Here is a 288,358-nt window from a genome sequence, read left to right as displayed (position 1 = left end):
CCGAGTCAAGCAGGGCTACAGCTACACTACAAAGCAATAGGGCTTGGACTCTGGGTCCTGGCTTGACTCTGGCTCGGACGCTCCAGAGTTCTGGGACCCTGGGTTTGAGCCCTGGGTTAGCGCAATTGCAGCGTAGATGCAAGGAGGGTTAGGCTCAAACATGGGCTTACATTGCAGTGTAGATACCCTACAGGTCTTCCAAGAACAAACAGTAGACAGAGCTGAATGTGTAGTGCAAGAGTCAAGCTGAACTGCGCCACCCAAAACTTTAAAAAAAAAAATTATATATTCAGGCCTTCTTTACATACACATCATGACGTTTAATACGGAACAAACGGTTGCGCAGGCTACCTTAAGATAAACAGTGGTTCCTACTCTTAAGCTCTTGTGTGCTGTACAGAAAGAGGAGGAAGCCAATAAAATACTGCTGGTAAGATATAAAGTGTCAAGGGTCAAAGTTTCCAAACACATCTATTTTCAAAAGCAACTTAGGCACTTGGGGGCTCAAGTCTCCTTGAAAGTCAATGGGAGTTAGGAGCCTAAGTCACTTAGGTATTTTTGAAAATTCTACCCCAATCTACCCCGACTAGGGAAAAAACATGGAAACTATCAGCACCTTTCTATAAAGGCAGATGTATACGGGTCCGACTCACACATGTTCCTTGCAGCATTGACAGTGCCTTGGAACTTCTAGAACCTCTATTTTTGCAATCAGACGCAATTAGAAACTTAATTTTGAAACTAAGTCTTAAATTCTAGGCTTTTTGGGGGCAACGACTGGGTCTACTTCTGCGTTTGTAGAGCATTCAGCACAAGGAGGCTCAGCTCTGGCTGGGACCTCTCAGTATGATCATAAAAATACATTTTGGAAATTACAAGAAAATCCATGGGGAAGAATGTAAATCCTCAGAATACATGGATCTTCCATTGTGACTATTCCAACCAGGACACAGAGCTCTGAAGGAACTAGCTTTGAGGTGGAAGAGAAGTCACATCACTGTAACTTTAATAAGATGATTAAGTTACGCTATTCTGTATTCAGTCTAGTAAGAAAGAACTATTTGGAAAATTCAGGAGGAAGAAGGGTTTATAACTGATTTCTTAATTTGTGCAAATGATTGAGAGACTCTTTGAATATCTGCATTTTGGGGGTGAAAGTCACCCTGGGGCAGAGGACCAGCACAAAGAGCTACACCGTACTTAAGTCCAAGCCCTCAAGTGGTGAACAGGCCATTTGCTGGCCATCTGCAGAGGGGTGACTTTCATCACCCTTTGAATTCTTGAAGGCATCAAATGAAAGAATAACTTCAAGAGTCTGATTCTGTGAGGTGCTCAAGGCTCTCTGCTCTCATTGACAAACAGGAGTTTAAGATGCTCAGCCCGTACAGACAGGCCCCAACTATACGTTGTATTAAATATAATTTACTATATCTCCTCAATATATGTTCCATTCTATATGCATCCGAAGAAGTGGGCTGTAGTCCACGAAAGCTTATGCTCTAATAAATTTGTTAGTCTCTAAGGTGCCACAAGTACTCCTGTTCTTTTTATAATTTACTAGTACACTAAATTTATATAAATTTTTATTTAAATAAAAAACACCTTGCAGCACAAGAGCTTACTACAGCAATCTCCGCTATTAAATCTTTGCCAAGAAGTGGAGATTTTTTTGGTCTAAGTTATTGTGTGTGTGGGTTAGCAAGGCTATTGTACCGCCAAAGAAAAAAGTGTAAAAACTTGGGAGATTCTGGGTGAGGTTCTCAAACTGGCCCACGTTGGTAAAGTACCATTGACTTCCATAAAAAGAAGAAGAACAGGAGTACTTGTGGCACCTTAGAGACTAACAAATTTATTAGAGCATAAGCTTTCGTGGACTACAGCCCACTTTGACTTCCATGGTGTTACACCAATTTGCACCAGCTGAGGATCTGCCTCGGTTTTACTACATTTATACTTGGACATTGAAACAACCCATCTATCCACAGTTGCCTGCTGAAGTGAATCCGTATTAACTAAGTTTTACAAATTTATGATAACAGGGAGTAAAAAGGAATCACCACTTGACGATGGCAACCAAAAAGAAAGTGTGACACAAAACCTATACCTGGTTTTGTATAGGTTGCAGGGACCTGGTGCAGGGGACCGTGTGTGAGGTTCTTAGTGTAGGCGATGTGCATTTGTGGTTAAAGACACAGTTAAACAGAGCAGGACTGAATGTGCTATTCAAACAACATGTATTCGTTTAAAACAATATTAATACATTTGCTCAGAATTCTTTCCAGACCTTTTGAGAATATAGCTCAAGATTTTCAAAATGTACATAACTTTCAAAAAACAATACTGATTAAAAAAAAGATGATTGATGGTACCTTAAAAATACCCAAAATTTCAAACTGTCTCCCGTCCAGCATTACAATTAGTGAAAAGAATAATTTTCAGGAGGAATTCTTACACTAAACATGGGTACTGAAATTGAAGTAATTAGAAACACTATGAATGTGAAAATACCACCAATTTTCTGCAGTTTAAAAAAAGAAATCAGAACGTTCTTTGGAATCATTGAGTTATCAAAAATTTGGATTTTTCTACAGTCTCTGCACTTTCTTTTCAAACCAGTCTGTCTGTGTACAGATTTCAAGTCTTTGAGCAGTTTAATATCCATTGTCGGAAAACAGTCTCTGACCAGCAAGAGGCTACATTAAAGACATATTGGCTTACTTTATTCATGACTTCTGCCAAAAATAAGGACTTTAGAGCATGAGACAGAATGTCCCTGTTTTAGAAGATTTTATGTACTTTGTGTATATTTCCAGTGCAAATTCTTTTTCAGCACTTGTGATAGGTGAGAGAGAAAGAAAAAAAGAAAGAAAGAAAGAAAAAGAAAGACACTCTCCTGTGGTCTTGCTTGGAGATAACCAACAGCCATAAAATGTTGAACTATTATCTATTGTTGAAGCCAGTTCCCCAGCACTGGCAAGTTGGGTTAGTTTATTAAAGATTTCATTTCTAAGATAAACTATGGCGTAGCATGAAATCTGGTCACGGCTATGGTTTTGATGTGCGTATAGATTGGTTAGAGATGCTTGTCCCTTGCAGCATTGGCTGGAATTGATTAGAAATAAGTCCATGATATTTCTCCACGTGTCATGAAATGTGAGAGATCTGTCTGACTCTAGTCTGTATTTCCTGTCGACACAACGGGCAGGTCTCCAGTTGCAAGGCACACTCCATGCACAGGTCACTAAAGAAGAGAAGATCAGTTACAAATCTGAATTTATGCTGATTTTTTTAAAAAGAAGAGTAGAATCAACACCATCCAGATGCTAATAAATTCACTCAATACAAAAATTTCTTCAACCACTGTGGGAAAAGGGTCAGCAAGATGGGATTTTCCTCAATGTGAAGGTTAGGTACTGTGTCCTCAGCTCCCACTAGAGTCAATGGAAGCCCATGAGTCTCAACCCCCTTCCTTGCAGGAGGCAATCAGGGATTTAGGTCCTTAATGCTGCTGAGCAATTTTTAGTGCAGTCACCCTTTAATTAATCCACAGACCAGGTATGGTTTGGACAATGGCAGTGTCAATAACTAGAGGCGATAGGAAGGTATATTCTGCACACCCACTCAATCCTTTGTCTTTCTGCTAACTGCCAACAAGAATGACAATTCCAACAGTCCTATTATAGTGGTGCCCACAGGTCACTAAGAGCTGGACACGTAGCTGCAAACTCATTTCATACAGGCAATTAAAAAACCATCATGGCAATGACATTGTCAGTATTTAACTGTATTTGAACTGGGGACTTGGTAAAAGGATCCAGATTGCATTAAAAATCCAGTCCCATTCTTGATTTTTCTCTAAACAAGACTATTTTATTTGGAGCTTTTATACTATACTTATCTCAAGACACTTTCCAGACCAAGGAGTTAAATTTGGTAGTGCAGGAACTGTGAAGACACACAAAAGCAGGTCTATACTTAGCAACAGCATACACCCACCCCCTTGGATATTACATCTGTTTTGTTGAGGGAGATGTTGGTCAAATGACTAGTGTTTATTTATCCTGTACTCTTTTTCAAATCTTTAAAGGGACAGATCTTTTCGTGCAGGTTGGGTAGTCACCAGAGATGAGCAGAAATCGGACTTTGACTGGATTTTCACACAATGTGGTGCAAACGGACAAGATCTTTGTGTTTAAATTTACCTGTGTCCACACGGTCTGAGTTCTGTGTCTGCTACCTCATCACAGCACAGCGTGCAGCAGTTCTCTCGGATACTCACTTGCTTCAACAAAGCCAGACGTCTATGTCTGAAATAGATGTACAAGAAAAACATTTATCACTAAACTACACTCCTGAGTAATGGATCCAGGCCAATACCACATCTGCAGGTATTTTTCTCCTACACAAATTCTTTACTGTTGTTCTTAATTGACAATTAAAAACAAATCAGTAAAAACATTCCTAAACGAACAAAAAATTATTTGGGACAGTCTAACAACCCTATTCTGGCTACGCTGTGGGGAGGGTTGGAAGAGATGGCTAGACTAGATGACTCAATACATCTTTTTTCCATCTCCAATTCCTATGGCTTCAAAGTGGAACACTTCTAAATTAAAAAAAAAAAAAACCACCTCTTATGATTTAGTTTGATTATATACACTGGTATAATAGGAATGTTTTAAAAAAACTCTCAATATGCACAAAGTCTCAGAAACCATACAATACTGTAAAACTGTTTACAAGAATATAGATACAAGAGAGGGATGACAATCCAACACATCAACCAACACAAGAAGAGGAAAAAAAGGCCAGGATGGAGAGGAGAATGTATGATGTGTTAGTATAAAGGAAATGTCGAAGGAACTGAGTTAATAAAAACTTTACTCCATATGTTTGGATTCTAACAATGGAATTAGAGCTGTATTCTCAAGTGACACCAATACCAAGGAATTTCAGGTGAGAAAAATCGATGAAAGAAGTGATAGCATTAGCTACTGTCCAGAAAAACTGCACTAAGTAGTTGGAGGGACCTTCTACATTAGATTAAAAATGAGGAGATTTAGTATGTCATTTTCTTGGTAAGTTTTGAATGAACACAGGGAGGAGGCTGAAATAAGGAAACAGTCAAAGAGTGTAGGGTAAACAGTGCAGCCACATCTCTAAACACTAAGAGTCACCAGTGTTAATATAGAAAGGTGCCAGAGAAAAAGCATCAGAACTTTCATGGATGAAAGAAAATAATTCCTTCCAATACCCAAGAAATGATAAAACGTCAGCCCTGCTCCTTCAGTGGGGCTACTAGAACTCTGCACTCTTGTGAATTCAGTGGAACTCGGTGTGGATAGACGGCACCAATGGAGGTTCAGTCCCTTGATTTTTTTTGCCCACTCTCAGCATTTGTGGGACTTTGGATACCCCCCAGAAGGAGCGTGAACTGAACTGAGAGCGCAGCTCAGCTGGAGAGCGGGGTCAGTTGGGGCTCGCCAGGAGGTGAAGGGTCTTCAGGGCACTGTGATAGGCCCTACTGAATTGTGTACTCCCGGAAGGGGGTTGGTTGTACACATGCAAACTGCGTGATTCAGCTGGAGGGCGGAGTCACCAAAGAGCCACCTGACGAGGGCGGTAGCCGGTGGGAGGCACTGCGAGCAGTGCAAAGCTGAAAGAAGTGCAAGCACAGGCATACCAGATAGGAAGTGCTTGTGAGAGGCGAGTGGCCCAGTCACAACAACTATCTTTAGGCATCAAAGTTTAAAAATTTGGGTTTTACCCCAGGTTACATGGTGAGTTAGTGGCAAAGCAGGGCCACTGGTTCCCAGCACTGTGCTCTCCTGCACTGGATCACACTTTGACTGATTGCCTAAAGCTGGAATTGAAAAATTTTCCTTTTTGCAGAAATGCAAATTTTATGCTGATTTTATCTGAGTAGAAGTTCTGAGCATAAATTAAACCAAAAGGCCTTAAACTGTTCATAAATCAGGGAATTGCCAGTCCACTCCAACATCTCTCCTTGGCAGCATCTTTCATAGTAAGGAAGTATTTTTATTGAGATTAGGAGAAGAAAACCATCACTTCAGGCTTTACAATTGCTTGCAAAGTGCTTCTCCACGGCCAATGTCACAAATGAGGTCACTTTTAAACAAGACACCAATTTTAATTAAGATCATTTTTCTTCAATTAACTTCACAGTTTATACATAGCAGGAAGTGCTTTTTACTATGTGTATTTTAAACACTGTGCTAGGTAAAATCAGTTTAATTTTAAAACTGCACCAGCAGTGTAGTTTAATGAGTACAGAATGAAGATGGACAAAATTTAGCATGTGCTGAAGTGCTTTGTTGAAGTGGAGCCTGAAGTCTAGTCCTTACGTGAAAGGGACATGCTAATCACGTGCTGAACTGATCACAAAGTTATTTATGTTCTAGGAGACTACAATGTTAGACCATTTACACCAGAAATTTGACATATCCTGTTCAAACCTACACATTTGTATATTGTATGAATGTGGCATAACCAGGCAGAAAGAGATTACCTTGGTAAAATTATTTTCTCCTCTGCTGTCAGGAAGGCGTAATCATTAAAGGTGCTAAATTTGATTGAAGGTGAATACTTGAAAGGTTTTGCTCCAAAATTGAACTCACATTGTTGATAGGACATGAAACTAGCTGCAGCAAAAAAGCCAGATCTGCAATTTGAAGGACAGCATGAACATCAGACAGCAATAGTACAGACAGAGCATGCTGGACATACTCATTGGACCAGAATCTATCCCATCCTGGAACAAGACTCCCAATACTATAATTCAGCCACTGTTACTTGGGAGAGAAACGCCAGGGCACCTGATTTTAGTAGCACATATTTTCCTTGATTCTTCATTTCCAAATTTAATTAAGATATGTGAACCAAGCCCATTGTCACTGTCTGCCAGAGCCTCTACTGGCTACAAACAGGAGAAGTTGCATCTATGTGGAAGGCAAACACATGCACCTGAGTGGGTGACAACACTATTCTCCATCCAACTCAGTAGGAATAACTGTTTTGTCCAAAATGGGGCTGTCTGTTGCTGTTTGGGGAACAGGTTCAAGTGCAAAGGATTCAACATCACCACCCGGCTTCCCCCATCTTTCCCTTATTTGCGTAGGCACAAAACTTGGGGAGCCCTGAGTAAATTATGAGCATGCAAAAAGTTCACACATTTGAAGCAACAAGAACAAGGTTTTGTTATTTTATCTCCCAGAGAACCCAAATCCTCAATATTATATAGCAAGTGTTCCGTAAGTTGCTAAAATTGCACTACAGAAAGCTGTATTAAACTTCGGCTAAAGAATGCGTTTCCTCTGGCCCTTAAATCCATTTGTAAATTCACACTAATGTAATTGATTTTTAACTGTTATCAGTACTTTCAATAGGGAGGTCTGCTTAAAAGCAATAGCATCTATGACTGGTAAATATTGGTTTACTGTCAAACTAAACCCAGAATTTTAATTTTTTTTTTCTTTTAACTAATGAGAACCATTATACATATCGCACTTTAATTCTGGTCTCTGGCAACATGAAAATATACTTACACAGCAGATGAAAACACTTGCTTCTCAGCGGGAAGCTGGTTCCCATTTAAATAGAAGATCATTTGCTTTTCTTGCAAATCAAGTAAAAATCCTATTGTGTCTCCTTATGTGCAAAAACAAAAATATTTTAAGATTAAGTTTCAGATATTTATGGCATTCAACGACCAAAACAAATATGATTGGGAGTTGGAGGTGCTGATTGTTGAGGAAAGGTTAAGACGCTGACTGTGAATAGCTTGGCTAAGGAGTGACTAATAGGGAACAACCTACCTCTATTTGAATAAGCACTGAGGGAGGAGAAGTGTTATTTACCACAATAAAAAGTGTATAATTAGGAGGAAATTAAGGAAGGGAAGATTTTAGGTTGATTTGCACACAGAAAGCTACATTTAAGGAATATTAACACTGCTAAGTTAAATATTCAAAAGTTAGCAAATGCCGGCTTTAGGGTTGCCTCTTTCCGTTCCCTCCCCAGGATGGAACATGCCCAATGCAGTCAGTCAATCTTCAGGAAATTAAGCTGCTAAAAATCTAAAGAAGTCTCTACAGAGCATGTGTAAACTGAGGTATTTTAAAGATTTTACAAGTTGGGCAAATTTGGGTTGATTTTCGTGTGGATTACAGGCACATCCCTAAAAAAAGAAAAGAAAAGAAAAGAAAAGAAAAAAGGCCGCCCTCCTCCCAAATTTCAAGTTCCTACGCCAAAGAAAGGGTGCACTATAGCTTCTCAAAGCAAAGATTGCCAGAATTTCCTCTCTTTTTTATACAGGGGCCAAACAATGTATTTCCCAAATCCTGTTCTCAGAAACAGCCAAACCATTTTTGCTGAAGACAGACATCAGCCTGACGTAAACATCTTGCATGGAAAATTTCCGCCCCAATGACTTAAGTTTGGCCAAGTTATAAGCAACTAAAACAGGATCTTATAAAAGGAAGTATCAGGCAACATTAAGCTAAGGTGGTGCTATGAGCACCGCCTCTAATAACCGATGGTGGTTGGGATTCCCCAAAGTGAGATCTGTTAAGCTGTGGAATGTCTCCATGAGAAGTGGTGGACAGTTTCACATGACATTTAAGAAACCAGACAGAACACCAGTAAGCGTACAGTAATTAACAATCCTGTAATGGCAAGAAGTTGGCTAGATGACCTAGTCTTCAGAGTCTCTGACACTGTTAATAAACTCCAAATACAGGCTATTCCTCCTGCGAGTATTCTAAAAAAGCTCTCTGGAGAAAGCAGGCTAGGATAACTGCCACAAGATGAAGAAAATACCTTCTTTCCAACAGGGATGGGAATGTGGTTTACTTCTGGCATTATACCAAATCAGCTGCCGGCAGCCATCATATGCACAGGAGTACTCGTCGTCCCCAATACCGTAACCTTCCTTTAGGGAAACAAAGCACAGCAATTTAATCTGCAGTCACTCCTGTTCTGTGGGAAAGGGCTGGAGGTCTATTTTTACATAACCAAACCATTCATTCTAAGAAGTTCAATTTTCTTATATTCTATTTTCTCTCTCTCACTTACACCCACACCCCCCTCATTCAGTATCACTTCCTTACTCTTCTTTCCACCTAAAAATGCGTCAGAACTACACAGCACTTCTTATGAAGGCATATTTACTTTTTTCTCCTCCAAAATCCTTTGGAAGAGATACTTTCAAGGTCAAATGGATTTTACTCCTTTAAATAAAAAAAATTAGGAGTGAATTTAATGCTCATGAAAGATGAAGGTCTAATAGCATTAACTGAACCAGGCTTAGAAAGAGCAGAGGTACCAGGTGAGCTTCCTCTCAGGCAGCTCTGACCATGCACCTCATTTCTGATCTTTGTTCACCAGACAGAATGATTCAATATTAAGAATCAGGGCATTTACTGGGTAACATAGCATGACCGAGGTGTTTGCAATGTTCCACACAAATTTTTGTATTATTGTTTACCCAGGTGTTACAATGTTTTCCATGTGTCAGAGGGAGTATGGTCTGGTGGATAGTGCCCAAGACGGCAAATCAGGAGTTATGGGGTTTATTTGTGACTCTGCCAGCAACTTGTTGGGAGACACTGGGCAAGTCACTGAACCTCTGTGCCTCTGGTCCTCCACACTTGTAAAATAGGGATAAAGCTTGCCTACCTCCCAGGGGTGTTGTAAGGATTAGTGTCTGCGAAGTGCTTTGAGCTCCTTGAATGAAAGGGACTATACATTTTATATGTTAATTAATATCCGATGTATTATCTTTACAACCAACCTAGGTATCTAAACAGCAACATTTTACTTGTTTTCTCCACAATGCCACCGCTCATCTAACCGAAGCTACTCTCAAACTCAAGAGCTGACAAAACTTGAGACAATGACAAGTTATATTAGTTATTTTCAAATAAAAGGAAGTGGCTGCCAGCACCAAGACTGTGGGAAAAACAACGCCCTCTGTTCCCCCTCTGCCCCACTAACCAATCCAAAGACTGTACTATAAAAAGCTTCCCACAGACTCCTCACTAAACCCATTTGGGGGCAAGCAGTAACTGAACTCCATATCCCTCAATGTACTAGAAAGCCACCTCTCCTTGTTGACAAGGAGGAACCAATTAGCAGTATGGAAGAGTTTCTGCTTGCTCTGTGGGATTTGATAATGGCAGAGATGCCCGTACTCCTCCAACAATGCAAGTCTCACAGCTCCCAAATTATAGCTAAATTCAGTCAATTTTCAAGTGTTAACGAGATAAATGGCCCCGAATACATTACAAATGAACTTGCTCAACTTGACAAACATTAGTCCAGTTGAGATGTCGGAAGTACAGGCTTCGATCAAAAATCTGAAAAATAACAAAGCAGCGAGAGATGATCAGATTACAGCAGAAATGCTTAAAATACTTGATACCAGCATCCTAACAAAACAGAGAGAGCGGCTAAATGAAGTTTCGGAAAAAGAGAACCCCCCCTCACCAAGAGAAACATGGAATTATTGTCAGAATATTCCAAAAGGATTAATGTTACTGACTGTAACAACTGGAGAGGAGTTACACTACTCTCTGTTGTAGGGAAAGCCTTGTGCAGTGGGATACTAAATTGGATGAAAGCAGCAATGGATGCAGAGCTTAGAGAAGAACAGGCTGGATTCAAGCCCAAGAGATCCTGTGTAGGTCAGATATTCACACCAAGGACCACAGAAGAATATCTAAAAGGGGAAGCTCCCTTCTTCATCGATTTAATTGATTTTCAAGAAGCATTTGATAGCCTGCACTAACATACATTGTGGAACATTGTTCAGTCCTATAGAATCCCAGCTAAAGTCATCAAGACCATGTAGAGATGTGAAGTGCTCTATAAAGGTGAACAATCAGACAGAGTAGTTCACTGTTGGCATGAGTGAAACAAGGCTGCATTGTATCTCCACTGTTTGCCATAGACTGGATAACAAAGAAGTGTATTAACAAAACACAAACACGAGTACAGCATGGCTAGATGGCTAATGCCTAGACGACCTTGACGATATTGTGGTACTGAGCAACACCCCCAAAAGGTTACAAATAAAGAGAGACAACTTGGCAAAAACAGCAAGCCAAGCATGGCTCAAAATTAGTTATGCTAAAACAAATATCCTTGAAAGCCAGATATCAAATGGTAACATCACAACAGAAGTCAAAAAACAGGGTGGATAAAAATCAATGATTAAAAAAAAAAAAGGATTTAAATAGGATTTTTTTTGATAAAATTCTTTGAGAAAAAACCTATCTAGAGAGAGTTTTAATTAAGATACATGATAGCTCAAAGATCGGGATTATAAATTCTAATTCTATAGTATGAGACAATATATTCATGTAACGTTTAAGAAAAGTTTTGTAAATTAGTTCCAATAGTTCATGGATTAGTGACCCAATTTTATGCAGTTCCAGGGGGTTCTGTTTAGATTTACGGTAATCTTTCTATCTACCCAATCAGTGCTCAGTCTAGAAGATACCATCAGAGAGGATTAGTTTTGCAATTCTCAGACTGTGGATTTGTGTCTCCAGAGATAACAGGCTTGTTAACGGCAAAAATGTTTTTAAATACACCTCTACCCCGATATAACGCGACCCGATATAACACAAATTCGAATATAAACGCAGTAAAGCAGTGCTCCGGGGAGGGGGGATGGGGGGGGCTGCACACTCCAGCAGATCAAAGCAAGTTCGATATAACGCATTTTCACCTATAACGCAGTAAGATTTTTTGGCTCCCAAGGACAGCATTATATCGGGGTAGAGGTGTACATACATACATACTATATAGAGGTGAGAAATAACCCTATTGTCCCTCTGCAAATTTGTGTACACACAGTCAATCCCTTACCTCTCTTTGAAAGTGCAAAGTTTCAAAAAGTTCAATGAATAGAAGATTGTTGGGCGTGGAATAGATCTGGACAAGGAGAAGTCTGGAGATAAATGCGAGAAGGGAAGGACATGAAGTAGAAACTATTTGAGCAGCATATTCCAGAAGTCTTGAGGTCTTTCTGAGTGTAGCCTTCATTGATTTGAGAGCTACCATACCATTCTCTCACTAGAAGGAAAAACCTATAATGGCAGCAGGCTGTCAAAGAGTCCCAGTTTGGGAATAAGAACCATTCAAGAAAGATATGTTTGTTGATGATATTTTAAAGAAAGTCACACCAATGAACTGGTGGGTCACTTAAGCACTTGGATTCAGAGACTCTTGAAGTGATCATCTCACTTTTAACAGCAGTAGCTTCTTCTGCCGGTGTAGAAAGAATATTTTCTTCCTTTGGACTAATTCATTCCAAATTGAGAAATCGTTTGGGACCTGAAAAAGTAGGAAAGCTTGTTTTTCTTTTCCAGATTATGAACAAACAGGAAAATGAAGGTGAAGACGACTGAGTTAGCTGCAGAAGCCAATATTTTAAGTTTCTCATGTTGACCTGGCTGACAGTCTAATTTTTTTTTTTTTTTTTTTTTTTTTTTAAATATTTCATTTATATGGGGGAAGGGATAGCTCAGTGGTTTGAGCACTGGCCTGCTAAACCCAGGGTTGTGAGTTCAATCCTTGAGGGGGCCACTTAGGGATCTGGGGCAAAAATCAGTACTTGGTCCTAGTAGTGAAGGCAGGGGGCTGGACTCGATCACCTTTCGGGGTCCCTTCCAGTTCTATGAGATAATAACATATGGAGATGAAATTGTTTAACTAAAAATAGTTTTAAGAAAAACAATCCTGATTTTAAAAATCTTGAATATTTAACTAAATTCAAAAATGCATATGCTTGTTTTGTTAAAATAATATATGTTTGCTGTTGAAGAAAAAAATCCAGAATACATAACGTTGTTGTTTTAGTTAAATAAAACAATTTAAAATATCTGTCTGGTGATGTTCTCCTCCTAATACAGCATGGCAAGAAAATCATCCAAATATTAATGATTAACCTGTTGAATTGGAGATAGTTCACCTCCCAGTGACTTCATAAATATCTGCTTCAATTACCTTTGATGAAATAACCAATCATTCATTTTCTGATATAGCTCTAAAAACTAATCTGAAAAGTTTTCAAAATAAATCACTTTAAAAATGTATAGTGTGTACCTTCTAAAAATGAAACCTACATCTATCTCTGGAAGTTGTGAAGTATATGTATTAAGGTTATAACAACCAACAAAAATGCACTTTTATGTAGAAATCCATGATTCAATTGAGTCTTCCTGACTAGTGATTTAAATCATGATTTAAATCAAATCCACCCTGGTCAAAAATATCAAGAAGAGCAACTCATCTACTGGGTAGTACCATATTAGTTAACGGATACCTCAAGAAGGAAGTGACATCAAGGATAGGAAAGACATCCACAGTATTTAGTGAACTTAACAACGTATGGCAATCAAAGATATTCAGCACCAGAACAAAACTGACAATTTTCAATTCAAACGTAATCTTGGTGCTAACATAGGGCTGCAAGAACTGGAGATCTGCTAAAAGGTTAGAAAACTAGATTCATTCAAAAGTAAGTGCCTACAAAAGATTCTGGACATTGGTTGGAAAGACTTCATCACCAGCGAAGAAAAGTCACCAACCAGGAGCAAATTGCTCCGGAATCAGAAGGCACTGCTGGACATATCTGGGTCATGTACTTTGGATGCCAATGCACAGACTCCAACATGAAACTGTCAAATGGAGACCAAATGGTGTGAGGACGTGAGGGCACCTATGAGACTTCTTAAGAACGCACCCCTTAGCAGGGAGGGTAAACTAGTCCATCTCAACAATACAGAGCCAACAGAAGCAGCAGCAAATGACAGACAGCAATAGAAGAGACTGGTTTCCGCCCGGTGCGCCAACATTGGTGCAGGAAGGATGTAAAAAGCACGTTCCACATACACAAAGAGCATGTGTCTACCTGATAAGCCTGGCTGGCATAATTTGAGGTGAAGATGGTGGGGAGGTTTTTTTTATTATTATTATTAATATAAATAAACACACAGCCCTAACCCCCATTTCTAAGATAAATTAAAATCTGCTAAACAGAAAATACCAGAAATATCCAATCAAGGGAAAAATAAAGTGTAGTAAAGCAAACTTCTAACCCTTAAATAGAGACATTATCTCAATTCTCCCTACTTAGAGATTCCTCACAGGACGCACATCAGACAGAAAAAAAAACAAAAAAAAAAACTAACCCCCAAACTGTCAAGCTACTTATGGTGAGTGGGAAAAATCTTTTAAGCCTCTTATAGTTTAAGGGCTGGTGGGTTGCTGTTCCATTTCACAAACGGTTTCCATTACAGTCAGTGTTGACAACTTCTGGTATTCAAGACAGGCTTGCAATTTTTTACATTTCTTTTGCAATACTGTGCAGTAGGCAAGGGGCCATATTTAGAGAGGATGTAATCGGATGTGTAAATTATATGCCAACAAGGGGAAGTAACTTACATGAATGAATGTAAGGGAGAGGATAGCAGGAAGAGTAACTAATGGGGGCAGGGAATCTACTTTATCTTATTCTTTCTTACACCGTCCTGTTAGCTGCTTTTCTCGCTATATCCTTCTCTTCCGTTCCCTTGGCACTTACCAACCTACATTCATCAACACTGACATCTACATCACATCACAGGATTTGGTCTATGACGTACATCAGGTTTTGGAATAATTTTTTTTCTACAAAAGCTGGAACTGAGCAGTTTTAACTCTGGTCATTCTTGTATCAGAACATAAAAAAAACAAAAACAGAACTCCACACAAGCTGCCCCCTTATCTTAAAGTATTAAGACGACCAGAGAAATGACTATGGTAATATGAAAAATTTTCACAAATTTCAGGATTCTGACTGGATAGCAAGCAGATCTGTTGCCTGCTGACTTTACCAAGGAATCGGCTTCTACTACGTGATACGCCTGTTAGCTCTGCAGAGCCAACGCAATAGAGGAGACCTGGATTATTTTTCTGGCTCGTGCACAAACAGAATGGTCAACTAAGGACCTTACCCTGTGCCCACCCAAGTCAATGGTAAAATGCTAACTGGCCTCAGAGGCAACAGGATAGGCCTATACATTTCCATTGCAGAACTATTAATAGTGATATGGGCGAGCCAGAAAGTTGGATTTTCAGATGCCGGGTGAGGTTGCAAAGGTAACAATTATAAAAGCCATCCTTATTTGTAAGCAGAACACACTTGCTATGAAAAGCGTTGTGACAGATTCCATTAAAAAAGAAAAAAGCAGAATAGAAGGAACTTTAACAGTAGTGTTCAGGTGGAGAATACAAATCAGGCAACTCTGAAAACAAGGCTTCCATGGCAACCTTTACACTACCTCCTTCTTGCCTGAGTACACCTGAGTTTACAACAGCCTGAAAATTTACAAACCAAGATACACACACAAAACCAACCAAAAACAAAAAAGCCACATCACAAAGGCATTTGCCTTTACTGTGAAGACACAATGGCCTTTGCTGTGATGATCATAAAAAAACCCCCCAAAACCTTTTATTCCCCCATAAAACTTGTCACAGGTAAATAGAATTTTGCAAGGCAGATTGAGTAACTAGATGTGACTGGCAAGGCACCTGCTTGAAATGAAGAATGAAACCACCAGTATTAATGCTAATGAGGTCACCAAGTGACATTTATGCTGTTCTGTGCTACTCTCGATCTGTGCCTCAGGTAGTTTTCGTGTCTGTATGAATTTATTTTTGGAGAGCAGGGAAAGAACATTTGGCATGCTATTTCCACATATGTACTCTTTCCATCAGAACTTAGTCTTTCCTGCCATAAACAGGGAGAACTTCCAATTCCTTGCCAGACTGAAAAATGAAGTGTTAGCATTTCAGAACAGGCCAGGTGCGATTTGCTCCTCTCTAGTAAAAGAACAGGCAAACTCTTTATATTGGCATTGTTCACTAGGATTCATCCAGGTAGGGAAATGGAAAAAAAATCCTACTCACGTTTCTGTTATTATTTGAACTAGCCCACGATCACAGACTTTGACCAGTTAATGCATGCAACTGCAGAGTATTTTTTAAAAAGCGACATACATACAAGCACTAGGAATTTGTTGTGTCAAATACTAACTGAACAGAGCAGGTGTGAGCAAACAGAACACACCAGAGGGAGCTTATGGAAGGGGTCTTGAGAAAGACAAAGTTAGATTGGCAAAATAGTTTAATATGCAACCCAGTTTAATCCTTGCTTTCTTGACTAAAAATACAACAGTATGATTACCATCCCCACATTCAAAGATATTAAACTATCCCGAGCGGACGGTTTCATGTAGATTAGAGGCCATTTAATTTCTAGTCACCAAGTTCGTGAAATAGGAGAAAAAAAAAGTAAGAAAAAACCACCTGACGGCCTAAGTCAAATGAGTGACTAGCATATCAGCTCTTAGTAAGCAGGCGATCACTTCACAAAAACACAGTTGGCAGTAACCGACACCCTTATTTGCAGTTGGAGCAGAGGCCAAGAGTGGAATGGGTCATAAAAATTGAACTACCTTCCTACTGCTCCAGATCAGGGTTGAGGCATGCAACTGTGGGTGAGAAAAGTTCTCACTACTGATGACCGTGCTGTACTTTTGGAGATAAATGTCACTCCAGCACCTTTCAGGAGTTCTAAATTCACTAACTGTAACAGCACAAATGTATGGAAAAAAAATAAGAGGAAGAGGCAATGCATATAAAATATGGACAATTATTTCAATAGGCTATAAAATGCCATTTGTATAGGCACTGTAAGTAAAAAAACCCCTAATATTTAGAGTATCAGCTGTGTGACCTCACATGTACTCACATGATTGAGAAACTTGCTGTCTTTGGTGGCCCATCCTATCTGCATCACGCCTGAAGTAATTACTGTGACTTCATAGTACCAAACCCCAGAATCAACGCAGAACGTACATCGAACACTTTCAAAAGAGGAGGCATCGCATCGAGCCTGAAAAATCAAAGTGGAAAATATATTAGTTGTAATTAGCTGGCAGTCACAAATAATTCTGTCTGGTAGATTTGATAAGTGCCTTACAAGTAAAATTGTAAAAGCACTTAAATTTCCAAACACAATGCAACCCCCTTCACAACAGCAAAGGCTGTATACCTGATAGAAGCTCAGTAAAACTGAACCAAGTTGAATGTAGGTCAGAGAAGAGCAACAGAAGTGATCAGAGGGCTAGTGGAATGGATTCAAAGATTAAAAAAAAAAAAAAATGACCAAGTGGGGAATGATCTAGAACTATCTGATAGGTATAAACATCAAGGAGGGACAGGAATTTAGTGCTCTAGGAATATCTCACTAGCAGTCATGGAACAAAATTAAGAAAAAGAACATTTTGGCTGAATTTCCTGATGGTGAGAGGTACTTTCTCTAAGGAAATGGAATCCCTGTTGCTTTGGGCTTTTAAGATTAGACAGGACAATAGAAAAAACAATAATAGAACAAACAAACAAACACAAACAAAAAATCTACTGTAGGGAACAGTTCTGCACTACATGGGCGAAGGACCAGATGGATCTAAAGAGGGAGTGAAGTTTTACAGTGGTCATTTCTGGTACTAAAAGCAGGTTAGAGACATTACAGTCCACTACCAAAACAGAATTCCTTCACTAGTTTTGTAGAGAGCTCAGAAATACAGACCTGTTGATTCTTTGAAGGGTGAAAAAATGGGAACAAAAAGTGAACGAAATGGTGATCTCTTGTAGCTTTCTTCAAAACAGAATTCTACATTGAAATAATCAAATGACACCCTACCTCCAGTCCACGTGGTGAGATCTTAAGGTATTCGCTGACATCGTTACTATTCAGCATGGCCTTAATATTGGTCAAGTCAACTTTCTCATATGTAAACTGTCTGCCTTCTTTCAAAACTGCAGAAAAAAATTAAATAAAGTGCTATTGCAGGAACAAGTCCAACGAGATTATTTCAATAAATACAAATACACACACACACAGGATCCAATTCAGACTTGGCATACTTTAAAGCAACACAGGCATTATGCAAACTTGAATGCAATATTATTTCTTTACAGTGGCACCCAATGTTTGTTAGAACTATATCCAGAAGCAGGGCATGTCCTGCTTTGAGTACACCTCTACCTCGATAGAACGCTGTCCTCGGGAGCCAAAAAATCTTACCGCGTTATAGGTGAAACCGTGTTATATTGAACTTGCTTTGACCCCGCTGAAGTGTGCAACCCCCCCCCCCCACCCCCCCGAAGCACTGCTTTACCGCGTTATATCCAAATTCTGTGTTATATCGGGTCGCGTTATATTGAGGTAGCGGTGTATTTGAAAAGCACCGAAGGGCTAATTGTGCCTCTCAAGGAACTATGGGTAAGCATTAAGGGCATCAGAATACATACCAAGCTGTGATTCCTTCAGGACACACAAGACACCACCCTGACGGTTAACATGGGTGGAATTTTACTGTGGGAGGAATGGTGCCAGAGCAATAGTGAAAACTCTAAACTTGCTGCTGTCAGCTATTAGGCTAGGTTTTTATGCAGCTGACCTGAGCCAATTAAGGCTGTCTTCCCCCTCCACTTTCAGGCCTTTCCCCACCACTTCCGTGACTGCTAGACCCTCACACAGTGCTCCCACACTGGCTGATCAAATGCTTGAGTTTCATGGCAAGCACAATATTTCAAGTAAAAGCAAGCAGCCCCTGGTGGCATCTTTGTAAAAGCTCATGATCAGTGGAGAGAAGAGAAGCCCAGCTGTGGGATTCCCTAGCATGCTGTTCAACATGGTCTCCTCATATTTGCTTTAACTCAGGGTGGCATTTGCTCCAGCCCTAAGCTATTAGAAGTTATACCGTACACTGGGTTTTGTTAGAAATTCCACCCTGGAAAGCACCCACAATCAGGGCAGGGAAGACACAGGATGCTGGGACTCCACAGAACCAGGAGGCAAGTTGCAGGATAACTGTTGTGCTATGCCATGGAAACTGCTCTGTACCTTTCCCTCCAAATCATTCTCTTTCACACTGGGGAGGAATGGAGAAGCATTTAGCTCAGGGGTTCTCAAACTGGGGGTCAGGACCCCTCAGGGGGTCACAAGGTTATTACATGGGGGGTTGTGAGCTCTCAGCCTCCAAACCCCACTTTTCCGCCAGCATTTATAATGGTGTGAAATATCTAAAAAAAAGTGTTCTTAATTTATAAGGAGGTGCGGTCGCTCTCAGGGGCTTGCTATGTGAAAGGGGTCACCAGTACAAAAGTTTGAGAACGACTGATTTAGCTCGACAGTCTGTAGTCCACGAAAGCTTATGCTCAAATAAATTTGTTAGTCTCTAAGGTGCCACAAGTACTCCTGTTCTTTTTGCGGATCCAGACTAACAGGGCTGTTACTCTGAAACCAACAACCCTGTAATTCATCAGACAGAAGTCTTTTTCAGGGAGTGAAATGTACATCACAGACTCATTACTATATATTTATTGCCATTTGTAACAAAGCACAAGTAGATGCTCGGTTTCAGCATAAGCAAGACAAGCTGCTGCCTGGGGCCAACCAAGTAATTTCATTGTCTCTTCTCCCAGTGGTAGTGAACAAGAGGGGTATGCCTTAAACAAGGCTGGCAGCAGTGTGGGGTCCTTCAGCGAGTCAAAGCTTTGGGCCCACTAGTTATGCCTAGATTAGAATCTAGTCTGTTTAATAAATCACAGGTCATAATCCGGCCTTGTGCAGATGTGGTATTGGTATATCCAAGAATATCACAATGGTTTTCTTTGGGACAAAGTCAGAATACAAGTGCCATCTAGCTATTTTGAGCTTCTTTGCTGAAGCGTCACAGCAGTTACAGAGCAAATAAAGTTGAAGAACTTGAATTTTTAATAATTACATAAGGTTTGCTTTTCAAAAATTCAGGCATGCAAATGCACATGGATTTATGCACCTTATTTCTGTGTGGACACTGGATATCTGCACATACAAATATGACCAGACATACAAAACTATCAGTAAATACTTACACAAAACATGGTATCTGTGCACCATACACACACACACTCTCTCTCTCTCTCTCTCTCTCTCTCAAAAGAGAGCCATCCTGCAAAGAAGCCATAGTGTGAGAATCCTGCTCACACTATACTTACATAGATTGTCTAAACTCCACTGGGCACAGAATCCCACTTGGCGTTTTAAATAGTCTGGATTATCTGTCCATTTCTCTAACAAAACAAGCTGGTCACTAATACAGGATTCAGAAATTGTCATTTTATTTTCACCTGTAATTTAAAAGTGAAAAAAGTAATAGATGTAAACAAGAAACAGTGATTTAAAAGACAAAGGGTAAATATTTTACAAGTACAATATAGAAATATTCTAAATCTCAATATTAAACAAAAAATATAAGAGTTCATGTCCCTTCTCCTGACAGATTAACAGGAAGAAATGCATTATTAAATATTCAGCATTTTACTGTACTAAATCATCTGAGAGCAGGGCTACTAGCTAGGAAAATAATAATTATAGTCTATTAACAAGACATTTTTTTCCAGCCATGGAGAGGCCTTCAAAGGGCTCCTATGCCTCTTCCCATCCCCAAAGCTACATTTGATGGATAGCAGACCCTACGTGGCAATAATCGGAATTATATCTGAGGACAGCACACAGTATAGTGATGGAATTGTGTTCCGCCCATTCTCTTTCCAAGGAGGGTGGGGTCACTAGAGCAACAGGAGTCTCCTCCTGCTAGCACACTTTTCCCTACAGCGATCCCATTCCCTGTCAGCTCAGGTATCACTGATCCTTACGGTGCACTAGGCTTAAGCTACAAGCTGGGAACATCAACATGCTTATTTCCAGTGCATGCACCTGGGACGGCAGATGTGATCAGATGAAGGAAATAACCATTCTGGGGCAACATTAGCTCTGTTGTTTTTACCGTAAGAAGTACTAGGCTAATACTTACTTGTTTGTGCAAACTTTTCCAGTGCTATTAGTGCAAAAAGCATTACCGTCGGATGGGACTGGAAATTCTAAAGACAACGAGAGTATTAAACACGTGCCATAGCTGTGCAAGATCTTTTTGTAGATTTATCTAATATAATGAAAACATTTTCTTAAAACTAGCAGTCAGATTACATTTTCAAGACTCTTCACAAGAGAAAGGCAGAGATGTTATGAGTAAGGCTACGTTTCAGTCATGCCTGGGGCTGCCAGAGCAGCGGCTGGCCCTGGGGCTTTCCCAGCTGCTGGGGTGGTCCTGGGGGCAGCCACACCAGTGCTGTAAAATTCATGGAAGCTGTGACTTTCATGACCTTGGTGAATGATCTGCAGCCTTAATCATGAGCAACAGGCACAGTAGTAGGGGGGAAGTGGGCCATACTAGAAGTACTCACCGGACCTATTTTTCCATGTCACAACAGTTTTAAACCAGTGTAGTCTATCTACAGTAGAACCTCAGAGTTACTAACACCAGAGTTTCAAACTGATCAGTCAATCACATACCTCATTTGGAACCAGAAGTACACAACAGGCAGCAGAAGGGGGAAAAAAGCAAATACAGTACACTACTGTGTTAAACAAACTACTAAAAAAATAAATAAAGACAAAGCAACATATTTCTTCAGCATAATAAAGTTTCAAAGCTGTATTAAGTCACTGTTCAGTTGTAAATTTTTGAAAGAACCACCATAATGTTTTGTTCAGAGTTAGGAACAACCTCCATTCCCAAGGTGTTTGTAACTTTGAGGTTCCACTGTACTTCAGTGGAGTTGCTCCTGATTTACCCTGATGTGTCACTAGCTCTCATTGAGGGCCACTGAATTAAAAAATAATAAAGTTTCTAGCCTCAAATGCTAAGAGTATTTTTGTCAGAAAAACTCATTTTTCTGAATTAAACCTTCAAGATGCCTCATTTTAGTAACCTCAAATTTTGCGAGTTTTTTCCCTTTTAATAGAATTCATGCAAAAGAAATTTCAGATGGAAAGTAGCTATTTGAAATAATTGAAGTGTAGGCTTAACAAAAAGGAAGGCTAGCCTTCAATATGCTCCATAATATAAACAGAAAGTTTTGATCCATACATTATATTATATATTTGACATATAATTTTAAATGTCCTTATCAGGTGTTATGTAGAGTTCTCAGTTTGCCCTTATAGTAATTAACACAAACAAAGGAGATGCTAATAATGATTAACAAGCAGTTTGGCACTATCCCAAGAGAAAGTCTGGTAGACAAAGTAGTTTATTTCTTAATCAAACAAGCACTTTGCTAGCAAGTGAAAGTTTCTTCTAGGTTAGCCATGTGATTTCTTTAGAATTTGGTAAACCGTAGTAATAAGTAATACTTGGCACTTATATAGGTGCTTTTCATTCGTAAAGCTCAAGTGCTTTAAAAAAAGGGTATCATTACCCTCATTCACAGATGTGGAAACTGAGGTACAGAAGTTGAGTGATTTGCTCCAGGTCACGCAGCACATCAATTTAAGAGCTGAGAAGGTCTCCTGAATCTCTGCATGTGGCCAACTGCAGGCCATTCTGCCATGCGGAAAGAGGTGACCCTTCCCACAGGTGAGAGTCAGGAAGCTGAAAATTTGTTAGAACCCTTTGTGGGACGGTCTTAGTAGAACAGTCTGATTTTTTTTTAAAAAAGTAAATTTAGTGTTTGTGAAAGATTAAACAGTATCCTCTGTTCATCCAGAAAACAGACACAGCATGGGCAAGATCCCCCAGATTAATGGGGCAATTTATCTGAACCGTGGGGGAAAGAAGGGAACACCCCTCAAGGATGTCTACCCTGCAGCTAGAAGGGAGCCTCCCAGAGTGGGCAGACAGACTCGCTGGTGGGGCTCGAGCTAGTGCTCAAAAAACAGCAGTGTGGATGCTGTGGTGTGGGCTCTCCAGCCCACCCAACCTCCGAGGTGTGAGAATCTGAGCCACAACGTCCAGACTGCTATTTTTAGCATGCTAGCTTGAGACCACATACACCTGCCTACACCAGTTTCAGAATAAAAGACGAAAACAAAATTTACACGTAAAGTCAAAACAAATAAAACCTATGACAATTCTGCTCTACCCTTCCACTATATCTAATCTGCACAAGTTCCTCATACTCAGTGGTGACATCTGCAAGTAACATGTGTCGAACCAGAGACTTAGGTTGTGAGTCTCCCTTTGAAATGGCAGCTAACACAAGAGATGCTTCATCCAACCTGTAACTGCCTGCTAAATGGCAGGTGTTATTACAGAAAAAAAATAAAACGTGACCCACTGCAATGCTTGGATAAAAAGTTATGTTCAGTTAAAAAGAAGCTATGGTTATATTGTGCCTTTGCTTAAAAACAACCCTCCTCCCCCACGTCTTTGGCTCCATGATAACTAGAAAGGATTCAATGAACTAGCAAGTTCTACAGTTTCCAAAGACATTTGACAAGAAACAGCCACCAAACAGCGATAGACTTGACTAAACTGGCTCCCTTAATATTATGCCAATTACTTGTAATCTTGGTAAGTTATAAGTGCAGAAAACCTTTTGAAATCTTTTATACCTATTATAGTCAGCATTTCCTACAACAGAATCAAATAACTACTGCAAAGTTTCCTACTGTAGTTTGTGCATGTCTAATAATGCTTTCGCTCTTGGGGAAAAAATGGCTATTGAGTTTATTAACTTTCGTGAAGTTTTTCACTATATATAATCTATGGCCCTGATTCTGTCCAATGCACCATTCCTTTTCCACCAGGGGTTCTCAAACTTCATTGCACTGTGACTCCCTTCTGACAACGAAGTTACTACATGACCCCGGGGGAAGGGAGCCCAAGCCCTGCTGCCTCGAGTAGGGGATAGAGGGGGGCTGGAGCCCAAGCCCCGACGTGCCGGGTGGGGGGTGAAGCTCAGGCTTCAACTTCAGTCCCGAGTCCCAGCAAATCTAATGATGGCCCTGACGTCCCCATTAAAATGGAGTCACGACCCACTTTGGGATCCCAACCTACAGTTTGAGAACCGCTGCTTGACACTGTTCAGTGCTTTAGCCCTCTTGTGTCAGGAGTTCTCTCTGTGGAAGGCTTGCATAAGATCCTAAGTTAATCATGTGCTGGAAGCCTCTCCTATATTGGCCATTCACAACAATTCTAAAGCTCTGTTCTTCTAAACTATTTGAAGGTTAGTTTTGCTTTAAGGGGCTTAAACTACCCAACGCCAGTAAATTCAAAGGTCAGGATTAAAATGCTTTTCTTTTAACCCACTGCACTGGTAATGCAATCCGGTGGTATGTCAGATTGCTTTCTGTACCTTCATCTGATGGAATGGTGAGGGACAGACTTTCAATCTTAAACTCACATTTTCTGGAGTTGTTTGGCCAGGCCCTTGATGTTATGTTAATGTTGCTTTTGGATTTAATATAAACGTGATCTGTTCAGTTCTGGGTACCAAGTCCAAAATCCCTAGTATTGCTCCTAGCACGCAATATTCCTCCTCTACTCCAGAGACACCCATCCTTAGTGTTCTGCAACCATGATCACCAGTTACCGATCTGAACTGGCAGGAAGGTACATAAACCAGACTATAAGCCTTCTATCTGAACCGAGGGTTCTTTAGCTTGATTATGGGTTATTGTGCATGTGTCTAGCTGAAACGCAGATAATTTTAGCAGTACAGTACTTTTTGGTGAACAGTTTGCAGAAGTAAGAGCACAACAGAAATTTTAGAAGGAATAAGGGTCACTGCAAGATATCACAGGGCATTAAAGTACAAACTAATGTTCAACTACATCCCTGACCTTTGAATTCACAAGACAGCGACTTTAGTTCAAATCCGTTCTTCACTTTGACCAAAGTGAACGGATTATCTTGTTGTCTAGGAATACAATTGTGTACACCGCAACTTCCATAGCACATTAGTATCGATGTCAGGCTCTGAACGGCACTAAGAATTTTGGAGCAGGGATTCATTTTCTCTAGGTTCTGTGTAGTGCCAGGCACACACTCTGTGCTTCACAATTTAAACAAAACAAAATACTCGCAGTCTTTATTTTCATAGATAGTCCTTCCTTTCTTTTTCATTCTCTCATAGGGCTTGTCTATACTTACCGCGCTGGTTCGGCGGCAGGCAATCGAACTTCTGGGTTCGATTTATCGCGTCTAGTCTGGACGCGATAAATCGAACTCAGAAGTGCTCCCCGTCGACTCCGGTAATCCTGCTCGCCGCGAGGAGTACGCGGAGTCGACGGGGGAGCCTGCCTGCCGCGTCTGGACGGCGGTAAGTTCGAACTAAGGTATGTCGACTTCAGCTACGTTATTCACGTAGCTGAAGTTGCGTACCTTAGTTCGATTTGGGGGTTTAGTGTAGACCAAGCCTAAGTCTTTCACCCCTTCCTTATGAAATGGAATCTTTCTATAGTCTGATGTTAGACTTTCCAACATCAGCCTAAAGTGTTCCAAGTTAGTAAGTCTGTCCTTTATTTTGATTATTTTTAATTTGTATGACTTGGTTTTGTATGGTGAGCTCATGATTGATTTCAGTGAAAAATGCTGTATGTAGAGACAAAGATAGATAAGATCCCACAATTACAAAAACTGATCTTACTGCGCTCTGCTACAAGCCGTTTCATACAAAAAAGAAAAAAAAATTAACAGCAACATTTGCTGAAAAACAAGAACATTTCCCACTTATGCATACAGAAGCAATTAAGACGCGAGAGCAGCCGAGAATGCTACTGTGCTTGGATACTTACCAAGCTCTGCAGTAAATATTCCAGTATTCCTGGGCTGAGTAAGCCTATACTTGCAGGACCTGCAAGAACACTAAAAATGAAATGCATGTATGGGAACTGCCGCATTATCTTTCTACATCAATTAAAGTTTACCAAGAGAGGCATTTTGACCCTGAAAAGGACCTTGCATTTACAAAAAGAAATTAAAGTAGTACCCAGGGCTATGTTTTTGCACATAAGCAAAAAATGTACACTCTACTGTATGCTTAATTTATGCATGCAGTTACTATGAATGTGCTCAGAAATGCAGTGTCCTGGATCTACCTTCCCTTTCTAGGCACAAATACTCATGTGCATGTGCCACAGCTGTACCTGTAAAAAGAAGAACAGGAGTACTTGTGGCACCTTAGAGACTAACAAATTTATTAGAGCATAAGCTTTCGTGGACTACAGCCCACTTCTTCGGATGCATCCGAAGTACTCCTGTTCTTCTTTTTGCGGATACAGACTAACACGGCTGTTACTCTGAAAGCTGTACCTGTGTAGTTCTAATTATCTTCAGTATTACTATAAAGACACCTGTCACCTTGATATCTGATAACACTTGTGCCTACATATTTTTGAAAACAGTCCCCAATGTATATTTATGTAAAGCAGGTAGTTTCTCGGACATTTTGTATTAATAAATCAAGGTTAAAAAGATCAGCTCCCTCAATCACTGGCACAAAATGAGTAATGCCCACAGGATCAAGTACTGCCAGCTTGATGCCTAGTCACCCAATCTGCGATTGGCATTGTGGCAACCGACCAATTAAAAATGCCCAGGAACGCTATCTGCTTAAGGTAGTGTAGTAGAAGGAAGGGCATTCTGCTTCATAAAATCCATGAACTGTGACAAATTGGTACACACACAAAAGCACTATTATAAAACAGCATTGACCCCATCACTGCCTGGATTTCTAGAGAAGCATCTGCTCTCACCTAACCAAATGGAAATGGTCAACTAACATAGGGTCTTATTTTGACTTATGGTATCGAGAGGGTGGCAAGGAGGAGGAATTGTCGTTATTTCAAATATCTACATCAAAAGTCACTATTCGCGTAGGACCTACACAAAAATGTTTTATGCTCTTTAGTGCGGTCTCTGAAGCAATAATTAAATGCTATTTTTAAAACTGTGCTCATATCAACAGTGGGGCACAAACTAGGAATTTTAAAAGGACATGTTAATTTCAAGCACCCCTAGAAAGAAAAAATTATAGTTGCCAAATGGGGCAACAATCAGAAGGGAATGGAAATGTCACTTTCAGCTTCAGGCAGGGCATTATAAATAAGTGGAGAATAAAGAGACCCATAAAAACAAAAGTCACTTTTAAAAAAGTAAATTCTCAGTGTCCTTTTAAATAAATAATGTAGCTGAAGAGCATTTGCTTAAGGTAACTACAACAGAACAACCTTTGTCTGTGGAATGACAGCGGAAAGAACATCCATCATCCTTCCATTCATTCTCTTTAATAAGAATAATTGATCCTTTATCATCTTGCCTACTGGCTAATGTGTTCCCAGAAATTCTCTCATCCACCCAGGTTAGGCCTGTAAAAACGTTAGCATTGGTAATTGCATCATCAAGGCTGTGTGTCAGGAAATCTTACTTTGCAAATACTTGAAATATATACATGTGTGGATTGAGGTTTTATTTGATAAATCAAATATTTAGGGAGTTCAGTGTAGTAAAATCCAAGTTCAGAGCCAAGCTGTTTGCTGGTTACTGAAATTAAGCCTTATCAATATGGAGATTTGGTCTGAGCTGGGAGACAAGATCTCTCCTTGTTCCAAAACGCGACATCAGTTCTACAAAGTCAGCTCTGAACGTTGCTATGCTGTGACACTACAGAAAACCCAAAGTTAAGCTTTCAGACTGTTCCTTCTGCTTACCTGCTAGTTTCTCAGCCAAACAGCCCAGTACTGCAGTTGTGTTACGATGTTTGGCAGGGTGACAGGAATCCTGGCAGGCAACCGCTCCATTTAAATTTAATATTTCAGTTAATTTCTGCAATGCATCCTAAAATAAAGACAGAATGCTATTTAACATTATAGGAATTACGGAACACATTGTTTTCCACTCAGTCATTCAATACAACTCAATGACTCTGCTTCAATATCAACGCTGACAGGATAATATTATAGATGCCAAGTGATAGTTTCTGTTTTAAAGCAGACCAGAAGTTAAATTTATCTTAAAGAGTTACATTAATTCATTGGTTACTGCCAAATGAGCCACAGTATGTCCGAATGCTCAAAAGTGATGTGCTGCCAACTGTATGAGAAATATTAACGTTTCCTTAACTTCAATGGATCAGTAAGATAGATGGCAGAAAACAGGGAGGACTGCCACCAAAGTGGTTTAATCTGTTCCAAATATCCTGATGCTATTCAAAAAAAGTTGATTGTGTTATACAATTGAAAATACAGTAAAAAAATGATTTGAGCAGAACAAAAATGGAGATAGCATAGTTTTGTAAAGTGGACTCAGGGGCTGTTTCTGACTCTAAAACCACACCATCTCTCTCTCTCATGGCATATCCTGCTTATACTCACTGTGCTAGTCTTTTAAACAAGAATGAAAGACTAGCAGAAACCTATGTTGAGCCTTCGTTTCCTCTGGCTATTAATATAGGATTAAATTCGGAGTAAATCTAGAGTAACCCCCACCAATTTCAATGGAGTTACACCAGTGTAATTCCAAATTCAGTACAAAAATTGTTCCACAAATGGTTCCAAACTGCAACTCCAGATTCATCTCAATCCCTCTATCCTCGTGCCTTTAGGAAAGTTTCAGTTGAGCCAATTCAGACCCCAGCTTCACAACTAAGCCCAACATTTAATTAAAACAAAAACAACTCTCCACACTGAAGTTATCAGCAGGGCATTTGGACAAGATTAGTGTAACAGTTTATAAAGTTTGATGTTTATATGCTTTTTGGGTCAGATTCTGATCCAGATTTAAACCAGTTCAACATGCAAAAAATCTGATCTTTGATGGAAGTTACAGGGAAATGTAATTGTGTTCCCAAAAGAACAGCTGCAAACAGAACTAATACATAGGGCTGACAACGCGCAAAGAGCATAGAAAAGAAAGAAAGAATAACCAGCAATGATTGAGGAAGGGACTTGAGGTGAAAAAGTACAACTAAACTTAGAATAAGGATGACATTCTCAGACATGGCCTTTAGTCAATCTTAGTGAAACTACAGTAGAACCTCAAAGTTACAAACTGACCGGTCAACCACAGAACTCATTTGGGACCAGAAGTGCGCAATCAGGCCGCAGCAGAGACAAAAAAAAGTGCAAATACAGTAAAGTACTGTGTTAAATGTAAACTACTAAAAAAAATAAAGAGAAAGTTTAAAAAAAAAGATTTGACAAGGTAAGGAAACAGATTGTTTCATTTAAATTAAGATGGTTAAAGCAGCATTTTTCTTCTGCATAGTAAAGTTTCAAAGCTGTATTAAGTCAATGTTCAGTTGTAAACTTTTGAAAGAACAACCTGAGATGGTGCCCCCCACAAGGCTTTATGGAATATGCTTATGAATGTATATGTGACATAACTGGAATATGTTTTAGGCTACATACGCCATGGAACATATCTATGTAAAGGTTATGATCTACTGAATATATTCATCCTATTTGTATCCATGTGTCATTTTTGTATTCGAAGTTATGACTATTGGCTGTGTACAGGCTTGATTTTAACTAGCCTAGCGGAGCATTTGGTCAGCTTCTTGAGAAAAGTGCAAATTAAGTGCCCAGTCAAAAACCACTTAAGGCAACAATGAACTTGAAGATGCCAATCCACATCTGAGCCTTCCCAGGAATGTGGCTTGGCTGGTAAAAACTGAGCCATGCATGGACATGTGGCTTGCCCATATGACTCCAAAACTCCATCTTGGAGCTGGACTTTGCATAGGAGAGAGGAGGGGGTCTCCACCCACAAGAGAAAGTCTACTTAAACCCCTGGGAGACCCCTCCATTTGGTCTTCAGCTGGCTAAAGAGATAGCCTCTCCACCCCCAAGGATACCTGAAAGAAACTGGAACAAAGGACAGTAATTACAGGGGGTGTGAGTGATTGCTGGACCCAGACTAGCAGGAGACTAGTCTGTAAAAGGAAGCTTACTGGAACTGGTGAGGTTATATCTGTATTCAGTTTTCTTAGACATAGACTTGCGCGTTCTATTTTATTTTACTTGGTAATTCGCTTTGTTCTGTCTGTTACTACTTGGAACCACTTAAATCCTACTTTCTGTATTTAATAAATCACTTTTTACTTATTAATTAACTCAGAGTATGTATTAATACCTGGGGGCGGGGAAGGCAAACAGCTGTGCCTCTCTCTGCTATAGAGGGCGAACAATTTGAGTTTACCCTGTATGCGCTTTATATAGAGTAAAACAGATTTATTTCTGTTTAGACTCCATTGGGAGTTGGGCATCTGAGTATTAAAGACAGGAACACTTCTGTGAGCTGCTTTCAGTTACGTCTGCAACTTTGGGGCACGTGGTTCAGACCCTGGGTCTGTGTTGGAGCAGACTGGCGTGTCTGGCTCAACAAGACAGGGTGCTGGAGTCCCAGGCTGGCAGGGAAAGCAGGGGCAGAAATAGTCTTGGCACATCAGTTGGCAGCCCCAAGGGGGTTTCTGTGATCCAAGCCGTCACACAACCATAACTTTTTTTCTGAGTTACAAACACCTCGGGAATAGAGGTTGCTTGCAACTGTACTAACATTAACTGTTTTGACTTTTTTCTTCTTTTTTTAGACTCTATTCCACAGAATTGCCAATGCAAGCATAAACAAATAAAGAAAGATTGAAGTTAAACATCAAAAAGCTAACGTGGCTTTAGGTTGACTCTCTATGGAAAACTGTAGCTTTCCAAAAGTTGGGAATACTGACTTGATAATCCTGCAAAAGTCTTCAATTTATCCAGAACAGGTAAAGGTTGGATAACAGCACTGCAAGCTTCCCCCCGTGCACACGAACCTGAACGTAGGAGACTGAGGGGTTTCTCAAGGGTGAGAAGATAGAGAATAAGCTATGTCCCACTTAGGTCAGCCTTTTCAAAATTGGATGCCTAAAAACTAATGCCCTTGAAAACCAGACCATTTAGAAGTACTGAGCAAGTCATTGGAAACTGGGGCATTTTATACCTCTGAAAAACCAAGCCACTAATTTGCTTAACATCAAGCACCCACATTTGAAAGATTTGGTGTTAATACTTGGCCTCTCCTTTGAGAGCAACAACAAAAGGGCTGTTTAGTGCCAACTGTAACGGCAGGTTTGTTTTTAAATCTGGAACTGGCTGAGATCATGTCTTATTTCAGTCTACCTGGCAGACTCATGGTATTGACTTTCTCACTACTAACTGAGGCAGACTGGAACCACTAACCACAGAAGAAAGAGGCTCCTTATCCAGTTACAGTATGTGATCAACTCTTGAGCCATCAGCTACTCAGTTTATAATTTTATTTAAGAGCCAATGAATTAGAAACTTCCCAATCTCTCACCCTGTAGCAATGTACAGTAAAAATTAAAGTTGGCACAGTAACAAGTGTAATACTAATGGAAGTTGCAGCAATGCCAGTGTCAGAAAGAGTTCATACCAAAACAGAGATTTAAAAGGCCTTTAAAATAACATACTGCCCAATCACGTGAGGTGCTGTACTCCCACTACATTCGATGGGATCTGCGGATGCTGAGTACCTCACGGGATTGGGACCCAATAACATCATTTCATTTCAGTTTTTAAAATGCAAAAAGCTAAATGACTGACTTCTATTTGTAGTAAAATACAATGTATCCAGTTGTGAACACACACCTGGCCATTCATTTTAATCTTACTTTAAGTAAAGAGATCCAAAAGTCAGTATGCAGCAAACAAAAGCTTTTTTTAACAGTTACAATACTGATCCATTTATGGCTAAAATGTGTAAGCTAAAGAGAAAAAAAAGCGTTCTGTCTTATACATAGATAAGTTAGGAGGAATTCAACACTGACACAAAGAAGTGCTGGTTTAAAACATGAAGAGTAGGTGGTAAAGCAGCTGAATTTGCACTGATTTGGCCTTCACTGGGCATGTCCAAGGAGTAATACACCAAGAGGGCAGAAGGAGAGCATAGTGGCAAAAGCAACTAACAAAAGAAACCTCCCTACTCTCCCTCCAAGCACAAACTATTTTTCACTCTCTTCTCACCATTTTTTCCTGAAACACTTCTACCATCAAATAGCCCATTGAATGCCAGATCCTTGAAAGTGACCCTATTTTATAAATAACATCTGTTTTTAGCCAACTGACACTCAGGACACAGTTTACATCACTGGTGAAAGCAGCCCAGAGACTTCCATGGGAGTGGCAACCACACCAGACTGAAGTTTGGCCACAGAACGCATGCATTATTTAACTTACTTTTGTTGGCAGTGGACACTCATCCAGTAGTAATGTTATAACAGCTGGCCCCAATGGATCTTCTAATGGAATAACTCTAATTAAAGATTGGACAACTTCCAGCCAGCCTTCATCTGTCAACCACAAAACAGAAGCAACTCTCAGAAAATGGTACTGCTATTTAAAATTGAAATAGAAGTGTTCAAAACATGCTGGTCTATATCTATCTATCTATATAAAAATATATAAAATAAAATAAAAAAAAAAATCACACTTCAGTAGCATTTTAAAAAAAAAGTGACCCTACTGAACTCATCCGAATGTCAGATTTTAATGGGTATTATTAAAGGTGCAGTTAACCATACACATTGTAGATCTATGGAATTTTAATTTGTAATATGCTGAAGGCTTTTATTTTGGAGAGAACATAAATTTCTATAATTGCCAGGGTAATGCTAGACAGAACATTTTAAAATGTTCAGGGAAACAATTCTGCCAATTGCAAGCACCTGGATCTTGATTTGTTACATACGAATTGGTTCTGGGAGTTAAGTGAGCAATGCCCACTCCTGCTGTTAAACAAGCATTTACACTTACTGCCCTGCTTCAGACCAGATTCAGCACGGCTTACTCCCTGTGAAATCCCATTGACCTCAATGGGACTGCCGGGAGCATAAGTCAATTCTGATGTTGACTTTCCATTGGTGCTTATGAAAAGCATTTTCAGAAATTCTCACCAATTCATATATACGAACCAGGATTTCCATTTACAAGTAAGCAAAGGTAAATATTACATAAATTTAAAGAATTATTTACAAAAAATGCATCAATCTAGATGTTCAAGACAAAGTAACAAGAATATGGTCATTGGAAGATTTGGGTATGCAAGAAATAAGGGATGGGCCTATAATTTTTCCCAGAAGCAAAGAAAATACAGAAGATGATGGGTTTTATCTGAAAATGACCAAATGACTAAAAGGAGATAAGAGAGGCTTAGTTTTTTCAAAGGGCAAGAGTGTATGGACCATGCAGGAGTTCCAGTCAGTGCCTTGGTAAAGTTTTAGTGGTATTTGCATGTTGCCTTGAGGACATATTTTGCTCACCAATCAAAGTTTCATGACCACTGTCTGAACAGGTTCAGTATTTTCTTCAAGACTTGTCTACAAACTAAAGCCATGCTCACACATACACTTACTGCACCGCATGCTAGGGTGTGAACCAATGTGCCACATAGTGACTGTCCATGCGGATCCTGCTGATGCACACAAAAAGCTCCCTAGTGTGCTTTGAGATACGCAGATTTATACACAAGCTTACCATGCAGCAAGCGTATGTGTCGACATGCCCTCAGGCACGCTGGGCCCAATCCTCAGCTCTTTGTGCAAACTAGCCTCCATCCAAGTTGATGGGTGTTTTGGATCCACAAGGAATGTAGTACCAGGTCTAATATGGTGCAATCTTGCAGGGGACGTTGCATACTAAGCGACAGGAACAGACTCTGTGCCAGCACAGCTCAGCATCTAGAGTGTGTTTAGGGACAGGGTGAGGACACGGCCACTAGATCTGGGATTGCTGCTACTAGACCTGCACTAACCCCTACGTGAGGAGAAGGGTTGCAGTCACTATCCAAGCACAGGGGCTGGAAGTGTGGCAACCCACTTCCTGTATGTGGATAAATTCCATCCCTTCACAAAAGTCCTGCGTACCTCATTGTAGAAAGCCTGTTAATTGAGTTTATAGCTGTCAGCTGGCTGATTTTGCACAGTTCATTTAGTAAATTTAACACAATTAGAAAGTGCATCTTACACTAATACGATGAGCTCAGTGAAATTATGAAGTACAGTCACTATTTCAATAATGAACACAAATTGCTAGAATTACTGGATATAACATGTAATGCAGCCATATGTTTCTCTTTAGAAGGAAGATATTTCTCTGCCTCTGGCAATTGCAACTAAAATACTGAACAAAATGCGTTAATACCTGTTTCTGCCATTTCATGTAATGTTATCATTGAATAAGGAGGTTCCTGGTCACTGAAAGACAAATATTACATTGGTCAAAGTTGCTGTACCACCATCACCACCATATACTTAGAATAAAGATCTGTGAACAGATGTGTACTGGAGTCATCTCTATGAAAAAAGTTACACAGACTGTAAACCTCTAATGCTCTATTTGGATCTGAAATAGAAATGTGTATTGACTTGTACTCTGGCTCAAAGTTAACTTTTGCATTTCCTGAATAGCTGATGAACAAAATATACAGTGATCTACATCTGCATGTTTAAGATCTAGAGCCCCTAAAGTTTAATACTATACATTGTAAAGTGTTCCTGAAAACATGTAGTAAGAGATACTGTACTTCAGAGTGCATAAACACAATGAAGAATAGACCGAGAGAAAGAGACATTGAAGAAGATTAAATGGATGTCCTCCTCCTCCCCCCCCCCCGAAAATCTCTACAAAACAAAACAAAAACAGGTAGGTGTAGGCGTAGGTGTGTGTGTCAAACAATCCACAAAAAGAACAGGAGTACTTGTGGCACCTTAGAGACTAACAAATTTATTAGAGCATAAGCTTTCGTGGACGCATCCGAAGAAGTGGGCTGTAGTCCATGAAAGCTTATGCTCTAATAAATTTGTTAGTCTCTAAGGTGCCACAAGTACTCCTGTTCTTTTTGCGGATACAGACTAACACGGCTGCTACTCTGAAAACAATCCACAGTGTCTCTACAAACTTCAGTGTATTATCAAGAGCAGCAGAAAATAGGCCTGTCAGAGGGATCTTGTGAGAACAAACTGAAAATATTTAACCCCACCTTCCCTTCTCCTTCCTCCCCCAAAATCTAGCAAGTGTTCAGCTAGTGAAATCTTAAGAAATACAAAACAACTTAGAAGTAGAAATAGAAAAGAGATGGAAAGTCTAACAATACAAGATATTGGAATATTGTAAACAAATGGTAAAAGAAAACTTAGGACTCATGGGAAAGAAAGGCAATGAAAACAGGGAAAGCTCAAAGGATGTCATAGATGCCTCTGATTCATCTGTTCCAGGGAAGCAGCACAGGATTTATCAGAGATTTAGAACCAGCAGGTGAAGAATGAGGAGTTGTTCATGCAATAGTGGAAAGAGTTATGAAAGGGTGAAAGGGCACTTCAAAAGATAAGAAGGAAGTTAGATAAGCTGGAAGGAAACGATCAACAGCCTGAGATACAGAAAAGATAGCAAAAGGCAGTATGGTATTAAGTGAGAATTGTTTTTCCACCGAGAAGTTAAGAATTTTTAGACAAGTCACTATCACATCAGGATTCCGTGATCTCAGGCAACATTAAACAAAGTTTCACATTAGAAGTTAATTCCATCCTTAAGTGTCCTACAAGGGAGTTTTGCTCAAGAAAATAAAGTAACAAGATGCATTTTCAATGCCCTAAAACAAAGATTAGATAAAAATGAGGACTCAAGGACAAAATGTTATTAACGAGGCATCAGAGGGATTGATGTTGAGATCCCAACTTTATTCTACCCCCAACAGCTATGTCCCATGGCAAATTTTACTCATCTGTACTCCTCACACAATGGGGGCTGTACCCATGTAACAGAGTAAAACTGCAGCTCAACAACAATACCTAGTACTTCTATAGCAATTCTCATCGCCTGAGTGCTTCACAGACATTACTTGTTCAAGGCTAAAGAGGGAATCTGTGGCAATGCCAGTTTTAGACTAAGGAATTCCTCGCTGCGAGTCCTGGGCGTCAGCAATCTCTATAATTTAATGTAGTCTCATCTACCATGTCTGTGTGAACTGACATTAAATACAGTTGGATTAAAAATAAAAATATAAAAAGACTGATTAAAAAGGGTGCAGCTAGCATACCTTAAAAATCACAGAAGGCGGTTTAAATTACCTATGAAGAATTGCAGCATAAAATTTAACAGCATTAGGTTTCCAAATCAAAACGAACGGTGAAATTGGTCTTTTTCTTACAAGAAAAGGCTGTATTTCCTGTTGAACGTTTTTAAGTTTAAAATCTAGGTTACCACAAAAAATTAACATGATATTAAAGTATTTTGAAGCAAATCTGAACAAGCTGCTACACATAAAACCTTAAAACCAGATTGAAAAGAAAGATAATCATCACTAACGGAAAAGGTGGAACTACGTTGAAATCTGAATTAACCTCAAGAGAAAAGATATAAAGATAGACGGCTCAGAGAAATAAAATGCAGAAGTAAATGATGGGGAAAAAAAAAAAAAAGGTTATTTGGCTCTGCAGGTGTTCGGATTCAGTTTTCTGGGCTAGTTTACAAGGCACAAGAGACAATGTATAAACTTCAGAAAATATATAAATCAAGTCATTTTAGTGCCATTAGTTCTCTCACTATGTGCAACTGCTTGCCCATTATCTTTTTATTCCATTCCTTTATACTTAGTTCTTCATACGAGGGCCCCATGGACACTTTTCCATTTCTGTCCTCCCTGCAGCACAATGCTTTTTTATGAGCATGTACCGTATATATTCTCTGGAAGTCTGTTACTGTGTTGTTTTCACACAGTGGAGATGCTCAGAGCAACCGGCAGAGGAAGTGGGACTTTCCTTCCATGATGTTCTTTCAATTTACATTAACAGTAAAAACACATTTCTAGCATTTTCATTTTACTCTTCCTTGTCTGTAGTAGACATTTTAATTTTCCAAACATTGTTCCCTCCACCATACATCCTTCCCCGTGTTTGGGATGAAAAGGAAAATCAACATATTTTTGTTTACTACTTCATTTGCGCAACACCACCTTCCACCACTGCGCTTTTTAATTCTTCATTCTTGTATAGACTGGAGGTACCCCGAAAAAAAAAAAAACTAAAACAAAAAACACAGTTTCTTACAGTGTTTTTTGGAGAGAATGTTGGATTTTATTTCAAAAGCTAATGTTAAAAATCTGCAAAAGAATGTCCATTGTGGATCATGATATAAAGGATAAATCATATGTGGAATAATTAAATAGTCCATTTAAATGGACTTAAATTACTTTTCAGGACAGTGGATTTTGAAAAGAATGCCGTGAAGCTAATTTTTTAGAAAACAAATATCCTGAAATATGTTACTAAAACCACATAATTAAAAACTAAAACAATTTTTTTTTTTAAATCTACATTAACTCAGAGAGCATCTGACTATTTCTGAACAAAGAAAGCTTGCTTGCATCTGGTTCCAAAGGTGGGCATGGTTCAGATCCACCTCTATTGTTTATGCTGTTTAGCTTACACTTGTTCCTCTTTTCTCAACTTGGACAGAGATTGGCCAACTTCACTGTTTCCTCTAAGTTTCATTTTTAGCTTCTCAAATAAAACTAAAGTTCTGAGTTGGAGACATCACAGGGGAAAGTTTCTGTTTCTGCAGTCTCGTGTTCTATAAAACCTTCCATTCCACTGTCTTTTTTTTGTTTGTTTGTTTGTTTTTTTAAGTCCAGTGGAAATGTTTCTTTTGGTCTTAAAGGCACACTATCAGCCTGAAGTCTGGTCTGAGGTTCTCCAACATTTCCACAGATATGGTACCTAAATGATTTTCTTATGGACAGTTCCCCATCATTCATGATTACATGACATCTTTGAGGCAACTACAGCAATTAATTATATGGAAAACAACATTAAGAAAGGGGGAAGGGATAGCTCAGTGGTTTGAGCACTGGCCTGCTAAACCCAGGGTTGTGAGTTCAATCCCTGAGGGGGCCACTTAGGGATCTGGGGCAAAATCAGTACTTGGGCCTGCTAGTGAAGGCAGGGGGCTGGACTCGATGACCTTTCAAGGTCCATTCCAGGAGATGGGATATCTCCATTTATAAATAAATATAAATGTATTTTTTAGCTATTAACACAATTTAGCAACAGAAAACAAGGGAGTCAGCACTCCAACAAAACACCCCCCCCCCCAATATTTACTACACCTACCCCAGAGTCCTTCTGTAAACCACAGTTTATAATCATATTTTTCTGTTTTTGTACGTGTTCTTCTTTCCCATGCTGCTGAGGGAAAGACCCACACGGAGTTAAGTAACCATAAGGTGGTGTCAAATTCATAAAGTAAATAAACGGGGGGGGGGGGGGGAAGAGAGAGAGAGATGAGAAAAATATACATTTCAACAGCTTTCATTTATAACACATCAGAGGTGTTGCTTGTAACACTAGTAGGGAAAATTCCAGCTGAAGGTGTCCTTTTCATGTTTTTAGAAAAAAAATATATAAATGTCAAGGCAAATCGGACCTCCCATGCCCATTTACAGCACCCTTCAGCAGAAAGGCAGACTGACTCCTCCAGCAGGCGCATTCCAGAGTGCCCATGCAGACGCATGAATCAAAGCTCATTATCTTGAGATTTATCCAGTTTAAGCTCAGACCGAAGCTATTTAGTATAAAGTGCAATTGACATCGGTAATAGTTTCCTCCTGTTTTGGTCTCTCCAATCCATGCTTTTATCCAATCCAAATAATGATAAACAAACACTTTAGAGGCCCTTTTAAATATTTATGGAAAGCAACAGCATAACCATCAAAAACAAGGACAGATCCTGTGATCCTTGTGTATCCAAAACCACCACAATGGGTGCTCTGAGCATGCAATAAGCGCAGCACTTGGCTCACCATATGAGCAATTATAGTGTGCTGGCTTTAAGAATAAGAAATTAGATTTGCAACCTGGAAGAGTACACATATCTAATGAAGATGAAAGCCGTCTCTCTATAGTTTTGTTTAGCCATTTCCAGAATGAAGTATATACAAGCAAGTAAACAAAATTCTTCCAATGCAATTGATCTTTGGAGACAAACAAACAACCTTCCCTCTTATTTTAAAAATATTAATTTCATGCATGCTCTTGGTGGTTTCTGAGTAAGAGATCTCTTTAATCTTTAGCACCAATGTTTTCAATGGAACAGTTTTCATTAATATTGAGTGATCCTTTCGGAGGTACTTACTTATCTACCAGTGTCCGTATTACTGCCAGCGTGTCAAGCACTAGTCCATCCACATTCTGTTTTTTCCTTCTTGGTTCATGTGGCCCTCGCCCCCTCCTGGGTGGCCTTACAGGGTCCCTTGGATGGCTTCTTGCTTCAGGTACTGGTACTCTACTATTCTGTGTTTGCGGATTCTGGGATTCTACGTTGTCTTCCACACCACTATCATCTCGACAAACACAGGAGTTGCCCATGTTGCTAGCACCCAAAGTTCCCAGTATGCAGGGGATGTGCTGCTCTAGAGTCAGCAGTAAACCTTGGAGAAGGCTTCTGCTAGCATAGAACACAATCAGAGCAACTACAATCATCTAGAAAGATGTAAGAGCAATGTTTTTGTGATCCTGAATTGTGGTCTTTGCATTTTATGTGTTGCTAACAAGCTGGAATGAATGGGGAATTGTAGATTTAGCTTCCGACATCATCAATTAAAATATGCATCATCATCCGGAAGCACATCTGGGGGGAAAAAAAGAAAGAAAAATGGAAGTCAATCATGTTTCAATAAATTTGTTGAGTAATAAGCAAGTCTTGAAGTTCCTCCTTCAATAGCGAAGTAAACAATTAAGTTGAAGATACAAACTAACGCCATCCAGGCATTAGGTATCTGTGGCACATCCGGACGTTTTTGTGTACTCAGAACTCCCACTGAAATGCCTGGGAATTTGGTGTGCAAGTAGTGCTGGTGTGCAAACTGGGCAAGTTTGAAACAACTCAACATGTGGAAGCACATGTTGAAATTCTGGTAGAAACAGCCCATAACCTTTTAGGCTAGAGAAGGGATCAGCAACCTTTGGCACGCGGTCCCCCAAGGTAAGCATCCTGGTGGGCCGGTTTGTTTATCTGCCAGGTCCACAGGTTCGGCCGATAGCAGCTCCCACTGGCCGCGGTTTCCCGCTCCAGCACATCCCTCGGCCCGCGCCGCCGCTTCCCGCAGCCACCATTGGCCTGGAGCGGCGAACCGCGGCCAGTGGGAGCCGCTATTGGCCGAACCTGCAGACGCGGCAGATAAACAAACTGGCCTGGCCCGCCAGGGTACTTACCCTGGGGGGCCACGTGCCAAAGGTTGCCGATCCCTGGGCTAGAGTGTCACACAATGTGTTGCTTCTGGAGGTCAAACACATTGCACCCCCCAGGGACTCCCTGCATCCCTCCACCTCCCCCTACAAGCTCCGTGTATGCCCACCCTCCTATCCCTCTCTATTTCAGGGATTCCCTGCCCCCGGACACCTCCTCCCTGATGTCAGGGAAGCACGCACACACCATGGTGTCAGAGGTTCAGTGTGCCCCCCTTCACCCCAAGGCAAGAGCTCCATGTCATTCTCCCCCACACTATTATTACCGATTCTCCCCCCTCCGCCAACCCCCATATGCCTGGAGTTGTGTGCCAGCCCCTTATTTCTGGTCTTTCGGTCTGGGAGATAGGCCACACAGAGAGTCAACCATCTGAACTGTACTGGGAGAATAGACAGAACTGAGATAGCGGTATTTTATGCTGCAAGGTGTTAACGGCTGTTATCAACTGGTTCTTTGCTCCAGAGACCATTATGGAGGTGACACCGTTGGGACTACTAACAAATGCAAGGGGCTGTGTGTGTCCTCCATTTCCCCATCCTCCGCCCAGGGATCTGCCCATTGAGGTCTAGAACATTCCTTAAACATTTGAAATTGGATGTGGCATTCAAAATGCCCTGTGTTACGGACACAGAAATGCCATCGAGCTGAGAGTAAGATCTCACTTTGCTCAGCCGACATTGAGCACCAAGTGGTTTGATGTAGTGGGTCTTCCAGAGGAAACCTTAAAAACCCACGGTCCTGTCTATTTTTGAGAAACTTTCCCTGCAGTCTTTAGAGGAGCCACATGAAAGTGGATATAAAAAGTGGCCTAAATCAGTCACAGCATCACACTCCCTCCCCACCCTCCCTCTGCATACACTGTGTGATGCACACTACATGCCCAGCTTCACGCCAACCCAGAGTGCGTTTCTGCTAGGAAAATATTAACACAGCAGTGAGAAACATTAAGTCTTATTGCATTGTGCCTGCTTCCCTTGGGAAAGGGCAGCCAATGACAATCATGTTAAAAGACTACGGTCGCAAAGTCAAGCACTCAGAAGTTAGTAATATAATTAAAGACTGGTTTCAGAGTAGCAGCCGTGTTAGTCTGTATCCGCAAAAAGAACAGGAGTACTTGTGGCACCTTAGAGACTAACAAATTTATTAAGCATAAGCTTTCGTGGACTGCATCCGAAGAAGTGGGCTGTAGTCCACGAAAGCTTATGCTCTAATAAATGTGTTAGTCTCTAAGGTGCCACAAGTACTCCTGTTCTTTTTATAATTAAAGACTGTATCATAATGCACAGGCACCAGGGGGCCGAATTACAGATCTTCAGGATTGGAGGTAGGAGATGCGAGGAAAACAGACACTGCGATTTGGGGGGTGAGCCACACAAACCCTCTCCTATAAGCACCTATAAGCGGTGGCAACTATGAGATAAACCTCATGGAGTTCTCCCTACATTCACTCCAAATGTTCTTTCCTCTTCTTGCAGGCTTTAGGATGAAAAGGGTGCAATGTTTATATATAAGGCCCAGGTTGCTTTATTTATTTATTTAAATATACATCCATCCCATCCCACTGTTTTTAAATAAAAAGGTGTTGACAAAAAGCATCTCCTCCCTCATAGAGAGACTGTTTAGGACAATCAATAAAAACAAGAGCAGGTGCACTTCTAGTGCTGGAGTGATGCTAACCAATGAATTAAGACCAATAATCTATGTGCTGGGGAGCTAATGAATGGGGAGAGTGAGAGAAGGATATTTAAACCCCACCTCACCACAGACCTGTCAAATATAGCATATGTATTAGTGCAGAGTCATTATTTATGCACAACCTGGCAAACAGTTGTGTGGGACAGAGAAGCTGCAAGGACATTACTTCACTGTTTTGGATACAGTTCCAGCAAACTGTTTCCAGAACAGTTGGGCTCCCTAATGGAACAGGGTAACAGAAATGGACTGTACCGCCTTAGGGCACTGAAGCAGTTATACACTAAAAGTAGCACCATATGGGCTTTTATCATACTCAGTGAATTATGCTGCTCCACTGTTTTCAATAGCTGCACCTTCAGCAGTGACCCCAGGTTTGGGTCGAGCCACAGCGCACATGTGAGATTTGGAAAGAATGATTCACTTGGAAGATACGTTTCCAAGAAAGGAGGTGGTTTTCCTGATGGCTGAGGAAATACAGAATTCCCAGCTCCGGGCAAGAGATTGTGCTGTGCTTATCTGAAAAAAAAAAAAAAAAAAAAAAAAAAAAGACATGCCACTCAGGGCTCCAAAAGTGAACCACCACCTAGTAGCCTTAGGACTAACCCTATCAGCAAAAGCTGATCCCCTTAGGGGCCCCTAAGGAGTCTAAGCATACCCAACAGGGAACTCTGCTTTCACAACCTTGGGAATCTGAAACAGAACATGGGGTGGGGAACTTTCCCCTCTCCCAAATTACTGGTTGCTGAGAGGGAAGGGAAGCACCAATCTCTGCGTGAAATAGCTAAACATGACACAAAAGAGTACCATTGACAAAAAGGCCTCACTCTGCCCAATATAAGTTGGTCAGCCAGAATGAAGCTTCTGCAAATGTTGTTCTACTTCCTGTCACCGTGTTGCTGGGTAGGGCTGCGCTCCTCTGTGTATCAAGATCATTTGCAATTAGGAAGTGCAATTTCAAGCCATGAGCAGAATCAAACCAAAATGACAAACAGTTATATATGGAATTGTAAACTGAGCAGTCTGTAAACCAGTCTTGTAAAATTCCACTTTCCCAAGGAAAGTAAATTGACAAGTAAATGAAGTATTTGTTTTAAAGGGCATGAAAGACTGTTTGTTTGTTTTTTAACCTCTGTCATAGTAATGGGTAATGGAGTAGACTTTGTGCCTGGTCTAGTAGATTTTCATTACAAGTTTTGCAAGGCTACTATGAACAACGACTTCAGTATCAAACTGAGGGTGGCCATTCCGACTAAGTCAATTTTGCTGCTGAAAATAAAAGGAGGACTGAACATAGAAGAGACAAAAGAACAATTAAAACTACTTTGAAACATCTCAGAGCGGTAGAGACAAAAAAGGGGAACAAATAGAAGGCACAAGCAGTTTTATTACATAAATACAACTGACTTGTTTGGCAATGGAGACGTGGATTCAAATGACTGGAATGGCATACAAGAGTGATCTATCCTGGAGACATAATGCAACACTGTCTCCCCTGCATACAAGGAAGTACACACATTCTGAAGTGCACATGGCCGTGAAAGATAAAAGTGTCAAAAAGTCTAACATAAAGGAAGTAAAGTACAGACAGGAATTCATGCTATAAGTATGCTGTACAGATCATCAAGTCAGAAAGGGAAGGTGGACAAGGGCTTCCAAGAGCAGATACCAAACTACAGCACTGTAGTAAAGAGGACTTCACTGGTTTTCCCAAACCCAGTCGAGTGCAGTTCTGCCATAGAAAATAGAAAAAAAAAAAAAGTTTGCAATTAGAAAAAACTATTGGTTTTGTTCTTGTCCAAATTTGGACAACTCACCAATTGAGAGTTTGTATGAAAATAAAACAAATCCCCTTAGAACTGAAAACTCATTTAAGCAACAGTTGAATTATTACCCTAAAAAGGAAAAAACCCTGATATAAGGCTAAAGAAAGTGAGAGAAATAAAACTAAAGGATCATGGTCAAATTTGGACCAAAATGTAAGCTTTGTTTAACAAACAATAAATAAATAAACAAATTCTTTATAAGACAGGAAGCCAACAGAAATGTTTCCACAATTAAAACAAAAACAAATAAAAATACTTAAAGACCCCTACCTAAACTGTTTACAACCCAAACTTTGCAGCACTAAGAACCTGAAAGTAAAATTGACTTCACTGATTTTTCATTGCATATGTCAAGAAAAAATAAAAAACTAAAACAAAAATGGATTTTAAAAATTCTCTTTAGTTTAAAATATTTGTAAGAACATAAAGAAATTTCTTTACGACATATTTTCAGATGAATTATGTCCCATTAATTAAAATACCTTGACTAAAATTATCAACATCCCAATATGTCTGAGAAAGTAATTTCTACAGACATGAAAAGTAAATGTGACATTCATGCTAAATGTCTCATAATAGCATAATGTTTAAAATCAGAGTATAAATTTAATACTGCTTCATGTAATATATAAAAAAAGCATATAATCATTAGACACATTTTTTAAAAACCTACTTGAGTTCAAACCCTTGCAAATAACTATTACATTTTGGCCTATTCCTCCAATCTCAAAACTGTCTTCCCTGTTGGAAATTAGTATAATGTGCTATTCATCACTGCCCTGCTATCAGCTGTACAGGGTGACTTGTACAGTAGAACCCCAGAGTTATGAACTGTCCAGTCAACCCCACACCTCATTTGGAACCAGAACTATGCAATCAGGAAGCAGCAGAGACAAAAAAGGCAAATACAGTACAGCACAATACTGTGTAAAACAAACTACTAAAAAATAAAGGGAAAGTTTTAAAAAGATTTGATACAGTAAGAAAACTGTCTCTGTCCTGGTTTCATTTCAATTAAGATGGTTAAAAGCAGCATTTTTCTTCTGCATAGTAAAGTTTCAAAGCTGTATTGTCAACGTTCAGTTGGAAGCTGAAAGAACAACCACCGCCTTTTGTTCAGTGTTATGAACAACCTCTATTCCCAAGGTGTTCGTAACTCTGAGGTTCTACTGTAATCACTTTACAATACAAAAACTGAAATTCAACCATTACCAACGGATACTAGAAAGGTCAATATGCTCAGAACTAAGCACAGATCTGTTTTTATGGTCATTAACATGCCAACTTCACTTCTCAACCCCCTCTCTCTTCCCCAAACTGGACTAATAGTTTTAAGTAGCAGTTGCTCATCAGTTTCAAAAAGGATTGTGTCACCTTAATCCTAACAGAACAGGAATGTCAATTATACATGATGTATGTAGCGTAGCGGTACCCATGTTGGTCCCAGGATATCAGGAAGCTTTCAAGCTTCTCTCACCAATAAAATATATTACCTCACCCACCTTGTCTCGTTAAACTGTATATGTTGAAAGTTTTTAAAGACCATTTAAATTAAATCTTAAACTCAATGAAGTCAGTGGAGTTACTTAATGGATTATAGTCAACTCCGGTATATTTAATTAAGGATTGAGAAGGGAAAGAAAATCCCTAAATCCATTATCTTTAGGTTCCTTAAAGCGATATCCAAATTTGTGCAATTAGGGCTTTGATCCTGCAAGATGCTGAGCACAGGTGCTTAAATACTTTGTTGGATCAGGCTATAGTGCTCAGAATGCTGCTGCAAAAGGTCAATTTCATAACCTGTTGCTTCAGCTATGTCATTGGGGAGGGGAATAGCTCAGTGGTTTGAGCATTGGCCTGCTAAACCCAGGGTTGTGAGTTCCATCCTTGAAGGGACCACTTAGTGATCTGGGGCAGAATCAGTACTTGGTCCTGCTAGTGAAGGCAGGGGGCTGGACTCAATGACCTCTTGGGGTCCCTTCCAGTTCCATGAGATAGGTATATCTCCATATATTCACCCCTTTCTTTAAATCTCACCACTGGCTCCCGCTTCTCTATTGCATCAAACTGCTTGTACTCACTTTCAAGGCTCCACACAGCCAATTCCCCTACCCTATCATCTCTCATTCGTTATCAGGCTTTCAATGCTTGCTTGCAATCAGCCAATGATGCCAGTCTACTGCCCACTTGTTAAATTTTCAAATACCTTTGTACTTTCTCCCATGCTGCCCTACATGCTTGGGAGGCACTCCCCATAAACATCTGCAAAGTTCTCTCATTTCACCCTCAAATCCCTCCTCAGAATTCTCATTTCCCATGATGCTTACAAAAACACACACACACACACACTTAACAGGTAGGCTGCTGGTGTGCAGAGACCACTGCCTACCACGCTGACCAATACTGTCTGTCTGCACCTGTTGTCTCTCGTCATATACTTGGACTGTAAGTTCATTGTGAAAGGGACAATCTTGCTGTTTGTGTTGGTATAGTACCTAGCACAACGGGTCCTGATCCTAGGAACTACCACAATACAATAAATGTTAATAAGAAGTGTAGATGCAGTTTTGTTTTATATAAGGGAATATATCAGAATTGCTCATGCTAGTCAGAGAACCAGCATAAGGTATACCAGTACAGTATACGCATTTTTTATAAACTAGGAAGGCTTGCCAGTTTAATTATACTGGCATAGTTAAACCAGTAAAGCTTTCTGGGGAGGACTTAAGTAAAATGTAGTGAGCCTTGCAATGTTGCTCAATTTCACTGAAAAACAAAAAAAGAGAGAAGGGGTACACTTTCCAAGTGCCACAGATAAACGTTAGACTGCAATAATTAAACACTTAACAACAACAACTATTATACTTAAACTGCAGTGCTTGAAAATCATGCCAAAACCCACTAGCCTGCATTCAAGGCAACCCCAAGATTGTAGACCAAATTCCCCTCTGAGGTCATTTTTTTTTTTTTTTTTTTTTTTTTTTTGCAGAGTGGGGGAATCCCACCAGTGCACAGTGGGGTTGCACCGGTATCAAAAAGAATATGGGTTAATGAAACAGAAGGTGTACAAATCAGAACAAAACTGAAGCCTTTAAAAGGCCAAGAGAGACTTTTCTTATGTTTGGAAATACCAGAGTTAATTAGGCTATATTATGAAGAGGAAGTTGCCTATGGATAGTTAAAGTTGTAAGCAGTTTCCCTTTCACTCACACGCTCTGAAATGAAAGAGAAATGGTCTCTCTGGTTCAAATTTCAAATGTGACCTGAGAACAAAAGAGAATTTTTAAGGCCAAATTTGGGAAAGGTTCAAGAAATTTTGGAGGGGGAGGGAGGAGAATCAGAAGCAGTTAGAGAAGCAATAATTTGAAAGTTAAGAAGGAGTCACGTTTGGAAAATTCTTTTAATGCTTTTGTCATCACTTTGATACTTTCCATTTTACGACAGAAAGAAATAAGAGAGCACCTGTTGCATGCCTACATGATGAACTGTGGTCACGCACATACAGGAACTGCAGACAGCAGAAGGAATCAAACCTCCTGGGACCTCGATCACTAAACAAACGACTATCCTAAAATACCATTTGAGCTAAAGAATAATTCATTTAGCTGAGAGAGAAGCAGCTTTTAGCCACAGCTGTGGCATCTTGTTGGCAGAGGCCATTCAAGGGATGGATTGAGAAAGCACATCCACCTGCCATCATAGAAATGTAGGACCTCAACAGGTCATCTAGTCCAGTCCCCTGCAGCAAGGAAGGACTGATTATTATCCAGACTATCCCTGATAGGTGTTTGCCTAGCACGTTCTTAAAAACCTCCAATGCTGGAGATTCCATGACTATTTCTATCTATTCCTATCTTGGCCTGCTCAGTGCAGCTTCCAAGTTGTGCTGGTCTCCTGATGGACAGGAGTTTATTGGCCCCTTTATGCTGTCAACAAGCTTCCCCAGCTGGGGGCCTAAAATAAGCAACTATTACGGTAGCGATCCCATACAGGTGTATATATACTTCATGTCTGACACTATTGAGAATATCAAACCTACCAAGAGGCCAGGTCACAAAAGATCTTGGAGAGAATGTTAGTGAAGGTCTTGGCTGGAAATGGCATCAATCTAGTTTTCTCTAATATACAGCCCAGGGATCAATGATTTACCTCCTCAGACATTTGGTTACAGCCAACCACAATATTGCCTCATGGTGGAAAGAAAGCCTCCCCTTTTTATGAAGCGGAGACTACTCCAAGCTAATGAGAAATTGATACATAAAGACGTAAGAAAAAGCAGTTTCAGACACTAAACCACTTTTTGTTTCAGTTCCCACTCATCACTCAGAAATGGTGTTAAGTATTACCAATATTTTCCCCTCCCAAACTGTTGAGTAAAACAATAGCTTTCATGTCATGGCTGTCTGAGCTGCCATAAGGATGTTGAATGAATACAAGAAGTTAATGGATTTGCATTAACCTGGTGTTCTATTGAGAAGGTAAAATATTTTAAATCCTTGCTAGAGAACTTAGTTTTCTAAGAGGGCACTGGAACATTGGGGAATCCCAAGCAAAAATGAAGGCCAAGCTAACGGTGGGAGATCGACCAGACTAAACTGCAAGTCTCCACAGACAGTCATTAGTTTGCTTATGTTTAAGACCTTGCAGCAGGGACAGAGAACTAGGTCTCATTAAAAATGAACATTCTTTTTATATAAAAATAAGAATACAAGAAAAATTGATTGAAGTTCACATTTCTTCTCTGAAGACTATTGAAATTGGAGGAAAAACAGGGCAGAGAAACATCTTGGCTGATACGAACAAAGCTGTTTAACTTCCATTATAGATGCTGAGCTGTGTTCAGAGTGTAGATTGCAAGAAGAGTGATTACCAAATTTTATGCCAAACCATGTGCATGTTCTATCTAACTGAGCGACGTGTTTCAGAGATTCCATGACAATTGGCTAATCAATTTCTTATATTTAATTTCTTAAAAAAATTCCTAGCCCCTGATTCTACAAGGACATGGACTCAACATTCATAAAACCCAACACTGCAGATCAGGGTTTAGTTTCCATATCACAATTGGATTCACCATCACAACTGGATCCCCTGTTAGCAGTATCATTAGTGTTAACAGAAAGAGAAGAGACTTAGACCCTGCTCAGAGCACTTACAATTCTGGACCTCGATCCCATCAGTGGAGCTCCACATGGACTCAGGCATCTGGTTATGCAGAGTTCACTGCAGTATTGGGGTTTAAAATCCTTCAAACCTTTCTCATGAGTAATCCCCTTGAAGTCAGGAGTGAGTAGGAGCTGAGGGAACTGGCCTCATGTTAGACATGATAGGGAGAGAAGACAGCATTCAAGAGAGAAGTAAAGGAGGATGATGAGGGTATGAGACTAATGTTTTGTGCATATGGTGGTCATTCCTATTTCTTGTTTTAAGTTGGTTTTACTGATATTATGCCAGGTCAGGGTTGACACTAATTGGTGGGGCAGTGTGGGGAAATCTTGTCCTATCACCACTGACTGTGTATATCGTGTGTGGATAAATCATTAACATGTAGGGCTGGAAGGGACCTTAAGAGGTCATCTACGTCACCCTCCTGCGCTGAGGTAGCACCTACTATACCTAGACCATCCCTGACAGGTGTTTTTAAAAACATCCAACTATGGGGACACCACAATGTCCCTTGGAAGCCTGTTCCAGTGCTTACCTATCCTTATAGTTAGAACACTTTCTAACATCTAACCTAAATTTCCCTTGCTATAGATTAATCTGATTACTTCTTGTGCTACCTTCAGTGGACATGGAGAACAACTGCATCCTCTTTATAACAACCCTTAATATATTTGAAGACTTAACAGGTACCCCTGCAGTCTTATTTTCTCAAGACTACACATGCCTAGTTTTTTCAACCTTTCCTCATAGATCAGGTTTTGCAATATAACTTTAAAAAGTGTGAGACTGTTCTGTCACTGTTCTCTCCCAAAGGTTTTACCAAATATTTAGGCCTCACGGCTCTCATCATCTTGGGAGGAAGGGATTGCTTTTCTTCTTGTGCTAGTGTTACTTAATATTTGGATGGTATTGTCCTCTCTGTGTGACAGAATGTTTAAAAAGCTAACCTAGTTCTCCTGTTGACACACTCCAGCATTACCAGGCTATTCAACATGAATCCTGATAAAACAGGACACTGCTTCCAAAAAACTAACTTTCAGATACAGCAAAGGGGTAAAAGCTGGCTTCTCTTTTGAGTAAATATTTTTGAGTTAGGCTGAAATGACAGAAACACATTTTTAGAATCAGGTTCCTTTAACAAGTGGGAAGGATTATGGGAACATGAAGGTTTCATGGCAGCTGCAAGGATGAATCACATCCAGCACAATGGGGCAGTGGGAAAGTGTTTTGGCTCAGCCCTTGCCTGAAGAGATGCAGAGAGAAGGACACAGCTATGTTTCAGAAATGCACAACAGTGACGGGAAATACAGCAAACCCCTGTCCTATGAGCAAGAGAGATGCAGACACACTAAGAAACAAATGTGAAAGTTTCAGAGTTGGCCAGCAATAGAGGAACTTACTCCTGTGAGTGAGAAAAAAGTTCATAGAAAGATTGTGATAAGTTGCAGCTGACATTCAACTGAAGAAGGAAAAACAATTGGGGGTTTGGGATAATCTTTCCCTTGGGTACCAAATATTAGAGGTTGGAAATTTGAGCAAGAGGGTGGATTAAATATTTATTCTTTTTAAATGGACTATTTTAAAAACTTGTCTAGCTGAAAAAAACTACAATGCTTCACTCAACATTCTGTCCATGTATTAAAACCCAGAGGAGAGGTTTTTCTACTAGTACTGTAGTAACATTTTTAAATAATAAAACAGTATCTTATTGATGTAGCTTTTACTTTTATTACAAGGAAATCTACTTAAAATGAGAGTTGAAAGGATTTGTACCAACAAAAATACATGCCATACCCCTGTGAATCACGCTATGACCTATAGTAGAACAATGGTAATTCCCCAGTTAGGTAGTATGACTAATGTATTATGGATGCATAAAATATGCTGAAACAGTTTTGGATGTGTGAAACATTTTGATAACACTGTTGAAAGAAATTCAGTGCTGGCTCAGTTAGAAGTTTGCACTGTACCTCGTCAGACAGCTGCCTAAATACAGAATGTAGGTAATGTCTAGAACCTCCAGTCTTAGTCCTGCAAAACAAACACTGAAGTGACAAAATGGGGGGATGGGGTAGAGCATAATTACCAACTACATTCTTAAACAATAGGAAAACTGACTACTGGCTCAGAAGAAGGACATCAGAAGAATTTCGATCTCCTGTTAATTCAAGGGGAATATCTTAAAATCTCTTGAGAGGAAGGATGGTCTTGTTGTTAAGGAGTGGGCTCTGCCACAGACTACCTGTATGGCCTTGGGCAAGTCACTTGAACTCTCTCTGCCTCAGTTGCCGATCTGTAAAATGGCAATAACGACTTCTTTTCTCCCATCCTTTGTGTTTGTCTATGTAAACTCTTCAGGCCAGGGACCCTCTCAGACTCTCTTGCTATGGCTATATATAGAAGCTACTGCAGTGGGGAGCCCTGATCTTGGCTGGGGCCTCTACATACTATTGTAATACAAATAATAAAAACTCCTGCTGTATGAAAGGTGGCCTGCAAATGATTTATAAAAACCCCCACTAGATTTCTGCCCATTTTATTTAATATGATGTATAGAGAAGACAAGGCCTGAAAGAGTTTCTCCCCCACCTCAAGAAGTTTCAACATAAGAACTTAACAGCTGCCATACTGGGTCAGACCCTGGTCCATCTGGCCCAGTATATTGTCTCCAACAGTGGCCTGTACCAGTGCTTCAGGGTGTGTACATGCAATAGGGCGATCATGGACTGATCCACCCCGTCTTCTGGGAGTCAAATGTTTAGGGTCACCCCAATCACCTTGGCTAATAGGTCCATCATTAGCTATTTGTCATGAACTTATCCAGTGCTTTCTGAACCCAGTTATACTTCTGGCCATCACAACATCCCTTGGCAATGAGTTCCATATGTTAGTTGTACGTTGTAGATCTTATCTATATCTTTCCTAATAGCTCCTAATATGCTGTTAGCCTTTTTAACCACTGCGTGCATTGAGCAGGTTTCCAGAGAACTAGCCATGATGACTCAAAGAGCTCTTTCGTGGATGGTAACAGCTAATTTAGAACACATTATTGTACCGTATAGTTGGGATTATTTTTTCCAGTGTGCATTTCTTTGTACTTAACATTGAATTTTATCAGCCATTCTGTTACCCACTCACCCAGTTTTGTGACATCCTTCTGTAACTCCTCATTGTCTGCTTAACAACCTGTCATAATTTTGTATTGTCTGCGAACTTTGCCTTTTCACAATTCAGCCCATTTCCAGATAATGAATAAATATGGACAGCACAGGTCCCAACAGAGAACCTTGAGGGACCCTGCTGTTCACTTCCGTCTCCTTTTTTTAAATCCTGAAATGATCAGTCATAGTCTCTTCTGGTTTTTCCTGGAGGACTTCTCGGGAATCTCAGAAGATGTCCCATCTCATAAGCTCGCTCTCTTTCTACATTTAAAAGAGGCGGCGGTTGCAGCATTAAAGATCTAACAAAGATATTATTTCTCCCAAGTGTTTATTCAACACTGGAGTTAGGTATTAAAAATAAGAGTCTTGAACTGAGACTAAAAGTCCCTTCCCCTCCCTCTATTGATCACTTTTCAGTCTCCTATAAGTCACTACTTCTCCAGTGACCAGAGTCTTCCAGGGTGAACAAGACAAGAACTGAATAGCTCATGTAAAACACCAAAGATTTCAAAATAAATATTTATTTATTTATTTATTTATAGTCTTCTCCAAACATCACAAAGCAGTGGGGGAAAGGGGGAAAGTGCACACTTAATTTCTTCTTTCCAGATTACCTTTCAATGTGTCCCATTCTATTGATTACCACCTATCCACACACATACACAAAAGGCAGCATCTGGTGAAGCTGCTAAGAAAAAAAAAATCTTTAAAAGCAAAATAAAAACAATTAACCTGCCTGTGTACCAACTAATAAGGCTGTAATGGGTATAGAATATATATAAGTTGAAATATGGCTCAAGATTTAAGCTTTGTTAAAAAAAAAAAACATCTTAACAAAAAACCCAACAAAACAAAAACAAAAACTTAAAAAAAAACCTCAAGCCCAATTTGAAATGTTTTCATGATTAACAAAAGTCTTAAGAAAAGACCCTCTGTATGTTACATTTGCAATTAATGTAGAATGGTGGTAGCATATTAATAGAAAAGATTAAACTGACTAGTTCATTGTAATTTTCCAAGCTAAGAGAAATACAAAAAGTAAAATAGTAGTAAAAATAAATTTTATCTTGAATTTTTTAGTCAGTTTATGAAGATGTTCTCTGTAACACAGGCAAGAAAATTTGTTTTATATTTAGCCAGAGAGTGGGCCACACACTATTTAAAAAGCTTCTGACTTTAGAGTATATATATATATTTTTTTAAATCAATCCTTCTGGGTTTTTCTGGCTCCCAGAAGGAATTCTGGATTAAAACAATCATTTTGTCATATTATACATAACAGAGAGGTCATTGCAACCCAATGTATTAGGGCTTTTTTTGTGAACCAGGAAGTCAGTCTATGATGCTGTTAATAAGTTAACATTTATTCCTGTGCTTGACGTCACCTGCAGCTTGGTTTGTGGATTTTTTGGGCAAGTTCTATTTTCATTTTTAAGTTCACCTTTATAGGCTGCATCACTTAAAATAATAATAGCAGCCGATTCACTTTGGCATCCAATTCACCAAAGCACTACAGCACACTTTTACGTCTAAGCACTGTTAGTGTGAATAAGGTTAAATATGTTTTTGCGTGCTTGCAGAGTCAGGGCCTTGATATCATATGCTACTAAAAAACAAAAAAGCAAAGGGTCCTTTTTTCCATTTGTTTTAATAGCACATGTACACACACAACTTTAGTCGTGCAAGTTGTTCCACTGGAAGCAACAGGACTACTTGCACAAGAAAGGATTACTAATGGGAGTAAGAGTACAGCCCCAAAAATATTGTCAGTCTCACTTCTTATTTTTTTAATATAGACATTGCTCCTCTCATTTTCCTCACACAAGCAGTCTCTCTGTCTTCTACCTGTGAGAGAGCAGCAAGATCCACCCTCGATTTAGATACAATTGCATGTATAATACCGAGACCCTCTGGCCATATCTGGCACTCCATTACCTTTACCTCAGTTTACCTTCTATTCTACTTCAGAGCATTCTTTTACAAATACTGCAAAGTATGCATCTATAACAGGACCAGAAATGCAGAACACAGCAACCCTTGCACGTTAGATACGGCCATACCAACGAAACAGGAAGAGGTGTCTGCAAATAAGAGGACGTCCAACTTCTATGCAACAATCCACCTACCCTTACTTCCATTGTTAGAAATAAGATAACTGCGCTTACTAAGGCAGTGGCAGAGCCTACGCATTTACAACCGTGACTTCTTGAGAGTAAATGCAAATCAGGGTTGCACAGGACTCATCTCTGATCTCTCTCTTTCACACACCTCTTCCCTAGTCAAAACAGACACCTGCAGCCTGCCCCACTAACCAGCAGCGCTGAGCCGAGCCAGCACGAGGCGAAACGGGAACCCAGAATAACATCCAGGCATACGGACCTATTGCATCTCCCGCACCCCGTTCACCTGCGGGGAGTGGGGGGAGGGAAACCGGTCTCCAGTCCTCTCTCTGTTCTACAGCCCGGTGCCCCCCAGGTAACAGGGGCAGGCCCGTTCCTAATGAGAACCCCCCCCCCCAATTCCCGTCCCGCACACACAGATCCCAAAAACCCTCCCCAATTCCCGTCCCGCACACACAGATCCCCCAATCCCAGAGACCCTCCCCCAATTCCCGTCCCGCACACACAGATCCCCCAACCCCAGAGACCCTCCCCCAATCCCCGTCCCGCACACACAGATCCCCCAACCCCAGAGACCCTCCCCCAATTCCCGTCCCGCACACACAGATCCCCCAATCCCAAAGACCCTCCCCAATTCCCGTCCCGCACACACAGATCCCCCAACCCCGAGACCCCGCCCGTAGGACCCCTCCGACCCGGGACGAGCCTGCCCCCAGAGCCACCCGCTACCCCAGCCCCATAACTCTCGACCGCCCCATCCGGGCCAACCCCCATTCAAACCCCCTCCCCCTGCCTGGGAGACCCGATCGCCTCCCTAGACCCGGCCCCCCAGGATCCCTCTGCCCCGCCCCCGGGCCACCCAGAGGACCCCCCCAGGGTTCCCCGAGGAGCCCCCAGCTCCCGGAAAGGCCCCGCCCCAGGGGAGCGCCCAGCCCGGGGTGCCCGCCCCACGCCACGCCTGAGGGGAGCTCCCTGGGGCTCGCCCCACAGCATCTCCCCCCAGGCTGGGGTCGCCAGCCCCCGCTCGCCGCCCGGCCCTGGGGGCGCCCGCTCCGCGCCTGCGCTCGCGGGACCTACCGGGGCGGTGCCGGGCTCGTCCCCCGCTCAGGCCGGCGGCCGGGCGGCGCTGCCCCTTTGTGCCATCTGGGCGCGGGGCGGAAAGATGGAGGCGCCAGACCTACCATTCCGGGAGCCGACTCCTCCTCCTCCCCCGCCCCCCACTCCGTAGCCCCGGCGACGCGCCCCGCCCCGCCCCTTGCTTCGCCAAACCCACCAATCCGGGTGCGGGGCCCCGAGCCGGGGACACTTCGTCCAATCACACCGCCCCCTCAGGAGATCAGCCAATCGTCGCCGTGTTGTTGGGACGGCCAAGAAAAAACGAGAGCCGGGGTTGGCTAGTAGCGGCCGTGTGAGAGGAAGGAGGCAAATGATTGGCTGGTTGGGGCGGGAAGGGGGCGTGGCTCCTAGCAGACCGGGGCCCCGCGGGGTCAATGGTGGCTGCAGTGGGGTATGGTGCGCACATCGCTGTAGAGGCCCTGCGCTGTTGAGGGGCCCGGCCGAGAGGAAGGTGGGGGGGCCTGCGGCGCGGGGGGGGGGGGGGGTGAGGGGAGGGCAGCCTTGGGGCAGGGGCTGAGGGCGAACTGGCTCCTGGGGGGCGGATGCGGGGAGGGGACGAGGCCGGGCTGCTGGGAGAGGCCGCGTTGCTGGGGCTGGGGGAGGGTGGATTAGGGCGGGGGGTTAGAGCTGGGGGGGGGTAGGAGGAGGCTGGGGGATGCGTTAGGGGATGGGGGGATGGGTTAGGGCTGGGGGGGTTAGGAGGAGGCTGGGGGATGCGTTAGGGGTTGGGGGTTAGAGGGAGGCTGGGGGATGCGTTAGGGGATGGGGGGATGGGTTAGGAGGAGGCTGGGGGATGCGTTAGGGGTTGGGGGGATGGGTTAGGGCTGGGGGGTTAGAGGGAGGCTGGGGGATGCGTTAGGGGTTGGGGGGATGGGTTAGGGCTGGGGGGTTAGAGGGAGGCTGGGGGATGCGTTAGGGGATGGGGGATGGGTTAGGGCTGGGGGGTTAGAGGGAGGCTGGGGGATGCGTTAGGGGATGGGGGGATGGGTTAGGGCTGGGGGGGTTAGGAGGAGGCTGGGGGATGCGTTAGGGGTTGGGGGTTAGAGGGAGGCTGGGGGATGCGTTAGGGGATGGGGGGATGGGTTAGGGCTGGGGGGGTTAGGAGGAGGCTGGGGGATGCGTTAGGGGTTGGGGGTTAGAGGGAGGCTGGGGGATGCGTTAGGGGATGGGGGGATGGGTTAGGAGGAGGCTGGGGGATGCGTTAGGGGTTGGGGGGATGGGTTAGGGCTGGGGGAGGTTAGGAGGAGGCTGGGGGATGCGTTAGGGGTTGGGGGGATGGGTTAGGGCTGGGGGGTTAGAGGGAGGCTGGGGGATGCGTTAGGGGTTGGGGGGATGGGTTAGGGCTGGGGGGTTAGAGGGAGGCTGGGGGATGCGTTAGGGGATGGGGGGATGGGTTAGGGCTGGGGGGGTTAGGAGGAGGCTGGGGGATGCGTTAGGGGTTGGGGGTTAGAGGGAGGCTGGGGGATGCGTTAGGGGTTGGGGGGATGGGTTAGGGCTGGGGGGTTAGAGGGAGGCTGGGGGATGCGTTAGGGGATGGGGGGATGGGTTAGGGCTGGGGGGGTTAGGAGGAGGCTGGGGGATGCGTTAGGGGTTGGGGGTTAGAGGGAGGCTGAGGGATGCGTTAGGGGATGGGGGGATGGGTTAGGGCTGGGGGGGTTAGGAGGAGGCTGGGGGATGCGTTAGGGGTTGGGGGTTAGAGGGAGGCTGGGGGATGCGTTAGGGGATGGGGGGATGGGTTAGGGCTGGGGGGGTTAGGAGGAGGCTGGGGGATGCGTTAGGGGATGGGGGGATGGGTTAGGGCTGGGGGGGGTTAGGAGGAGGCTGGGGGATGCGTTAGGGGATGGGGGGATGGGTTAGGGCTGGGGGGGGTTAGGAGGAGGCTGGGGGATGGGTTAGGGTTGGGGGGAGGCTGAGGGGATGGGTTAGGGGGGGATGGGGGAGAAGCCAGGTGGCTGTAATGTGGGGATCCAGGGAGGGGGTGGTGAGAGTAAGGTTACAGATTCTTGTGTGGTGATGTGTGTTAGCTTGTGTCTCCCTAGCCGAGCCACTCTGCCTCGGAAGCCAACTCCCCTTTGGGTTAAACAGCGGGTGAGCAAGGTAAAGGTGTTGTTCCAGGGCACAGTATGGCTAGTCGAGAACAGATGTCTCTTGCCGTAGAAAGATGGTGCAGTTCTCTCTAAGATCCTCCTCTTTCCTTGGGCTCTTTGTTCTACATTGGAAAGCTGATGTTTAAACCAGCATTGCTGGGATTCAGAGTTAACACCACTTTGAGATAAGCAGGATAGTTCACAGCTTTTTCAGATAGGCCACTTCAGGCTTGGGCAGACGTCACTTTGGTACACTTGAGGATATTCTGAAGGTTTTCTGTGAGGTTGACTATTTGAGTTACATTAGCAGCTAGAGGTTGATGATTATGAATTTAGTGTGCTAAGTACCGGACACATGTGTAGTGGAAACACTGGCTCTACTCCAGAGAGCTGGATGATGAGGGCTATAGGATTACATTTTTAAAAAATGAAAGTGTTCATTCTGCAGTATCGGATGGCAGCCTCCAGGAAAAAAAGTAATAGTTCATCAAGTCATGAAGAGCTGTCACAAGTGTAGTTCTGTGTATACCATCTACCTTTCTTCTTCAAGTTTCCCCATAACAGCAGTAGCATGTTTCAGGTGTTGTTCCTAGACTGGCACCCATTAAGCTGTAACTGGCTGTGCTCTATAGAGTTTAGGACGTCTTGAAGAGCAGTGTTGCTTTTCATTTAGAAAGTTTTTCACCCTGCATGCTTTTTCTTTAGTAATCTGGATGGAAAAACCTTTAAGTTTAGTGCATGTAGTTCATAATAACTAATCGTACAGCAATGTACGATAGCCACAACTGATCGTTTCTTCACGAGATTGTTGATAAACAGAGCTAGCATGAAGACAAAATTAGTAGTACATCCCTGTACAGGTGATTCCTTCAGTAGTTCAGCCAGAGGTTATGTGTCTATTACAGGAGTGGGCGGATAGTCAAGGTTCTGTGGCCTGCAATGTGCAGGAAGTCAGACTAGATGATCAGGATGGTCCCTTATGACCTTAAAGTCTGAGTATTTGGTCTTCTGAGAAGATAGTGTTTGTGTGTAAGATTCCTGTGATCTGAGAGCTCTTTCTGCCTCCATACAAAACCAAAGCACCCTTGGAAGTATGGTGGTAGAATGCTTGTAGGTACTCAACCACTGACAGTCTGGATATCTAATAGTTGGAAGCTGATAAAGTTCTTTGGGGCGTCAGCAAAGTGCGTCCTCTGCTACTCATAGCTTTTCCTAATACCTATAGAGTGAAATGGATGCGATTCGTGTAGGTTTCAGTGCTGCACAAAGGGTTCTGAAAGGAAACAGCAATACTTATCTAAGTCTAGTCATTTTACTTGTACTGGAACTTGGGAAAAGGACTGAGAAGCTTCAGAGATCCTTAAGCTGTCTATCTGCAAACTAGGGAAGATAACACTTTTTTGGGGTTACAGTCAGTTCAAATTTGGAAGGCTTTCTTTATTCAAGGACAAGAAACTCTTAAATGAATGCCTAAATTCTGCAGAAGTTGATGCCTTAGGGCAGGCCCTATCTTGACTGTTCAATCAGTTGAAATTGAGTACCTTGGTGAAATAAGTCACATTATGAAGGAAAGATAGTCAAGGGTTTGGAGTAGTACTTCACAGTTCCGTGTCAAGCTCTGCCTTTAATTTGTTGTGCGGACTTGAGCAAGTCACTGCACCTCTGTGCCTCAGTTTCCCCATCTGTATAATGTGAACTTTACTATCCAATTCTGGTGTGGTGCTCCAAGAGACACAAGGTTTCTTTTTAAAAATCACATTTGTCTCAACACATTATCTCTTGTTTCAAATAACCCCTTTTCCCCCACCCAAAAAAACACTGTAATTGACTTTTTAAAAAAAAAATTTCATTTGGAATCTTTGCTAACACTACATGGGATACTTTCACTGCTTGACTATCAGTGAGTTTCTCCTATTTATGTGGATCCTTTACACAGAAACAGTGTGGAGAAATGGGTGTTTGGTGTTTTTGTTGGGTTTTTTTTGAGGAAAAAATAGGCAAATGTGATTCAGTCTGCACAATCTGGCAGGGGGAAGTACGTCTCACCTTTTTGTAAATTGATAAGTGTCCCTTTAATGTTTTTAAATTGCTCAGAGATCATCAGATGAAAGGGGCTGTATTAGAACAAAGTATTGGTTCTAATTGTTTTTTTGTGTGTGTGTGATTGAGATGAGTGTAAGAAAGCTAGTGATGACCAAACTTAAGTTAGAGTTTTGAACAAGCTAGCCCTGTCTGCACTATGGAATCCTTGAAAAATGTCCCATGGCTACAAACACCAGTGTGTTGTAATCTTAGGAGCTCTACTTCAAGTGTCTGACACTGTTTTTAGCACTCGCACCTATCATGTTTGGGTAGCATGATGATGAAAATGGTAGTGGGACCCTTCAGGCTGTCCCAGCATTTCCTACACCTGCTGAACCAGTATTATCAACCATGGGAGATAGTTTTAAACTTTCCCTAGGTAGGGATTCTCTTTACAAAGTTCGCATTTAACTGAGTCGCTGGAAATGAAACCGGTGTCTGCCTTGGAATCACACTATCAGTTTTAAGAACAGGAGTACTTGTGGCACCTTAGAGACTAACACATTTATTTGAGCATAAGCGTTCGTGGGCTTATGCTCAAATAAATGTGTTAGTCTCTAAGGTGCCACAAGTACTCTTGTTCTTTTTGTGGATCCAGACTAACACGGCTGCTACTCTGAAAACTATCAGTTTTGTTAATCAAAATAGTTATTAGCTAAGTAAACTGGGCTACAACTAAATGTCTTAGTAACAGCAACCAGCTTTGAAGATCTTGCCAGACCAATTTCTCTGACACATTACATGGCTCAATTTATTCATCACGAGTTAAAAATAAAAATAACTTTTTTTTGTTTATCCTCTCACGAAACAAGAACAAATGGCGTTCAGCGAAACAAAGGTTGAAAATTTAAAATGAATACAAGGAACTGTTTTCAGCCTATGAAACACCTTACCTCAGTACACCTCTACCTCGATAGAACGCAGTCCTCGGGAGCCAAAAAATCTTACTGCGTTATAGGTGAAACCGCGTTATATCGAACTTGCTTTGATCCGCCGGAGTGCGCAGCCCCGCCCCCCTGGAGCACTGCTTTACCGCGTTATATCCGAAATCGTGTTATATCGGGTAGTGTTATATCGAGGTAGAGGTGTATATCCCTGAGGCCAACAGCTTAGCAGGGTTAAAAAAAAATGGACTTTGCTATAGTTGTTACATCAGTAAGGATTTTTTAAAAAAACACCAAAGAGTTTGGAAATGAGAAACTCATGCATCAGGGCATAAGCCAATCTCTAACTAATATATCAGGAAGAAGCTTTTCCAGTGTTTTTTTGTGACTGTCTCTGAAGCATCTGGTATTAGCCACTATCTGAGATGCCATATGCCATGTCATAGGTTTCTATCAAGATGCACTGTAAATGGGAAATTTGCAGTTCATACTGCCATTGACTAATCCCTGATGCTTTTAACTTTCAATCCACCCATAAGATACCAACTAAATTATACTGGGCGAGGGAGGTGGATTTAGACTGCTGTCCTAAACAGACACATTTTGATCTGTTTTTTTCTTTTTTTGCCTCAGAATTTAACAGTATAGTATTGTGATATTTAAAACTTCATCTTCTGGAAGTTATTAAGGCTAGAAAAATCCTATAGCCAGTGGGGCGGCCTTAGCTGTCAATTCCTGCAGACCAAGTCCTGACCCTGAAGATGTTTATGCATGTGCTTAACTTTTCTATTTAATAGGAGCCTTGAGTGTGCAAGATTTAGACTCCAAGTCTTGCACGTCTTTTCTGTTCTGATGTAAGCATTGTGAATGATGTTAGATGCTTAACAATCAAGCATGCCAGTCAAACGGAGGGTATGAAATAAACCCAGCCATGGGATGGTGAGGGTCTATTAGAGACTTCTTTTCCTGGTGTATATATTTACAAGGCTTTTGAAGACCAGTTCTCTTATCTCTCCATTACTGATGGCTTTGTTTTATGCTATCAGTCGAACACTAAATGGGGAGCATGAGGTAGATCTGTTCCTTAAATATAATCCATATCAATAATCCACATCAATGGGTATGGTCCAAGAAATCCCCTTGACAATGCTCTAAATCTTGAAGAACTTGTGTGTGGGAGTGTTAAAATAAAGTTTTTAAACTAGGCATTTCTAAAAATACCTTATAGGTTTCAGATCTGTTGAAAGGTTTAGAAAAGAAAACAGTTTAGGAGTTGATCTATCATTTTTATATGTGAAAGTTGTGAGGGAGGTAATTAGAACTAAAAGAATGTTTAAATTGTTTAAAATTTGGTAGTTGGAGAGACTCTAAAATCTTCACTTATTTCTCATACCTGCCTTTCATCTCTAGTTACTTTACTGGTGAGATCGGATTTGGTACGTGCCATTTCTGGTGTGGAGAATGCCATAGAGAGTGGGTAGAACCAACTCCCCCACCCCCACTACCTCAGAAGTAGATCCCTGCTGTACACCCTGGCGGGACTTCTGAAGAGTTAAAGAGGAATGATGGCACCCAACTTGGTGCTGTCCTAGCCAGATAAGAATCCCCTCTGCTTACAGAGCAGCGGGGATGCCTTGGGCCAGAGCAAATGTTTTGACTACAGTTCCTTTTTAACCAAGTGGAGAAAATGGATTCAGCAGCGAGGATAAAATCTCTGGCAGCAGTTTGTTCTGAAGAGTTAACAGTAACAATCAGTATAAATACTGCGTAAGCGTCAACCCTGTCATAAGAATCTCCTTTACGTACTGTTCAGCAGCTCATCCAGATGACATCACTGAGTGAGCCTCTCAATATTTTACAGGGGGAAGCAGAGAATCTAGTACATGTTCAGTATCAAAGGGGTAGCCGTGTTAGTCTGGATCTGTAAAAGCAGCAAAGAGTCCTGTGGCACTTTATAGACTAACAGACGTATAGGAGCATGAACTTTCATGCATCCGAAGAAGTGGCTATTCACCCACGAAAGCTCATGCTCCTATACGTCTGTTAGTCTATAAAGTGCCACAGGACTCTTTGCTGCTAGTACATGTTCCTGATTGTTCAAAATTGCTGAGTATACACAAGCCACTAAGTAGCAATAAATAGAAGTAAAAAGCAACCTTTCATCATCAGCATTACAAATGCAGGTTAGTTGTATTTCCACTAGTTTTTGAGAGCGAGGGGAAAGAGTGAACCTCATTATAAGCTGACATCTAAATATCCGGACTTTCTGAAGGTAAAAATGCTGACTTATCTTGCTGAAAAATGGAAGTAACATTGAAAATGATCAATTTTTTCATTTTTAAATGGCATTTTGCATTTTCATCTTTGTGCTCCAGGATGTGGCTACCAGGAGCACGTTTTCATCATGCTTTCCATAATGATGCTGAAAACGCTTTTGTCCTGCATAAAGTCACAGTTAAGCTATGGCACCAGTCGAGGGGAGAACTTGTTTTTGATAACTGTTGTACATAGATCCTTTCCCTAGAGTAAAGGGATCCTCTGAGCCTACTGATTTTGTTAGGGTTGTGATGTGCTTAGGTTGGACAATTTTGCATGCAAAAGACTAGTCCTAATGAAATTGCGGTAGCATACAAAGTACACTCACAACATGTGGCAGTGAAAGGCAGTCTGCAACTAAACTCTTGTCACTGCAGTGTGTAGTACACACCTGGCCAGCGGGAGCCTTTCACTATGGTGGGGAAAGGCTCTGGCAGCGGGACTGTGCACTGCTAAAAATAGCAGTATAGGGGTGAGAGGCATTGCTTGGGCATGTAGAGAACTGTGCTGGGGGTTCAGATGTGTAGGGAACTCTGCTCTACTTCCCGAAACAGTGTCTCACCATCTGTACTGCTGTTTATACCCACGCTAGCTGGGTGTGCAGTGTCTGTACTCTATACGCTGCCGTAAATGTAGGTGTAGCCTGAGTCTCTGCCCCTTCACCCCATCTACATTCTTTTATGCCCTACCGTCACCAACATACCTGAATCCTTTATCCCTTTCCAAAAGGAGTTCATGAGATGGGACAGCTGCCATAAAAAGAACGTATCATGTATTAGGAAAGGAAAGATGTTCTTATAGTGAGACCCTGGACTCAGACCCATGGGGCATAGGTTCAACTTCCAACCCTCCTTACTGGTTTCCTGTGTGTCTTTGGGCAACTTATTTAAGCCTAAACTTTCCTAAGTGACTTGTAATTTTTGTGTGCCCATCTTGAGACAGCTTAAAAGGGCCTTATTTTCAGAAGGCATACGCTCCGCTTTTTCTGAAAATCAGGCCTATTTTAAGGTATCTCTGGATGATGATGCTTGTTGGCGGCGGCTTTTCGGCGGATGCTCGTCCGCCGGCCACGGTCCGCGGTGGCCCGTCGTCTGGCGCCCACCAGATGAAAAAGGATGGGGACCACTGATCTTAGTAATAGCAACCGATTTATTCTATGAACAGTCTTACACTTGCATCAATTTTATGTATTATTCTAGAATACAGAGCTATAAATATCTGGATTAGGGGCATAACTTTATACTGGCAGAATAAATCTTGAACTTTAAGGCTTGTAATCTATTGCATGGGTTTAAACTGGGAGTAGGACTTTAGGTGTCAAGTTAATTAATTTTCTTTGAGGGGGATCACTCTAACACTTGTAAGCATGTCACTTGCTTCACCTGCACGATGGCCAAGCATTGTGACTTTTGTGTGGGTGAAGACTGGAGGTGCGGGAGGTGGGGTGGGGTGGGTGGGAGGGAGGTGTCTCTCCCTTGTCACTGAATACTGCTGCTGGTCACTGGGGAAGCCTCTATTCAGAATGAAACCAACTAAGCCCTAATTACAGGAAATTCCTTACGGACATCAGTCTTACAGTGGCACTGATAACTATAGTAGAACCTCAATTAGTGCTAATGAGTAGGAAATCTGATTGCGAATTACTTGTTAATGTACAAGATTCAGTAAGACATGAACAAAGAGCATATATAATGCACTGTAAAATAGACTTAATTTCTTTGACAACTTTCATTAATTTGTTGTTACATTCATAATGTTCTGAACTCTATTTTTGTAGAGAAAATGATGTTTGAGTAGTAGGTAGCCTCATTTCAATGTTGTTTATTGCTTTTAAATTTTTGCTTAGAAGTCGGCAGAGACTACTTTCATGTGTCAGTTTTAGGGTCTGGGTTAGCAAGGTCATCTTTGGTCCAAAACTTTTTTTCATAAATGGATTTTAAAACCCTGAATATAAACAGAAATAGTTTGATTATATTTTAAAATGTAGTCTTTTTGTAAAATGTACTTTAAACTCCTGTCTGCAGTGTTGTTAACCCATAGGCAGTCTTAATTGTGGCATTTCCTAACTTTTGAGTGCTTGACAATAGCAACCTTAACATTCTTTTAACATAGGTTTTGGTGTGCAGTTTCCTAGATTTAGGAGGGGAAAATCAAACTGAAAAAAAAAACGTGATCAAATCACCTCATCCTTGGAAATAGATGAACCATTTTGGTTGAAATTAAAAAAAAAAAATTCACACAAGACAGACACTCGGCATGGAAAATTTCAGCCCAAATGGTTGAAGCGTGGCAAAGCTTTATAAGCAACTAACAGTAGGGTTTATAATGGGCAGAGTTGGACAGCCTTGCCTGCCTGTAATAGGCAAATGTTTCTGTATCTTGTTTAAATGTTTTTGAGGTTCTCTATAAACCGGTTTGTTTTAACAAGTTTTTTTAATCCCTCACCTTTCAATTTTGTTGCTACATGCAAAATGCACCCCTCTTCTGAGCCTTTTGACCAAGAACAAGTATAGTATCTGTTTAGTATCTATCTGCTGTTACTGAGTTGGGTTCTGTGATGGACTCTAATAGATCTCGCTCTCTTACTAAAGATGTCCTACCAGTGGCGCTTTGGAATCAAGGTGAATTGTGTTCATTTTTAGGTTGAGTTAATATTTAATTTTACGTTTTTCAACTTGTGGGGTCAGACTCTTATCTCCTATACCCTATGTATCTTGAAGGATCTGTATTGCTCATAAGTGCAACCTTCTATTTCTAGTATTCCTTATGCAACTGAAACTGGAATCTGGCCTCCAGTATCAGTATTCTCTTCCATGTATTTTTTTGGACAGGCTGTTGCACAATGGATGGAGGAGATGGCACTGCTGACCTTGTAATTAACAAAAGATTTGTGTCTGAATCGGAGCTAGATGAGCGGCGGAAGAGAAGACAGGAAGAATGGGAGAAGGTTCGAAAACCCGAGGACCCAGAAGGTACTAGGATATAGTTTGGTAATTGCAGGAAAGAGATCCAAAGAATATTTAACTGTCACTACAAAAATCAAAGGAACCAGCTGCTATGCTTGTGAGAATATTTAAAAGCTTTAAGTGGGGGAGAGGGTTGGGGGGGGGGGGGGGGGAGATTAAAAGCCATGCTTGCTTGTTAAAAAAGAAATAGTCTAAGGTCTGTTCTTGTCTCTTGCTCTCTTCCCGTCTCTCAGAATGCCCAGAGGAGGTGTATGACCCACGATCATTATATGAAAGACTCCAGGAACAGAAAGACAAGAAACAGCAGGAGTTTGAGGAGCAGTTTAAATTCAGTAAGCACCAGCAAGTTATTGTTCTGAGCTGAAGCCCAGAAAAGTGCCACATCTTTGGTAACTTTGAGTTGCGTGGCCAGGTGGATAGCTCTTTCCTGTCTGATGCTTTCTTTGTCTTTTTTTCAAAGCACTGGTTTGTTACATAACGGTCACTCTGAAATTGACTTGGAAAATAATCGAATGGGTGGATTGTACTGCTGCTGTGCATCCTAAAATATGTACAGTAATTATTTGCATTAAGAGAGCATTTGGCATGTAAGGAATTAAAAGTTACTTAATGTCCATCAAAACTCACGTTCCTGTGAAGTATGGAATTAGATTATGCAGATCAAGAAGCTGAGGCGGAAGGATGTTGGAATTAGTAGTGGAGCTGGAAATGGAACCCAGTTTTCCTGACTCCCCATCCTGTCCTTTAAACATAAGACCACTCCCCATGGTGTTTTGTTTGAACGGCGAACCGTGGCCACTGGGAGCTACGAGCGGCCGTACCTGTGGAAGCTCCAGGTAAACAAAACGTCTCGCGGCCCGCCAGGGGCTTACCCTGAACAACCCGTGAACCAAGTTTGGGAATCACTGTTCTAAGGAAAAGTGAGAAGTTGGGTAAGAGAGCTTGAAGTCAGGTGCTACAGGAAGGATCTTGGAGTCTGTTCTAGATTGTTCTTTTGAACCAGTGCTCCAGCGTGAAAGGGGACAAACAGTAGTTAGAGATTTAATCTTTCAGACATTTAAAAGAGAGGCCCTGACCGCTTGAGGTGCTTTAAAGAGCATATGGTACTCTTTGCAAGGGTCAGGCTTTGGCCAAACTTCAGTTTGGGTAATTACATTCTGCCTAAATCTCTACCCTGCTGTTGCCACATCAAATGGAATTCTTCTTTCTCCATCCTTAATAGATGCATCATGTTACAGTGCTGCATGAGAACCAATACTGCCATGAATAGTGCAATTGGTCTCTTAGTGCTTATTAGGATCCTGTCCGTAATGAAATTGCTTTGTAGGGGGAAGGATGGGAAGACTTGATTAGTTTAAAATCAGTGTTGGTGGCTCCAGAGAGTTATGACCAGTTTACCTCAGTATGGGGGACTATTGGCCTGACACAGATTGTGGGGTAGAGGGGGGAGGAAAGTGTAACATTAAGGCACACATTCTACCGTATGTGTGCCCAACATGTATTGACTTCATAGGAATTATGACAGGTTTCAGAGTAGCAGCCGTGTTAGTCTGTATCCGCAAAAAGAAGAACAGGAGTACTTGTGGCACCTTAGATGCATCCGAAGAAGTGGGCTGTAGTCCACGAAAGCTTATGCTCTAATAAATTTGTTAGTCTCTAAGTTGCCATAGGAATTATGTGTATGTACGAGGGCAGAATTTGGCCCTAAGAGTGATACAGATATGTTGACTCATTCTTAGATATAATGAGCAGGTTTGAACGTTTTTGAAATAAACAGATTTGGCCATCTTCTGAAAATAGAAAATTTTAAAAAGTGTTTTTTTAAAAACAACTTGTCAATTTGGATTGGTTGGCAGAGCCACATGGTGGGATTTTTTCTTCATATCTAGTTAATTCTGGTTTTTAAAAACATTTTAAAAATCCATGGGAAAACCTAGAAAATGAAAATTGGGCCATTGCATAACACAATGAAATGAAAACTGCTTTGGAATCTAACAAAATTCTGTAATTTAATTTAATTTGAGCAGTTCTCGTTATAATATAAACATAAACATGTGGTTTCTTAAATACACAGTGTATTTTATATGTTTGTATATATATTGTATGAAGCAGATATAAGCAGTTGGAAGAAGATAGAACAAATAAACATAGTGACAGTATCTTGCTTCTCTCAGATTGTTCAGGAAACCTCATAGTGTAATTGACAGAATATAGGCAACTTATTAGGACTGCACAGAATCAGACTTCCTTGCAGGATTTGCTGCTTTTAAAACAACCAAAAAAAGACCTCATTGCCATACTCTGGTGCTTTTAAAAGAAAGATACTTTACTACAACTCTACTGAATTGTCATTGTGCTCTGTTTCCCTTCTGAACAATGCTGAGAGCAGAGGTGTTTGTGTGCATGGAAGCAATCTCCTTTCTGGGGTCTTGAATGAATGCAGTGCTAGTAAAAGCTGTATAAGGCACAGAACAGATATAGTATGGGCAGCAGCCATGCAAGCTTCCTCATTCTGCCCCATGGACACCCCTCAAGCCCCATACCAGTGGGACGGTCCTTACATGAAGGAGAAGAATTCAGTTTCCATTCAGATTCAGCGCTGGGTACCTCTGTTGACACTGCTCTCAAGGATGCCAATCGTGACAAAAGACAGTTCTACTGGGAACTGCAACAGAGGGTCCTGTGGCACCTTTAAGACTAACAGAAGTATTGGGAGCATAAGCTTTCGTGGGTAAGAACCTCACTTCTTCAGTTTCTCCTCCCTTGGTGTTCACACCTCTACTGCTAGCAGAGCACCTCACCCTCCCTGATTGAACTAACCTCGTTATCTCCAGACTGATTTATACCTGCCTCTGGAAATTTCCATTACTTGCATCTGAAGAAGTGAGGTTCTTACCCACGAAAGCTTATGCTCCCAATACTTCTGTTAGTCTTAAAGGTGCCACAGGACCCTCTGTTGCTTTTTACAGATTCAGACTAACACGGCTACCCCTCTGCTACTGGGAACTGACAGACAACCAGATCATTTCATATTGGCCACCAAATAGCGATCAGTTTGTCAGCAGTGACCTAGGGCTGAAAGGCTCCTTGTGGCTGTCTCATATCTAAATCAGCTTGTTTCTCTTGCCCAATTATGCAGTATTTGTGGCCGCTCAATTTCATTTCAGAAAAAATTCAATATAGCTTAAATATTGGACTGAGATACATCACTGCACTGGGCAACAGGAGTAGGCTGGCTAGAAAGGAAAGTGCTGTTGACACACATACCTTGTTGATTGATAATGCTGGGGAAAGTACCCATTCTTTTCAACATGCTCATTGGTAAGCTTTACAAAAAATATTTTTTTTGGTAGACAGTTATATTGGGGCTAAATGCTGCCCTCGATTGGGGTTTAAAAAGTTTATCCAACACCTGCAAGCCAGAAGCCTCGCGTACCAGACAAACGTTGACTCCTAGGAGAGCGATACCAGTAAGATCTAGGAACAACCACTACTGCCTTGGCAGTTGCTGCTTATAGTTCTAGATACCAAGCACCTGCTGAGTAAAACTAAGGTTCTTGTCAGTTTCATGCAGTCAGTCAGAATGGGACCAGTGAACCTGACCAGTGTCTTCTCACTTGCCGTTGCTTCTGAGGAAAGCTCTGAGCAGTAGCAGACACATTGGAGGCTATTGGGCTGGAGACTTAGGGAGGAGTACTATATTCTTCACAACGGTGAGAACTGGAACTTCTCAAATTAAAGCCTTACATTCAACAAAAATTGACTTTGAGGCCCCACCCTTCCTGAAGCTTGCCACTCAGATTTTTCAGGCCCTGCCTTTTGAAGTTAGGTGGGACTTTTATCTGAGGGCAAAATAGGGCCCTTAAATATGTAAAGTCCTAAAAATCATCTTTAGGAATTAAACCTTCATGAAGCTAAAACCAGTGAAATTTGTCCAGGTTGCTATAACTGAAGAGAATTTTCGGTCTGGCCACAGACACCGCCGGCTTTGCTTTTTTTAAGCCTTTCATTAGCTCTCTGAAAATGTGTGGCTTTGATGGAGTGATTATCCTTTGCATAACAAGAGACTCAAAGAACCTTCTAATAAGCTATCTGTACCCTACTTGGAAGAGCAGAATGGAAATTTAGAGGGTAAAGACATTGATAACTAAACAGAACATGTTTAGCTAATTTAGCTTTTACTGTATTTCTAATTGTGGTTGAGTATGTGTTCAGTAAACTACCGTGCTGTGTTTGCTTTGTTCAAAAACATGTGTCTGAGGCCTGGTCTACACTAGAAAACTAGATTAGCACAACTATGTCGCTCAGGGGTGTGAAAAATTCACATCCTTGAGCCATGTCGTTAAACTGACCTAAGTTCCCCTGTATGCAGCACAGGGTTGATTGAAGAATTGGTCCAACTACCGCCTCTTGGGGAGATGGATTACCTATGGGAGAACCCCTCCCATTGGCATTGGTAGTACGCTGAAGTGCCACAGCAGTGAAGCTGCAGCATTTTGAGTGTAGACAAGCCCTTAATTTGAATATGCTTGGGAGCTCAGCTTTGCTAATCTGGAATCCCATTGATTAGAAAATCTTTAGCCTGGAGAAGTTTGTTCTCATTAATTAAAAAAACAAGCTGATCCTTGGGTGGTTTGTCTTCTTAAGGGTCTGATATATACTTACTTTTTTTTAAACTGACAGTATGATCAACTGGTTAGAAGAGAGGATTGATAGTAGCCATGGATACTACTTCCTACCCTACCAGTGATCGCTTCCCCTCTCTGCTTTAGTGGTACTATAGATGCTATTTGTAAAATACCTGTGGATGATTATCTACCTTTTGAAATCCTTGGATGAAAAGTACTGTTGCGTGGTCCTCCACTCTACCAGCTTCTTAAATGGCTTTTAATTTTTGCTTTGCTTTATTCAGAAAATATGGTAAGAGGCTTAGATGAAGATGAGACAAAGTTCCTTGATGAGGTTTCTCGGCAACAAGCGCTAATAGAAAAGCAACGAAGAGAAGATGATCTGAAAGAACTAAATGAATACAGAATATCCTTTGCATTGAAATGACTCGCCACTGGTCTGAGTAGACGGTTATAAGACAGGGAACTACAGTTGGGTTGTGCTGCAATCAGACTTTGATGTCCACACACTTGTTTTTCCTGCAATGTAGTTTTCTACACAGAAGTGTATATGATGATTATCCGCCTCTAAAGTGCTTCGTTTTGTTCTTATTTTGGATCTCTCAGAATCTCAGTTTTTTTGGTCATGTCTTCAAAACTTTTCTGTGTGTTCCTGTTTCCTTCCTATTGCTGTTATCTTCTTCTGATATTTCACACTGATACAAGGATAGGAAGGGAGGATGTATACAGGAAGGATGGGCTTTCCCTTTTTGCAAGCTCTGCTTTATCCCGCACCTAATTTAAAAAGCAGATCTGCTTTCACCAAGCTGTTTTTTTTCAGATGCACATTGACAGCTTTAAAAGCCAAACTGTTTGAAGTCGCTATTGAATTATTGTCTTTCTGTTGCTTTCGCAATAGTTAAGGCTGTTCATGGAGAAGTGCTAGAGAGCAACTTGGGATGCTCTTTTTCTCCCAGCCTGAGGGTTAAGCCTGTCAACTCCACTGTGTTTCTATCCCTTGCCAGACCAACATGCTTGGGGACAAGCTCAGGACCTCAGCCTGGGCTTGCACATATGGCAAAGCATTGAGCTAGTGATGACTGTCTTTAAGGTTGAAAGGAGAGAATTGTTTCCTCTCATCTACCAAGATGCTGATGGTTCTTCCCTTTCTGTTCGGTCATGATCAAGCCCATTATGTTTAAGTAATCGGTGGGTGATGTGCAAACTCTGACACTTCGGTGCAAGTTAGCAGGGGGAACAAGGAGGGTCAAACTCCACACATGAGGAATGAAGTAGGAAAATGAAGTGGGGAGAGAATCCGATTGATACTGATTTTATATAAAGATGTCCTAAGGTAATACGTATTGGAAATGCATCACTTATCCATGAGACAGGAACCGCCAACATCTAACTTGGTAGGAGGTGCCAGTCTGCCCCAGCTCCTCTTTTTGTAAATAATGCGAGTACAGTTAGAAATCACAAAACTTAATGTGGGACATAGCAGGCACATTTGCATATAGGAGTTTCTTTAGATGTATTTGGACTGATGATTCACGGGATATATTTAGTTTCTACTACGGCTGCTTCAGGGTGTGCTGAATATTGGGATGTGCGTGGCAGCTGCTTCCACAGCATAGATATGACTGCACTAGCCAGGTCAAACAAGTCCAATAGTGAATCATGCTAGCCTAGAAGGAGTCTTATGTGCCCTCTGTTAGCTAAGTAATTGACTCCTGACGTTACTGGGCAGTGTATCTTCCAGAGTTTTAGGTATCGGTAAGCTCAGTCTTTACAGCCTTAAAGTATCATCTGTTTTTGCATCGACAGGCCTTGCTATATATTACAAATTGTAGAACCCATGTCCTAAGTTTATTGATACTGTCAATGAGAATTTTTAGCCTTTCACCCTATATTTTGTCATTGTATCTTGTTTCAGTTTCCTGGCAGATTGAGTAACTCCAAGTGGCCCATCTTAAAGTTCAAGTTAAGCTACTTTTAGATGCTGGCATCCTTTTTTAAATGGCAGTTAGTTTCTGCAGTATGAGATGTAAATGGATTATTAGTAATTGTGTGACTGTAGAGCTCAAAATGTCATAGGATGCCATTGTCCCTGCCCTAAAGTCCTTCCAGTCTAAAAAGAAGTGGATCAGAAATGTTGCTTTTGTCATTCCATCAGACTTCCCCAGCATAACATTCAGTTTAAGCTACGCGGAGGCACCAGCCCAAAGCACAGACCGAGATCAATAGGTGGCTCAAATATTCTCCTTCCATTTATGCACTGTAATAGGTGAAAAATGTGACACCACCCTATGAAATTGTCTCAGAATGATTTAACATGCTTCGACCTTGAGAGTCATTTTAAAAGAAAAAATGTATTCCACCTGTAGTTTGTCAGATAAAATGTTGCTTGAAGTGGGAACTGAAATGGCCAACTCATAACCCCCAAAGCCCATGGTTAACACTGGGAAAGGGTTCCAGTTATCGGTGCTGCTTTAACTAATTCTGTCTCTAGGTAAGTTGTGAATGTTCTTGGTTTCTCTAAAATTAAGCTTGACTTAGACTGAGGGTTACCTGACTGTGCTAACCCAAAGTGTGTAGTTTGCAGCAAGGAAGGTATTAGGAAAACTAGGATATTGCTTATTGAAATTCTGAAATAACTAATTGCACTGTCTGATAGCTCATAACTTGATAGTCATGGATACATATTGGCTACAGACAATGGCTGAGAATTTCAAAGCATTCTAGGGGATTTAGATGCTTACGTTTAATGGAAGATGTGTCTCAATCGCCTACATTGCTTTGAAATTCTCAACCATTTCTTACAAACCTGAATTTTACTTTTTAAAAAGTATTTTAACGCTCTGTTCTGTTCAACACAAAGCAAGGGTATGTGATGTTTGTAGGGGTGTGTATATTAAAAATTGCTGCTTCTGTACTGCAGAAGTGACTGACTACTCAGTTTTTCTCTGATAAAGAACTTTTAATGGTCTGCCTGTATTATTTTTAACGCTGCTTAGAAATAGTTTTGTAAACACTAGCTTTACTAATTTACTAAACACGTTTGCTTTACTAATTTGTATTACAGTAGTCTTATAGGCCCCAACTGAGATGAAGGTCCATTGTGCTCAACGCAGTACAAACATACTGAGAGAGAGATCCTTCAAGAAGAGCTTGCAATCTATTTAGATGAGACAAATGAAAAGCATGAAAGGAAATATCCATGTAATCTTAGAGCTCTCTGAAAAGGAAGTCCTGCCAGTCATCTCTCCCATAATGCTAGCATTAAACTATATTGTAGGACAACTATTTTTATGCTTGTATCCAGGATTAACACAACGCTCTGTACATATGTTTTACATAGCTTTATGGGAGGGAAAAGTAATTTTGCTTGTAATGTCAATCCAGCAATTCCAGCAGTGGGAACTTCTGCCCATAGAGCTAATTTAGATAAAACCAGCCATGGGTGTTTCAGTCTCTGGAAATGGATGTTTAGTTAGTTGCTGAGGATTTTGGAGGTAGGGTTGCAATGTTTGCAAAATAGCCTCCTTTGCCATGGTATCTGTAGATAAAAATTACACTTCAGCTTGCTCATAATGGCTTTAGCTAGCCTCGTATTCAGGTATAATATAGCAATAGAAATATGATAATAAGAGCCTACCTCGCTAACATAAGTGAAAAGAACCACGTGTTGCAACACGAAACTGTTTTAAAGAGGTACTGCCTGTCTAGAGAGAGCATTTATTACTGCAAGTGGCCACAGGATGGCACCATTGTTCCATGTATTTAAAAAAAAAATTTTTTTAAGCCACTTAGCAGCTACAACTACTAGTGGCTGTTCAGTTGTTGAGAGGGGGAAGAAAATCACAAACATGACAGACTGGGTTCTGGATAGTAACTATGTCCCTGGAAAAATCAAATAAGGAATGATCCACATTATGAACTGGAAAGACTAAAACAAAGCTTTTAAATAGATGTTCAGAATTTCCCAAGTATGTGTGTAAATACACTTTAACACAGAGTATTTGCACATTTGCTGCCACTTTACTGACATGACCTGCCAAGTTTGAAGTTTACTGTGTCCTGTGTCTTCCCTGCAACAGCTGATGTTGTCTTTTACTTATTTGTGCAACTCAGATTTTTGTGGCGTTATATGAATTTGTGCTGTTAGCTTTTTCAGGGAATTGTAGTCAAAGAAGGGACTGATACTGGAGTTAAGGATAATTTTTTTTGATTTGTAACCTTGTAGGTTTTTGTAGGTGCAATTATAAAACTTCCCAGAAGATTTTCCAGGTCCCCATAAATACCAGAGTAATGCACTAGTAGCAGCAAGGAAATGGGTGGTGTAGGTATTTTTTTCAAGAAGTAGTCTGATGGGTCCTGTATCAGCCCAGCTGGGATCAAACTGGACTTCTCCATAGGAAGAGAACCAGTTAGTGTTTCTGCAGACTCTTGGGAGTGTCTTAATGTCAGAAAGTCGGACTTTGAGGCCTATCCAGACTTGCCTGCTTCGTTGTGGGTTGCACCTGCATCCCACCTTTCAAATGTTCTGGTATAGGCGACTCATTTCCTCTGTGGGCATTGCTGGAACTGGTAAATGATGCTACTCACTGACAGTGGGGGCAGCATAAAGAAGAGAAATTAGGCCGTTGTTCAAAGAGAATGTGGTTTTTATTTCTACGGCAGAGTTGTTCTCAACAGGGCTGTGGTGCTTATAAGCCATGGCGGGGCATTTGAAAATGTAATCTCCATTTTATGGGATGACCTGTCCTTTAAGATTATTACTTGTATATGAGGACAGACAGGTTTAAGCCACTCTTACTTGACCATTTGTATTTCACTGAGGAAGGGAACTTCTGGGCCCTCGATCTTTTGCATTAGTAGTTCGCAGAGGCCTTAATTGTGTTCAGGGCCCCCATTATCCTGGGTGCTCACCATGCACAGGTGCACACAATTCTCGCTCCAAAGAGTTTACAATCTCATTTAACAAATCATAATCTGCCTTGTCCACATGTTGAGGACAAACTGCTACAAAATTCTCTGTAAGAAAGAAGATTCCCTCACTCCAGCTTTTTGGTTCTTCAGAGGTCTGGTTGTTTCTTAGTCCAACCACATTCCAACCTGGCAGGGTTAATTTTCAGGCTGTCCGTGAAGGAAGGAGCCTGCTGTGTGACCAGTAATGAGGCCAGCGTAAAGGGAGGAGAGAATTTTTAAGAAGGCCTTGTGATATGTAAGGCTAATTTGTTCTGCTTTATGGGCGACCGAGTGGGATGAATTCTCCTCGTGCTGCATGGTTGCAAAGTGGGGAGGAGAATTTGGCCCACTAATGAATTCTCTCTCCTTCAGAAAGGTTGGGTTGGGAAACAGCTGGTCTGTAACAAAAGTGTGTGGGCCCAGGGGGTGATAGGAGGTCCCATGTCATCTTGTGCTTGCACTTTTTTCCCCTTCCTTGCACCCTCCACCTTTCCCAAAAACTTTTTAACAACGAGAGAGGACACAGGCCTATAGGGTAGCTCCTCTGGTGCCAAGAGCACTGCTTGTTGGTCCAGTACAAAGTCCTTTCCTTGCTATCCTGAAGTATCTGATGAGGAGAATTCCCACTATGCATCTGCCACTATAGCCCGCATCCCTCTCTGCCTGTGAGTCCTCCAGGAACAGGCCTGGCATCGGAACACCAGCGACAGCTCCTAAGAGTAAGGTTCTCATACTGCTGGCGTGAGGTACCTGCTCAATGCCATTCAACAGGCTTGCACAGTACTATGAGGCCCTCAAGCTGTGAATGAACCCCCATCAGTGTTAGCAGGCCAGACTGAATGTAATGCAGAAGAACTGTCATCTCTGTTGATCCTTAACTGTTAATTCACAGCACTCTCGCCAAAGTGGGCGTCAGCACGGACCCAAAGAAGGAAGCAGAGAAGAAACTCACTGTGAAATCAGTAGAAAACAAGAACAAGTTCTCTCAGGCAAAGCTGTTGGCAGGAGCTGTGAAACACAGAAGGTTAGTTTCACACCTCTATAAATTCACAAGGAGAGGAACTGAGTTAGCAGTATGGAGTGAGGCAGGCCAAAAGCTGCCTTTGGGAGATTGTCAGAGGTGTGAACCTTAGCAAAGAGACGGGGACTAGCATGTTTCTATAAGTCTCCCAGACGGTGGGGAAACTACGATGATTCAACCAGACAAGGCTTCAGTCATGTCAGTGTCATTACATCCTGTATTGGGATCTGAAAATGGCCTGTTTTCAATCTTATTCATGCCACTTGTATTGAGTCGAATGATTTGCATCACACGTCAGCTTGTTTTATTGATACCTAATTTTGACTGTTGGTGTAACTCATTGTGACCATCTGCTCCTGAGGGTAATGTGCAAGCTTCTCTTGTTCTCCACCAGTTTGGCTTGACGGCGTTGTTGCAAAACCCTCGCTTCCCAAGGGATAGGGCAGTTTTAGGTCAGTGGCCCAGTCGCTGTTTCGCCTCTTTGAGACTCCCATCTTAGCTACCCGTTACACAATATTGTGTAATAGGAACCACTATCCTGTAGGATCTGGACTGTGACCATGTGTTCAGGCTATGGAAGTGCAACCAGAAGTGTGACTTGCAGCTCATGTCGACGCACCCACTCTGGCTAGCTCGCTAAAATTAGCAGTGAGGACTCGGCACTGTGGGCTGTGCACGCCCCCTGGGTATGTATTCATGTGGCTAGCTGGCTCTACCACATCCTCAAGGCTATTTTTTAGCCAGCTATCTAGACTGAAGCTAGCACAGGTATGTTTACATGAGCTGCAAATTACACCACTAGTGGCAGCACAGACCTAGCCTCACTTCCCATAGACAATCAAACAGTCCATCTGATAACAATGACTGTTGTTAATTAGCATCTAGAAGTAAATTGGTGATTGAATCTGGTTGTAGTTGAAGGTATAGGAGATTCCTTCAGATGCTTCTCATTTGTGGTGAGTAATTTCATCCCCAGTGAAATAGTAACCCATAATCTAGGAAGCTGGCTTTGGTAAATTCAGCACAGGAATATCTCAAAACTCCTCTTCCAATCCATGAGGTACAACTTGGACCGATTTTTAAAAGGGAACAAAACTTGGATGGTAGCTAGCATCCAAAGAGCTATTTTTCTCCCTAACCGTTGGCATCTAAGCAGCAAGTTCTGGCATGTTGCTTGATGGCACATCTGATGGCTGCAGATGGCATCTATTTGAAAAGAGTGTTTCAAAATTGACATGTCAGTACCTTGGCATTAAGACGTTTCTGAAGTCAGTCACTTTTTCTTCTATTTCAGGCTAGCTGAGATTAAGTGACGCCTCAATTTAACATCTGTCTGGGCATTATAGACTTTCCTGTATTATTGCAGGTTTATTCTGTGACTAACTTTTTAATGCAGGGAGAGGCTTCACTGTCCCCTCAGATGAAGGAGAAGCATCTTCACATTTACTATTGGTGTGCTACATAATGTTGCTTAACAATTCCCATTTAGCACATGGGCAGAGGAACCGTCTATCCCCCCTCAGGGATAGCAGGCACTTCTATACAGGAGAGGATGAGCAACACCTAGTTGACTAGTGAAGGGATGACTGGATTGATTTTTCTAATCAGAAGCATTTGGAGGAATATAGAAGTGACAGATCTGAAGGAAGATCCCATTCTTTGTAAGCAGGCTTGTATTCTCTTGGTGAGATGAATGCTGTCCCTCAGTATAAAGAGATGCAAACTTATTTGGGGGTTTTCTTGGACACAAACTCTTCAATATTTCAAGAACAATAGTCCCAGGTAGGTGAGCAGCGCTAGTGCTGTGTTCCCCTACAAAAGACCTGGCTTTGATTCCTAGATCTGGATTTCTACTACCTAACTTGGCAAGGGGTGGGAATACAATGTAGGCAGTATGCTGAATGTCTGCATAATAGCGATCCTTCCCAATTAGCAGCAAAGTTATCAAGGTAGTTGGCTGGAATTCTCTTTGGCACTCAAGGCAAATCTAGTGTTATGATTTTTGCAGTTATAAAGTGACTGTTTTCTGACTAACCAGGTGACTCCACTTTCTCTTACAGTTCAGAAGGCGGTAACAGTGTGAAGAGACTGAAATTAGACACTGACAACGACAAGAATCAAGGTGTGTTCTGGCCTTGGAGTTTGATATGTAGAGTGGTTTATATCTGGGAAGTCTTAACTTATTTGCCAGTGTTATTTGTTATAAGGGCTCTTATCTTTCTCCAAGATTGAAACTAATTGGACTGTGTTGCATATTGATCTTATTTTCTTTTCATAGTACTCCCCAGTATTTCCAAATGCTTTGCAAAGCAATAGATGGTCATTGTGGCTACAGAAGCCCAAAGACTCAGAGATATTTAGGCACCTAACTCCCAGAGATAGGTACCTAAATACCTTTGTTCTGGGCAGGGCAAACTTGGCAGCCATTTAGGAACGTACAGCAGTGCAATCATGATTAAGACAAGGCTCCACCACGGAGGTTTACTATTTGACCGTAGAGGCCATTGGTCTGGGCTATGGGGTTCTCCGCAAACAGCCGAGGGATATTTTGCCTTTGTGTGGCAAATGACCATTCATGGACAGAGTCGGATCGCAGCCCCAGTTTTCAGGGGGATGAACATAGGATCCCTAGCAGTTTAGTTCCCTTTCACTTCAGATTTTTTTAAATAAAGCTTCATAAAATACCACCGCACAAGCAGATTAGCTCTACTATAATCTGTAGTGCCTATGTAAACACAACTGCCAACAAAAGGTAGCCTTGGTGCAAAATGAGGTAGCCGTGAAATTCTAACAACTCAAGGAGCTGGGCAAGCCCAGGAGTTAAGATAACTCAACCCCATGACATGGCCAAATCAATAATATCCTGACCAACTATGTGCAGCGTGGTGGGGTGAACTTCATGAATGTAGCTTAATGCTTGGGATTGCCTTCCCCGAGTGCTCAGGATTTCGATACTGCTCGGGTTTGGCTTTTGTTTTTTTAAAGGGGAATCCAAACCTGTTTGGTGTTGGGGAACTTACGAGTTTGAACAACAAGACTTAAAAGTCCCTTGATCCTGGGCCTGTGCTAAAGGCGACTTGACCTGGCAGCTCCTCCTGTGCAGGTGTTAACAGACTAGTCCTTACCCGAACTTGTGAGTGCTTTGCGTTTTGGAGCTTACAGGCTCCACTGGCCTGACCCGTAGAAAGAGATGCTCACAGCAGGAGTATATTTAATAAGGAGTTGGGGGGAAGGGCAAAAGTTCATGCCTAAAATTGTCAAATTTAAACTTTTAAACGACTGGTTTCCCTGCTTTTCAAAACTTAGTAAGATGCACCAAGGAAGCTAAGTTAGACATGTCTTCCTTCAGCTGTCCTTGAGCTCGCTGGGAACTAGTTTTGTCATCCAAACCAAGAGGGGAAAAGGGGACTCCTGTACTCAGGTCATCAGAAGGGTTGACCAAAATCAGAACTACTCCCCTTTTGGGCTTAGGAAGTTTCAGCCTGAGACAAATGTGTTTGAGAAAGTTATGGGCAGCGAGGAAAAAAAGGAAGTCGACTCAAGCTGGATTTCAGTCTTCATTGTTGTGGCTGCTATTGCCAAGAGAGAATAGCTTTTACTACCTAGACACCCCAACCAGCATGGAAGTAAGCTGTATAACTACACCCCAAGGCACATTCTGAAACTCCGGCTGTTCAGTTAACTGTGTTTCCCAGCATTGTAAAAGCTAACCAGCTGTGGAGTGCTGGAGACGTTGCTTTATTCCACTGCTCTAGTAGTCCTTCTCCCAACCCAGTTATTACAGGGCAAAATTTGTCAAATATACGAAGCAGAACCATTTAGCGTTCATGGAATGTATCAAATGGATGGTCTTCGAGGGAAATACTGCCTTCCCAGGACCGGACTGACGAGTGATGAAAAGCTCCATCGCTGGGGTCGCCAGTCTTCCTACTGGAGGAAGCTTTAGTGTAGCAAAGCTGGTTTAGCTGTATTAGGTAAGCACAGTGGTCAAGTGGCAACAGTATATGTAGAGCATCTGGTTATACTCTCGGATTAAAAGCTACATGTGTCTCACGCTCTTGCTTTTTGAAGAGTGTAACGGTTTGTTCATGTGTCTTTCAGAAAAGCCAGCGTGTGTTCCACTCGGGAGCAGCTCCATGAGTGGCTCTGCAGTCCACTGCCCCTCAGCAGCTGTGTGCATTGGTATCCTCCCAGGCCTTGGCGCCTACTCGGGAAGCAGCGATTCTGAGTCCAGTTCAGATAGCGAAGGCACTATCAACTCCACTGGAAAGATTGTCTCCTCGGTCTTTCGTAGCAGCAATTTCTTCGATGGGCCATAACATAAAATCCCTCCATGTCAATGTAGCTTGGAAAGATAGCCTATGCCCTAGAGGGTGAAAGATGCATCCTTTCTCCCCCAGGATACCCTTCCTAGCTAACCTCTCAAGATTAACCTTCTGGGTACCTTCACATAATACCAAAATAATCAACTGAAGTTATCTTGCCCCCAAAGCTTCTTCCATTTCTGAGGTGCATACGAGCCTGTTTGATAGGTTTCTACTCTAAAACACTGAGGGAAAATACTGCTATTGTAACCAAGATGCGGGGTGGGGGGAATGCAGGAGAAAGCCTTCTCTTTTAAAGTTCTTATGGAAAAAGATTTTCCTGGTGATTGAAGATGGTTTTTTTTTTTTTTTTTTTCACAACCAGAGGCTAAAGCATTCACTTGCAGCACCAAAGGCTTGTAAAAATGGCCATGTGTTCTGTTTTTAAAATGTCACTTTTTATTCTGTATTTGAGAAGTGGCGGCAGAATAAAATCAAGCAGATGGTGGAAATGTAGATTGCCATGACACTGTAAAGAAGCTTGTGTGACATGATTAAAGAAATTCTGAATGCATTTTTATCTTGGCTTTCGCCATTCATAATTCATGGTGAGTCTGTTCCATTAAGCAATTTCTACTGTGCCCAGCCCCTTACCATCAGTGACATCGAGGGTGCCAGCACCCTACAAAGTAAGAAGAGGCAGCAACACAAGACCCTCACTCTGAATGGAGCTCTTCACAGAGCGTAGATGTCTGAAAAATCAAGTCTTGCTGTTTAATGCAAACCGCTGGTCTTCTCACCTGACTCGTTTTACCAAAGCAAAATTATTCAGCCAAACTTCAATTGTTAAACACTCCCGTGGGTGATGGATCTAATATTCACCCCTTCTGCTCAAGGCTGAAAGTGTATCCTCTCTCTATGTATACACTAATCTGGGATACTGGTAAATGTGGTGACTAGCAGCTTTCCTCCAAGAGAAGGATGTCTTAAAGTAGCTACTCCACGTCCCCGAGAGGCAGTAGCTATGGCAACCGAAGCCCTCCCATTGACACAGCACTATTTGCCCTGGGAATCAGGTCAGCATCTCTGCTTGGCTCATGGGTGTAGATTTTCCACACCCCTGAGCGCTGTAGTTATACCAACATAAGGTGGGATCATATGGGAGCAAGGCTTGGTCTACACTGAGACTAACATATTTTGCCTGTAAAAGAATAAGTGATGTCTTCTGGAGAAAGCCAGAGGCCCCCACAAGGAAATAGATCTGATGAAGGCCAAAGGAAACCAGGCATTTCTTGTTAAGGCACAAACCGTAACTGTGCAATGACATCTCCCAAACATTGTATTTGTACACGAAGAGTATTCCCCGAAATGGGTAGTTCCTTTGCTGCCTCTTTACCCCCACCATCTCCTACAGCAATGCAAGCTTTTGCCTAGGAACCAAATCGGTCCCTTAACTCCATTCACATTTCACTGGTGTGGATCTTGGGTTACATGGATCCAACATCCCACGTTTTCCTCAGGCGTTGTCTCTGGCTAACGTGCTTCTATTGCATCAACTCAAGCACTTGCATGCCATGAGCTCTAAGTGGACTTCCCTGCATAGCACGGAGCTTTCGTTGACATTCCCTGCAGTTACTGGTTCCTAAGTGCACAGCTACTCAGTGACAAGCTGCAGAAGAGGCCTGACCCTCTTTGTAAAGCATAATGAATTGTGCATGCACGAGTGAGGCTGCAGGTGCAAGTGATCCATCTATTTCTGCACAGCGCTTTAAATCAGCCTTACAGGCGGCGGTATTGGGCCTAACTTCAAATATGCTGGGCTTGCTTTTTGAATGGTGACGCTTCACCCACAGCTGCAAGTTGACAGAATAGTCAGTTCCCTTCATTATGCGAAACACTTGATAGTCTCCGAGGGGGATAATCTTCAGAAGAACCGGTGTAAGTACTTTCCTAGAGGGGAAGGTTCTTTATTCCTGAGGGGAAAGCTGTGTGCTTCAAAGCAGTGTATTCTAAGTGCACTAGGGTGATCAAACAGCAAGTGTGAAAAATCAGGACGGGGGTGGGGGGTAATAGGTGCCCATATAAGACAAAATCCCAAATATTGGGACTGTCCCTATAAAATCGGGACATCTGGTCACCCTAAAGTGCACCCAGTGATTTGCTGGAGGAATGGGGGGGAGGAGGGGAGGGAAAGAAATTAGAACATGCAGAAAATCCGCTGGCTAGTCTGACACTGAGTTGGTAGCTCTTCAGGGTGGAGGCCGAAAGAACTGAAATAGACATGCATTGCCTTGGGGTCAGTGCTTCTGGAGGGGAAGTTTGACAGCATGGTATCAGTCCAGTAACTGAGTTGCTTCATTTATTTTTAAATGCCAGTTTCTCATTACAGAGCACGTGACTAATCTATCAAAAGACTCTGCAATAGTAAAATTTAAAAATAAAATGAACATGGACAAACAAGACTTGAGAGATGAAGACATCCTTCCAGAGTAGAGGCATGCAGCCAACGGGTATAGAATTTCCTTTGTAAGAACCAGCTGAGATTCTGAGCTGAAAGATTCCAATCTGGAAACTGAACACCCCAAAGTCGGGAGTGGGGGCGGGGGGCTACTCTGAGTTGTTTCAACCTATTGTAAAAAATAGCCACTTACAAGATTTAGAGCTATTTGGAAACCTCTTTCTCACTCTTGCAAAGTTTGGAGGGTAAGAGCTGAATGTTTCATTAAGATCCGGCTTTTGCAAAGACCAATGGAACATACAAGGATTATGTTGCTAGACCAAGTCCTGTGCTTCAATAGAGCTGTATTTAAAAATCAGTTCTGATTTGTACCTCAAGTGATAGCCAATAGATTGGGCTAAGTAGCCCATGATGAGCAGAGTTGAGCAGCACTTTTGCATTAAAATGGCAGCAGTCCAAAGACTCAGCTGAAATGCTGGCAACAAGGCCAGTACTCCAGGCAAGTTGAGCGCTGACCAGGCACGCTAGAAGTAATGGTCGTTCCAGCTTGTTACTGTATTTACTCCTGGGGGCAGCAAGGAGACGCGGGAAGCTTCCACTACAAACAGTTAGACTTGATTTCTTTTTTCCTTTAGCCAAACAGAGTTTGAGATGAGGATTGCTTGTCAATGGGCCTCATAATAGAATTCAGGTTTTACAATTTATCTTTAAAGGTTGTTAATCTAGTTCGTAACAGAACAAAGCCGTAATTAATGCTGAAGATATCATTTCACTCATCAACAAGCGAGAACACGGTTCTAATTCGCTAGATACCCAGTTTTTCCCAACCGGCACAGATCTTTCATCACTTCGAAGTTTCTAATAGGTAAAAACCACAAGGATAAAGAAACCCCAAACTCTCTTCCCAGCATGAGGCAGATTCAGTTTCGCCACAAGCTTCAAAGGCATGCATGCAAAGTAATTGACGAGTTAATCTGTGAAATTGATTAAATCTTGTCAAACATCACTAGAGCCCTGGATTCAGGATTTTTTGTTTTTAAAAGCAAAATCAACAGGATGATTCCTAAACCTGGCTGATGGCCGGGGGGAAGAGAAGTGGGGCCAATGCTCCAAAAAACACGTACCAAGTGAAATCCCACTACACAGTTAAACCCAATATGGGCCTGATCCTGAGGAGTTGTAACACTGCACAGAGCACAAGCTAGCTGGAGCGGGAGGATTGTGAGCACATATCACAGCTCACCTTAGCGCTGCTCAATACAGGCCAATTCCCCAGCACTGCAGGAGCTCTGAAAATAGCTCTAATTTATGTCAGGCAACACACGTATGGCCTAGAGACAGTCCAGCTAAACCCCCTTTGGCCACACCCCATTTCCATGCTATGCCAACATGGAGGGGCAGTGGGTCTGGGCTACAGACGGCTCACCCTGACACTGGGAGTGCGTTCTCATCTCTGGTCTGGTTCAGCTGGTTTTAGAGCCAGAGCCTGCTGGGTGCATGGCACACCCCTTAAGTGCTTTGCTGAATCAGGGCCTTTGCTACCCTTATTGTGATGTATAATGTGCCGTGCCTTAGCATGTACGTTCCCAGCAGACAAGGCCGGCTCTAGGATTTTTGCCGCCCAAAGCAAAAACAATTTTGGCCGCCCCCCCCACCCCCCGGCCCTGCTTCCCCAAATCCCCAGCCCTGCCTCCTCCCCCCAGGCTCTCAAGCCTAGGAGGGAGGGAGGGGGAGAAGCGGCGTGCACGCCGCGGCCACTCGGAGTCTCCCTCCCCCCCCAGGTTTGAGAGCCTGGGAGGGAGGGCGAGCAGCGGCGCGTGAATCAGCTGTTTCGCGCGCCGTGGCAGCAGCAGCGGAGGTGAGCTAGGGCGGCCGGGGCACATTTTTAGGGGCGGTATTCTGGCGCCGGCCATGCCGCCCCTAAAAATGTGCCGCCCCAAGCACCAGCTTGTTTTGCTGGTGCCTAGAGCCGGCCCTGCCTGCAGACAGGCTAAAACCATCTCATAATATGCGCTTCCTAGCTAATCAAAATGTTAAGGTTACTATGGGACAGCATTGTAACCTACTGCACCAGTCAGGGAAAAACAAACAAGAACTTAAAAGGTAGGAAATGAGTCATTTAAGGCCCCATCAATCATACCTTGCCCATGTAATAAACTCATTCTTATCAAGTATATAAGAATGTGTACATCATATCAAACACACACGCACACCCTTAACTCGGACTCATGGGTTGCTATTGCTTTAACATTTTTTCCCCTTTGTCTTGATTTTTGGTATCTAAGTATTTTCTTTGAAAGGCTGCTGCCAAATGGGAACCATTATTTGTCAATTCAGACACAGGCTAATCTGGCAAAGTACTTATTGCTGTTGCTTTAGACTAAATGTCATAGTTATTGGAGAAGTGCACAGTTATGGCTGCGGGCTTTGTTTGAGGATAATCCGTTTGTCAGACTGTATATACATGATTGGGCTTTTTTCCCAGCTCGGTTTTATATAAATCATTTTAAATAAAATGATTGCAGAACAAATAGGAAAGTCAGTCAGAGTTACGGTTATTCTAAAGTGTCTGTTACAGGCATATATTGCTATACAAAACTGTGATTTTTTAGGGGCTTGAAAACGCATGCCCATGGTCATTAGACTCTATTACAATCCCCCTTTATTATTAAGCTGTTCTATTATAGTAGCATCCCAACACACCTGTCAGGATGGGGGTTGCAGTTTAAAGACTGCCTGCACCTCTTCGTTGCTACAGGTTACAGATTACTCCTGTCTGTGTTGTACTGATGTTTGCAACCCCAAAGTCTTTGCAAGAGGAACAGGGGTGGGTGAGTGCAGTGTGGCGACACACATCTGATGGGGGGAGTGCAGAAGAGATGAGGAATCTGGCTGTGTCCTTTTGAAAGGGACTTGGGTAAACCTTGAGCTGTCAATAATGTTGTCCCACCTTCTGCTCTGAATCGGACACAGATCTAAGGCCAGAAGCGTTACACTCACACCCATTTCCTATTACTCGTCAGAGAGCAGCCCAGGCACTCCATGTCTTCGCTACCATGGCCGTGAAAGAGTGTCTGGGCATGTGTTCTAAATTAGCCTGCAGCCAGCTCCCACTTCTTTATCCAATCTGAAGTGACCAATGCGTCATTCATCTGCCATATTCAATAAGGCAGCATGGTCTGAACCGCGGGATCCTCTAGTCTCCTTATTCTCCCCCTCCAAGATGCATCATATGACACCACCACTTCAGGATCCCAGGCAGGGAGGAGGAGTGTGTCTGGGTGGGTGTCACGTGCCTTGTGGACATGCAGGAAGGAGTCATGTGCACAGACTAACTGGAGAAAGGAAATAAAGGGCATCTGTGAGGCATGGCTAGAAAGGGTTAACCAGCTTGCAGGCTGAATGACCCAAAGCCCCCCTTTGAAGTCATGTTAGAAGGTATGCGAATGATCATTAGGGCCATTCATGCTAAATAGACTAGAACTTTGAAATGCAAACCTATATTGTTAGAAGTGATACTAATGGTGTGTATCTCAGATGTTACCTGTAAACAGACAGTTCCAGTCTGTCACTATAACTATTGATTTAACATTTGGATGAATCTTGGTTTAAAATAATGTCATTGTCTATATGTCTCTTTGAAGTTTATAATAGATGGATAAATTACCCTCTCTTAATTTGTGTAACTAATTACTGGTGGTGTTTAGAAAGCAAAAGGTTACATCAAAAGCCTATTGTTTAACCAGGAGTGTGTGGTCAAGGGGATGCTAGGACACTGTATAAAAGGACCGGGTCCTGTTCCTGTATCTCAGATCCGCGTAGGCTTCATCAGGGGAAGTTTGAGTCGCATGCCTGAGGGCCCAGTTATGCTGGGACGCCCTGAATATGAGATTTGGACATTGGACTGGGACCTATGAACTGAATTCTAAAGGAACTCTTTGCAACTACATAACTCACCATCTCTGCTATGAATCTGACCCTCAATGGATTGAACTCAAGTCTGTCTGTATATTGATCTTTTAACCAGACTCTCTCTCTTTTGTCTTTTAGTTTAGTGAATAAGAATTGGCTGTAGCGTGTATTTGGGTAAGATCTGAAACATTCATTAACCTGGGAGGTGATGTGTCCGGTCCTTTGGGATTGGTAGAACCTTTTCTTTTATATGATGAAATAAGATTTTCAGAAATCATCATATTTGACGTGGGTACCTGGATGGAGGCCTGAGGCTGGATCACTTTAAGGGAACTGTGTTGTTTGCACTTCGGAGTAACCAGTGAGGTAATAAAGAAGCTGTTTGATGTTGGCTTGGTGAATCTAAGTATTGGAATATCCACCAGCTTTTGGGGGGTTGCTGCCCCCTTCTTTGCAGTTCACCCTAATTGAGTGACCACAGCTGGCTCCCCACTAGGACCCCGGTCACAGCAGCCAAAGCCAGAACACAACTAACCCCGTAGGGGCCCAGTTCAGCCCCAGAACCCCACTGGCTGCAGCTAGTGACTTTAGTCCAGTTTTCAGGGGTGCAGTAGGGGCTCCTGGAGCGGGGAGGAGTTCACTTGGGAGGAGCCTGTCTAGTCATCCTTGGAACCTAAAGGAGTTAGTGTGCAGCTCTACTAGGGACATCAGCTTGTAAGAGGCCCTGTGAGGAGTTGCCTGTGCAATCGGTTTCAATGATTTCAGCACCCAGATGCACCGTTCACAAGTTACAAAGGGTGGTTTTCCCCCAACTGGCAAACCTGAGAGCTTGACTTGGGATCCCAGAATAAAGCTGGACTCCTTCCTTCTTGTGCATTAGCAGCAGCAATCAAGTCTCTGCAGGCCAAATTAGGTCTTCAGTGACACCTGTGTGATCTCTCCCTCCTCCCCCTCCTTCAATAGGGTAGGACAGATACAACTGATGGGAACTTAAACACTTCTGCTGAGGCCCAAGAAGGCAGAGTCCAGCTCACGGCCCTGTGGCTGTGTTCTCTGCAGGGCAAAGAGGGGTAAAAAGGCAGCAAACCCCTATTTTATACACAGATCAGCTGCTACAAATGAATAGGCACAAGAAGCAGATCTCTTGAATACGACAGCAATCTTTTTACACAGTCACCTGTCAGAGTAGAGCTGAACATTGAGGACTTGTGGAAACACAAAAGAAAACTGCAGAATAACGCAGTATCTCCCTAACCAGCCAACAATGCACAATCCGCTTACTAGTTCAGGGGCCGCAGTGAGGGAGATCTAGCATCGTATTCACTGATGAAGGAAGCTCTCCAGGCCAGATCCCTCAAAGGTAGTTACAGTTCTAATTTCCATTGAAATCATTGAGGAATGGGGCCTTACTCACTATAGGAGAAGTTGCCATGGGCGTAACTGCATGCTCTGCCCTATAAGGTATTTACTGGGAAAGCAGTCAGAGTTTAGATAACGTATAAAAGAAGATAGGAATGGCAGCATTGTTCCCATGGCATGGAAAGCTTAAGATAGCGTGACCCAGCACACCAGATCGGTCTTCCAAGGCATCATCTTCAAGGAAAACATGGAGCAGAAATGGTGTTACAGAGGCTCTTTAGATTGTAAGTTCTCTAGGACAGGATATGTCAGTACAAAGCATAGCACCCTGGGACCCTGATCTCAGCTGGGGCCTCTAGGTGCATCTGGTATGAATAAATAAATACATACTACCACCTCCTAGCTCTTCTGCGGTGTTTCTATCAGTAGAGCTCAAAGCATTTTACAGAGGACGTCGGTATCATATCCCCATTTTGCAGGTCTCCTGAGTCCCGTTCCAGTGTTCTAGCCACTAGGCCCTCTGCCCTGCAAAGATCACTTTCCAAGGGAATTGCAGATCTGTGTAACCCTTCTATCTGGCCTTTTGGACCCCAGTAAAGGGTAAATTGTGGTGTCAATCAAGTGTCTTTGGTTACAGAATAAATACAAATCCAGCTCAAGCCCCCCACCTTAGAGACACTTTCTGATAAGCACAGAAGTCCAAGAAAACAAAATACAGGGAGGGAGTGCAAAATAGTGAGATAGGCATGGGTGCTTCCCCCTTCAGCCAGGGATGGGCAGAGAGATGTTAAGGTCCCAAGGTTGCACCTTGCTAAACCAATTTAACGCCAAACGGTACAGCCTGGTCATTCTCCATAGCATCAAGACATAGTACCCAGATAGGAACACAGGAAAACACACCTAATGTCCCCCATTACCGTCCCATCTGAGCACCTCTCCAGCTACAATGCATTTCTCCTCATGCCCCTGTGAGGCAGGGCAGTACTATCTTCCCCATTGTACAGATGGGAACTCAGGCACTGAGAGACGAGGTGACTTGCCCAGGGTCACACAAGACGTCTGTGGCAGAGCAAGTCTTCCAAATCCTAGTCTAGCGTCTTACCCACTGGACCATCCTTCCTCTCTACCCAATTGCATACAGCAAGTGCCTGCTCCTTAGCACAAGGAAACTCGGTAGCCACCTCACAGGTGCAGGCAATGAAAGGTTCTTGCCGAGTGACACTGGTGTTGGTATCATCAACCAGGTAACCATCTGCAATTAACTTTGAACGAGACTCACCAGAGCAGAATCCAGGGCTTGGCACCAGGAACCTGGGGACAACCAAACAAAGCGGAGCGTGAAGGGAAGGAGCCAACTAGCCCCCGGCACTCCTTTCTCCCCTGCCACTGACCGCCTTCTTCACTGCCGGGGCGTGGCACTGCACAGACCCGCTCTCCTGTCTCAGCTCTGACTGCTGCTTTGCCCAAAGGAAGTTGCCTCCGCCCCCCCAGTTCCTTTAGGTTCCTGAGGGCGGGGCGAGGCGGCTGACAATAGGGCAAAGAACCTGTCCGTCAGGGATTGCTGGCTGGCCAGCAAAGCCAGGAGAGCGCGTTTGCCACTCACTGGGCTTCCCCGGTTCAAGCTGACGCTACGCTTTGGTCTTAAGAGCACGTCGACGGTCGTTGCAGGCTGTGTGATGATTCACTCCGCTTAAAGACTAGTAAAAATAGACCCTGGCTTGCTCCGGTGCGCTGGGCAGGAAGGGCCAATCCCCCCAGCGGGACGTCGAGCAAGAGGGTAGACACCAAGAGTGCAATGAGGGGGTAGGCAGACGGTAGCTGTGTGCGCTCAGCCCACAAGCTGTGCCCTTCGGGACTGGTTTATCTGGAGGGTGGCCTGACTCATGGGCAGGGGCAGCTCTAGCTTTTTTGCCGCCCCAAGCACGGCAGGCCGGCTGCCTTCATCGGCTTGCCTGCGGGAGGTCCCTGGTCCTGCGGCTTCGGCGTACCCTCCGCCGCCGATGCCGCAGGACTGGCAGACCTCCCGCAGGCTGACTGACTGTCACCCTCGCAGGGACCAGCAGGGCGCCCCCCACGGCTTGCCGCCCCAGGCCCGGGTTGGAGAGCTGGTGCCTGGAGCCGCTGCTGCCCGTGGGTCAGTTTCTGATCAGTCTGAAAGCTTCCGAACAGACATTCACTGAGAGGCAGCAAGGTTTACTCGCTCCTCAGAAGATGTCCTCTAACGGACCCACCTGCGGCTCCACCAGCGTCACCGCGCCGGGAATGAAGAACTGCTCCTGGGGGAGACCGACACACTTTTGGCCCCAGACACGAAAAAGCTGCCAAATAAGCCAGGGCGACACTTCGTGTTGCAACATCAGTAGCGATATTGCCTCTGAGAGACCTTTCGGCCTAGCTCAACTATAGTAATTGGTTTAATATCAGATGCTTCCCCGTGGAGCGGCCTGGTTATGGCGGAAGGGCGCAGGGCCCCTCCAGTTACTCTGACGACAGACTCCGAGGTTACTGCACGGAATCAAGGTTTTACAGCACAACGAGACCCAGAGCCACATGAGACGTCCTGTAGAAATATCAGCGTGCTGCTGTGCGAGGAGACGCGCAGTGACTCACTGGTTTCCAAGGTCAGACTTCTAGCAGTTGAACTAGACGGATCTATCTGTGTCGCTGCCATACCCATGGCAGGGAGACTGGGGCATTACGCACCAGCAGGATGTGTCCATAAAGGCCACCTTGCACGGCCGTTCTGGGTTTCAGCCGCTATTACTTCCGGTGAGGAATTCTGGACAGCTCCATGAGAAACAGGGGTGGGCTGTTCTGCTGTAGTCAGTCGGGGCGACCTGCACAGCCAATGGGTTTTGCACTGCGCTCTGAAAGCGGTCGGACACATCCTCGGGCCTGGCAGGAAGGGATTCCACAGCCAGGCGGGCCCTGCTCAAAACATCCGTCCCTCAGGGACAAAAGAGATGAAGGGAAAAACAATACAAGGCCAATGGCTGCACCCTTAGAAGGCAAGAGCGGAGGTCACTTTTGTTTAGAGTACTTATACCTCTCTTTCTTACTGTATTTCAATGTCTACATGCTAGAGCAAATACGTAGAGGTAGGACGGCCATGTGGTTAAGGCACTGGACTGAGACTCAGAAGATCTAGGGGCAACTTCCTGGCTCTTCCACAGACTCCCTGGCTGACCATGGGGAAAATCACTTCACCGTGACGTGCCTCAGTTTCCCCTCTTTACAACGCTGTCTTACCTCGCAGGGGTGTTGGGAGGGTTGATACATGAAATGTGTGCACGACGCTCCGACACTATCACTATTATTATTCTAGTCAGGGACCCCGTTGTGCTTGGTGCTGTCCAAACAAAAGATGGGGCCCCCTTAAGCATCAATCTAGGTCAGACAGAAGACCCAGCCACGAAGTTAATCACGTGATTAAAATTAAGCGTCTGCTCAAGTCCACCCGTATTCAGCAAAACACCTCCACACTTGGGCTTCATTTTAATCACATGCTTCAGAGCCACTGAAGTCAAAGGGACGTAAGCGCTTGCTTTTGTGCTTTGCTGAATCAGGGCCCCAGTCAACCATTTAAGATACAGGCAAGGGTGAGACCCAACCAGGGAACGTTCTTGCCCAAGGAGCATAGACGCCGACTCTGTGGGTGCTCTGGGGTTGGAGCACGCATGGAAAAAAATTGGTGGGTGCTGCTCCCCGCTCCGCTCCCCCTGCTCCAGCTCGCCTCCACCTCCTCCGCGAGCGTGCTGCCGCATCTTGCTTCTCCCCCCTCCCTCCCAGCACTTGCGTCACGAAACAGCTGATTCACAGGGCAGGGAGGGAGCGGGGGGAATACGCGGCGAGCTGGGGGAAGAGGCGGGGCTGGGGCAGGGATTTGCGGAAGGGATCCAATAGGGGCAGGGAGGGGGAGGAGTTAGGGCGGGGACTTTGGGGATGGGGTTGGAAGGGGGCAGGGCAAGGGTGGGGTCGGGGAGGGGAAAAGGGTGGGGCCAGGGGTGGGGGCACCCACCGGCGCCGGAGAAAGTTGGCACCTATGCCAAGGAGGAGTAAGATGTTCGCACGATTACCCCAGCAGAGCAAGGAAGCCAGCATTAAATGCTGAACAGGGAGCTACGAGGCCTTTCTGCATTGGACCCAAACAACAGACCCAGGCCTGGCTTTTAAATATCTGAGTTTCTTTATTAACCTGAGTATAACAAATATAACATGTACACAGTATAAAAATGACCATAGAGCATGAGAGGGTTATGGGTACAGCACAGATACGTGATCTATACACAGGAATGGGCGGTAATATATTAAGCATTTCGTTGTTTGGAAAAAAAGCAAGTTCTGATCTGTAAAAATTTTCAACCCATTCCACTGAAATTATACAAAGTACCTTCAATACTTAAAAGTGACTGGAGGGAGGCAGGAGAGGTCTCCGTTCTGCCCAGGACTGTTACCCTGGCCCGGGAACGTACGACGCCAATGCAGCTGCTTCTCCGGGTTGGAGAGTTTTTAATAAAATAAACTAATTAAATTAAAAGAGTACAAAGGTTTAAAAGCATGTGAAACATGCACCCTCCGGAAACCGGCAACATGCAGACAACACCGAGGCTCCCAGCGCTACGCTGGCTCCGAGCTGAGGGGAGGCAGATTTTGATGCTTGAAATACTGAACGACTTGCTGGGGGAGTTCTGCCAACACCGCTTTGGCCAAAGTTTCTTTAGGTGCCTGTATAAAAAAAGAACAAACAGGCCCAATGATTTCTTGTGCCCAGCAGCTGCCCCAGCGGGTCCCTGGGCTGGTATTAAGGCCCATGTACAATTACCAGGGTGGGTGTAGGCCCACCTACGGTTACCAGGTTTTCATGCAAGCCCAGGTGCTGGTAGAGAAGGTAACTGTTGCCACGGTGGCTTTAGATCACGCCCACTCCCCACTACAATGGAGGCCAGCGGGGCTGATACGTTAGAGAATGTGCCTTGGTATCCTGCCTCTCTTTCTCCCGGCATCCCACAGCACTTAGAGAGTTGAGTCAGACGGTTACCCTGCAGTGACTGCGTGGGCAGTACACACTCGCTAATAGCTCTCACACAGCCTCGGACAGCAGCAGCTGCTCTGAAGGGAGAAGGGATGGTGGCCCAGACCCTGGGACTATCCTCACAGCGCTATTGTACGGGATTGCTCGCTGGACAGCAGGAACTTCACGTTAGCCCCTACGGAGTCTGAAAAGCCTCCATGCAGAGGAGGCAGAATTGCCTAGTGGTTATGACCCAGGTCTGGGAGTCAGGGATTCCGGGTTATAACCCCAGCGCTGCCACCAACCTGCTTTGTGAGCTTGGGCAGCGTCACTTACGCTCTCTTTGCTCCGGCCTGCAAAACAGATGCAAGTGGCAAGCCTTGCTGCCCAGACTCACGCTTATCTGCGCTTTGATTTTGCTGGCAGTCTGGAAAATGCCAGTAACGTCCCCAACGTCTCATCGGCAGCGATGCACCACGTGAGAACTGCGTAGGACTCCCAGTCTAGCAGGAGGCCTCGGACTCTGAGCTGGGCGTGCTACCAGCTGCACCACACAGCCTAAGTACCTAGAATGCTCTACAGCATTAAACGTATGAGCCTCTCCCCTCCTCTTTAACTAGGGAAATAAACAGAGCACGCCAGCTCTGGGGCAGGTTCCCCCTGGGATGGGTCTCTGTGGCTGACTTACACCCTACTGGAAACGGACTGGGTCTGGCAGGCACAGCAAAGACCTCCTGCACTTACGCTGCGGAACTCGCGGAAGGGAACAAACTGCACAATGTCCCGCATGGCTTCCTCGCCGGTGTACGACCGGAGCACGCGGTTATCCCCATCCAGGAACTCCATGGCTGCAAAGTCCGCGTTGCCCACCCCCACGATGATGATGGACATGGGCAGCTTGGAGGCCTGCACCACGGCGTGTCTCGTCTCGTCCATGTCGCTGATGACGCCGTCCGTGATGATCAGGAGGATGAAGTATTGCTGGGGAGACAGAGCCGAGAGTGAAATTAGACGCGGCGCTGTGGGTGGGTTATGGGCTCCAGGCTTCTCCCAGCCCCATGCACTCCCCGGCAAAGACTTGCTCGATGGGGAGAGGAAAGGGTGAACACGAACACAGCCCCAGCCCACATGACTGGGCGATTGCAGTGCTGAGAGATTGCAGATGCCTTTCCCATATGATACGGGCATGTCAAGAGCCTAAGTGATTTAGGAGCATAAGCGCCACTGACTCTCAATGAGATTCACTTTCAATGGGACTTGCGCTCCTATATCACTTTGAAAACCCCACCCGGAGGTGCCTGAACATAAACTTTGCAACCTAACTTTAGGCTCCTATTTCAGAAAATCTGGGCCAGTGTCTCCTCACGATCCACCATCCCATCCAGCTATACCCATCCTCCATCAACCCACTGCTCCGAAGCCCTGTAGGCCCCTTACTCACCTCCTCAGACCTCTCTCCCCCTCATTCGCCAGGAGACTCGGTCTCCTCCGAGTTGCCTTACACTCCTGCAACCACCCTTCCATGAGGAAGCACCTCAAGCCAACATCTCTCCTGGTCACTGGTCGCCCACCCAGCCACCACCCTTACGGTTTCCTCACTGACTCTCTGGACATTTGCTCCCACCCTACCCACATCTCCACTGACAATGGCTGACTCACCCGGAGGAAAGCCCTGAGACTGAAGCCACCCCTGGGTTAGCACCCTCTACCGCACCCATCTCCCGGCTTCTAAGAACTATCTAGTTCCCAGGTGTCACCCGCCTAGAAGCTGGTCTGTTTTCAAAGCGTTCCAAATGCACCTTTGCACAACTGGTCCCGAGTCTCCTATGAAACTTAGTACAATTCTCGTGATCTTTATTCACTCTCACCCTCTTCCCTTCCTCTTGTATTGCTCGTTGCCTGTGTTTGTCCCATTAAGACAAACAGGTCAGAGCTGTGGCTGTTTAATCTTTGTTAAGTGGACATTTGATAAATATTCGATACCTGTAGCAGAACCATTAGTGGAGCCACTGGGTGAAACCAATTCTTGTGAGCCCCTGGGATCTGTTCAATTGCTTTGGGGAGGCAGTGTGGCATAGTGGATACTGCACTAGACTGAGACTCTGTCACTGGCCTGCTGGGGGCCTCAGTCTCTGTGCCTCAGTTTTCCCCTCTGTAAAATGGGGACAGTGATCCTGGCCTCCCGTATAAAGCACTTTGAGCTGCACTGATGAGAAGAGCTAGAGATTGTTATTAACAAAATTTGCCCCTTTCAGTGCGAGTTTTGCCTCCATCACAGGGAGTTCAAGATTCAACTTTGCTCAAGGGGTGAGAGAAGCAACATGAGCCAAAACCCAGACAAACCCAACCTGGTAATTTACACGCTGCTCTTCTCCATAGCCCATTACCGATCCACTGTGCTAAACAGTCCACATCTCCCCAGCTTGCTATGCCATTGACTGGACTACGCAACTTCCATCCATTCTATTCACCGAGGGCAAAATCACCGTGAGCAGAAAGCCAGCAAATGACCCGAGTATCACTCCAGCTCTCAATAAAGGGTTTACAATGGCCTGAGCGGTATGTCTACACTGCAATTAAACAGCCGCGGCTGGCCCATGTCGGCCGACTCTGGCTTATGCGGCTGTAAAATTGCAATGTAGATGTGCACCAAGCTTTGGGATCCCATCAGGAGTCCACGGGCTGTGTGCCGACCCTCTGCCCGGGGGTGACTGTCATAGCCAGCTCCTGATGCTATAGCAGCGAGCAAACACCACGTGGTTCCAACTCAACTGTCTACGGTCAACCTTCCCCACTCCCACTGGGTCAGTCCATTGATTCTAAAAGGAAAAAACCCCAAACGGCACGCGAGCTGATTTTCAGTGGCACTCACACTGCTCGGGTCCTGGCCACCAGTCCAGGGGGCTCTGCCTTTTCATTTAATCTTAAATGAAGCTTCTTCAACATTTTAAAAACCTTATTTACTTTACACACAACAATAGTTTAGTTATACATTGTAGACTTATAGAAAGAGACCTTCTAAAAACGTTAAAATGTATGACTGGCACGCGAAACCTTAAATTAGAGTGAATAAATGAAGACTTGGCACACCATTTCTGAAAGGCTGCCGACCCCTGTTCTAGGCCTCTACGCCTTGGGCCAACATCATCCTCCGTGTAAACTCCAGGAAGTCAAATAACCTTAGCCCCACGTCCTTGGTGAGTACTCCCCTGGACTTACAGCCATCGCTCGCTATATTCAGCACCAGGACAATGTCATGCAGTTCTAGGGTGAGTCATATCCAGCATCAGAACTATTTCATGCAGTTCTGTGGCGAGTGAGAGTGTGTGCGTGTGTGTGTGTACATGCACACACACACACACACACCAGTGAAAATGGCTGTGCAATTGCAAAGAGGTCGGACACCCTCAAGGTGGATGTGAATTTGCTTATGACATTTCCATGACAACGTCATTCCAAGTGGTGCAAGATGACTCAGTGATGCACAAGCATTTGAGCTCTTCCCCCCTTCCTTAAGCAGGCCAGAAGAGATTACCTGACAGAGCGAGAGCCGTGATTTCTCTCCTATCAACCTCCAGCGCTGCCAGCGGAGATGTAACAGCTTGAGACAGAGGCCCTGCTCTCTGTGTCACTTCTAGTTAAGGCAAAACTTTGGTGCAGAAATGGAGAAATCCCATTCAAGTCAGTTATCATTCGGCTGCTTCTGGTACGCCCTAAATTGCCAGTAAAACACAGAGGACTGAGCCCATGTGCCAGGGTTTGACTGTATTTTAGACCAGACTCACTCTTTTCATGAGAAACAAACCCCATATAAGTAAAAAACTGTTCATTTGAGCTTAGAAAAGGCTTACTGACACAGACCTACCCAGACCAATGATTAGATCAGACCAATGGGACCCATACTGTCTAGTTTATTAGTAACACCCAAATCCATGTGTTTGATGGAAGGCACAAACTCACAGTGATATGCTTAATTTTGCAATGCTTTCCCGGGAAGGGGAAATTTCCTCCTGACCCCACCTGGTGATTGGATTATGCCCTAAAGCATGCGGGTTGGTAGCACCTGTATTTCTTAGTATAATTACTGGTGCTATCTTTGCTCATATGTATGCATCTATTCATGGACATACAGTATCTCCTCACTTAAAGTTGTCCTGGTTAACGTTGTTGTTACGTTGCTGATCAATTGGGGAACATGGTTGTTTAAAGTTGTGTAATGCTCCCTTCTAACGTTGTTTGGCAGCCGCCTGCTTTGTCCACTGCTTGCAGGAAGAGCAGCCCGTTGCAGCTAGCTGGTGGGGGCTTGGAACCAGGGTGGACCAGCAGCCCCCTATCAGCTCCCCGCTCCCCTAAGTTCCCTGTGCAGCAGCTGCCCAGCAGGCTAGCAATTGCAGCTGTCCCTCGCCCCACTGCCATGTGCTACTCCTGCCCTCTGCCTTAGAGCTGCTCCCCGAGACTCCTGCTTGCTGTGCGGGGGAGAGAGGAAAAAGGGGGCTAATGTCAGGGTGTCCCCCTCCCCCTGCTCCTGCACCCTGCTTACCCCATCTTCCATAGAGCAGGGGGGGCACATGACAGGGCTCAGGACAGAGGGAGCTTGTGGCAGCAGCTGCTGTCTCAGCAAGCTGATCTAATTAACACGACAGTGTACTTAAGAGTAGGGTCAGCGTACTTAAAGGGGAAATGTGCATCTCTCTCTCTCACACACGGTGTGTGTCTCTGTCTGCGATGCTGTTTCCCCTCCCTCCATTCCTGCTGCCTTGTAGAGTGTGAGAATTAACCCTTGAGGGCTCAGCCGAGTGCTAGTTCATCATTTAGCAGTAAGGCATTTCCTGGGAAATATCCCACCCTCTGACTCCTCCGCCTCGACCAAGCTTCACAAGCATCATCACTGTGTACCAGTATTATTTGTTTGTTTAAAACTTATACTGTGTGTGTGTGTGTGTGTGTGTGTGTGTGTGTGTGTGTGTAGAGTCTGGTGAAAAAAAAATTCCCTGGAACCTAACCCTCTCATTTACATTAATTCTTATGGGGAAATTGGATTCGCTTAACATCGTTTCGCTTAAAGTCCCATTTTTCAGGAACAGAGCTACAACGTTAAGCAAGGAGTTACTGTAACTCCTTACCGTATGCTGTTTGGTTATGAACATTAAAGAGACAAGCTTCAAACTGCTTAACTGCAAACAAGGCTGAGCCTCGCTCCAGCTACCATTCCTTGTCAACTGCAATGACACTTACTGATGTATCTTGCACAGCTTCCTAAAGGGAACCAGACTCAAGCTTTGGAGAGTTCCAAGTAAGGGTTCCCCTCTGAGAAGGCCCTGGGGCCTGCCTTCTGGGGTTCAGCTATCCGGGAAGACAGCAAGAGCAGTCTAGTAGTCTGTTACTGCCTCAGTGGGGTATAAAGGAGTCTGGCAGCTATCAGGGACCAGAGCCACTGTGTAGACAAGACCACTTGAATTGCCCCGGAAGGTCACTAGGAAGCCAGTGCAGAACACAGAGCACAGGCATTTTATGCTCGCGTTGTCCTGGCTCATTTAATAACCAGGCAGCTGCATTCTCTACCAGGGGCTTGATCCTGCAAGATGCTGAGTACCCATCACGCTCATTGAAATCGATGGGATTTTGAAGGGACTTGGCACCTTGCTGAACTGGGCCTTAGGTGAAATAGGCTTTCAAAGGTAACCCCAAGAAAGCTCATTTCAGCAGGCCAGCCTGGAAGTGGATAATTGCGGTACGGGCCACTTCAGAGAGGAAGGGCCAAGCAGCTTCCGGATCAGCTGAAGATGACAGTATTATGAGGCACCTTTGGAGACCAAGAGCACGAATGGCTCCAATAAGACCTCAGGATTGCAATCTGCTAAGACTAAGGCCTGTTATGCCCCTCTTCACAGAGAGATCACTCCCAGCCTCTCAATACCTCCAGACATTTGCCCCCTTCCTTCCAGTATCACCTCTGTTGTCTGGATCAAGCTCAGTTCACCCTATGTTCATCAAAGGGCTCTGGGTAAAGCAAGTAGAGTGTAGAATCCAGCTTCTATGACAAAGGGAGCTGAGGGTCATCAGCAAACAGATGCTGCTGCAGCCCAAATAGCTAACCATCAGTCTTCCCCAGCAGCCTGGCACCCATCACACGGGATGGGTGAGGGAACCCCACAAGAGAGCCCTCAGAGAAGATCAGTGATTCCCTCTCAGGGGTGCTGAGAGGCATGAGCAGATTCTACTCGAAAGCAATCCCATCCACTTATGTCCTCATGGTCAAGCATATCAAGAACTACTGAACTGTCTGAGCAAATGAACATAGATGGCTGATCTTTGTTGACTGACAGGGGAACCAAAAGTCCGGTGCGGTCTCCATGCTAGAGAGAGACCAGATTTACAAGGAAACTGGGAAAATTTCGAGGATGCTAGTGTAGACCTGCTACTATTGATCTTCTCAATAACCTTCCCCACAGAGGGAGGTTCAAGACATGGTGAATATTGGTTAGTGTCAAGACTAACCGCTTATGGGATAAGTGGCATCTTGCCTTAAAAAAGAGAAGCATTAAATAGCCTCACCAGTATCAGAACCAAGCTCTCCCCAGTGGCGTTTACAAAGGTCCATCAGACAGGTACATCCCAAAACTCCGTCAACGAAACCTAGTCAGACTTAGCCAAAAGATCCCCAGAGCCTCTCGGATACTGTAGCCATGGATCTGAGGAGTCCTATTCATGAAGATGGAGTGAGAGATACCCAATGCTCTCCAGGAGGAGGCAGCTTGAATTCAGTCAGACTGTCCATCGCCAAGAGGTGATCCACTAGTCAAAACTTTGCAGTTGTCACGATGGAGACGCAAAATCTCTGACGTCCCCCACAACTATAGGTAGGGTGAAAAAAACTTCTGCGTCACCTTCAGTTGGATTTGGAACATGCCTCTCCCTCCCATCACTCCCTATTTGCCTTCCCCTCCCATCACTGCCCTATCACGGGAAAGCTGAGTTGAACCAGTGAGCTTTAGCTCTTTGCTGAGAAAGCAGTGAGGTCCAGAACTCTGAGCCAATGCAACAAAGGGCCCCGAATCTGACTCTGTGTTCGGAGGGTAGCTCGTGAAGCAAAGAGATTAATGGAGTGATGTGCGCCTGATGGCCAGTGTTACTAAATCAGTTGCTGCATTCTGATATTTGTCAGAAGTGACGGCACCCTTTCATTCTGTTCCCTCCCTCGGAAGTTCTCCAATGTCAGAGTGGCTACTGGGCTGGTCAAAGGGAAGTGCCATAGTTTTTGAAGTATTTTGCAAGGGTCACAACTCCATAACACCTATCGGATGGCCTGCATGTATCTGTATGCAATGAAAGGACATGCAGGTCCTAGAGTGCAATCAGCCGTCCCTTCCACGTGGACTCACTCCAGGCCTGGACTTAGGGAGGCCCCGATGGTGACAAAAGTCAGCATTGGCCATGTTAGTCCCCTTGGAAGTATGAGAGCCAGAGAGAACCAAAAGATCTGACCGTGTCCAGCAGCCTTGATACAGCGTCCTTTTAACATTCATTACAACCAAGGACTGTCTCTTCTCCACCAACACTGCAAGATCTGGAGGAAATGTATCTGAGGGGGGAGTGAGATGTTTTGAGGGTCAACATTAAATGCTCAGAGGTCACCCTAATCACCAGAGAACCAGCTGTCCTATTCAGAGCCTGAATCACTCAAGCTGATGCATCTCGCAGCTGATATGTCTTGCGTGCTGGCTAATAGAGAACATTTAATATCAAAAGATTTAATTCCATGCAAAACCACCACCGATTATAACCGTACAGATTCAAACATGCCCATAATTATAATGAACTCCACACACTCCGCTCACAGGCTTTTTTATCTCACGCCCCTTTAAGATCCTAAGCTGGTGTGAAAAGTTAATGGTTTTGTCTGAAGTTATTTGTAAGCACCATTGAAATCCTGCTTTTGTTCTTCCATCCTCTTCTATAGAAACATCCAGTCATTAGCTGGCTGGGCACTGGTGCCCTTTCTAAGGAAGGAGGCTCCAAGGAGGGTCTGTTGTGGTAACTGGGCCTACCAATCTACCCTAATTGTGAGTTCATCTGTAAAAATTTATCACAGTAACATATAATAAAGCATATTCTAAATAGGTGCAAGAGAACCAGAGAGGGAAATTATTTTAGTCTAAACCAAAAAGGCCACGTTGATACAATCCAAGGACTGTTGAAACGATGCTTCTTAAAAACAGATGACATGGAGCTGGAAGTTAATGAACCCAAAACGGGTGGGTTGGATATTAGACCTAATTGGTGGACAAAATTATCAGGGGATGGGCTATTCCACCCACCATTCCCTTTGTGGGAAAGAGACTTTTTTGGTGGGCGGGGGGGAACTCTTGGGAAGAAAAGACAGAGACTGCTGCAGCATCACGGCTCCACCCCCACTGTTTCTTGGCACCTCAGGCCTTTTTCACCCTGATCCTGAGAGATCAGGGTCAGAGAGTGGGAGCCAGACCGGGCCAGAGAGTGGGAGCCAGATGACATTGCTTTTCCCTACTGGTTTCAGCTGAATTCCAACCACCACCTGGGATGACCGTCCTTACCATCTGGACACTGTCAAACAAGGGAGCTTTTCCTTCAAAAACTGAATTTAACAGCAGCTCCAGCCCATCTCAACCAATTTCTCTTTGCCCCCAAAGTACAGTTGTTACTATCTTTGATACCATCGAAGAGTGTGTCAAAAAGGGGAGTGGGGTTCCTTTTCAAACTCTCTCTAGCTACAGGGAAAGGGAACAAGAAATGCTGTTAAAAAGGGAAGCCTACCTCTCTACTTTACATTTCAAATGCTTTAACTGTTTCCCCTTCTTTTCTGTATCTTTAATAAAAGGCTCAAAGGATGTTTAATGGTGTTTTTGCCACGGTACTCTCTGTATACCCAACCCCAGACTTCATTTAACGCTGGCCAGCGACTGGGCTATGCTGACGCCCTTGGCGAAATTAATACAATGCATCCGTGTGTGATATTCACAGCTGACTTGCGCGATGTTGATCAGACATGGGCTTGGATCAAGCCACCCAGATCTGAGCCCCTCCCCGCCTGGGGGAACTTTGGAGGGGGGCGGAGTCTTAGGAAAAATGGGGTGGGGCCCACAGGCACTCAGAACAGCTAAGACGAAAGGAAGTACATGTATTAGGTGAATAAGTGACCCACCCTGACTTATTAAAAATGGGTCCCACGGTTCCAGGCCCAGTTTAAGAAAAACACGGATCAGCCGCAAACTCATTGCTAACAAATTATCACTGATGCTAAGGATATGTCTACACAGAGATAAAAGACCCACGGCACAGCCGCAGTTGGCCCAGGTCAGCTGACTCGGGCTCACAGGGCTCAAAATTGTGATGTAAATATTCAGGCGTGGGCAGGAGCGAGGGGGACGGGTCCCAGGGATCGGGCTCCAGCCCGAGCGTCAACACTACTATTTTGAGCCCTGCAGCCTGACCCCTGCGAGTCCCACTCAATTGACCTGAGCTCTGAGACTCGGTATTGTGGGTTTTTTATTGCAGTGTAGACATAGCCTAAGAGTTTAAGAGGATTCAAAAAAGGACACGAAGTTTATGTAAATAACAAGAAAATTCAGACTCACAATAATGCTATTTTTTTTAATAACAAGTGTTTTGAAATGGATATAAACCCTCATGCTTCAGGGCATAAATTAACCCCTACCCAATGGGGGCTAGGAAGTATATTTCATTATGAGCAGATTACCCCACTTGTGCCTACTGTGAGGTTCTTACTCCTTCCTCTGGAGCAGCTGCTGCTGGCCACCAGAGCTGAGTGAATCACTGATTTTCAGCCAAACCAGAAAAATCTGTTTTCTTGTGAACAGAAATTATATATTCATTGGGGTCGAACATCACATTTGCAATATATGTTCAAATCAACATTTTGTTCTAACACTGTCATTTCAAGCCACCATTTCGTTTTGAAAATGTCATTCGAAACAAAAGTCTAAACCAACCGTTTCAACCCTTTTTGAAATGTTTGTTTTCAGGTTTTTCTTCTTTTTTGTGTGTGGCTGAAATGATTCACCAGATTCGACCCAAATTCGTGAATAGTTTCAGTCCTCCCCAAACTGCATTTTTCATGCGTTCTGTTACAGCGAGTGTTTTCCTTAAAGCTACAGCTTCTGGAGGCAGGGAATTTTGTGAAGAATCTCACCTTTCATCTACAAAAGAATAAAGGATGTTTCTAGTCCTCCTGGCTGCTGAGAAGAGCTTGAAAAGATGACCCCTAAGGGCTCAAAAAACTGAAATAATGAAAAAGAACCTCTTTTTTCTGCAATCATATGATTATTTAAATCACTTGTGATTTCTGAATCCTTGAGGTTGGTAATGCTGTATTATCAGAGAGATTTAGGAAGCCAACCCTCAGCCTCCAAACACTTAAAATAAAGCTAATCTGGCAATAGAAAAAGCCTGGATTATTTTACACTCTACTGAAAAGATCCAGTTTGCAATGTGTATTTTGCTACGTGATTAGGGATCAGAGGGCACCAGCTAACACAAGGGAACCATGAATCTGACAGCTGTGTAGTTATAAATACACACACACCGACACATCTGCAGCTTCAGAGAACATAACAAGTTTTTAAGAGGGGTATTTGTCTGGATATCAAGCACATCCAGCGTTATCAAAATTCATGGCAACAAAAATTTTGGAAGGGATATTATCCTCGTGCTTCGGGGCTTGAGACAATTTCTAATGATGAGGTTTTTACACCTTCCTCTGCACCTGCTGACACTGGCCACTGTCAGAGACGGGACACTGGGTTTGTCAATTCCTATGAGCAAGGAGTAAATGTACAAAACACCATGGGCTGGACTTGGTGCTGATTTCCTCCCCATACAACTCTACCTGCTTCAGTCATAAAACAGGGCAGAATTTGCCTCAATGCATGTTAAAAAAAAAAAATCTGTTTCCCTTTGTTCTTTCTCTCTGTGAAATCGGCAATGGGATCAGAGATGAGCACTAAAAGGCATGCAGGAGAGGAGGAGGGAGAAAAGCTCATCAAACGTTATATCAACAGGATATTTCAAAGGCTAAGTGAAATGAGGGATATCTGATAAGATCATCCTTGGGATTACGGCAGAGCAATCCGGCAAGGACACATGATCAGAGTTGGTGGAGAGCAGCAGATCCTGGGACGTCGTAGCTATCTATCTCCTTGTTGGACCGAAATGAAATTCTCATCTCCTCACTGCCTTTCTCCCTTTAACTTTTCAGCCTGGGTCAATGGAAATTGCTTAATACTCAGATCCTCTTCTCAAGCTCTACACCTAACAGGAGACCCACCACCCATGGGTCTCCGTCTCCTTTCACAGCGGCCTAACTCTACCGACTTCAGCGTTACTTGAAGTTACTCCTGTGTATGTTATTCCTGATTTACACCATCAAGAGAGAATCAGGCCCTCAGGCTACAAAAATCCAGCTGTAAATATGCTTCTGTTATTTTGGCATTCCATTAACCAGGAACATTTCCCCAAGAGTCTACCTTTTATTGTGCCATACTACCATGACGTAGCCCAGTGCAGCAGGTCACTAGAGGAGCTGTTATTAGACAAGGATTACTTAGGCACTCAGGCTGTGGTTTTCAAAGGGGCTTTAAGGAGCAGGGCACACAATTCTCACTGAAATCCAATGGAAACGGGTGCCTAACTCCCAGAGGTGGTGTCAAAATCCCCTGGCCCCAGGCTCATCGAGGACTGCAACGCAGGCCACCTGAGTCACCATGCTGTTTCCAGATCCTGATCCGATGGCCGGCTGTGATAAACAGGAACTCGGAGATTTCAGGATGGCCGCACAAACCTTCCCCTAACGTGCAATCAAAGGAAAACTCGCAGGATTATTTTCCCGAGAATAGTCTTACAAAAGCAATCGCCCCAGATGAAAAGGCATCAGCAATTCCATCAATGTGACTGGGGGCCAAATTTCCAAAGGCGTTTAGGGGCCTACAGATGCAGATAGGTGTCTATAATACCATCTAAAGCAGGTTAGGTACCTAACTCACCTCAAAATCAATAGGAATTAAGCACCTAACCTGCTTAGATGGTTCTGTAAACCCCAATAGGTACCAATCGGCACCTGTGGGAATCTGGCCCCATGACTGGTATCCACATGAATAGACACAAAAATTCTTCCCCCTGCATTCAACCAAGGGTTGGGAGGGCATTTTTCTCCTGCCTTCAGCACTGCATATCTGGCCAGATACTTTATTCCCACCGCCTTCTGAAGCCACAGCCAATGGCTGCCTGCTGGACTAACTGGACCAATGCTGTCTGACAACCCTTACACCATACGGCAAGCTGATGAAATGTCACTTGGTGGCATTCAATGCCCATCCTGACGGCACATTTGCTTCTACTGTTTGAGGGTCCAAGTGACCCACTTTCCCCCCCATATCTGAGGCTCTGGGTTCCCTTTGCAAACTCCCAGGACTCCCTGCCTCCTTTCAGCACAAGGGCCTGGGCTCCTCTCGAATCCTGCAAAGCCCGCCGTGTCCCAAACAGACCCAACTTTGGCAGCCGACGCCACAGCAGTGGGGTGAAGCGTCTGGGGCAATGTGCCACTTGCGTGCGCACATGGGGGGCTGTCGGGGGAGAAGCACGGGGCTTCATCATGCTCCAGACACTGCACAAAGCAAGTAAGTTTTCTACAGACAATTGTAGGCTCCATTGGAACCTGGTTGCTACATCAGGTTTAGATCAACCTCTGGGGGGAGCAGCTCTCCCCACAGCCCCTCCCACTCCCAACACAGAAGGTCAGCGACCCCTCTCCTTTGCAGACTGGGACATGCCCTCTCTCTCCTCGCCCAGACATACCGTCACTGTGGTGTTTGATCGCTACCCCAAATCACACTTGGGACTCGTTTTCCTTCTGTCGCCCCACCTTGGTAACTGTCCCAGCAGCCTCAGACGCCCCTTGTCACCCTCCCACGCAGTATGTGCCAGAGAATGAGGATGGGACCAGCAGACGGGAGCTGCCGGCTCTGCAGACACAAAGCTGGAATTTGCATTTCCTATCCCTCCGTACATCACACGCAGGAGGAACAAGCTACTGCATGCATGCCAATAACTGGAGGAGCCAGTCCAGCCCAGCACCCCCCACTCTGCGCTCAGAGCTGGACGGAGATCAGAACCAGAACCCTTGGCCGAGTACACCACAAAATAGAGGGACGGCCCTTTCTCTAGTAGCGATATCCTTCAACTACCTGAAGGGGAGTTCCAAAGAGGATGGAGCTCGGCTGTTCTCAGTGGTGGCAGATGACAGAACAAGGAGCAATGGTCTCAAGTTGCAGTGGGGGAGGTCCAGGTTGGATATTAGGAAACACTATTTCACTAGGAGGGTGGTGAAGCACTGGAATGGGTTACCTAGGGAGGTGGTGGAGTCTCCTTCCTTGGAGGTTTTTAAGGCCCGGCTTGACAAAGCCCTGGCTGGGATGATTTAGTTGGGGATTGGTCCTGCTTTGAGCAGGGGGTGGGACTAGATGAACCTCCTGAGGTCCCTTCCAACCCTGATATTCTATGATTCTATGATCCCCATCTGGGGCACTTCACATCCGCCCTACATCAGATCAGGACCCCCCAGGCATACTGGACAAATCTCCTGCAGAGCTATGCTCCACAGACAGCCCTGAGGCGGCACCACTGAACTACGTCGTCTCTGCTGAGCGGGAAGAGAGCTCGTCCTGTGCCCTTTCTCCTTCCCTCATGCCACCCATGACTGATCACTCGCTACATGCAATGCGGTCACTTAGCAGAGACAAGACCTGGCCCTTAGCACATAAGCCCCAGCTGGTTTTTCCAGTGCAATGTGCGTAGTTTATAGCCTCATGTGCCCCGCCCACTAGAGATCTCACGTGGCTTTATTACACTGGGGAGTAAGCAACCCGAGGGCTTCCTTTCACCCAACAGCTCATGAGAGGGACGCCGAGCTGGCTACTCAGAACAACAGGAACCCAGTGAGGAGGCTGGGTTAGAGGCTTAGCATCGCTTGCTTCACCGAGTGGGAGAAAGACTAAACAGCCTGTTCTCCCCCACGTCAAACAGGCTGGAGCACCTGAAAACCAGCAGCCCCACCACTACCTGGCCTCACCTTCCCAGCCCAGCATGCACCTCAGCCTGGTTCTCACCCCTCTCCTCGTCATATTATTTATTTATATTACTGTAGGGCCTAGAGACAGCTGGGTGCTGTACAGACACACAGCGAGAGACAGCCACCGCCCCCCCAAAATAGTTCACAGTCTCTTCCCCCTCAGGGCTCGTCTACACTGCTGAGTTAACTTGCCTTATAACTCCAGTCTTGCCCTCAATTTGTGTCCCGTCCACACCCAAACCCCCGTCACTCAAGTGCGGTGGTGCTTTTAGCTCAAGTCGGCTGGCCCGGCCAGGGCACAGGCTACAGCTTGAATCAGCTGCTAATACGACCCCCGCATAGTAATCCAGTCACTCTGCGCAGCTCACGGGAGCTAGACTAACCCGAGAGGACTGAACTTGCGTTATCTACAAACGCAGTAACTCTGCAGTGAAGACTTCGCTTCAGTTTCCCTTTCCCCACTTCGCTCCCTCATTCCAAGCACCTCTCCCCCACTCTCTCATAAACACCGACCCGCCCCAAACTAACATTTGGGAAACAAGCCCACCATTGGCAGGCCCAAGCACTCCACAATCACGAGACTGGCTTAAAAATCACAAGTGGGTTTTCTTTTGCTTTTTAAATAATGAAACTGAGATTCTAGCTATTTGCCCTCTGATTTTCGAACCTTTAGGGGGTCATGTTTTCAGCCTTTTCTCCAGAACAATGACATCCAGAGACTTTTTTTATTCTTTAAATGAAAACTGATAGTCTCCAATAATCACCTAACTCTGGGCACTGGGGACTTAATTAAAAATATCACAAGATCCCCGATAATAATAAAGAAATCACGTGAGTTGGCAACAGTGTATATATAATGAAGACGGGGAAAGATATGGAATTAACCCATTGCGTGCTGGCCATCTTCCTGCTTACTCTACCTTTGTGTTGTATGCCCTCCCCCTGCTGCGCAAACATTGCCTGTCGCTAACGCCCAAGCACTTTGGGGCAGAGGCTGTGTCTTCCTAGGTGCTTGTACAACACCTGGAAGTGTTGCCCCATTCCCCGGGGATCGGAGATAATAAGGCCGTCACAAAACAATTCTTGACTTTCTGTGAGCACAGCTGTTCCTAACGCAATTTCCTTGTGTCTTGAAAAGAGCTCTGTGACCCAAGCTTCTCACATCTCTTCTTTTCATCTGGCCGCTTCTTAACGTTTTTTCCCTATGGGCTACCTTACTTTCAGCCTTTACCCGGCTGGCCCTGCCTCGGTATCACCATAAAGTTGCCAACAATTTTCTCCGTGGCCAGTAGCTGAACCTCAAAGGGATGAGTGGGGGGGGGGGGGAACCATATCCCCTGTTTTTAATGGTACCCCGCTCGCAGCATAACCCCTGTGGGATCAGGGATTCTCCCACTGGAATTACATAGCAGAAATTGCAGGCACCTGAATATTGGGGCAGAAATAGTGCGGGAGGTCAGGGCTGGAACTTGGAATCAGATAACTGAGGGTGGAGGGAGGAGGCGAAGAATCCAGGCATCGGAATTAGGCTCTCTAAGGAATGAACTGCAAAGACTTACAGCTAGTCCGTGCCCCACAGCGTGGCTTCTGCTGCCCTGAGCCCTAAGTTATTTACTCAGCCTTGCACTGAATGCAGGCGAGCATGGATCAGCTACAATTATGAGTGTGCTTAAAAATCCAGGGGTTAACAATACCAAGCCCTCTAATGAGGCAGCGGTGAAGTACAATGACGCAATGACATTCAGTAAGAGTGAAGTGAGGGCTGGCCAAATGTGCTGGGTTGGCAAACTACCGTCCCCTCTTCGCCCAGAGCACAGGTGCAGTACGGGGCGGTGGCAGGACATGCGTCACCGAACGGCCTTTGCAATGCACCTCAGCCTTCTGACGCGAAACCATTCTCGCCTCCAAAATAAGAGCCCCACCCCACCCTTCCATAATGCCTGGCCTCTGTCGATCTCAAAGCACTTTAAGAAGGAGCCCAGTATCATTTCCCCCATTTTATAGATAGGGAAACTGAGGCATGGAGCGGGGAGGTGACTTGCCCCAGGTCAGTGGCAGAGCCAGGAATAGGTCCCCCAGCTCTCCAGCGTCCCAGTCTAGGACTCTAGTCACTAGGCCAGTCTCCATGCCCCACTCAGCCCTCGGGCACTCTGCTGAGTCTATCCCAAACGTGAAGAAACTCACTAACAGCTACCACGGGAACTTCCTTTCCCCCCCATGATACTAGGCGACCATGTAACATAGGCCTGGCTGCCCCAGAAGGCCTTCAGCACTGAAAGTCAGCCTTCGGTTACAGGAGGAACAGCTTCCCTTCCAGTTACATTGCAGCATGAAGTAGCCTCGTGGTTCATGCCCGTGGCTAGGAGCCCTTTTCTCAGCAGGCTGCGTAACACACAGTGAGTTCACATCGGAGAGGGGAAAGCTCATGATATTGGAGACGTTCCCTGGTGTGGCTGCAGCTGGGTTGAGGCACAGGATGGCCACAAATACAGGTGACCACGAGTGGTTTCACTCTGGAGACTGTCGTACATACAAAGTGTATGCCCAGGATAAATAAGGCAGGACCATGAACCCAGCATAAACTCCTGGAGTCAGGGGTGCAAAGCGATCACATGCTGAAGGAACCACCCTGTCACAAAGCCAATAACCGAGAGACACAAAGAATTTGATAAGCACGGGCATGGAAATCTTTTCACACGGGATTTGGAGCAGGATGGAGAACCAGGGAGGCACAGAGGTACAGATTCTGGGGCCTTCGAGACCAATGAACAGGGCCAGCTTTTCAGCTTCACTTCTCTTTCCCTCCACTATCTTTGGGGATTTACAAAGGAAGCCATGGGAGGGGGGAGAGAGGGCTGAGGCAAGGGGTTCATGCTTGTAGGATAAAGAGGGGAAAACTTAAGTACAGGGAAGGAGATCCTGGGGTGCTGGGGACAGACTGGGCTTTTCCATGTGCTGAGCAGATGCGACTTCAGAACCAGGTTGTCTTTTAATAATTGGACGGCCTGTGGAGTGATAGCAGCTCCCGACTTGCTGGCTTCTGGGCAAATCTGCGGGTGAGGAAGAAAGGTCTGAGGCCTCCGTCCTAAGGTGCCTTCCAGGGGCTTATGCCTCCTTTTTTAGTATTCAGCATGGACTGTTAGCATACAATCAGGCTGCTCTTCCCATAGCATTTATTGTTTCCACCCGTTTTTTAAGATACTTGATATTAAAGTCACGTATGGGCTGTATTGCCTATAAAATGTGACCACCAATTATTTCTGCTACTTAAGTCAGCAATTAGATTCAAGCCTGCTAGGGATTATCCAACATATCCAGCATGCTAGTGAAAAAGGAGGCCATTTGGAAACTGAAGTTTCTCTTTGAAAGGTAATTTTCATTTCCCAATGCTTGTTAATCCTTTTCGTGTCAAGTCAGGTGCATAGCGTCTCTCTCTCTCTCTCTCTCTCTCTCTCACACACACACACACACACACATTGTTTTCTGCTTCCACCTCTTAAAAGCTGGTGAGCGCCATTGTTTGTGATCTGGGTTGCCATGGAAAAGGTATAAGCAGGGTGGTTTTTTTAGTGTTAGGAAATGGCACACCTCTCGGAGGGAAGCTGAACGAGAACGGGGCGGATTCAGACCCGGTGACAGTGCATACCATGGCGATGTTCACAAATCATAAATGCCTAGAATTACGACATCCAATTAGATAGCCGGGCAGATAGAAATCAATAGATCTGCATCCACCTATCCCCATGCCTAGAATATCTGCATTAACGTTTTCAACTGATACTTCCTTTGCCATTTGCCACCGCCTATTTCACACCATGACCCCTGGCTGCTTGCCAACGGCCCCATCTCTGCTCCACACTCGTATCATTTATTCCGGTTTCTACAGCACCTCAAAGGAGATGGAACTTGGACCGACAACGGCGCCAGGCGCAGGCTGCACGGCTGGAAAGTGACCAGGCAAACTCGTTTTAGCCGAAAACCTGAGATGAGAAATGGATGCTGGCTCGTGACCCACTCCCCACACCTGCATGCAGCTCATGGTTCTTGAGGCCCGCGGCCTGAGAAGCAAAGGTTTGAATCACTAAGCAAACCATGCTGATAAAACCAGAGGCAGAGCTAGCCAGCTGCTTTCTGTTCATTTGCGAATTATCCTAGAACAATCTATTCCCCATCTGCCCCCCGATATGGCAGGGAGGTTACCCACAATGGAAGTTATCTGTGTAACCCCCCAAGCCCTATCACACAAATTGATGAGAGAACTACATTCTAGATCCCCTCCTCATGTGCAAATCAATTTTCTCTAGCCATAGAGTTCCAGCCAAATAAATCACCCCACTTACTAACGTTGCCTCGTTTCTTATAACTTCTTTTCTCTGGTCAAATCCATGTGGCCATAACTACAGTTGGATATTAGCCTCAGAGACTGAACAATGACAATGGTGGGGGGAAGTGGATCAAAGACACATCAACAGCATGTTCAAAGGTGACCACGTGACTTCTCCAAATCTCCATCCTCATCAGGAGCCATTTGCAACCAGAGGGCCAAGTTCTCTGGTGCAAACTGATGCTGCCCCACTGGCTTCAACTGCACTAATTTCTACCACTCGGAGTAGGTCATAACTGCAAATTAAGGTGTGACTGCAGCGTGGGAAGGCAGACCTGGGCTAGCTTGCATCTAGTTGGTGCAGGTAATGATAGCAGTGAAGACTTGGTAGAAGTTGGCAACACAACTAGGTACCCAGTGTCCCCAGCAGGCTTTTACTGGGGCAGGCAGCCTAGGCCGAATTCTGCACCGTCATGTCTTCACTAGCTAAAGCTGGTATATCTCCCCTCACTGCAATCACACCTTCATCTGCGGTGTAGAAGTACCCTCCGCAGGTCTCTGTCGTGGGCCTAAAGCTCCCATGGAGAGCCACACATTGAGCACCAACCCCATTGCGGTGGTCAGCAGCTGCTCGTGAAGATCATAGAGATGGGACTGAGCTGCAATGTTCCGTTCCTGGTCAGGGAATTCTAGATCTGGATCCAAAATCTTCCCATGCTTGGGAACACCAAGATCTAGGGTTTGGTTTTCTCCAGCAGAAACCCTTTGAACCTCAGAGCCCGGGGTCTCCAAATAGGCCCAGCTATTCACCCCTTGTTTTTACCTGGCTCACGGGGCCCCTTGTGCTTTTACAACAAATCCACCCACCTAAGACAAAGCCCTGGCTGGGATGATTTAGTTGGGAATTGGTCCTGATTTGAGCAGGGGGTTGGACTAGATGACCTCTTGAGGTCCCTTCCAACCCTGATATTCTATGATTCTATGATTCTATGGCCGCTTTCATTCCTAAAAATAAAACGTGCCTCTCTCCCTGAAAAGAAGCTGCTGTCATCTTCTCAGCCGACGCCTCTTGTCAGGAGGCTATTATTAAAGATGACATTATTGACATTATTTGCTCTAGGTATTCAAGATGGGATGAAAGAGGGCAGGCCACGGGGGAATAAAACTCTTATCAATTATTCGTTGTGCATCTTAAAAAAAGAAAAATCCAGTTCAGACTTGCCTACGGTAGACCTATTACCTTAGTATTATTTAAAAGCTCCTTTGATTAAAATATTAGTGCCACCGAGGGGTGCAATTTACATATGATTAATGCTTCTCTATTCATTCCTGGGTCTGGAGCCTTCTCCCCACCACCTCTTGAATTCTGACATCTAAAACAAAAATTGAAAATAAAGAGTGATCGGAATTCATAGTGAATGAACCCAAATTCAGACTTGCCAACAACAAAATAAGTATATAACTACCGCCGACGCAAGAGACGTCTCCCAGAAAAGCAATTTACTGCTGATGTTTTTAAAAGGGATGGAAGACTGAAATGGAAGTGCAGAAAGATATTACTATCCGAAAGCAGATGGGGAAAGCTGTTACAGCTCCTTTGGAAAGAAAACAAGTGAAGTTGTGTATTTTAATTAAAGATCAGGAACAGGGGATGTGCTGTGATCTGTGGCATCACAGTCTTTCTCAGTAAATGCTTCCCGTTAAAAGAAATCAGCTCCAGCTACAGGTACAAACTGGCTTCCACACAGCTTGACTTTCAGCTTTGTCCCCTTTGTTTACCAGAGACCATGCAGAGTCTGGAACTCTGCTACACAGATATCTAGCAACTGAACAGTACATTGCAAATATGTATAGCATTTCTTATCATACCCTGTCTTCATCAGTGCTATACCAGCTGCCTCCCCCATGTTCCCTGGCCAACAATTTCAGATTACATGTCTGTGTGTCCTGTGACCAGCTTGGCCATAGGACATCATTTTCCTAATGTTTCAATGGGTGGTTTTATCCCAGAGGTGCCCCACTCCTCTCTAGGACCCCATTTTACAGATGGGGAACTGAGGCACAGAGGCTAAGTGCCTTGCCCAAGGTCACACAGGAAGCCAATTGCGGAGCAGCAACTTGAACCTGGGGCTCCCATGTCCCAGGCCAGAGTCCCAATAACTGGGCTGGTCCTTCCACTCCAGCTCCAGATTATACAGCGTATAAATGATGGTGAACATTTTCCAAAAGTCGCCGCTGACCTCGTGTTCCTCCATTTTTGCACGTCCAGCTCAAGGCACCTTTGTCTCAAGTGGGCACACCAGATCAGTGGCCACTTCTGAAAACTTTGGCTTACGTATCATTCTCCCAACAGGGCCTCTCTCACAGGCAGGGGACCCTGATCATGAGGGGCGGTGAACAGAGGCGTAGTCAGGTATTCTTACACAGGGATCTTTACATACAGAACACGGCTGATTGTGTGTGTCTGTGCACACATGCACCGAGGAAACACGACAGAGCATGACGCTTCCAGCCAAAACACCACCACCCAGGCACTCTCCAGGAGAGAGACAGCAGAGTGCTTGTATCTCACACTCAGACCCTCCATCTTGAGTCCCCGCATCATGGCACTGCCCAGTGTGGTGCAGCTCAACTTTACTTGGCCCAGGACGACAAAACTAGCAACCACCAATATCGTTCTTCCAAACACCGTGTCCCACAGGAAGAGTTTTTGGTCTCTCTGTGGGTTGGGGTAACCCAAAGGTGCTGGGGGTGGGCTGGGCAAAAGGGGGACTGGTGCTGTTGGAATGAAGGGGGCTTCTTCCGCCCCACTGCTTGTCCTGCCTCCCAGCTCCAGGGATAGGGAAGCTGGCTCCCCAGACCTGGAGCCCTGTATGTGGGCCCGTGGGGCGAAGAACTGCTCTGGGATGGGAGGGGGCACAGCGGAGATGGAATCAGCAATGGGATTGGAGGGCTGTGAGGAAAGCTGCTCCTCCCCACCTCTGCCCTGGGCTCCCGACGGGTCCAGGCAACCCCAGGATTTTGCAGCTCTGCGTCAGAGAGGTACGACCCTAGCCGACAGGCAAGCCAACTTCTTACATTTAAAGGGGCAGCCCACAGCAAGCCGACCCCCCCCACACACACTACAATCCACCCCCAGCTAGGAACAGGCCATCGACCGCATGCTGCCCTTGTCTCAGCTGGGGGAGGGGGTGAAGCTCCCCAGAGCCCAGCAATTCCATTCCTGGGGCCCAAAAGGTGAAGATCCCAGGACCTCAGACAAACACCCTCCCCTCTTCCGCCAGTGGCTCAGCTTCCCTCTGTCAGCTCTCTAGCCCCGTCTGAGTCTGGCAGGGGCAACTGGTCGTGCCCATTGCCCCAGCCCGTTGCTTTGTGCGGGAGGGGGCAGCGCAGCACCTATGCTTGCTGCCCGCTTCTGTTGACAGGGAACTGAAAACTCCTCCTGGTCCTGCTGCGCTGGCCCTGTAACAGTCTCTGGGGCCCAGACCCCACCCCCTAGAGGTCGCTGGGCTGAGGGCCCAGGAATTCCGCTATCTAAGCCCAGTGACCTGGAAGTATCTTCATTATCGTGAAGCAAATTAGACGCGTCTGGTTGTTGACACGCCTGCAACTGCCCCCACGGCAGCACTCAGCCACTGAAGCGCAAAAGGCCATTTCTTTTCCACGTTCCCCCCCCCCCCCACGCCCATACGCTGCCAAGAGCCCTGCCCCCAACCAGCTGCACCACATGGGGTTCAGAGGGCCCACTGCAGAGCTGTCACCGCGTCCCACTCGGAGACGCTCTCGCTCGGTTCTGCACGGGCTAACGTGCGAGTTGGTCTCTCACAAGCTTGAAACCCAGGGACCGAGTTTAAAAGGAAGAACAGCAGAGTTATCACGGCAGACAGCTTGAAAAACGGCTGGAGACAGGTAATGGGGAGGCAGGATAATTATGCAGCCAGTTGGTATTTGGGACTGGGGCACCGTGTGGATGGAACAGAGCTGTTTCCACGGGCCCAGACAGAAAGGCAGCATCACTCACGCTGGCCACTGGCTCTGACCTGGGAAATCTGTCACCACTAACGCAGTATCCTGCTCTCACTTAGGGTAGCAAACGTAATCCCTGCTGCGTAAGCAGGAAAGAACTCAGCCTGGTCTAGGATGGGAATCAGCCACTGGGGACCAGCGCACAGCACCAATGCAAACCCCTCTTGGAGGTGGGCAAAGCCACAATCTGCATTGCCTGAGCTCACCCTTCATGGAAACTGCACCAGCTGAGAGCTGCTAACTTTGTCTACACTAGGGGTTCGCTGTGGGGCTAGGCCGGTTGCTGGCCCCCGAATGCTGAAATCAGGAGTAGCCCCACTTTAGACCAGGCCTTGGAATCAGTTCTGCTCAGTCTGGGGGTGGGAACATTTGGCCAGGGATAAGAGATGCTCAGGAGGACGTTAAGTACGTGTGAAACTCTGAACACCTGCCTTTTAAGGCAGAAGTTGCCAAACACTTGTGGCTCCAGGGTGCGATGTTGTACAGCTGTCCTGGTGCCTTCAGAGCTGGCCCTAAGTACCAGCCAGGCAAACAGCTGCTTTGGACCTGGTCCTTTCAGGAGCCTCGCATTCAAGTGGGGCTTTGCCCCCCAGGACCTCGTCCTCAGCACTGGGGCGGTAAGGGGAGGGACTCTGTGGTAACCACTCCAGTCTTCCAACGCCACAACACATGGGCTGATTCACCCCCCAACTCCCTTTGGGCACCTAAGAATCTCATGCATTGTAAGAACCTTGGCGGCACAGTGGGGTTTTCCTCCCTCTAAAGTGGGGGTGTCAAATTCATTTGGAGGCAAGGGCCAGATTCCAGGTTTAATTCCAGTCTGTGGGCCAGAATACAGACTCAGGCCTTCATTCTTCCCCCTGGATGTCAGGGGGAGGATTTCACAGAGATTAAGGGGAGAATGTAGCCTTCACGTAGTGAATAAGTTGTCATTTATTATTTATCCAGGACCTCATCGTCCCATTCGGTATCACTCGGTGAAAAGATCTGCTCCCCTTTCGGTTACCGCTGCTCCTGCCTTTTGCTTCTCTCCCTGACTGTTTTCCCCTCCCTCTTTCCAAGCTGTACATTTCCTTCCCTGCCAGGAACTCCCTCCCCACCACTCGAGGGCTCCATTCCCACCCCTTTTCGGATCCACTACAGTGACCAGCCACGAAACAGTCAGCACTGACAAGAAGTTTATTGGAGACTAGAGCTGACAATCCAAGATGATTAACAGGGGAGCTCACGCCCAAGTCATTGTTTCAGGCTGTCTGCAGACTCAAGCAGACATGATGTTGGTTTACACTCACTTCACATCTTGAAAGTCACTCTGCAGTCAGGAAGGCTACAAACGATATTTGCAAACGAAAGCCGAGGCTCTGCACAGTGCAGGTCATACAGGCCACCTCCACACACCACACAGGCTGGTCCCAGCACAGCCCACAGGGCCGGTGCTTGACAGCTCTAATGCATGTTGATATGCGCAGGTGTGATGGGGTGTGCCCCCCACCCTAGCCTAGGAAGGGTTAATGAAGCTGAGAAAGGGCCAATTAAGTGGATAGGCTCCAGCTTAGGGGAATTAGGTGGGCTAAGTAACCCTGGATTGATGAGGGAGCCAATCCAAGAAAGAACAGGTGGGGCTATTAAAGATATATTGGAACTGGAAAAGATACAGAAAAGGGCAACAAAAATGATGAGGGGTATGGAACCGCTTAATAAGACTGGGACTGATCAGCTTGGAAAAGAGACAACCAAGGGGGGCATATGATAGAGGTCTATAAAATCATGACCGCTGTGGAGAAAGTAAATAAGGAAGTGTTATTTACTCCTTCTTCGAACAGGAGAACTAGGGGTCACCAAATGACATTAATAAACAGCTGGTTTAAAACAAACAAAAGGAAGTATTTCTTCACACAACGCACAGTCAACCTGTGGAACTCCTTGCCAGAGGATGTTGTGAAGGCCAAGGCTATAACAGGGTTCAAAAAAGAACTAGATAAGTTCATGGAGGATAGGTCCATCAATGGCTATTAGCCAGGCTGGGCAGGGATGGTGTCTCTAGCCTCTGTTTGCCAGAAGCTGGGAATGGGCGACAGGGGATGGATCACTTGATGATTCCCTGTTCTGTTCATTCCCTCTGGGGTACCTGGCATTGGCCACTATTGGAAGACAGTATCCGGGGCTGGATGGACCTTTGGTCTGACTACAACATGGCCGTCCTTATGCTGTAGAAAGCTAGGAAGTCAGCAGTGGAAATGGGGCTGCAGTGAAGGAGCCTGCAGCCACTCTCTGGATGCTAGACAGGGAAGGAAGGTCACCCAGGGGGAGTGTAGAAACCCCCAGGGTTCCAGGCCCTGATGGAAGGGTACATCAAGAAGAGTGGTGGAGCAAAAGCCTGAGAGCAGTGGTGTAGGAAAAGGCTCAGGGAAATGACAGCAAAGTGGGACATTGCAGACTTTGGCCACTATTAGAGGGTCCCTGAGCTGGAACCCAGAGTAGAGGATGGGCCTGGGTTCCCCTACCAAAGACTGGGGAAGTGACACAGTCAGGGCAGCGAGGGAGAAGTCAGCCATTTTGGATGGAAAGACTAACAACCCCTGGAAGGCGAAAAAGCACATTGAACTGGCTGGAGGGCCAAGCTCTGAAGACAGAGCACCCTGAGTAACAGTGAGTGAGAGAGGCGGCCGGGCGCCCGAACGGGTGGCAGAAGGAGATGTCGGACGGGGAAGAAGCTAATCCCCAGAGCAGTTAGGAGGAAGCGCACTAGCGGGGATCATACCCAGTGACAATGTGTAGCACTGTCTCCCCACTCTTATGTAAGGGGGCGGGCCCACTCACCAGCCAGCGCATCAAGGGACGCTCCCACCAGGGTCAGGTTGTTGAGTCCCTTGCCCCAGGGATGCATTTATTGCTCCAACAAAACAGTTCAAAACATTAATCGAAACAGGTGAACCAGGCCCTGCTCCCTCGCCTCTCCTAAGGCCAGGTAGCTTCTGCTGGTGCCTACACAGAAGCAGGTATCCCAGCCAGGTCTTTCGCCTAGCTGGTGGGGCGAGCTCCTTTCTGGGTCTGTTCTCCTGAAGCACCCTCCCTGCCCCATGCAGATTTCCATCTCACCTGAGCTACTAGCTGCTCTTCCAAGGACTGGGTCATCTTCAGCCCTCACCTGGTCCCTGGCCTCACAGCATCAGCTGATCAGATGGGGCTGGGCTAAACTTCCCTTGTGGGACAGGACCACTACAGGATATCAGACTAGACTGACCTGAAGCACCTAGGAGCTCCGAAGATCTTCTTGGTGCACAGGATAGTTCAGTCTGGTAACAAGTGTGGGATTCCAGTGCACTAGAAACTGGTTCACACCCATCCGCTTGCAGTCCGGTGATTCCCTCCCTTTTAGGCCAGTATTTTATTTCAGCTGCATGAGTGTCTTTAAATTACCACATTCCTCCTGGCCCTTCCTTCCTACCTGCTTAAACAGAAAGTAACCCGCAAAAGCTGGCCTCATAACTAACATCCTGGTCCAGTCTCTCCAGAACAAGACAGAAACTCACGTGACAGAGCGGATTCACGAGGGCCATCCTTAGAGATAACAAGCAGCTTTTGGCATGTGTGTGTAAACAGTCTGATGGGCTAATTAATCAGGACTTCGGGGATTACAGAGTGACTTGAAGCATCATTTTAGAACTGGGCTGCTGGCACAGAATCGGCAGTTTGCCCACATGACTTAAAATAAAGATGTCAAAGATTTTTCTGACTTTACAGGGATTTTTTTTTTTTAAATTGTCCCTCAGCTCAAGGCTCATGTTCGATCACAAACCACGTCAACATCAGCAGAGTTAGGGTTCTGAGCAGCGATCTGTACATATTGAGTGGACTGTTAAGTGGAATTTCCTTGCAAAGGAAATAAACAGGTTGTTCCCTCTTTGTGGCTTCTTTATGACATCTGAAGACCTCAACTGTGTTATAAAACTAAAGTTTTCTTTGTTGATTGCTTTTCACCTTTGGTAAATCAAGTCTTCCCTGGAAGACCCAGAGAACTGGAGTGGGAGCCTTCTCTGCCCTTAACTGGAAGGGTGAGGATGCTGAGTCTTTGGGTACATCTTCACTACCCGCCATATCGGCGGGTAGTGATTGATTTATTGGGGATCGATATATCACGTCTTGTTAAGACGCAATATATCGATCACCGAACGCGCTCCCCGTCGACTCCGGAACTCCACCAGAGCGAGCGGCGGTAGCAGAGTCAACGGGGGAGCCGCGGACGTCGATCCCGCGCCGTGTGGACCCAAGGTAAGTCGATCTAAGATACTTCGACTTCAGCTACGCTATTCACGTAGCTGAAGTTGCGTATCTTAGATCGATCCCCCCCCACAGTGTAGACCAGCCCTTTAACAAAGATTTTCCTCCTAACGGTTAGTTGTGTGTTGGAGTTAAATAAACCAAAGAGTTTAAAAACCCATCTGAATAAGAATTTCTTCTCTGTCCAATTGCTCAGGATTCAATCGTTACATCGTGATCTTACTAGTACTCCAGTCATCTACAGGACAGGATAGGTAAGACCAGTGTAAGACAGAAGCAGGAGACATTTTTGTTTTAAAAGCAACAAAAGATGCCTTTCAGGCCTTCTGTACAGTTAAAAACATATCTTTTATTCCCCATTTCACAAGTCAGCTTAAATTCTACATGGCCTGGAAAGGAAGTTTACGTCATGTCTACACTCTGGCGACTATAGGTATGGTGCTGTAGCTATGCTGATTAACCCCGTTCCGTAGATATAGCCTATAGACCCACATCCGTCCCTCGGGACCCTTCTGCCCAGCCCCCGAGCTCCTGGCCTGGGAGGCTAGCCCCTGGCCCCTCCCCTGCTGTTCCCCCTTCCCCAAAGCCTCAGCTCGCTGCGTTGCCGGCGCAATGCTTTGGGTGTCTGGGCAGCACAGCCCGGCCTGACCCGGTGCTCCGTTCTGCGTGGTGGAGTGGTTGGCTCCAGCTGGAGCACCCATGGAGAAATATTAGCGGGTGCTTAGCACCCAACATCAGCCAAGCTCCCCTCCCTCCCCCCCACTCCCGTGCGCTGGCGGTCCCTGCCGATCAACTCCTCCCCCTCCCTCCCAGCGCCTCCTGAGTGCTGCAGAACAGCTGGATTGTGGCATGCAGGAGGCATGGGGGAAGGAGTGGGGATGGGGTGTGCTCGGCGGAGGGGGCGGAAAGATGTGGGGAAGAGGTGAGACAGGGGTGGGAAAAGGCGGGGTGGAGGTGGGAGCTTGGGGGAAGGGGTGGAGCAGGACTGGTGGTGGAGTGGGGGCGGGAAGAGGCAGGATGGTGGTGGGGGCTTAGGGGAAGGGGTGGAGCGGGACTGGTGGTGGAGTGGGGGCGGGAAGAGGCAGGATGGTGGTGGGGGCTTAGAGGAAGGGGTGGAGTGGGGGCGGGACCTGGAGCTGAGCACCCCGGGGAAAATTAGAAGCTGGCGCCTGTGCCTCTTGGAGCAAGGGGAACTGGGACACAGATTGTGACTCAGGCTTTTTCTGCAGTGAAGACATCAAGATTGCTACCTCCCTGCAAAATCCCAGTGCAGATGAGGCGCTGTGGCTTTTGCCTTGATGTCATTAATGGAGGCCAGTCTCAAGTTGGGGTCCTAGGGTTGTCCTATGTGGCTGATCCCTAGGGTAAAGAACACATGTTTGCAGCCTTGATCAAATGCACAGCAATCCATTAACTCCTGGTAAGGACGTCCGGTGAAGACGAGCCCTCAGTCACAACCCATTTGCCAGTCAGCTTGCGGCAAAGCTACACGATGTGCACTAATCTCTCTCCACGGTGTGTCGCTCGACAACTCACATATTGTGTGGAATTAACTGGGGATCCTTCTAGGCCTCATGAAAAGAAACAGCTCAACTCTGTGCAAAGCCAGAGCGCTTCAAAAGGACATTGTAGGATTTGGAGCTCATGGAAAACAAACAACTGAAGACACTTGTTGGAGCCAATGCCTGAGCCAGATCAGCAGTGAGCACTGGCCCTTCCTGTTAAAGCCAATGAGAGTCGCCGGTCGTTGGCCTCTCGCAGGCCCAGGCCTGTACTCGGGTAGCTATTGTACAGGTTTCTCATAGTGCTGCCACAGCACCTCGGTCCTGTCCTCCAGCCCACTCCCTCACAGTAACACAGCCTGGTTCTGACTTACCGCAAGCCTGGCTCTGCAGTCCCGGGGCTCTCCTGAAGCACAGACTGCTACGCAGCGCCGTGGGGCAATCTGTAGTGGGGCCAACCACCCGTTAGGGAGGGGATCCAGACTACTATCACTTTGTGCCCCCACTGGGAACTGAACCCGTGGAGCTCCAAAGGCAGAAAGCTGGTGGACTTACCCCGTGCCAGGCTGCCTCACCCCCCCCTTATCATAAGAACCCAGGTGGTCCATCGCTCAACTCATTCTTCCTGGGTAAGCTCCAGTGCTGCCTGTTTGACCACAGCATACAAAGCAAAACAAAACACAGGAGCCCGAGAGCCCAGCTCCCAGACCCGAAACACTGTTCTACACCTGAACGACAAGGAGTCCGGTGGCTGTCGAGTCCGGTGGCACCTTTAAAAACTAACAGATTTATTTGGGCATAAGCTTTTGTGGGTAAAAAACCTCAAGGTGCCACCAGACTCCCCTTGTTGTTTTTGTGGATACAGACTAACATGGCTACCCCTTGATGTTCTACACCTGGAAAGACAGGCTGTGTATTAAACAGCATTAGCCCTCCCACCCTGCATTCTATTCCACGGACCAATTGTCTCCTCCTCTCCTGTCTATTATGCTCATCACAGTGCTACTGGAGCGTTTGTGTTTGAATGACACCTATTAAAATGAGGGGCACAGGGAAAAAGTAGAGTTCCTTATTTTAGATGAATCATTCTTACAGTCTATCCTATCCGTGGGCAATACATATTCATTGTCCGTAAGCTGTAGCAATTAACACATTTCCCATTGACTCCCACTAACTTTTAATGGGAGCAAAATTAACACCGACACTGAATGCTTTTCCAAACCTCGCCCACGGAGTTTAACCTAGGAAATGACTCAAACTGTATTATGTCAATAAATAAATCAGACATTTGTTTGCCAGTGTGTTATGGCAGATGCCTGGTCCAGTGGTTGCAGTGCCAGCTTGGGATTTGGGAGACTCAAGTGGAGTTCCCTGCTCTGGTACAGACCTTGGCTGAGACACTTGGCCTCTCTGTGTCTCAGTTCCCCCTCTGGCAATGGGGATAAAAGCACTGCCCTACCTCACACGGGTGTTGAGAGGTTCTCAGGCACTACGATAGTGAGATAAGTACCTAGGATAAACTGCATCTCTTCACTCGCCTGAAAACACACACGGCACAAGAGGAAGACGGATGGTCCCTGAGTTACTAAACTGGGGCTCGGGAGTTCAATTCTGCGTTCAATTCTTGGCTTTGCCACTGATTTCCTGTGTGTTTGGGTGAGTTGCTTAATGTCCTTGTGCCTCGGTTCCCCATCTGTATTATGGAGAGAACAACACTTCCTTACCACCCAGGGGCATAGAGGTTAATTCCGTGGTGCCTACAAGATGCTCAACTGTTGCAGTAACAGAGGCTACAAGTCCCTGAACAGAACCTCAAACTCCTAGTAGTCTCCGAATTCCATTGTATCTTGCCTTTGTCATTGTATCATTGTATCTGCCTTTGACATGAGCCTACAGCAGCGGGTCTTACTAAAATCAACAATGTTTAAACATACCTGAAATTACTTCTTCCCTAGATATAGCTGTTCCATGCCTTTAACGGTGAGACATCCCATCAGCTTTTAAACAGAGCTAGTTACTGGCCTGTTGGCTAAGATCAAACCCGGGATGTATCACTGACATCGATACATCCGCTACCAAGGGACCACAGCCTGTGTATGCAAGGGATGGATTAAGTTATCTAATAGGTCTTTTTTATCTTGCACTTCTAGGATCCTGTGCCCTCTAGGAGATAACAAGATGGTAAGCTTAATGAGTCTGGCTTTGAAATTCCAAGCCAAGGCAGGGATACAGATAAAAGGACAGACTTGTTAACTTACTGCTGCAAACTCCTGCTGCGTGGCCTGGGCAGCAAACCGAGCCACGTGATTGACAATGGGAGAGAAGTTGGTTGGTCCGTAGAAGCGTATGTGAGGCAGGCAGGCGGAGTATGCTTGGACAATGCCTTCCACTCCTTAAAGAGAACCAGACAAACCAGACATTAACTAGACAGCCTCCCAGCCGGCTCCTTGCAGTAACCTTCTACGTACACATCAAAATGGATTTCAGATACAATGGGCAGAAGCTTGAGATCGCCGAAGCTAAATTTCACTTTGCTACTTATCTTACAGTAACATCTTGTAGCCCCACCGGAGATCTGAGCCCACTTCTGCGAGAGACCATACAAACAGTGCTATACCCTACCATTCAAACAGACAGGTAACAAGTGGTAAGGGAAACAGACACAGAGAGGTGAAGTTATTCGAGGTTAGTGGCCGAATCAGGAGAAGACACTAGGTCTCCTGGGTTCTAGTCCAGTGCCCTAACCACTGGGCCATACAGCCACAGTCTAACACCAGAGTTTCTTGAAACCACCTGCTGACTTCCTCTGGAATTGTGGATGCTCAGAAATTCAGAAAACAAGTCTTCAAATGTCTTTGCTGGAAAAGGTTTGTTAACACCAGACACCTGAGCCTTTGTGGTTAAGAGAGAGAGCTTCTAATGCCTGAATTCAGATAGGGCTTCCTTTTGGTTTTTTGGAAATATACCAAGCCACATGAAGAATCTGCCTGAGCAGGAGCACAAATAAATGCCCTGAAAGAATCTCACCATGCCTAGGAAGGAACTGAGACAGCCGTAAAGCAGGGAAAGCGGTGGAGAGACGCCACAGTCACAGGGACAGTCTGGCTGGAAACTTGAACCAAAACGTTTCACTGAAGTTTTGAAAGTGTTGCTCTGATCTGTGAGTTATAGGAGGCTCTTTTGCTTTCATTACTGATAGCCCTGCTCAGGTGTGTACATGCTGGTCAGCACGTTAGACGAGAGCTACAGAACCGTCTTAGCTCAGGCTACACGAGGAAATAATCCATCCCTGGAGCGGACACTCCTTACTGACTGTTTGCCATGGGTGATCATATGATGAGGATTACATTGCTCTATCCCTACCATGTCCATTGTCTGAACTCTCCCCACCAGCTTGCAGGGCACTTCTACTTTTGCCAGCAGATTTACATGCTCGGGTTATGCAAGTGGCTTGGGTGTGGCTGGCTCTGAAGTTACTGTATTCTCTCTTGTTGGCTTAGTTAGCCGAGAAAAATGTTTTTTTTTTAAAAAGTTCTTCACTTCTGAAATAACGAGTCCAAATTCTGCTCTGCAACGTGGGAGCAAAGGAAGCTGGAATTTCAAAAGGGAGCCACCCACACATATCAGAGGACAAAATGTGGCTTTAAACTCAATGCTCTGCTAACGTGTGACGCCCACCTCTGTGGCCGGGCGGGAAGCAGGAATCCAAGCCGCTTGGACAAGCGACTGTTATATTGCTCAAATGGAAATATCTAGGAGTAAAGACACACAAAAAGGAAACACACAGGCTATTTCATGCCTGCAGCTTCAGACCACTAGCTGATGGCACCGCCTTCCAGCCTGACCGGAACAGCGTGACACCGATTTCCTCGAGGGTCATCTGTGCTCTGATCACCTAGGAGACCAGCCTCTGCCGAAGTCTTTGCACAGATGCAAGACGTGAATGTGGCCGCACTGAGAGGTTCAATTTCCAACTGTGTCCTGAACCCTCTGAACACACACACACACACACACACACACACATTTTGAAGACAGAATAAATAACAACTGGAACGAATCATTTTCTCTCCCCTTCTTACTGACGGGTTAAGGCTTTGGCTCCAAAGAATGGGGCGGGGCGGTGGGGGTGAGTGGGTTGGATCCCTTAGTGATTATCTGTTCTGTTCATTCCCTCTGGGGCACCTGGCCTTGGCCGCTGTTGGAAGACAGGAGACTGGGCTAGATGGACCTTTGGTCTGACCCAGTCTGGCCGTTCTTATGTTTGAATATAGCTGATTCCAAGTGGTAAATTATTGCAGGACAGTCATGGTGGGCCCAGCTGCCGTATGCATAATTTCAGGTACCAATAAGACCCCTAATCTGCAACCACCTGCGTGCATGAGGGCTGCTGGGCCTTGCCTGGAGAATTATTGGAGTCGACCGGGCTCCCCTTTAAGCACAGCAATCTGCCTGCATGCAAGAAGTTGCAGGATCTGGGTCTAAGTGTCTATTTTAGGATGGGATTTTCAACAGCGCCTAAGTGACTCGGAAGCTCAACTCTCATGAAAGTCAATGGGACTTGTGCTCCTCAGTCACTTAGACACTCTTGAAAATCCCACCTGTAATACAGTGGGGGGACACCCCCGAGCCCTCTGCAGTTTGAAGTATGTTTCGGCAAGCTTCCAATTTACCAAGTATGTTGCTATGACTGCCAAGAAAACCTTCCAAGTGTGTGCAGAGCAGAATGGATGCTGTGGTACCTGCCTGAGACTGCAATGATAACTCTGAGAGGTCTGAGCGGCCCTGTTCATTTCAGTGGGGGTGTTACCACTTAACCCTAATGGTGACACTAACCCCCTTTTTAAATATAAACCTTTGGTATTCAATTGTGCACCTAATTTAGGCACAGAATTACTGTGATTCCATTCAAAAATGACCAAACAAAGAGCAGAAATACAGCAGTGGTTCTAAGAGGCCCGGTGCTATTTTCTCTCATTTTACGAATGAAAGGTTTAGCATCATATTCTTCCCTTTGATATTTGTGAAAGCATCCCATTGTTAACTCCGCTGTGCTTCAAGGGTAGTATAACAGCATAATTTGACATAATTTGGCTCTTTCCACAGAATGAGTTTGATATCCACTTCCGAATAGAAAGAGAACTGTCTGAACTAGGGTTACCATACGTCCAGATTTTCCCGGACATGTCTGGCTTTTTGGTCCTCAAATCCCCGACCGGGAGGAAATTCCAAAAAGCCGAGCATGTCCGGGAAAATAGGGAGGGGTCAGGGGGCTTGGATCCAGGCTGGAGCCGCTGGGGCCGGAGCCGGAGCCGCTGGGGCTGGCAGTGCTCAGCCGCCGGCCGGTGCCGCTTGGCCAGGGCCGGGCGGGAGCCAGTCGGCCAGAACCGGGGCCCGAGCCGGGCCGGAGCTGCTGGTACCGGGGCTGGGGGTGCTCGGCCAGCGCCGCTCGGCCGGGGCCAGGCCAGAGCCGCTCGGCTGGAACCGGGGCCCAAACTGAGCTGGGCTGGAGCCGCTGGGACCGGGATTGGGGGTGCTCGGCCGCCGGCCGGCGCTGCTCGGTCGGGGCTGGTGCCCCAGGGCCTGAGCTGAGTTGGAGTCGCCGGGGCCCGGGCTGGGGTGGGCCGGAGCCGCTCGACCGGAACCAGGGCCCAAACCGAGCCGGGCCAGAGCTGCTGGGACTGGGGCTGGGGGTGCTCGGCCGGCGCCGCTCGGCCGGAACCGGGGCCCGAACTGAGGTGGGCCGGAGCCACTGGGACTGGGATTGGGGGTGCTCGGCCGCCGGCCGGCGCTGCTCGGTCGGGGCTGGTGCCCCAGGGCCACAGCCGAGCTGGAGTCGCCGGGGCCGGAGCCGGAGCCGGGGTGGGCCGGAGCTACTCGGATGGAACCGGGGCCAGCGCCCCAGGGCCCGAGCAGAGCCGGGCCGGAGACACCGAGGCCAGAACTGCTCGGCCGGGAGGGCTGGACTGGGCCATGCCTCCTTGCGTCCCCCCTCCCCCCCGCCCCAGCTTACCTGCTGCCTGCCTGTTTCAGGCTTCCCGCGAACATTTGATTCGTAGGAAGTGGGGGAGGGGGAGGGGGAGGAGCGGGGTGTGTGTGGAGCGTTCAGGGGAGGGGGCAGAGTTGGGGCAGGGACTTTGGGGAAAGGACGGAGTTGGGGTGGGGCCGGGGTGGGGAAGGGGCGGAGTTGGGGCGGGGCCGGGACCCCGTGGAGTGTCCTCTTTTTGTTTTTTTTAAACTATGGTAACCCTAGTCTGAACATGACCCAATGCAGTGCTGTCCGAGTCTGTACATATAGCCCGGAGTGTAGCAAGGACGTTAGATCCAGAGATTCCTCTCAAGTGGGTGTTGAATCTGAAGCCTACTGATGACAATTTAAACTATTTCATGGTTTCTGCTGAAACATTCCCAGCCAGCTTTTTCTTACAGAGAGGACTGTTCATCTGTGAATGGAACTCCAGAACAATGCAATCACCACCACCCACGCCGAATCGGATCTGTGCTCTCTTCAGATGCCCCGTTTCCAGGGAATTTCCTCCCCCCCTCTTTTGATTGAAGGCAGTTTATCATGAATAGAAGATAGGGCATGATGTGGCAACCTAAGATTTATTATGTTATTACCAAGAGGTAATAAGGACTGGTGCCACCCAAGCATGTGTGTCAAATAGTATTTCAACCATTATTTCTATGCATATGCACAGACATGCAAATAGTGCATAGTATCTTGCATTGCTTTGTTTACCAATCAGAGAAGTGTATTCCTATTTAATCTAAATGCTTAGTACTGGGTTAACAGCATGATAAAAGGCTACAGTAGCACAGGAGGTTTATGGAGGACACTAGCACTGTGGTTCTGCAGAGTTACAATTATTAATGTCACTGTCCAGCAACATCTGTTGAAGGTACTTATCTGTCCCCCATTACCAGAACATCTGAGCACTACAGTCTCATTATTTATCCCCAGGAGGTAGGGCAGTGCTGGTATCAGATGGGAAACTGAGGGAACAGAAAGTTTAAGTGACTTGCCCAGGGCAGTCTGTGGCAGAGCCGGGAATTGAACCTGGGTTTCATGAGTGCCAGACTGGTGCCCCAATCATTGGACCATCTTTCCTCTCTCCAGCCAACAGAATCAGGACTATCAGTCTTGTCAGGTCGTTATCTCCATCCTCCCACCCCTGCCAGTCTGCCCGCCTGTTGGAGAGAGAGTTCTAGTTCCAGGTGACCATGGGCCAAGTCACTTTGCCTCGGTTTCCCCCCTCTGTAACAACAGGAGTAATCCTGACCCATGATTACAAAGCTGAGCAGGTGCACTGGGGAGACACACGGGCTAACCCCATAAAGGGTTAAGTGGAACCTGGATATTAGATTACTTTAATCCAATTTAGTAGACCAGGTCTACACTGCAGATCTGTATCGGTATAACATCGCCGCGCAGGGGTGTGAAAAATCTACACCCGTGAGCGACGTAGTTACACCGACCTAACCCCCCATATATACAGCGCTACATTGATGGAAGAGCTTCTCCCGTTGACATAGGTACCACCTCTTGGGGAGGTCGATTAATTACGCTGGCGGGAGAAGCTCTCTCATCAGGGTAAGAGCATCTTCACATAAGTGCTGCAGTTGTGCTGACGCAGCGTTTTAAGTGTAGACCTGCCCTTGGTTTATATTATTTAGATGGCAAACTCCATATGTTGGTACAAGTGTCTAGGACATTGGACCCCTGGTCTGTGAATGCTACCATAAAGAATAAAGAACAGTAACATAGAAAGCTCTCTGAAAATCAGGACAATCGGATAGTGACCTAGTGAAGTAGGTACAGCACAAATACTAGAGGTGTTCTCAGCAAGAACAAGGGGCTGAGACAGCTCACCTGAGATTGTTCTATTCTTGCTAAGACCTGTGTTATGCAGGAGGTCAGACCAGATGATCATAATGGTCCCTTCTGGCTTCAAATCTATCGTGGGATCTGTGAAAGTCACTGTAACCAAATTTCAACTTCAAGAGGACTTGTAAAGGTACAGGAGGTATGCAATGCTCTTTGTCCTATGAGCCTCCAGGACACTGCACTCTTGAACACAGGTTCTTCTGAAGACTTAGTTAGGACCTGCTACACTGCTCTTTGGAAGACACGGGTCTTTGGAAGACACCACAGGGGAGGTAACAAGTCCTAGCAGTCAGCAAATACAGGTCCCCAAGCCAGAAAGGTCTGGGCCCACATATGTACTTACCAGAACAAAATGGGTTGGTGGGGTTGAAGTTAATGGCAAATTCGTGAGATACCTGGAGGGAAAAAAAACAACAACCCAAATTGACATGGGAGCTAGTCACAGAGTGGGGTTTCTGGCAATACCTTGGCAAAAGAACGTAAGGCGGTTTTTGGGTCTGATGGGCAGAACTCCCCTGCACTGCCCAAAGGGAGTCTTGCTTTGTTTTGGCAGGGCCACCAATTTATTAATTCCCCATGCTTGGTCTGCAACATTTCCTATGCCCCCAGCTATGGCAAGCATACGAAAAGTGAAAATTAACCCACTCAGACTTCAGTAGCTTTGGGGGGCTGGGATAGTTCCTTTTGCCTTAAAGCCTTTTGATTAAATCTCCACTCAGCTTCCTGTGACATTGGGATTCCCATCACTAATTCCTTAGTGAACAGTAAGAAATTGGGTTTGTCCACGTTGCTTCCCTTTGCCTACCTGGAGGAAGAGCACAGGGAGAAGGGCCCAGATCCTCAAAAGGTATTTAGGCACCTAGCTCCTATTGATCTCAGTGGGAGCTAGACACCTACATACCTTTGAGGATGTGGGCAGAGCCGCGGAGACGGGCCAATCGGCTGGCACATCTCTCACATACCCCACCAAGAATCACACTCGCTAGAAGAAGTGACATTAATTCCATGTAAGGTCACAAAAGGCTCAAACGACGTTAACCACATGACACACAGTCCCTGTTCCCCATCCCTTTGCAAGCTGGCACTGCAGAGCAGGTGACAGAGGTAACCCCCTGGAATTGCTTGGACTGGCTTTCCCAACCGTCAAGGAAAATGCCCACCTTCCTAGGCCGTAGCAAGAGACACTCAAGGTCTTCAGGCAACTGACACCATATGGGAGGAGTTATCCGCCTCTCCGGAAATGGGGAGATGCTTCCGAAAGGGGATTCCTTGGGACGCTGGCAACTGAAGAGTGCCTGGCATTTCCTATCAGTTACGTGGCAGCTCAGCCCGGCCATTTGCAAAATTAATAGCAATGCTAATTGCAAAGCTCTCCTCGGGAAGCTACTCCCAGCATCAATCACATTAAGAGGCGCTTGCTTTTATTGCTCCTAATAATTTCTGCTCAGGCCATATGAATGAATGACTCAGGAAGTGCTCTACTAGTCGGGCTCCCGGGGGAGTGCACAAGCGTAAGTGAGAGCACGAGTGATAAGAACAGTCGATGAAACACAGCCTGAGCCAGGTCTCAGTGCACATCTCTGCCATTCCAGTGTAGAAGATTTGCTCAGCAGCTCTGGACTGGTGATTGCCAGAAACCACTGCACCGTTTCTTGGAATGACTCCACTGAATGCCCTGGTGATAGGTGCAAAGGATTCTAAGGCCCAGCAGGGAAAGACCAGGGGTGAGGGACTGAGTGGGGAAAGAGGCTGGGAACCCCTTCAGTAGCAGATGCTTTGAACTAATCAGCATGTACTGTTCTCTGACGAGGCCTAAAGAAATTAGAAGAGAGGAATGACTCCTTGAGACCCACTAGCGATCTCGCTATGCAGATTGGAGACTGTGGATACTGGCACGACAGAGAATCTCAGACTAGACAGATCAGCAACAGGGAGATGCACCACTTTAATCATAGACTATCAGGGTTGGAAGGGACCTCAGGAGGTCATCTAGTCCCACCCCTTGCTCAAAGCAGGACCAATCCCCAACTAAATCATCCCAGCCAGGGCTTTGTCAAGCCTGACCTCAAAAACCTCTAAGGAAGGAGATTCCACCACCTCCCTAGGTAACCCATTCCAGTGCTTCACCACCCTCCTAGTGAAATAGTGTTTCCTAATATCCAACCTAAACCTCCCCCACTGCAACTTGAGACCATTGCTCCTTGTTCTGTCATCTGCCACCACTGAGAACAGTCTAGATCCATCTTCTCTGGAACCCCCTTTCAGGTAGTTGAAAGCAGCTATCAAATCCCCCCTCTCTCTTCTCTTCTGCGGACTAAACAATCCCAGTTCCCTCAGCCTCTCCTCATAAATCATGCTGGGAGCTGTGCCCCACCCCCGGAGCAGGGCATGCTGCTTTCTTTAGCCTAACTCTGCTACCAGAGAGTGCGATGTGTTGGTTCAAGCACAAGGGGTGGGCTACAACTCGGGTTCTCGTAACGAACTCTGCCAGTGATTTGCTGTGGGTGAGCAATTCACTTAGGGCTTAACTGTCAAACTCAGAGGAGTAAATGTAGGCACTTAAACTGATAATTTAGGCACCTAAATAACTAGTCTGACTAGCAGTAGTGCGAAGCATCCCCAACTCCCTTTTTCAACACTGCTGAATATTAGGCCGGTTATTTAGGCCACTAATCTCAGGTGCCCAAATGTGAAGATGCAGCCTCAGTTTGCCAGTGACATTGGGGATAATAAATCCCCCATCTCTTACGGGTTTTGAGGGTTAAATAATGTATGCAAAGCGCCTTGATATCCTCAGACAGAGGATGCTGCAGTCCACGAATATTAATAAAGCTAGTGAAATGAACCTTAGGTTTCAAGGGAAGTTAGCGTTAACTATCCCTGTATATGACACAAAAACCTTCCAGACTGCCAGGGAAATACAGAGCTCTCTGCTTCAGCATGTCCCCCATCTCCACTTAAAACACATGCTATCTAGAGAATTAAGATGACTTTCTTTTTTTGTAAGAGTCAGTGGAAAAAACTCCTAAAACTCTTTTCTGCGTTTAAAGCCGATTAGCCGTTGTGCAAGGTAACGTTACCATTTCCTCTCTGGGGCTCTTCATGCTGGTTTAGGGCAATCAATAATGCTGCCATTCATATGCACAAGCCCTGACCTGATGACCGAAGCATGTGCCAAATCTTCAGTGACTGGGCTCTGTAATGCAGCGTTCCCTTGGCTGGCAGCGTTCCGCAGACATTACACACCAGGCCTGTGTACCAGAGAGCAGACTGCAAGGTGACAACGTTACAATGGCAGCATTGGGCACTCAAGACCCTTTCTGCTTCTCCAGTCCCCTGATATTTCCCAGTGTAACCCCCCTCCTATCTTTAAGGCCGTCAGGCTTCCCAGCTGAGGAGAACGGATGGCACAGCCCTTTGCAGAGCCAATCAACAACAGTTCCTTGGGGCTCATTCAGTGCCGGTTGAAGTGAGTGGAAAGCATCCGATTGACCTCAATGGGCTTTGGCTCAGACACCTCAGCAGGTTAGAAACACCCCCGCCCCCCCGCCATATGCTGCAGCTCTCCCAGATGAGGAGTACGCTCAGAAATGGAACCGGTCTCTCCTAGCGAGCTGCACAGGGCATTGCTCCCAAACCACTGGGTTGGCTCAGCTGGCAGCAGGGTTGGAAGAGAAGAAGTCAAGGTGCTCCTATAACCTCCTCCCTCCCAACTCGACTAGAAACCCTCCTTCTCACAACTCATGGCTAAAGGTGAGCGCGGACATTCTAGTTAATTCAGGATCTCTCCAGCAAAAGCACTGTCTTCAGCCAGATGGTGCCTATAAGTGCTGCTTTTAGAGCAGACAGAGGAACACAGCCAGGAAAGATGGCCGGTGGATAAGGCCCAGGACTGCGACTCCGGAGACCTAGACTCGATTTCTAGCTCAACTACAGACTGGGACCTTGGGCAGGTCCCTGGTCTCAGGGTCTCAGTTTCCCTATCTGTAAAATAGGGATCATACTTCTGTCGTCTGGTCTAGGTACACTGCTTTTTAAGGCACCGTCTATTAGTACAAACTCTGATGGAGGCCCTCGGTGCTACCGTAATACAAAGAATAATAAAACAAACAACAACATTTGCTTTGGGAGCCTTCATCTACCAGCTCAGAAATTAAATCAGGTTGGATTCCAGAGTCTACCCGTGAACCCAGATCTCACGCCAGGCATTAAGCGGCATGGGGTTGGGAGATGGGATTTTGAGCAAAAATCCATCCAATGCCATATACCCTCTGTGTCTTCCCACTGAAGTCTAAACCCATCTGCTTCCTTCTCCCATCTCCGACAGCGAGACGGCTTGAGGTTCTCCTTCTGGAGACGCTAGAATTTCAAGATGTTCTTTGACATTTCCATTTGTGTGCAAAATATCGTATTCATATCGGTTCTTTGAGAGCATTTGGCAGCACCATGGCAACAAGCGCATCACGGGAACAAAGCATGATTTATATGACTCTTATCTTTAATGATCTTCCCCATTTCTATTCCGGTCCTCACACTACGAGAGCCACACGCCTCTGTGGTCAAGTTTTAACCTGCTGCATGTACATTTTATTACACATGGGAGGGGTCTTATTTACAAATTAACAGCGTGACAATTGAGGGGGTGGAACTCCTATTAAAGAACCGGTCTTAAAACAAGACCGGGGTCTCAGTGAGTAATGGCCATTTTGGTTTTGAATATCAGGAAAATCCGGGCAGTGCTGAGGACCCAGGACTAGAAGAGCAAGTTACATGTGGGAGTCCGCACCTGAACTGGCAGAGGGCTGCAGACCCAAGACTGAAATAAGCAAGGAGCACTGGAAGAGAGGAATAAGGCTTATTTGCCGGAGTGCAAAGACCCAGGAATAAAACAGCACAAAGGCTGCAGATCGGGACTGAGTGGTCTATTTTCTGGTGTCAACGGTCCAGGGTTCGCTACCCAGAGCATCATTATCAACATGGTCACAGTTTTACGTGGAGTCAGTGGGAATTAAGGGCCCTTCGTTTCCATATATTCATTAAAGGCTTGATCTTCTGGCATTCTCCTTTCTGAATGTGAACAGGACTGGAATCCGGAATGTGAAATTATTATTAAGATGGTGCCAGTGCTGGGCTGGGGGTTTTACAAGCAGCTGTGAAGACTCGGCCCCTGCCCAGACTACCTCTCAGAAGTTTGAGCAGCGTGGCAATATTCAGAGAGAAACCAGCCCATGATGCATCTGGAGCTTCCATGTTCTCTTCAGTCCCATTATGTTTGCAATTTCTGGTTTCTGTCAGTCATAACAACTGGTGGGAGAATTATTCACTGCAAGTTGTTTACAGAGATTTGTCCCATTGAAACTGGTGACATGACAGACAGTGACATGTACTGGTTAGGGGGAGATGAATCATCTCCAAGGGGTACACTGGGAGCCTGATCTGCAGGCAGTCAAATGGCAGTCTGCCTGCATGCAGACCACAGAATCAGACCCAGCATGGTTAAAACCCTCACGCAGAGAGGTGACGGAGAAAGAAGAGACAAAGAAGCCTGGAGCATATGGTCAGTCAACATCAAGTCACTCAGACACTTCCAGCGACATACCCAAACCATTCTTCGGAGAGCGTTTCGTTACCACGCCTTCCTCTCTCGGCTCCACTGGCAACAGACCAATGTCGGACAGCACACCTCCGCCCTGCCTACCCTGCCACTCCCACCATTGTCCTTCCTGGAGGAGCTGCACCAGTGAAGAACAGCAGATCCCAGTTTTGCAGCTGAAGATTATTTGGTAACTTCAGTTAGAGCAGGAGCCAGCCAGAGCATGCATGGAGCAGGGCACCCTGGCGCTCTCCATAGCACAAGTTACCCATTTGTTGTCAGATTGAACACCAGCTGTTTATGTTGATCAATAAGGTGTTCATGGTTGGGGCCCTGTGCATCTCAGCTGAGGTGCGTTAGCTGTATGGCTGGAGGGGGCAGGGAGGGAAGGGGAACGGAGTCTAGCAATGGCCTGGTCTGCACTACAGAGTTAGGTAACTCTGTAAGCGTCCACATTAAAATGTAGCTCCCACCAATGTAAGTCGCCCACTACATCGACTTAATAACTCCCCCTCATGAGAGGCACAGTGCTTAGGTCAATGGGGTTCGGGCGACGCCGTGTCTGTGTAGACACTGCGTTACTGACATCGCCTGTTCCCAGCTACAGCCCGTGCTGACTACGGGCTTCCTGCAGCAGAGCACTAGCATCAGGACAGCAGCAGGGTCCACACCACGGGAAGGAGGGTATGAACTGATTTTGGTGGGGGAGAGGGTGGCTGTAGCAACTGACTTATATGGGGCAAATGGCTCCAGGTCTCAACCCTAGGGCAGGGCAGGACGGGGGGGCTCCATCTGTCAATACCCCACCATGCCCCACACAGTTAAGTCGGCGGAAGCGTTCCTGGTGAGGACACGCACCGCCCACAGAAGTGGCCCAGAGTGGACATGAAGCATCGCTTTAATGACTTAAGTTGACTTAATTTTGTAGTGTAGACATGCCCAGTGCGGTTCCCTCCACACTGGAATTTGCTTCTCCCTTTGGCCCCCACCCAGCGCTGACTAGGGAAGACAAGGCCCTTTGGGGCAAGTTGCAAGGCCTCTCGATGATACTCAGGCTATTTTCCAGAGGAGATGATTTGAAAGGAAAGTGCCCTGAGTTTCCTGTGATGGACGTATGGTGTGGCAGTATTTTTTCGTACATGCACCTAGAGAACACGGTAGGTGTATTTTTGTAAGTAACTACAAGTCACTGATGCAACCAACGATTTTATCTCCATGGGACTTTGTGGCTGAATAATCAACAGCAGAGAAACTGCATCAAGTTCACAGAATCATAGAATATCGGGGTTGGAAGGGACCTCAGGAGGTATCTAGTCCCACCCCCTGCTCAAAGCAGGACCAACCCCCAACTAAATCATCCCAGCCAGGGCTTTGTCAAGCCAGACCTTAAAAACCTCTAAGGATGGAGATTCCACCACCTCCCTAGGTAATCCCATACTGAAAAAAGCATAAGGGAGAAAATGCTCCAAGGGCTTGGCCAATGGGCTACATAGCAGTTCACCTTTAGCCCACAGGTTCAGGCCCAGCCCACATGGGTACAGACCTTAAGGGAATGTCTACACTCTAATTAGACCCCCATGGCTGGCTGTGCCAGTGGGCCCAGGCTAAGGGGCTGTTTAATTGTGGTGTAGATCTCCAGGCTGTACATTTTTCAGGGCAGGGCTTTCTTTTTTATTCATCTGTAAAGCGCCATCAAATCAATACTGAGGCTAGAAATCCAGACGCTCCCCAGCTGGTAGTTTTCAAACAGAGAGATAAGGAAAAAATCACTCAGCGGTATCAACTCAGGTAAAGGCCTGTCTTTAAAGCTAAGGTGGGTTGCAATTAGGGGTGCCAGAATGGGGGGTTAGGGGGCCACGACCCCATCACTTTTAAAAGTGGGAGGGCTTTTTACCAGCTGTAAGGGCGAGTGATGGGGGGAGGGGTGAACAGTAGTGAGCAGGGGGGCAAGGTCTTGGGAGGAAGAGGTGGCGCAGGAGCGGGACCTTGGGGTAAGAGGCAGCATGAGGGTGAGGGCTTGGGGGCTGGGCCACGGTTCGGGCTCCCGTGGCCTCTCCATTTTTAGGGAGTTTCCTCTGCTCCTGATATTGCAATACAAGGCGAGCAGGAGAAAACAAACATCTAAAACCACCTCCCTTTATAAGCCCTGTGGGACGTAGCCCAGGGCATTTCATGCGTCAATGGAAAGGAGATGGGTAGAGCTGACTGCAATGATTTTGCCTGGATGATTTTCAGTAAATGCCTTTTCTGAAAAACCAAACTTCTCCACAGGACAATTGTGATTTTCCACACAGAGAAGCGAAATGACGGCGCCGGTCTCAGTCTCTGCCATGAATCTGACAAAAGCTCTGTGAGCTCCCAGATTCTCGGCTGCTGGAGCCGGGCAGAGAGGGAGGAGAGAGAAAGGCTGAGTTCCTGACTCAGCCTCTCTGGCCTCCGGGCTAACAACACTTTTCCCGCGGGAAGGGATGTCCGGCTAGCCCCAGAGCCTGGATGGGAGGTTAATTTATGTCCTAGATTGGTGCATTTTAAAGACTGCTTGAAAACCATAAAAACCAGGTTACATAGACCTTGCTCAACATTTAGCATCCTCGCCTTTGGTTATGAAGTGCACAGCTCAATAGGGCAGAAAATCAGCGATGGGAAAAGACCTGTTAGGCCATCTAGCCCGTGCCGACAGTGTATTCTCCAAAGATTCAGCCCACGCAGTTTGAAGTGCTCCAGTACGGAGCCGCCAGATCTTCTCTTCTACAGCTCACAAACCCCACTGTCGAGAGTTTTCCTACTACTCAGATGTTTTGCTGCCTCAATGCAGGAGTCGATCCAAGGCTCATTGAAGTCAACGGAAAGACTACGAGGCCCCAAAGCATGTACCGTGTCTGGAAGTGGGAGAGTCTCGCTTGCAGTACAAAGAGTGCCGGGGCTGGTGGAACATCCTACTCACTAGATATGCCACGACGGGCACTGCTAGGATGTTTTCGCCATTCAGAAGCAGAACATTTCAGAGCGAGGGGGGTTAGTTAGCAGGCATAGCAATCCACCCACTCCGGACACAGAGAGCACCGCTATAGGCATGAGACACAAGCTGAAGTTTGTTTGACCACTGTAACACCCCACATAAACATGCCTCTGAAGCCACGTGTGGAAACGATGCTGCCATCAGAATTCCCCATCAGAAAGCCAGCTTTGGGTCGCAGCCTGTTCATGATAATGAACTTCCAGCGTAACCACTTTTAAACAGCCTGACCTCACGTCACCTACGGACCCAATCGGTGGTGCTGAACATCCTCAACTCCTACTGATGTCACCAGAGGCACCCAGTGACTCATGGGATCGGGGCGGTAGACTACTTTCTTTATGGCAGGGTCCACATTGTCCTGTCTGAAGCACCATGCGTATTTATGGGGCTGGAGAAATAACAATTTCACCACAAAAGGGGGGAGAGATGTGTACTGAAATCTCCCGCTGTAAAGGCCTCAGAAAGGCAAACAGGTTACCAATAAATCGCTGTCCCATTGGACAAGACCAGGTCCCATGCCCTCCCTCAACCAAAAGCAGAGATGCGGTAGTCCACTTTGGTCTAGAACCCCGCCAGAACCAATCTGGATACCGGTCAGATTTTTGTCACTGTACAGAGGCCAATATTGCATGTACAAAAGAACAGGACAATGGAATGAACACAAATAACTGTGATGGGGAGACGCAGACAGGTTCAGTGTTCAGCCTGTACTGTTCAAAAACACAGAGAGATTTGCTGTGTGCTAATTTACTACAGGTCTTAACCCGACAAGATTTCACAGGCTAAATTCATTCATAGACACCGGAGGAGTTCCACCACAGATAAACATGGCCCAGTATTTAGAGCCAGAAACTCAGCAGGAGGATCACATATTCTCTAAAATGCCTTCTCCTATAGCATGGACTGGCTCTTCCGTGAGCCACGGGTGTGAATTCTTTGGGATCTTAATTCTGCCAGCTGGTCCAAAGTCTCTGCAGGACGTTACAGCAAACAAACAGAAATGCATATTTACTGTGGAAACGCTGACTGGGCTGGGTGTGTAACGATGCTCTGAGCACCGCACCATATGCTAGGGGAGATTTATTTTTTTTTGGCACGGGCATTTGTAGAACCACGTCTGCTTTAACCATTTGAGTGCCTATTCCCAACAAAGATCAACACGGCTTTCAGGAGATTCGCAGAGAGCCAGCACTGGAAGTGACCGGGCTTTCAGCACACCTGAGAACGCAGACTGTACAAGAGACAATCCTTAAGGTGTAAAGATTTTAAACCTATGACTATCTTGCTGGGTCCATTTCCACACTCTGCGTGTAAAACGTTACACAACGGACATTCCATTTCCAGCCCCTTTTATTTTCTCCTCTGTGTCTGTCTGACACACTTACCAAGTGGGCCCTGCCACTTTCCCCGAATCATTCCTGCCTCCTGCCAGGAAAGTGACTCAGTGGCTGACTATGCCAATTAGTGCCAATGCGGCTGCTTTAATGCCAGCTTGAAAGGGAGGGAGAAATTGGCTGCCAGCCTCCCTCCCCCCACTCCACAGACATATACAATCCTGTTTCCTTCTCCAAAGCCTGAAAACCAGAGCCCTTCTATCCCATCCCCCCAGCCCATCCCCTGCATAAAAAGCTCTTGCAGATGCAACAGGCAGCCGTTCTGTTCTGAACCCTCAGGAAACGACACACAGCTTTATTCCTGCGCAAGTGGATGCACACATTTTAAACATGCAGCGCATATGGCAAGCAGAATACTTTACCTTCCAGTCTGGCGGTAACTGGGCACCAAATCCCAGAGCAGGAAACATTTTGTCTCTTAAAAAAACCCAAAACAAAACAGGAAGTGTTACTGAATTTGCACCCCCTCCCCAAACACACAACAACACTTCTTTACTCATGAAAGGTCTGACGAGTCTGGAAGGTACTCAGCACCTGAAGCGGTCACTGAATACAGTGGGCACTGCAGATCTGTGGCACCTTCCCACAGTCATTCCCAAATCGCGAGATTATCTTTTTAATATCTCATGAGTCTTAGGCCAATAGATGTGGGGGCTTTATTAGCCTTTGGGTTTTTCAGCCTTCTAGGGGTCACGTTTTCAGGCTTTGCTCTGCAATCACAAGAGCCAGAAATTTCTTCTCTTTTTAAGTCGTGGCTGAGATTCTCACGTCATTGCAGGACTGCCAGAGTTTGGGGTTTAAGGAGAGCACCAGCTATTCCACTGCAAAGTTCCCAATTGTAATCAGGAGAGCTGGCAACACTGCTCCCAGGATCAGGCCCTAATAGATTATCCAGTATTAGAACGCGGACGTTCCTATGGTTGTTTGATTTATTGATTTTATGCTACACTATAGGCGCACCCAACAGGTTAGTCGAGGGACATGGGCACATGTTAGCGCAGATGTTTATGGTAAAAGATACTAGGCTGAGGGCATCTGCTTTTCATATCAACAGGCCACACACACTGTAAGAGCTTGTCTACATGGAGCAGCAGTGCATGCTACGGAAGTGTGATTTCTAAAGTGCACTAATGCATTGCCCGTTGGCTCGTGTAGACTCTCCTGGTGCTCACTCAAGGTTCCCTCGTGCACTTTAACACTGCATCAGCAGGGACCAATTAATATGCAACACATTCGTATAATTTAGAAATCATATCCCCATAGCCAGCATTACCCCATCACATAGACAAGCCCTAAGGGTATGTCTACACTGGACGCTAAGCCCAGGCTCTGCCTCAAATTTGAGCCCAAGCCCCACTTCTGTCCACACACAAATCAGTCTGACTCGGGTCAGTTAACACTCAGGAGCTGGGTGCTAGGATTCTGCTAAGGGGGTGGGTCAGAGCCTGAGTCCTGCTGAGACTCAGGTCCAAGCCCTATCATCTTGCAGTGTGGATACGGCTCAAGGGGCACACCTGAGTCAGTGCTTGCACAGTGCAGTGTGGACACATTAGCACCGTTCTGACACTCAGGTCCAGCAACGATAAGCCCAGGTTTACAATGCTCAAGCATGGGGTTGGAAACACGGAGTCCCCAAGTCCCGGTCCCACAGAGCTGGGTTAAGAGTGCAGTGCAGACCTACCCCTGAGAGAGGGAATGCTTGGTCTTTGATGGTGTGAGGGCAGATGGGATTATTTTCGACACCCCATTGATGCTTGAATTCCCCTCTCCCCAAAAGAAGAAGAAAAGAGAGATTCTCTTCTGTATTTATTAGGCAATTCATGGATGAAACAACCACCTGAATTTAGGTCAGTTTTCCTCCACAGATCTCAGAGCGTCACCTAAGAGGGTATCTAAACCCATTTTACAGATGGGGAAACCGAGGCACACAGAGGGAAAGTGACTTGCCCAAAGTCTCGGAGCAAGCAAAGTGCAGAGTCAAGTGCCCCACCCTACTAGACCATGTTGCCCATGTGCACTAGCAATGGATGGAATGTACCCTACCGAAGGAAGGGAACACTCTGGGCCAAGCAGCTACGATCCAAATGGACGAGGCAGTACTTACGAGTCATAGTCCTGAATGATCTGTCCGACTGCCCAAATAGCTGACAAGTATTCGTTTGTTCCCATGGGATTGATATAGTGCAACGAGGAGGGGTCCCGTGGATTCCCATTGGATGCTGTGAAATCAATTCCGACCTGAGTGCGAAGACAGAAGCACAGACCTGTAGAAATCTCCATTATAAATCCAGCTAACAGATCTATGGACCAGACAGAAAACTTCACTGTCTCCCCACCACCCCTTTCATGATGAATCATAGGACTGGAAGGGACCGCAAGATGTCATCTAGTCCAGTCCCCTGCACTCATGGCAGGGCTAAGTATTAGCTAGACCATCCCTGACAGGTGTTTGTCTAACCTGCTCTTAAAAATTCTCCAGTGATGGAGATTCCACAACCTCCCTAGGCAATTTATTCCAGTGCTTAACCACCCTGACAGTTAGGAAGTTTTTCCTAATGTCCAGCCTAAACCGCACGTGCTGCAATTTAAGCCCATTGCTTCTTGTCCTATTCTCAGAGGTTAAGAAAAACAATTTTTCTCCCTCTTCTTTGTAACAACCTTTTACGTGCTTGAAAACTATCATCATGTCCTCCCTCAGTTTTCTCTTTTCCAGACTAAACAAACCCACTTTTTCAATCTTCCCTCATAGTTCATGTTTTCTAGACCTTTAATTATTTTTGTTGCTCTTCTCCGGATTTGTCCACATCCTTCCTGAAATGTGGCACCCAGAACTACAGTAGTCACAATACTCCAGTTGAGGCCTAATCAGCGTGGAGTAGAACGGAAGAATTACTTCTCGTGTTTTGCTCACAACACTCCTGCTAATACATCCCAGAATGATCGCTTGTTTTGCAACAGCGTTACAACTGTTGCCTCATATTTCCTTCATTTTCACTTGGGATCAGCAAAGCAGTTTGGACAAAACGTAAACCAACCTCACCCCACGCCAACCTTTTTGAAAGTTTCTAGAAGTTCAATTCTTTTACACCAGCTTTCCTACAAAGCTTAGTTGATTAAAACCAGAGTCTAGTCGGTCTCGGTTTTACGCCTTCTGAGGATCGGGTCCACATTTTTCAAAAGCGGCCACCGTTTTGGGTGTAACAGTCATTTTTGGGTGTCTCATTAGAGGACTAATTCCCAGAGGTGCTGAGCACCGGTAGCACATGCTGACGATAATTTTCATTTCAGGTCCTCAGATGATCTGTTAAAAATCAGGCCCCAGATAAAGCAGATTAAATCAGGTGCCAAAAAATAACGCATCTCAAGTCAGTGGCCACTTTTGAAAATTTTTGGACCGAGCTTCCCCATGCGCCTCTGCGCTTCCTATTTGCAGCCTGAACCAGAAGGACTGAAATAGCAGAAGTGGTCCTCAGTGCTTCCACCTTGTCCGCTCCAAAGTGCTAAGCCCAGGAAGAAACACCCAGAGGCAAATTCAGTGGCGTTATCCCAGAGCTGAATTTTACCCTGCATGTTCGGCGAAAGAGGAGAAATCCCACTGGTTGATGAGCAAACCTCAAACGATTGGGCCAGATCCAGAAGGGACAAACGTGATGGAGCAACTGGCAAATCAGTAAGAGCCTGAGTGTCACTTACACACTAACAGCCGACTCTCCTTTGTCCTGCCCCTTGGCCCGCCCCTAGTTCTCCCTCTAGCCAGGACTGAGCAGAGCGCATCCAGCCCCATTACGAAGCAGAAGGATGCCATTTAACATGCACTCTGCATTAATAAAGAGACTACGGAGGTGAGCTGGGGCCGGTGGGGGACGGAAAGGCAGGGCATTAGCAGGAAAAGCAACCCAGGAAGGTGCAATTCCTACTAAAACCCCGCCCCCTCCCACTTCCTTGGTGACTGAACTAAAATTATGTTCACTTACCAGCATGTGCCTCATCACCTGTGACATCAGCTCTGAGTTAGGCCCAGCCAATGAGGCAAATTCACCCCTGGGTAATTCCACTGATGCCAGCTTACACCAGGGATCAGCTTGGCTCATGGAAGTTCATTTCTCCTTCTCTTTTCTTTGTAGGGGTCACTTGGCACCGGTACTTCCAGGTCCCCGATAGGACGGAAATGCTGCCCAACAAGATTTCTAGGTCATGCCCAGCAGAGGTAGCTGAGGGCCTGTGGGAACTGCCTCGTGTTACTCCAGTATTTTGGTTCGGGATGCAAACTAGGAAAGGCAGGACGCATGGATACGCACAGCAGCGTTAACCGCATCTTTCAGCTGGGGTCTGGTCAGCTCTGATTTTATCCAAAATGGTTTGCTGATCCTTAAGTCGGAAGCAAATTAACGCTCTAGACAAAGAAATGGAAATGGGAGGGGGGGCGGGGGAAGGGCTCTGTGCTTTCACTGGCTTCCCTCACATTTCCTGCAAAAGATGTTTCTTAGACACAGAAACTAGCCTATGCAGGTTTTCAATGCCGAGCCCTTCCGTGCAGTATCCCATTGCCTGTCAGGGCACTTTGTAGAATTGACGAATGAAATTGTTTTTAATTGTTTGCTTTATTAATGTAACTTCATAAGTAAAGTTTTATGAATGAAACAATATTCATTCATAAAACCGGTTACCCCAATAACTGGCTAATTAACAGTTAAGATGTTTGTTAAGAGCCATAGCTGTTCAGTCAGCTGCCTTTGTAAGTTTCACTATCAATCCAATTCCTGCTTAAATCACTGAGACTTGCACTGTTTCAGTATTGTAACTTCTGTTCACCATTTATTACACTTGCCTACAGTGTAACTTCTGTTCACTGTTTGCCATCCATTATACTTGTCTATATTATAACTTCTGTTCACTGTTTGCCATATTGTAATTCAAACCCCATTTTAAAACGTTTACTCCATTTTGTAAGGGCTTGCTGCAACCTTCATTTTTGCAAACCCTGCTGTAATCTTATTAGTTTAGTTTAGATGTGTGAATGAGGTATGTATGGATGATAGAATCAACCTCCAGCCCCAGTCTGTCCTGATTAAATAGAGTTCAAACACCAACGGCTGAAGATGCAGACAAGAGCCCTAACAAAGTAAGAAGAATCCACCCTAAAAAGAAAAGGTACAATAGAAGGAAGATCAAAGCCCGGTCCGAGGCTGAAAGTCATGTCTGCAGTTGATGGGTGATCAATCACCAAACCCAGAGGCAGCGTGACACAGCAAGACCTATAGACTCTGGATTCAAACTAAAGCCTACAAAAAGAATGGGTGAGATGGAAAACTTTGGAGGAGGGCAACATTCTGCTGCCAACATGGAAGGGCATTGGTGCCCAACACAGACCCAGCCCTTCCTTGTGCCCGGCTTTCCTGGCCAGTTACCGCCACAAGCTATGAACCCAAGCTGCAAACTCAAGCCACAGACTGAAGCAGGACTGGTAACTATGCAGCAGCTGCAGAACATCTGATGGATGTGTGTGTGTGTGTGTGTGTGTGTGTGTGTGTGTGTGTGTGTGTTTATAGGTATTAGGTATAATGTGTGTGTATTAGGATTAAAATATTAGTTATTGGTCATAAATCAAATTGTTATCATAATAAATGTGGCATCTTTATCTTGTCCCCTTTAATAAGATCTTGCTAGTTTTTATTGCTATAACAACTTGCAGACAGAACGATCCCAGTGTTAACATTAAGGGGCCACATTCACAGCTCTGTTGTTCCACCCTGAAACGTATACATGTATCTGTGGCAGCTTAGCAGGCAGAGGTCCCAGCTGCAGTCAGCCCTTGTTGCGCTAGGCACTGTATAGACACCTCGCGAGACACCCAGAAGAGCTCACAATCGAAACAAAGGGCAGGAGGGGAAACAGTCTCGGGTTGATGAAGTGATTCTCCCCTGGCCGCACACCAGGAAAAGGGAAGGAAACTTGTGTCTCCTGGCTCCCAGTCCCTGTCCTCTCTCTCCCCTTGTGTATATATAGACACTATCAATGCCTGCAGCATCACAACAGTGGGAGATGAATGGGGAACCAAGTGGGTGAAAGCTGATGAGTGTCTGTCTAAAGTTGTGAATTCCCTGAACCATAAAGCCACTGGATGGGCCTGGAAGTGCCATTTGTAGAACCCCATTTCCTGCCCTTCTCTTGCTTCCTTTCAGCATCAGCCTCTTCTTTCAGTTTTTCATGGTCTCCCGTGACACCACGTGACCTTCAGGGGGGCACCAGGCCCTTGTCGACAGGCGGCCTTTCATAATTCTGGGTGCCCTCTCTCTGTAGCGGCTCCTCAAGTCCACACCCAGCAGGTGCTGCTGATAACCCAAGTCGGTATTGTGCCGACAGGATAATAAATGAAAACTACCCTCCCTGACTGAAACGCTAATCAAAGAAACATTCCCTTTGATGAAAACCGAACAAGAAAGCTGGCCAATTATTGGTAGATGGTTAAACTATAGGGTGGATTTCAGCTTTTCATGCTGATGTACACAGGAGTTTGGTGTTACCAGCAAACTTAGTCATTTTCCCTTTTGTTCACTCTTTTGCTCTAAGACCTTAACACAACAGTTGAGCTGCGTATAAAAAGCTCTGGCATTCATTTCTGTTTCTATGGTAACTCTTCCTCTTCCCGCCCCCCCACCTCTTCCCCCTTCGCCTCCTATGTCTTTTTAGACAACAAATACAAATTGACATGCTGCATGCACACACAAATCTCTAGATACTGTACTAAAAAAAAGGGAATTTTCAGAAATTAAAGGGCTGGGGGGAAAAAACATCCATTTTATTAAGCAGTTAAACTCGAGGGCTGTCATTTCCTCTCGAGTTGCTCCCGACAAATCACATGCACTCTGTATCAAACAAGAGGGGCTAGAAATGCAAATGGAAACACCGAAATTCTCCCATTACGTGAAAAGCGCATGTCAGCAACATGCCAAACAAGTGAATTCCACTCAATAATCAGATCAGCTCAAGGCAAAATGACTATAGACCCAACTAGTGACTGCGAGCCTCAGAAGACCATCTGGAGATTCAGCTGGGTTAGAATAAAGCCCCAAAGAACTTGGAGCCATCTTTGAACTTCTCAGGTCTGCAGGAGTTGTCTCTCCCATGGCTTCCTGGCTCATCTTCAGGAACACAAGACTCCAAGAACAGGGTCATTTGTATAGAATCATAGAATATCAGGGTTGGAAGGGACCTCAGGAGGTCATCTACTCCAACCCCCTACTCAAAAGGGGACCAACCCCAGACAGATTTTTGCCCCAGATCCCGAAATGGCCCCCTCAAGGATTGAACTCACAACCCTGGGTTTAGCAGGCCAAACCACTGAGCTATCCACACTTTCGCTTCAAGCTGGAACCAGGAAGAGCAGAGGCAGCGGCCAAAGTGAAAAATAATGGGGAGAAGTTAATGGATCTTTTTCAAACCTCAAAAAAGGTTTGGTAGTTTTGAGTGAAGGATCTGGGGGAAGTTTGATCTCGTTCATCTTGAAAACTGCTCCGTGGTTCTGGTAAAAAAAAAAAAAGTCCGTCCCCATCCCCCCCCCCAGCACACTCCATGAAGTATCATAGCGGAGAATTCCAGGAAACGGACACATAAGAAAGATCATATGTATTTTAATTTCTTACTGGGTTCCAAGCTGTTCAACCCTGAACTACAGTACATTTGCCTGGGGCATCGATGAAGGATTGTCACGTGCTGGAGAGTTAACAGCCTACCAAGAAACTGTGCCAAACAAAACATAGCTCAGCTCATCCAAACATGCAGGCCCCAAACGAGATGGAGAGAGGAGGTGCGGCAGTTCTTGAAGAGGAAGCAGAAAAAAGGCTACTCCATACTGGCTGTGCTGGGAAGGGGCTGGGTTCTTGGACCATGGACAATACCTGTGAGACATTCTGACCGATAGATACACTCCTGAGAGTATCAGAGAGACACCTGAAAATGAACAGGACTCAGAGTTGTAGAAATTCCAGCCGTCAGGGAGACTTTCTGAGAGGATTCCTTGGTCGCATACCCAGAAAAATGTGAACGTGGATACAGCAACAGAAATGCTTGGGTAACTATTGACCTAAGAAGCATGTATAGTCACTATGATTGGGTGTGTGCATTTGTGATAATTATGTACAATTTGAGCCAACTGCGGTCAACAAAAACGATTTAGCTAATCCTGCCATTCTTCATGCCATAGGTGGCACCTGAGTGAGCCTGGAGGAAGCTCTGAAAGGCTGAGAGTCCAAAATCAGCATCTGATGTGGTCTCACTGGGGCAAACCAGTCACTATTTATGCTGCTGCAACTCACCCTTGTTAGAAATGGGAAGAAGTTGCATTGGCAAAAAAAAAAAAAAAAAAAAAAAAATCACAATGCACTAGGGTAAGTTGTGTTTCCACTAGGGGGTTTCCATCAGTGCAGATACATCCATGTAGCTCTGCTGGTGGCTAAAATCCGAATACAGACAAAGCTTAGGGTGAAGACAAGGCTTCTGAGCTATTATAAAGGACAAGGTATCTAGGCTGCTGTAGGGAAGCAGGCCAGGCCAATGTCCATGGCTAAGCCAGTGAGCGTCCATTGACCTTTAAAAACATTTGCCCAATGCTTAAGTTAATGCACAGACCCCAGCCCAGAGCTCCCAACCAATTACATTTTTCATTCATTACAGTTGATGGACAAAGAGCAGCAAAAAATACTTACAGTAAACATTAACTGGCAGCCCCCAAGGATGTAGTCCAGGAAGGAGTAATCCCTGGTTATCTGAAAGAAAGAGGAAAGAGAGACTTTCAGAGCCGCATTTCAGCACCCTTCATCATCATTAAAGTCTTGGAAGGCTTAAAAAAAAAGTTGTGTAACTGTTGAACAGCTGACATTTTGCCCCCTATTCTCTCAAACTCGACTCGCGGGATGAAGCAAACATGGAGAAACGTCTGGATTTCCTGAGGCAGCCTTTCATTTCTACATCAAAAGCAAACGTAGTGCTGCTGAGAGGTGCCCCCGTGTCAGCGTGATGACCGCCATCTTGAACTGGGCACCTCCCGAGCTCAAAATGTGGCGTGAAATCATGGCTTTATCCCCCTCAACCCTTAAGAATTATCGGGGGAGGATTACGTTTCATTTATGGCCACTCGGGATACTGCACACGTCCTTGCATCCTAAAACAAGTCACGGCCAAGCCAGTATTTGCACAACTCCCAATTCCACATCCCCCTTCTTACCAGCTTGTTACTCATCCGCATCTGTGCGAATTCCAACAATTAAACAGACCAGAGACCTCTGCTCCGTCTCAGGTAGGTTATTACCATAGAGCAGGGGGTGGCTTGCCACCAGAAGTGAAAGCGACGGGCAGAGCCAGAACAGGAAGCACAAACATGTCCATTCACGCTGTCCTGCTCCACAGAAACCTTTGATAATCCACGTCTGCCTAATTCTACATAATCCTTCTTACTGCGCTGCTTCAGCATCACGACTGCGTACCAGACCCAACGTGGCGGTGCCATGATTTTTTACTTCTTGCTGGGAGAGCAGAGGAGCGTCGCTTTACTAGTGATTTGCATCGGTAGGTCCATCCCAGTTTTTCCAGGGGATTTTGCTCCTGAACTCACCTACGATATGTACATCTCCTCCCCCACCCGCCCCCCGAGAGACAGGGTTTTTAAAAAGCTTCGCACTTACTTTGCAGGATTTCACAAGGATGACGCCGGAGTTCTTGTAATTCTTTTTCTTCTTTTGTTTTTTGGGGTTAATGCATTCTAATTCTAGCTGTAACAAACAAGACACACAGCACACCGTGTGAAAGCCAAGTTCCGACAAGGGCTGGCCATCCCATTCAGTGTGGGATAGCTACCTGGCAGTCTGCAGCTCATGGACATGCCATGCTGCTGCAACAACCAAAAACATCTCACAATAATTAATGGTTAATATTAAATTAGTCTTCATTTTTAATCATTTTCATCTTTAAAACAATAACTAACATTTTACCCCACTGCAGCACCTTCTGCCCAGGGATTTCAGAGCACTTAAGAGACACGAATGAACCTTATGAGTTATCTCTGTTTGACAGTGGGGGGATAATGGGGTATCTACTTTTTGAATACCTACCTGGAGAACCCTTGGGAGTGATTGATAGAGGTGCTCACACCCACTAATTTCTGTCCCCAGTATAGCGCTCACCTTGGGTTATCTAAAGGGGATGGGAGGGTGAGAGAAAGCCATTGCTAGAGGGTAGCCATGTTAGTCTGTATCTACAAAAACAACAAGAAGTCTGGTGGCACCTTAAAGACTAACAGATTTATTTGGGCATAAGCTTTCGTGAGTAAAAACCTCACTTCTTCGGATGCCCTTAAAGACTAACAGATTTATTTGGGCATAAGCTTTCGTGAGTAAAAACCTCACTTCTTCGGATGCTAGTGGGGCATCCTTCCTTGGGACTTCAACAATCCAGCAGCAATTTTCAGCAGTAACTGGATAGGGAGAGCCTCCTTCAGAAGCAGAGATGCCACCCCAGTTTTCCCTTCAGTAGTTCTAATGATTGGTCACCCTCACTTAAAAACGTATGCCTTCTTTCTTGTGTGAATTTGCGTTGCTTCAGCCTCCAACCCCTGAATCTCAGGATGGTTTTTTTTCCCTTGCTAAATAGCTGCCTACAAACAGAAATTTCTTCCCCGTGCAGGTATTTGTAGACCACGGTCAAACCACCCGTGAACCTTTTCTTGGATAGATTGAGCTTTGTAAATCTCACATTGTGAGGTGTTTCCCAGACCATGAAACGTTCTTGTAGGTCTTCCCTGAGCACTTTCCCCCAATTGCCGCAGCTTTTTGGGGAAGCGTGCACACCAGACATGGACATGGCATTCCAGAAGTGGGCTCCCAGATGCCATATATAGAGGTAATACCACCTCCCTACTCCTATGTGAGGTTCCCTTGCTATATATCCAAGTATTGTGTGCTAGGCTGAGCGGGCTGCGCTAACATCAGTGCTGCAGGAGTTATCTCTGTTTGACAGTGGAAATAAAGGACAAGCCAGGAGAATAAAACTCCACCCCAGGCAGAATCATAGAATATCAGTGTTGGAAGGGACCTCAGGAGGTCATCTAGTCCAACCCCCTGCTCAAAGCAGGACCAACCCCAACTAAATCATCCCAGCCAGGGCTTTGTCAAGCCTGACCTTAAAAACCTCTAAGGAAGGAAATTCCACCACCTCCCTAGATAACCCATTCCAGTGCTTCACCACCCTCCTAGTGAAATAGTGTTTCCTAATATCCAACCTAAACCTCCCCCACTGCAACTTGAGACCATTGCTCCTTGTTCTGTCATTGGACACCACTGAGAACAGTCGAGATCCATCCTCTTTGGAACCCTCTTCACGTAGTTGAAAGTAGCTATCAAATCCCCTCTCGTTCTTCTCTTCTGCAGACTAAATAATCCCAGTTCCCTCAGCCTCTCCTCATAAGTCATGTGCTCCAGACCCCTAATCATTTTTGTTGCCCTCCGCTGGACTCTCTACAATTTTTCCACATCCTTCTTGTAGTGTGGGGCCCAAAACTGGACACAGTACTCCAGATGAGGCCTCACCAATGTCGAATAGAGGGGAATGATCACGTCCCTCGATCTGCTGGTAATGCTCCTACTTATACAGCTCAAAATGCCATTAGCCTTCTTGGCAACAAGGGCACACTGTCAACTCATATCCAGCTTCTCATCCACTGTAACCCCGAGGTCCTTTTCTGCAGAACTGCTGCCTAGCCATTCGGTCCCTAGTCCGTTGCAGTGAATGGGATTTTTCTGTCCTAAGTGCAGGACTCTGCACTTGTCCTTGTTGAACCTCATCAGGTTTCTTTTTGCCCAATCCTCTAATTTGTCTAGGTCCCTCTGTATCCTATCCCTACCCTCCAGCATATCTACCACTCCTCCCAGTTTAATGTCATCTGCAAACTTGCTGAGGGTGCAGTCCACGCCATCCTCCAGATCATTAATAGAGATATTGAACAAAACTGGCCCCAGGACCGACCCTAGGACCGACCCTTGGGGCACTTCACTTGATACCGGTTGCCAACTAGACATGGAACCATTGATCACTACCCGTTGAGCCCGACGATCTAGCCAGCTTTCTATCCACCTTATAGTCCATTCATCCAGCCCATACTTCTTTAACTTGCTGGCAAGAATACTGTGGGAGACCGTATCAAAAGCTTTGCTAAAGTCAAGGAATAACACATCCACTGCTTTCCCCTCATCCACAGAGCCAGTTATCTCGTCATAGAAGGCAATCAGGTTGGTCAGGCATGACTTGCCCTTGGTGAATCCATGCTGACTGTTCCTGATCACCTTCCTCTCCTCTAAGTGCTTCAGAATTGATTCCTTGAGGACCTGCTCCATGGTTTTTCCAGGGACTAAGGTGAGGTTGACTGGCCTGTAGTTCCCCGGATCCTCCTTCTTCCCTTTTTTTAAAGATGGGCACTACATTAGCCTTTTGCCAGTCATCCGGGACCTCCCCCGATCGCCATGAGTTTTCAAAGATAATGGCCAATGGCTCTGCAATCACATTGGCCAACTCCTTTAGCACCCTCGGATGCAGTGCATCCGGCCCCATGGACTTGTCCTTGTCCAGCTTTTCTAAACAGTCCTGAACCACTTCTTTCTCCACAGGGGGCTGGTCACCTCAGAGTCAGAGTCCTTCCCCCAGGTAGGGCTGTACAGGCCCACCATGAGAATTTTTAGTGGCCGGGGTCATGTCCAGTCTGAATATCAGCACGTAGCAGGCTCAGTGGCATCACCAACAGTTCACATGCGATGGCAGAGCCAAGGAGGGCCATAATGCCACCCACCCAGGGATTCCCAGAATGGCTTCCCATCCTCCAGACAGGCACATGGGGCGATGGTTCAGTGGGTCCTGCAGCTCCTGGGTGCCGTGCAGCACGCTATCTCAGTTAACCACCATTGCTCATTTGCAGCTCCCTTCCTCCAGCGGCCCAGGCGACCCAGCTCACAAACCAACCCATAGCTAGAGTGAGCACAGAACCTGGTCACAGAATCAGACCCAGGGTCGGCCACGGCCACTTGGCTCGAACCGAGATGGCCTGCGTTCGGGAATGGAGTGGGGGGAATCCTCCCGCCAAGCCTAACCCAAGCCTCAGTCCCAGCAGAGATGGTGCCTCAATCCCCTTCCCAGAGATCCCGTTAAAGTGCCCAGTGGGTCTAACAGGTAAGAACTTAGCTCTAATAACCGACACGCGTTTCCTTCCTCAGCGTTGGGTCGCTGGCTCCTCATCGCTGCTCTCTTTGGAGACGGGATAATTCCCTTTCAGTGAGAGCTTGTTACTTGGTAGGGCCAATCATGTCCTTCTCTTCCCCAGATTACATCAATTTAGCTCCCTCAGCTTCAAGGCCTTGTCCTCCGGCCTTGCCTCATTTTTAATGTCCTTTAGTTTCTCCTACTTCCTTCCCCGGACACTGGGACCAGAACTGCAGGCAGCGTTATACTGAAGAGCAGCAGGTTTATGTTTAGCAACACTGCCGGCCAGTTTTTATTAGTGCTTTTTGTTTCCTGTCCCTAGCTGCAGGGTTCTGTATGTAAACAGCATACCGATGTGCTTTATATGTCAGGCTGCAGGCAACCAGCTTCCCGGTGCTTGCCTGGGGGTCCATTGTCAGGTTGGAATTTGCCTCTTCCCCTGAACAGTGACATACCCCTGAAATATACCTGGTGCTTTACTGCAGGTAAAGCAGGCGACATGGAATGCAGATAACGGAGCCCAGGCCTGAGGGGCTACACCCAATCAGGTGGGATGTCAGCGCATCCGTGTCACGTACAAGTAACTATGGATCTCAGCACTGATTTCTGTGCTAGGCCATTGTGCCTTTATTTGAAGTCTCAACCCAGTCCTTTGTCTGTCCCCTGCCATTGCTGTGATGGCCTTTGCAGTAGTATCCAACCTGCATCGTTTGTCCATTTCAAAATAGAACGAGCATATGCATGGATCATCCCCATTTTACCGATGGGGAACTGGGAGCCCAGAGCAGGTAAGTGGCTTACCACTGGCAGGGGAACCAAAATCTCCTAAAACCCCCAGTCCCCCGTCTCTATCCACTATGTGACACACCCAAGGACCCATTAGGGGGTCTATCTTACCTCTGACTGAAATCTAGTTATACCAGATCCATTGTAGTCACTGAATCACCGAAATCACTAACTCATTATCTGCTGAGCAAGGCCATTCTTTATTTGACACGGTAATATTTGTGTGTGTGTGGGGGGGGTAGATACCTCTCCCCTTAATGGTCTCCCCGGCACCAGATTTTCAGAGAAGGCTCAGCTCCCCTTTGGACACCTAAATTGGTAGCCAGATTTTGAAAAAAAGCTCAGAAACGTTTGGTTCTGAGAAGGTGGCTCTGACCACAACACTGAGATCTTTTGAAAGAGACGTTGACCCGCTGTGGGTACTGAGCCCTTGAAAATCTAGCCCATAGCGACTCCCTTGTATGCTTAAAATCTTAGCTCTAGAAACAGATTTCCAACACAGGGCAAAGCTGAACGGAGAAAGTATAAACCCAACCCCTTGGCTCAGCTGTAGCAAACACAGGCATGTTAAGGGGAGTCAAGATCTAGTGGGAAACTGAGTCTGGATAATGTTGCCAAATAGGTGCCATTGGAGTGCTGTTGTATATTCACCCGAAAGGAGCAAAGAGACACTGCTGACAGCTTCAGCTCCTGGGATCTGCAATAAAGAGGCTGCCTGGGTTATTCCCAGCAAGTAATTGTATTAGGAGCGCTGGGTACTAGACAGAGCAGAAAGCGGAAAACAGCCGAGAGTCCAAGCTGTGGGAAGGCAGAGGTTGATTAGTCACTGGGTAAACCAATGTGTGCACTTGTTCTATTTATAGGCTGTTACAGAGACATGCCCCAGCCACCCCCTGTCTCCATAAACCTCCCCTCTTCCCAGGCATATGTACAATAAAGGTGTGACAAACGCAGGAGATCTGGGAATGTCAGTATCTACCTGTTACACCGTCTTCTTGAGCAGTTATTGTGTAGCGCCTAGAGGCTCTCGCCAAGATCAGGGTGTTATTCTCCGAGGCGGTGTACATGCATGTAAGTAAAAGACAGTCCCTAACTTATTGCCTAGCAATCTACGGGATAGGAGTGTTATTATTCCCATTGTACAGATGGGATTTGGAGGCACAGAGAAATTAAATGACTTGCCCAAGCTCACGCAGGGAATCTGTAGCAGAGCCAGGAAGGCCCAACTTTAACCACAAGAACATCCTTCTTCTCTGCTGTATCGTGTCATCTCCACAAGGGGCACCACAGAGCCAACTAACAGGAGCACGTCAAACTGCGTAGGGTACAGGGGCTATCTGTAGATATAGGCATGGGCAGGAGTGAGAGGCCAACCTTCAGGGAGAAGGACTAAGCAAAGGGAGAGAGACAGAGGAAAGGAGGAGTGTGACTAGGTCAGAGAGAAGCCACATTATCGACAGGCACCATTCCAGACAGCCAGTAAATCAGACCTCGACTCATCTGCAAGTGGGACCAAAATTCAGCTGCCCGAAGCACTGTGGCTCTCACAGCTTTTATAAATAAGAGAATATTTGGCCAAGTATGTCAGGAATCTTGTGTTGTCATGTAGGTCAAGTTCCAGCACATTCCCTGGGAAGAAATCCCAGGGCAGGAAATGAGTAACTCAATAGTTTCCAGTTATTTTAATGAGAAAGAACCTTAAAAGCTGCCTTGGTTTGGAGAGAGAATGTGGCCGGAGGATAGGGTAGAGGCTTGGACATGTAGCTGCAGGAGACATCTTAGCATCGGGGAGGTGGTTAGAACACGCCGATCCCGTATGCACTGCAGTGAGCAGACCTCGGGTGCGTCTACACAGTAGCGGGGAGCTGTAATTCCCAGCTTAGGTAGACGTACACAGACTAGCTCTGCTCGAGGTAGTGCCTAAAAATAGCAGTGTGACCACAGCGGCAAAGGTGGCCGGCTTGGGCTAGCTGCCCGAATATGCACTCCGGGGGAGCGGCTGGAGTTGCAAGCAGGAGGTTAGCCTGTGCCTCGCTGCTGATTTTAGTGCAATTGCTCGAGCAGCGCTAGGATGTGTGTGTGTCTGCCCAAGCCGGGGCACTTTAACACCACCCCTCCATTCCAGCCACAGGGGCAGTCTGCCGGGGGGCTTTGTGTGGAGCTAGGAGAGTGCCCTCCTGTAATGGCTGCCTCTAAAATTGTACTTAGAGGCCAGATCCCAGACAAAGGACAGTAGGGGTGCCTGTCTGAGAGAAGCTTTTAAGCACCAGGTGGAAATACCCTTCTCATTATCCTGGAGCACTGCAGTGATGGAATGGGGCGTCTTCACTAAAACACGCAATTATATAGCAGCAAAGCGCCTTCTGGGATTCGATGCAGATGCAAGTGAATGGTCCAAGCATCGATTCTTTCCAGCCCTCTCAGAATATTCCCCACTGCTGTGAAGAGGGACAAAAATATGACATTTATGGGCATAGGCCCAATGAGAACTCGACAGCAGCAGCAGGCAGGTCAATGGGAGGTCTGGGCTCGCGCTATTCTGTATGTTCAGGCCTAGCTGTCAAAGGAGATGGACACTCGCTGGGTGTTGGCATGTACATGAATTACAGTCTCCACTCTGATTCAATCTCCCAGGGGCAGTGCAAGTGGCATTTTAAGTTATATTAAAGCAAGGACAGAAAAAAAAAGCCCCAAGAGAATCAAAACGAGGAAACGCCGGCAGAGCAATCCAACTGGAACGCGCAGGACGCGCAGGAATCTCACCGCACCAACACCCGCCCTATTCATGTGAGATCACGGCCCGAGAGCTGCGCTTCTCTGTTGGGCAGCCAACTCTGAAGCCTTCACTGGGTCTGTACAAGTCAACACACCTCTGTGCCTCAGTTTCCCCATCTGTAAGACAGGGATCGTGACGCTCACCCACATCACAGAGGAGTTTGTAGGGGAGCTAATTAAGGCCTGCACAGCACTCGGAAGGTGGATGGCACTCAAGGAGGTGTTTAGTAGTAGGGTTACTGAAGGGAAAGTGGGTTTTGTAGCTAATGCAGTGGGTTGGGAATCAGGGGAAATCGGTTTGATTCCAAGCTCTGACAGACTTCCTGGGTGGGGTCACTGTCCTTCTCCGTTCCTCATATGGGATCATTCTTATCTTCTCCCACCCTGTCTGGCTGGTCTGTTTAGACGGTGAGTTCTTTGGGGCAGGCAGTGCCTCTCACTGTGTGTATATCGACACTGGTGCCCGAGGTGCAATTGCCAGCTCAGGTAGATATACCCCCGCTAGCTCTGAACAATAGCAGCGTCGCCGCGGTGGTGTGAGCGGCTAGCCGGCTGACTACACACCTAGGATCTTGATTAGGGTCACACTCGAGGTGGCTCCCACTGCCACGGCTACCCTGCTATTTTTAGTGCATTAGCTGAATCAGAGCTAGCGCGGGTATGTCTCCTGGAGCTGGAAGTGTAGACGTACCCAATGTGCATGGACATAGCCCAGCACAATGAGGCCTAATCTTGGTGTGATTACAATACAAATAAATAACAACAACCCAGAACCTGCTGAAGGAAATGGGGGTCTATTATATGCCTTTATTACCTTGAATCTACTGGATTTTATGCAGCCCAATTTTTTCCCCAGGACAGTTCCATATCTAAAACAAGACCCCCAAATCTCAGTTGGGCTGGAGAAACATTGCAGTGTCATGCTGTGACACGGCTGCTGTGTGACATGGAGTAGCATCATCACGTCACCAGGGCTGTCCAGGTGGACACAAAGCTCAACCCCATGTGGCAGCAACCCCAGTTAGCCAAATCATAGAATATCAGGGTTGGAAGGGACCTCTGGAGGTCATCTAGTCCAGTCCCCTGCTCAAAGCAGGGCCAATCCCCAGACAGATTTTTGCCCCAGATCCTGAAATGGCCCCCCCTCAAGGACTGAACTCACAACCCTGGGTTTAGCAGGCCAATGCTCAAACCACTGAGCTATCCCTCCCCCCCAAAGAGCACTTCCACCAGCAACAGGTTCAGAAATGAGGACAGGAGAATGTTAGAAAAAGAGGAGCCAACAGTGGCCAAGCTATTCAGAAATGACTAGTGATTTTGGGTGCCCAGACACCTTAAAAGGGCCTGATTTTCAGAGTAGGGGGGTGCTTCAACATTGTTTTAAAGCATGAAGTCACTCATGGTAAGAGCCACTTTTGAAACTCTTAGCCAAGGGGACCCTGGGTTCCTCCTCCCCAAACCATTGTTCTAAAACCCGACGGTGTTTCCGCACTTACCGGCAAGGTATCTTGGGCTTCACACATCTTGGCTACAGTAGTCTCGAACTCCCCAATGAAGTCATGTCCCCCGTCACTGTCGTAATCGTAACACATGACCTGGGGAAGAGGAGGGGAAGCGGTCGTTCTCATGCACAGAAGAGGTGCAGGTCTTGCTTGTGGTTAGATGAATCACATTTAGAGGTTGCTCATCCCTTCAGATTTATCCTTTCTCCTGCTTTCCCCACTGCCCCAACACTACCTCCCGAAGGCCCTGGCTCATAACAGCCTTTTTGCCAGCCAATGAGGGCAGAGCATGACTCTTTGGATCCTGTCAGCAACAACTCTGCCTTGACCATGAAGGCAGGGATCTCCAGAGAATGACTTTAGATGTTCCCTCCTCTGGGGCCGGGATCAGTACTTAATTTGTACTTAAATCTAGACTTGGCAGTTGGTAGCCCCTCTGGACTCGCTGGGTCAGCTATGAAAGTAAAAAAATTGCTTGAGCCCTGGCACATCTGCCATTACAAATTAACCACCGGTCTGGGCCTATTACTAGAAATTTCCTACCAGCAGTAGGAACAGAATGAGCGCTAGTGTAGGCCAGCCTACAGCGCTTTAACCATCAGCATGTGGTCTAACCTACTCCGAGCAGATTTCGATGACATGATGATGAAACCACCACCAGCAACCAGTCCACTAGCACTGCTCCAGACTTGAAATTTCCAAAAATTCCATTTCAGAAATGTTGTAAAAGCTTTTTATTTTCATTTGTATTGATTTTACATTATTTCATGACATGTCGAATTGTAGTAGGGCATTATAATCGCTGCCACCACTGACATCTCATTATATGATGTCATAGTTAAAATATTCTATTTTTTAAAACCATGACAGGCAGTTGCTACTTAGTACTGATTGAAACATCTCATCGTCTTTTCTAGACCTAAGTGTCTCCTGAGTGTGTGGTAATGAAACAGTCTGACGCGGTCGCTCGCCCCTTGTGCTGATTGTAAAGGCTCTTTATTACAGCAGGATTGGTAGCGTCACCTGTTATTAAGGTCACCCAACACTTCCCATTATAAAGCCCTATATCCAGTTGCTGACAACTTTGCCAAACTTTAACCACTGGGACTGAAACTTTTAAGTCTAGGTGTCTGTCTGCCTCAAGCTGAATTTCTCTGAAAATTTTCAGCCAAAATGGTTCAACAGTTTCCAGAAACAAGGTTTGAGAACATACTGTGTTCTACCTATGTTACATTTTGGTGACCTTTTCTTTGCTTTCGACCAGGGGCTTGAAATTGACCAAGGAGGGTGGCTTTTGTGTCAGTGAAATGCCATTAGCTGTCCCTGTGAAAATCTGCCCCGGCCAAGTTATAGGTTGGCCAAGTTATAAGCCCTTGAAAAAAAATAATAATTAATTTAATTAATGGATATATCCCATCTTCTAGAACTGGAAGGGACATTGAAAGGTCATCAAGTCCAGCCCCCTGCCTTCACTAGCAGGACCAAGTACTGATTTTGCCCCAAATCCCTAAGTGGCCCCCTCAAGGATTGAACTCACAACCCTGAGTTTAGCAGGCCAATGCTCAAACCACTGAGCTATCCCTCCCCCAGACTTCACACATGCTCAGTAGAGACTTGCTAGATCTTCTCAGTTAAATTCCCTGAGGCTTCTGTATGCCCTGAGCCTGGGGACTGAGCAGGACTTTCCCTGCAATTGCAGCTCTAGGCTGAGCTCCAGAACTGAAAGCAAGGAGACCAACTGTCTTTTCTGTGCTCTCAATGTCCCCCCCACTGATGCCCAGACACTAAGAAGGAAGCTGCCTGATTTGAAAGCAGAGAGGACAGGAGACAGACCTTGGGGGAAGGAGATTAGTATGGAGATACTGGGAGGAAAACAAAAGAATGACTGGGAGCCAGGGGAGGAAGTGGGGAGCTGAGATTAGATAAGGAGCCATGGGAAGACTAGGACTGGCTGGGCAAAGAGATTGGGAATCAGTGGGGAGGGGAGACACCTGATGAGGAGCTGGGATGCAGGGGGAGAACTAGGACTGGCTGGCCAAGGAGACTGTGACAAGGAGCTGGGGCTGGAGGTTGGGAGCCATTGGGGAAGGAGAACATGGGCAGGGGGAAGAGAGAACAGACAGGGAGCTGGGGAGGGGGTTGGTGAGACTGGGATTGGGAATCTGGAGGGGGCAAATTAGGCCTGGGATAAGAAGCCTAAGGAGTGGAGACTGGGACTGAGAGCGGGAATGGGATGAGATACTGGGGTGGTGAAGAGACAGGACTGGGAAAGGTTGGAGGGCAGAAGAGTCTGGGCCCACTGGAGCACATTCCCCTCCAGAGTCTCACCATCCTCTGCTGCCAGCAAATTGCTGTGAAATCCCCTGGCAAAGCATCTCATCCCCCTCTAATGCCGCTCCACTAAGAACCACAACCTCCTACCACTACGTGCTAGCAGTTACTCCACAAGCTCCACTTGCAGAGGTGTGTGTCGTGGCTCTAAAGGCTCCAAGCCTGCTCATGACCCATGTGGCTAGCAAATGTGATGCCAAATGCTGGAATTTCTGTTGCAGTTTGCCAGGAAACATTTGCTTAGCCGCTGCAGACAGCTGATGTGACTTTAGGAGAAAAAGAGATCGGTCACCCTGGATTTATCATAGAAATGTGGCCTTGCTTCTTGGTAGCATATGAACTCCTCCTCAGCGGTTCTGGATCTGTGTTAGTTTCAGCCTCGAAGCCATCTTTACCCTTCCTCCCCCGCCACCCGCCACACTGTCAGAGGCTGGGTACCATAATGCAACAAGGAGCCCGAGCAACATAAGGGTCACTCTATGGGCAGGTCTACACAACGGGGCTAAGTCGACCTCAGTTACGCAACTCCAGCTACGTTAATACCGTAGCTGGAGTCGATGTACCTTAGGTTGACTTATTGCGGTGTCTACACCACGCTGGGTTGACGGGAGAAACTCTCCCATCGACTTACCGTATGCTTCTCGTTCCAGTGGAGTACCGAAGTCGACGGGAGAGTGATTGGCAGTTGATTTAGCAGGTCTTCATTAGACCCGCTAAATCGACCCCCAGCGAATCGATCGCTGCGCGTCGATCCTCCGGTAAGTGGAGACCAGCCCTATATTAACAGTTACCTTGATCAGCTTTTCTACATCTCCATCACACAGCGACACTAAAGGCACAGTGAACGGCTTCCACACGGGATCCAACGTGTACTTAATCACCTGCAGTTTGGGAAGGAAGGAAAATGGTTCAATTAGAAGGAGCCAGTGGAAGTGAAGCGTTGAACACAAAGTACAGGCTGGAGACATGTTTTCAGTAACTTTCGACAGATAACAGCTGGCATAAGGTTGGCATAGTTCTGCTGACGTCAGAGGTGCTCCACCGCATTACATGGGAGTAGCATCACCCAGTCATGGAGGTTGTCACTGACACTGAGCACTGAACCATCGGTCTGGTCCACATTGCCACTCCTTTGTTGAAATTCAGCTTACGTGGTCTCAGAAATGGCAGTTTCTTGCTTGGAAACCTTTCCTGTTGGTCAGGACACAATTTTGTAGCATTTCATCAAAGTCTAAACCCAGGCAGATCTAATGTCTAGAACAAGGGTGGGCAAACTTTCTGGCCCGAGGGCCACATCGGGGTTGCCAAACTGTATTGAGGGCTAGGTAGGGAAAGCTGTGCTCCCCAAACAGCCTGGCATCTGCCCCCTCCCACTTCCCCCTGACTGCCCCCCTCAGAATCCCTGACCCATCCAACCCCCCTGCTCCTTGTTCCCTGACCGCCCCCCGGGACCCCACCCCCTATCCAAACCTGCCCCCGCTCCCTGTCCCCTGACTGCCCCAACCCCCATCCACCCCCCCGATCCCCGATAGGCCCCCCGGGACTCCCACGCCTATCCAACCCCCCTGTTCCCCGTCCTCTGACTGCCCCCCCTCCGAACCTCCGCCCCATCCAACCAGCCCCTGCTCCCTGTCCCCTGACTGCCCCCCGGGACTCCCTGCCCCTTATCCAACCCCCCCCCCCACTCCTCACCCCCTTACCGGCCGGAGCCAGCCACGCTGTCCGGCAGGAGTTCGCAGCCACGCCGCCCAGAGTGCGGGCAGCACAGCAAGCTGAGGCTGCGCGGTGGGGGGCGGGGGGAGAGAAGACAGCAGGAGAGGGGGCGGGAGTTAGCCTCCCCGGCCGGGAGCTCAGGGGCCGGGCAGGACGGTCCCGCGGGCCGTAGTTTGCCCACCTCTGGTCTAACATCTTAGTCCTCCCCCATGGTTGACACTGGGACTTCCAGAGTTAAGACATGAGCCTCTATAGCAGGAGCTAAAGAACCAACTCGGAGCCGTAGGACACTCGTATAGAACAAGCACTGAGGGGTGAATCATAGCAGTAGGGAGGAGGTTATCTAGTCCAGCCCCCTGCGCTGAGGCAGGAACAAGTAAACCTAGACCATCCCGGACAGGTGTTTATCCAACCTGTTCTTAAAAACTTCCCAAGATGGGGATTCCACAACCTCCCTTGGTAACCTGTCCCAGTGCTTATCTGTCCCTAGGGTTAAAAAGTTTTAAATACACAACCTAAAATCGCCCTTGCTGCCAACTATGCTGATTACTTCTTGTCCTACCCTCGAGAACCACCAATCGCTGTGAAGCGTAACACACACTAAACAGCAGGGTTCATAAGCAAAGAAAACTTGCCTTCAGCTTCGCCTTTGACAAGCTAGCAGAGAAGACTAAGACTCTATTTTTCCACGTGTTTCTCTCATTTAATCCACCTTCCATTTCTTAAGGCCACACGCACAGCAGGTTTTCGGCCATGCAGAAAGGTGAACGCGAAATACACTGTTAGTCTAAAACTAAACTCTAAACACTATTTAGTCTACTATAAATACTAGTTAGTCTAAATACTTAACGCTAAATACATTGTTAGTCTTTAAGGTGCCACTGGACTCCTTGTTGTTTTTGTGGATACAGACTAACACGGCTACCCCCTGATGCTAAATACATGTGGTAGGTAATTGCCTATTTATACATGGAAGTTTTGCTTTCTCCAAAGCCATCAAGTGGCTTCTACTGCAACCAGAGCATTTCGGTTTAGTTACAATCAGGATTAGCATTGCTCCTGCAGGATAGGGTGAGCTTTGTCAGCAACTAGCGACAGGAACCAAGGACCGGCTTTTATTTTGCAGCGATGGGTGATGCAGACAGTCCCTCGTTAGGGAACAGGAAAAAAACCTGACATTAAGAGCACAGTTTAATGAAGGATTTGTAAACACCTCCTACATCAGGTTGGAAAGACCAGGGGGGAACCCACGCACATTAAGAATACACACTGTATGGTGCCCGTATGCTGCCAGACGCCAGGTCTTTGAGGTGGGTGTCTATGAAAGGATCAATGCTTATTTCACCACATGGCACCCACCTGGAGATTCGCACCTTATTTTAAAACATACTAACGACAGCATTATCCTACCACCTCAGACACCTCTGTTACTGAACAACAATGGGCACAGACTAATAGCCAGGAACATACCAAAAGCTGCAGCCCAAAGGAACTGGCAATCGCTTTATTTCTGGTACCGCCCCCCAAAAGAATCTAGATGTTTCTGTCATTTGGAATTCCTTTGAGAGCAGCAGTTTATTTTCAGGGCTGTTAAGTGGGACGTTATTTAAGCCTCTCTAAATGTGCAGAATTTTTTCCCCCTAGCCACTTAAAGAAAATAAAGCTTCAAGAGATTCCACCGCAATGTACGGCATTATGCTTCGCAACCCATGTATTTATTTAGTCTCAGGTTTCCCAATGAAGTCCGCAGCAGATAATGAACAAACACTGCCACGTGGCCAACAACGAGTCAAATGGGACTCACTAAAATGGGAGCCAGCAAACGGAAATCAAGTTTTCCCATGGAAAATTTCAGTTTTGTAAGAGAGGTGCATTGTGTCAGAAAATTCTTCCAAAATTCCCAACCAGCTCTACTTTTCAACTCATCTTAGGTCTGAATTGACGGTCCTGGGTTTGAAATTCTCTGTTTACCCTGGGCTTAAGCAGTCACGGGATCCGTACTGATTATTCTGCCCTTGAGTTTAAGTGCCTTGGCCAACATTTTCAAAAGCAGCCTCTGATTTTGAGTGCCCAACTTGAGACATTTTTGAGAATCACCAAGTATCTGCTGCTCTGGTTGAAGTCAAGGTAAGGGGATGACAACAAGTGGTCAAAAAAATGGAAAATGTTTGTATTCCTTTTTTAATTAAAAAAAAAATCCAAACAGCTCTCAAAAAACCAGCACAAATCACAGAGTAAAAGTATGGAACAAGGTCTGTTTCAGCTTCCACCTTTTCCTCACTCATACCATGTATTTTCCCTATAAACAGTATTTCCCTCCCCTTTTGCTAGCAATAAATCTAGAATATTAACTAGATTGCCACCCCCCAGAAGAAGAAGAATACACAAGTTGTGAACCCAAGTTCTGAAAAGTGAATGATAGACTAGAATAATTAATGCTTTTCAGACTAGTCCATTTTGTCCTCTTAATTATGCATTTGATATTATGGAATCATACAAAAAAGTGACCCATTACACCCAAATACACAATATTTCAACAAACTGGCTAGTGTATGTCTGCAGCAGCGGAATTAGAATTATTGGAATTAGGACAGCGCAACTGTGTGTCATAGGCCATATACAGAAAATAGTGGAGATTCCCCTTTAGCTCAAATGGCAGGGTGCTTTTGTGGGATCTGAATTCTATTCCCATGGTCATTATTAAGTTTTGAGGAGCTGTGTGATGTAGTGTAGGGACAACTGAATTACTTAGATGGTTAAAAATGGTTATAATATGCTCTTTCCACATTGGGGATCAATATACTAAGTTTTCAAATAAATTTTCAAAACCCCTACACATACAGGCCAAATATAGGCAAAGCTATCGCAGAATGAGCCATTACAGAATAGCTTCCCGTGCAGACGCCCTATTCTAGCAATAATTATTCTGAAATAGTGTCACGGATCACAGCATGGTTGGGCACCAGGAGAGTCAGAGCCCAGGGTCAGGGCCAGAGTCAGGAACTGAGCAGGGCTGGTGTGGACTGGAGCAGGGCAGGAACAAGACTGGGAGAACAAGGCTGGAGCAGGAGCAATCACGGCTGTGGGCAGAAGTGTAGAGCAGCCAGTGACCTGCTGCTACTGCTGAACTCCAAGGCAGACCTGTGGGCACCTTGAAGCCAATCAAGCAGCCCGGCCAATGAGGTGATACTGCTGCAGCCCAGCTGGGCTCATTTACTGGCCCGAGGACTGAGCCAGCTAGCCTCAGGATCAACTGAAGGAACTCCAGCCCATAGTTCATGACAAACAGGGCATCCACACAGGGAGCTATTTTATACCGAGTGGCTGTGTGTGGCAGAATGTAACCCTGTATTCACATCCTGCCGGCTATTGTAATCATTTTTGTACAAGGTATGCCTTTTTTGGTATCATTTGAAAACTCATAATTTGCTGGTCAGTATCGTCCTGAGAACATATGTGTGGCAACACTGTATGTGAAGTTATACTATGGTGATCTTAACACATGTGCCAAACCCCACAGCCGTGCCCAAACCGACTGGCAAACAGCTCTGTCCTAAACAAAGGAACATGTGTTCTACTTAATTTGCACTTAACCAGTAAACAGAGCCATCAAGCAGGAAGGGACACAAAGAAAGCTCGAACGGGTGAGGGGAAAAAAGGCAGCAGGGAACATCCTTCCACATAGACTCTTTGTCTCCCAGTGCCCAGCTGGAAATGTTTTTCAAGAGAGGGATTGAAACTAGAAAAAGGAGGGACAAACATCCCAATGCAGCCCTCTTTCTTTCCCGGCCCATCGCATTCACGGGACCTGAAGCAACAAAGGAAGCTTCGCCGGACTCTGGGGGAAGGGGTCCTGAGTGACAGGGTTTGGTCAGTAAGACTGCCGGAAGCATGTGGTAAGAAACTTTGCTTGAATCTGATATAGTTTGTTAAGTTAGGTATTAGTAAACGTCTTATCTTTATTATTCTTGAAACCATTTCATACTTTTATGCCTCATTACTTGTACTCACTTAAAATTTAGTTCTTTGTAGCTGATAAACTTGTTTTATTGTTTTATCCAATACAGTGTATTTAAACTGAAGTGTCTGGGAAACGCCACTGAGGCTTTACCTACTGCTGCAACCCTTGTTCTGTCTTGGTCACCTCTCACCAGGATCAACGTGACCAGCCTGCTTCGCCCCTCTCCAGTTTATCCAAAATCCTGCTGTTTCTCCTTCTTTTGCTGCTCCAGCTACATCACCCCTCCTTGAGTCCTTGCCTGGGCTCTTCGTTTTTACCTCAGGTTCAACCCCTTCTTCTCCATGGCTCTACACTCTTGACCCCTCTTCCAGCTCTGCTCTCCTGCAGTCCTACTCCACCGTCCCCTCCCAATCCATTCACTTTACCGGTCCTTCCTTCTTCCCCACCCTCGCTTGGATTCATTCAGACTGCCCTGACCGCAGTGCATCCTCTCCACCTCCTTAAAACAACTTCTTACATGAAGCCTAAGTTGGTCTCCTCTCTAATCAGGCCTCCACACTCTCCTATCTGTATATTGTTACCCTGTGCTTGGTTTGGTGGAACTCAAGTCACAGGCTCTTTGGGCCAGGTGGAATCTCTTCTCTGCAAAGTGCTGTGCATAGCTACAACACTTACATAATTAGGGTTTCTGATGTTCAGTTTTAACTGATAAATACCAACGAAGCCCCCTCCCCATAAAAACCAAATTAAATCTGTATATCCAATGAACACCGAGAAAACCCTGGAAATCGTTACTTGTATCTAAGGGCCTGTCCACATGAAGCAGTAATGTGGACTACAGGGGTGTGATTTCTAAAATGCACCATGTTGTGCATTAATTGGACTGTGTAGACCCTGCTGGTGCACAGTCAACGTTCTCTAATGCACTTTAACTTAGTACGGTTTGAAACAGTATTACATTAAATTAAAGCATGCTAGGGAACATTACAAAGAGATTATTCATTACAGTAAAAACTATTGTAATGAGTAATGTACAGTACATATTACCAGTTACAGTCCATACAAAGAGAAAGCCCTGAAGAAAACCAAATCTTTGCACGGAAGCAAAAAATTGCTAAAAATAATCTCCACCCCCAAACCTCAGAAGCCCTAAAAATACATTGATTGTAGAATCATAGAATTGCAGGACTGGAAGGGACTCTGAGAGGTCATCTACTCCAGTCCCCTGCACTCATGGCAGGACTAAATATTATCTAGATCATCCCTGACAGGTCATTGTCTAACCTGCTCTTAAAAACCTCAATTATTTGTTTAGCTTATTTGCTGAAACTCTGACCACCACCAACTCTCCCACTTTCCAAGTCAAACAGTCTCAGCTGGACATGGGTAGGCAAAGAAATGGATTTACAACAAGGTCCACCTGTCCGCTCACCTCTGATCAGTGATACTATCAGAAAAAAGGTTAAGGACAAAAAAGTACCAAGTGGCTAACTCACTCACCTCCGTTCTGTGGACCAGCATCCATTTCCCATCGTCGCCTGGTTTATAAAACTCTAGAAATGGATCTGACTTTCCAAACAGGTCCTGTGGGAAAATGCAACATGGGTTTTACAATTATTTCCATTCAACTGCATGATGCTCAGGCATGGGACACCCTGCAAAAGGAAAATGACACCCTTCACTACAAGTTAGAGGACTTCATAGTCCTAGTTGTCTTCTGCCAAGGCAGGGAAGAATATAACACAGAATTAAAGTGACAACACATGGTTATTAAACATCCCCTAGCAAGTTTTACAAGTTTAACTGATAGGATTAGTAATAAGCACCTAGAATGGGAGTATTGTTATAAAAGAGACTGGTCTCGTATTTATTTTGACCTGCACATTGTAAGTATTAAGGGTGTGGTTTTCAAAAGCTCTCAGCATTAGTCTGACGCTGCTCCTATTTGAAGTCAATGATAAAACTCCACTGATGTGATGGGTGCAGTGTTACAGCAAAGCCCTCTTGAAACACACCCCTAACCTCTTAGGACTTGTCTGCAGAAGTGTGGACACATTTGTAGCACTTTCAAATTTCTAGCAATTTAGGTTGTCCCTGTACATTTAACGGCTAAACTGACAATAGACAGGTGTAAATCAACGTAAGAGTGTCCACACACCACGCTTCATCCCTTTAATTAAACTGGTTTAAAATCCCACCTTCAGTTCAACAACTCTGTTTAGACCAGACCCTAGTACAGGAGGAGGAGTACCTACGCTGATGGGAGAAGCTCTCCAGTTGGCGTAGGTAGTGTCTTCATTAAGGGCTACAGTGCCGTAAGTATAGACAAGCCCTTACATTGTTAGAGACACCACTCAAACAAAGAGTAACACTGGCTATTGGAAGAAGGTCTCCAAGCCCCACATTTTCAAAAGCACAGGGAGAGGGTCTGTCTTTATGAAAGAGCTCACGAACTTTATTGGGAACCATGAAGCTAAAATTCCGTGCAACCCTGAAGACTTACAAGGCAGAGGTATATTCATGAAGCGCTACATTAAACTCTTGCAGCCAAACTATTTTACCCAGAAGCCCAGAGAAATGCATAAATTCAACAAATGCAAACACAGTAACCAAGTACAGATGGACCCTGCAACATCCTAAATGCGTATCACCAACACGTTTCCCATTTGGCCCACATTTTACGGTAAATTGTTCCAGTAGAAAAACTGCGCAAGTTTACAGGTTTTCCATGTGCGATTGCACATTCACAGTCCTAACAGCAACATGCTGAGTGGGTTCTATAGAGAATATGCATCCCGCATGCAACGGAAAACCACGTAGCTGAGTTCAGGTTTAGAAAAACATCTGAAGCATGAAAAAATTAAAAAAAATGCACAAACGTCCCGGAATGAAAAGATATACGCAGCAATAAGAAGCGAACGGAGCAAACCCTTTATGGTTTCTCTAGCGCAAACCACATCAGCCTTGACAGACAGATCATGTAATAATCAGAGACACGCTGACTCTGCTCCAGCCGATGCTGTTTGCTGTTAACTTTCACTCTATCTTTAGATACCTCCCCGATAAAGAGCCGCTTGTTTCCTGCCAGTTTATAGACACACTCTCTCTATGTATGCAGAGAGATTATTTATAGGCGCACTCACACCGGGCATAGGGAACCATATTGACACTGTTAGTTACAGCCAATACCCACAATTTAATCCATGAGCAGTCCACTTCCCATCAGTGGCATTACTTGTGGCGTAAGGCACTACTCAGTGAGTAAAGGGATCAGACTCTGACCTTGAATGGGTAGTGAAAACAAGTTTGTTGCTTAATATCCTCAAAAGACAAAACACTCAACAAAGCTGTGGAAAGAGGAAGGAAAGCGGCAGCAGCAACAATACATGAGCGAATCATAGGACTGGAAGGGAGCTCGAGAGGTCATCTAGTCCAGTCCCTGGACTGATCCCAGGGTCCCAGCTCCACTCCACTGCAGCCTCTTTCATCAACGGATCTCAAAGCAATTTACAAAGGAAATCCGTATCCCCATTTTACAGATGGGGAAACTGAGGCACGGGGAGACAAAATGCCTTGCCCCGGTACCCAGCAGGCCAATGCTAGAGATGGAATAGGACCACAGGGCGATTGAGTCCCAGTCCAATGCTCTATCCATTAGGTTCTCATGAGTCTCTGATACCTTTACAAGTAATGGTTTTCAGGATCCCATAGCTGATAAAGAGGTTTAACGTTTGCACGTTGAGAATAAAACACCCACACACCTTTTTATCCAGTTTTCTGCCAGCCATGCTCAGAGTGATCACTCTGTTATCTGACAGCTCTTGGGCAGCTATCTGAAAGACAAGAGAAAGTTTTATTCATTTTTAGAATGAAAATTAAATTCACTGATTAATTGCACGAGAGATTCCAAAGCCAAAACTACGAAAGAGCATGTTAGGCCTTCTTTGTTTGTTTAATCGTTTACTATTTAGAATGAGATACATCCCTACAAGCTGCACAAGACCTGTTCTCAAATACACTCATTACATAGCCTAAAAATACAGCAAGGGTTAGGAACTAATATCACCCTTGTCAAACTGTAGGTAATTTTACCAGTCCAGACACAAGTCTATTTCCCCTCCCTCCCCCCGCCTTTTACTAGAATTGTTAATGAAAAAACAAAAAAAGACTATTGAGTTTATAAAAACATCATCACCCTCGTCACTGAACGGAGAAATTTACAAGGTTGATTTATACACATGACCCATAATTAGACCATCTATGGCCCTGATCCTGCAATTGGATGCAAACGTCCGCATCCGTTCGCCCATATGCAGCCCCACTGAACCAGACAGATCCAGATGCAGGATCGGGCTCCCAGTGTTGCTACTACAATTCAGAAGGAACCATCAAGGTACTTTTCTTCCCCTCCACTACTCATTAGTACTGCTCAGTGTCTTTGAAGCTTAAAACTGAAATCTAGTCTCCTTTACCCCTATAGCCTAGACATACTGGTTCTTTGTTGTACAGCTGCTGAGTTAGTTCAGTCCATCTGCCTAATGCTTATTTCCTGCCTCCCGCCCCACTCCATGGCAGACTCCCTCTGTTCTCTAGTCTTCCCATGTCACGCTTCAGTACAACATCCATAACGCAAACATTGCGCCCATTTGCAAATGCAGGTTGGGCCATTTTCTCTTTTGCCCCATTTAGATTTCACCCCAAAAGCTTCTGTGAAATCAAACTGGCAGAACGAAAAATAATTCCATGGGAATAATATGGCTGGCATCAGTGCAATGTGTTGCATTTCCCCCCTCAATTCGCCTCCTGCCCTAGCCTTGGAAAAGGGACATTGAAAATAGCTTTTTTCCTCCAACAACCTTTGCTTCCCAAAATGATTAGACTAAAAAACAGTGAGTCATGGAGCATCGGTTGGGTTTGAGCCAAGTGGAGCTGGTTATCATCATAAGAACAAAAGAATGGACATACTGGGTCAGACCAATGGTCCATCCAGCCCAGTATCCAGTCGTCCGACAGATCCATCATCCCCTGTTGTCCACTCCCAGCTTTTGGAAGTCTGAGGTTTAGGGACACCCAGAGCATAGAGTTGAGTCCCTGACCATCTTGGCTAATAGCCATCGATGGACCTATCCTTCATGAATTTATCGGAGTCTTTTGTGAATCCAGCTATAATTTTGACCTTCACAACATCCCCTGACAACTAGTTCCATGGGTTGACTATGTGTTGTGTGAAGGAGTACTCCCTTTTGTTTGTTTTAAATCTGTTACCTGTTAATTTCATTGGGTGACCCCTGGTTCTTGTGTTATGGGAAGAGGTAAGTAACACTTCCTTATTCACTTTCTCCACACCATTCCTGATTTGAGAGACCTCGGTCATCTCTCTCCCCTTAGTCATCTCTTTTCTAACCTGAACAGTCCCAGTCTTTTTAATCTCTCCTCATATGGAAGCTGTTCCAGAGCCATTTTTGTTGCCCTTCTCTGTACCTTTTCCAATTCTAATCTATCTTTTTTTAGATGGGGCAACCAGAACCACAGGCAATATTCAGGGTGTGGGCGTACCATGGATTTAGACAGTGGCATGATGATATTTTCTGTCTTATTGTGTATCCCTTTCCTAATGGTTCTTAACATTCTGTTTGCTTTTTTTAAACTGCTGCTGCTCATTAAACTGATGTTTTCAGAAAACTGTCCATGATGACTCCAAGCTTTCTTTCCTGAGTGGCAACAGCTAATTTAGACCCCATCATTTTGTGTGCATAGCTGGGATGATGTTTTCCAATGTTCATTACTTTTCATTGATCAATATTTAATTTCATCTGCCATTTTGTTGCCCAGTCACCCAGTTTTGCAAGATTCCTTTGTAACTCTTCGCAGTCTGTTTTGAACTTAGCTATCATGAGTTATTTTGTATTATCTGCAAACTCTGCCTCCTCACTGTTCACATAAGATCATGTTTTCCAGATCATTGATGAATAGGTTGAGGCTTTCTGAAAGTCCAAGTACACTATGTAAACTGGATCACCTAGTCCACATGTTTGTTGCCCCTCTTCCCCCAAACAATTGTAATAGATTGATGAGGCATGATTTCCCTTTACAAAAGCCATGTTGACTCTTCCCCAACATATCACGTTCGTCTATGTGTCTCACAATTCTGTTCTTTACTATAGTTTCAACCATTTCCCCTGGTACCGAAGATAGGCTTACCGGCCTGTAATCGCCAGGATTGCCTCTGCCGCCTTTTAAAAAAATCGTTACATTAGCTATCCTCCAGTCGTCTGTACAGAGGCTAACACAGTTAGTAGTTCTGTAATTTCATATTTGAGTTACTTCAGAATTCTTGAGTGACAACCATCAGGTCCTGGTGACTTACTAATGCTTCAGTTATCAATTTGTTCCAAAACCTCCTCCACTGACATCTCAATCTGAGACAGTTCCTCAGATTTATCACCTAAAAAGAACGGCTCAGGCGTGGGAATCTCCCTCACATCCTCTACAGACCAATGCGAAGAATTCATCTAGCTTCTCCGCAATGGACTCATCTTCCTTGAGGGCTCCTTTAGCACCTTGATTGTCCAGTGGCCCCACTGATCATTTGGCAGGCTTCCTGCTTCTGATGTACTTAAAAAAAATGTTTGCTGCTAGTTTTTGTGTCTTTTGCTAGTTGCTCTTCAAAGTCCTTTTTGGCCTGCCTAGTTATACTCTTACCTTTGACCTGCCAGAGTTCATGTTCCTTTCTATTTTCCTCAGTAGAATTTGACTTTCAATTTTTAAAGGATGTCTAACCGCCTCTTTTGCTCTGTTGTTTAACCATGTTTGCACTTCTTTGGTCCTCAATGTTTCTTTTAAATTCGGGATATTGTGACGGGATCACCTCTACTAACTGCTCAATGGTGCCTCCTTGTGACTCATCTGGGGAGCTAGCTCTGCCATCTGGTCTGATGCCACTTCCTGCAGTTACTCAGCCCGTCATTCCCCTCACTTACTCCGTGACCTCTCATGCACCAGGAGCTGCAGCTCTTTCCTCTTCATTGCTTAGCCCTCCGGCTAAGTCACATTAAAGTTCTCCCCCCTTCTGGGGTAACATGAACGTCTGCTTCTAGCTGCCTCTAAATGGGCTATCCCTAGTGTGACACTCCAGTAGTGACTTGTAGGGGAACCCAGGCCCACTCTCTACACCAGGATCAACTTCTGTTGGCGAGAAGAAGAACTAGGGGTCACCAAATGAAATTAATAGGCAGCAGGCTTAAAACAAATAAAAGGAAGTTCTTCTTCACACAGCGCACAGTCAACTTGTGGAACTCCTTGCCTCAGGAGGTTGTGAAGGTTGGGACTATAACAGTGTTTAAAAGAGAACTGGATACATTCATGGAGGTTAAGTCCATTAATGGCTATTAGCCACGATGGGTAAGGAATGGTGTCCCTAGCCTCTGTTTGTCAGAGGGTGGAGATGGATGGCAGGAGAGAGATCACTTGATCTTTACCTGTTAGGTTCACTCCCTCTGGGGCACTTGGCATTGTGTGGGCTGGATGGACCTTTGGTCTGACCCAGTACAGCCATTCTTATGTTCTTATAAGAGAGACCTGAAGAAGAGCTCTGTGTACGCTCGAAAGCTTGTCTCCCTCACCAACATGAGTTGGTCCAATAACAGATATTACCTCACCCACCTCATCTTTCATTAATGTCACACAAAAGGATCCTAGACATTAGAAAGTTAAACCCTACTGGGTCTTCTCTACAAATGCAAATGGTTTCCCCAACCGAATCTATGACTCTGGGCCGAATCTGCATTTCATTCGTCATCCCGGCACTTGGGATGTTTAAATTGATGCCAAAGCTCAGTGCCTGCTCCCAGCCACATCAATTGGATTCCTCACTGGCAAACTTTCTCACCTGCTTTCCGTTCACGAGGCTATCAGAGAACGGGGCTGACCTGTCGCTACTGTAAGTCATCTTGCATCTGAAGAAGTGAGGTTCTTACCCACGAAAGCTTATGCTCCCAGTACTTCTGTTAGTCTCAAAGGTGCCACAGGACCCTCTGTTGCTTTTTACAGATCCAGACTAACACGGCTACCCCTCTGCTACTGTAAGACAGTGGACACCAGTTTTCACCAGCTGAGGGCCTGGCCCCAAGGGCCAAAATCATCCATTGTTGCTACTCAAGTTATACCAGGCATGAATGTAGCCCAGCACATAATGAGTTAAAGAGGCATCTTTCACCCTCCTATAAACTGAAAAATAGCTTTCACTGCCAAACACCAGTGGGCTGGTTTTGTCTGGAATATGCTCTAATGTGTTTCTTGGTATTTTAAGGAAGGGAACATTTTATAACAAAAAAATAGAAAGTCATTTATGTTGTCAGTGATTATCTGCTGTTTTTTAGAAAAGGCTTCATCCTCCTCTAAGGGCTGTCCCCCTCCCAACCCATCCTCTTCCACTGCACCCTGCCGCCGAGCGCTACCTCCAACCTCGTGTGTGACAGAGGGTATTACACCAGGCATGACAAACTCCTGGCGTCGCCGCGGGGCTCGGCAGCAGAACACAGGGGTATGAAACAGCAGCTGAAGACAATCAGGCTCCAGAGAACTCAGAAGGGTAGAAATACACACATTTTGATTTGTATTCGTCCGATAATATTTCAGAGCGTTCCCCGATGCAAGATCCCTGCATGAGTATTTAAGAGGAAGCATAATCACATCTAGGTCATTACGAAACTTGGGAAATCAAGGGACAATTTTCGTCAGAAGGAGCAATCAGAGGACACTTACTGCTTAAGAAAAATGCAGAGGCAGTAGAGAGTTATAGCCTGTCGTGTCTCTTCAGACAACTAGGATAGAGCACCATTTATGGCCTCTGAATAACTATTAGAACAAAGCACTTTAAGTATAGACCTCTGCTCTAGGAGACAGAGACAACACGCACGCTTAGGGAGATGCTGATTGTATTATGGTACATGCTGAACTTCCTAATACCAAAACGTGTTGTGTGTGGTTCAAGGGCACTATACGGCCCCCGCACGGCCCAGCATAGAAGTGGAGATTTCACTGCAGAAGCACACAGGAGACCAGCTGCTGCAGGAGGATGGACAGAACGGTCAGCGCTGGCATGTTTCACAGTGTAAGGACACCCGGGGATGGGTCAGTTGCAAGGACTGAACCCGGGACCTCTGGATTTAAAAGCATTGATGGCTCAAGAACCAGGCCTGTATGTCAGGGTCGCCGAGAGCGGGTTTGGGCCCCGGTGAAAAAAAAATTTCGGGCCCCCCAGCAAGGGCGGACCAGCTAAACAGGGCCAACAAGAGGTGGGGGAAGCCGGGCCCCCTTCCAGACCGCCAGGCCCCGGTAATTTGTACCGGCTTCCCCACCCTCGTCGGCCCTGTCTGGAAGTGACAGCAGACTCTGATCTCTGTAGGCTCTCTGGCCATCAGCGGGGCACCAAGACGCTGTTGGTTAGTGCATTGCAACAGGCTGCCTGCAGCTCCAGGGAGGAGATGCTAAGTACAGGGCTGTTCTCTCATTACCATCTTTCACCCTTCTCAGGACCAAATACGTCACTATCTGCCCGACACAGGCAATGTCCAAGGCCCAGAGCTAGGAGGGGAATGGGCCATTCCTATGAATAAGGAGTCTGGAAAGCTGCTGAAGGCTAAAGAGAGTGCTTTAAGAAGAGGCAGCCGGCCTTCGTGGCTAAGCCATCAGGCTGCGAGTCAGAGGCCCTGGGTTCTAGTCCTGGCTCGGTGACAGATGTGTTGTGTGACCTCAGTTGCTTCCCCTCCCCAATGTGGGGATGATGACAGTGGGCAGAAGTCTAGCATGGAAGGCCCTACAGGAGGGACACAAAGCCAAGGCTGGGGCTGGAATTTAGGCTGTACCCCGTTCGTTCCTTTGCTAATAAGGTTACGCCCCAGGAAGGCAGCGTGCATGACCCGATACCGTGCGCACACCCTCTGCTGCAGGGCAGGACGGGCAGCTGCTCCCGAGCCCACTGTAACGTTGAATCACGCTGTCTCTTTTGCTTGCTGTCTCCTCGTTCCCCTTTCATTTCGCGCTCGCTCTGGGCCCATGCCAAGTCTGACTCAAAGCACCGCAGCTATTAGCAACCTAACAAGCGACAGATCGTGCTTCGGAAGCACACACCTTTGCAGCAGAGAGGTTCTGTTACCAGGCAGCCTTATCTCCTTGGATAATAAGTTAAGCTGCAGAAGTGAGTTTGGTGACTGAAATTATTTTACGCCTCTTCCCTGCCCGTGCTTGGGGCAGATCCAAAGGGAGAATTTCCAGCGGTAACAGACGTACCCACACGAGCTTGCACCAAGCTAGCACGCGAAAAGTAGAGCAGCGGGGCGGTGAGATGGGGTAACCGCTCGGAGCACAGTCCTGGCTGACGCCCTAGGTGCGCACTCACGGCAGCTAGGCTGTGCCGCCCGGGCTACCCTACATCTGTCAGTGCACTGGTTCATCAGAGCTAGTACGGACAGGGCTCCAGCTGGGAATTACACTCCAGCTCCAGGGGCAGGTCTACACTGAAATCAATGATCGGCGGCACCACGGCAGGTCTGGGTCAGCTGACTTGGGCTATAAAATTGCACAGTAGATGTTAGGGCTCGGGCTGGAGCCAGAGCATTGAGCCCCCGGGCTCCAGCCCAAGCCCGAACCAGAACGTTTACGCTGCTATTTCTAGGCCCATGAGCCCGACTCAGCTGACCCAGGCTCTGAGACTCGGTGCCACGCGATTCTTTATCACGGTGTAGACGTCCCCTCAAACCCCTGCCCAGATCACACTGCCCCGGTAAAGCACCCAGGTGTCTTGGCAGCGGACATCAATATAAATGTAGAGCCCGACATAGGCGCTGACTCTGTGGGTGCTCAGCACCCACCAGCCAACCGCCCATCAGCTGCTTGGCGGCACCCAAATATTAGCACGTCAGCCGTGACAACTCAAACTGCAACAGGGGCAGAGATCTGAATCCACATCTCCTGCCTCTCAGGGTCATGGAGTCCAAGGCCAGAAGGGACCATTGTGACTATCCAGTCTGACCTCCTGTGTAACACAGGCCAGAGAACTTCCCCCAGATAATGCCTAGAGCAGGTCTAGAAAAACATCCAGTCCTGATTTAAAATGGGCAGCGATGGAGAATCCCCCACGACCCTTGGTAAGCTGAGCACCTTAATCACCAGGCTAGAGAGACGTTCGCTCTTTGGCCCAATGAATATTTATTTATTTATGCAAAGTGGAACAGCTTGAACAGCAGAGATGGAGATCAACCCATCCCCAAATTGCCGACAACCTGACGGTTAGGCTGCTCACCTGGGAGAGGGGAGACCTGAGTTCAAGTCCCCACTCCGGAGCAGGGATTCAAACTAGGTCTCCCCCATCCCAGGCGAGGTCCCTGGCTAAAGGGACGGGACGCTCACACTCCCGAAGCTGTCCCTGAACAACTTTGTCCCCAGCCAAAACTAATCGGGTCAAGGTTGCAAATAATTTCCGGTTGACCAAGCCTGCATTTTTTTCAGCAAATAAAACTATTAGTCCAAAAATGTTTGCCCAGCTCTAGGTTAGAGGAAAGCACTCTTGAAAGGATGAGCTAAGTGGATATGATATCTAGATCCAAACACAATAGGTAGAGTACGTTTCCCAGTTCAACGTACCGGTGCTACCCAATGCACCTGGTAGAGCGTGATGCACCAGACACACTGGTGAATAGGCCAGGGATGTCCTAACACACAGAGGCCGACAGGCCCAAGATGCATGAGATACCGAAAGTATCTCTGTCCTGTTTGCGGGATTCGAGACTATTTCAATGCATGCACAACCCAAATGAACTGCTGGGAATCCCAGTTACCTGAACGGGGACAGTAATATCTTCCATCTCTCACGATTCCTTGGGATTCTCAAAATCACAATGTATGCATATTCCCTTGCAAGTCCCCTGGCTCCGGCACTTGTAGAAAGACGCCCATGACTAACCAATCTGCTCCTGTGCACAACTTTCTAGCGAAATCAGAGGGCAAAGAGGCTGACAGAACGACAGTGAAAGGGCTAAACAATCCTTTATGGTATGCCTATGTTGCAGCTGATGTATATTTTCCCTTGATAATGACGAATGAAGGAAATCAGAAGCCCGCTGCCCATTTGGCTAGGCCGGATCATATCCCTTCTTGACAATCCAGAGGTACCAGTCAGAGTATTTCAGTCTCATATTTGGCAGTATGCTACAATGTATGAGGCCCAGTTTGAGACAATCCGTGAGGCACAAGATAATGGGACGTGTCAGCCAGAGATACTCTTCCCAAAAGCAGCAAGAATAAATCCAAAGGACAGATCAGCATGCAAACGCAGCCCTGTATTTCTCTAAGCTGAGCTACAAGGAGTGTTCCCTGAACGTATTCCAGATCGACGCTAAGTCAAGGACTGGAGAGTCTCATTCAGTAAGGAAAAGCACAGGGAATAAACCCAGCCTGAACCGGACTGGTGACACGGGCTGGTAAGACGTGTTAGTCTAACTTGCTTGCAGTCATCTGGGAGAAGGGATCTGCTGTACAATACAGCGCAGAGGCTACTGGCTGATGTTAAAACATCCCAGCTGGGGGTTCTGTTTGCCACATGCCAGACTGGCCTCTAGTTCTGGCTCTTTTAAAAAACAATAATTTATGTGAGTTTTGAGCTGGCGAAAGCACAGGATGAACTCTCCTAGAGATCCAAGTTCTCTGGTCGCTCATGAGAGGTACCCAGCATTGGCAGCAGATGGGACCCAGAACTCTAAGGGATTTCAGTCTTGGCCTTTTCCAAAACCAGTGCTTTTTGTGAAGCCTGCTCTTGGTGTAAACCTGACCCTTGCTGGATGGGACTGGCTCTCTTTGGATACTTTAAAAAAATCCCAGCTCTGGTGCTCAGGGATGTGAACCTCTGCCCATTACTCCGAATTAGACCTACCAGAACAATAGAGAGCAGCAGACACATTCTGCAGTCACGCTCCTCTTAAACACAACATTAAAATAAATCTCCTTCCAACTGCTAGAATGTTTCCCATCAGATTCACGCACAATACCTCCGCTAGCTTCCTTTTGATTCTCAGCATCATCCACACACATTGGAAATTCTTCCACACCCTGAACACAAGGAAGGGCCTTCGTCAATGCACAATTTGCAACAGCCACCCAAATCTTTGGTTTCCAAGGACAACCTTATCACACATGGAACACTTTGCACAGGGCCATTTATTTTTTTAAAGCAGCTTCTTTAATCATCTGAATTTCTCTATTTACTCTAAACATGATTTAGGCATTACATTCCTTCCCCTCCACAAAAACCTCAAGGGACAGATCCTTTTCAGTGGCCCTTTGGTCTAGCCGTTTAGAAGGGGATGTCAATTGCTATACACTTAGCAGTAGGCCTGTGTGAACACTGGACTGGGATGAACATTTTCCTATGAATATTTGTTAGAACGTTGGAATCAATCACTCCCGTCGTATTTGCGTTCCCTTTGGGTCTGCCTTTCCCGAGTGTCTCCACTGGGTATTGCTGGCACCAAAGCTCGTGGAAAGCAAACCTGAAGTGCCCACTCTCAACTGCTTGCAGAAAGCAAAGTTAAAACAGCCTAATTCCCGTGAACGATTACACCGGAAACAGAACGAGTGAAGAGTTGCACTCAACCAACCAGATCACTCGTGAGCAGAGCGGGCCGGGAATTTTCTGACGACAGTTTCGTTGGATCACGCTGGTTTGTCAAACCTGAAATGTTCTGCGAGAACGGTTCAGGTTCGATGGGCTTTTGCCAAGACCCAGGCAAGGCTCTGAAAGAACCCTGCCCGGCTTCCTGGCGGAATCCTGGGGAACATGGGATTACAGGATCCGCAGCTCCACATCAGAACTAAGTCAAATTTTGAAATATCCCAGGAACCAAAAATCCCAAATTGCAGCCAGTTCTACTCGTGACACCTAGAGTTCCCAGCTCTGACGCCGACAAGCCTCGGGACATTGGCCAAGTCACTGGGGGTGGACCTTTCAAAAGCACCTAAATGATTTAGGAGCACACGTTCCCATGCCTTGCAGTGGCACAGGTATTATGAGGATGCTGGTGCATTCCTGAGTGGAGAATGGCTCAGGGTGTGTGAGAATTAACAGGGATTGTGCTCCTCAGTCACTGAGATGCGTCTGTAAACCCCGTCCTTAAACTCCATGTTCCTCAGTTCCCCATCGGTAACATGGGGAAAATAACTGCTCATGAGATGGGGGACGTGTAAGGACTGGTTAACATTTGGGCCAGCGCTTTGAACATTTGAAGCACTCAAGATAACTAAGTGCTGCCCTCTGCCATTGGGCCTTCTATAGCCACCTTCCTTCCCCACCCCCACTCCTGGACTAGCGATTGGCTGCGCACACGGCGGGCGATCTGGGCAGAGATGAAGATCTCTTCCGACGTAGTCAATAATTCCTTTCAAGCTGCTGATCAGGAAGGGAGACGAAAGCCCTCCGCAGCACAGTGCATTCGCATGGGCGTCATTTGCATAACGAAGCAGCGAGCAAGGCCGCTAGTCTAGTCGGGCAGAAAGGAATGTGGAGATTCAGACGCGGCAGGGGACCCTCGGACGCACACAGAACCGGAGGAGCAGCGGGAGGGCTGGCAGGGCTGAAACAGAAAGAGCTCCCAGACAGCAACCAAGAGCTCCGAGAATTAAAGGAGCAGCCCGCTGCCTCAGCACATATGCTAACATATCCCTGCTCTATCTTCCATTAAAGACAACTGCTCTCCATCTCCCTAGGAACGCCCAGAAATATGGGACTCAGAACCGGGTAGAAGAAACAACCATATTCCGAGATACCTGGGATATAACTCATACTAGAGCAAAAGGGGAGGGATAGCTCAGTGGTTTGAGCAGTGGCTTGCTAAACCCAGGGTTGTGAGTTCAATCCTTGAGGGGGCCACTTAGGGATCTAGGACAAAATCAGTACTTGGTCCTGCTAGTGAAGGCAGGGGGCTGGACTCCATAACCTTTCAGGGTCCCTTCCAGCTCTATGAGATAGGTATATCTCCATCTGTTATTATATTAAAAGCCAGGTAGACAGCGCCTAGTCGCTAAGCAACTACCTACTGCTCAGGTAACATGCTGGCTCAGGGTTCTGTGTCACCTCTTCACAGCTGGTCCAGAGGATAAGAGCCTACTACTGCTAGCAGAGTTAATTCTTTAGGCCAGGTCTACACCACCACGTACTTCGGCATAACTTACGTCGCTCAGGGGTGTGAATAAGCCACCCCCCTGAGTAACGTAAATTACACCAACCTAAGCGCCAGTGTGGACAGCGCTATGTTGGCAGGAGAACTTCTCTCGCAGACATAGCTACCACCTCTCACGGGGGTGGGTTTAGTATGCCGTCTCTCCTGTCAGCACAGAGTGTCTTCACCAGATGCGCTACAGCAGTGCAGCTGCACCGATGTAGCGCTTCTAGTGTAGACGTGCCTTTAGTTCAAGTGGAAGACGTCTGTGCTGTTTGTGCTGAAGATCCCAAATTCAATCCCCACAAACATGGCGGTGGGGGAGTTTATAGTAAGAGGGAAAATCCAAAGAGACAGGACCAGCATTTGACATTAACATCTCCTAGAACGGCCTTAGGCACTTCTAATGCATTCACCACTTTTACGGAAACAAGACTTTCTTTAAAAAGTTAAAGGGACACCACAGGTCCAAACTTTTATGTTTTGTGCAACTTAACGTTTACAAGAGCCAAAAACAGTAGGGTGTTTTCATGTTACTGTTTATGTGGAAGATTATTGCATTCCAGTGTTTGCCATGCTAACACTGCAACACTGTTCAAACACTGCAGCATTATGTCTAAGAACCAGAAAGAGAAACTGACTAAAAGCAAAAGTTAAGTTTCAACTAGTTTATTTTCGCCACCCAACCAGATTTAATTGCAAAATAGTAAATTACATACATTGTACAGAGTGAATTAAACATTTAAAACCCTTTCAGGTTTAGTAATCCAAGGTATTAGCCGGAGATAAGGAATTATTTTTTGAAACAAATGTGTTTTTTTAAACTTGACAAGTGACCTTTTAATCTGGCTCAATTCTTCCAAAGTAAGTGCCAAGCGCAGGGTGGAGAGAGACTTAATCAGGAAAGACATATGAATTCCATACTGCTCATTAATTTTCCCATTGCATTTTCTTTCGCCTTTTAAGATTTTTTAAAAAGGCCCCTGAAGCGATCCTGGCAACTTCAGTACCAGGCAAACTGGTTGAAGCTATAGTAAAGGAAAGAATTATCAGGCACATCGGGAAGAGTCAACATGGCTTTTGTAAAGGAAAATCATTCCTCACCTATTTATTACAGTTCTTTGAGGGGGTCAACAAACATGCTGACAAGGGTGATCCAGTGGATGTAGTGTACTTAAACTTTCAGAAAGCCTTTGACAAGGTCCCTCACCAAAGGCTCTTAAGCAAACTAAGCAGTCCTGGGATAAGAGGGAGGTTTTCTATTGGATCAGTAACTGGTTAAAAGACAGGAGACAAAGGGTAGAAATAAATGGTCAGATTTCAGACTGGAGAGAGGTAAATAGTGGTGTCCCCCAAGGATTTCTACTGGGCTCAGTGCTGTTCAACAGATTCACAAATGATCTGGAAAAAGACAAACGGTGAGGTGGCAAAGTTTGCAGACGATACAGAAGTACTCAAGATAGTCAAGTCCAAAGCAGGCTGTGAAGAGTTACAAAGCGATCTCACAAAACTGGCAGACCGGGCAACAAAATGGCAGATAAAATTCAGTGTAGATAAATGCAAAGCAACACCTATTTGAAAACGTAATCCCAATTATACATACAAAATAATGGGGTCTGAGTTAGCGGTTACCACTCAAGAAAGATCTTGGAGTCATTGTGGATTGTTCTCTGAAAACATCAGCTTAATGTGCAGCAGCAGTCCAAAAAAACCCATCAATGTTAAGAACCATTAGGAAAGGGATAGATAATAAGACAGTAAACATGAGAACGCCACTATATAAATCCATAGTACGCCCACCCATCTTGAATACTGCATGCAGTTCTGGTCACCCTATCTCAAAAAAGATATATTAGAAATGAAAAAGGTACAGAGAAGGGCAACAAAACTGATTAAGGGTATGGAAGCTGTTCCATTCGAGCAGAGATTAAAAAGACTGGTACTGTTCAGCTTAGAAAAGAGACGAGGAAGGGGGAATATGATAGGGGTCTCTATAATCATGATTGGTGTGGAGAAAGTGAATAAGGAAGTGTTATTCACTCCTTCATATAACAGAAGAGCCAGGAGTCACCCAATTAAATTAATAGGCAGTTTAAAACAAACGAAAGGAAGTATTTCTTCACACAATGCACGGTCTGTGGAACTCTTTGCCAGAGGATGTCGTGAAGGCCAAAACTACACCTCTACCCCAATATAACGCTGTCCTTGGGAGCCAAAAACTCTTACCCCGTTATAGGTGAAACCGCGTTATATCGAACTTGCTTTGAACTGCCGGAGCGCGCAGCCCCGCCCCCCTGGAACGCTGCTTTACCGCGTTATATCCGAATTTGTGTTATATCGGGTCGCATTATATCGGGGTAGAGGTGTATAACTAACTAGATAAGATCATGGAGAATAGGTACATCAACGGCTATTAGCCAAAATGGTCAGGGATGCAATCCCACGCTCTGGGTGCTTCTAAGCCTCTGACTCCAGATGCTGCAACTGGACAAACAGGGAGTGGATCTCTTGATGAATACCTGTCCTCTTCGTTCCCTCTGAAGCACCTGGCATTGGCCACTGTCAGAAGACAGGATATTGGGCTAGATGGGCCACTGGTCTGACCGAGTATGGCCGTTCTTATGTTCTTTTAATGTTAGCGAAATCCTGTTACCATCTTACCAGTTTCTACAGTGAATAGCAATACAGACACACTGCAGCAGCCACGCTTAGCCATTCTTTAGCACTGTTTAAAACCAGTCTTGATTTCAATACCCTTTAACCACCTCACGTAACATAGAAGGAAAAGCTCATCAGCTGGACTGTTGTCACCCAGCTGAAAATCTGACAGAGCTCAGATCTAACATTTAGAAGAGTCAAAGGTCAAAAACCAGTCCTAAATCTACCCTCTTCATGTACAGAAAAGATTGCTACATATACCAACAATGGGAAAGCCACCACCTGGGGGGATTGTGCATCAGGCGAGAGATGCTGTTGCTAAGAGACCTGTTGCTAAGTTGTAAGTCCTGTCTTCTTACTACAAATAAAACCACTGATTATCAGCAGCGTAATATAATCAACCCATTTATCTCAGTCTGTTTCAGGGAGGTTTGGAGAGAGACCATGTGCATAACAAGAAAAGCATATTACTTCGTACTTACCCAGAGATTTAGATTTTGTTATTTCAGTGTCCCCGGGAACCCAACTAAGAGAAGGGCCCCATTGTACTAAACACTGTACAGACACGTAGCAAGAGGCAGTCCCTACCCCAAAATGCTTACAATCTAAATAGACAAAAGCTAGGAGGGGAAACGGAAGCTCAGAAAGGTGAAGTGACTTGCAGAAAACAGAACTCAGGTTTACGGGGTCCCAATCCAGTGCACTATCAAGCGGACCACACCGTGTCTATTATCTAAATTCCCACACGATATATATAATAAATTAGTAACTGTACCGTTATCATCCCCTTTCCAGCCGGCTTCCCATTTCCCAGAAGTAGCGTTCTTGTTATCTTCTTGCTTGAGACAATCTAAGGAAGCCACAAAAACCAGAGATGTAATGGTCTAAATGATCAAAAACAAAGTGAGGAGGAATTGATCACAGCCTAAATTAGCTAATTCCGGTGACATGTTCACAGTCGCAGCTTTTCAAAACGTATCTTAAAAGGACCACAGAGACACAGTACTTGATTAATGTCACCATCCTCACCAGTGCACATTTGCATCAAGTTCTTCCATCCCAAATCTCTTTAAAGCATAGGCCTTGCTCCTGTTTTATGCAAAACACCATTGGCCCCTGCTAAAGTCTAATGGCGTGTGCTTGGCAGCTCACAGGACTGGGTTCTTAAACGATATATTCAGGAAAAAAAGCTCACCCCACTCAAAATGCAGCTGTGTCTAGGGTGGAACGTGGCGGCAGTTAAACAGTGCACAGCAACGCTACCCAACACTTTAGGCCGAGTGAAAGAACGTAGTTTGAATCCAATTCAAACTACGGGCCATATCCTCAGCCAGTGTAAATAGGCACAATTCTATTGAAGTCAATGGAGCTACAGTGATTTGCACCAGCTTAAGATACAGACTTACTTTTTGAACTCCTCCTCCTCGTTTTAAATAACTTCTTAGAAGCATGACAGTAAAATTCCTTTCTTTGCCAGTTTTGCTCTTCTGTTGATGACTGCTTTCCTCACTACCTAAGGGCCCAATCCCGCAGAACACTGGGCATTCCCAAACTCCTGTAGTTTTCAGGGGCACTTTGCATTTTGCCTCAGCGGATCCCAAACGAGGAGCAGCGCTGATCATACTATGAAGTGGATATATATTGTATAATTCCCAGTTCTCTTCCTAAGAAGCCTGAAAACAGCCATTCGGAAGCTGAAATAACCCTCTGCAATCTACTCAGCTGCAATACGGCATCATGTGTAATTTGAGCACTAGCAGCAGCATTAGAGGGAAAAATTCACTTAGTTAAAGCGCTTTCCTGCAATTTCCAGCTCCGATCCTAGGCCAGAGCAGTTTCCACCCAGATGAGATAAGAGATGGTGGCACAGGTCTAACTGGATTTTATCCCGGATTCTCAGTCGAGCTCACTGGAAAGGCTTCCCCCCCCTCGGAAGACAGACCTCTCCTCTAATCGGGGAAGGAGATATTAAAGGCAACAAGTATCAGAAGGGTAGCCGTGTTAGTCTGGATCTGTAAAAAGCGACAAAGAGTCCTGTGGCACCTTATAAACTAACAGACGTATTGGAGCATGAGCTTTCATGGGTGAATACCCACTTCGTCAGACGCAACAGTAAGGGCTGGTCTACCCTGAACATTTACATCAGCACAGCTACATTCCCCTACTGGTGTGAAAAATCCACCCCCCTCAGAGTCGCAGCTATGCAGTCTAACCTCCACAGTAGACAGCACCAGGTCAATGCAAGAATTCTTCCATTAACCTAGCGACCGCCTCCTGGGGAGGTGGATTCACTACTGTGATGGAAGAACCCCTCCCCTCACTGTCGTGAATGTCGACACTGAAGCGCTGCAGCTGTGTAAACATAACCTAAGTCACAGCCAGGTCTCATCGCATCAAGGACTACAGGATTTTCCTTACAGGACCAGGCCATCATTCCAGCGAGTCTGGTATCTTCGCTCCAACACTGGCCAAAAGCGATTGCTTTAGAGACAGGCAAAAAAACCGCCGTGAAACTAGGCATTTATGCAGCAGTGCACATCGGGGGTTAAAAGTGGCTTCCTGACCGTGGCAGGCTGGCTGCTTGTGCCCTGAAGCATGAGATTTGATCATGCCTCATAGTTTTAGTTCGCATGGCTGCAGAGGTGGTTGGGGTCATGGAATGAAACAGTTTTCCCTTTAAATCCAGCCGCGGAATTAATGAGGTGCAACAAAACACTCCAAACTAATCTGACAGAGCTCTAACACAAAAGGGAAATTAAAAGGGGAGGTCAAATGCTTTTTCTAGTGGCTCTTCCGAGCCAGGTTATGTGTACCTAAGGCAGCTTCCTGTCCCTTTTAATAGCTGCCCGGACCTCAAAACTGGGCAGGTTTAATAAAACCCTATAAGGGCAAAAAGCAGTGATCAAAATCCAGTGAAAGAAGCCACCACCCCCCTCAGCTGAGTTTGTGAGCCTGACACTCCAGTGCACTGCATCTTGTCTAGTCAGTTACACCAAAGCAGGTGTTGCCACTCCAATTTGTCCCCATGATTATTCTGGGCTGCCAGATCATCACAGCAACAACCTGCTGTCCACTGCGAGACCGTCAAGAGCCACAAAGCAATTGTGCTCCAGCAAGACACCCCAGTCAGGGGCTCGATTCCGCCTAGTGGTTGAGGGCGCCTAAAAGCCCGCTCAGGCGAGGACATGGAGTGGAGGTGAGCTGGGGGGGATGCGGGGAGGGCCGCCCGCAGTAACGGGGGGGCACACAGTGGAAACGCTCCCCGCCCCAGATCACCTCCACTCTGCCTCCTCCACTGAGCACACAGCCCCCGCACTAAGTCTCCTCCAATTGGTGCTGCAAGCCTGGGAGGGGAGGAGAATTAGAGCGGCGCCAGCGTGCTCAGTGGAGGAGGCGGAGCCAAGGTGAGCTGGGGCGGGGTTAGCTGCCATGGAGGAGTGCGGGGTTAGCTTCCACGGGGGGGGCTCCCTGGGCGGGGTTAGCTGCCGTGGAGGGGGACGAGGTTAGCTTCCACGGGGAGGGGGCTCCCCGGGCGGGGTTAACTGCCGTGGAGGGGGGCGGGGGTTCCCCGGGCGGGGTTAACTGCCGTGGAGGGGGGGCTTACAAGGGGGGGTAGCTGCTGCGAGGGGGGGCTCCCTGGGTGTGTGTGGGGGTGGGTTAGCTGCCATGGCGGGTGGGGCTCCTCGGGTGGGAGGGGCGGGTGGGCGTGGTTAGCTGCCACAGGGGGGCGGTGGGCGGGGTTAGCTGCAACGGGGGCAGGGGGCGCGAAACTTCCTTGCACCGGCCCTGACCAGCATCAATGTGTTTTTGCCCATGTAACTTATTTCTTATAACTTATAACTTACTTATAACTATATAACTATACCGGCACATGCACTTTTTGCTGGTATAAACTGTTTCTAAGCTAGCAGGGCTTGCCATAGAGTTATACCGGCAAACCTTCTCTTGTGTAGGCCTGGCCTTATGGAAAAGGCAGTCTTGCCATCAAAGAGCTTACAGTCTAGGCTACAGCAGGTGGATGTGGAGGTTGTGACGCTGGCAGGTGAGGTGCCAGCTCATGCCAAGGCCCTTAGGTCTCAACTGAACTCTGACAAATACATAGCGGGAACCAGTCTGGCTCACCTGTGTGTTAGTACAGTTAAAATAGGTATTAGAATGATAAGAATGTGTTTAGTGATTAGACTTTAATGCATGCAGCAATTGACAAGCATTTCATAATCTCACTTATAACATCTGTAGCCCATGTTATAAAAGGAATATTTAAGTGTTTGCATGGCAGTCCTTTGTAATGGTGTAAATCATCAAGTGGAAGAAAGATGTTAACTAGTGTGAAATGCCACCTTCCAGCAGAAGGTGTTACTTCCTGCCCAACAGAGAGGGTCCATCAATGCCAGGCGAACTATTGTGGAACATCAAAGAGGACAAAAGCCTTGCTGATTGCTCTCTCACGCCCCCCAGGAAGAGGAAACATGCAAGTGAATTCCCTTCCATCAGCTGGGAAGGCTGGTCAGAGAAAGGGAATAAAAATCCCTAATAAGAAGAAACTATCTCTATGCTGCTTGGGCTCTCGAGGGCAAGGTTTTCTAGGCAGAAGCAAGAAACCCCCAGTGTTTAGCCTGGGTTAGCCCTAAGGGACACATAGATCTTGCTTATTATAGACACTTCCATTACCTTTTAGAACTTAAAACTAACTCATTTGTGTGTGTGTGTTTACTTGCTTAAACCTTGTAAATAACGATCTTATTTCCTTTCCTTAGTTAATAAATCTTAAGACGGTTTATTATAGCACTGGCTGCAAGCATTGACTTTTTGTGTGTGATCTAAGCTGCAATTGACCTGTGGTAAGTGACTGCTCCTTTGGGACTGGGTGTAACCTAAACATGGTTGTGATTTTTGGTGTAACGGATCCTTCTGACCGAGGGAGCCACACAAGTGTCTGCTAGCTGCTCACCGTGCCCAGGGTGCAGGAGAATTCTCCCAGGAAGTCATGCTCATACAGCTGCATGCTCGACTTGTCCTGGTCAAAGAGAGCAAACTTCAGCTTCTGCACTTCTTCAAAGTGGTAATCGACGATGAACTTCTTGGAGAAGGCTGGGTTGAGGTTATTCACGGCCGTCTCTGTCCTGTCGATCTGCAATTAGACAAGGAGTTTGAGCAAGTGATCAACAGGTCTACCAGATATGTACAAGCTGTATCCCCCCCCACTCACGTAGGGCTTATCTACACGGGGGAGTTATTCCTAATGATTCCTAATGAACTTCTTCTGTGTGGATGTTGTTATTCTGGAATAAAAATGCCTAAGGCTACGTCTACACTACAGGGGAGGGGGTCGATTTAAGATACGCAAATTCAGCTACGCGAATAGCGTAGCTGAATTCGACGTATCGCAGCCGACTTACCCCGCTGTAGGGATGGCGGCAAAATCGACCTCTGCGGCTTCCCATCGACGGCGCTTACTCCCACCTCCGCTGGTGGAGTAAGAGCGTTGATTCGGGGATCGATCCCTGAGAGGTCGATTTCTACCCACCGATTTAGGCGGGTAGTGTAGACCCAGCCTAACTCTAAAAGCTTAATCCACTTTGTTAATCAGGAATAGCGATTTCACTTTAAATTCACACCCTACCTTAATCTGAATTAGCTTCTCTATGTAGACAAGCCCTTCCACCTGCACCCCTGCCATTCAGAAACCCCGCAGCAATTATTAACCAGCTACAGAATCAATGTCCAAAATAAATACATAGCATTCAGGATATACATCGCAAGTCCCTGGGCCTGGACTTTAGTACTCAGCACATGAGAGATGGGACTCATTAAACTGGAGAACTGAGGTTCATGAGGGTGAAGTGCAAAGGTGGGGAAATCCTGCTCTGGTCCTGGGGCCAAAGCACAGGGCTGCAGTGCATCGCCTCCACAGGGCCTCTGCTCCATGCTATGGGCTTGATCCACAGCTCATTGAAGCCTGCAAGAGTCTCTGTGTTGAAGGCTTCAGGACAGGCCCTATTTGCACATTCCACTAGGGCCCTGGGATCAATGTACATCTCGCGCCTCCTGGAACCAGGTCCTCCCCCACCTATGCCCTTTGCGCTGGCCTACGAGGGGCTGGCACAGAGATCCCTTCCATAACAGCAGATGCAGGGGTCTCCATAGCACATCTGCTCAGCCAGGCCCTCTTCTCTAAGGGCTTAAAGTGCAGGGAGGGCCTTTCACTGGGCCTCCTCACCTGAGGAATTTCACCCCAAGTGGGTGTACAATTGTGCAGTTAACCCACCCGTACGATTATCTCAGCTGCGCCTGGAAACAGAGCATCAGCATGTGTAAGTGGCCAGAGATGCTCTCAAGTCGGGCCCAAGCTACTGAAGGTCCAACCTATGAGCCAGAAAGTCTCTGCCAAGGAGCGACAACACAAACAAGCAACAGGTTCTTCCAAACTCAGAGCAAGGGATGCAGAGCCCTCCATGTTTCCTCTGACTTCTACTCTCCAGGGCTGCCAGAAAATAAACTCATTACACTCAATTTCCATGGATTTAGCCCAGCACAATATGCTAGCAGGGGATGGCTGGGAATGCTGATATTCTCAAGTACCACCATTGAGGTTTGCAGTCCAAAATAGCCCGCTCTTAACAACAGAATCTAGAGTAGGGTGAACAAGGGATCCTTTGGAAGGTGGCGGGGGGGTCTGGGTATATGTAGCTACATATTAAAGCAGCAGGTGTCACTTTCTGGCTGGTAGACGTCTACGTTGTGCTGTGTTGTTTGGATTTCATGTCCACGCCTTGTCGTATTTCAAACTGAAAATCTCTGAAAGGAAACAGATTTTCCATAACCTCCCTGGTTCTCTGCCACAGCTGCTCTTTGGCATTTCCACATGACTTAGATATCTGTGGAACATTAGGATGTACCTGGCAGATGAGGCCCCAGCCTCTACCTGCTTCCGTGGGTGAGCGCTACGCCCAACACAGCGCCTGCAGCAGATCGGACCTAGATTCTGGAAGGGACATTCTCACCAGCCCTCTAGAAACCCACCCTGGTCCACCTTCAACAGTGCCCTAGCCAGGGCTTGGCCCAGAACAGCTTCCAACGTATTGTTAACTTCATAACAGGCTGAGGTTGGGAGCAGCCCCAGTGCAACCTGCCGGGACATACGCCTGCCTTTCACAGCAAATCTAGAGGTGGTCGAGCCGTTACAGAAGGGCGCCTAGATCTGTATTTGGGCACCCAAAATAAAGTGGCCTGATTTTCAGAAGTGCTACGAAGCTGCCTCTTATTTTGGGTGCCAACTTGGACAATGCTGCCCTTATCACTCATCAGCTGGATACAAAGGTGCCATGTGTCTAAGAAATGCATGTAGCTTGCTACTAAGCCAACGTATTACTAACACAGAGACTGGTGCGCTGGCTGCTCCTGCAGCAGAAAGGAGGGGAGACGAGTCTCTTTTTAACGGAAAGAGCACGGTATCTTTTTTGTTGATCTGTGCAATTACATTGCACTAGAATTAGTCACCTCTGTGCTAAACTCTGGATTACATGCACGCCCGAGTCAGAATTCCCCTCCCATCATGCGAGCTTTTTACATCTGCCTGTTCCTAAGGAACATGTACAACAGCTGCAGGAAAAAAAGGGCCTGATCTGACATTCAAAGGCACTGCCTGAGCATAGGAAACGGCTGGTCACAAGCCAAGCCTTGAGCATCCTGTGCTCAGTGCACAGTGGAGACAGGCAGGCCCAGCACAACCCTGCACTGCTCTCAAGCAGCCAGATGGGTGGCTACAACCAAGGGCCTTAAGTAATGGAATAAGAAGGGGACAAATTCTAGATCTCTTAACAGGGAGGCAGCTTCTAGCAACCAGGCTAAAGTTCTTCTGCTTAGGGCTGGTCTACACTGGGGGGGAGGGAGGGGATCGATCTAAGATACGCAACTTCATCTACGAGAATAGCGTAGCTGAAGTCGACATATCTTAGATCGATTTAGCTCGGGTCCTCGCGGCGCGGGATCGACGGCCGCCGTTCCCCCGTCGACTCCGCTTCCGCCTCTCGCCCTGGTGGAGTTCCGGAGTCGACGGGGAGCGCGTTCGGGGATCGATGTATCGCGTCTAGACGAGACACAATAAATCGATCCCCGACAGATCGATTACTACCCGCCGATCCGGTGGGTAGTGAAGACGTACCCAAAGTCTCCTTACCGCTGACCCATGCTGATTCTGTTTGTTCTAACCAGGACGAGTGGCTGGAGCGTCTATGATCTGGGGTAGAGAGACCTAGGGACTGGGCCAGTGGAGGGCATGCAGACAACCCCCTACACCAGCCAAGTGTGGGGAGAAAGCTTAGGCTGATGTTTGTTTCGTTGTGAAGTTGCCAATGAAGCCAAATTCTAAGTCCTCCTCTTCCCATAAGCCCAACCGCCAGCCACTTGGCCTCAGTCCCTTCTCCCCCTCTCCTAACTGAACAGGGCTTATTGAATATGAAAAGGCCCCTTAGTTCTCCTTGGACCCCCGTTCACCTTCTCTAGGGCTCACACACAGGGCTTCTTTCATTGTTCTTTTTGGACAGACTGGCCATTTTCCCCCTTGCAAGTTCCCACCGTTTGGAAAGGGTCACTGGGAAGCAGCATTAGCATCGACTGCTCACTTGGGCCCTTTCTGGGTTACCAGTGCCAGGTGTTCTCGTTGGCCAAGAGGCCAGGCTGTCCCGCCTCTCACGCGCGTATTCCAGCCTCGAGTCCCCGGAGGGGGATGAACAACTCTGCCCGAAGTCTCGGGGGAGCACTCCCCATGGAGAGCTCAAAGGGCTTGGATCGGGTGGGGAGAAGACAGTACCCGAAACGCGGGCCCATCTCACAAGGCTGTCCCCTTGCCTGGAACAGCATGTAACCATTCCCTCCTGCTTGGAAGCGCGGACTAACCCTGGCACCCGCTCAACTAGTTGCAGAAAGAGCTACTGTACGTTTTAGAGTAACAGCCGTGTTAGTCTGTATCCGCAAAAAGAAGAACAGGAGTACTTGTGGCACCTTAGAGACTAACAAATTTATTAGAGCATAAGCTTTCGTGGACTACAGCCCACTTCATATGCATCCGAAGAAGTGGGCTGTAGTCCACGAAAGCTTATGCTCTAATAAATTTGTTAGTCTCTAAGGTGCCACAAGTACTCCTGTTCTTCTTTTTACTGTACGTTTTGTTTTCATTAGTGAGCTTAGCGGCAATGGAACTCACCTTACCAGAAAGGCTGAGAAAGAAGCGTGACAGCATCTTGGCATCACCGGCTCGTTCTCCTATGCCCGGGCATGCCCAAATGGTTGAGGTGAGTTTGAACTTCGTTCCAGCCAGCGTGCGTTTGAGCCCAGGCACAAGGACTGGCAATCAATTGAAGGATTGCAGACAAACAACAACATATTGAGTTGGGGGAAGGAGCACAGGGGGCGATGCTGGGTCTGGTTTTCTACAAGCTCCTCTCTGATCTGGGAGAGGGAGTAGACTGAAAACTGCCGAGGCCCAAAGCTGAGAGGAGTTACAAACACCAGGAAGGACAGAAAAATCCTATTAAATAAGCGAGCAAATAAAACCAGATTCGACGCAGAAATACACGCAGGAAAAAATAACCTGAACACGCTGACATTGGGAGGGAGAAACACAGGAAGCAGCGTGAGAGACCCGGATGACAGCAAAGTAGACATGTGATATGGCAGAAAGTGGCCAATGCGTCAGGAAAGCGCACGTCCCTCTCCACACATCGGACGTGGCTGGGATACTACACCCATGGGATACTGAACTCAAATCTCGGGACTTCGTTATCAGAAACATTCTCTCTGCTGCAATGAAACCTAGAGACCCTGAGTGATCCTGCAGCCCCATTGGGCCAGGCACTGTATAAACATAGTGAGAATGACCCTGCTCTAAACCGCGGATACTCTCAGCAGCAAGGACTGAGAAAAACAACCAATGTTTACAACAGGGGAAACGAGGCACAGAGAGATTGAAGTGACTTGCCCCAAAACACCCTGGAACTTTGTGGCCAAGTCAGGGATTGAACCCTAATCTCTCAAGTCCCTGTCTAGCCCCTTAGCCACAAAACTAGCTCTGATGAGAGAGACAAATTAGAGGAAGTTCAGAGAAGAGGCTCAAAAATGCTTCCGGGAAGCTAACGAGGGAGATTAATGAGGGAAAATACAAAGAGCTACGAAGTCTAGCTTGGCTAGGCAGCTGCTAAGTGGGACGTGAAGGGTATATAACCTGATCACCACCTACAAAGGTTTCCAGGACCTAAGCACACAGGAAGCAGAGGAATGAGAGTGGTATAAGGACGTTCAGTGAGGAATACCAGGATGAACTTCAAAAGAGGGAATCTAGGCTGATTTAAGAGACTTCTTATCAGATCTACGAGGCTGTGGGATAGAATCGCAAGGGAAGCAGACCCTCACTAAGGCACTTAAGGCTGAACTGGATAAAGTGCCGCAAAATACATGGCACATGGAACCATCCTGCCCTGACACAGCTGGCTGGGGAAGATGATCTAACAGGTCTTTTTCTGTTTCACGTCTCTTATTCCAGGGCAAAAATGCTGGAGCAATTACAAAGCACATAGCTGTGATTTGACCAAACTGGGCTACGTTTAAGGGACTAGAGAAGCTCTGCCTCGTGAGATTCAGTTTCCAAGCACCAAGCCTCAGACAGATTAATAGCACCAGGGTTTGTGCCAAAAGCTTCCTGACCCAAAGGGACTCCAGCCCGCACATGTTTTTCTTGGCTGCAGGTGCTGGAAAATGGTGATGCTTTGAGCCTTGGTCGATGTGCTCTCCCTGGAGCTGTACTCCACACGGCAACGGCCGCTGCCTCTGAAAGGGAGCACTGTTTGCACTGTTTGCATTTGCACAGCTGGGGCTGGCGTTCAGGGCCTGGATTTTTGAGGCACGATACCATCAGTTGGTCAGAGTCTGATGAATTCAGCGGCCACCCGTGAACTGCCCCGAGCCTTTCCTCTCTATTCACCAATCAGCCAGGGTCACTTCATAGCAGCCCAACACGACCAAGACGGGCGAACTCTTCCTTCAATCTGCCACCCCCGACATTCAGGCATCAGCCACCTGTCGACCTCTAGTGCAGTCCTCCCATAATTCTTGCATCAGGTCACATGACGCTGCTAAAAGAGGCAGCTTAAGAAACAGCGCACGGGTTTATGGGCTGCTCCGGGTTACCGAGGCAGAGGGAACAGGATGGGGTTAACTAAACTGTCCCCTTCCCCTAAGGCAATTGGTGATGTTCACCGGGGGGTCATGGCCCAGAAGGCAAGAACAAGCCAGCTTCATAGGTCCAGTTCCAGCTGTCCCAATTATACAGCCCCATTACCACAGTAGCTGAGCGCTCACAATCTCTACTGTGTGTATCCTCACCGCACCTCTGTGAGGCAGGGCAGTGCCATTAGCCCCAGGGTACACATGAGGACCTGAGCCACGGAGGTCTCTGATTTGCTGTCCCTGTGTGTGGACACTTTTACTCCAGAAGAAGAGGGCCTTGTTCCTGTTTAAAGAGGGGTAAGCGAAGCAGGAACAAGGCACGCTTGTTCCAGAAGAAGAGTGTCCACATACAGAGTTACTCAGGGACAGCTATTATCATAGAGTATCAGGGTTGGAAGGGACCTCAGGAGGTCATCTTCCTAAAAGGCCCCCTCAAGGATTGAACTCACAACCCCAGGTCTAGCAGGCCAATGCTCAAACCACTGAGCTATCCCTCCTGCCCACTTTTGTGCCTTCAAGTCACAGCCTGCCTGAATCAGCACTACCTTCCAAGTCTAGACAAGCCCAAGGTGGTCACACAAGGATTTGAACTCAGGTCACCCAAGTGCCAGGCTAGCACCCTAACCACTAGACCAGGGGTGGCCACATGTGGCTCTTCAGAAGTTAACATGCGTCTCCTTGTATAGGCACCGACTCCGGGGCTGGAGCGACAGGCGCCAACTTTCCAATGTGCCGGGGGTGCTCACTGCTCAACCCCTGACTCTGCCACAGGCCCTGCCCCCACTCCACTCCTTCCCGCTCCCTCCCCTGAGCCTGCCGTGCCCTCACTCCTCCCCCCCAGAGCCTCCTGCATGCCACCAAACAGCTGATCAGGAGGTGGCGGAAGGGAGGGGGAGGGGCTGATCAGCTGGGCTGCTGGTGGGTGGGAGGTGCTGGGAGCGGGGTGGGGGAGCTGATGAGGGGTTGCTGACGTATTACTGGGGCTCTTCGGCAATGTACATTGGTAAATTCTGGCTCCTTCTCAGGCTCAGGTTGGCCACCCTGCACTAGACCATCCTTCCATACAAGAGGCAAAAAATGGTGCCATTCAAGCTGACAAGGGAAACGTCGATCTTCCTCCCTTAATACTATTCCAACAAGGGGAGCTGTTTCCTTCCTCATTTCAACTCCAGCATCGCCCGCTACTTGTCTTCGCGTCCTTGGTTGTTAAGAAAGCCACTACCACTCCCTCCTCTGCGTTTCTAGGGCACTTACCAACCCTGTGCCCACCGAGGGCCCCAAAGAACTGCACAAAGAGGAAGGAATTTTGCCTCCCTGTTAATTAGACCAGCATCATCCCCATTCTGAAAGTTGGGAAACAGACACCAGAGAGAGACTGAGTGACTCCCCCAACGTCCACACTGAGCAAGCTGTACAGACTGGAACGGGACACCTCCGTTCTCCTGACTCCCAGTCCCTTGCTCTAACCACTAGACAAACACGTCCTGCTGCTAAAAAGCACCTGCCACAAACACTCCTCCATATGGACCAGGAAGACTACTGGCTTCATCAGGAGTAACGGATGGAGACAGAAAGCCGGCAAACATTGGAAAGCTATAAATAGATACGTGACAGGAGCGGAAACAAGGACACACCTTTTACTTCCTTCAAAACGTATTCAGTGTAGGAGAGATTTTGTTATTTTTTTTTTGGTGGAGGGACAGAATGGAAATATGATAATTTTGCTAAAAATACAGGGATGGTTGGTTTATATAAGGCAGTAACTTATTCCATCTTAATTGCCAGGAAAACATGTGGAGTAAACTAATATTATCTCAAAATAGCTCCCTGCTGCACCCGCTGGGAAGATGAAAATCAAATGATCAGCAATATGTGAGTAGTATTATCCAGCACAATGAGGCCCTGCTTCGGATTCAGAACTCTGGACGCTGCTGTAATGCTAAATATTAATAGGTTTGCTCCATACTGAAGGACCCTAGATTTCTACCCATTAAAACCCTACCAACCAACACACAGGGGATAGTAATACAATCTAAAAACCCAACCCGAGGTTTTGCCCTAAAAAGGGAGGCGTGCCAGAGACCCCACGAAATACACTAGGGATTTTCCGACTGCTACTGACCCCCAAGGAAGGCACTCGGATACTATGGTGATGGATGGCAGCACAAACCCCTAAGACAGGCCACTCCACCAACCACATGCAGCCATACAGAAATCCTTTCCCCCACCACTGAAATGCATCCACCCCTTGAATGGAACACAGCAGCTGTTTTAACAGCTCAGAGCAACGCTACGCAGTGCGGGACAGGAAATGAAACTATGGAGCCAGCAGGTCCTGCAGGAAATAGGATTTACAGCGATGTCAGCTGCTGTGATTTTTATCGCAAGTCATAAGAGCATAAGAACGGCCGTACTGGGTCAGACCAAAGATCCATCCAGCCCAGTATCCTGTCTGCCGACAGTGGCCAATGCCAAGTGCCCCAGAGAGAGTGAACCTAACAGGTAATGATCAAGTGATCTCTCTCCTGCCATCCATCTCCACCCTCTGACAAACAGAGGCTAGGGACACCATTCCTTACCCATCCTGGCTAATAGCCATTAATGGATTTAACCTCCATGAATTTATCTAGTTCTCTTTTAAATGCTGTTATAGTCCTAGCCTTCACAACCTCCTCAGGCAAGGAGTTCCACAAGTTGACTGTGCGCTGTGTGAAGAAGAACTTCTCATGATATCAGGTGGGTTTCTTAGACCCCCAGCTGCTGGAATCAGGAGATTGCATGGGAATCTCAGCTTTCATTTAAAATTAAAAACGTAAGTTTCCAGCCCTCGTGATTACGGAGAAAGGCTTGAAAATGTGAAGTGACAGCTCCCTAAGGGGTCAGAAACCAGAATTTATTATTTTTAAGCCAATCTCACAATTTTTTTACCTGGCAGTTTTTGATCTCTTGGGGCTGGATATTGAGTAGGCAGAATTACTCAATTTGGTATTGGGCTAGGGCATGCCAGAACCCTGTCTCTGATAGAAAGATCTCCTGCCATTTTTACATCCACTCACTCGGTTTCATCTCTAAAAGACCAAGGCCCTGATTCTCTGTTGCTCTGTCCCTGCACAGGAATGTGGTAGTAGGTGGCACAAAAATGGATTTAAATCACCTTCATACGCCCTGTAATATTTCGGGCAGCTGGGATCTGCCAGAACCCCGGCATAAGTCAGAGCAGCCACAAGGCTACTCACATTTATGCTCAGGCTGCAATTGCCTCTTAGGGACCCCATCAGCCAGGTGAGACTAGCCCGAGCACAGCACAGTCCAGCCACACTCCCGTCTCCCTACGCACGGCCCCCAAATGCTCCCTCTGCTGGGAGCAGGGCTGATGAAGAGTCTTTCCAGCAACTCTATACTGGCCAGCGCACCGGATTCATAGGGCGTATTCCACTTCCCCTTTAGGCTGTTTTGGTGGTTTAAGGGGGCCAAAACCCCACCAGGAATCTGGCCCCTATTCCGGGTATGAATTCTGTATTATTCGAAATTGCATCAGCAAAACCATGAAGCCAGAGGGGCCTGTTTTTCTGCTAGCATCTGATTTCTTGTTTTTTAAATAAGATTTTCACTGGCGCCTCAGTAACATGATTAGACAGAATCCCTGTGGACCACATCACAGAGAGCTCATTTTGCCCTCGTTGCTTCGCTCCAGGCAATAGACCTGGAGCAGCAGAGCTGATAACCCTGTCTGCAGCCGGAGGACCCGACCCATGGTTTTAAAGTGAGTGGAGGAGACCAGCACAGGGTACCGGTCCACAGATCATTTCTCCCGACTTGCAAAACCCAGCCAACAACAAACCACTCCTACAACTGTGCTGAGCAAACGCTACAGCCTTAATTAGGATGCCAAAGACCCTTATTAGAGCTTCAATTTGGGAGACCATTGAAATTACTACCCTCAAAGCACTGTTATTTAAACTCTACATTAGCAGCTCTACAGCGCCTCTGGAAGAGGGTCAGGGGACCGGAGCTGTGCCCTCAGGCTGGCCTCGCGCTGAGAAAATAGCCCGGTTGTTGGCCGTGGGGAAGAGATAAACCATGCTGAAGAACAAAAGTTAGCAGGGACCAAACAAGGCGAAATTTATGGAAACGCTGCAGCAAGATGAATGGATTATAAAGCTATTGTGATCACTTAGTCTGACTTCCTGCATAAGCGTAGGCCATGCAACTTCCCTGAGTTAATTCCAGTTTGATTCATGTCATACGGTTGTGTTTCTAATGGGGAGCAATGCTGGAAAGAAAAGCCGGGGGCGCAAGGAAGGGGATCCTCATCAGCTTTTGGGCTAAGCTGATCCCAAAGGATTAGTTATTTGAGTCTTGATATTACAGAAGGGCCCTCTGGGGGGTAGGGAACTGCCCCCAAACCAAACTGTACAGGGTTATTGATCCCTTTAATTACAGACGTTATCTCCGGCTCCACACACCTCTGATCACACCTCCCAGTTGCTCCAGATTTTGCAGAACATCTTTCAACTGGACCAGGCTGCCTATTCGTCTGTGTTACAAAGGTAGGCCCCTGTGATGTAATCCAATTAAAATATGACCATGCAGATCAATGTTGCTACCACTGTTCTATCAATGCAACAAATCTTATACAAAGGGTGATGTATGGCCAGAAAGGGTTAAGCATCCTGCAGGATAAATGACACAGAGTCAACCCTTAGAGACATGTGAGGGGTAATTAGGGCCACTCCATGGTAGATAGGCAATTGCCTTATGTTAATCTGTGTGGCTAATTACCAGTGATGCTTAGGAAATGGATCTACTTCAAAAGTCCCCATAATTGCTTATTGTTCGCCAAAGGACTCTGAGCTCTCACAAGAAGGCCTGGTACTGTATAAAAGACCTTTGGGTCCCAATCTTTTTGATCTCGTACCTGCTTGATGCTTTATGCGGGAGACGCTTAAGTCATAAGGCTGAGATCCCAGTTCTAAACTGGAACACCCCGAATATGAAGACTGAACTATAACCTATGAACTAATTCTGAAAGAACTCTTTGCAACTACAATGCTCGCCATCTCTAATATGAATTCAGTCTCAAGAACTGTACTCATGTCTGTGTGTATACTGATCCTTTAACCAATATTCTCTCTTTTCTTTAATACATTTGAGTTTAGTTAATGAGAATTGGCTGTAAGCGTGTATTTGGGTAAGATCTGGAGTATTCATTAACCTGGGAGGTAATGTGTCCGATCCTTTGGGATTGGTAGAACTTTTCTATACGATGAATAAGATTTTCAGTAATCCTCATCATATTTGACTTGGGTGTCTGGGTAGGGGCCTAAGGCTGGGTTACTTTAAGGGAACGGTGTTGTTGGCTTCTGTGCAACCAGTGAGGTATTCTAGAGCCTGTTTTGTGCTGGCTTGGTAAATCCAAGTATTGGAATATCCACCAGCTTTGGGGATTGTTTGCCCCATTCTTTGCAGTGCACCCTCATTGAGTGACCTCACTTGGCTGCCCTGAGACCCTGCTCACAGCCTCTTTCAACAAATATAAAGAGACTTCCCCTTAACCTAGGAGCTGCTGCAAGGACCTGGGTGTCATGAGATCAGTTCTGCTCTCATCCCGGCCAACTGCTGCACAGTACTTCCATGTGCTTTGAAAAAGACGGCTTCCCCGCACTCACAGGCGGAAAGCTTCCCTTGAACAGGTCTAGAGTTGACAATATTATAATCTGTCTGTTACGCTGCAATGCGCAACAAAATGCAGGTGGGCCGCCTTCTGGTCCTTTGGCACAGTTTGATTGTTGGGGTCACAAAGGTACCCTTCAAACCTGCCAATGACCCATTACCAAGTACAACCCCCTTCTCACATCACAGCCAGTGCACAGGAGAAAACCACCTCTCTCCTCTCCTTTCCATAACCTGTATGGAATTCTTTTAATCCTGCAAAGAGTTAAACCAATGGAAAGAGTCATTTGGGTCCAAACATGGAAGAGAAGTTCGATATTTTTAATCTGTCCCAGAAAGAGCACTGGACTACATAAAGATTTCTGCGTGGGCCAAGTGGAGCACCTTGAATTACAAGCGAGGGAAAGTTCCCCAAGTAACGGAGCCTGCCCAGGATGAACACAAATTTAAAGCCCTATAGCAGCAGAAGGGAGATTTACTAGAGATGTTCCATAGTTCTCAACAACTGGGGAGCGCAGAGCCTCACTCAAATACCCCCAAGAGAGAGAAGGGGAGGAATGGAGGCTGAGGAGCCAGAACTCCTCATCTCTAACCCTGAGGCGAGAGAGGGAAACACCGAGCAGGGGCCAAGGAGCTGTTCCTGCTTACACCAGGTCTGAATTTGGTCCTGTGTCTCTCCAGGCCTTCTGGTGTTTGACCTGGATATGTCGGACTGGATTTTCAATAGCGCTTCAGCTGCCATTTTAGACACCCAAGTACACAGCCGGAGCTTCGGAACAGCTCAGCAGGTGAGCGCTTCTGAAAAAATCTGTCTCCAATTATGGGTGCTGAGCGTTTGAAAAGCTGGCCCTGTATTTGCATGAAGTTAGTCTGCTAGCTCCTTGGGGCAGAGACCTTGTGAGCCACTTCCAGTGCAAGGTAAGCATCGGCACATGACCAGATAGTCCAGGCTATGAAATGCAAAGAGGGGACAGGATAGAAACAGCAGGATGAGACTCAGAGCGAGTCACTGGGTCTCTATCAATCGGAGGTGACCGGTGCAGGAGTGGTACAAAAGCAGCCAGCTGTTCTCTGCAGGGCACACCAGGAATGGCATTTGTCAGCGTGCCCCATTGCATCTTACAGCGGCTCCTTTACGGTCACAGCAACAGGACATCAGTTCGATGGAAAGTTTAATTAAAACATGACTAAGTTTTATGTAGCTCCTTGGCTTGTGTTTTTTCAAAGGCTGATTCACGGCAAATTTTCATGTCCTGTTAAGCTTAGTGAGACAGAATCATTGCACCTGGGAGCCAATCTGATTGCTAGAAACAACACTGAATCGTAATCTTTGTTGGCGTTATCTGGCACCACATGTAAAACATTGCAGGCACCAAGTCTGGGGATATTTCTTTCGCTTAACTATAGCCTCCACTGTGATCATCTGGATTGATCGTTAGTGGCTGATTACAGAAGGATTTTACCTACATTCTGAAGGAGCTTTAACTTCATGCTTTCTCCCACCTATGCCAGCTCCTACAAGGGAGTTCATCACTTCAACCCCATTACACACACAGAGTCTATACTCGTCGACTTGTCCTTCCGTTGCAATCCCATAACGTTTACATCGTATGGGATACTGCAACATGATGTTGCCTCAACACGACTTCAGGGCATGAGATCCCATGATGACATGCCGAGGGTCCCTAAAGCTACGTCAGCCCAGTGACCATCCTGTATCCAGACGAACCTGAAAATATCAGGACAAAACCTTCCTGTTGCCATAGCAGCACCTTACTGGGAGTAACATTGGCCAGTCCCAGGTCCCTGCCCCACCCCCCATTTGTGGATCCCCGCCAGCTGCTCTCTAAACCCGAACATTTCGCATTCAGGAGCCATGGCCACTCCCCCTTTCCAGCTGGAGGCAGTCCAGCCACTGGCCGCGACGTTCTAACAATGTGCTGACCTTCGCTGACTCCACAAAAGCAGAGTGTCTAAGAAACTGCCCATTCAAGACCAAATCTCTATAGTGTATTTTGCAAAGTAACAGGGGCTCAACACAGCAGATGCAAAAAATAAACCACACATTTGATTGCGTTGTAAAGAAAGCTGATGTTGAAGCCATCTGACACAATCTTATCGACAGCAAAAGAGGACTTTAGAATTATGGCCGGTTAAAGGGACACTGCATGACAAGATTAGAAATCCTGTGAATCTAACCCAGATCACCGCATTAGCATCAGCAAAAAAAAAAAATCAAGACCGAGATGGGTTTTAGCTTTTGATTTAAGAGAAATTTTACTACTGTTGAAAGGTGCTGAGAATTCAGAGCCCTGGAGATGGAAGATCTTCTTTAGCCTCACAGAACAGATACAACATGGCACTGAAAGATTCCCATACCCCACCTAGAGTGCCCCATCAATGTTCCTCAACCCTGACTTCGAGGGACCAACTCTAGGAGCTAAGGATAGTTCAGGCTATAACCCAGTAACCCAGTTCATTCATTGGCTTCTTGGCCAAGACCCTCCTGGTGTCAGTCCAACTCGTTCCAATTGTCAATGCTTTTTTGGTGGGGACTCCTGTCCCCAGGGACAATCTACCTGTTCCACATAAGGCAGAGTGGTACCAGTCCATAGCTATTAATTATCTTCTACCACTACTGGCCTGGGCCAAATTCAAAGCGGTAACCTACAGGTTAGAAGCGAATGGCTCCACAATTCTCCCAGTGCTCTTTATGTTTTTTCCATTCAGGAACTTGTTACATAAGGAAAAGTCTTCCAACACATTAAATCCCTCAGAATCATAAAAATAAACCTGCAGTTCCTTGCACAAACATCTTGGCCCCGTGCCTTCTTCACGGCTTTTGTTGAACACTGAGCCAACACGTTTTGTCTGCACAATCTTGGGTTTTAATTTAAAAATGCAAAACTCCCCCGCCATTGTGACCAGAGGACAGGCTGCCCATAATTCCTCAGAGCAACGTGTTCTCTAAATAGGGACCAGTTACCAAAGTAAGACCAAAGGCTGCCCTTTAGAAAGTGGTGAACTCTTGGTTCTAAAGAACTGCAGGAACCTCTAATATAAAGAGGGGAACGTCCACTTCAATCCCAGGGGATAGAAGAAAGAGAAATTGGGGTTGGTTTTCTGGTGGTCTCACCAGAGAGCTGTCTAACTACGGCAAGTCTATAAGACACTCCATATCTACAGTGAAGTCCATGGTATTCTGCAATCCAGCCTGCAGTAGCTCTCATCTATAAATGCAAAGGTTCAACCCACGCAGATTACAACTTCTAGCATGCAATGGTCTGCCTCCATCCACAAGGAAGGCTGCCCAGATCAAGAAGGACCCTTACATGTTAGGGCCTGTAGTCTCCATATGAAAGACGAGGAGACCTGCAGTATTGTCCCTCTTATGCAAGTGGTCCCATAGCTCCTAGGAAGTTGCCAAGATCCTCCCATCCCAGCCCCCAAGTTGGGCCAGGTCAGCCCTGCTTATCACACACAAACAGTGCCCAAAGGGACTAAGTATTCCTGTTTGTGTGATGTGCTGTAGTGCTGCCTTCCAGTCTGAGGCCTATTTTCAGCGGAGTAGATGTTTGGCTGGTATTTCTTTTTTATTTTTTTGGATGGTAGATCCTTGGTATCTGGCCAGAACCGACTTAAATCATCAAATAATTCATCCAATTCACACACCATTAGTTTCATTAGCAGCTTCATACTGCAGAGGCAGAGTGCCTGAAACAAGACCACACAATGGCTCTTTGTGCTTTGCATTTTTAAGGGGGAAACAAATTAGATATCTTTGTTCCATTGTCACAGGGCTGGGTGGATGCTGGAGTTCCTCTTCTCACAGAACAAACTCATGTTTGCAGCCCCTGCCACGGGGCATGTTGGGGAGGGCACTCAGTCTCAATTTAAGGGGCGGCAAAGGGAGTAAACGAAAGCCGTTCTCTGCTCCTCAGCAACCCACCAGGAGGAATCCTGCTGCTAACGCTGATTTTCAACCCGCGCAGTGGCAGCGTGTTTCTCTTTAAGGAACCTCAGCTGGCCCTTGCTGATGGGCAACGTTATTATTTGCAAAAGAAACTGCCCAAGAGCTGCTAACCTCTGGTCATAGCGGCTGGGCAGCATGCCTTGTGTTTTCCCGGATGTGCTAAAGGGAGTGGAAGTGATATTCTAGTTCTCTCCCTCTAGGTTTAGAGCTTATGTTTCCCCCTCCTCCACGTGTGCCTTCTGAAACAGGCTTCTTGATAACAGGATAAGCCTTCAGATAACACACAATCGCTAATCTATGCAACCCTGTCTTCTCCAAATGGTTAACCATATCTTCCCCCTCCTCTCCCTTGGGCTTTTGATCTTGTCCTTCTTTAGAAGATAGGCTCTTTGTTGCCACGACCCCCCGATTACAGGTCTGCGCAACATCCAGCACAAATGGATAAGATTTCACTCTCTCCGATTTCCTCTCAACTTTCCTAGACCTGTCAAACTCCACCCCTGGGAAATAACTTGGTTTCAGTTCTGTTCTCCCCAAGGATGTTAGTTTTGACATGGTGGCATGAGCTATAAGGCTATAGGACAGGGGAGGTCAAACTACGGCCCGCAGGATTGCCAGCCCCATGGTCTAGCGGGGCTAAGGCAGGCTCCCTGCCTGCCCTGGCCCTGTGCTGCTCCCAGAAGTGGCTGGCACCACGTCCCTGCGGCCCCTGGGGGGGGGGGGGGAGAGGGCTCCGCGCGCTACGCCCTCGCCTGCAGGCACCGCCCCCCGCAGCTCCCATTGGCCGCAGGGACGTGGTGTCGGCCGCTTCTGAGAGCGGGTGCCACCCCTGAGCCACTCAAGGTAAGCAGCAGCAGGCTAGAGGCCACACGCCAAACCCCTCCTGCACCCCACACCCCAATCCCTGCCCTGAGCCCCCTCCCACACTCTGCACCCCATCCCCCTTCCCTGAATCCCCTGCCACACCCCTCCTGCACCCCAACCCTCTGCCCTGAGCCCCCTCCCACACTCTGCACCCCAACCCCCTTCCCTGAGTCCCCTCCAGCACCCTGCACCCCTCCTGCACCCCAACCCCCATCCTGAGCCCCCTCCCGCACTCTGCACCCCTCCCTGCACTGCAACCCCCTGCCCTGAGCCCCCTCCCGCACTCTGCACCCCTCCCTGCACCGCAACCCCCTGCCCTGAGCCCCCTTCCACACTCTGCACCCCCTCCTGCACCCAACCCCCTATCCCAGCCCTACATTCATGGCCCTGAAAGCAATTTCCCCACCCAGATGTGGCCCTCGGGCCAAAAAGTTTACCCACCCCTGCTCTAGGGTGTTTGGATCTGATGGCAAAGAAACAAGCCATGATAGTGTTAAGCTGTAGCTTCTGCTCAGTGTCTCCTCCAATAAAAGGTGACAGGTGTGGTGCATACGTCTCATCCAGCCAAGCACGATCAAGACTCATGAACCGTTCAGAGGCTTTTCCCAGTGAGTCACTGACTGGACTGCAGTTCACACCGCATAGAACTGAACCTCATCACTTTAGTGCCGCTCCTTTTTCTTGCCCAGTGGCCCACACCTGCTGTTCCAAACTATGGAGCTGAAATTCCTTAAGGGCCTGACCCCAAATCCATGGACCTCCATGGGCTTCGGATGAGGCCCTAGGTATTCAAACACAACCCATCTCCATAGTCCCCCTGAACAATGCAAATCAACAGCAGTACCCAATATACCAGTCCAAACCTGCGCCATCACGTAACATTTCATACCGGCCTAACGACTAGCAAATTCAAATCCAAAGAGCAGCTTCACACGTAGCTGGGGCTCCAAAAAACAGCTCAGCATACAACTTGGGATGGCACCTTTGGATTCTAACCAGGGCCTTGGCACTCGGGACACCACATTCAATTAGTATTGCAATGTGCTCAGATTGGGCTCGAGCCATTAGGGATCATGATAGCATTGCCCCAAGCTTCTACACGTTGCATAGGACTGTGGATTGTGACTCGGGCAGCTCGGGAATATTAAGGAATGATTTTAAGCCTTCACTGTGGTGTGACAGAGGTTGACATTTCTGAGCCTTGTAATCATAATTCTAAGATTTTTGTCCAAGTGACAAGAGAGACAAGTCTGCGAGATGAATGTAACGGCAGCGAAACCAGACGCATCACAGTGAGAACTCACATACCCACGCTCGCGGGTCTGAGACGATCACTTATGCCTAATACAGAGGCTTTCAGGCAAACTTGGGAATGTTCTGAAGTTTCCAATACCCGCCAGAGATGATCACACTTAGCTGATCATTCCTCTTAAGGGTAAAACTGATCAAACACGAAAAGGCACTGACACGTGCAACTGGGTCTACATGAAAGACAGACAGACCATAAAAAATCCAGGTGACCACTGGAAAAACGTGGACACTTGTCCAAACAACTTGGCTTCATTTTAATGGGAACTAAGTGTCCAACTGGGCTTAGAGAGTTTTGAAAATCTCTCCCCCAGTTGCGTCTTAAAAATTGGGCTATATATCCCCTGGGCACAAGCTCTCATGCTATTCCCATTACTTCCTGCTTCCAGTCCAGCTGGAAGCATTAAGACAAGAGTCTGTGTATTTGAGTACTTCTGCCGCAAATTTTGAGTAGGCTCCAGGGACAGACACAGGGGAACACGGAAGACATTTTAGTGTTAACTTGTTCCAACTATGGCACAAGCAGCTGTGGCTCCAAGTGGAAGAAGGTTCGGGGGATTTCTTGTTTTACCTGCACTTGTTCACCCAGCCCTCACTAAAAAGGATTCATTTTCTTACCACTTTTTACTGAATTCAGATGAAATCAAAACTACACCACATAGAAATTTATTACATATGTTTGTGAAAATAGTGGGGTTTAACTGATCGAGCCATTCAGTCTAGAGAACATTTGTAAATGGAGGCGCTTGACCCTTCTGTGCCTCAGTTTCTCCACTCTGTATTTTCTGTCCATTCAGGCCCTGATTAGGCAAACATTTAAGGACATGCATAACTTCACTCACGCATGTAGCTCCATTGGCTTCAGTGGAACTATTCACACACCGACAGCATAGGGTAGACAATAGGAGGACTTTGTGACTTACCTCTGTCCATTTGCCATTGACTTCTATGAATAAGACACAAAACGGGTCAGATTTGGAGGTCACATCCCTGTCCAGAAGGTTTTGGCCGCACACGGATAATTCGACTTTGCAAACACAGTACTGGGTCCCGATAGGCCCAGCAGGGGAGGGGCTTAATGTATACGCCATGGACTCCGGTAGTAAAAACTCCAGACAATCTGCAGGAGACAAGGGAATGGAGGAGAGCGTCAGTCATGGCAGAAAAGCAAACAGCGGGCTTATTGTAGCAAACACGACGTCAGTTCAGGCTTCAGCAGCAGAGCTCCCAAAATATCCAGAGTCTGAGCCTTTTACATTAGCTCCATGGAACATGGCTTCCTGTCCTGATCTATTCCAAGCACTTTATTTTGTTTGTGTCTTCTACTCACATTTACATTCTCAAGGCCCAAGTGACCAGAGAGAAGATACCCAATATCCGAAGACATTATAACCCAGCAGATTAAGAAATAAAGTCCAAGCGCTTGACGTTAGAAAACTGAAAAGAAGATTTTTCTTTTTTGTAACAGTGAATGTAGTGAACATTGGAACAGCTCACCATGGGGCATGGGGATTACTCCATCACTTGGTTTCTCATCAAGTTTGGAGGCCTTTCTCAAAGAGAGACTCTTGCTCAACCATGTTTTTGGGCTCGGCGTTCATGCGCACGAGGGAAAAAGAATGCCCTCCCCTGCAGGAATTATTGGTTGAAATTCTATAGCCTGTGTTATATACCAGGTCAGACTAAATGATTTGTAGGTCATAAGGCTGAAAGGGACCATTGTGAACATCTAGTCTGACCTCATGTATAACACTGGCCATAGGGCTTCCCTGAATTAATTCCTGTTTGGACTAGACATCTCTTTTAGGCCACGTCTACACTACCCGCCGGATCAGCGGGTAGTAATCGATCTATTGGGGATTAATTTATCGTGTCTCGTCTAGATGCGATAATCGATCCCCGAATCGACGCCCGTACTCCACCTCAGCAGGAGAAGTAAGCAGAGTCGACAGGGGAGCCGCGGCGGTCAACTTGCCGCCGTGAGGACGGCCAGGTAAGTCAAACTAAGATACTTCGACTTCAGCTACGTGAATAGCGTAGCTGAAGTTGCGTATCTTAGATCGATCCCCCCCCGAGTGTAGACCAGTCCTTAGAAAAGCATCCAAACTTGACTGAAATACTTCCAGTGATGGAGAATCCATCACAACTCCTGGTAAATTATTCCAATGGTTAATTACCCTCGCTGTTAAAAACGTGCACCTTGTTTCTAGTCTGCATTTGTCTAGTTTCAACGTCATCTGAAATAAGAAGGAGAAAGGCTCCAACAACAATAATAATCGAGGGAAGGAGGTGGAAAGAGGTTCAGTTCTGGGAAGATCCTAGTGAACAGAAATGAGACTTGCTTGAGCACTTCTATTAAGTTCTTGCCACAATGCGGCAGAGCTGCGAAGTGTGTGCTGGCATTTAAAAATAAGCTAATGTATGTCCAGTACCCAATAGTTAAATTAGAACAGGATGGTTCGGCCACACCCTAGAAAAAAACCACACAGCAAGTCCCGTGTCTGAGTCAGACGCTACACCCTTTACACAAATATAGAGAGGCTCAGGTCAGGCTCTAACATTGAACCTAATAAGTAAGCTATTCATGGGGCATATCAACATAGGAGGTAATTTCCAACTGGCCTCCCACCACGAGCGGGACAGGAACTGGGGCTGCGGGCTGGGCAAACAGAGCTAGAAAAGCTGCCTGTAGCCTGGCGTATCCGACAATGGAACACTGTTACACCACATTTCAACCACGTAAGAGCAACACTTGAGGCCAACAGATGCTATTTCGCGACATCGATTTTAAAATCAGACTGAAAGTGCTTCAAACAAAAACATTCCCTGGCAGCTTCTGTAATTCAGACATTGCAGCCTTGTGCATGAGCACTAGAGTGGGGGAGACATTTTCCAGAGTCTCAGGCCTTGCCCACACTGGAGTGGTGGTGGTGATGGGGCTGTTGTACCGCAGTAACTCTACTGCTACAGTTAAAGCGGTACAGCTTCCGCCAGTGTGGATGCAGTTACACAGATATAAATGATGCTTTAGGTCAGTGTAACTATTCCAGAATGGGAAGGGGAAATGAACTATACTGGTACAAGGCATCTTTAGACCAGTATAACTGCACCCACACCAGGGACTGTACAAACAAAAACTAGCCAAAGCAGTATTGTGTTTAGACTAGTCTTCACTGATTTAGGAGTCTATGTTACATTCTCAAAAGTGACGTAGGCACTGAAGAACCAAGATTTTAAACAGTGATGAGATTTTGGGTGCCTAATCTACAGGGCCTGAAAGGAACCTGATTTTCAGAAAGGGCTGAACATCCACCCTTTGAAAAACCAGGCTGTGTTAAAGTATCTCTTGTTGGGCAGCCAAAAATCTCTACTCAATTATAAAAACCAGGGCTCAGGTCTCATTGAAAGCCAATGTGATTTAGGCCCTCAGGGGCCTAAATCACTTTTGGAAATGGGACTTAGGCCATTTTTAAAAGATTTCTCCTGGCCAACACTTTTTGGAAAATGTAAAATTTTAGCAAAAACAAAACCAAAAAATATTCAAAGGTTGATCACAAGAAGATTTAACCAGCTCTTCTGAGAGCCTAGAAGTGAATGATTGAAAAACAGACTAAGCAGTGAAACAGGTTAGTTTATTCTCATTGTCCAAGCTGAGAGAAATGCAACAATAAATGAACAGTAAACTAGATTTTTAAATATTCTATTTTAATAATCCAAGGACTAACAATAATATAAAAAAGAAAACCAGTGATCCATCAAAATCTAACTTGAAAAAAATCTGGTTAATACAGAGAATTGTTTCCCAGGTATCTGCCTGGCAGGTCTTGCCCACATGCTCAGGGTCTAACTGATTGCCAAATTTGGGGTTGGGAAGGAATCTTCCTGTGGGTCAGATTGGCAGAGACCCTGGGGGTTTTTCCATCTTCCTCTGCAGCATGGGGCACGGGTCACTTGCAGGTTTAAACTAGTATAAATGGTGAATTTCTCTGTAACTTGAAGTCTTTAAACCATGATGTGAGGACTTCAGTAACTCAACCAGAGGTTAGGGGTCTATTTCAGGAGTGGGTGAGGTTCTGTGGCCTGCAACGTGCAGGAAGTCAGACTAGATCGGGGATAGGCAACCTATGGCTCGGGTGCCGAAGGCGGCACGCGAGCTGATTTTCAGTGGCACTCACACTGCCCGGGACCTGGCCACCGGTCCGGGGGGGCTCTGCATTTTAATTTAATTTTAAATTAAGCTTCTTAAACATGCATGCCTACGGTTATATTAGTATAAAGACTTATACTGGTGTAGCCGATGCCCTTTTCCATACAGGAATGAGTTCACCGGGGTAGATAAAACTGCATCCATACTAGGCGGGTCGTACCACTTAAACTCCAATAGTATGGTTAAAGCTGTACCATTTTTGTGCATGGACAGGGCAATTGAAATTCCTCTGTGTATCCATAGGGCAGGTACAAAGGAAACAGAAGCACCTCTAGGGGTAAAATGACTGGTTCATGCCTAGGGCCGTACCAAATTCATGGCCATGAAAAACGTGTCAAGGATCATGAAATCTGGTGCCCCCCATGAAATCTGGCCTTGTGTACTTTTACCACCCTAGGCTATCATCAGGGGGAGGGGTCACAGTATTGCCACCCTTACTTCTGTACTGCTGCTGCTGGTGGCAGCGCTGCCTTGTGACCCCCCCTTTGGGTCGGGACTCCCAGTGTGAGAAATGCTCAGTCTGGGCTTTCCATATACTTTGCCGTTTTTAAATACCTATTCATGCTCTGTTACAACACTGTGAAATTTAACTTTTAAATAGCTGAAACTGTGAAATTCAATATTTTTAAAATGCTATGGCCATGAAATCTACGAAAATGGACCATGCATTTGGTAGGGCCCTATTCATGCCCATTCAGCCATTACCCTCTCTGTTGAGAACACACCTGCCAATTTGTGTTAAATGTAACATTGTTTTTGGTGATATTGAGACCTGCACACTAAGAACTGGACAGAGAGCCACATCTCACTGCCCATAACCCTCGAACATCTGTCTACTGATAAGGCTGTTGGGTCAGCACTGACCCAGGCTGGGTTTGAACCAGCTACATAGAGGGAGGAAGACTTCATATGCAATTACTCAACTTCTTATGTACCATGATCTTAATGTGGTGGTAGAAATAGAAAGGCTGGGACTCGCACCATTTCCGGGAAACTCAAGAAGAGCCTTCAGTTGATTTAGGAAGTGCTGTTTTAAGGTCTTTGAAAAGGAAACTCCAGGACGTTGGTGGAACTCAAGTTCCCCACTTTCTACTCCCTCCCCTGCCTTAAGATTAAGGCTTTTGTCTGGTATAAAAGGGTTGCCTATTCTAGATAACCAGCCCCTGTTCCATGCCCCACCTTGCAGGACAGAAAGGTGGGAAGCATACCCAGAGAAACAAAGGGAGGGCCTTAGCAAAAGTCTCAGACCAACAGGAGAAAAGCCTGCATGAGTGAGTGACTCTCCCTGCAACTACTGACTGCTAACGTGGGCAACGTTCCTATGGAGCATTCAGACAGCAGAGGGCTAACTATGGTGAACTGCTTTTGTAACCAGACCCCTAATTCAAAGATAGACTTGCTGCTACACCCAGCCTCTTCTAGCAGCAAATGCTGGATTCAAGTGTGTGTGTGTGTGTGTGTGCGCATGTGTGTGTCCACCTCACCTGGCTGGAGCTGGGCTACTGGCTGGGGCAATTGAAAGCAAACACAGGCAGGTGTTCATCCGGGATTAGGTGTGGCCAACCTTCTGATTTACAGAGGAATGCTTCCCTTCCCTTCCCTCCCCTCCCCTCCCCTCCAGTGACACGTCAGACCATTAGGCTCAGTTGTAAACCAGTTTAAGTGCCCCAGGGCCACTTACCTCTGATATGGCAGCATGTCACATCATGTTAACACAAAAGAGCCAAAACTGACGAGAATCAGGCCAAATGTACTTTTCCAGGTGGAAGTCCCTGAATGCAACACCCTTGTCTTAAATACACACCGTCATAGTGGATGGTCCCATGTCCACTATTAGCTAACCTTCAGGGAGAGCTGGCACTGAGGAGCAACACATTTGATGATGATATTATGCATCCGAAGAAGTGGGCTGTAGTCCACGAAAGCTTATGCTCTAATAAATTTGTTAGTCTCTAAGGTGCCACAAGTACTCCTGTTCTTCTTTTTGCGGATACAGACTAACACGGCTGTTACTCTGAAACTTATGTTAATGATCCAACCCAGAAGAGTTCACTCAACCCTAAAATGCAAATTAAAACACACATCACCTGTCTCGGCTGTTTCATTTCGGTTTGAAAGGGAAAGAAATTTTCCAGCCCTTCCTTTTCAGTGTAGTACTCCTGAGTAAGTTTTAAATTAAGCTTCCAGTAGATTTTTGGCACCAGGGTGGAAATAAGATTTAAACCATGTGTATTTTCCATGAGTTTGTGGAAAGCGAAAGGGCTTCTGTTTGGCAGTTTCAGTGCAGCCCATATAACCAGCCCTGCACTCAGACACTACTGCTGGGACCGGGTAGGTGTATGAGTCTATCACACAACAGCACTCACTGCTGTGCTGGGGAGGGGACAGGATCACTACTGTGTTTCACGCTGTAGAGAAATGGGTCCAGGGCAGGAGGAGAATGGAAATCACTTGTGCCAGCTGCGCGGTGGTATCTGGGATTGGTCCTGTTTCCTTGGGCTGAGCTCACACGCAGTTCTCGCAGGCCGTTCACCCATCCCCTGAGTTAAGTTTCGTGCCACGGGACATGTTACTATGTTGCAAAGCTTGCGTCACAACAAGAAGATAGTTAGAGCAGAGATGGGCCCAAGCCACAAATCTGGATCTGAAACCTCTCAAGGTTCAGCATGAATGTTCCAAGCAGGAGGCGTGGCTCAACCCATTACAGAGAAAGGGGGCAGCTTTGAAGAGTTGATTGGAATCTAAATCTTCCCCCAAACTGGGGCTGCTTTAGTGCAGGGTTTTGGTTGAGCCCCATCTCTGGTGACGTTGAGTGGAAGAAAAACAGACAGCTTTCCGCGAGAGCAGCTCTACTTCCTAGTTACACCGCAGCATTGATAGGCACAAAGAAGGGAGAGAGAGGAACGGTGGGCAGGACACACGTCCTGGAGAATGGAGAGAGTTGCAGGTGCTGATAAAGATGCACGGAATTAAAAAGGGGGCAGAAATCTTCCGCTTAAACGGTTTTTTGACAGACAATTGGGTTTTCAACTAAATGAACATTTTTGCAGAAAGCATCTGCTTTTGGGTCACATTTCGAACCCCCCAAACTTTTGGGTTTTCCGGTTTCTTGACAAAGAGTCTCTATTTTTCAGGCGGTGGGGAGGGGACATTTTTCTGACTAGGCCTACAAGTGATCCCTGGGGTAGGAGGAAAGGGAGAACATAAGAGTGGCCATACTGGGTCAGACCAAAGGTCCATCTAGCCCAGTATCTGATCTTCCCACAGTGGCTAATGCCAGGTGTGTCAGAGGGAACAAACAGAATAGGTAATGACCAAGTGACCCATCCTCTGTCATCCATTCCTAGCTTCAGGCAAGATGAAGTCTTTAAGCCAATATCCCTCCCATATGCCTGTTCTTTGAGACCAGCTCATGGAACCACCACTCCAAAACCGTCAATATCACCTTCCTCTAGTCTGCTAAACTGTCTCTGCTTCCATATGGCAGGGTATTAAAATGTGATTTTCGTCCTCCTTTATTTACCGCTCTCTCCAGTTGTGCCAGCTGTGCTCCTACACTATGAAGGGTCGGTGGTTTATGCCGGCTCCTAGCTCCGTTCGCTTGTGGTTGAATCTTTGTACCACGGAGCATGCTAATCCCGACTGTTCATTTCTGGAGGAGAGGAGGGGATGGGGATCTCCTTCATTGGTTACAGATCACAGCCAGTTAAACAAAAAACCAACTGGAGATGTGCAATCGGCATTGTCAAAACCAGCTGAATCGAGCCCCAGGTTCAGCAATGACAATGGGGGGTCAGTGCACAGGGCACTGGACTGGAAGGCAGGACACCTGGGTTCTGCTCCAGGCACTTGCTACCAGCCTGCACCTTCAGGGAGCTACTTCAGTTCACTTCAGTGCCTCAGTTTCCCTAACGGAAAGGCAGGAATAATGTCCTCTCTTTGAGATCTATGGATAAAAAGCATGATCTAAGAGCTCAGTATTATGACTAATTGTTCTCCTACCACCTTGCCTGTGGCAGGATTCCCCAGTGACACACGATAACGAGGCAGGTTGGAAAGGCACATCGAAGTTGTTATCTATACAGGTGTGTAGCTAAGAGTTTGAACTTAGAACATTCACACACCAGCTGTTCCATTGCCTCTGGCCTGCAGCTACAACCAAGGTCTGGCCCAGGCACACTTGCAATTATCCACAACAGGCCCCAATCCCATTCTGGTGTAAATGGAGCCGCACCAGTTTACACCCGCTGTAGATCTGTCCCCGTACGATCACTAACACACCAGCTGCGGTGAGGGGCCTACCATGTGAGCAAAGGGCAGGGGAAAACATCCCCCCAAGCACCATATGGAACATCACCCCAAGGATAACAAAGCACATGCTTTGTGATGTACATCACATATGCCCACCCATACCCAGGCATTTATACACGGCGCACATGTCGGCTTGAACCACAAGCAGATCCGCACAGCCGTGGTGATTGAAATTCACTCTACATTGGAAAACCCCCCCAAAGTTTTCTAAATTCTCTAGCCTCATTGTCCAGGTTGCCACAATTTCTGCCTAGCATTTAAAAGTCACTCTCACAATAGGCTTAATTTTAACTCCTGCTGGAAAAATCTGAGCTGTTTGATAGGCATTAATTGCGTTTATGTAACTGACAGGTACAGACAAGCAAGGGAGGGGCCATCATTTCAGGTCCAACATGGTTGGGGAGGATTCCAATTGCCGGTCAAGAAATAAAAGGAGAGAAGCCAAATTTCCCCTTTATGCACCCCAATGACTCCAAAACCTCAGACATTATTTCTCTTCCCAGGGCTTGATTCTGATTTCACTTACAACAGTGTAATGGGTTAGTCTGGTTTACCCTGACGTAACGTATTGCAATTTCAAGGAGAAATGCGGGATTTCAAAAAGGACCCAGGACACGGAAAGTCTCCGAGGGGAGTGTATGTACTTAAATGAACAAAAAGGAGAAAATCCTTTAGCCGCATCCATCCCAGAAGGGGTATCTGCCCCAAGAAAACGGGGCTTGACATTTGCAAGTGTCAGATTTTCTGGCCGCCTCTGTCCCCTGAAACCTGTTTTTCCAGTTACAGTTAAAACACTGGATTGCCCCCTCTTTCTCTCTTTTTAAAATACACACACCATGCAATCAAACCCTTAAAATAGCCAGACCTGTTCTATTTATACCACCATATCTGTCTGCCCTGCCTCCCAAAAGCACAAACAGTCCCGCAGTGCTGGCAGGAGCCTAGGGTGACCAGACAGCAAGTGTGAAAAATCGGGACGGGGGTGAGGGGGGGTAATAGGCGCCTATAGAAGAAAAAGCCCCAAATATCAGGACGGTCCCTATAAAATAGGGACATCTGGTCACCCTACAGGAGCCCGATCCTTGGGATTTTCCCTGCCCCATTGGCCAAACCTCAACTATTGCTCCTAAAAGCAGAGGCAGTAAATGACTCCGTGGAGGAGCATTTCTCAGTACAGACTGGCACACAGCAACTATCCTTCCATTGCACATCCCTCGGGTTCGCTCCCCGTCATCCTTCTAGTAGGGGCCTTAGGCGCTTCAGGAGCAGCATTGTTATTACAGTAGCATCTGGAGGCCTCAAGGAACTAGCGTGTATTGTATAGAAGGGCTTACAAACCAACCAGACAAGAAGAGGGAGGGGAAGCAGATGTGAAGTGATTTGCCCAAGGCCGCATGGCACATCAGGGGCAGAGCCAGGAACAGAACCTCAGCCCAGGTCTCTCAAGTCCTAGCCCTGTCTACTAAACCACACAACTTGTCAAGCTGCAAGGCAGAAATTTCTCTTTGTGGTGGATGCTGGACCACAAACAAACAGCGACACTAACCTCTCCCACTTCTCCTTCACCCAGCACCCCAGACCGAGCCAAGGAGGCTGCACTGATCTACCCCAGCTGAGATCTGGCCCTCGAGCGCTAACATTTTATCACGTGCATTCAGTGCTGGGGGGAGGTGACGGGTTTACAGCCCTGGAGTCTGAAGTTCTGGATTTAACAGGTACACCGACAGCCGCTTGCCCCACATGGCCCCATCAATATCCCTCAACCCTGGATGTAGAAGGGTAACTTCTAAGAGCGAGTGGGGAGTTCAGTCCTCCGGGCCCTTTCAATCCCTGGCCTCTCTCGCAGACAGCAATGTCTGTTTACAAGATGTGCCCTGGAGATGGATTCAGACCAGGCTCCTGGCTCTGAGCCCTTCTGCACTGTTTGCAGGGCTTAAATTGAGCTGGAGCTGTCCAGAGCAGAGCGCCGGGAAATATTTTCAACCCCCCGGGGGTTTTTAATAGCATGTTGGGGGAAATGGGGGGGATGTCCAGGAAATACTCTAGGAGAATTTAAGCCCTGAGCGCTTGCATGCAGAGCAGAACTTTGCTTTATAGCCCACTCCTAGTAGGATCGGACCTGAGAGCAACTCATTTCACAAGAGAGGAACAACTCTTAGACATCCTGGCTGCCCTGGGGTGGATTTCAAGCAGCAACATTATGGCCGAGGCCTCCAAGGGTATGTCTCTGCAGTTAAACAGCCGCGGCTGGCCTGTGTCAGCTGACTTGGGCTGCAAAATTGCAGTGTAGACGTTTGGGCCTAGGAGGGAGGCCGAGCCCCGGGATCCAGCCTGAGCCCCTCACACCTACTCCGCAACCTGACAACCCCGCAGCCCGCGTCGGCTGACGCAGGCCAACCCTGGGTGTTTACCCTGCAGTGTAGACAGAACTGGAGTGTGTATGCTCCTTCAATAGCTGGCTAGGTTATGCGGAGGGATTTCTGTTGGCCCAGATAGCCCCCAAAAGCTGGCTGGTTCAATATGAATCAAGGGGACGCCAGGAAGGTGGGTTGGTCTCAATTTATACCTCTGCTATCAAAGGTAGGCGGTTTAGGAGCCCGGGAGGGGAAGCGCCCAGCCTGGGGTGCAGGGTCTGGAGGCTGCCCGGCAAACCGTGAAGCCGGTAGCGCTCGGGCTTCGGGCAGCCCCCTTGCCTCCAGACCCTGCGCCCCTAGCCGGGCACTTCCCCTCCCGGGCTCCGGCGGCGCAGGGTCCGGAGGCATGGGGGCTGCCCGAAGCCGGTAGAGCTCGGACAGCCCGGCTCTTAAACAGAGCCGAAGAGCCGCGGCCAGAGGCTCTGCTCCTCCCCTGACTCTTCGGCTCTGTTTAAGAGCCGAGCTACCCCAGCGCTACCGGCTTCAGGCAGCCCCCATGCCTCCGGACCCTGCGCCGCCGGAGCCCGGGAGGGGAAGTGTCCGGCTGGGGGCGCAGGGTCCGGAGGCAAGGGGGCTGCCCAAAGCTCATAGCGCTCGGGCAGCTCGGCTCTTAAACAGAGCCGAAGAGTCAGGGGAGGAGCACAGTAGCCGTGGGAGGGGAAGTGCCCGGAAGGTATTTTTCCCAGACATGTTCGGCTTTTTGGCAATTCCCCCCGGACGGGGGTTTGAGTGCCGAAAAGCCGGACATGTCCGGGAAAAAACGGACGTATGGTAACCCTATTCATCAGTTCGGTATTTTCCTTTGGAGAACTGACTGGCTCCGATTTTCCTGGAGGATTCCCAAGGAGATGCATTCGTTTCAAAGACTACTCACGGCGGAGCGCCGAGTCTGCCCCCTACAATGACCCCACTCTCCCTCGTGTTCCAAAATACCACAGTGCAAACTGCTGCGCTTGCTCCACACTTCAGGGAGAGTGGGGGGAGGAGGAGGAGGACGGGCATGCGAAGGCAGCACCAGGCATGAGCACTGGCCCGAGCAAGAGGACTTGTGACCCGGTAAAGCCCTTGGACTGAGATTGAAGAAATCGGGGTTGAGTTCCTAGCTGTGCCTGGAGCTCCCTGTATGTCGTTGGGTCAGGGATGGCAACAGCCTGGACAAGCCTTACTGAATGAAGATTAAGGGTCGTAGCAGTTCACTGCATTGAAATGCAAAGTCTATGTATTACTGTGGGATTGTAGGTAACTTTTCTAAGAGGGAGATCTGGCCAGTGTAAACCTTGGGAAATGGTATGAGCCTCAACGGACTCTTCTAAACCATGTGCCAGACAAACAAAGTTTAAGTGGGGTTCTCCTGTGAAATACCTGGGGGGAGGCGAATGCAAATTACTCACTCTGGTTATGCAAAGACCCAAGCTTTACCCTGAGGAGGGGACCACTGTCTGACTGATTACTTAGTTGTGGGCTCTGACGATCAAAGACCCGAACTGTATAAAGAAGTGACTCTCAGATTCATCGGGGTGCTTGTTCTGAGCTAACAGCTGTTATGAACTTGTAACCACAGGAAGAAACCTTTGGTGGGGTTTGAAGGACTGATCACCTGCCAGAGCCCTGGTTAGAGCTGGGGTGATCTCTGGCAAGCTTCTTATCATCTTAGAGTCTTTTAATATGTTATCTCTGTAGTGCTTTTACCTTAATAATAAACATGCTTGCTTAGAAAGAGCTGTGTGTCAGACTAACTATGGGCAATTACACTATGGATAGCCTCTGAAGAGAAGGCAAAACTGCCCTACTTATGCAGTCTGACTTGCTGGGGATATGACAGTGCAGGTAGGGAACCGTGCAGCCTGGAAAAATGCCAGTCAGGAGGGAGAATATCACGGATCTCTACACAAGAGAGGTGATGGCTGGGGAGCCTGGAGCCTAGAGTGGGTGCCCTCCCTAAACCATGGCGGGGGAATATAGGTGCAGCATCCCTTAACTGTGACACTAGCATCATGGGACACTGATCTCAGACGGGTCCTCCAGGCACTACCCTACGATAAGTAACAATTCCAGCTACACAGCCATAGCGCCCATGTCGGTAAATGAACCTTGGAAAATTGAATCACTGGGCCAATTTCATCCCTATCATCACTCCATTGACTCCAATAGAGTTACAACAGCAACCGGTTTGTCTCACTTTGTTTCTCATTAGTATCTTCCAGTCCCGGCCTCCCACTTTCACACACGCTTCCTCCATGATCCTGGGGGCAGATCCTCGTGTGTAAACTGGCCTAAATCCATTGACTTCACTGGAGCGATGCAGATTTACACCAGCTGAGGATCTGGTCTGCTGTTTTCAGTCGTGTGGCAGGAGCAGCAGCTGGACAAGGCATCAGGCAATTAAGCAACTCTTGAGCTCATAAATTGCACATCTGAGGCACTACAATGCTTGGAGGAGAGGTGGGAAGAGAGGATTATAAATGTAACCTCAGAAAATGCTTTACTCTCAAGGGAAGTTAAGGAGTTGGCACCCACCCTTCTGAGAGACAAGGAGAACTCAGTGACAGATGGTCCTGAACCTTCTCAGGACTAGTCTATACTAGAAACACTCCAGCTGCGTGGCCCGTCGATGCCAACGGGAGAGAGCTCTCCTGTCGGTCTAATAAAACCACCTCCACAAGAGGCAGTAGCTATGTCAGCAGGAGAAGCTCTCCCAGCAACATAGCGCTGTCAACACCGCTCACAGGGGTGGCTTATTCATACCCCTGAGTGACATAAGTTATACCGACATAACCTGTAGTGTAGACAAGCCCTTAATCACCTCTGTGCTAAAATAAAGATTACAGAAGACATCTCCTTCCCCTATGCCACTTTGCATCTACATTTCAACTCTCTCCCTCCCCTATGCCAAGTGGATGAAAAACATCATAGCTTTCCTATCATTGGCGGCCAGAAGAGACTTCTTGATCACTGGGACAGGATCCCAAGTCCCTCTCCAACAGCCTATTGTCAAGATTTGATAGGTTTCTACGGATGGCCATTCCACCATACCCTGCCCACCACAGTGTTGAGGAATAAAGAGAAAAACATCTTATTCCAAAACAAAACAAAAGGCCTGAGTCACCGCAACATCCCTCATTTTATGCCACTGACATCAGTGGAGTTATATCAACATAAAACTGGAGTAACACAATGGAGAATGATGCCTATAGTATCCTATGAACAGGGGCTGGTTCAACGGAAGTGGCTGCTACTTCCCCACTCACGGAAATCACAAGAAAGTGACCCCTTGTATCCCAGAGAAGACACCTCACATCTCTTACTAGAGAGGAGAGAGAGGGGAAAATGCACAAGAAAGCCTGACATCAGCTAAGAGAACCAAGTTAATAAATTGGTTCTCTTGCCACTGACTATTTCAGTTGGCTCTGCACATAAGAAGAGGCAAGATGCAGTCTGGGTTATTTTCTGTTTTGAAGGGGGAGCAGTTTTCTGTCTTAAGATATTCTTCCCCCCGCCCCGCAAGTCTCCCCTCTGTCACCCTCCTCCCAATATGTACAATAAAAAGCTAATCACTTTGTTTACCCAGAGTTGCTGTTTATCAATGGAAAATCTTGTGCCGCTAAAAACTGGATTAATAAAGGAGACAGACAGATTTCCCTCCACCAGGACTGTAGAATCATTTCTATTTCATACGCATGATAATAGACTATTTAGTATATTCGCCCTTCAGTGACAGCACATGGGATCGGTCTTCCTTTAAGGAGGTAAATCTGGGAGCATAAACTTGTAGCCAGTGTCTTGTTAGAGGAAGGTTTTTAAGTCAGACAGGACCATTGTGATCATCTAATCTAACTTCCTGCATAATACAGGCCATACAAATTTTATCCAGGGACTCCTGCACCAATCTCAATCATCTGGGGTGGAACGAAAGCTTATCTATTAATTGTAGGTCACTTTTTGCCCAGCAACTTTTAAGTTCAAGATCCACTATAGCACTGGTAGAAAAAGCAACTGCCCCGTAGTTTAGCACAGCTTTCAGAAAACGATATTATTCCACTCCTGGAGGAAACAAAAATAGTCCACTTTATGTACTGTTGCTATAGGTGGCGTAGGGATCTCTGACATGGATTCACTATGGACAAGATTCTCCATTGCCCGGCACCTTGAGTAGTCCTTTCCAGCAGTGCACGGTGAGCGTCAATGCCTCTAGATCAGGGTGGTAGCATTAGTGTGAATGGCTATACGAAGGTACATGGCCTCCCTTGAGATTCGACACCCCTGAACACAGCTGCAAAAAGTAAAAGCAGCATTTGGTAAAAGTAGCATTTCAATGCAGCCATACACAGCAGTTTGAAATGTGGCTAAAATTGAGATTTTCAAAAAGTGACTAGTGATTTGGGTGCCTCAAGTTATTGGTTCCCAACTTAAGACGTCTTCAGAGGGTGGATGCTTAGAATTTTATAAAAATCAGGCCCCTTTAATTGGGCACTCACTCAACAAGGTACCCAAAATCACTTTTGAAAATCTAGGCCTAAAGTGACTTACAAGTCTAAGGCCCATTGATTTAAACGGGAGCTAGGTACCTAACCTGCTTAGGTGCTTTTGAAAGTCCCAACTGGGCACCTCTCTGCATTTTACATGACTGACTCGCCATGCCTCTCTTTTGAAAATGGGATTTAGTCTCCTAAACCAAGTATCAGAGGGGTAGCCGTGTTAGTCTGAATCTGTAAAAAGCAACAGAGGGTCCTGTGGCACCTTTAAGACTAACAGACGTATTGGCGCATAAGCTTTCATGGATGAATGCCCACTTCATCAGCATTTAAAAAAAAAATACCCTGGAGTTAGCTGAATATTTCCCCCCAAAAAATATTTTATTGATGAAAAAGAAATTGTCGACCAAACCAGATAGTCACAGAAATGTCTCATTTGAGTGAAAGTGGTTTTTTTTTTAATTAAAAAAAAAAATCAAAAATAATTTTCCCCTTTTCTACCTCTTTTCCTTTTTTCCTCCTTTCAGGGAAAAAAGAAAAAAGTAAGTGGGGGAGGGGAGAATGAAAACCAAACATTGTGGGGTTTTTGAAAACAAACATTTTTCAGTTTTAGTTTCATCAAAAATTCCACAAAAAAGTCAAACCAAATGAAAACGTTTCTTTTCACAGAAAAGACATAGCATTTTTCTACCAGCTCTGATAAATACCCAGTGCTCATAACTGCATCATAAAAAGTTTTAACAATAAATCTTTTAGGGATGGAAGGGCCCACTAGAGTCCGTAGCTAAATCTGTCTAAGTTTCCCTCCCTCCGACCCCCCCAACACTGGATCAGCCGCTTTGATTTATTGCGTAAACAAATACTGTAATCCTGGAATTATTTTACAAAACAAAATGCTTTCCATTCATTCCTGTTCAGACAGCATGGTGGGCTCCCCAGCTGCACCTGGCTTTAATAACAGCCTTGCAGCCTTCCAAATCCACTCTGTATTAATCATATATCCGGCACTGTTCCTCTGAACGTTTCCTCGTTCCATCCACATCCACTCTGCTTTGGGCAAACATCTAGCACAGAGGCAACGGTACAGAAAAGAGGTGTTTGTTCATGAAAGTGCTGTGTGGCCAGATAGCCTGCAACACAAAACATCGATCGGGGAGCGCTATTGGTGTTCTGGGTTCTGTCTGGATAGTTTGGGCAGGACCTTCAGCTAAAGGATTGCAAGGTAAGAACCTGTGATGGAATTGGAGGGTGCTCAGCACCGTATAAAGTCAGGCCTTATGTTTGTCACAGAATGCACCATATATTTTTCCAGAAACTGTTCTGCAGCTACCTATCCAAGGTACTTATCTGGTCCTCCAATACTGGAGCATCTGAGCACCCCACAATCATTAACGTATTTCTCCTCAACACTCCGGTGAGGCAGGGCAATGCTATTACCTACACTGTACAGTGGGGAAACTGAGGCACGGAGCAGCTGAGTGATTTACCCAAGGTCCCGCAGAAATCTGTGAAGAGCAGATCTCCCAAGGCCTAAGCTAGTGTCCTAAATACTGAACCATCCTTCTCTTCTACCATTATAGCCACCATTTCACATCCTACCAAAGGATGGGCATCGATGTGGAAATAAGACACATTTCGGAGATTGAAGGGAATTAACTACTGGAACAGCTCACCAAGGGATGTGGTAGGTTCTCCACCACTTGGGAGTCTTTAAATCAAGACTGGATGGCTTTTTCTAAGAGCTACGCTCTAGCTCAACCACAAGTTATTGGCCTTGATGTAGGAATCAGTGGTGGAAATTCTAGGACCTATGTTATGCAGAAGGAGAAACTAGATTACAATAAAGGTACCTTCTGGCCTTGAAGTCTGTGAAATCCATGATCAACATTAAATTCAACATGGGGGAAGGGCAGATTCTCCGTTCAGTTATCCCACCGCCAGTAACTGGAAAGGAGAATTTGGCATCAGATGGAATCATCATTCTAGAACTAGGTTGGCTAATTGCCTACAGAGGGCCTGATTCTCCTCCCAGTTGCATCAGGTGTGACTACATGGACGCCAAGAGAGTTGCTCCTGATTCACAACCGCGCAAGGCCTTGCTTAATCTGCTGAGTTGCCCCGATTCCAGCCAGGGATGTAGCTGCCCCTGGGCAAACCTCTACTGTCGACAGGCAAGCTACAGTCAGCACCAGCAGAGATTACCTTTGCTTGCGTCTAGGGGAAGGGGCATTGGGTGCAGGTAGTAGGGAGATCACACTGCTGCAGCTAGACTGATGACTGGTACTGGGGCAAATCCCCAGGGAAGAGAAGCCTCGGTGAGAGAATCGGGGCCTGCAGTCTTTCAAATGTATGATGCCGTCTTTCTGAACCGACACCCCAAGTCCCTCATCCAGCCACCTTCATGTCTTGCAGTGGTGCAAAGGGGCAGTAAAGTTGCCCCATCCCAGCAACTGACAACTCCCCTGAAGCCAGGAGACCTGAGTAGGAGCAGGTGCTGTAGGAGATAGTGAAGCCAAACCTAAACCACCCATGGGGACATCCCCAGTTGGCCAATGAGGCCAGTTCTCTGGCTGCAGGGTCTGAGGATCTGGCCACATGCTGACCCATGGCAACGCCCAACCCGCCTTAGAAGGGTTTGTTTTTCTGCTTCTAATAGCTTCTTTGGAGCTGTTTTAGGGGATGGGAAGAGACTGTTTTTCTGCTCTATTCTGGTATCTCATGGCATGGAAGGGTCTTCCTCAGCCCCAGCCCTCCTTGGGGAAGCTCTTACTGTTTCAGAGACCCCCTCCCTCGTCAGGGAAAGAGGAGGGGAAATACTTCTCACTACAGCAGCGCTGTGCCATCAACCCGCCCCTTCATTTAGCCGGCCCAGTAAGCATAAGGGAACCTATCACCAGGGAACCTGACACAACGGAAAAGAACATGAGCCTCCACACAAACGTCAGCGTGGGATTTGCAAAACTTAAACTCTCCCCAAGGAAAATTCCTGCCAGCAGCAGAGCCCAGAACACCGAGTAAAGCAACACTGCGCCCTACACACCCCAGGTTTGATGGCAAACTGTACCCCGGCCTAGGCACCCAGGTAGTATCTGTATTATAGGAGCACCTCAGTAGAGATCAGGAGCTGTCCCTAAACAGACAAAGGGGCTGTCCCTACCCTGATGAGCTTATAGTCTAAATCCAAACTGAAAGAGGAAATAGAGGGAATAATACAATCCAGATTCTCTATTAATTATCCTTCCCCTTTCTGCTGCTCTGGTGGGGTAAAGGAGCCAGAAAACCACTGAATCTCCCCAGCTGGAGATTCCCCACCAGGTACAGAGCCACTGTCGAGTTGCCTAGCTGATGTCTATTCCACTCCTCAACACCCAGGAGGAGGGGAGTGGCTAGCTGTACTCTGACAGGCCCAAGCTTGTGGCGAGTCAACATAGATTAGAGCACCCTGCAGGCTGCTCTAGTCTACGCCCGCGCCAGGATGGCACAGAACTATTTTCAGAATCAGGGAGCTGCCACTGGCTGCCTTGCAGCTTTTGGGCTGTGCCCAGCAGAAACTAGGGCAGCAGAGGATGAGTAATGGTGCCCAAATCTGGACCCACAGTACGCGAGACACAATATGGAGGGGAAACATGGCAAGAGGAGACACAGACCTCAACATCCCGAACACAAACCATTCTGGTGCTTACAATGAGACGGTCAAAAGCCTCCGATAGCCCTGTTTCTGAGTAGCAGAGTAGTGACACTAAAGCTTATGCTCAAATAAATTTGTTAGTCTCTAAGGTGCCACAAGTACTCCTCGTTCTTTTTACTATATTTAAGGTGCAGGAAGAACTTTCTCTCCAACTACTTACTTATTTACCCCTCTCCCTGTCAAATCCAAGTGCAGCAGAGACATTAATGAATTTACCCTCTCACCAACCTTTGCAAGACAAGGAAGTATTAATTATCATTATTCCCACTTTCCAGATGGGGAACAAAGGCACAGAGAGATTATGTGAACATACAGGGAGTCTATGACAGCCAGAAAATGAACCCACCTGTCTCAAGTCCCAGACCAGTGCACGAACATCACCCCCATCTTTCCTCCAATCCGGGTTCTTAGGTGTTTTGGAGAAAAATATTACTCTTTGGACTGAAGCATCGTTCTCATCTTAAAGAGGTTTTTGTTGGTTACAATTCTATTTGGCAGTATCTGAGTGAGATGATTATGGGGGTGGGGAAGGAAGGTGTTTTTAATGGTCTGGGAAACTGTTCAGGTGCTTTTCTGTGCTTGGATAACTCTGAAACGGTTTGGATTTAGCTGGTCGGGCTTGGCAGGTACATTCTCTGCAACAGGGACTGTGGGCTGTGCCAAATCTGAACAGAAATTGGCTTAGAAATAAAACGTGGACAATAATCCTTTACCTGGGGTGTTGAGGCTTAATTAGCACTCATAAACAGCGTTGAGCTGGGCAGGTTCAAGGCACCGCAGGAATGCAAAAGGATTTATTGTTATTGTAAAGTTATGAACCAGTCAAATCGCTTCTTGCACAGTGCCCGGTTCCGCAGCCCAATCCTGCTCCCATTGACCTCAATGAGAGAGTTTAGCGACTGACTGCGGTGAAAGAAGGACTGGTTCATCTCTGTGCACCAAGGTGCGATTCCCATCCCTTCTCTGCAGTCCCGGAAGAACCTGGCTCCAGTGGAACCCATCTGGATCTGCTGCACGATGGGCCAGGCTGAGGGAGCTCATGGCCCCTGCATGGCATGAGGTGGGATTTTCAGCAGTACTCTGTGTTGGCTGAACTCTGCTCCCATGGAGGTCAATGGGAGAATGAGTGAGGCCAATGCTGATCACTTTTGAATACCTGCAGAGAGTCCAGTCCAAGGAAAGGTCTGGGGATGAGATGGGAGCATCAAAGGCAAGAGGAAGGAGACCAGGCACACAGATCTGCCACCCCGATCACCCCACATTGAGCACCACAATAGCTGTAGGGGCTATAACTGCTACAAAGCTAGAGTGTACCGAGTGGGGGTGGGTGTCTCAGCTCCATTGCCCAGGGGAGTCTCTTTCCCCAAAGCATACCTTACACTGGGGATACTTAGATTAAACAGCGAGGCATCTGCACACAGATCTTCCACCCCAGGCTGCAGCAATCATCCCCTGGCAAAAGCCCCCGTATCCCATGTTGACTGCAAGAGACCCTCGGCGCCTCCAGTTTAGGGTTACCATACGTCCTCTTTTTCCCGGACATGTCCGGCTTTTCGGCACTCAAACCCCCGTCCGGGGGGAATTGCCAAAAAGCCGAACATGTACGGGAAAATGGCGGCTCTGCTCCTCCCCAACTCTTCAGCTCTGTTTAAGAGCCGGGCTGCCCGAGTGCTACCAGCTTCGGGCAGCCCCCGTGCCTCCAGACCCTGCGCCCCCAGCCGGGCACTTCCCCTCCCGGGCTCTGGCGGCGCAGGGTCCAGAGGCACGGGGGCTGCCCGAAGCCGGTAGCGCTCGGGCAGCCCGGCTCTTAAACAGAGCCGAAGAGTCAGGGGAGGAGCAGAGCCGCCGCGGCTGGAGGCTCTGCTCCTCTTCGGCTCTGTTTAAGAACCGGGCTGCCCGAGCGCTACCGGCTTCGGGCAGCCCCCCATGCCTCCGGACCCTGCGCTGCCGGAGCCCGGGAGGGGAAGTGCCCGGCTGGGGGCGCAGGGTCCGGAGGCATAGGGGCTGCCCAAAGCCCGAGCGCTACCGGCTTCACGGTTTGCCGGGCAGCCTCCAGACCCTGCGCCCCCGGCTGGGGGCTTCCCCTCTCGGGCTCCAGCTGCGCTGGGGAAGCGCCTGCCGGGGGCGCAGGGTCTGGGGGCTGCCCGGCCAACCCTGAAGCCAGTAGCGCTGGGGCAGCCCTTTCCCCCTGGCTGGGAGTGGGAGGGAGGAGGGGGCGGAGTTAGGGCGGGGAAGGGGCGGAGTTGGGGCAGGGCTAGGGGTGGGGAAATGGGCGGGGTCAATGCCCGTGGAGGGTCCTCTTTTTTTATTTATTAGATATGGTAACCCTACTCCAGTTCCCAGCTGTATGCACTCTGAGATGCTGCCTGTATCCCTGATGGTACAAAATTTGTCTGGAGGCACTGGGCAGCCCAGCCCAGAGGCTGGTGGACCTGCTGGGGCCTTCTTAACAGGGAGGGCAGGGGCTTCTCTTGTGCTTAGTGGGACGTACAATTGCTACATCAGGTATTCCACTGTGCTTACTTGCACAGGGCCAGTACATAGATACATGTGGCTGTAGCTACACTTGAAAAATCACATCGATGACGCAACTCAGATGTCAGTTTGGTTTGCATTTAACAACACTACAGCTCGGTTGCCCAGGCCGTATTTTTAACTCTCTAAAATGAATCCAATTTGGGGCATTCTGGTCACCTTTGCTGGAGGGAGAGCGCCACAGCCAGCAGCTAAAACCAGACTTGGCCTCAGAGGAGGAGGATTGCAGAGATGTGGGCAGCACCAGCCACAGAGAGTAAAGCTGCGTATGCGCTTGGGACTAGCCCCTGCTCAGCAAGCAGTGCCGCTGATCCCCAAAACAAGAGCATGCGGGGAGGATAGCGCAGTGGTTTGAGCATTGGCCTGCTAAACCCAGGGTTGTGAGTTCAATCCTTGAAGGGGCCATTTAGGAAACTGGGAAAACAAAACAAAACAAAAAACTGTCTGGGGATTGGTCCTGCTTTGAGCAGGGGGTTGGACTAGATGACCTCCCGAGGTCCCTTCCAACCCTGATATTCTATGATTCCAGGGGTTTGCACCCACTCGGCCAGCCAAAGTAAACCCAAATTAGCCCAAACAATGCAAGCCCTTGTAGTGTCCTTGCCTGCACTTAGGGGCCAGTACTGCTGCACATGGGCTGGGCACCAGTGGCTGAGTAGGGGTGCTCGAGTGTAGACAAGGTCTGTGGGTTTTGAAAATGGCACACTGGGGTGAACCAGCACCACCGCCATGCACACACCGAGCCGGCAGAGGGTGGTGGGAAGTGAGGCCCAGCAACGACATATCAGAACAAAGAATTTGAACAGGTGATGGTTCAGTGGCTCATTCCATTCAGCGACGCATAAGGAAACAAAGCGAAGAAGCAAAAAAGAATTGGCTGGCCAGTAATTTTGTGGAAGCTGAATAGGAAGGAGATCTGGGGCGAAGCAAGCCAGCAGGACTGCCTGCCAGGAGAGGTCATGGGAGCAGGCATGTTAGACACGTGAATCAGCAAAGTTAGAGATGGAAAAGACCTACTGGGTCATTTAGTCCAGCTCCTTGCATCTGTGTATAACAATGAGCCAGGAAACTAGGTCAAATTACAAAGGAAAACAAACGACACAAGTACATAGGGACAAAACTAGAAAGGCTAAGGCACAAAACAAGATTAAACTAGCTAGAGGCAGAAAGGATAACAAGAAAACATTCTACAAATATATTAGAAGCAAGACGACAACCAAGGACAGGGTAGACCTCAATGCGGGAGTGGGGGAACAATAATAGAAAATGTGGAAATGGCAGAGGTGCTAAATGACTTTTTTGTTTCCATTTTCACCATGAAGATTAGTAGTGATCGGACATCTAACATAGTGAACGCCAGTGAAAATGAGGTAGGATCTGAGGCTAAAATAGGGAAAGAATAAGTTAAAAACTACTTAGACAAGTTAGATGTCTTCAAGTCACCAGGGCCTGATGAAATGCATCCTAGAATACTCAAGGAGCTGACTGAGGAGGTATTTGAACAATTAACGATTATCTTCAAAATGTCATGGAAGACGGGAGAGATTTCAGAGGACTGGAAAAGGGAAAATATAGTGCCCATCTATAAAAAGGGAAATAAGGACAACCCAGGAAATTACAGACCAGTTATCTTAACTTCAGTACCTGGAAAGATAATGGAGCAAATAATTAAGGCATTTTGCAAAAAAACACCTAAAAGATAATAAGGTGATAAGTGACCGTCAGCATAGATTTGTCCAGAACAAATTGTGTCAAACCAACCTGACAGCTTTCTTTAACAAGGTAACAAGCCTTGTGGATGGGGGGAAGCAGTAGACATGGTATATCTGGACTTTAGTAAGGCTTTTGGTACTGTCTCGCATAACCTTCTCATAAACAAACTAGGGAAATACAACCTAGATGGAGCTACTATAAGATGGGTGCATAACTGGTTGGAAAAACGTTCCCAGAGAGTAGTTATCAGTGGCTCACAGTCAAGCTGGAAGGTCATATCTAGTGGGGTCCTGCAGGGATCAGTTGTGGGTCTGGTTCTGTTCAGTATCTTCAGTGATTTAGAGAATAGCATAGAGAGTAAACTTGTAAAGTTTGCTGATGGCTACCAAGCTGGGAGAGGTTGGAAATTCTTTGGAGAATAGGATTAAAATTCAAAATGATCTGGACAAACTGGAGAAACAGTCTGAAGTAAACAGGATGAAATTCAATAAGGACAAATGCAAAGTACTCCATTTAGGAAGGAACAATCAGTTGCACACATACAAAATGAGAAATGACTGCCTAGGAAGGAGTACTGCGGAAAGGGATCTGGGGTCACAGAGAATCACAAGCTAAATACAAGCCAACAGTGTAACACTACTGTGGGGGGAGGGGGGAAGCAAACATCATTCTGGAATGGATTAGCAGGAGTGTTGTAAGCAAGGCATGAGAAGTAATTCTTCCGCTCTACTCCACGCTGATTAGGCCTCAACTGGAGTATTGTGTCTAGTTCTGGGCATCACATTTCAGGAAAGATACTGTAGGAGTAGGGTTTTATATTTGTATTAGAGGTTATAATGATTGACGGTTATAACAACGTAGTATGTATTAATGCATGATTTGATCATCCTGCCAGCCACCCTTTTTGAATAGGGGAAAGGAATGATTCTCTGGGACATTGGTAGAAACGCATCTGACAGACTGCCAGTGTCTGTACTGATGTTAAGGCAGGGACAAACCAGAACAATCCTTATGGCTGATTATGGTCACCCTCTGTTTTAGGATAAGTTACAATGTTGACTATGGGGTCTTGTTTCCAATATGCATTACAAATTAGGCCCTTTAGTTAAATATACATTTCTTTGGTTTAAGATTTAGTTAGTAAGAGACAGGATCTTGTATTGTGTCTATGTTAATGAGATTAGAGGCATGTTGAAGGCCTGGGCCCCAACGTGAACTGTTTTGGTCAAATGATTTAGTAAGGTTTAATTTACAATGTCTGTTTTGCTCAACATAAAACACTGCTGTTTGTATACCTTTGATGGTCTCTTACAGAGTGAGGCGTGTATGCATCAGGAAAAGATAAGGTGTGAAGGCCATTGTTAAAGTCAGATGGTCAAGAAAGGAGGAGTGAAGAGACTTAACGACACCAGAGAACCATCAACGCGCATCCATAATTGAGAAAGGGCAGACTGACGACCCTGAGGTGGAGGCTGGCACCCCTAAAGACAAGACAATTGATTAAATGGAAACCAGGACAGGATGACCCTGGAGGTGCTTTGGAGTGTTAACATCAAAAGATAACACCAATTAAGGAGTAACCAGTCACAAATGACACAGCAAAATCCACAGACTTCAATGGAGAAAAAGGACCATAAGAACAGGGTGCTTTGCCATGGAACTTTGGGTTTGTCTTGCCAGAACTCCAGGAGCATCGGATCGCGACCGATAGAGCCCTGCTCCCCTCTGCGACCAATCTGGCTGGCCACTAAATTGATCCAGACTCTGGCCTGGTAACTATAAACATGGACTGGCAGGAGAGAGAGAGAGAGAGAGAGAGAAACATATGCTAACTGTCAAGTATCAGAGGGGTAGCCGTGTTTGTCTGAATCTGTAAAAAGCAACAGAGGGTCCTGTGGCACCTTTGAGACTAACAGAAGTATTGGGAGCATAAGCTTTCGTGGGTAAGAACCTCACTTCTTTTTACTACTTGCATCTGAAGAAGTGAGGTTCTTACCCACGAAAGCTTATGCTCCCAATACTTCTGTTAGTCTCAAAGGTGCCACAGGACCCTCTGTTGCTTTTTGAAAAAATTGGGTTTGTTTAGTCTGGAGAAGAGAAGACTGAGAGGTGACATGATAACAGTTTTCAAGTACATAAAGGGTTGTTACAAGGAGGAGGGAGAAAATTTGTTTTTCTTAACCTCGGAGGATAGGACAAGAAGCAATGGGCTTAAATTGCAGCAAGGGCGGTTTAGGTTGGACGTTAGGAAAAACTTCCTGTGAGTGGTTAAGCACTGGAATAAATTGCCTAGGGAGGTGGTGGAATCTCCATCATTGGGGATTTTTAAGAGCAGGTTGGACAAACACCTGTCAGGGATGGTCTAGATCAGGGGTGGCCAACCTGTGGCTCCGGAGCCACATGCGGCTCTTCAGAAGTTAATATGCGGCTCCTTGTATAGACACCGACTCCGGGACTGGAGCTACAGGCACCAACTTTCCAATGTGCCGGCGGGGGCTCACTGCTCAACCCCTGGCTCTGCCACAGGCCCTGCCCCCACTCCACCCCTTCCCATCCCCTTCACTGAGCCTGCCGTGCCCTCGCTCCTTCCCCCACAGAGCCTCCTGCACTCCACGAAACAGCTGATCGGGGGGGGGGGGGTGCTGATCAGCAGGCGGGAGGCGCTGGGGGGGAAGCTGATGTGGGGCTGCTGACGTATTACTGGGGCTCTTCGGCAATGTACATTGGTAAATTCTGGCTCCTTCTCAGGCTCAGGTTGGCCACCCCTGGTCTAGATAATACTTAGTCCTGCCATGAGCACAGGGGACTGGACTAGATGACCTCTCAAGGTCCCTTCCAGTCCTGTGATTCTAGGTCCTTGGGGCTTTTATCATGATTTGAGTGAAAAATCATAACACAACCTTAACTATGGAATTTCTACCAGAGCAGTGAAAAATGACTGAGGCAGAGGCTAGGTCAGACCTACCATCAAGGCCTCCATAAAAAAATTATTTAATTTAATTTATTATATATATATGAGAGAGAGAGAGAGAGAGAGCGCGAGCGCGTCTATATGACAGGAAAGCTAATCAACAAAATAATGTTTGTTAACGGTAATCATGAGGCAGATAATGCTGAGTCATAACTGTTTCTAATACCACAGAATGAATACATTCATAAGGCAGGGACAAACCAGAACAATCATTCATAAGCTTACAAAGTAGCTCATGCTACAGATTTTGCTACCGTCTAGAAGTGAGTCAATTCTGCACGTTCACAGTGTCACATATTACATGAAAAAAACCACAAACGAATGTTGAGGGGTGCACAGGATGGAAGAATCTCTAGAGGTGAATGAGGAGTAAAGGAGTCTGTTGTCTCTGGGACCCCTGAACCATTTGATGCAGACGTTGGAAGGTGTGTAGTGCATGAGGTAGGGGACAGCAGAAAATGAAAGGATGGCCTCACGGTTAAAGTACTTCAATGCCCCCACTGGAGAACTAGATTCTAACCCTACCTCTGCCACAGCGTTCCTGTGTGACTCCGGGCATGTCAGTTAATAGAAAGGGTCACAGCTGGCCAATAATTGTGCGTTGCTCATTTTCTGGATGACCAAGGTAAGACACCTGAGGCCTGATTTGCAGAAGTGCCGAGAGCACACAACTGTAACTGACATCAATGGGAGTTGTGCTAGGACCTATAAAAGGTTAAGTACTCTGAAAAAAAAGAAGTCAAGTCCCAGGTGTCTCAAGCCAGGCACACAAAATTAGTGGACGCTTGCCAATTTTTTGGCATTAATTTCCCCATGCCTCTGTTTCCCCCCTCTCTAAAACAGGTATGACCACCTCTACCTCACAGATGTGTTGCGAAGATAATTCATTAACGTTTGTGATGCACTTATACTAGCGATTTAGTACAGGGCCTGGGTGTCACGCAGTAAACAGGGCCTGAGGCCGCACACTGAAGGATAAGAATAAAAAGAAATACTGAACAGCTGCTCAGTAAATGAGCACAGTTGAGTCTGTGCACTGAATGAGGCCGGGATCTGGGACCACGTAATTACACTATATCATAACGCATACGCACAAGGAGGCCAAATTAAGGTTGCACAAGCACCCTCAATTCTGGCAGATCCTAACTTTTGAGTACTTGACTTTGCGACCTTAGCATTCTTTTCAGGTAGAATTTTGGGATGCTACACACACATATACATCTCTACCCCGATAGAACGCTGTCCTTGGGAGCCAAAAAAAATCTTACCGCGTTATAGGTGAAACCGCGTTATATCGAACTTGCTATGATCTGCCGGAGCATGCAGCCCCCCCACCCAGAGCACTGCTGTACCGCGTTATATCCGAATTCGTGTTCTATCGGGTCGCGTTATATCGGGATAGAGGTGTATGTATAGTGCACAAAACCATTACTCTTCAGGACAGAAGTGACGAAAAATAATGCAGCCACATAAAATAAACTTCTCCCGGCATTTATTTTTTAGGGAATCTGTGTAAGATTCACACTGGAATATGGCCAAGCCACCAAGTTTATCACCCCTATAGGTGTCACACTCACTTTCCTGGAGCCATCCATGATCCTAAATACAAAAAACAATTGGCTAATCCGTGTAGCAGTGAGCCATAGAAAATCTCTATTACTAAAAGCTTGTCTATTTCTGCTGCCTCCCTTAGCGTAATCCGGCGGTGCTTAGTGCCTTGTTAACATTTAGCAATTTCAGTTGCTTAGACCCTCTGCTGTGGCCTACTCATAATGACTTCTAACCTTTCCTTTTTGCCCTGGAGAAATGTAGCCCCAGACACAGCGATTCGACTGACCCAGAGCATGTCTGTATCAAGCTTCCTGTCCTCTATGCCCCATCCCTTACTAGCCTTCCCATTCCTGCAGTCAGGGAGGAGTATAGGACTTGCCAAACAAGCACAGATTGCTGGTCCCTCCAACAAGTCTCTGCTGGTGAACAATGGCAGGTGCTTCAGGAGAAATAAAGCCTGCTGCAGCCACGCAATCTTGATTCTCACAAAGTGGGGAGGTGCCTGGCCAGTGCTTAGATGGGAGACCCCTAGGTGTTCAAGGCAGTCATACAGGGGAGTCCAGAAGTGATTATTCTCTTGTTCTAGGAAGGCACAGGCTAGATACCTACAAATGCTTGTGATTTGTCTTTGATCTTCTTCAGACTGCTGGTCACACAGATCCCAGGGTGCTTCCTCGATATGGGAAACTGATTGCACCCACACGTGAACCTCAGCGGGCCTCTTCAAACCATGTTGTCTCCGCTGTCTTTCTGCACCCTCCTAGGGAAGGGTGGACGCTTCCCAGCTCATCCCCGAGCTACTTCCCTTCCTGGGAGTGATGGCAGGCAGCCAGCTGGCTCCTGAGAGCCTCCATTTCTGCCGTGCTAGCCAGCTGGGCGTTTACACTGCGTGTAAGCTTATTTGTTTAAGACTTGACATTCCTGGGAAATTCTCTGCGCCAAATCCCTTTCACTCGCTCCTCACGCTGCAGATTTATCTGCATTTTTATTTTTGCAAGGACTTTTCAGCCTCGGGGGTTTGATTTTCCTGCCACCAGCAGACAATTGCTGCTGGAAACAGGCTTTCCTGAGCAATCCCGGAGACACGGCTGGGTTTGCCAGTGGCACCGCATTTCACAAACAGGCGAGTGGTGTTCTCATTCCCAATCCCATTGCCCTGAATCTGGGGCACATTCCCATCCCTTTACACCACCTGGCAGCATGAAGGGGCTGGAAGTCAGGTAGCTCCATCCACCCAGACAGGGTTGCCCCCTGCACAGCTTAGAAGCCCTAAGCTCTCTGTGACGTTGCACCCCATAATGCTTTATAGAAATATGCTTATGAGAGTAAATATGACATAACCGGAATATGTTTTGTGCTAGATATGCCATGTAACATATCTCTGCAAAGGTTATGTTCTACTGCATGTATTCATCCTATTCGTATGCATGGATCATTTTTATATCTGAAGTTATGAGCGTTGGCTCTATGCTTGTATTTAAAGTGTTTGCTGTAGAAAGCACCTAAGGCAGATTTGGTCAACATAGTGTGAAGGGGTTATTCAACTCAGTGGGAGCATTTGGCTAACAATGGACCTTGATAGACGCCAGTCCACATCTGAGCTTTCCTGGGAACGTCCTGTAGAAAACTGAGTCACGCATGGACATGTGACATGCAGCTGGAGGGGGCATATGGGGCTGTCTGCAAGAGTGGCTCGCAAAATGGAAGGTCCATGAAAAATGGGGGAGGGGGAACATTCACAATCATATGCATGACACACATGCTTACTGCCCATTTGCTACCAGCTCCTTTGCTTTCACATGGGTACAGTAGAGGACTCAGGGACAAGACTCCTGGATTCAGTTGCCAACTCTGCCTTGTTTAGGGTTACCATACGTCCGGATTTTCCCGGACATGTCCGGCTTTTTGGGCCTCATATCCCCGTCCGGGGGAAAATCCCAAAAAGCCGAACATATCTGGGAAAATAGGGACATGCGGGGTCAGGGGTGCTGGGCCGGGAGCCAGGGGTGCTGGGCCGGGAGATGGGGGCTGGCGGTGCTGGGACAGGGGACGGCACCCCAGGGCCCGAGCCAAACCAGGCTGGAGACGCCAGGGCCGGAGGGAGCCGCTTGGTTGTGGGGCCAGATTGGGCAGCGCCTCCTCCCCCCACCCCACCCCAGCTTACCTGCTGCCTGCTTCAGGCTTCCCATGAATCAAATGTTCACGGGAAGCAGGGGAGGGGGCGGGGGCTTTGGGGAAGGGGTGGAGTTGGGGTGGGGGCATGGGCGGGGCTGGGGGCGGGGCAGGGGCCCCGTGGAGTGTCCTCTTTTTGGACACTCAAAATATGGTAACCTTAGCCTTGTTTGCTGTACAACTTTCAGGAAGTCTCCCAGGGTCTGATCCAACTCCCAAGAAGTCAGTGGAAACATCGGTCTGGGCCTCATCCTTCGGCAGCATAATCCTGTTTATTCTGTAAGGCACGAGATCCTTGAATGAAGGATCCAGTGCTCTAGGAGTGTGAAGTAATATATTATTTACTATTAGTCATGCTACCAGAGCTCCTATGACACATGTAATTGCTGCTAGTACAATAAACACCACTTAGCACTTACAAGCTGCTTTGTAATGTTCCCAGTGCTTTACAAGCACTAATAAATTAAAGCTCACACCCCCACTTCATGCACCTGTGGCAGGGAAGTATTATTAATATTGTACTCAGAGATGGGTCCGAGCCAAACACACCCCAATTTTGGCAGTGGAGTGAATTGGAATTTCACAGCTGGCCCCGCTCTCTCCTCCTAATGGGCCAAACCAAACTCCTGGATCCAAAGACCCAGAACTTTAAGGAGTGTGAAACCCAGATCTTGCTGCTCTGACTTGCTTCTAATTTTACAGATAAAGCTGAAACAGAGAGATGAAGAGACCTGCCCTAGTGCTCCATGGTGAGGCAGTGACCAAGGTAGAATTTGAACTCGGGAGCCCGGCAACTCTGACCACTAGACCACACTTCATCTGTCCACAGGGCACTAGCCTGAGACTCCAGGAGACCATGGTTTGATGATATTATTATTAAACCATTATTTTCAAAATATAATATCGTCATTTCATTTCCTTGCGCTGTTTGTGTCCTTCCGTCTCTTCCTTCGTTTTGGAGAATGAAACCAGACAAGTCAGCACCAGTTTGTCGAATATGTTCCTGTACTCACCTGTTTCACCCTGGTGTAACTTCAGACTCTGATGAAGTTACTCCTGATTTACACCAGTATGAGTCAGAGAAGAAAGATGGTCCAGTGGTTACAGCCCTAGCCTGGGACTCAGCAGGCCAGAATTCAACCCTTGGCTCTGCCACAGATTTCCTGTGTGACCCTGGGCAAGTCTCTTACTCTCTCTCTCTGCCTCAGTTCCCCACATCTAAAGTAGGGACTTCCCTCCCGCACAGTAATATCATGAGGTGTTCACACACATCAGTAACGGGGCCATTGAAGTACCTTGGATAGATATGCATAATCAGGGCAGGTTGTTTGTTTGCTTTTAGAGGAATTTCAAGCTTCCAAGGGGGTTAGAAACAGGGAACTGGTGAAAAAAAGTGGTGAAAAAAACCAAACACCTTTGGAAAAAAAGGTGAGAGCATCTGCAGGCATGAAGAAAGCAACAGGCAAGAGACCTAGACACGAGAACCAAGTACAAACAGCACCTCTGAATTCCACTGCACTTGGTTTCTGGTTATCTCTGCTGACAGCCAAGCATGCCAGCTGTTTCTCTGAAGAAAGCAGGGCTGCTGGTTTCACTATGCTGGCTGTGTGGTTGAAAAAAGAAAAGACTAGGCACCATTCAAAGGCACCCCCACCTGTCCAATTACTGAGGCTGACCACTGCCTGAACAGTCAGCATCCGCAAAGCTAGAACAAACTGCAAAGCCAAAGTCTCCTCTCTGTCACTGCACAGAGAATAAAACGGGTGAGATCTGATGCTGCCAACGGACACCAAACCCCACTTGAAGTCCCAGAATGGCCATCAAGGTCTGCTCTCGCTCTGCCTCTGGCAGTGTCAGTGGGGTTGCACAGGTGTAACGGGACCGAATTTAGTCCATGGCAGGATGTCCTGGATTCCTCCCGGAAACCAGCTTATGCAGAATACGGCAGATCCCTTATTTTCTGCCCAGCCCTGACTTTGCACAATGGTTAGGGCAATCAAGAGGCTGCTCCCGCTCCTTTTGCATGCCCGAGTGGGTAGGGTTACCATATCTAATAAATAAAAAAAGAGGACCCTCCACGGGCCCTGGCCCCGCCCATTTCCCCACCCCTAGCCCCACCCCAACGCTGCCCCTTCCCCGCCCTAACTCCGCCCCCTCCTCCCTCCCACTCCCAGCCAGGCGGAAAGGGCTGCCCGAGCACTACCGGCTTCACGGTTTGCCGGGCAGCCCCCAGACCCTGCGCCCCCGGCCGGCGCTTCCCCAGCGCAGCTGGAGCCCGGGAGGGGAAGCGCCCAGCTGGGGGCGCAGGGTCTGGAGGCTGCCCGGCAAACCGTGAAGCCGGTAGCGCTCGGGCTTTGGGCAGTCCCCTTGCCTCCGGACCCTGCGCCTCCAGCTGGGCACTTCCCCTCCGGGGCTCCGGCGGCGCAGGGTCCGGAGGCATGGGGGCTGCCCGAAGCCCGTAACGCTCAGGCAGCCCGGCTCTTAAACAGAACCGAAGAGTCGGGGAGGAGCAGAGCCACCGCGGCCGGAGACTCTGCTCCTCCCCTGACTCTTCAGCTCTGTTTAAGAGCTGAGCTGCCCCAGCGCTACTGGCTTTGGGCAGCCCCCATGCCTCCGGACCCTGCGCCGCTGGAGCCCGGGAGGGGAAGTGCCCGGCCGGCGGCTGGGGTCCGGAGGCAAGGGGGCTGCCTGAAGCCCATAGCGCTCGGGCAGCTCGGCTCTTAAACAGAGCCGAAGAGTCAGGGGAGGAGCAGAGCCACCATTTTCCCGGACATGTTCGGCTTTTTGGCAATTCCCCCCGGACGGGGGTTTGACTGCCGAAAAGCCGGACATGTTCGGGAAAAAGAGGACGTATGGTAACCCTACGAGTGGGCCACCGGAAGCGCACCAGAGCAGAGAATCTGCCTGTAATGGGGTGGAACCCACCTCTCACGAGGGACCCCTTGGCCGAGTGCGCACGCCTGCACTCTCAGTCTGTGGTGACCTCTCAGCAGGTTTTCAGTGACAAAGCCCTCCAGCCAAGTCACACACAGTCTGTACATGAAACAAAACAGACCCCTGCTAGGGTATACAGTCCAACAGGGGCCTGTCCTGGTGCCCCTCCATTGGTATCTCTGTAGCCCTCCCTGGGCTCAGTCTTTAAGTAATCCTGGCCCTGGTATGGGGCTGTACCCACAGAGCTTCCTCCCTGGAGACACTGTCTTTGCCCGCTCTGGACCTTTCTGGTCCCAGCTCTCCAGCTGGGCCAGTAAACCATCTGATCCCTTTTCGGGTGTATCAATGTCCCAAAGGCTGACCTTCTACCAGGCCTTCAATCCCTTTCCTGGGCTTACGTAAGTTCCCCTTCTTCGGGGCTGATGCCACCTCCCTAGTGGCTAATGGAGGGGACCCGAGCTCACCCACTACTTCGGGTCCCAGCCCAGGGACCCTGGAGTAGCAGCCATGTGTCGCTGGGTCCCCTTTAACTAGTCACTATACTGCTACAGTTCCCTGGGCCACACCCTGCAGCCCTAGCACCTTCACAAATGCTTCACCCCTACCCTAGGGCTGTCGTCTTTTACTCAGTCCCAGCAACCAAGTCAGGAGCTCCCTTTTTCTCCCCTGCCAGCAACTGATCTGTCTGTGGTCCTGCCATTCCTTCAGCCAACCAGGAACACACGGCTCACTCCTCCAACTCCAGGCAGCAACTGCCTGTCCTCAAGTACTGCAGCTCCTTTTATATGAGCCTGCAGCCCTCTGATTGGCTGCTTCCTGCAGCCTCTTCCGGATTGGCTGCTTCCCACGCAGTCTCTCTAGGTCACCTGAGCTACTGCTCCTTCCTGGGATGGGGTGTGGTAGGACCCTGAAGCTTCCAGCAGGGAGCCTCTGGGCCTAGTCCTCAATGTCACATGCCCAGTATGTTTACATAACATATATTGTTTAAAAAGTACATGTTAAAATTACAAACCCTGGACCAAACGTCACTCTCGGGAGCATCCTAAAGTGGTGTCTAAAATCCTGTTACCCAGCGTCTCCCACAGCAACTACACCAACCAATTAACAGACAGGAGATGCAATCAGTTCCTAACTGCATATAAAACAGAAAGAGAGAAGACATCACCTATCTGGCGCAGTCAGCCATGGTCAGGGCATATGCATTGCTCCCAGATGGCAAAGCAGCAACGAGTCAGTAAACGAAAGCAAAACTGGCTTCACCAGCCCAAGTAGTGATGCATTTAAGGAGGCAGTGTTGTTTTCAAACAATGAGAGGCGTTAGCTGAGGTTCACTAGAGCGCTTAGAAAACCACAAACTACCACCCACAACGGTTATATATTTTTTAAAAGGTGTTTCTTCCTTCCTCCAGAAGCCAGATAACAGGATTCTGATCTCCATACCATTTACACCATACTGGTGTAACTCTGGAGTTCCTCCACTGAAGACATGCTACACCAGGGTGAACAAGATCAGAATCTGGCCCATAGCATCCTGTGAAGCTGTCCTTGGATCAGGCTGTTTTGTACTTGTTCCCTGCCTGTTGACTTGACTGGCTGTTTTCCAAGCAAGGTTGTGGCAGTATGAAGCTCATTGCTTGGAAATACGACCTAGGGTCACTGATGGAGTGGGAGCTAGAAGGGTATCTATATCTAAGGTACTTACAAGACCCCCTGTAGAATGTGAGGACCTCACAACCTGTTAACATATTTCTCTTCACAACAACCCAGTGAGGCAGGGCAGTGTTATTATTTCTATTTTACAGATGGGGAACTGAGGCACACAGAGACTAAGTGACTTGCCCAAGCTCCCATGGGAAGTCTAGGCGAGTGTTATAACCACTGGACCATCCTTCCTCTCCAGAGCAGCCTTGCAGAATTCTCCTCACCCAGCTGGAGACAGAGCTGCTTGTCTCCTCTGTAACCAAGCCTGAAACTGGGCAAACCTGACCGGGTTTGGGGTTTTTTTTCCACAAAGACAAAGCTTGCGTTAGGTGCACCAAAAAGTTGGCAGCTTGTGATCAAGTCCAGGTTGCCTTTCAGCATCAAAGAGTACAAACCCATGAGAGCAGAATCAGGAGGAAAGGATTCCATGAAGCCCTGCAAACTGATACTGTCAAATTTCAATCAGCTGTGTTGTACATTACCTGTCACTTGGGCATCCTCCTCTGTGTTACAGACATATCTAGGCAGGTATATTACCCATCTAACCATCTTCTCAATCCTTCACTGAAGGGGCTCAGGTGTGGTCTCTGCCAAATGCTAAGAACTAGCCAATTGTCATGGTTATTGCGTGATGTTGGCATGGGAAGTAAGTACACAGTTATGTAATATGCAGGATATTGGGTTTCAAAACTGTTGAAGTTAAACTTGGCACTTGAGGAGAGGCGGGTCTCAGGGCCAACTCAATCGACACTGAGAACAATGGGGCGACAGCCCATGTTTACTGTCTGGACCCAGGGGTAGGCTTGAGGATTTACAGAGACAACAGAACCCCAAGAAAAGTCTCCAAATAGGGGATCCCCTGGGATGAGAGAAGAGATGAAGGAAGAGCACAAGTGGTTACCCATTACCCAAGGGACCCCCTACCAGAAGGGAACAAGGAGTCCGGTGGCAGAAGTCCTACCAGAAGGGGCGTCTCATAAAAGATTGTCTAGTTGAGAAAGCTGGAACTAATACTGAACTGGATGAGAAATACCTTATTAGACAGGAAAGTCACTCGTTAATAAGCGCAGTCTATAGATTGCTTTTTATGGGGTATTTTTTACTTGTCACCTCACTTTCCAAACCCATATCCTTGCTTTTATTTGAATCGCTCTCTCTCTCTCTCATGTTCTATTGGTTTTACCATGGACCCATCTAAGTGCCTTGTGCTAAGGGCCGCACTGCTTCCGCAGAGGCAGCAGATAGGTGGACACTGCAGGTGCCCCCATAATAAGGGACTGAGCACTCAAGAGTAACGAAGTGGGGTGTGTGAATTGCTAGCCTGAGCTGAGAAAGAGCGGAGCTTGTAGATCTAGGATCTCGGACACTGTAAGTGAGTGGTAGTGATTCACTCCAGACATCTCGGGTATCCCGAAAACTCTCACGTCCTCCTAGCCCTGCGTGTGCAGAGAAAATGGTCTAACATTTCCACTCGCCACACAGCTGTCGAACTTCATCCAGCGCTGCACCACTTCGGGGGACAGGCAGATCTTATTTACACAAGTGACACAACATCTCCGGGAAGTGACGCAGCAACCTTGCCCTACAATCAGCGATGAGAATAACGTTGCCCCCTTTTTGACCTGAGTGGCTAGTCAAGTTCCAGTTGGAAGCAGATATGCACGGAATCCGGTATTCTCTTCGATGCAAGTTTGTTTATTTACAAGGAACTTACAAAGTCCTAGTTCCTCTGGCAGCTGGAGGAGCAGATCAGTAACAGGAATGGGCCATATTCATGTCTGGAGTAATGCTATGGAATTCAACAGATTTACGCCAGGGAAGAGCACAGCCCAGTGTTTCTAAGGAAGCAGCTACACTAGGATGTTCCCGCCAGTGCCGCTCCACTGGTGACAGCAATAACGGAACTGCTATCGGAGACGGGGGGTTTCACCACCACGTTGTCTAACCCTGCTCAGAGCACTTTCCGGCAGCAGGGTATCTGAAGTCTGACACGGTGTCTTGCACTGGCCTCATTAGGACTGATTTCCTGCAGCGCTGGTTTGAAGAAACAAACTGCTGATTTTGAGCACTGAGAGCGCTAAAGAAACACCCCTCGGCTCCTCATTTCTGGAGCGGTTTGGTAACTGCCACCCCTAAAAGCAGTACGGGCTGGATCCCATCATGCGCCGTTCGCAGGTAAAACTCCCACCTTCAATGGCAGCTCTGCCTGCCTCAGCAAACACGACCAGGTCCTACGTGGACTTTTCTTCTTGCCATTTTGAAGCAGAAAAATGCTCCCCGGCTGACATTTGACACGCTAAGTTTCACCGGATATGGATTCACAGGACAGATACAAAACCGTGAAAGCAGAGATTTATACTGAGAACTCAATGTGGCAGCCTCTTCAGTCCCTTCTAACCGCGTTCATAGGCGTGGATTTTTATTTTTCCCTGGGCTCCATCCCACTCTGCCCTGAGACCACACCCCCTCCCATGAGGCCCCGCCCTCTCCCCGCCTCTTCCTACCCCCGCTCCACCCCCTCCCTGAGGCCCCACCCTCTCCCCGCCTCTTCCTACCCCCGCTCCACCCCCTCCCTGAGGCCCCCACCTGCCCACTGATCTCCGCCCTCTCCCAAGCCCCTCCCCAAGCCGCCACACAGCTGTTTGGCAGTGCCACTGAGGCCAAACAGCTGTAGCTGGTGGGTGCTGAGCACCCTTTATTTTTCTGTGGGTGCTGAGCCCTGGAGCACCCATGGAGTCAGTGCCTATGGCACCAAGAACATATATAACTGATTGGCGCTGTCCTCTGTTTGCCCATATTGAGGGTGATCAGGTCATCATCAGTGGTCCCTAGACAACTTCCAAAATCCAGTCAGTGATTGATTCATCTTTATTTGTCATAATGAAGTCCAAAATAGTTACCGTGCGTTGAGTGCAAGACCTTTTGTATTAGAAAATTATCATCTATAATTTTTTAAAACTCTAATGACATTTTACTACTCACTGCATGAGTTACCCAGCATATGTCTCCCAAACTGATGTCCCCTATAACAACACATTTTTTCTTTCCACACATTACATGCAGGTGCTAACTCATCCTTTGCTCTGGTTTGATTGGGTGGCCTCTGATATACCCACCAGTACCCACACCTTGGCTTTCTTAGTTAGCACATTGATTCCTGTGCTTCTGAGTTATCAATAATTGTAAAGCAGGCAAAGGTGTCTTTAATGTCGAGTGCCACCTCCCACATCTTTTATCCACTCTCTCTTTCCTAAACAGGTTATTACCGGTGATTTTAACATTCCAATAAGGCAAGTCATCCCATCAGATTTCAGTAATGCCAATTATATCAAAACTTCTTCTCATCAATGAGAATTTCCAATTCCTCTTACTAATTATCCACACTCCTAGCATTGGAAAATCTCTTCTCTTCACATTCTTTGGCACTTTGGTTCAGTTCATTCGTGACATACGGCGTTTGTGTTTGTACTGCATTTGTCTTCTTAGCACCCTCCCCTTGCATTGGCTGCTAGGGGAGGGTGCTAAGAAGAGAAATACAGTACAAACTAGGCTGCTCCAGCTAGTCTCCAACCAAGATTAGCCCCCCATCTATGTGATGCAGGCTTCCCCATTTATACAGTGTCCCTTCTCGCTGGAACCATGGACCAATGTTTCACAGATCCAAAGTTGACAGTCTCACCACAGTCACACAGCCAGTAGTTCGCCCGAGTATGTTCTATCTTCTACCTAATCATGATCATTGGTCCAGCAGGATCTCTAAGCATACCACTAGAACTTTCCTCTTCTTCAGCTCCCTTCCAAGAGCCCTGAAGTCTTCTATAATTGGTGTAGTTTCCTGGGATGTCAAGTCATTAGTTCCAGTGTGTATCATCACAGGTGAAGAGTTGCCAGATAACTTCATAATCCTATCGTGACTGGGACACCCTGGCACCCCAATCTTCACCACTGTCATGTAATTAGGATATGTTTTGTACAAAGTACGCATTGTGACATATCATTCTAAAAGTCTTGATCCGCTAGACCAGGGGGGGTCTCAAACTGGGGGTCGTGACCCCTCGGGGGGTCAGGAGGTTACGTGGGGGATTGCGAGCTGTCACCTCTACCCCCAAATCCCACTTCACCGCCAGCATTTATAATAGTGTTAAAAATATTAAAAAATATGTTTTTACTTTATAATGGGAGTTCCACTCATAGGCTTGCTATGTGATAGGGGTTACCAGTACAAAAGTTTGAGAACCACTGCGCTAGACAGTAATATCTCGTTGGATTGTATGTGCTATTGTCGTATGTGAAGTTATGAAGTTTGGCTATGTATGTGTTACTGAAACATGTTGTGAGGTTGAAAACACCCACAAGCAGCCTTTCAGGTACAACAGTAAAAAGGCCAAACAATGTTAACGGCTTATTGAGGAAATGCACCCAAGCACAAGGATTACCCCAAGAACTGTGTACAATAGAAACCTCTCAGAGATAGCACTACACAATGGGAACTGTTTGACCCAGGTCACAGCAAGAGAGCTTTCCAGCAAGTGGGAAGAAGATATAAAAGGGGGACAACAACATCATGATGGGACTTCACTCTCCCTGCAACAATACACCTGGAAACACCTGAGGGGCAAGGACTGAACTGTGGGAAGTGATGGTCCCCGGCTAGAAGGATTTTTAGCCTGTGTATTTAAACCTGGGAAAGCCAAGGCAGCCTGTTTATCACTCAGGGTGATATCCTACTTATCTAGTGTGTTAAACTCAGTTTGCGGTTTTGTTTATTTACTAAGGTAATTTGCTTTGATCTGTTTGCTATCAATCACTTAAAATCTACCTTTTGTAGTTAATAAACTTGATTTTGTTTTGTCTATAACCAGTGTGTGGAAATTATAACTTGGGGCAGAAAGCTGTTGCATATCTTTCTGCAGATTGAGGGAGGGGGCGAATTTTATGAGCTTGCGTTGTCCAATTCTCTGTGCAGCGCAAGACGGTATAATTTTGGGTTTACCCTCTAGAGGGGGGTGTGCACTTGAGCAACAGGGCAATTCTTTAGCTGAGCCTTCCCATGCAGAGCTGATCTCAGCATCTGTGTGTAAAGCTGCAGCGGGATGTGTCCCTACCTGTATGTGGGCTGGTAAAGTGCAGTCTGAAGCCTGAGGGAGGGCTGGGCTGGCTTGCCTCAGCAGTACAATGTATAGGGAGCCCAGCCTGGTGGGTGAGGCGGGCTCAGTAGTACCCCAGTTCCATATGGCACCCTGGGGGGAACCCGTCCCATCTTGTATTTCTGCTAGAGGGAGACAGCATGCTGTCCTATTGCTCTTACGTCTTTTGCTAAATTCTCTGTCTGCTCTTCTTAATACGCAGTTGCTGATGAGGACTGCTCGCTTTCTTAGGATGGCTGAATAACCCTCTTCATAGCTGCTTGCTTCATACAGCAAGGATGCCCATCAGCTATGTCCCCTGTAGCTTTCTGTTCTAGTCCTCCAGAGACAGGGTCTTCCAGAGTTGACTTACTGAGCATCTGATAATGTTTTGATGCTTCTACCTGGGTTGAATGCCTCCTGGCTCTCTTTCCCCTCTTGGTCACAAATCTCCAATCCGTTTCTTTGGTTTCTTCTCTCTCTGGATCCTTTTTCACTGAACCTTCACCTTGTGGCATCTGTTCCAGCAGTTTCCAAATCTGGTTGTCCACGAAGGTTTTGTTTTCTCAGATACTGCACAATGTTGAATCTTGTGCTTCCAACCCACATATCTTCTCTTTCAATATGTCCAGCAGCTTGTACTTCATACACCTGAAATCACTTCGGTCTTCCAGCAGAACAGAAAACATAGCACACTCAAGGCAGGCCACAGCAGTTGTTCTCTCATCATCCATATTCGTTATGTGGTATATAGACATACCTAAAACAGGAATCCCACGGAAACTTGAATGTTTATCACTCCTGTTCACCTGGCAACCAATCTATATACTAAGACTTGCTTGTCTGCTCTACCCCCTCATTAAGAGGACGGGATTAACCACTCCGACTTCAAACACGGGTTCTTTTCAAAACCCAAGGGTCCCAGCCGCACAGCCCTCAGTGACACAAACAGACCTGCCTCACCTGACTGGTCCAGGGGCTTACAGCCCAGCCACACAAGCCTCACAGAAAACACCTCAACGCACAGGAGCTGCACCTTCGCTCTCTGAAACTCCCCTTTGCCGCTTCTGTTTACCCTAAATGGTTCGTGTGTTATGGAAAGGAGGAGGGCTGGTGACATAGGCCACAACCTTTTGGGAAGAAAGAAGCTTTGGGTGAGGAAGTGGCATATCCCAGCTTCTTCCAAACAGTCCTCAACAGCACAGAGGTGTCACGTGGGGTTGTCATGGAGTCACCGGGCCGATGCTCTGGAAGTGCTCTGTATGAAGCCAGCCAGGACTCTGGGGAGCATGGCTCCTCTCTCGGAGCATACCGTCACCAGGGCAAGAAGCTTACATAGCTTCGGCCTTCCTGGGTCTGACCTCAGAGCATTCAGCATCCCTGTTCTCACCGTGCACTTCCTGCAGCGAGTCCGCCCATGCGGGGCTCCTGGGGAAGCCAAAGGGCCCTGCACCTCAATTCCACAGTCAGCAGTGACTCTCAACCAGCATTGTAAAAGGTTTATTAGTCGACAGGTACACAGCGTAGAGCAGAATTTGTTAACACAGAAATCCGTGACTTTCAGCCAACTCCATCTTGGCGGAATCCCGGGCCGGACACCCTGCACTCCCCACAGCAGACTGCCCTGGACCCCGCTGCGTGGCCTCCAACACACACATTGCTTCTCCTCCGGTCTTTGTCCTGCTTCCTGGGCAAAGTGTCACCTGGTCGCATCCCCCTCCTGGTTCTCAGGTTACGGAGGGCATCAGCCATCACCTACTTGCAGGCAGCTGGATCCTCACCTGCCCTGAAGGCCTCAGCCAAAGTCACACACCCAATTCCCACCACCTAGGCACTGGTGCCGTACAGAGGGAAACTGAGGTAGTCACAGTATTCGTTTAGGACGGTAAGACTCAGATGCAACATAACAGGGTGAAAAGCGTCACATTTTGGCACGTACAGCCAGTCAAAACCTGGTTCCTTATTCAAGTGAAATTTACACAACAGAGCGGGGAGGCGGGAGCGTGACATGAGGAAGCATGTTGTGCAGTGGCGGATTTAGAGTTAGTCGGGCCCTGTGCACAACTTCATTTTCAGCCCCGCCTCATCCCCCCCGCTTGGGACCCAGCCAAGAAAAAGAACATTCTGTCTTATCTCCCCCCATTTTTCATTTGTTTTTTTCTTCCTCCTCCTCCTATATTATAAGCAATGGGAAGTAAATGAAAATAAAGTGAGGTACTTTGACAGAGGCAGCGGGTTGAGGTGTGGGAGGAGGGGTGAGGGGTGCAGGCTCTGGGAGGAAGTTTGGGTGCAGCCTCTGGGCTGGGGCAAGGGGTTGGGGTGCAGGAGGGGGTGAGGTCCGCGTTAGAGACTGCATAGAGTGGGTGAAAAGCACATCTGAACCATCACACAGACCAACCCACTGCAGAAGCTGGACACCAGGACCCAGAAAAAAATCTCTCTTTGGGGTCCTTCGGAGCAAAAGGGCTTTGCAGACTGTGTGTACAGGTACCAGCCTGCCCTCCATTGTAGTGCAGCCGCTTTTGGAGTGGAACACAGCTGTTTAGCAACACAACCCATGTTGCCAACTCCTGTGATTTTTTAACGCAAGTCTCATGGCAGTTGATGTTTTTCTTAAAGCACCACCTCCCGGAATCCTGTGAAAAATCTCAAAATTTATATATTTTTTAAAAGGTACATTTCTAGTCCTTGTAGTTCTGGAAAAGAGCTTGAAAACGTAATCCTCTTAAAGGCTCATCGACCAGCAGGCAAATAAAAAGAACCCAACACTGATTATATTTAAAAATTGTATGTTTTTTTTAGCCAATCTCATGATTTATTTTGGTGCCTGACTCCTAATTTCTGAGTACTTGAGGCTGGCAATACTGCACTGAACAGTATAGCATAAGTGGTCAAGCAGAATAACGTATCCAGTGGAAACCACAGTGGGTCAAGGTAAAGCTCGGGCCCCCAGTGAGTAGCCAGGAGAGTATGAATATCCCAATTCCTAACCTTGGGGAGAAAATAAGTGACATGGAGGTCGTTGATGGGCACACATTGTCAGAGTCTCAGTTTGATGTCTCATCCAAGTGATGGCACCTCAGGCTGCCCAGTGCCCCAGTCCAGTGGTAGGCACTGGTTCAGTACTGACTCAAAGGAAAGAATGCCAGCTAAAAGAGCCGGTCAGGAGCTTTCTGATGAAACAATTTTTCATTGAACAGATTGGAATTTTCTAACAGAAGTCTTTCACAAAAACGTTTGGGTTTTGACCAACTTCTGCTGAAATGCTTTCCTGCCAGCTGGTAGGTGCTAGAGAGACCAGTCCGTGGATCCAGGGCAACCCTGCCGTCAACCTGTCTCAGAGTTAGGCTTCCTGTCGTGGCGCTGGGAGCCGGGAAGCCCCAGAAACCAATCAGGGCTTCTAGGGTCCCCAGTCTGTGATGGGGGACGCCCTGGGAAGCCCCTGCAGTCAGGGGAGCCCAGGGACTTGGGGCAGCCAGCTGTTCTGTGTTGTGTTGGGAAAACGGAATGGAAACATGTTGTTTCTTCCCTTTGGGAATTTTTTCAGGAATTTCCTTTCGAAATGTGGGCTGTCATTCCCATTTGGAACAAAAACTCTTTCAAAATGTCAGGATCTCCCACAGATTGGAGATTCCAAAGTTTCAACCAGGTCTAGCACCTACAGGGTCACCGTCATCCTCCTCCTTATACACCGTAACACCGAGCAAGTCTAAACGCCAGGTTTCTTCACATATTCATTCTGTAAATTAAATTAATGGAGATATCCCATCTCCTAGAGCTGGAAGGGACCCTAAAAGGTCATTGAGTCCAGCCCCCTGCCTTCACTAGCAGGACCAATTACTGATTTTGCCCCAGATCCCTAAGTGGCCCCCTCAAGGATTGAACTCACAACCCTGGGTTTAGGAGGCCAATGCTCAAACCACTGAGCTATCCCTCCCCGCTAAATAAGCCTGTCAAATGAAATGAGCTCTCAATTATAAAGGGGCAGAAATTCAGTGTGTAGGGAGAGATACCTTGGGCCAAATTAGTCTGAGGTGTAACGCCACTGACTCTGATGAGCTTACCCCAGGGTTTAATTTGGGCCCAGGAGGCTATGTAGAAAACTGCAGGTAGAGCAGATCTCAGAGACGGAGGGTGATTTGCGCGGCTAACTACCATTTTCAAAAATGCCTAAGTGGTTTAGGAGCCCAAGTGACTAAGATGCTTTTGAAACTGGAATTTGGGCTCCTTCCACTTAGGTCACGGGTTCTCAAACTAGGGGTCGTGATGCCTCAGGGGGTCGCAAGGTTATTACCTGGGGGAGGGGGTCACGAGCTGTCAGCCTCCACCCCAAACCACGCTTCACCTCCAGCATTTATAATAGTGTTAAATATATATATATATAAAAGTTTGACACGTTTCAGAGTAGCAGCCGTGTTAGTCTGTATCCGCAAAAAGAAGAACAGGAGTACTTGTGGCACCTTAGAGACTAACAAATTTATTAGAGCATAAGCTTTCGTGGACTACAGCCCACTTCTTCGGATGCATTTGTAATGTATAAGGGGGGTCACACTCAGAGGCTTGCTATGTGAAAGGCGTCACCACTACAGAAGTTTGAGAACCACTGACTTAGGTGCTTTGGAAAATTTTACTCTGCTCCTGTGATGAAACTTGTATCACCAGCCCTAGCAGAGCTGAATGTCCAGCAAGCAAACAGCATGGCCAATTCAAAGCATTCAAAACCCATGAGTCATGCCCCTTCCCTCCTCAATGAAAATGAATGAATGAATAACTAGAGATTTGCTTAAAACAATATTAGGTTCTTTCTATTTCCCTTGTATTTTGTGAGCCTTTTGGATGCACTTTTTCAAGCTTTTCTTTGCCACCAAAGGCAAAGGCTAGAAATGTACTTTTTCTTTTCAATGAAAGCTGAGCTCCTCAAGGAATCATCCACAAACTGTGACATCTGTTTGGCATTGGTGAGACCTCATCTGGAGTACTGTGTCCAGTTTTGGGCCCCGCACTACAAGAAGGATGTGAAAAAATTGGAAAGAGTCCAGCGGAGGGCAACAAAAATGATTAGGGAGCTGGAGCACATGACTTATGAGGAGAGGTTGAGGGAACTGGGATTATTTAGTCTGCAGAAGAGAAGAATGAGGGGGGATTTGATAGCTGCTTTCAACTACCTGAAAGGGGACAAAGAGTTCTGTGGCACCTTGCAGACTAGCAGACGTGTTGGAGCATGGGCCGGGGGCTTGTGCTCCGGTGCGTCTGTTGGTCTGTGGGGCGCCACAGGACGTTTTGTCGCTTTTTACAGATCCAGACTAACATGGCTACCCCTCTGATACCTGAAAGGGGGTTCCAAAGAGGATGGATCTAGACCAGGGATCTCAAACTCAAATGACCATGAGGGCCAAATGAGGACTAGTGCATTGGCCCGAAGGCCGCATCATTGACACACATCCCCTCGCTGCCCCCGCCCCCACTCCACCCCTTCCATGAGGCCCCACCCCTGCCCCGTCTCTTCTCCACCTCCTCCCCTGAGCGCATGGCTCCCTGCTCCTCCCCCCTCCCTCCTGGAAAGTGCTAATCGCCACCAACAGTAATGCACCTCACTCAAAGGACAAAACACGCACTTAGTTAGATTTACTTCTGTTAAAGCCCCCCCACTGCACTGGGCTGGACCACCACTCCACCCCTGCTCTGCCTCTTCCAGAGGTGGCAGGTTTGTAGAAATTTTGGTGGTGCCCAGAACCTGCCCCCCCAAACTCCGCCCCCACCTGCCTAAGGGTTCTGGGGGGGCTGTCAGGGGGGCAGGGGTGTGGAGAGGGGTTGGGACAGTCAGGGACAGGGAGCAGGGGGGGGGTTGGATGGGTCAGGAGTTCTGGGGGTCCTGTCAGGGGCCAGGGAGCAGTTGGATAGGGCATGGGAGTCTCTGGGGGTCTGTCTGGGGGCGGGGGTGTGAATATGGGGTGGGGGTGTGAATAAAGGTCAGGGCAGTCAGGGGACAGGTAGGGTCGTAGGGGTTCTCAGGAGGGGGCAGTCAGGGGACAAGAAGCAGGGCGGCTTAGATAGGGGGTGGGGTCCTAGGGGGCAGTTAGTGGCAGGGGTCCCAGGAGGGGGCAGTCAGGGGACAAGGAGCGGGGGGAGGTTGGGGGTTCTGAGGGGGGCAATCAGGGGGTAGGAAGTGGGAGGGAGTGGATGGGGTGGGGCAGGGGTGGGGCTAGAGCGGGGCTCCTCCCCCCGTGTCCTCTTTTTTTGCTTGTGGAAATATGGTAACCCTAATATAACTTGCCACCTATGCTTCCACTGACATCTATGGAAGCTCTGCCACGGAGTTTAACCAGAGCAGGATCCAGCCCTAGGTTATTACTGGCTCGGAGACTAGTATCATCACTCTCAGTGCACTTAAAAGCAACAAAAATGCCAGTTTCAAAGCCCCATGGACAGTGCTATCACAGCGAACAGGTAGGACTGTTAATCCACCCTGGCTGCTACTGCACCAAGCGGTCAGTTCACAGTGCCGTGTGATCAAACAGCTCTAGGGCGACACAACCTGTTCACCACGACCTGGGAAGCAGGGCCGGCTCTGCCCGCACGGCAGGGGAGGGCGCCAAGCCTGGCTGCAGGCCCGGCCGCAATCCCCAACTGGGCCGAAACACCGGGAGCATGGCGGAGAGCCCCCGGCGGCCAGAGCGCTGGGGGGAGGGCGGCGAGCCTGGCCGGGGCCTCACTCTCCCCGACTGACTGGAGCGCCGCGGGGAGGGCGGCGAGCCCAGTCGCGACCCCGCTCTTGGGCCGGAGCGCCCCACTGCGCCGCCCCCCACCGCGCCGCCCCCCTCCAGGCGCCGCCCCAAGCACATGCTTGGTGGGCTGGTGCCTGGAGCCAGCCCTGCTGGGAAGAGAAGAGAGACGCAGCAGAAGGCAGGAGAAAAAGCCACATCCGAAGGCCTTTAAAATGATAAGCTGCAACTCCAAGCCAACACCCGTAATTTAACATCACTGGAGACTAGGCTGTCTTGTTTTCCTTTCAACAGGCAGGAGGGATCAGATAAGAAGCTTGTTCTCCGCGTACAATGCGGACCACACGGCAACAAAGCCACTCAGACTGTAGGTCGCAATTTCCTTGTCAAACAGTGTTTTTAGACACACTCTGCTCCAGAGAAGGTCATTTTAATGCATTCTAAAAAAAAAAACAACCCCATACCTAGCAGGGGTAGTATTAGGGAATGCTGAGCCCATACAGACCCTTAAACAACTGCAGGGTTAGGATCCAATCAGGGCCGGCTCCAGCATTTCTGCTGCCCCAAGCAAAACAAAAAAAAAACAAAAAAAAAACAAAAGCCGTGGCAGGTCCTTCGCTCCTAGAGGGAGTGAGGGACCTGCCACCCCAGAATTGCCGCAGGTGCTGCCCCTCTCCCTTAGCCACTCCAAGCACCTGCTTGTTAAGCTGGTGCCTGGAGCCGGCCCTGGATCCAATCCTGAGAGGCAATGATAAACCGGTGATAATTTAAGCAAAAGGCTCCCACAAAATTGTCCCCATGGCCTGGGATAAATCCCAGGTATAATCTGACCAGGGTGCGTTTTTGCAGAGAGGAACGTCTGGAAACGAGGCATCAATTCATTTGTTTCCCCCATATATTTAAAAAACAAAAAAAATTTTTGTAAAGCAGCTGTCTTATAGCCAAGGCCACGGAGGGTGGCAAACACACACACACAGGACCAGACTGTGACAACCTCAGGGTTTGTTCTGACCCAGAAAAGCAGCCAAGTTTAGCTCAGGTTTAGCAAATGCAAACTAGCTAAACCGACTTAAACTTGAGGCCTTTCTCAGCATAGATGCTTAGCTGGATTTCAGCCAACCAGAGCACGGGGTGGAGTGATTTAAACGTCATGTGGAAAACCTCAATTTAAATAATCGATTTTAATCCACTCTTCCATTTGTACTTGAGTTAGTTTCTAAAGAAAGATGTGTTCCCATTAGTTGATATAACCATTAAAACGTTTACAGCAAACTAGAGCCTTTACATGAGATTGGATACATCTTCTTGCTACCTAAATTAAATTTATGGAGATATCCTATCTCCTAGAACGGGCCTTGAAAGGTCATTGAGTCCAGCCCGCTGCCTTCACTAGCAGGACCAAGTACTGATTTTGCCCCAGATCCCTAAGTGGCCCCCTCAAGGATTGAACTCACAACCCTGGGTTTAGTAGGCCAATGCTCAAACCACTGAGCTATCCTTCCCCTAGCTAGGAGGGTGCACTAACTATACACATTTCTTTAAGCAATTATATAGCTTGATATTTTTGTATTCTTATTGTACCTTTTTAGGATGTCAGGAAATGGTGAATGATATATTGCTTATTTACTGGATAACTTTTTGCTCATGATTTGTATCAAGCTGCATTAAGATGGTAGCTGGAATGTAATTAAACACAAAACAGCACATACAATTGATTTTTATTCAACAAAACAACGTTCAGTGTTTTCGATACGAAAACTTCTCTTATCAAAAGATGTTCCATGTTTACAACTAAACCATTTATTGAACAGAGGGATTAACTGTAGTCAGTGAATTAAACTTATTATTTCAGGTCAGCCTGGGAAAATTGCCACACACCCCTACATGAAAGTGACTGGCGCTTAAGTTCCGACTCGCCTAAATCTCTTGAAAACAAGACAGTCTCCTATTGTACCATGTTTATAAAACTCAGCCTGCAAAGTCAGATGTTTCCCCCCCGATTCCTGAAGAGCCGCCTTTAACTCAAAGTTTGTGAGAGAGGCTCAGAGATTTAGCTTATTAACTTTTTTCTTAAATGCTATAAGACATTATAAGTAGTTTAGGCCCTTAACATTTTGTAGTAAATTCAGATTTCATTTTAAACAGGATTGTTTTAAAATGAAAAACTTCTTATTTGAACAAAAAAATCCAATTTTGTGTGTGTGTGTGTGTGTGTGTATAATATATATATAAGTCATCGATTTGTATCCACTCTGTTTTGTCCTAAGCAATCTTGGGTGCTCAGCTCTTTTGAAATCCAACCCACTTGCTGGGCTGCATAAATATGGATTTACGAGTCTGACTTTAAAAACTTTGAAAATCTTGGCCTAAGATAGCCTCACCCCTGTGCAGACACACTTGTGCGCTGACGGTGCACTGACAGTTATGCGTGCACAAGTGTGACAATATGTTTAGCTCCGTAATCGATGCTACTCTCAGTTATGAAGCACGCAGCTTCAAAGAAACAGTTCATTGGGTGCATCAGCCTTCAAAATAGATGCCTCACTTCGAAACCTGATGTGTCAGAATAGCAACCCAAGAACAGAGAGGAGACATAGCCACCTGGCTTCTTTGTGTATGCTGAGGACTCCTCACTGCCAGAGGAGATCCTCAGTAGACCCCTAGCACTATGGAGCACTGAGAAGAGAATATATTCATCCCTAACGGGAAGGAGCATCTGACTTCACTCTGCAGAGACCCTGTTGCTGAGCTAGGATGGCACATCCATGTACTCCCAAGGAAGGTCACTATAACCATGGGGTCCAATTAGCCTCATCTGGTACCTGCATGGTTTAGGTCATCTTAGTTTCCTGACTCAATACACTCCATGGAACGGATTTTCAAATTCTATGTCAAGGTTCAGTAAAGGGTCACTCACTGTGAATACTTTAGACCCCAGCTGTATGGGTTTTTTAATGGCATAATACAATCCAATATGAATAGAGATATTTTTAAAGATATAGAAACCCAAGCCCAATAGTCCTCTCTCCTAGTATGTGGCACCCAGACAGTGAAAGTGACTAGGAACATAAGGCCTGATTCTGTCTATCTTAGGTATTCACATGGCTGTATTACCATCAGATGTGTATTTAGCCACACAATACCCCTGCGAGGTGGGGCCATACTCGTATCCCCATTGGGCAGGTGGGAAACCTGAGGCACAGAGACACTAAGTGAGTTGCCCACGGTCCCACAGGCAGTCTGGAGCAGAGCAAGAAACGGGTCTTCAGTCTCCCAAGAGCCAGGTTAGCACCTGAACCACTGGATATCCTCCCACTTTTCTCACCCACACTGATGTAGGTCAGGAGTAACTTCATGGAAGTGTAGAAAGCAACAGAGGGTCCTGTGGCACCTTTAAGGTCTGGTCTATACTACCCGCCTGAATCGGCGGGTAGAAATCGACCTCTCGGGGATCGATTTATCGCGTCCCGTCGGGACGCGACAATCGATCCCCGAATCGGCGCTCTAACTCCACCAGCAGAGGTGGTAGTAAGCGCCGCCGACAAAAAGCGGCAGAAGTCGATTTTGCCGCCGTCCTCACAACGGGGTAAGTCGGCTGCAATACGTCGAATTCAGCTACGCTATTCACGTAGCTGAATTTGCGTATCTTAAATCGACTCCCCGCTGTAGTGTAGATGTACCCTAAGACTAACAGAAGTATTGGGAGCATAAGCTTTCGTGGGTAAGAACCTCACTTCTTCAGATGCAAGAAGTGATCTGAAGAAGTGAGGTTCTTACCCACGAAAGCTTATGCTCCAATACTTCTGTTAGTCTTAAAGGTGCCACAGGACCCTCTGTTGCTTTTTACAGATTCAGACTAACACAGCTACCCCTCTGATTCATGGAAGTGTGTGAATTTACAGCAATGTAAAACTGGTATAGGCGAAAGCAGGACAATGCCAATACAGTGACAGGCTAATCTAGTTTCATTCTTCAAACTGAATGAACTGCAAAAATGAAGCAATGACATTCTACTGTAAAATTTATGTTTTAACAACCTTTGTTGGTACTAACTTAAGCAAATTAACAAGACACTTAACTATGATTTTGGGGCAGATCCTTAGCTTAGTAAATCAGAAGTCAATGTTTCTACCCTACACTGATTCTCACCAGTTAAGGATCTAGCCCTTTATTTTAAAGTGTTCCTTTAAGATGTCAAAGGCTCTTGCTCTAAGCCATCCTTAGATCAAGTCTATTCACTGCTCCTATTAATGTGACTTTGTTTGTCGTAGTTCCTTGCCTAATTTTTTTCTGATCCACTAAAGAGGCACAGACAATGTCCTGTGACAGACTGAACATTGCCACTGCGGTCAAGGAAAACATTTGATGTATCTTGTAACGTTGCCCCCGACTTTCAACATTCTGAGGGCCATGCATGAGTGTCGATGTTAGCAGCCAACAAACTTCATTAACAGCCTTGAGAACTGCGAAGTTGAATCCTGGGCTACATGGGAAACTAACAGAGACCAGGAGCTGAGCAGCAGAACGAGAGGAAAAAATCAAATTAAAAAAATGAAAAAGATGAAAAAAAAAACCCCCACACAAATAAAATAACGAAGATGTCATTATTTCAATTCCCATGTGCGTACGGAGAGAATATGAATTATAATTCATTTCTCTACATTTCTGAGAATTTATTAAGATGTCAAATCTTTTATTTACTGCAAATATATATTTTAGCAAATTTTTTTTCAATTTGCGACGTAGGATCAAGATGACCCACTCCACACTTTTGATAAGCCAATAACTCAGCCACAAAGAAACACATCCGTCAGCGGCAAGAGCTGCAATGCTCGTGACACCTAACTCGAATATACATCAAGGTCACATAGCCGGAAATTCATGTAGAGCGGAGATATAGGAGTAGATACATGTCAAACGGTCATTTTAACACATGTCGCAGGTAGATGGTTAAGAATCGAGCGAATACTGTGGAAAATTGTGTTTCTTGGTGCCAAAGATTAAAGAATAACATCTTTCAACCTTATAAATCCAAAATGTGAGTATCTTTAAGCGTTATTAAACCTTAGCGTTATTATCACGCTGTATAATTATGAGCTTTTCTTTGTTATAACTGGTCCACATGTACTAAATAAGGTCCATAAAAGAAAAGTAACAGCGTTAACGCTTAATAGACTATGCAAGTGATGATGTCACATCAGGGCCGGTGCAAGGAAGTTTCGCGCCCTAGGCGAAACTTCCACCTTGCGGGCCCCCCCTCACCCAGCTAACCCCACCCCCCCACAGCAGCTAACCCAGCCCCCCACCCGGGGAGCCCCCCCGCAGCAACTACCCCCCCCTCCATGGCAGCTAACCCTGCCTGGGGATCCCGCCCCAGCTCACCTCGGCTCCGCCTCCTCCGCTGAGCACACCGGCGCCACTCTAACTCTCCTCCCCTAGCAGGTTTGTGGCACTGATTGGAGGAGACTTAGAGCGGGGGCTGTGTGCTCAGCGGAGGAGGCAGAGTGGAGGTGATCTGGGACGGGGAGTGGTTCCCCTGTGCACCCCCCGTTACTGCGGGCGGCCCTCCCCGCGCCTCCCCCACCCCACCCCAGCCCACCTTCACTCCACCTCCTCACCTGAGCGGGCTTTTAGGTGCCCCCAACCACTAGGTGCCCTAGGCGGCCGCCTAGTTTGCCTAAATGGTTGCACTGGTCCTGCGTCACACTCCAAGCAGGTAACTGTGAGGTAGGGGTTACTTTCCAAACAACGGGTGTTGGGTTATAACGTTGAAAAAGGTCATTTTGTTTCCGTGTAAACACTGTAATGAACTGTTTTAATAGGTAAGTGAGTGTATGTTACTAAGCATTGAACCGTTAAGCAGTGAAAAGACGTGTTGGGATGGCTGCAATGTGGTTTAAATCACCAACCATGTGGTGGGTGTGTCAGCCATCCTATAATGCTTGCAGTCGGGAGCACATAACAATATTCAAATCCCCCATGGCAGAAAGAGGAAAAAGAAAACCCTCAGGAGCTGAGTATCGTAAACAAAAGGCTCAGAAGGAAAAGGACCAAGCAAAATAGCAGGGCTCCTTCCTGAAATATCTTCTCTTTATTCCAAATAAAGACGGAAGCAGTTCACAGCATCCAGATGAAGGAATTTTACTTGGAGAGGAGGGTAGCTCACATCCGCATGGAAGCAGTTTGGAAACTCAAGATGATGGAAACTTACTTCTAGATGAAGGCAGCTCACAACATCAGACTGATATGGAAGTGGAGAAAATTTATTCACCTTCAGAGACACATGCAGAAATTGAAGTAAATGAAGTAGAAGGAAGAAAGGTTGAGGAAGTTACAAACAAATTACAGTGTGGGGATCCAGCTTCATGGCCCAGATGTGATGACAGTGTGCGGCAAATTCTCGTGGAACATGGACCCGAACAAGTTCATGAATTTCCCTTCCCTAGGGATGGAAATAAAAGAAAATTCTCTGCTCAGCATTACAAGAGGAAACTCATTAACGGGGAAGAAATTCATTGAAACTGGTTACAATATTCAGTGTCGAAGGATTCTGTGTTTTTGCTTTTGCTACAAGTTGTTTAGAAATCAAGCAATTGGTACATCACTTACTGAAAATGGTTCGAAGGACTGGAAAAACAGATCTTCAATTCTCTCTTCACGTGAAAGAAGTACAGAACATTTGGAATGTTCTCAAAATTGGAAAGAACTTGAATTATGGTTGAAAAAAGGAAAAACTATCAAAGAAAATTTGTGTGATCAAGGAAAAAGAAGAATATTGGCAACAAATATTAGAGCATCTGATTGCTTTAGTGAGAGTTCTCGGTGGGCAAAATTTAGCATTCTGCAGCTGCGGCAGAAATGAAAAAATTATACACTCCAGGTAATGGAAACTTTTTTAGGTTTGTTGAACACCTCGCTTTATTTGATCCAGTCATGAAGGAGCATCTATGTAAAATAACTGATCATGAAACACAGATTCATTGCTTAGGAAAAAATATGCAGAATGAACTGATTCAAATCCGGATTCAAATCCTGAAACAATGTCATTATCTGTTGAAAACTTAGATGGCCAAGGCTATGATAATGGGAGTAATATGAAGGGTAAAGACAATGGTGTGCAAAGGAGAATGATGGAAATCAATCCTAGGGCCTTTTTCGTTCCTTGAAGTGCGCATTCTCTGAATTTGGTTGTCAATGATGCTGCTAGATGCTGTTTGGCGGCAAGCAGTTTCTTTGACCTGGTGCAACGTGTTTATGTGTTTTTCTCAGGCTCAACATGCCGTTGGGAGATTCTGACTCGCCATGTGAATTCTCTAACTGTGAAACCACTTAGTCAGACAAGATGGGAGAGTCGCATTGATGCTTTGAAGCCTCTTCGCTATGAACTTGGAAACATTTATGATGCCCTAATTGAAATTTATGATGGTACTACCTTTACTGGATCATCTGGCAATATGGCACGTTCAGATGCAGAGGCTCTTGCAAATGGCCTTTCCAAGTTCAAATTTGTGACTTCACTCATTTTGTGGTATAATATCCTTTTCGAGATTAACCTCACTAGTAAGCAGCTTCAGGAAAAGAACTTGAACATACATCCTGCTATTCAAAAACTGCAGCAAACTAAAAATATTCTGGAGGAATTCAGAAGTGATGAAGGGTTCAAAAGAACACTGGTAGATTCTTCGAGCTTGCTGACGAAAGACACTTTCTGACAGAATTTGAACCAGAGCCAGTTCGCATTTGGCAAAAGAAACAGCAGTTTTCGTATGAAGGACGAGACACACCCATAGAACCCAAAACAAAGGTTCAAAGTGAATTTCTACTTCGCAGTTCTAGATACTGCTATTCACTTGGTTGACAAAAGATTTCAACAGATGCAGCAGCTAGATTCACTATTTGGCTTTCTATACGATAGCCACAGCTTGCAAAAGAAAACAGCAAAACAGATAAGAGACTTTTGTATAAAACTGAAAATTCAAAAGACATTGATGCTACAGATTTGTGTAGTGAGCTTTAGGCTTTTTCAAGATGATTTAAGAAACATTCCACTCCTGAAGAAGTACTGAAGTTTATTTCTGAAAATAAACTCACTGACAGTTTTCCAAACATTTTTATAGCTCTACGCATTCTTATAACTTTGCCAGTTTCCGTAGCTAGTGGGGAACGTAGTTTCTCTAAGTTAAAATTGATAAAAACATATCTACGTTCAACCATGGCGCAAGAGAGGCTTGTTGGACTTGTCACAATGTCAATAGAGCATGAAATAGTTGGAAAACTGGATCTAAAAGAACTAGTGACCGAATTTTCAAAACTTAAAGCAAGAAAAGATATGTTTTAAGAGCACAGAGTGTTTTTTTATTCTGAGTGTTTTGTAAATATAGGTTAAAGTTCATTGAAGAGTTTTCTTATTTCTTTCTATATTGGATGTGGTGGTAATGGCAGTTAAAGCAGGATAGCGTAATGGATGGTTTTGGATTTGTAATAATAAAAATTATAATTTACATTTTAATGCATTTTTATTTGAAACCGGACTGAAATATCATCTAGCTGTCATGTACAAATCTATTCTGAAAATTTTGTGTCTCTATTTTATCTGATCTCAGAAACATTGGTTGGACAGACAGACAAATCGAATAATTAAGCTCTGTTTAAAAAACAAACAAACAAAAAAAAACCCGCCTAAAAACATTAAAAGGAAAAAAGGGGCAGAATGTTTCCCAGTTTACCAAAACCCTCAGCCTAGATCTGCCCTGGGGGATTTGGGGGTGAGGGGTGCTGATTGCATGGTTTGCCTAGGGGGCCAGTTGCTGGCAGCTAGTCTAGGGCCGCCCCTGAACAGAACTCTGCGGTAACACCAAGGTTCAGAGGTGAACTCTAGGGATATGTCTACACTAAAGGCCAGACTCTCACCCCAGTTCCTCCAGCATCATTCAGGAGCAACTTCGGTACAGTCAGTGAAATTACTCCTGATTTAGGGCTGGATCCACAGGCCATTGATGAATCTTTCCATTGAATCTGGCCCTCGGGCCTTCTTTGCCACAAAATTCCCACCACTGCAGTTTCCCTGGTGACAGCAAAGGTGGGCATACCAGTACATTAATCCGGATTGCTCCATGCGGTCCCTGGACTCCAACAGGGTTACTCACATGAGGAAGTGTTACAGGATCGGGATCTGAGTTTGGCAATGGGGGGAGCTAAGTGGAAATATTTTCCTTGTTCAAGTCATTAGAATCATAGAATCATAGAATATCAGAGTTGGAAGGGACCTCAAGAGGTCATCTAGTCCAACCCCCTGCTCAAAGCAGGACCAATTCCCAGCTAAATCATCCCAGCCAGGGCTTTGTCAAGCCGGGCCTTAAAAACCTCCAAGGAAGGAGACTCCACCACCTCCCTAGGTAACGCATTCCAGTGTTTCACCACCCTCCTAGTGAAATAGTTTTTCCTGATATCCAACCTGGACCTCCCCCACTGCAGCTTGAGACCATTGCTCCTTGTTCTGTCATCTGCCACCACTGAGAACAGCCGAGCTCCATCCTCTTTGGAACCCCCCTTCAGGTAGTTGAAGGCTGCTATCAAATCCCCCCTCATTCTTCTCTTCTGGAGACTAAACAATCCCAGTTCTCTCAGCCTCTCCTCATAAGTCATGTGCTCCAGACCCCTAATCATTTTTGTTGCCCTCCGCTGGACTCTTTCCAATTTTTCCACATCCTTCTTGTAGTGTGGGGACCAAAACTGGACACAGTATTCCAGATGAGGCCTCACCAATGTCGAATAAAGGGGAACGATCACGTTCCTCGATCTGCTGGCAATGCCCCTACTTATACAGCCCAAAATGCCGTTAGCCTTCTTGGCAACAAGAGCACACTGTTGACTCATATCCAGCTTCTCGTCCACTGTGACCCCTAGGTCCTTTTCAGCAGAACTGCTACCTAGCCATTCGGTCCCTAGTCTGTAGCAGTGCATGGGATTCTTCCGTCCTAAGTGCAGGACTCTGCACTTGTCCTTGTTGAACCTCATCAGGTTTTTTTCTGCCCAATCCTCTAATTTGTCTAGGTCCTTCTGTATCCGATCCCTACCCTCTAGTGTATCTACCACGCCTCCTAGTTTAGTGTCATCTGCAAACTTGCTGAGAGTGCAGTCCACACCATCCTCCAGATCATTAATAAAGATATTAAACAAAACCGGCCCCAGGACCGACCCTTGGGGCACTCCACTTGAAACCGGCTGCCAACTAGACATGGAGCCATTGATCACTACCCGTTGAGCCCGACGATCTAGCCAGCTTTCTATCCACCTTACAGTCCATTCATCCAGCCCATACTTCTTTAACTTGGTGGCAAGAATACTGTGGGAGACAGTATCAAAAGCTTTGCTAAAGTCAAGAAATAACACATCCACTGCTTTCCCCTCATCCACAGAGCCAGTTATCTCATCATAGAAGGCAATTAGGTTAGTCAGGCACGACTTCCCCTTCGTGAATCCATGCTGACTGTTCCTGATCACTTTCCTCTCCTCTAAATGTTTCATAATTGATTCCTTGAGGACCTGCTCCATGATTTTTCCAGGGACTGAGGTGAGGCTGACTGGCCTGTAGTTCCCCGGATCCTCCTTCTTCCCTTTTTTAAAGATGGGCACTACATTAGCCTTTTTCCAGTCATCTGGGACCTCCCCCGATCGCCATGAGTTTTCAAAAATAATGGCTAATGGCTCTGCAATCTCACCCGCCAACTCCTTTAGCACCCTCGGATGCAGCGCATCCGGCCCCATGGACTTGTGCACATTCACCAGGTGTTCATGGCATTCAGTGGATCCCAAACCTAGATGGAGCATTGGAGCGCGCTACTTGTTGGTAGCGCAGTTATCTGCCCAAATTCGAATGATAGACTTCCTAAACCCAGCGAGCCATCCGAGCTGTCACTAACACCCTGGAAGCTGTTCTTACAAAGAAAGGGAGCCCTTCCCACCACCTCCTATACAAAATAGTGAATCATCCCCCGAGGCTCCAGCAGACCCAGCGGCTACAAAGCAAACAGCGTGGAGGAGAACAATAGCCAACAGCGAAGGGTACAAAAGTGGAGGCACATCACAAACTGCGGGCAAACGAGCACCTTTGCCCTTCAGCTCACCCGCTGGCTGCCGCTCACTCTGACTCCCAACCCACAGCAAGTGGGGCAGAGCAGAGGGGGGCCCTGTACCATGGAGCTACCAGAAAGATATCCAGCACCTCACAGCACCCAAGTCCAGGGCCTCTGCACGTTAACCATCAGAATGCAAAGTGGGTCACTGATCTCTTCTGCAAGGTAAATTTTGGGGCATCCGTGAATCCAGGCTAAATCCTAAATCGCCACACTCACAACAGCAGTCCCGTCAAAGTCAGCCAGGCTGCTATAACCACGTACTCTGGGAGAGCCAAGAGGGTACAAGCCAGATCTGGGCCTCAGCGTGCTTGCTCCGAACACCCAGTGCCCTGAAGAGTGCACTATCTTCATAGAGGAGACAGAGTGGGAGCAAAGGAGTAGTAGTGAGTAAGTTGCATTACTGGCCGGAGGAAGGCAAGCAGGATTTGTGGCACACGGTGAGAGAGAGGAACAGGCTTTAAAATGTGCCCTAAGACACACGTACCATCAACTCTAAACAGATCCCTGAAGGTCCCAGAGCGGCTGCGGAGAATCAGGTTGATTCTCATGTCTGGGTGGTATTTTAAACATTAAGGATGGACGGATGTGGGCCCCTACCAACATTAACAGAGCCTTTTCTTTCTCCCCCCTCCAGTGGCAAACACACACAGTTATGAAGCTGCAAAAGAAATACAGTGTTTTCCCTTCCACACTGCAGACAGATCCAGAGTCCATGTGCTGTAATGGATTCTCCCTGCCAGGCACTAAAGACTTGGATTTTGTTTCATATTTTTAGATGGTGTGAGCACCCAGTAGCTTTAAAAGAAAAAGAAAAAGAAATCACAGCTCTATCATCTACACCAGTAGGGATTTCCCCCCTAGTTACTGCTACACTGGGTAGGATCCCAGGTGCCAGGCATGTGTCATCAGTGGACTCTGGGAAAGGCAGCACCTCACAGGAAGGAGGGCTGGAACAACAGGGGCCAGGGGCTGCCTTGAGCATTTGACTTGAGCGGGGCAGGGGGAGTTAGATGGACCCAGACGCTGGTAACCGACTGCAGTTGATCCTGTTGCAAACCGCCTCTGGCAGGCTGCCCTTTCCCAAAGGGTGCAAATCAAACCGGGCTCCGCGGAGCGCTCGTGTGGGGTCGGGGGGCGGACGGGCAGGGCCAGCCCCCGTCGGCCGGGAACGCTCCCTTGGAGGCGAACCGTTTCCTGGATTGAAACTAGTGCAGAAGTGAGGCCAAGCTCCAGCCCCACCCCGTGAACCGCCCAGCGCCGCTGCCAGGAAACTTAACAGCGCAACAGCCCGGAGGGGCCCCAGCCCGCTGCGGGGCAATAGACCCCCAGGCTCCCGCGGGTCCCCCGGAGCTTGCCCCGCTCCGCCTCCCTCCCTGGAAGCGGCGGCTCCCCGCCCGCGGCTACTTACAGCTGTGCCGCTGCCCTCCGGGAGGTGGGGCCCCGGGCTCCTCACCGAGCTGCTGGGGCCGCCGCGGGGAGCTGCTGGGGCATCACCGGAGAGCCGCGCCGGGGCAGGGGGGAGCCTTGCCCGCCGGGCTCGGGGATCAGCGAGCGGGCATCGCCGCCCCGGCCAGGCAGCGGCTCCTCTGGGCGGGGACCCGCAGGGCTCCGCGGCGCGCAGTGCCCCGGTCCCGGGGAGCGCTCTCGCAGCTCGGGGCAGCGCCCGGCTCCGCTTCTCTGGCGGCGGCAGTGGTGGGTCCGCCGCCCGCGCACCCCTGCAGCTGCCCCGGCACCGCTGCTCCCCCGGCAGCGAGCGAGCGAGCTGCGGAACCAGCTGCACCAGGCAGCGGCGCTTGGTAACTGGGAGAGCGAGGGGTGGGATTAGCGCGCAGCGCCCAGCCCCCGGCACTCCGCCTCCGCGTAGAGACAGCGGGGCGCCCCCCGGGAGCCACTTCCCCTGCACTCTGCGCCGGGACTGCCTGGCAGCTTCCCCGGTGTAGAAATACCTCCTCCCCGCCCCTCTCCAGCCTGAAACGTACAGACACCAGGAGGCAGCCCCCTGGGAGGTTGATTTTCAGAAACTGCTTCTTTAATCCACCACCACCCCGGGCTTCCCAGGGTTGCGGGGTCTTTCTAATTTAAACTCCCGGCTGGGTCTGGTTCGTGGAGGGCAAGAAATACTTTACATAGCTTTGTCGAGAGGGGGCTGCCCCCTCCGAAGTAAATAAATACCCCTCAAACGACCGTGCAAGAGACGCTCTCAAATATGCCACGCAACGCAAGTGGTATTTTTAAAAATAATCCGGCTCCCAAGGACCTGCTTTGAAACCCGCTCAGCTGGGGCAGACGGGCGAAGCCTTCCGTGTCCCTAACCTGGGAAAACGTTTTTTTAAACAAACGACACGGTCAGTGGAGGGCCCGATCTTGCAATCGGAGCCCCGGGGGGCAACGTCCCGAAAGCTCCGTAGGGGTGGAAGAAGCCCCCTCCCGCGGATCCGGTTGCAGGATCGGGGCCTTTAGCTTTTACGGGGTCACACGAGCAATGTGTTTGACCAGCCCGCGGTTCGTTCGCTCGCTGACACCAGCCCCAAAGGTTTCTCCCCCTTTCCCAAAATCTTGGTGAACTGGGAGGATTCCTTTGAACCTTTGCTATTGGAACTACATGATTGGTCCCTTATGTCACGTGGGATTGGTGCCCATTGGCTGATCTAGCCTTTATAAACCACTTCAGCCTAAAATGAGAGTTATTTTGCCTTGAAACACACTCCCGTTTGGTGTCAAACAAATCTCAGCTACTGGCCCAGAATTCACCTTCCATGGACTCTACCTGCCCCAGGGGATGGTTCGCCCCCTCCCCTTCTGGACTGTTGAAAGCAGAGACAAATACCAGCCTCCCCACCCTCTGCCTTCTCTAAAACATAGATGTTACTGTGCCTTAAAAAAAACAACCAGGGCTTAATTTGTGCCAGTGAACCCAGCACCTCTCGGCGTGGGCAGCTGACAGCCCCAGCACCTCTTGGCTTGCTGCATCGGTTATGAAAGTAATAAAATTGCTTGAGCTCCGGCACCTTTCATTACAAATTACGCACTGAAAAAAACCTTCCAAAACAAAACACTCCCCTGCACATGCTTCTTCCCGCAGGAGAGAGGTGACAGACGTCGTCATGGTGCTTACTGCACTCCTGGGAGGCGATGAGCGTGCGACACCGATTATAGAGTCAGATTCGGTTTTCCTTTTTGCAAAGGGGGTCAGAGCAAAGTCCTCTTGAGAAGGGTAAATAGTGAGGGAAATTATCCTATCTGTAATGAAGATACTGTCTGTGAAATGTTGCAGTGCCCGGACATGACCTTTCGCGGCATAATTGGAATTAGGCTGGTCAGTCATATGATGATTCCGTGGCAGCTGAAGATCAAGGACACCGTTTTCTCCTTACAGCAATACAGAGGGTTAATGCTGCCACCGGCCTCTGTGCAGGATCCCATGTTGGGCCCTGAAGCAGTTTAAAAGCAAAAATCTTTAAAAGGTGAAATTTACCCGCATTGGCACAAAACTGGTTGGGCGGGAAGAACCAAATGAAGGATTGGGGAGTGGTCAGAAACATGCCCTGCCCCCACAGGGAAGGGCATGAGGCTGCAAAGCAGCCCTTCTGTGATTGCTTCTTCAGCTTTTCTTCCCCCCTACCCAGATTCATAGGCCACAAGGGAGATCATTAGATAACCTAGTCTGCCCTTCTGTATATCACAGCCCAAAACATTTCACCCAGTTACCCCTCGGTTTAGCCCCATAACTTGCATTTGGCTAAAGCATCTTCTAGAAAGGCATCCAGTCTTGATGTTAAAAGGTACCAAGAGATGGGAAATCCACCTTTCCTGGGCAGTTTGTTCCGATGATTAGTCATCCTCGCGGTTAAAAACCTATTACTAGTTTGAATTTGTCCAGCTCCTAGCAGTTGGTTCTTGTGCCTCTCTCCCCTGAGCTAAAGACCTCATTAGTACTTTTGCCCTTTTTTGACCTGAGTGGCTACTCAATTTTTGGGGCCCGGAGGACGTTCCCGTTGGAAGTAGTAATGCATGGAGTTCGGTATTCTCTGTCAGGCAAGCTTGTTTATTTACAAGGAATGTACAAAGTCCTGCTTCTCCAAATGCCGCAGGACCCACAAACAAAAGGAGCGGTTTCTTACCTTACAGCCGCAAGCCACTTTCGCCAACAGACCCAAATGCTGTCTCTCTAGATTTTCCCAGGACACTGGGCTCAACAGCTACCACTGGCTTTCTTGCTTTTTGCCTCTGCCTCTCTGTTCTTGCCTGTCTCTCACACACCTACATTCCCACCGGGTCACAATACTCTGTGGACCCCCAACCCACGTGGTGCTTGCTACTGGCCAGACTGTAATAGGCCTTATTTTAGGTGTGGCCCCTTGACAGTCTCTTACAACTCTCTTAAATGAAGGGCACATTCACTCATCGAGTTGAACAAGGTTTCAACTCCAACCCATAATATTATGAGCTGGAATAGCAGCTGCTTCCTCTTTGTCCCACCTGACCGTGGCTTCCCAGCCACGAGCTCTATACCAAATGTAAGGACCCAATTCTCCAGACCGCCCCGACACTCCCCTCTTGGCCGGCACGTGCACAATCAACATGGAGGCAGCCTCCCAGCTGGGCCATAGGCTCTCCTGGTGCAGCTGTTTTGCCCAGCAATGGGGCATCACAGGCCCTTGCATTGGGCCTTGGCCAGTGGGTTAATTGCACCCTAAATGCACAATTATAGGAGGAAGCGTCCGTCTTCTAAGGATTCTGGACTCCAGTCCAAGCTACACCTCTCAAGCATGTTCCTCACTGGGGGTTTATGTGTCAGTAGAGAAGTCCCCAGATCACACAAGAACATCAGCATCAAAGCCATTACAATATACTGGGTACTAAGAATCCTTCCTGTTCATGCAGCTCTTTTGATCCAAAAGCACCTTTCAAACAACACACAGAGTGCACCACTAAAACACCACCTCCTCTTGGGGAAAGACAGCACCTACCACACCTATGGTTCCAGGTATTTGGAACCTTCAGCCTCCTCCCATAAGTAAAGCAAGTTAAAAAAAAAACCACACACAATCTGAATTGTTCCATTGCCACCAGGGCCATTGTCTCTTTAAATTACTGTCACCACCTGCAAATAGCCACATACATGCAAACATCCTGCTTGCACTGAAGTCAATGGCAAAACTCCCATCAATTTTAACAGGAGCAAGATGGGATTCTGTGTCTGCAGAAGACAATGAAAGCACCAGCCTTAACTACCCCTGGATTCTTCCATACGTAAGAACAGCCATCGTGGGTCAGACCAATGGTCCATCTAGCCCACTATCCTGTCTTCTGACAGTGGCCAATGCCAGGTGCTTCAGAGGGAATGAAAAGAACAGGTGATCATCAAGTGATCTAGATTTTCCAAGAAAGCGCAGCTTCCTTTTAAGCATCTAAAAAAGGGCCCAATTAAACAAACACACTCAACACACTGGTTCTCTGAAAATCCACAGCCCCTACTGTGGGTGGTGAGCTCTTCTGAAAATCTCTTCCCATATGATGACATCTAATACAATCACCACCAGGGTCCTCGAGCAGGGAATCAGTCATAGGACAATGGCTCACTTTGCACACTATACATTAGCATGACAGAGTGAGTCACAGGCCAATCACGCCCACTTCCGAAGGTCAGCCCCTGCCTTTCAGCAAAATAAATGGCCATTTTTTCCTTTTTGTCCTGAGTATTTCAAATAAGATTAGGAAGGTAGGTCCTTATTTTTCCTCTGCTGTCTACAGTTTTTAAAGGACCATTATTATTCAGCTATTATTTATTCAGAGCACACAGTGTACAGGGCACTTTACAGATCTTACTAGAGAGAGAGAGAGAGAGACCCATTTCTGGGGCTGAAGAACTGACTCTAACGGCAGACAAGATGCATTAAGGGAGAGCCACAAAAGTAAATGGGAACTGGAGGATGTAGTACAAGGTTGCAGCTTGACTTTGATTTTCCTGCCTTCTCTGGGTTTATTAGGCAGCTCCTTAATATCACATTGTGTGCCTATTCTGTTCGCTCTGCCTAGGGGCAGGTTTACAATTAAAAGGCCGTATCGTAAGCGTTTACTGTAAGATTTAAGTGAAGACACTCCTACGCCGCCGGGAGAGCGTCCTGTAGTTAATCCACCTCCCTGAGAGGTAGTAGCTATGTTGGTGGAAGAAGCTGTCCCATCAACACAGTGCTGTCTACACAGGGGGGTTAGGTTGGTATAACTGCATCACTCAGGGGTGTGGATTTTTCACACCTCTGCATGATGTAGTTATATTGACATAGATCTGTAGTGTAGACCTGGGATAGGATTCTGGCCAAAGTGACCTAGACAAGCCAGGGTGTGTTCCTCCTCCACTGCAGAATTTGACATGATCTAAACCAGTGGTCTCCTTAGGCAATGACGACATGTTATGTTTACCCATACACAAAACACCCTAGAGAGTTGTTAACAGTCCTATTGGTTCACATGACCCTGAGAAATACAGCAGATGCTTGCGGCTGTCTATCCGACTCAACAGACAATGGGGTAAGCCCCAAAGCAAGTCAGTTAACCTGTGTGATGCTGCTGCATCATGACTGGCTGAAGAGTCCAGTTCTCAAGCCACAGTCCTTGGCACAATTTTTGCAGGAACTAGGTGCAGGGCCAGAGGAGGACGCCGGTGCACTACTAGGGTTTGAAGCCTGCTTCACTGTCCTCTCTGCTCTCTACACTTACCCGTCTCTCAAGCAGCTCTCCTCCTGGCACAGTGCAAGTCTCCAGGGTGGCCCGTTGCTAGCAGCATCTTCCCAGCTTTCATTGTGGATGCTGAAAGTTTTCAGGTCCTTCTTGCAAATGTCCCTGAACCTGTGCCCAGGTCAGCTCAGTGAACTTGAGCACCTGTAAGTTCTCCATACAGGAGATCCTTTGGAAGGCGTTCAGCCGATGGCTAGATTAGTTACATGTTAAAACAATTTTGGCATGATCAATGCTGGAAGAAATGCTAGGGTATTTGTTATGCAGGAAATCAGACTAGATAATAAATAATATGGAGAGTACACCTACCTCATAGAGCTGGAAAGGACCCTGAGAGGTCATTGAGTCCAGCCCCTGCCTCCACTAGTAGGACCAAGTACTGATTTTGCTCCAGGTCCCTAAGTGGCCCCTTCAAGGATTGAACTTACAACCCTAGGTTTAGTAGGCCAATGCTCAAACCACTGAGCTATCCCTCCCCACCATGATTTTCTGGCCTTAAGGTATATGAAAGTCAGCTCTGGCTGTTAATTTTCTCCGGGCCAAATACTGTACTCGGATGAGTGCACAAGTGACTCAGAGCAGCAGGCACTTATCTGAGGGTAGAATTTGCTCCTAATTAGTGGTTTGTACGATCCAGCAAAGCACTTAAGCACGGGAGTAGTCCCACAGAAGTCAAAGGGACCACTCACATGATGCCTAAAATTAACCACGTACTTCAGTGCTTTGCTGGATTAAAGCCAGAGCGTTTATGCCTAGATTGGTTTATGTTCTAGGAGCTCACCAGAGATCACCTAAAGAATAGTTGCATTCTCTAACTCACTTCCAGCATCTCCTAGAACCAAAGCTACACAAACAGAGACAATCATTATCCTTAAAAGCAAGATTTGGCAGCCCATGGAAGCCATTTGGAATATCTGCAAGCGATCATGACACAGAAACGCATGACTATCTAGGGATACTTGGCTTTCTAATATTATGCCTATAATTCACTCTGCTGGACTTAAGGAGCTGTCAGACTTCCTATTCTAAACCTATATTTTCAGTGTTTTATGGCCAATTATCTCCTTGGGACTGAAACTTGGCTTACAGATTCTCAGCCCTAGAAGGATATTTTTTGATGCAGAGAAGGGGTAATAAAATTGGAACCAAATCTCCTTGGAGGTTTTTGATTTAAATTATTCCTTTGTTTGTATACTCCATTTGCTAGGTGCTTTGTAAAAGATTTTAAAGGGGCTCTTTCCCCTTTTTCCTGACACTAGAATTGTTATTACTGGAAGAGTTTTCGGGCTTGTCTTCACGTACAGCGATGTTGTGTGTCAGTGAAGACTCCATTATGTTGCCAGGAGAGCGTCTCCCGTCGGCGTAGTTAATCCACCTGCCCGAGTGGCGGGAGCTCTGTTGACGGGAGAAGTTCTCCCACTGACATAGTGCTGTCTACGTGGGGGGTTAGGTCGGTATCGCTATATCGCTCAGCGGTGTAGATTTTTCACACCCCGGAGCGACATAGTTAGACCAACGTAGGTCTGAGGCGTAGTCTAAGGGTACGTCTCCATTTAAAACGCTCCAGCAGCACAGCTACTGCAGTACCGGTTCAGTGGAGACTCTCACTACCATGACAGGAAAGGTGCTCTCATTGCTGTATTAACCCTTCTGTCGACCTAGCACAGGACCAGGGGTTAGGTCGGCAGAGCGACATCGCTCTGGGATGTGGATTTGTCACATCCCTGACAGACGTTGCGATGCCGACGTAAGTTTTCAGGGTAGACCCAGGCCTAAAGAAAAATCGAGTCAATTGATTTTTTTTAAATGAAGGGTGTGTTTGTTTTAAATAAACAACCTATAGATTTTTCACTTAAATTGTTCCTTTGGAACCAACTTCGAATCCCTGATTGCGTTTGGGTGCCTGACTAACAACATTTCTCATCTATTCATTTTGATAAGGTGCAAAAGGGAGGGGCGATCCATTTCAAAGTCTCACTTGGTTCGGCTACACAGCCGTTTCTGAGTGATGAACAATCCAATTATGCTTCTCATCTCAACATCATCGGTAGTCCAGCAATGCCTATGGGGGCCAACTGAGATCAGGGCCACGTTGTACAAAAACAGTAAGAAACAGTCCCTGTCCCAAAGACCTTACAACATAAATAGATAAGATAATTATTCCCATTTTACAGACAGGAAACTGAGGCACAGAGATTAAGTGACTTGTCCAAGGTCAAACGGGGAATCAGTGGCAGAACTGGGAACTGAACCCACATGACTTATGAAGAGAGGCTGATGGAACGGGTATTATTTAGTGTGCAGAAGAGAAGAGTGAGGGGGGATTTGATAGCTGCTTTCAACTACCTGAAGGAGGGTTCCAAAGAGGATGGATCTAGGCTGTTCTCAGTGATGACAGATGACAGAACAAGGAGCAATGGTCTGAGGTTGCAGTGAGGGAGGTCTAGGTTGTATATTAGGAAAAACTTTTTCACTAGGAGGGTGGTGAAGCACTGGAATGGGTTACCTAGGGAGGTGGTGGAATCTCCTTCCGTAGAGGTTTTTAAGGCCTGGCTTGACAAAGCCCTGGCTGGGATGATTTAGTTGGAGATTGGTCCTGCTTTGAGCAGGGGGTTGGACTAGATGACCTCCTGAGGTCCCTTCCAACCCTGATATTCTATGATCGCCTGATTCCTAGTCCAGGGCTTTAACAACAAGGTCAATTAGTTAAGTCCACCCCTCCACTGGTTCCTCTGCCAAACAGGAAGTGAGATTGCCCTGAATGTACAGAGTATTATGATATTCTCCAAGATCGGAGGCTTCTCCTACTCTTCCCCGGGAAACACCATGAAATTCATTCACCATATGGTAATCCTGGTGCTGCTCTTCCCAGGGGGAGAGGTTTTGGAGAGCAGGACTTGGAAGCAGCCAGCACCTCCTCTCTGAACCTGCTCTCTTGTTCGCCAGAATCTCAGCTTTCATTAAAAAAAATGGGTCTCTAGCTGTTATGGTTGTGAAGAAAACTTCAAAACTGTGAATGGAGTGTAACCGATGCAGAAATGTCTACCTGCAACGCGCCGGGCTGGAACAATCGCTCAGCGATATGAACTACCCCATTCAGCTCAGTGAGGGGTTAACACAGAAGTTAAATGTCAGGATTGTTAACTCACTCATAAAGGAGAGGAAGCAGAGGGAAGGTCACAGATCTGCTCAGTTTACAGTACGAGACGTCTCATTCCAGCGAGCATTTGGGCAATTTCACCTCTTGTTTTTTCCCCCCATTCAAGAAAGAGCCACGATCATGGCATAATCAAGCCCCACTGAAGGGAAGCCGCGTTCCAGGACCCCAGAGAACATGCACGATCAGCTTTTAAATAGCTGCACGTAGTGTGCAGGGCCGGCTCCAGGCACCAACTTGGCAAGCAGGTGCTTGGGGCGGCCACTCCGGAGAGGGGCGGCAGGTCCAGCTATTCGGCAGCAATTTGGCGGATGGTCCCTCACTCCCTCTCGGAGAGAAGGACCTTCCGCCGAATTGCCGCCGCAGATCGCGATCGTGGCTTTTTTTTTTTTTTTTTGGCTGACTGGGGCGGCCAAAACCCTGGAGCCGGCCCTGGTAGTGTGGCATCTCATTCTGTTGACTCACAAGGGTGGAACTTATTTGGGTGGGCGGAGCTTGGAAGAGTACTCCAAACCACTCCCTGACCCCTAGAAAGGGGCTTGGCTTCTGACCCCTGCACGGAGCAGGGATTCCACCTCCGAAAGACACTGAAACCCCAGCAAGAGCCAGCCCCTCCCAAAGGCTGTCCCAGCACACACGTGGCAGCTGGCCCCTGCCTGAAGGCGCTTGCAGAGGCCAGCTGCATTGGCGTCCCTATGCTTGTGCAAACCTCCCTTCTCCCGTGGGTGAGGAGACACAGGGAGGCAGGGAGTGTTAATGCCACTTGCAGCTACGTTAACTCCATTCAGACATGTGCCAGGCTCAGAGGGAAGCATGCCAAGGAGAGCAGCTGCTCCCCCATGGCCCTGCCCCCCTCCACCCCCGACTTGGAGCAGCGGCTGCGCATGCACTGTGGGTGGGTGTCCACCGTCAGGGCTTGTGGCATGCGGGATGGGGCCATGCAGCAGTACTTGTGCCCTAGCAGTACTTGTGCCCTAGAGTCACAAAGGGGTTTAGGCTCCTTTATTTCAATGGGAGTTAGGAGCCTAAATGCCTTTGAGGACCTGGGCCTCTGTCCCCAGTAGGGTGACCAGACAGCAAGTATGAAAAATCGGGCCAGGGGGTGGGGGGTAATAGGAGCCTGTATAAGAAAGAGACCCAAAAATCAGGACTGTCCCTATAAAATTGGGACATGGGGTCACCCTAGTCCCCAGCCACTCATTTCCTCTGGGCCCAATCCTGCTCCCTTTGAAATCACTGGGATGTTTTCCATTGACTTCAGCGTGAGCAAGACAGCTCAGGAAGGATGCCCTCACTTGTCCCTGGGTGCTGGAGAACCGTCTCACACGTGTGACTGAGACAACGGGGGAAGGGAGTTGTAGGGCCAGATTCTGCTCTAGCTCCATTGGTGTAAATCCAGAGTAACTTCATTGAGCTTTATACCAGTGTTAGTGAGTTTGTGATCCCACCCTCAGTGCGCCTTAACTCTGCTTCCCCTTGTATGGCAGACAGTAGGCGTGGGAAGGACGCTGGATTAAACAGATGGCAAAGGAACCATTTGAGCGGAGGCTGCAGCAAAAAGGTAGCTGAGGATTAGGAAACCAAGTCTAATGCTGCCTCTGCAAGGACACTCGAGGAAAGTCAGCAATTGCAATGTGAGAAGAAGGGCAAATGCCACTAAAGCCTTGAATAAAAGCTGCCAAGTGGCAACTCTGGCCAAGGCCCTGGGGAAACTGGAGATGCTCATTCTAGCAGAGACAGTAAGAGTCTGACTCTGGATTATCTAGGATAAAGAGAGCCAAAAGGGTCTGCCTAGGAACGGGTTGGGTGGGGGTGAGTGGCATATCCCGTTTCCCAGGCTGGAATCCAAATCATTCTTTTGCCTGGATTGGCAAACTTTGGCACCTTGACGAGTGCTGTTATACGGTGCGCCATGTCCACCCACCATCCAGCGCCTGGGCTCACGCAGCCCAGGAGCCGTGCAAACGGGGCAGCCTGTAACGCAACGGTATAGCGCGGCCACGCCTAGGAGGGCTCGCTGGGGCGTCTGGGACTTCGCAGTGCCATTTGCCAATGTCGTTTAATGTTTCAAAGCGGAGGATGCGGGAGAAGCAGACAGAGCGCTGAGTTCAGAGGCCTTTGTCACTAGGTCACGAAAGTCCCAAGCAGCCGTTTCAGAGGGCGCTGCAGCTGGAGTTGATGAGTCCTGGGGTGAGTTAGGCCTGGTATGGGAAGGGAGAAAAGAGGCTCTGTGGGAACAGGTTTGGAGATGTTCAGAGGGGTTCTCATGTCAATGAGGCCTCCCTCCAATAGATCTCAGACTTCTCCTTCCCAACATGGTGCTAACGGAGGGTCGCTGGCGCTACCCCCATGGGGGAGCAGGACCTTCAGCAGGTGTAGAACAATGGCAACAAAGATGCTGTTTTAGGGGTTGGCAAGGTACACGGGAACACAGGACTGGATGGAAGGGGCCTGAGTGATCAAGGCCAGTCTCCTGCTATTGCGGGCAACCCAGTCATATTATCCCATTCATAAATGTATCCCGCTCCAGCTTACAGCTAGTGAGGTGGTTTGCCCCACTGCCTCTATTGGAGGGGTGTTCCAGAACCTCTCTCCGCTGATGGTGAAGTGCTATGGGGTGACTCAGAATCTTTGCCCCAATGGGCCCGATCCTCTCTGTGAAGCTCTATTTGGGAGCAAAGCTCGCTCTCCCATTCAGTCTCCTCGGCCGTGTCACCCATATTCAGTCCTTCCTTCCTTGACTCTGTTGTACTTACGCCAGATTTACCCTTGTGTAACCAAGATCTGGATTTGGCCCTCAGTGCATTAAGATTCCCTCTCCCCCTTTTATTTAGCAATTGCCAAGGATCAGTCGTGCCTGAGCCTACGATTCCCGCAGTCCGAGGTTACTCCGTTTTCGGCCGATAGAAGGTTTTGCTCTGTGTTCAGATGATGGGAGGTTTGCAGAGCGCGCTGCAGTATTACACAGCTCAGATGAAACTGGATCTTGAGCTGGAGATGCAGTTAGCTGCTGACAGGGTGGGATTCCTCGCTCATGAGGTGGTCAGAGCTCTGTGCTCCTCCTCTACAGACACTCAGCTGCGCCTGCCCCTAATCCCCCTCTCCACACAGCAACTACTCCCCTCCTGGACATTCTATCACCCTACCAGGGAGCACTGTCCCACTGCCATTCTTGTGTTCCAAGAACCATTTCAGTTACACATGGCTACCCAGTATTCGGGTAAAGAGCAGGCAGGTTTATGGGACACATTCAGCATGGCTAAATGTCTGCCTGGAAGGGACCACACGCACTAGCTGCATGTAACCCCTTTTAGGGGCTAGCTCTCTTTTGACTTGGAGATGAGGCCATGCTGAGTCCTCTGGAGCCAGATCAGAGTGTGAGGAGTTTGGTCCAGTGCGTAGGTTGGAACTGACCTGCCCAGGCAGCTCCTGGCTAGGTCATCGCCAATGCCGTAGGCTGAGTTCCCAGGTTTTGAGTTAGGCTTCGAAGTCCTGGTGAGGAACCTGGAAGGGACCCATCCAGGAGATTCCCAGAACCCAAACTCATTCTAAAGATACAGGGAGATAAGAAGCTCCCCATGGCCGAACGGGTTGCACATCATGAAGACATATCTGTTGTTACCAAGTTTTACGTGCCATTGAACTCAGCCGTTCTTCTTCCTGCTTTCCTTCTTCCCTCCCCATCTTTATTAGCAGTGCTGACCCTGGCAGGCAAGGCGGGTGGCGTTTCCCATTCATGTTCAGGAGACAACTTCTCAGCCCTTTTCCTGGTCCTTCAGAAGAGCCACATCATCCATCAATGGCTGCTGCATTTCTACCCTGATCTGGAGACCTCTTTAACAGGCACTTAACTGAAGGAGAAGCTGCTCATTCTCAGCATAGCCAGAAACATTGCTGTTGTCTCTTTCTCTCTCTCTCCACACGGATTTCAATTGCCAGGAATAACAGTTCCATCTGCTATAGCAGGCTGCAGGCCCTACAATGGCTGGATAAAATGACACAGCAAACACAAGGATGCTCACTGGAATTCTGCACAGAAACCCAGTCTAAACACAGCACTCCTCTGGCAGAAGCTAGGGGAAGGCTCTGATGGAGAAGGGGTGCATCTGAGTGCACTGCAGCAACTCTTTTGCCAGTTTAGAGACGCTGTTGATGGGCACTAGAGGAAGGTTGCCCGAACGCTGGATGGTGGAAGCCCAAGGTGGACACGTGTGGGGATCCTCCACAGAAAAGGTCTTCTACAAATATCATTGTAATGACCTCTGTGACAAAGTTCCTCCTCTGCCTTGGTGGGTCCTGTGCTTGTTGGCAGATTTGCTCGCTCAGAGGTTCACGGCAGCCCTCCGTTTGGCCACTTTTGCCAGTGGCTCAAACCTGCCACTCACTCAGCTAACCTCATCACTGGCCAGCATGGGGCAAAGAGAGGAGAACAATCCCCGCAGTCTCGGTTGTCCCACCTAGTGGGTCAGGGTCAGGCCAGAGACCTTCCCCTCTGACATGACTCTCAGTCCAGCTCAACTCTTCCTGTGTCAAATAGTGGGTTGATGGGGGAACCCAGGCCCACCCTCTAATCCAGGTTCCAGCCCAGGTCCCTGTGGATCGCAGCTGTCTACAATGTCTCCTGCAACAGCTGTGTGACAACTACAACTCCTTAGGCCACCTTCCCATGATCTCCGCCCAGCACCTTCTTTATGCTCACCGCAGGACCTTCCTCCTGATGCTAGATAGTGTTTGTACTCCTCAGTCCTCCAGCAGCACACCCTCTCACTTCCAGCTCCTTGCATATCCCTCACTAACTGAAGGGAAGTCTTTTTTTAACCAGGTGCCCGGATTATCCTACCTGCCTTAATTGGTTCTAGTAGCTTCCTAATTGGCTCCAGGTGTTAATTAGCCTGCTTGCCTTAATTGGTCCTAGCAGGATCCTGATTGTTCTGGAATAGTCCCTGCTATTTTACCCAGGGAAAGGGGGCCTACTTAATCTGGGGCTAATGTATCTAACTTCCACCACTCTCCTGTAGCCATCTGGCCTGACCCCGTCACACCTCCTTCCCAGGTCACACCCAGGATCTTCAGTATCATAGCACAACACAGCCCTCTACCCTGGAGCTAAACGGAGTAGCTATTAGCTGGTAGCAGTAGTAGGCTGTTCTCTGTGTATATCAGCCACTAGTTGGGGAAGCACTGAGCAATACACTTCACAAACAGGATGCATCATGACAGTTTAGGCCATGTCTACACTAGGAGCACTAGGGAATCCTGATATGTTATACTAGCAAAGCACACCTAGCATGGATGCAACGCATAGACATAAAGTTACACTTGTACCAGTATAATTTATTCCCACTCCCTCTGCACCACTAACACTCACATACACACACACTCTCTCTCTCTCACCCTCCCCTCCCCCCGAGGAAGAAGCTATGCTGATAAAAGTGAAGTTTGGCCAGTGTAACTGCATCTATACCAGAGGCTTCTGCCAGTGCAGCTACATCAGTCAGGGAATCACACCTCTTCACACCCCTGACTGACACAGCTGTGTTGGCAGAGGCCTGTAGTGAAGACATCGTGTTAGTCTTGAAGGACAAATATATGAGGGTAGTACCTGTACCAGGGCTGCTCCTTAAAAATTGCCCAGAAGGGACAATGTTGACTGGAGGGACCAGGTGTGTCCCATCTCCAAAGCACCCACAAGCGCCAGGAGAGAGACATTAGACAGGGGTTGGACATAAGACAGGTATATTGGACACTTTTGTTTTGCTATAGTCTCTTCCTCCCCTTGAGTGCGTCGCTTTGATGATTAGCAGCCCTCTTCCCAGAGGTTTCCTCCAGTGTGAAATGTACTCTTCAGTTATCTGTAGGGTCCGATTTTACATCCCCTTCCCCCCATTTGCCCACTGGAATGAGTGGGGCTGCTCCTGGAAAGGACACAAGTAGGGTTACCATACATCCGTATTTTCCCGGACATGTCCGGCTTTTTAGTTCTTAAATCACCATCGGGAGGAATTTTTAAATATCTAAAAATGTCTGAGAAAATACGGACATATAGTAACACTAGATGGGAGCTGCCAACCCTAAGAGCCAGAGGGGCCTGCTGGGGGGGCGAGGTGGGGAATCCTGGCGGTGCTTACCTGGGGCGGCTCCCGGGAAGCATCCGGCAGGTCCCTCTGGCTCCTAGGGTCGGGTCGGGTCGGTGGGGGCGGAGGGCTCTCTGCACGCTGCCGGCGCCTGCGAGCCCTGCTCCGCAGCTCCGGCATCTCCTATTAGCGCTTTTCCCGGGCAATGGGAGCCACAAAGCTCGCGCTTGTGGCGGGCACAGCATGTGGAAACCCCTCGCTGCCCCATATCCTAGGAGCCAGAGGGACCTGCGGCAGGAGGGGTGAGTAGGCGAGCGGGGCGGGGTGAAGAGGCGAGCGGTGAGCCAGCAGCGGGTGGGGGGGGTGAGTAGGCGAGGGGCGAGGTGAAGAGGCGAGCGGTGAGCCAGCAGCGGGTGCGGGGGGGTGAGTAGGCGAGGGGCGAGGAGCCAGTGGCTGGCTGGCAGGCGGGTGAGGAGGCAAGTGGCGGGCAGCGGGGGTTGAAGAGGTGAGTGGTGAGGGAGCCAGCAGTGGGTGGGGGTGAGGAGGCAAGAAGCGGCGAGCCAGCGGCAGGAGGGGGTTCTCGGGGCGGGCATGGGGGTTTCTGGCAGGGGAGTGAGGAGGTGAGTGGCAGGTAGGAGGAGGCGAGCGGTGGGTGGGGGACTGAGGAGGGACGCAGCAAGCCAGCGGCGGGCCAGGGGGTGAGGAGGGGTACGGTGTTGGGGCCGAGCGGGGAGGGGGCGGGGCCTGGGGCAGAGTGAGGGCGGGGCATGGGAGGAGTGGGGGGGTGGGGCCGCCCTCCCGTGGAGTGTCCTCTTTTTTGAATGTTCAAATATGGTAACCCTAGACACAAGGGAGGCTTCGTCTAGATTGTGACATCACTAAAGACACGAGCAAAGTTTCAGCCTCTGGGCTGGAAAGGCGAGCATCTGCTCTGATATTATTAGACAGTGCCCTCTATTGGACATCCCCACGCAAGTCTCCCATCACAAAGGCTGTTGAAGAAGTCAGTAAGTTCCATTTCCAACCGGGAAAGTGTATCAAGATTTAAGAGGTGCCGTAGTCATTTTCCTTCCGACTCCTACAAATAACCCTTAATAGATCACGCTTCCAGAGCGGCAAGTCCGACTCCAAGTGACATCAAATACATGCAGCTGGTGTAATGGGCTTGTTTCTGTAAGTCGAAAACTGACAAACACTCAGCTGCCTTATCTTTCCCATGAGTCTCTAAGGTGTCGTGAGAGATGAACTGGACATCAGTGAGGTAGAGCCAATTCGTGGCTCTCTCAAGTTCAGATCTGATAGACACCTGGCTCTTTCAGTCTGGCATTAAAACCTTTTTTTCCCCTTTTTTCTTTTTCCCTTTTAAAAAAAAATCAGAAGGGAATTTAAGGCTAGTGGGAGGTGCTGTGCTGACAACCCCAGAGCAGAGAAAACATCTGTATTCGCAGAACAAGGGCAGTCAGCACTGAGTAAGTTTCTCTCCCCGCCCACCCATCCGCCCAGTCTCACCAATGTGCCTCATTACTGAGAGGAAGGGACCAGATCTTAGGAAAGGAGGGTCATTTGCACTCCAGGGCTCAAGCCAGTCCTTGGTCTCCCTGCTGTGACAGCAAGCAGAGATGCTAATTAGCACCCACTATGTTGGTCATTTAGCTTTGGAAGCTTAGCCAATCAAGAATGGCACCAAACAGCTTTACTGATGTTTGCTCTCTGTACAAAAAAATTCCGTCTGAAGACGACAAAGAGCAAAGGAAGTTTCAGTTCTTTTAATTTTGCCAAACTTTCACCATTCACACTGAAAATAGGGTGTTATAATGTCAGGCAACCTTAGGTATAGGCATCCCTACCTGCAACAGCTATAATGAGAAAGATACTGATGGTATCTGAGTAGAACGGACTCTGCCTTCCTGAGGGAGGGCGTGCTATAGGTTCCAATCATTACCCCTTATCTGTCCCTCTGTCTTCTGCAGTCCTGGCAAATGCAAAGTATTACGCTGAGGAAGGAACAATCAGTTGCACAAATACAAAATGGACAATGACTGCCTAGGAAGGAGTACTGCGGAAAGGGATCTGGGGTTCATAGTGGATCACAAACTAAGCTGGAGTCAACAATGTAATACCGTTGGGGAAAAAAAACCCCACCAAAAAAGCCAACCCGCCCCCACACCTCCTGAACATCATTCAGGGATGGATTAGCGGGAGTGTTGTAAGCAAGATACAAGAGAAATCGTCTACTCTATTCAGCACTGATAAGGCCTCAACTGAAGCATTGTGTCCAGTTCTGGGCTCCACACCTCGGGAAAGATGTGGACAAATTAGAGAAAGTCCAGAGAAGAGCAACAAAAATGATTAACATTTCAGAAAATATAACCTACGAGGAATGATTGAAAAAATGGGTTTGTTTAGTCTGGAGAAAAGAAGATAAGTTTTCAAGTATGTGTAAGCAGGGTCTGAATGAACTATCCCCTGACAGCTAGTTTGGGAGGGGTAAGACTTCAGGAGCAAACTGTATTTACATTAATACACCTGCTCTGCATAGGTATCTAGCAGACAGGAGTTGTGTAGCCCCAAGTGATCGGCTTTGGCTGGTGTTGGGCTACAAATCACTTTAGTATTGAATGCAGGGGTAGTGAAATGTTATCATCTTCATTGTAGGACTAAAGGAGAGCAGAACTGTTCTGAGCTTTGAGGGGTCACCCTCAGCTGAAAGGAACTTACCAAGCCAGGGGCTCGAATGCCAGACCCCTGTAAAAGTAAGAGGGGTGGGGACAGGTGTCTCAGCCAGGAAGTGTGGCCGCTCCCCAAAGATCCCCGGTCTGGTTTAACCTGTTCCTCCCCACTGTTAAAAGAAAGAGCTAAATAGACTTCATTAGGAGCCTTTTGTTATTTTAAATGTTCAATCAGAGCTGAAATCAGTTGTGGTGGGACCGTGTTTCTGCCCAGCCTGCAAAGAGCTGAACATTACTAAGAGACGGATGTGCAGAGGTCACAGCAGAGAGGCAGGTGGCCGCAGAAGGTGACTGACAGTCGGCTGGCGACCGAGTAGCTGGTGAGACGGTGAGCAGAACGAGCGGCCCGCGAGGCAGCGAGGAGCAGCGGCTGGCAGGGCAGCCAGGCAAAGCAAGTGCTCAGATGACAGAGCAAGCCAGGTGCCTTCTTCCCTGGTGGGAGGTGAACTCACACAGATGCGCCTCTGACCAAGGATAACCACTGTGAGTGGGGTATGGTGAGGGAGCAAAGGGGCACAGAAAAGGAACTTTGGTTGTAGGACTCAAGAACGTGAGGCGGAAGGCACTGCCCCACACACTCTGGGGTGGACGTCCTGCTGACAGTTTTATGATTATGAATTCTGCTTGTGGCATTTCCCCTAATTAATGTTGGGGACTTCCCTCCTTTCATTAACAGTTTCTTTTCTACACTCAGACTCTGTGCTTGCGAGTGGGGAAGTATTGCCTCTCAGAGGTGCCCAGGGGTGTTGTGTAAATTTCCCAGGTTCCTGGGTGGGGGGTTGAGCCAGTTCTGTGTTGTATCAATGGAAAGGAACCCCTAGATATATTAAACACGGCCCTGGTCACTGCCGGCTCCACCTGGCAGAAGGGTTACATGTGGTTGTAAAGAGGAGGGTGGTAAACTGTTCTCCTTAACCACTGAGGATAGGAGAAGAAGTAATGAGTTTAAATTGCAGTAAGGGCAGTTTAGGTTGGACATTAGGAAAAGGTTCCTGTCAGGGTTGTTAAGCCTAGGGAGGTGGTGGAATCTCCATCATTGGGAATTTTTAAGAGCAGGTTGGGCAAACACCTGTCAGGGATGGTCTAGCTAATACTTAGTCCAGTCTCAGTTCAGGGCAATGGACTAGATGACCTATCAAGGTCACTTCCAGTCCTACATTTCTACAGTCTCTGGGAGGCATCTCAACAATGAGCTTCTATCCTCAGTTAATCAGTAGGTTACCAGGCTGAGTTGTACACAGAGAATAGACGAGACTGCTCAGAAGATTACCGGGAAGTGAAGGATATTTTGGGTATTTCTGAACCAGCAGTTGGGTCCTACTGGGGGCATTATTTCATCCTCCCCACTATTATTAGGTGCTTTCACTCTCCGGGTACAAGTAGATACACTACAGGTAACAAACAGAAGTTGAAATCCTGGCTCTATTGCAGTCGGTGACAAAGCTCCATTGGCACAGGGTTGGGGATGGTAGGAGGCAAAAGGGACAGCAAGGAGAGGAGGGTGGGGGAAAACACTAGACATGAAAGGGGTGTATTATTATTGTATGCACTACAGCAGAACTTAGAGATCTCAGCAAATGGCCAGGGCCTTGTAGTGCCAGGTGCTGTACAATGGACAGTCCCGGCCCCAAAGTGTTTACAATTTTAATGACGGGATTTAGTGACTTGACCATGGTCACACAGCAAGTCTGTGGCGGAGCTGAGAAGGGAGTCCAGATTTCCTGCATCCCAGTCTAGTACTTGAACCACAAGACCGACCTGTCTAAACTCCTGGTGGCACACCCTATTTAGACACCACTGAGAGTAACAAGGTTGTGATCAGCAGAGGACTGCAATCCCCTGAGAAGATTCTTCACATGTGGAGAGGGATAAGGGGGACAGATGTGACAGAGGCAGAAAGCAATTGCTTCTTAAACCACTGTGTCAGCAGATGCTAATCTTGTCTGAGTGAATGGCCTAGAAGAGATAAGAAAACCGCCAGCGTTAACTGAACTATTGATGTCAACATCACGGGTAGCGAAATGTTGGTTAATTTGTGTCGTGTCCTTAAAGCTATTCAAACAATGTGTGCACGTGTGAAATGTCTGGGATTCTAGTAACATGCAATACGTAATGGGAAAATATCTACTCTTCATAAGAGCATGTGTAACAGGTTACCTTGGAACCTGGAATCCCCATCATCAGAAGTTATCTAGAACAGATTGGACAAACACCCATCAGAGATCGTCTAGGTGTACATGGTCCTGCCTCAGCATGGGGAGGGATGGATTAGATGACCTCTATAGGTCCCTTCCGCCCTTGGGCCCACCACCCCGTTGGCAGGCGTTGATCCCGCTGATAAAGGATCAGTGCATTGGTGCAGTGAAACTTTTCAAACACACCCTGACTTTTGAGGACTCTGTTGATTAATGACACACCCCCTCGAAGCACTAGGAGACGCTGCACAGAACCAACATGGCAATCTCCAGGTACGTCTACACTGCAATTAGACACCGGGGGCTGGCCCGTGCCAGCTGACCCAGGCTTGCGGGGCGTGGACTAAGGGTCTGTCCAGTTGCAGTCAGGCTGTGGCTGCAGCTCAAGCTCTGAGGCCCTCCATCCCCGCAGGGTCCTAGAACCTGGGCAAGCCCACGCCCAAACGGCTCCACCACAATTGAACAAGCCCAAGTTAGCTGGCAAAGGCCAGCCACGGGATTTAACTGCAATGTGGACACACCCTCTTATCTCAAAGCTCCTGCTGCCTTGGCTAAAGCCAGCGCTGTATTTCCATTAGCCTGATATTCTTGCAGCTGCTGAACAGAACAGTGTCCTGGGCTGGGATTGTCAAAGGCTCGGCAAGTCAGTGGGAGCCTGTCACTGAGTAGCCTCTGCCTAGAGCAACCCCCTGTGGGAAACTGCCACACAACCCGTCTGCCTGGCTCCGTTTCCCCTGCGTTCAGCCCTGCAGAGACATGGTCATATAGAAAGTCTCTGACTCACTCTTTAAAAAAAAAGGTATTTCTGCACTCGCAACCCCTGATTTAGGAGCCTAAATCCCATTTTCAAGAGGATTTAGGCACTTAAGAGCAGTGTGCGAGTCCTGAAAAAAGGTGCCCCAAATGCACGCCCACAGATCTCTCTCGTCGGGGATAGTACCAGAACGTCCTGTGGGCTGCCCGTAGCGGCAATCCGGGACATTCTGGCACAGTTCGAGCCCTGTTTGGGCACCAAAATCCCACCACCAGGATTCTAGATACCTAAATCCCTCTTGCAAGTGAGACAGGCTCCTAGATCAGCTAGGCATTGCAATGCTGAGAGCAGCAATACCTAAACACCTTTAAAACGCCAGGCCTCAGTGTCCAGTTCCAAGACCCAGCACTGGGCATGGTTTATGCCTGTCCCCGTACAGTAATCCACAGAGCTGCAGGAGACAACCAGTCTCCCCACATTCCACAAGGTTACAACAGAGCAGCTCTTCAATCCCATTGAAAAGTCACCATCCAGGGCAGCCGCCTGAGAGTCATTAACCCCCCGTCCCAGTCCCTTAGCCCCTGTCCCAAGGCCCCAGTCTCCAGCCCTGTGATTTCCATGAGCTTCTGTCTCACAAGTTTTCCCCTGTAGCCCCAAGTCAGGTCTCCCAGGGCCACAAGAAGGGTCCCCACAGCATTCCACTCTCCAGCCCTCCTCATCCAGGTGTCCTATCCCCGTTCAGGGAACCTCCCTGCAGGACCAACCCCTTATTCCTGGGCTCCCACCACAGGCCTCAGGCCCTCTGTCAGAGGGCTCCCTGTGGCGTTCCACTCCCCAGGATTCCTCGCCTACCTCTGTTCCTGGCATCCACCTTCAGAGTCCACCTCTTGCTTCTGGGCCTGGCTTGCTCCAACCAAGCTAGTTCTTGTCCTTTGCCCATGGGCTTCTCCTGTAACTCGACAGGGCTCCCCAACTCTGGCCAATCCTCCAAACAGCTTTCTTTGGAGCTCATCACCAGCAGCTTCCACTTACTGCTTTCCTTCAGCTCTCGTATAGCTCATTCCCCCCCCAGGCAACTCTGTACCGCTCCTGCTGCCACTTCTCAACTGGCCCTGCCTCCCCTCTTCTATGGCTCAGGTATCTTCTCTGAGTCCAGTTGGGAGGCAGCTTACGAGTCACAGGTGCACTGGCCTCGTCCCACTTAGAGAGCCAATCACCCCGGGACATACCCCATTTGAAAATCCCAGCTGTGTTCCTTATGTCCCTCCCTGATGCAACGCTGCTTCCCAGGAAGCTGAAACCTTCTATTCCCCTAACCAAATGTTTTCCCCTTTCCTGCGTATTCAGGTCGCAAAGGTCAGTAGCAAGAGAAAAGTCCCGACACCCATGTACTTGTCTTGTCCTGATTCTTGTCCCAGAGATCCCTGTGACCGTCCTTATGTCAATCACACGAACGAGGTTAGCTAGTCATGGCTCTGTGTATTTCAGAGCTAGGGAATTTCCCGCAGAAGCTGGTCCTTCCCACAGGGCTATGTTCCACAATCTCAGCTTCTGGTTTTTTATTCTTCAACGTCCAATCTCAGGCAAAAACACCTACCACTGTGAACCAAGTTCTGTGCTGTCTTCCTGAGAGGCAGAACTCCCCAAACAATAGCTCTGAGATGAGTGTACTGCCCACATCCATCTCAGTGGGGTGAAAACGCTGAAAACGAATGGTGACCATCTAAATGTCAACCCCGTGAACTATTTCACCGCTGAACAATTGAGCAGACGCATCCAGCTAGTGTGCTCCTCCCGCAATCCCGAGCCACTTCCCATGTCTCCCTGAGTGCCACACAACTAAACTGCCTCCTCGCCAGCTTCCAAAACTCCAGCTTCCCCCTGAAGACTTCTATGAAGTGGCTACATATTGTCAGATGGATGACATAGTCTGGCATATCACAGTCCATTACGTTTCACCCACAGTGCTGGAGGCACCGTGTGATGGCAGGGAATTGATTCGGTGAGATGTGCTCAAATGATCCTCGCAGAGCGACACCCCCTGTGCTACAGAGCAAAGCAACCACCCTCTCACCCACCCGCAGGCCCCCTGCCAAGCTGACCTCAGGGAAAGTTCCTTCCTGACCCCAGATCGGGTGATCAGGATGACGCTGAGCATGTGACTCACCAGCCAGGCATCTAAGGGCTTATCTACATGGCCCTGCAATTTGAACTCTGAAATCAAAGGTGCCTCGTTGGCACTAACGCAGTCCTGTTTCAAACAGGACATTTAGCTCGCCCCTGCAGTGTCTACACAGGGCAGTTACAGTGCAGCACTTTAGTGAGCACTGCAATTCACCTCCTCCCGTAGTCCGGGGCCCGAGTAGACAAGCCCTAAGAGAGTATTCTCTGTACCCATCTCCAGCTGTGGCAAAGCTCTGCTGCTTCAGAGC

General features: G+C 46.8%; 3 protein-coding genes and 1 non-coding gene across 7 annotated transcripts; 1 reads left to right on the top strand and 3 right to left on the bottom strand.

The window, feature by feature from the left end:
* Positions 1-2,217: 2,217 nt before the first annotated feature.
* On the bottom strand, positions 2,218-55,355 carry RSPRY1 (ring finger and SPRY domain containing 1). Of its 3 annotated transcripts, XM_054049185.1 has the most exons (17): positions 55,247-55,355; positions 42,213-42,415; positions 39,092-39,586; positions 34,106-34,158; positions 32,144-32,256; positions 27,620-27,746; positions 25,706-25,764; positions 20,940-21,006; positions 20,122-20,253; positions 17,780-17,895; positions 16,826-16,969; positions 10,323-10,376; positions 8,839-8,950; positions 7,566-7,668; positions 6,530-6,682; positions 4,203-4,307; positions 2,218-3,241 (listed from the first exon to the last, which is right to left on the bottom strand). In XM_054049185.1, exons 3-17 carry the CDS (start codon positions 39,436-39,438, stop codon positions 3,145-3,147), a joined length of 1,782 nt encoding a protein of 593 aa, XP_053905160.1. In that variant the 5' UTR covers positions 39,439-39,586; positions 42,213-42,415; positions 55,247-55,355; the 3' UTR covers positions 2,218-3,144. The 3 variants fall into 3 exon arrangements, with proteins under 3 accessions (XP_053905160.1, XP_053905159.1, XP_053905161.1); XM_054049184.1 differs by lacking the exon at positions 42,213-42,415; XM_054049186.1 differs by lacking the exons at positions 10,323-10,376; positions 42,213-42,415.
* Positions 55,356-55,635: 280 nt separating this feature from the next.
* PSME3IP1 (proteasome activator subunit 3 interacting protein 1) lies at positions 55,636-81,097 on the top strand. Its single transcript, XM_054049084.1, has 7 exons — positions 55,636-55,736; positions 65,486-65,626; positions 65,854-65,952; positions 70,533-70,655; positions 76,090-76,222; positions 78,280-78,341; positions 80,321-81,097. Exons 2-7 carry the CDS (start codon positions 65,497-65,499, stop codon positions 80,536-80,538), a joined length of 765 nt encoding a protein of 254 aa, XP_053905059.1. The 5' UTR covers positions 55,636-55,736; positions 65,486-65,496; the 3' UTR covers positions 80,539-81,097.
* Positions 81,098-92,415: 11,318 nt separating this feature from the next.
* On the bottom strand, positions 92,416-266,158 carry CPNE2 (copine 2). Of its 2 annotated transcripts, XM_054049166.1 has the most exons (16): positions 265,688-266,149; positions 207,548-207,744; positions 188,535-188,714; positions 184,359-184,433; positions 169,478-169,549; positions 167,217-167,300; positions 160,834-160,923; positions 157,706-157,804; positions 149,090-149,176; positions 148,115-148,174; positions 141,514-141,647; positions 139,772-139,826; positions 129,747-129,798; positions 123,777-123,910; positions 94,008-94,244; positions 92,416-92,977 (listed from the first exon to the last, which is right to left on the bottom strand). In XM_054049166.1, the coding sequence occupies exons 2-16, from the start codon at positions 207,713-207,715 to the stop codon at positions 92,870-92,872; spliced, it is 1,635 nt and encodes a 544-aa protein (XP_053905141.1). In that variant the 5' UTR covers positions 207,716-207,744; positions 265,688-266,149; the 3' UTR covers positions 92,416-92,869. The 2 variants fall into 2 exon arrangements, 1 of the variants encoding a protein (XP_053905141.1); XR_008447130.1 differs by lacking the exon at positions 123,777-123,910 and having other exon boundaries at positions 92,886-92,977; positions 265,688-266,158.
* On the bottom strand, positions 106,231-106,372 carry LOC128849085 (small nucleolar RNA SNORA57). The gene has a single exon (XR_008447163.1). It is a non-coding gene; the product is annotated as a small nucleolar RNA SNORA57 (small nucleolar RNA).
* Positions 266,159-288,358: the final 22,200 nt, after the last annotated feature.

The sequence above is a fragment of the Malaclemys terrapin genome, chromosome 14 (assembly GCF_027887155.1).
Source record: "Malaclemys terrapin pileata isolate rMalTer1 chromosome 14, rMalTer1.hap1, whole genome shotgun sequence".
NCBI lineage: Eukaryota > Metazoa > Chordata > Testudines > Emydidae > Malaclemys > Malaclemys terrapin.
The sequence above is the reverse complement of the archived record's forward strand: the minus strand, read 5'-3'. Positions and strand labels throughout refer to the sequence as shown.

What these genes read in the sequence shown, in the direction of transcription:
- CPNE2 (XM_054049166.1), bottom strand. Translation starts at nt 207,715, where the DNA reads ATGGCGTATACATTAAGCCCCTCCCCTGCTGGGCCTATCGGGACCCAG. An exon ending in CTGGAAAGGGGATGATAACG is followed by an intron (nt 169,550 to 184,358) that starts GTACAGTTACTA and finishes CTTGTCTTTCAG; the next exon opens with ATAGCTGCCCAAGAGCTGTC. An exon ending in TCCTTGTGAAATCCTGCAAA is followed by an intron (nt 148,175 to 149,089) that starts GTAAGTGCGAAG and finishes TCTTTCTTTCAG; the next exon opens with ATAACCAGGGATTACTCCTT.
- RSPRY1 (XM_054049185.1), bottom strand. Translation starts at nt 39,438, where the DNA reads ATGATTGTAGTTGCTCTGATTGTGTTCTATGCTAGCAGAAGCCTTCTC. An exon ending in GGAAAAGTTTGCACAAACAA is followed by an intron (nt 20,254 to 20,939) that starts GTAAGTATTAGC and finishes TTTAAATTACAG; the next exon opens with GTGAAAATAAAATGACAATT. An exon ending in ACTGGACTAATGTTTGTCAA is followed by an intron (nt 8,951 to 10,322) that starts GTTGAGCAAGTT and finishes GTTTCCCTAAAG; the next exon opens with GAAGGTTACGGTATTGGGGA.
- PSME3IP1 (XM_054049084.1), top strand. Translation starts at nt 65,497, where the DNA reads ATGGATGGAGGAGATGGCACTGCTGACCTTGTAATTAACAAAAGATTT. An exon ending in GGAGCTGTGAAACACAGAAG is followed by an intron (nt 76,223 to 78,279) that starts GTTAGTTTCACA and finishes TTTCTCTTACAG; the next exon opens with TTCAGAAGGCGGTAACAGTG. An exon ending in TGACAACGACAAGAATCAAG is followed by an intron (nt 78,342 to 80,320) that starts GTGTGTTCTGGC and finishes TGTGTCTTTCAG; the next exon opens with AAAAGCCAGCGTGTGTTCCA.